This window comes from Magallana gigas, chromosome 5 (assembly GCF_963853765.1).
Source record: "Magallana gigas chromosome 5, xbMagGiga1.1, whole genome shotgun sequence".
NCBI lineage: Eukaryota > Metazoa > Mollusca > Bivalvia > Ostreida > Ostreidae > Magallana > Magallana gigas.
In genome coordinates, this window is record NC_088857.1 from 28,682,122 (window position 1) to 28,970,479 (window position 288,358).

General features: G+C 33.4%; 11 protein-coding genes, 3 long non-coding RNA genes and 1 other non-coding gene across 27 annotated transcripts; 9 read left to right on the forward strand and 6 right to left on the reverse strand.

Annotated features, from left to right (window-relative positions):
- Positions 1 to 32,938: 32,938 nt before the first annotated feature.
- LOC105341795 (uncharacterized) lies at positions 32,939 to 50,724 on the reverse strand. The gene is made up of 3 exons (XR_010713866.1): positions 50,560 to 50,724; positions 34,616 to 34,824; positions 32,939 to 33,086 (listed from the first exon to the last, which is right to left on the reverse strand). It is a non-coding gene; the product is annotated as an uncharacterized lncRNA (long non-coding RNA).
- Positions 50,725 to 65,352: 14,628 nt separating this feature from the next.
- Positions 65,353 to 67,008, forward strand: LOC136275604 (uncharacterized). The gene has a single exon (XM_066085197.1). The coding sequence runs from the start codon at positions 65,353 to 65,355 to the stop codon at positions 67,006 to 67,008; it is 1,656 nt and encodes a 551-aa protein (XP_065941269.1).
- Positions 67,009 to 67,777: 769 nt separating this feature from the next.
- On the forward strand, positions 67,778 to 68,875 carry LOC136275605 (uncharacterized). Its single transcript, XM_066085198.1, has one exon. The coding sequence runs from the start codon at positions 67,778 to 67,780 to the stop codon at positions 68,873 to 68,875; it is 1,098 nt and encodes a 365-aa protein (XP_065941270.1).
- Positions 68,876 to 84,473: 15,598 nt separating this feature from the next.
- Positions 84,474 to 181,429, reverse strand: LOC105335245 (fibrillin-1). 9 transcript variants are annotated; one of them, XM_066084005.1, is made up of 69 exons: positions 181,207 to 181,419; positions 173,060 to 173,141; positions 171,179 to 171,223; positions 170,764 to 170,838; positions 170,333 to 170,578; positions 169,794 to 169,873; positions 168,824 to 168,882; positions 168,370 to 168,551; positions 168,028 to 168,124; positions 167,415 to 167,932; positions 165,415 to 165,497; positions 165,189 to 165,247; positions 164,778 to 164,959; positions 164,332 to 164,428; positions 164,199 to 164,233; positions 163,182 to 164,159; positions 162,966 to 163,039; positions 162,658 to 162,716; positions 162,160 to 162,341; positions 161,977 to 162,073; positions 161,520 to 161,791; positions 133,329 to 133,402; positions 133,145 to 133,203; positions 132,654 to 132,835; positions 131,774 to 131,873; positions 130,797 to 131,272; positions 129,800 to 129,930; positions 129,540 to 129,703; positions 127,642 to 127,783; positions 127,006 to 127,201; positions 126,164 to 126,399; positions 125,808 to 126,036; positions 125,392 to 125,634; positions 125,170 to 125,301; positions 122,234 to 122,437; positions 121,624 to 121,878; positions 121,319 to 121,514; positions 120,948 to 121,114; positions 120,548 to 120,709; positions 120,272 to 120,400; positions 120,051 to 120,173; positions 119,737 to 119,853; positions 119,279 to 119,398; positions 118,884 to 119,138; positions 118,215 to 118,346; positions 117,950 to 118,075; positions 117,704 to 117,832; positions 116,399 to 116,530; positions 115,993 to 116,244; positions 114,114 to 114,353; positions 113,859 to 113,987; positions 113,593 to 113,715; positions 113,002 to 113,256; positions 107,826 to 108,083; positions 107,399 to 107,521; positions 106,839 to 107,093; positions 106,233 to 106,466; positions 104,431 to 104,688; positions 103,424 to 103,447; positions 103,226 to 103,320; positions 103,058 to 103,119; positions 102,714 to 102,889; positions 101,706 to 101,805; positions 101,505 to 101,521; positions 100,197 to 100,344; positions 99,815 to 99,978; positions 99,457 to 99,527; positions 99,261 to 99,308; positions 98,254 to 98,951 (listed from the first exon to the last, which is right to left on the reverse strand). In XM_066084005.1, exons 2-69 carry the CDS (start codon positions 173,136 to 173,138, stop codon positions 98,949 to 98,951), a joined length of 11,145 nt encoding a protein of 3,714 aa, XP_065940077.1. In that variant the 5' UTR covers positions 173,139 to 173,141; positions 181,207 to 181,419; the 3' UTR covers positions 98,254 to 98,948. The 9 variants fall into 9 exon arrangements, 8 of the variants coding, with proteins under 8 accessions (XP_065940077.1, XP_065940076.1, XP_065940074.1 ...); XM_066084004.1 differs by having other exon boundaries at positions 163,182 to 164,233; positions 170,333 to 170,557; positions 170,764 to 170,832; positions 181,207 to 181,420; XM_066084002.1 differs by having other exon boundaries at positions 163,182 to 164,233; positions 170,764 to 170,832; positions 181,207 to 181,420.
- LOC136275302 (uncharacterized) lies at positions 89,206 to 97,176 on the reverse strand. 2 transcript variants are annotated; one of them, XR_010713868.1, is made up of 3 exons: positions 97,105 to 97,176; positions 93,245 to 93,312; positions 89,206 to 89,452 (listed from the first exon to the last, which is right to left on the reverse strand). It is a non-coding gene; the product is annotated as an uncharacterized lncRNA (long non-coding RNA). The 2 variants fall into 2 exon arrangements; XR_010713869.1 differs by having other exon boundaries at positions 93,245 to 93,326; positions 97,105 to 97,164.
- Positions 181,430 to 181,956: 527 nt separating the features above from the next.
- On the reverse strand, positions 181,957 to 216,193 carry LOC105332962 (mucin-3A). Its single transcript, XR_010714178.1, has 46 exons — positions 215,888 to 216,193; positions 208,425 to 212,798; positions 208,192 to 208,312; positions 206,565 to 208,108; positions 205,109 to 206,452; positions 204,834 to 204,964; positions 204,101 to 204,276; positions 203,578 to 203,725; positions 203,022 to 203,217; positions 202,591 to 202,847; positions 201,982 to 202,207; positions 201,345 to 201,587; positions 201,064 to 201,195; positions 200,710 to 200,913; positions 200,223 to 200,477; positions 199,882 to 200,086; positions 199,600 to 199,766; positions 199,345 to 199,506; positions 197,808 to 197,936; positions 196,838 to 196,966; positions 196,468 to 196,590; positions 195,577 to 195,693; positions 194,821 to 195,072; positions 193,950 to 194,081; positions 193,515 to 193,640; positions 193,276 to 193,413; positions 193,025 to 193,156; positions 192,630 to 192,884; positions 192,249 to 192,488; positions 191,677 to 191,802; positions 191,426 to 191,548; positions 190,970 to 191,224; positions 190,413 to 190,673; positions 188,289 to 188,411; positions 187,448 to 187,969; positions 186,806 to 187,042; positions 186,305 to 186,325; positions 186,092 to 186,186; positions 185,872 to 185,933; positions 185,333 to 185,514; positions 184,960 to 185,065; positions 184,745 to 184,761; positions 184,461 to 184,605; positions 183,932 to 184,116; positions 183,490 to 183,608; positions 181,957 to 183,118 (listed from the first exon to the last, which is right to left on the reverse strand). It is a non-coding gene; the product is annotated as a mucin-3A (transcript).
- Positions 216,194 to 224,981: 8,788 nt separating this feature from the next.
- On the forward strand, positions 224,982 to 232,259 carry LOC105332961 (solute carrier family 25 member 32). 2 transcript variants are annotated; one of them, XM_011435722.4, is made up of 7 exons: positions 224,982 to 225,283; positions 225,801 to 225,966; positions 226,690 to 226,778; positions 227,210 to 227,376; positions 228,413 to 228,526; positions 228,877 to 229,022; positions 232,035 to 232,259. In XM_011435722.4, the coding sequence occupies exons 1-7, from the start codon at positions 225,127 to 225,129 to the stop codon at positions 232,156 to 232,158; spliced, it is 963 nt and encodes a 320-aa protein (XP_011434024.3). In that variant the 5' UTR covers positions 224,982 to 225,126; the 3' UTR covers positions 232,159 to 232,259. The 2 variants fall into 2 exon arrangements, with proteins under 2 accessions (XP_011434024.3, XP_011434025.3); XM_011435723.4 differs by lacking the exon at positions 232,035 to 232,259 and adding an exon at positions 229,476 to 229,687.
- Positions 232,260 to 233,167: 908 nt separating this feature from the next.
- LOC105332960 (uncharacterized) lies at positions 233,168 to 242,631 on the reverse strand. Of its 2 annotated transcripts, none has more exons than XM_066084270.1 (5): positions 242,489 to 242,631; positions 238,042 to 238,069; positions 235,628 to 235,771; positions 234,960 to 235,214; positions 233,168 to 233,561 (listed from the first exon to the last, which is right to left on the reverse strand). In XM_066084270.1, exons 1-5 carry the CDS (start codon positions 242,507 to 242,509, stop codon positions 233,530 to 233,532), a joined length of 480 nt encoding a protein of 159 aa, XP_065940342.1. In that variant the 5' UTR covers positions 242,510 to 242,631; the 3' UTR covers positions 233,168 to 233,529. The 2 variants fall into 2 exon arrangements, with proteins under 2 accessions (XP_065940342.1, XP_065940343.1); XM_066084271.1 differs by lacking the exon at positions 242,489 to 242,631 and adding an exon at positions 238,758 to 238,977.
- An 11,986-nt stretch (positions 242,632 to 254,617) lies between these two features.
- Positions 254,618 to 258,758, forward strand: LOC136275578 (uncharacterized). Its single transcript, XM_066085161.1, has 2 exons — positions 254,618 to 254,736; positions 257,255 to 258,758. The coding sequence occupies exon 2, from the start codon at positions 257,262 to 257,264 to the stop codon at positions 258,543 to 258,545; it is 1,284 nt and encodes a 427-aa protein (XP_065941233.1). The 5' UTR covers positions 254,618 to 254,736; positions 257,255 to 257,261; the 3' UTR covers positions 258,546 to 258,758.
- A 2,792-nt stretch (positions 258,759 to 261,550) lies between these two features.
- On the forward strand, positions 261,551 to 263,552 carry LOC136275294 (uncharacterized). Its single transcript, XR_010713851.1, has 3 exons — positions 261,551 to 261,635; positions 262,601 to 262,703; positions 263,329 to 263,552. It is a non-coding gene; the product is annotated as an uncharacterized lncRNA (long non-coding RNA).
- A 2,002-nt stretch (positions 263,553 to 265,554) lies between these two features.
- Positions 265,555 to 268,132, forward strand: LOC136275839 (uncharacterized). Its single transcript, XM_066085896.1, has 3 exons — positions 265,555 to 266,144; positions 266,663 to 266,897; positions 267,630 to 268,132. The coding sequence occupies exons 1-3, from the start codon at positions 265,799 to 265,801 to the stop codon at positions 267,748 to 267,750; spliced, it is 702 nt and encodes a 233-aa protein (XP_065941968.1). The 5' UTR covers positions 265,555 to 265,798; the 3' UTR covers positions 267,751 to 268,132.
- A 5,646-nt stretch (positions 268,133 to 273,778) lies between these two features.
- On the forward strand, positions 273,779 to 274,661 carry LOC136275540 (alpha-crystallin A chain-like). The gene has a single exon (XM_066085034.1). It carries the CDS (start codon positions 273,875 to 273,877, stop codon positions 274,478 to 274,480), a length of 606 nt encoding a protein of 201 aa, XP_065941106.1. The 5' UTR covers positions 273,779 to 273,874; the 3' UTR covers positions 274,481 to 274,661.
- Positions 274,662 to 276,479: 1,818 nt separating this feature from the next.
- Positions 276,480 to 283,533, reverse strand: LOC136275454 (vesicle transport protein GOT1B-like). The gene is made up of 7 exons (XM_066084739.1): positions 283,392 to 283,533; positions 283,165 to 283,256; positions 282,402 to 282,580; positions 281,272 to 281,353; positions 277,699 to 277,731; positions 276,746 to 276,763; positions 276,480 to 276,559 (listed from the first exon to the last, which is right to left on the reverse strand). The coding sequence occupies exons 1-6, from the start codon at positions 283,414 to 283,416 to the stop codon at positions 276,752 to 276,754; spliced, it is 423 nt and encodes a 140-aa protein (XP_065940811.1). The 5' UTR covers positions 283,417 to 283,533; the 3' UTR covers positions 276,480 to 276,559; positions 276,746 to 276,751.
- Positions 283,534 to 283,535: 2 nt separating this feature from the next.
- LOC136275455 (uncharacterized) lies at positions 283,536 to 286,573 on the forward strand. Of its 2 annotated transcripts, XM_066084741.1 has the most exons (3): positions 283,536 to 283,577; positions 285,952 to 286,159; positions 286,396 to 286,573. In XM_066084741.1, the coding sequence occupies exons 2-3, from the start codon at positions 285,985 to 285,987 to the stop codon at positions 286,533 to 286,535; spliced, it is 315 nt and encodes a 104-aa protein (XP_065940813.1). In that variant the 5' UTR covers positions 283,536 to 283,577; positions 285,952 to 285,984; the 3' UTR covers positions 286,536 to 286,573. The 2 variants fall into 2 exon arrangements, with proteins under 2 accessions (XP_065940813.1, XP_065940812.1); XM_066084740.1 differs by lacking the exon at positions 283,536 to 283,577 and having other exon boundaries at positions 285,893 to 286,159.
- An 853-nt stretch (positions 286,574 to 287,426) lies between these two features.
- On the forward strand, positions 287,427 to 288,130 carry LOC136275543 (uncharacterized). Its single transcript, XM_066085037.1, has 2 exons — positions 287,427 to 287,701; positions 287,943 to 288,130. Exons 1-2 carry the CDS (start codon positions 287,479 to 287,481, stop codon positions 288,080 to 288,082), a joined length of 363 nt encoding a protein of 120 aa, XP_065941109.1. The 5' UTR covers positions 287,427 to 287,478; the 3' UTR covers positions 288,083 to 288,130.
- The last annotated feature ends 228 nt before the right edge of the window (positions 288,131 to 288,358 follow it).

Sequence of the window (288,358 nt, forward strand, 5' to 3'; positions counted from 1 at the left end):
TTACATATAGAAACTGCTACTCGACCAAAGTAAGAACACGAACAACCCATATGAATACAATTTACATTCAAAAGGTTTGAGCTATCATTTTTTACCATTTGTGCAATTTGTTCCATCAAACCCGGCTGTGCAATTACACTGATAATCATTAATCAGATCTATACAAGTGCCGCTGTTTTGACATGGCTGCGTTTCACATTCGTCGATATCTGAAAGGAGGAACGTGAAAGATATCTACTCACTCCAGCTAATCAATACAAATGTCTCATTTTCAATACGGTTCCTCGTTTGGTGATCGACTCACAAACCAAAGGCAGCATTCAAAATGAACCAAAATGAAAAACAAATACATACAAAACTTACAAACTTTGGTGCATGTTCATCTTAAACAAATACTGAGTATAAAATATGCAGTACTTACTATTTTCACAATTTGTTCCATTAAATCCAGAAACACAGTCGCACCGGTAGGCATTAACAAGGTCGGTACAAGTCCCGTTGTTTAGACAAATACCTGGCAAGCACTCATTGATCACTGCAATTCCGAATAAGAGTTCACTGATCACTATGGATAACACAGTTCAACACGATTTATATATTCAAAGCTGCATTTGCTATATTTTCAATACCTCATGTGTTAGAAGGAAAAATAACAATCCACTACGACTATTTTATTTGATTGACTGAGAAGACATTTACAAGCAGCTACTACATGTAGCTCGTACACATTGATGAGTGTAGTGTTCCGATCAAAATAAGCATATGAAATACGTACTGTTTTCACAATTTGTTCCGTTGAATCCAGGAGCACAAACGCAATAGTATTCGTTGACCAGGTCTGTACAAGTTCCGTTGTTTTGACAGGGACCTTGGGAGCACTCGTCAATATCTGCAATTTCATCAACAGATTCATTATTTCAAGGTAAAAGAAAAAGTTTAATCTTCACATGCTTCATATTACACTACCTTCCTCAATATTTGTCGATACCATAATATATTCATGAAATACTTGAGGAAACAGCGATATGTTCCCCCATTTTCACAAACAAAAGGATGTGCGCAATCATGTTGCTTACTGTTTTCACAATTTGTTCCATTGAATCCTGCAACACAGTCACATTGGTAGTCGTTGACAAGGTCTGTACAAGTTCCATTGTTTTGACAAGGCTCTGCTTGGCAGTCATTGATATCTATAATCAATTTCAAGTAAAACCACAATCAGTACCGATAAAAAAGAATACCTATATTGCATTCGATAAATCATCGGATACAAAAGTAATTTTTAAGCAATCTCAATATCTTATTAAATAAATGGAAAAAGTGATCCAACTCACAAATCTTTACACGTCTTACGTATTAATTGAATAATATGAAACTGACTATTCAACGATTAGAAATAAATGAAATACTTTGTGTTCACTACTGCTTGCATGTGCTAATACATTTGTTGCCATCCATCAAAATATGATGCTCATGTAACAAACAAACAAAAATACTTTTTTTCCCAGATGGGCGATTAGCAGTTTCAAAATGCAAAATGAAAGAAAAATTAATTACATATAGAAACTGCTACTCGACCAAAGTAAGAACACGAACAACCCATATGAATACAATTTACATTCAAAAGGTTTGAGCTATCATTTTTTACCATTTGTGCAGTTTGTTCCATCAAACCCGGCTGTGCAATTACACTGATAATCATTAATCAGATCTATACAAGTGCCGCTGTTTTGACATGGCTGCGTTTCACATTCGTCGATATCTGAAAGGAGGAACGTGAAAGATATCTACTCACTCCAGCTAATCAATACAAATGTCTCATTTTCAATACGGTTCCTCGTTTGGTGATCGACTCACAAACCAAAGGCAGCATTCAAAATGAACCAAAATGAAAAACAAATACATACAAAACTTACAAACTTTGGTGCATGTTCATCTTAAACAAATACTGAGTATAAAATATGCAGTACTTACTATTTTCACAATTTGTTCCATTAAATCCAGAAACACAGTCGCACCGGTAGGCATTAACAAGGTCGGTACAAGTCCCGTTGTTTAGACAAATACCTGGCAAGCACTCATTGATCACTGCAATTCCGAATAAGAGTTCACTGATCACTATGGATAACACAGTTCAACACGATTTATATATTCAAAGCTGCATTTGCTATATTTTCAATACCTCATGTGTTAGAAGGAAAAATAACAATCCACTACGACTATTTTATTTGATTGACTGAGAAGACATTTACAAGCAGCTACTACATGTAGCTCGTACACATTGATGAGTGTAGTGTTCCGATCAAAATAAGCATATGAAATACGTACTGTTTTCACAATTTGTTCCGTTGAATCCAGGAGCACAAACGCAATAGTATTCGTTGACCAGGTCTGTACAAGTTCCGTTGTTTTGACAGGGACCTTGGGAGCACTCGTCAATATCTGCAATTTCATCAACAGATTCATTATTTCAAGGTAAAAGAAAAAGTTTAATCTTCACATGCTTCATATTACACTACCTTCCTCAATATTTGTCGATACCATAATATATTCATGAAATACTTGAGGAAACAGCGATATGTTCCCCCATTTTCACAAACAAAAGGATGTGCGCAATCATGTTGCTTACTGTTTTCACAATTTGTTCCATTGAATCCTGCAACACAGTCACATTGGTAGTCGTTGACAAGGTCTGTACAAGTTCCATTGTTTTGACAAGGCTCTGCTTGGCAGTCATTGATATCTATAATCAATTTCAAGTAAAACCACAATCAGTACCGATAAAAAAGAATGCCTATATTGCATTCGATAAATCATCGGATACAAAAGTAATTTTTAAGCAATCTCAATATCTTATTAAATAAATGGAAAAAGTGATCCAACTCACAAATCTTTACACGTCTTACGTATTAATTGAATAATATGAAACTGACTATTCAACGATTAGAAATAAATGAAATACTTTGTGTTCACTACTGCTTGCATGTGCTAATACATTTGTTGCCATCCATCAAAATATGATGCTCATGTAACAAACAAACAAAAATACTTTTTTTCCCAGATGGGCGATTAGCAGTTTCAAAATGCAAAATGAAAGAAAAATTAATTACATATAGAAACTGCTACTCGACCAAAGTAAGAACACGAACAACCCATATGAATACAATTTACATTCAAAAGGTTTGAGCTATCATTTTTTACCATTTGTGCAGTTTGTTCCATCAAACCCGGCTGTGCAATTACACTGATAATCATTAATCAGATCTATACAAGTGCCGCTGTTTTGACATGGCTGCGTTTCACATTCGTCGATATCTGAAAGGAGGAACGTGAAAGATATCTACTCACTCCAGCTAATCAATACAAATGTCTCATTTTCAATACGGTTCCTCGTTTGGTGATCGACTCACAAACCAAAGGCAGCATTCAAAATGAACCAAAATGAAAAACAAATACATACAAAACTTACAAACTTTGGTGCATGTTCATCTTAAACAAATACTGAGTATAAAATATGCAGTACTTACTATTTTCACAATTTGTTCCATTAAATCCAGAAACACAGTCGCACCGGTAGGCATTAACAAGGTCGGTACAAGTCCCGTTGTTTAGACAAATACCTGGCAAGCACTCATTGATCACTGCAATTCCGAATAAGAGTTCACTGATCACTATGGATAACACAGTTCAACACGATTGATATATTCAAAGCTGCATTTGCTATATTTTCAATACCTCATGTGTTAGAAGGAAAAATAACAATCCACTACGACTATTTTATTTGATTGACTGAGAAGACATTTACAAGCAGCTACTACATGTAGCTCGTACACATTGATGAGTGTAGTGTTCCGATCAAAACAAAATAAGCATATGAAATACGTACTGTTTTCACAATTTGTTCCGTTGAATCCAGGAGCACAAACGCAATAGTATTCGTTGACCAGGTCTGTACAAGTTCCGTTGTTTTGACAGGGACCTTGGGAGCACTCGTCAATATCTGCAATTTCATCAACAGATTCATTATTTCAAGGTAAAAGAAAAAGTTTAATCTTCACATGCTTCATATTACACTACCTTCCTCAATATTTGTCGATACCATAATATATTCATGAAATACTTGAGGAAACAGCGATATGTTCCCCCATTTTCACAAACAAAAGGATGTGCGCAATCATGTTGCTTACTGTTTTCACAATTTGTTCCATTGAATCCTGCAACACAGTCACATTGGTAGTCGTAGACAAGGTCTGTACAAGTTCCATTGTTTTGACAAGGCTCTGCTTGGCAGTCATTGATATCTATAATCAATTTCAAGTAAAACCACAATCAGTACCGATAAAAAAGAATGCCTATATTGCATTCGATAAATCATCGGATACAAAAGTAATTTTTAAGCAATCTCAATATCTTATTAAATAAATGGAAAAAGTGATCCAACTCACAAATCTTTACACATCTTACGTATTAATTGAATAATGTGAAACTGACTATTCAACGATTAGAAATAAATGAAAAACTTTGTGTTCACTACTGCTTGCATGTGCTAATACATTTGTTGCCATCCATCAAAATATGATGCTCATGTAACAAACAAACAAAAATACTTTTTTTCCCAGATGGGCGATTAGCAGTTTCAAAATGCAAAATGAAGAAAAATTAATTACATATAGAAACTGCTACTCGACCAAAGTAAGAACACGAACAACCCATATGAATACAATTTACATTCAAAAGGTTTGAGCTATCATTTTTTACCATTTGTGCAGTTTGTTCCATCAAACCCGGCTGTGCAATTACACTGATAATCATTAATCAGATCTATACAAGTGCCGCTGTTTTGACATGGCTGCGTTTCACATTCGTCGATATCTGAAAGGAGGAACGTGAAAGATATCTACTCACTCCAGCTAATCAATACAAATGTCTCATTTTCAATACGGTTCCTCGTTTGGTGATCGACTCACAAACCAAAGGCAGCATTCAAAATGAACCAAAATGAAAAACAAATACATACAAAACTTACAAACTTTGGTGCATGTTCATCTTAAACAAATACTGAGTATAAAATATGCAGTACTTACTATTTTCACAATTTGTTCCATTAAATCCAGAAACACAGTCGCACCGGTAGGCATTAACAAGGTCGGTACAAGTCCCGTTGTTTAGACAAATACCTGGCAAGCACTCATTGATCACTGCAATTCCGAATAAGAGTTCACTGATCACTATGGATAACACAGTTCAACACGATTGATATATTCAAAGCTGCATTTGCTATATTTTCAATACCTCATGTGTTAGAAGGAAAAATAACAATCCACTACGACTATTTTATTTGATTGACTGAGAAGACATTTACAAGCAGCTACTACATGTAGCTCGTACACATTGATGAGTGTAGTGTTCCGATCAAAACAAAATAAGCATATGAAATACGTACTGTTTTCACAATTTGTTCCGTTGAATCCAGGAGCACAAACGCAATAGTATTCGTTGACCAGGTCTGTACAAGTTCCGTTGTTTTGACAGGGACCTTGGGAGCACTCGTCAATATCTGCAATTTCATCAACAGATTCATTATTTCAAGGTAAAAGAAAAAGTTTAATCTTCACATGCTTCATATTACACTACCTTCCTCAATATTTGTCGATACCATAATATATTCATGAAATACTTGAGGAAACAGCGATATGTTCCCCCATTTTCACAAACAAAAGGATGTGCGCAATCATGTTGCTTACTGTTTTCACAATTTGTTCCATTGAATCCTGCAAAACAGTCACATTGGTAGTCGTAGACAAGGTCTGTACAAGTTCCATTGTTTTGACAAGGCTCTGCTTGGCAGTCATTGATATCTATAATCAATTTCAAGTAAAACCACAATCAGTACCGATAAAAAAGAATGCCTATATTGCATTCGATAAATCATCGGATACAAAAGTAATTTTTAAGCAATCTCAATATCTTATTAAATAAATGGAAAAAGTGATCCAACTCACAAATCTTTACACATCTTACGTATTAATTGAATAATGTGAAACTGACTATTCAACGATTAGAAATAAATGAAAAACTTTGTGTTCACTACTGCTTGCATGTGCTAATACATTTGTTGCCATCCATCAAAATATGATGCTCATGTAACAAACAAACAAAAATACTTTTTTTCCCAGATGGGCGATTAGCAGTTTCAAAATGCAAAATGAAGAAAAATTAATTACATATAGAAACTGCTACTCGACCAAAGTAAGAACACGAACAACCCATATGAATACAATTTACATTCAAAAGGTTTGAGCTATCATTTTTTACCATTTGTGCAGTTTGTTCCATCAAACCCGGCTGTGCAATTACACTGATAATCATTAATCAGATCTATACAAGTGCCGCTGTTTTGACATGGCTGCGTTTCACATTCGTCGATATCTGAAAGGAGGAACGTGAAAGATATCTACTCACTCCAGCTAATCAATACAAATGTCTCATTTTCAATACGGTTCCTCGTTTGGTGATCGACTCACAAACCAAAGGCAGCATTCAAAATGAACCAAAATGAAAAACAAATACATACAAAACTTACAAACTTTGGTGCATGTTCATCTTAAACAAATACTGAGTATAAAATATGCAGTACTTACTATTTTCACAATTTGTTCCATTAAATCCAGAAACACAGTCGCACCGGTAGGCATTAACAAGGTCGGTACAAGTCCCGTTGTTTAGACAAATACCTGGCAAGCACTCATTGATCACTGCAATTCCGAATAAGAGTTCACTGATCACTATGGATAACACAGTTCAACACGATTGATATATTCAAAGCTGCATTTGCTATATTTTCAATACCTCATGTGTTAGAAGGAAAAATAACAATCCACTACGACTATTTTATTTGATTGACTGAGAAGACATTTACAAGCAGCTACTACATGTAGCTCGTACACATTGATGAGTGTAGTGTTCCGATCAAAACAAAATAAGCATATGAAATACGTACTGTTTTCACAATTTGTTCCGTTGAATCCAGGAGCACAAACGCAATAGTATTCGTTGACCAGGTCTGTACAAGTTCCGTTGTTTTGACAGGGACCTTGGGAGCACTCGTCAATATCTGCAATTTCATCAACAGATTCATTATTTCAAGGTAAAAGAAAAAGTTTAATCTTCACATGCTTCATATTACACTACCTTCCTCAATATTTGTCGATACCATAATATATTCATGAAATACTTGAGGAAACAGCGATATGTTCCCCCATTTTCACAAACAAAAGGATGTGCGCAATCATGTTGCTTACTGTTTTCACAATTTGTTCCATTGAATCCTGCAACACAGTCACATTGGTAGTCGTTGACAAGGTCTGTACAAGTTCCATTGTTTTGACAAGACTCTGCTTGGCAGTCATTGATATCTATAATCAATTTCAAGTAAAACCACAATCAGTACCGATAAAAAAGAATGCCTATATTGCATTCGATAAATCATCGGATACAAAAGTAATTTTTAAGCAATCTCAATATCTTATTAAATAAATGGAAAAAGTGATCCGACTCACAAATCTTTACACATCTTACGTATTAATTGAATAATATGAAACTGACTATTCAACGATTAGAAATAAATGAAATACTTTGTGTTCACTACTGCTTGCATGTGCTAATACATTTGTTGCCATCCATCAAAATATGATGCTCATGTAACAAACAAACAAAAAGACTTTTTTTCCCAGATGGGCGATTAGCAGTTTCAAAATGCAAAATGAAAGAAAAATTAATTACATATAGAAACTGCTACTCGACCAAAGTAAGAACACGAACAACCCATATGAATACAATTTACATTCAAAAGGTTTGAGCTATCATTTTTTACCATTTGTGCAGTTTGTTCCATCAAACCCGGCTGTGCAATTACATTGATAATCATTAATCAGATCTATACATGTTCCGTTGTTTTGACACGGCTGCGTTTCACATTCGTCGATATCTGAAAGGAGGAATGTGAATGGTATTTACTTTCTCGAGCTAATCAATACAAATAACTCATTTTTGATCCCACGTTTGGATCTCGACGAATCAAAATGAAGAACAACTACATACAAAACATAAAACGTTGAAGTCTGTTCATTTTCAACAAATACCGAACCTGGAATATGCAGTATAAGGACACAAATAAATTAATAGGAATAGATTACATTCAACAGGTTTGAGCTATCATTCTTTACCATTTGTGCAGTTTGTTCCATCAAAACCGGCTGTGCAAATACACTGATAATCATTAATCAGATCTATACAAGTGCCGCTGTTTTGACATGGCTGCGTTTCACATTCGTCGATATCTGAAAGGAGGAACGTGAAAGATATCTACTCACTCCAGCTAATCAATACAAATGTCTCATTTTCAATACGGTACCTCGTTTGGTGATCGACTCACAAACCAACGGCAGCATTCAAAATGAACCAAAATGAAAAACAAATACATACAAAACTTACAAACTTTGGTGCATGTTCATCTTAAACAAATACTGAGTATAAAATATGCAGTACTTACTATTTTCACAATTTGTTCCATTAAATCCAGAAACACAGTCGCACCGGTAGGCATTAACAAGGTCGGTACAAGTCCCGTTGTTTAGACAAATACCTGGCAAGCACTCATTGATCACTGCAATTCCGAATAAGAGTTCACTGATCACTATGGATAACACAATTCAACACGATTTATATATTCAAAGCTGCATTTGCTATATTTTCAATACCTCATGTGTTAGAAGGAAAAATAACAATCCACTACGACTATTTTATTTGATTGACTGAGAAGACATTTACAAGCAGCTACTACATGTAGCTCGTACACATTGATGAGTGTAGTGTTCCGATCAAAACAAAATAAGCATATGAAATACGTACTGTTTTCACAATTTGTTCCGTTGAATCCAGGAGCACAAACGCAATAGTATTCGTTGACCAGGTCTGTACAAGTTCCGTTGTTTTGACAGGGACCTTGGGAGCACTCGTCAATATCTGCAATTTCATCAACAGATTCATTATTTCAAGGTAAAAGAAAAAGTTTAATCTTCACATGCTTCATATTACACTACCTTCCTCAATATTTGTCGATACCATAATATATTCATGAAATACTTGAGGAAACAGCGATATGTTCCCCCATTTTCACAAACAAAAGGATGTGCGCAATCATGTTGCTTACTGTTTTCACAATTTGTTCCATTGAATCCTGCAACACAGTCACATTGGTAGTCGTTGACAAGGTCTGTACAAGTTCCATTGTTTTGACAAGGCTCTGCTTGGCAGTCATTGATATCTATAATCAATTTCAAGTAAAACCACAATCAGTACCGATAAAAAAGAATGCCTATATTGCATTCGATAAATCATCGGATACAAAAGTAATTTTTAAGCAATCTCAATATCTTATTAAATAAATGGAAAAAGTGATCCAACTCACAAATCTTTACACATCTTACGTATTAATTGAATAATATGAAACTGACTATTCAACGATTAGAAATAAAGGAAATACTTTGTGTTCACTACTGCTTGCATGTGCTAATACATTTGTTGCCATCCATCAAAATATGATGCTCATGTAACAAACAAACAAAAATACTTTTTTTCCCAGATGGGCGATTAACAGTTTCAAAATGCAAAATGAAAGAAAAATTAATTACATATAGAAACTGCTACTCGACCAAAGTAAGAACACGAACAACCCATATGAATACAATTTACATTCAAAAGGTTTGAGCTATCATTTTTTACCATTTGTGCAGTTTGTTCCATCAAACCCGGCTGTGCAATTACACTGATAATCATTAATCAGATCTATACAAGTGCCGCTGTTTTGACATGGCTGCGTTTCACATTCGTCGATATCTGAAAGGAGGAACGTGAAAGATATCTACTCACTCCAGCTAATCAATACAAATGTCTCATTTTCAATACGGTTCCTCGTTTGGTGATCGACTCACAAACCAAAGGCAGCATTCAAAATGAACCAAAATGAAAAACAAATACATACAAAACTTACAAACTTTGGTGCATGTTCATCTTAAACAAATACTGAGTATAAAATATGCAGTACTTACTATTTTCACAATTTGTTCCATTAAATCCAGAAACACAGTCGCACCGGTAGGCATTAACAAGGTCGGTACAAGTCCCGTTGTTTAGACAAATACCTGGCAAGCACTCATTGATCACTGCAATTCCGAATAAGAGTTCACTGATCACTATGGATAACACAGTTCAACACGATTGATATATTCAAAGCTGCATTTGCTATATTTTCAATACCTCATGTGTTAGAAGGAAAAATAACAATCCACTACGACTATTTTATTTGATTGACTGAGAAGACATTTACAAGCAGCTACTACATGTAGCTCGTACACATTGATGAGTGTAGTGTTCCGATCAAAACAAAATAAGCATATGAAATACGTACTGTTTTCACAATTTGTTCCGTTGAATCCAGGAGCACAAACGCAATAGTATTCGTTGACCAGGTCTGTACAAGTTCCGTTGTTTTGACAGGGACCTTGGGAGCACTCGTCAATATCTGCAATTTCATCAACAGATTCATTATTTCAAGGTAAAAGAAAAAGTTTAATCTTCACATGCTTCATATTACACTACCTTCCTCAATATTTGTCGATACCATAATATATTCATGAAATACTTGAGGAAACAGCGATATGTTCCCCCATTTTCACAAACAAAAGGATGTGCGCAATCATGTTGCTTACTGTTTTCACAATTTGTTCCATTGAATCCTGCAACACAGTCACATTGGTAGTCGTAGACAAGGTCTGTACAAGTTCCATTGTTTTGACAAGGCTCTGCTTGGCAGTCATTGATATCTATAATCAATTTCAAGTAAAACCACAATCAGTACCGATAAAAAAGAATGCCTATATTGCATTCGATAAATCATCGGATACAAAAGTAATTTTTAAGCAATCTCAATATCTTATTAAATAAATGGAAAAAGTGATCCAACTCACAAATCTTTACACATCTTACGTATTAATTGAATAATGTGAAACTGACTATTCAACGATTAGAAATAAATGAAAAACTTTGTGTTCACTACTGCTTGCATGTGCTAATACATTTGTTGCCATCCATCAAAATATGATGCTCATGTAACAAACAAACAAAAATACTTTTTTTCCCAGATGGGCGATTAGCAGTTTCAAAATGCAAAATGAAAGAAAAATTAATTACATATAGAAACTGCTACTCGACCAAAGTAAGAACACGAACAACCCATATGAATACAATTTACATTCAAAAGGTTTGAGCTATCATTTTTTACCATTTGTGCAGTTTGTTCCATCAAACCCGGCTGTGCAATTACACTGATAATCATTAATCAGATCTATACAAGTGCCGCTGTTTTGACATGGCTGCGTTTCACATTCGTCGATATCTGAAAGGAGGAACGTGAAAGATATCTACTCACTCCAGCTAATCAATACAAATGTCTCATTTTCAATACGGTTCCTCGTTTGGTGATCGACTCACAAACCAAAGCAGCATTCAAAATGAACCAAAATGAAAAACAAATACATACAAAACTTACAAACTTTGGTGCATGTTCATCTTAAACAAATACTGAGTATAAAATATGCAGTACTTACTATTTTCACAATTTGTTCCATTAAATCCAGAAACACAGTCGCACCGGTAGGCATTAACAAGGTCGGTACAAGTCCCGTTGTTTAGACAAATACCTGGCAAGCACTCATTGATCACTGCAATTCCGAATAAGAGTTCACTGATCACTATGGATAACACAGTTCAACACGATTGATATATTCAAAGCTGCATTTGCTATATTTTCAATACCTCATGTGTTAGAAGGAAAAATAACAATCCACTACGACTATTTTATTTGATTGACTGAGAAGACATTTACAAGCAGCTACTACATGTAGCTCGTACACATTGATGAGTGTAGTGTTCCGATCAAAATAAGCATATGAAATACGTACTGTTTTCACAATTTGTTCCGTTGAATCCAGGAGCACAAACGCAATAGTATTCGTTGACCAGGTCTGTACAAGTTCCGTTGTTTTGACAGGGACCTTGGGAGCACTCGTCAATATCTGCAATTTCATCAACAGATTCATTATTTCAAGGTAAAAGAAAAAGTTTAATCTTCACATGCTTCATATTACACTACCTTCCTCAATATTTGTCGATACCATAATATATTCATGAAATACTTGAGGAAACAGCGATATTTCCCCCCATTTTCACAAACAAAAGGATGTGCGCAATCATGTTGCTTACTGTTTTCACAATTTGTTCCATTGAATCCTGCAACACAGTCACATTGGTAGTCGTTGACAAGGTCTGTACAAGTTCCATTGTTTTGACAAGGCTCTGCTTGGCAGTCATTGATATCTATAATCAATTTCAAGTAAAACCACAATCAGTACCGATAAAAAAGAATGCCTATATTGCATTCGATAAATCATCGGATACAAAAGTAATTTTTAAGCAATCTCAATATCTTATTAAATAAATGGAAAAAGTGATCCAACTCACAAATCTTTACACATCTTACGTATTAATTGAATAATATGAAACTGACTATTCAACGATTAGAAATAAATGAAATACTTTGTGTTCACTACTGCTTGCATGTGCTAATACATTTGTTGCCATCCATCAAAATATGATGCTCATGTAACAAACAAACAAAAATACTTTTTTTCCCAGATGGGCGATTAGCAGTTTCAAAATGCAAAATGAAAGAAAAATTAATTACATATAGAAACTGCTACTCGACCAAAGTAAGAACACGAACAACCCATATGAATACAATTTACATTCAAAAGGTTTGAGCTATCATTTTTTACCATTTGTGCAGTTTGTTCCATCAAACCCGGCTGTGCAATTACACTGATAACCATTAATCAGATCTATACAAGTGCCGCTGTTTTGACATGGCTGCGTTTCACATTCGTCGATATCTGAAAGGAGGAACGTGAAAGATATCTACTCACTCCAGCTAATCAATACAAATGTCTCATTTTCAATACGGTTCCTCGTTTGGTGATCGACTCACAAACCAAAGGCAGCATTCAAAATGAACCAAAATGAAAAACAAATACATACAAAACTTACAAACTTTGGTGCATGTTCATCTTAAACAAATACTGAGTATAAAATATGCAGTACTTACTATTTTCACAATTTGTTCCATTAAATCCAGAAACACAGTCGCACCGGTAGGCATTAACAAGGTCGGTACAAGTCCCGTTGTTTAGACAAATACCTGGCAAGCACTCATTGATCACTGCAATTCCGAATAAGAGTTCACTGATCACTATGGATAACACAGTTCAACACGATTGATATATTCAAAGCTGCATTTGCTATATTTTCAATACCTCATGTGTTAGAAGGAAAAATAACAATCCACTACGACTATTTTATTTGATTGACTGAGAAGACATTTACAAGCAGCTACTACATGTAGCTCGTACACATTGATGAGTGTAGTGTTCCGATCAAAATAAGCATATGAAATACGTACTGTTTTCACAATTTGTTCCGTTGAATCCAGGAGCACAAACGCAATAGTATTCGTTGACCAGGTCTGTACAAGTTCCGTTGTTTTGACAGGGACCTTGGGAGCACTCGTCAATATCTGCAATTTCATCAACAGATTCATTATTTCAAGGTAAAAGAAAAATTTTAATCTTCACATGCTTCATATTACACTACCTTCCTCAATATTTGTCGATACCATAATATATTCATGAAATACTTGAGGAAACAGCGATATTTCCCCCCATTTTCACAAACAAAAGGATGTGCGCAATCATGTTGCTTACTGTTTTCACAATTTGTTCCATTGAATCCTGCAACACAGTCACATTGGTAGTCGTTGACAAGGTCTGTACAAGTTCCATTGTTTTGACAAGGCTCTGCTTGGCAGTCATTGATATCTATAATCAATTTCAAGTAAAACCACAATCAGTACCGATAAAAAAGAATGCCTATATTGCATTCGATAAATCATCGGATACAAAAGTAATGTTTAAGCAATCTCAATATCTTATTAAATAAATGGAAAAAGTGATCCAACTCACAAATCTTTACACATCTTACGTATTAATTGAATAATGTGAAACTGACTATTCAACGATTAGAAATAAATGAAATACTTTGTGTTCACTACTGCTTGCATGTGCTAATACATTTGTTGCCATCCATCAAAATATGATGCTCATGTAACAAACAAACAAAAATACTTTTTTTCCCAGATGGGCGATTAGCAGTTTCAAAATGCAAAATGAAAGAAAAATTAATTACATATAGAAACTGCTACTCGACCAAAGTAAGAACACGAACAACCCATATGAATACAATTTACATTCAAAAGGTTTGAGCTATCATTTTTTACCATTTGTGCAGTTTGTTCCATCAAACCCGGCTGTGCAATTACATTGATAATCATTAATCAGATCTATACATGTTCCGTTGTTTTGACACGGCTGCGTTTCACATTCGTAGATATCTGAAAGGAGGAATGTGAATGGTATTTACTTTCTCGAGCTAATCAATACAAATAACTCATTTTTGATCCCACGTTTGGATCTCGACGAATCAAAATGAAGAACAACTACATACAAAACATAAAACGTTGAAGTCTGTTCATTTTCAACAAATACCGAACCTGGAATATGCAGTATAAGGACACAAATAAATTAATAGGAATAGATTACATTCAACAGGTTTGAGCTATCATTCTTTACCATTTGTGCAGTTTGTTCCATCAAACCCGGCTGTGCAAATACACTGATAATCATTAATCAGATCTATACAAGTGCCGCTGTTTTGACATGGCTGCGTTTCACATTCGTCGATATCTGAAAGGAGGAACGTGAAAGATATCTACTCACTCCAGCTAATCAATACAAATGTCTCATTTTCAATACGGTTCCTCGTTTGGTGATCGACTCACAAACCAACGGCAGCATTCAAAATGAACCAAAATGAAAAACAAATACATACAAAACTTACAAACTTTGGTGCATGTTCATCTTAAACAAATACTGAGTATAAAATATGCAGTACTTACTATTTTCACAATTTGTTCCATTAAATCCAGAAACACAGTCGCACCGGTAGGCATTAACAAGGTCGGTACAAGTCCCGTTGTTTAGACAAATACCTGGCAAGCACTCATTGATCACTGCAAATCCGAATAAGAGTTCACTGATCACTATGGATAACACAGTTCAACACGATTGATATATTCAAAGCTGCATTTGCTATATTTTCAATACCTCATGTGTTAGAAGGAAAAATAACAATCCACAACGACCATTTTATTTGATTGAATGAGAAAACATCTACAAGAAGCTACTACGTGTAGCTCGTACACATTGATGAGTGTAGTGTTTCAATCAAAACAAAATAAGCATATGAAATACGTACTGTTTTCACAATTTGTTCCGTTGTATCCAGGAGCACAAACGCAATAGTATTCGTTGACCAGGTCTTTACAAGTTCCGTTGTTTTGACAGGGACCTTGGGAGCACTCGTCAATATCTGCAATTTCATCAACAGATTCATTATTTCAAGGTAAAAGAAAAATTTTAACCTTCACATGCTTCATATTACACTACCTTCCTCAATATTTGTCGATATCATAATATATTCATGAAATACTTGAGGAAACAGCGATATTTTCGCCCATTTTCACAAACAAAAGGATGTGCGCAATCATGTTGCTTACTGTTCTCAAGTACAGATAAAAAAGAATGCCTATATTGCATTCGATAAATCATCGGATATATAAATATTTTTAAACAATATTACATTTGTAATATATTATTAAGTAAAATGGAATAAGTGATCCAACTCACAAATCTTTACACATCTTACATATTTATTGAATAATATGAAACTGACTATTCCAATCTCATCCTTGCAATTTTTACTATTGAATCTAAAACAAATACCGCATCAGCAGTACTTACCATTTTCACAGTTCGTTCCATTAAATCCAGGAACACAATCGCAGTGGTAGTCGTTGATCAGGTCTGAACAGGTTCCATTGTTTTGACAGGGATCTGGGGAGCAGTCATCAATACCTGTAATTTCAAATAAACTAACCTCTCAAGTTGGGTGATAAGCATTTTCAAATTATGCATTGCAAACTTCCGACCTCCGTGATTTGTTTCCGGAAACACCTGTCAATTTGTACAGTCACTTTTGACCGAGGAAAGAGTTTTATGCATATCAGTACATGCAGACTTCGGACCGTGACTCAAGTGAAGTTAGAATGGCGATAAACATATATTGGACCAAGAACTGACTACTTTTAAAACTTTCCCCCGTAATTTATACTTACGCAAGCGCATTTTAAGATTTATCCTAACGTATAAAAAAATAACAATAATAACTACACTCTTGTTGCAAAAGCAACAAAAATGTCTTCCGTTTTGATATACATGTATTATTTAACTGTAAGACAATGCTTCTCTCACATAAAAAGGGGATATGATAATTATTGTGAATGATATATCCAGACGTTACTTACAGTCAAGTAAAACAACGAGAATGAAAAAGAAATCAATTTTTGAAGTACTCTCTGTGACGACCGGAAGTAACACCAAACTAAACAAAAATGTTAACTATTTTTACAATCATAAGTCAATCTTTCCTCAAAGTTTGGTTGTTCACGTCTCTGCCAAATTTGAGATTTCTTTGAAACAATATTTTTGTCTCAGGACCGGAAACGGACAAACGGAAGTGATTAATAAAAACAAAAGCTGGTATTTCTCATACATTAAATTTTGCTTAGCGTACATCACTGTTGATCAGGCTAGATGAAACACCCAAGAAAGTCAGTTAAACTTGTTAAAAACATGATTTGTTTGAACCCTTCCGGTAAGAACCGGAAGTGACAGTTGACAAAATTAAGCCCGTTAAACACATTGAATCATATTTCTACCAATCATGAAAGCTTCGTGTCTCAATCACTTACAGTGACAAAAATCTCGCGAAAATCAAAGAACTATGTGCGGTATGGTCAAATATCTGCCCCCAATTTAAACCAATTTTTAAATAGTATCGTATAGAAACCAAATCTTCATAAATCATTGTTTAGTAGACGCCTTTCACTTTAATCTTGATTTTCGTCACCATTGCTCATTCGCTGTTTATCTATGACGTCACTTAAATGACCTAATTCCTGCAAATTTGCCAAAAAATGAAAATATTATCATTTTTGCTTTATATTTTGCATTAGGAAGTATAGAGCGCAGGTCTGCTCAAGTACGATTTTAACATATGATTTCTTCAGATAATTATACACATTATATTAAAAAATGGTACTGAAGCAAGCCTGCGCTCGATGTTTCCCAGTCGAAAAACGATCAGAAAACACCCAAATTTTGCTACAAAACATCCATTTATCAAAGTAAGGCAATCTTTATGACGTCATTTCTACATTATGTCGTCACTGAGTTTTAACTTTGCCCACCCTTATTTTCAAGATGATTTTAACTATCTTCCACCTTATTTTTAAAGCTCTTTATAAAACTTTAATTTTGGGGGCAAAAAATGCATAAAACCGCACATAGTAAAAAGGAAAGCAAATTAGCGATATTTGAGATATCTCACCGGAAGTAAAATTTATTTGCTAATTTAACATTATATATTAGGTGACATACATGTATGTAAGATTGTATAATGATATTTTCATTTTATGGACATGTAAAATGAATGAAATATGAAAAAAAACTAATTTTTGAAGTGCTTCCGGTGACGACAGGAAGTTACGCCGAACCAAACAAAATAGTGTAAAACATGTACATACATAGGTCAATCAAGTTTGATTGTTCAAGTCGTCACCGTTTTTGAGATCTATAGAAATCAAGGTTTTTTGTCTCGGGACGGGAAACGGACGAACGGAAGTGTTCGATGAAAATGAAAGTTAGTATTTTCTTAAACATTACACAACAGGACTTTATTGGCTATCAATTTATCTTACATTGTCAAACAAAACATTTAAACTCTTTAACAACTTGAATTGTTTGAACTCTTCCGGTGTGGACCAAAAGTGACGGTTGACAAAATGAGAGCGGTTAAACACATTTTCTATCAAATGTCTATCATCCAAGTTTCGTGTCTCGGTCACTTACAGTTTATGAGATCTCGCTGTAAAAATATTTGTTTTAAAAAGACTACCTGGAATATTTGAGATATCTCACCGGAAGTAATTTTTTTTTGTTTATTCATGATCGGATAGATGACATATAAAAGCGTTTAATATACTTATATTTCAATTCTGTGTTAAACAAATAAAATGCGTAAAAACACAATTTTTGAAGTGCTTCCGGTGACAACCGGAAATTACGACGAACAAAACAAAATAGTTTAAACAAATTTACAGCTATAGGTCTATCATCCCTAGAAGTTTGGAGGCTCAAGTCTTTATCGTTTTTGAGATCTCATTGTCCATAGCTTTTTGCAGCGGGACAGGAAACGGACGACCGGAAATAAATTTTGAAAAAAAAACAACCTGGAGATATTATCATTTTCAATGAGTTCTGAAAATGTCAAGAAAATTTATCCAGCCATCTCTGAGAAATCTTGTGGACAAAAAAGGGGGGAAAAATAAGAAACATTACAATTACTATAAGGTCTTCCTTTGGAAACGGAAGACCTTTATAATACGTTAAACTTTGTGTTTTACAGCATGATTAAATAAGTTATATATTTCTATGGGTTTTTTTTAAAATAGTGTCAACTTCATTTGACAAGTTGATTTGATATGTTATTCGGAATTAAGATGTTGTTGAATACAAATTAAAAGAAAGATATGTATAAGTTCAATGTCCCTGTTTTCGACTGCAAATAACCCCCCCCCCCCCCCCATATTCTTTGAATAGAATGATAAGTAAATAGTCTTTCACACAAGGTAAGGATTTTTTTTACCTGTTGTCACCGTTACACATCTCCATTCTGATGTCAGTCTACAAAACATTACAATAAATATCAACATATTGCAAACTTTATTTGATTTCTATTGCGTTTGAAAAGGACCTTTGTGTAAAACATAGTTGGAAAAAAAAGATGGAAAAGGATGGAAAAAAATTTCATCGTATTGATATTTATGAACTCAACACAGTCATATACTTGAATGATAATCATTTTTCAATAGCAAATTAGGGTGTTAGTTTGAATATTAAAAAAATCAGGCCACCAGTAAATGAAATGTTTGGTTATTAAAGTAGTGTTTGATTCACTATACATTCATACAAAATTAAAAATACCTATTTTCTAGCGATTTTCTATATTTGCCAAAGTCTCAAGTTTTCCTTTCCATTTTATTTCCTTTTACTTCTGATTTTTGTTTGTAAATGTATAAATAAATGCCGATGTATAATAAAATTGACATTTAACGCATTGTTTAATATCAGAATGCTAGAAATAGTGACAGAAAATCCCATCCAATTTGATTTAATTACATTTAATTTTATTTCATGAATGCTGCAACCAGAAAGATGAAGTTCGAAGCAACTGCAATAAAGCAAATCGTTAAAAAATCGCCGCCATCGTATTGCAGCGAAAAGCGTTAGAATATATATCATATCCTTAAACGTATCACATTTGTCTCTATTTCAGTAGAAAATATAAGCACAAAATGTTAATAAAAAGAATGATATATAAAAATACTAGATGACATTTATGGCCTTTTTCACTTATTTTCCGACTGGAATATTTCACTATAATATTCCTACATGTATACATCGTGTATCGTTTCACTCGCGAACACTTACACTAACATGTACATCTTTTCATCGAACTTGCTAGCACTTAGTCCGGATATCAACATTTTATTGATTTATTTACACAATCTGTTTCCTTATTTCCAGCAAAAGAAAATTTTGATTGAAATGACACAATAGAATGTGTAAAGTCAACTTTGAAATGGTTTTTGTGAGCGAGTGGCATATAAAGGTTACATGGAAAAGTCAAAGGTTATTTATGTTTATTTATTCAACAAATTTCTGATACGAAATGAGCAGGTTTTCATTGTTCACATAAATCTGTCAGATGATAAAAAATACCATGATTTTGTACAAATGTAAATTCTATCATTTTATGAAATTAACGGTAAACAAATACTATTTTACATACATGTAAAGCTCGAGATACGGGTATATCGTCTTGCTCGCAATGTGCAGTAATTTATTGCCTTGCACTACTTCTACATATTATTACATATTATCCCCTGGCGAGACCTAAACAAACGATATCATCATCAGCTCTCTCATAGCTGCTAAGCTACAGCACTATTATTTATTCATTCACATTGCCAGATCGCCTCATGTGCCAGGTACCCATTTTTACCCTGGATGGAGAGCGTGCACAAGTAGAGTAAAGTAACATGCCAAAGTTGTAATCAACTGTGTGAACACTCTGTGTTCTCCAATAAATACCAAATTTTACCAGAAAATCTAAGGAATGTACAGCACTTTGTTGTAACAAATATGATAAGAAATGCAAGAGTTAACAAAGCTCAGTTTACTTATATCACTTAAATTAAAAAAAAATCCCCGCATATGTAAATCAAAAGGTTAGTGTATTCCAAGCGTTAACCATTTCCAAGCTTTACGTTGATAAAATATATTTTATCTTTTCAAGTGTTTACCCGTTTGCTGCCTCTGCTGAAAAGCACAGTTCATGAGTACCAATGCTATTGTTGGTTTCAGACCCCAATGACACAGTGACCTCAAACTCATTTGACGTTCCTGTTGGTTTTGTAATGCTCGACATTGTGATTATCATCGGTGATGTAATATTGAATTTGGTTACTCTAAAACAAAATCACACCAAACATTTAAAAAAGATTTCAATCTCAAAGTATTTTTGTGATTTATGACATCCGACATTTAATTTTTTTTATAATTCATGTAATGGTTGATATATTCGAATTTTTATACATATTGAAAACGATTCCTAAACTAAAAACTAAATATTTCATTGATAATTTAATTAAAAATCAAATTGGTTACAAATTATCAATGATTGAATGTGTAAACAAGAGGCTCACAAGCCACTTCGCTCTTATGTGTAAACGTTCTCTTGGATCAGAATCATATTAATTAAGCTGACACATTAAACAAAGAAATGCTTTCTTTGATGATTCATGCGGGATATAAAGGTGGCGACGTTGCAGAAAAACACATACATGTACATGTATTAAACAGCGTTTCTCCATAACCCGCATGAATCATCAAAGAAAGCGTTTTATTCTTTGTGTTTTTATATTTCTTTAACAAAAAATAAACTGACTGTAAAAGTAAATAAAATTCACTAAATTACAGTAAATGTACGTCAGTACGTTAGCTAAAAGAAACAGCTTAGTCGTCTCTTATAGCAATTTGAGTCTGACATCATAATGATTATTTGGTGCAGTCGATGTGTTTTCTTATGTCGGTGTAGGTTTTGACATATCGATAAACAGGGTGTGTAGATTTCAGTTCTGTCAATTTCAGTCGTTGTAGGTTTCGACCAATCGATAAACTCAATTTTTTGTCAATTCTGATTAGTTAACTCTTTCTAAATACAAATATACTAAGATATCCAAGATCGTGTGTATTTTAAGCATTCTATGACAATTTAAGTAAAACATGTTAACACGACTTTGACGTAGCTCGTCAAACATATCACGAAGTCACGAACGTCAAATTTTTTTTGCATTAATTTTTTTCTTCCTTTCATCGTCTTTAATTGTTTGAAGTAAAGTAAAATTAATTAATAGTTTTCTACAATTCTAGATTTCTTACAATTTTAACAAAATAGATCAAAACATTTTGAATATCCAGATACACATGTAGTTAAAGCTATACACGCTATAATCTGCGTCAATTTTGAATAAAAGGGAAAATGTATGTGTTTGATTACTAATAAAAGTTACCTTTATGCTGTTAATTATAATGCTCAATTCGATCACGTAACAAATATATCAAATATTAAACAATAAAAAATATTTATTTTCCTGCCAGGAAAGTAATGCCTCCTCGTGAATATCAATCTATCACGTGATATCGACAGCTAAATTTAGTCTATCATACCACAACTAGTGAAGGGTCAACATATTCATAATTGTGATAGTTTCACAAAGGAAAGGATATTTTCTGTAAAGCATAAATTTGTCCGATATACGAGTACAAACAAAAGAAAAAAAATACAAGCCTGTGAGTAGATATGAATACTTCCTTTAAAAAAATGACGTAGACCTGTGTTTTTCCCCTATGTGCTATTTATAGATCCTATAAGTATGCAGAAGTAAGGGTATCGTGAATGACAAACGTATTTTACTCATTATACATGTATGCATTTCAAATTAACAACTGTTAAGCATATTAAAAATCAGGTTGGATATTTAATTAGGCAAACATTAACGACCACCTAGTTCTCCGCGGACATGCGCAATGAGGTCGGTTTCGCTCTTCCTTCATCAATATTCATGAAAAGGTATATTTTCCTGGCAGGAAAATTAACAATTAAAAATCTATATCTTTGTAACGAGATGGAATTCACCATTGTAATTTACAGATTAAGGATAACTTTTATAAGTAGACAAATGCATGCGTGTTCACTGTCATTCAAAATTGACGTAAATTATAGCGTGTATAGCTTTAATGTTTTGCACACTTCTGACGACTCCACTTGCAATACCCCCCCCCCCCCCCTTCCCCGAACATAAGATACAGGCACGTAGCATCGTTTTTGAAAGTGGGGGGGCCACACTCATCCAAAAAATCTTGACAAGCAAAAAAAAAAAAAAAAAAAAAAAAAAAGGAAAATAACACTTTCCCAAAATCTTCAAAATCCTAATCCGGGGGGGGGGGGGGGGAGGGGGGGGGATCTGGCGTAGTATAACTTCAATTTCAATCCTTATTTCCTTATTTTTATATCAATTTTTTACATCCTCCACAAAAAGTGGGGGGGCCAACTCCGTGATAATTCAATTTTTTATATGTAAATTTTAAAAAAATTAGTTGCTGCAAGAAAAAGTGGGGGGCCAGGCCCCCCCTGGCCCCCCCCTAATGCTACGTCCCTGAGATAGATCGATAAAGGATATCTAAGGAAAACAAATATCAAACTTCTCCCCAACCTTTAAATAAATCTAAGTTATTAATTTTGCCGAGAAGCAAATTAAATAAACAAACATGTAACAAACACAAAGATTGTCAAATTCGATGCCCATGTTTTCACAATTTCGTGGCATTGTCAAATTGCATACACGAATTTATTTTCAAAAGAAATTTTTTTTTTCTTTTTAATTAACCTTTTGAAAGGAAATTTTATCGTGTATTTACTGAAATCACTTTTTAAGTATCTTCATAGTTCTGAAGCAAGTTTAAAATCAATTTTAGCTGTTTTTGAAACTCGGGTGTTTTCGTGTTAAATTATTGTCATGATTTCTCTTCTCTTTTGTACGTTATCAGTACTTAAATAAATTCTTATAAAATTACCGATGGAAAAAAAATTGGCTTTGACTGTCTCACTGAAAAGTAATTACAACTACAAGAATGTGGACAGTTGATTTTAGAAAAAAGATTTTAACAAAAATGGCATCTTTTATTTATAGATTAATATTTACATCCACTAAGTAAGATTCCCTCTATTACTAACGAAAATTGATTGTAATTCACAGCTGTATAAAAGCAGACAGGACTAAAATCTACTTGGTCTAGTTCTAACCATGAAGTTTACCGATCGGTCCCTATGAAAAATCACGGATTGCATGATGATGCCAAACTCAAATTCCCATATAAGACGCTTTGGCTACAGCTTTTATCCAACGTACTGGTGTAAATTAACAATAATCTAGTGACTTTTACTTCCTTTTTACGATCCATTCAATTCATTTATTTATTAAATGAAAGATGTAAATATATACAATAAAATGCTTTCTTCGGTGATACATGCAGGCTATAAAGATAGTCACATTACAGAACGCGGGTTTCGTTAATTTTTTCGGTATTGATCGCTACGTTTTGTTTATGTTTATATATTCTCGTACACCCCTAGTTAAGTGTATCAAATACGAAAGACCAACAAAATACAAAAGCCACCCCACGTGCTGAATCTTCTATTCAATGGCAATCGTAAGTTCATGCGTACCGTTGTATTTTTGTGATGCGACTTTTATAACCATATTCGTATTGTTAAAATAATTATTTGTATATAAGCATTATTCACTTTTTAAAAAAAATGCAAGATTGCAAATTAATTTCAATAAGACTTCTGCATTAATTATGTCCATTCTTTTGCACTAATTGGTAGTACAGTGCCGATAGACGTACCTTTAACTCAGTGAGAAGTAACATTTTTACATGTTGACTTCATTTAATTTTCATATTATCGATGTTACACGATGAATGAAAATCTCTCTCTCTCTCTCTCTCTCTCTCTCTCTCTCTCTCTCTCTCTCTCTCTCTCTCTCTCTCTCTCTCAATACACATATCGGCCATGTGATTATCAATTTTAAACAAAATGACAAATTAAATGATAGACGTTAATAGAGTGCATAAAGTTGCATACGGTATTCCGAATTTTTAAGAAACATCGCAATTCTCGGATTTTTTTTTTTTTGCTGTACATTGTAACAAACACACATCAACATTGACTTCAGTATCATCGAAATTTGTATCTTGTATAAAACAGAAGAGATTAGAAACCATGATCTTTGAAGGTGAATTGTACGGCCATACATGTTATTAATTGTAAATGTCGCACATATAGTGTTTATATTTATCGATAATCATGAATTGATTTATAAAACTTGATATCAAACGTATAGTAGTATAATGATTGCGTTTACAAACCTGTTTAATTTCATGTACGTAACTGATTTGAGATGAATATAATCATATAAAATGCTATAAATTTCAGGCATATTATGACTGATTTTTTTTAAATAAGTTAGCTCAAAAAGTACACATAACATATGGATTTGGGTTGTTAAATTGCAAAAGAAAACAAAATATGTTGTGCTCAAATAATAAACAAATTTTTCATTCGTACAGGTATAAATACTTTCATGTTGTTTCATTTAAGGCACTTTTCATGAACATGGCACTAAGAAACAGATTTTTCCATGAAATCAAATGCGATATATCAGAGTTTCCTTCATTCTATCGCCATCAACTTAACATGCTACGATTGTGTAACCATCTTGTTACTATGAGTGACGACAGACTTACAAAATTAGTTTTCATGTGGGACTTAGAAAAATCAAATAACCAAAACTGGTCACATCATGTTAAACTTTTATTACAATCTATCGATATGTCAGCATGTTTTTTAAATCGGGAGGTGTGTAACTTGAACTTAGCCGAGATCAAACTTAAACAGAAATTCGTGAATGACTGGCAAAATGAACTACAAAGTGTTTCAAAACTATGAACTTACAGGTCTTTCAAAAGTGATTTTAATTTAGAAAAATACGTTACAATGGACATACCCAAACCTCATAGATCTATATTAGCACAATTTAGGTGTGGTGTTCTTCTTATCAGAATAGAAACAGGGCGATTTAGGGGGGAGGAAGTAAACGATAGGCTATGTATTATATGTTCTGTAGAAGCAATAGAAGACGAATTTCATTTTTTATTACATTGTACATCTTATTCAAAACTTAGAACCGAATTCTTTACTAGTATTGGCTTTAATAATCGATCACTTAACATGTCAGACTCAGACTGCACTGGTTTTCTCTTATCTAACTTTCCTAGACAGACGGCAAAATTTGTATATTCAGCTTTTATGTGCAGACAATCTATCCTGTATAAAAATAACAATGCGTAAACGTATTATTTGTATATTCATGTTTATAAAGTGACATATAGGCCCGATGGGCCGGGTGTTTATTCATTAAGGTATTATATCATATACATGTATCTTTATTTGTTTATAAAACACATGTCACTATAGTAAATCATTTACTTACTTACTTACTTACTTACAGAGTAGATTTTTACGCTGTAAAAAAATTTTTCTCAATCTCTCTTAATCCGTTAGTTAAAGCTTTTTAATTCGTTAAATAATTTCAAAATTTGATCGCAATTTCTTAAATTGTAATAGAATATGCGAAAATTTATTTTTTGTATGTTGGCAGTAGCACTATAATTGAGACATAGCCGCTTCTCTCGTGTTCCTTCCGACTAATTTAAAAGAGTGGAATCGTCTCTCGTGAGGTTAACTTCCAAACTTATGTTTGAAATATTTGACTTGTATTGTTTCACAGTAATTACTGCACAGATAACAGTAATATTTGAGCAATACTGCTCTGCATCGATTCGGCGTATCTCAGCCTTCAACACCTCTAATCAACAACGAGTGTGCAGCTTAGTTTTGCTTTTTTTACTTTATTAAATGATACATGTATTGCTCATGCAAACTTAAGTGGTATAATTTTACTCAGATTACTTTATAAATCATCATCGGAAATCCACGATCAATCTTGCATTCAATTATACGCGTTTAGTTTCTAACAATGATTTATTAAAAAAGATTACCAATTAGAGCATATTTTTATCACACACTAGAATGTAAAATGTGGTGTTAAAGTTTTATAATAGATGCAAAAGCAGCAATTTTGTGACGTCTCAGCATCAACTTGTATGCAATTATAATATATTACGCGTTCGGAATGTGTAGATATTGACGTTATATGTGTATATTTCATTTATCAAATGTTTATTTTTTAAATCAATATGTAATATTTGACCGAAAAATATTAATCGCGGTATCAAAACAAAGCCAGACTCTAGTTATTCAGAAAATACAACACAGACGCAAAAAAAAGAAAAAAAATAGAAACAGAAAATTAAAAAAAAAAACCTGCGTTTACAATGCCGCAACTTTGACGTCGTTTTCTGAGCATTGTGACGTCAAAAGATAAGGGCCCTTTTCTCATCACGGCAGTCAATTATAAGTTTTCGTAAGAAATAGTGGGAAATATACTCGGTAGATGTGAAAATACACTATTGACTTTTCCCTTGTAATTAAATTTTAACTGCTGTGATTTTTTACGAATTTGTCTTAAAATAGGGCGATTTGAATTTTTACGCGTAATTTTTTTACGAATTGGACATGTCCGTAAAAATTAAAATCATCTGTGGTAAAAGGGGGGAAATTTCACCGTGACCTCGTTACAGTTAACTCACATACAAATCAGAAAATCGTTTTTCTGTTAACGAGTCCTTAATTTTCATGATTGTGTTTATTCATTTACCTTTATTTCATATGTGATATACAGTTTACTGATTCCTATTAATCTGGGTATCATCATTGATGTACACCATGAGCTCGCGGATCGTCTCAGTTCGGTTTACCGGGATAAAAAGGAAGACAACTCCATTTCAACATCTCTCTCTCTCTCTTTTTCTTTCTCTCCCAACCAATAGAGACAACTCCATCTCAAAAATCAAAGTTTTTATTCGGTGTTCTTGGCGAAGAATTAATTGTGGAAACCGATTTATTTAAGGTCAGATGACACGTTCCTCGAGAATCTTTTTTCTATCTCCTCGTAATAAAGAGTTCCAATAAAAAAAATATTAATTTTATAATTACTTTAAATATGTTCAAAATTTACTTGGATTTGGTTACGTGTCTAGAAGGTCGAGTGATTAGAACCGAACCGTGGCCGCACATATCCAGAAGTGTATAGGTTCTAGAGGTCTTGAGTTCAAAACCTCGCCCCGGCGGAGATATATAATTCTTATACTTCTCGGGAAGTTGCGATTGCTATACTGTGTGGATAAATGATGTATGCACAAAACGGGAAAGTTTAATAGGAATGTCCCCCTCCAGATTGTTTTTCTTTTATCTGAAATTCTTATTTGCGACAGTAATAGAAACTATATTGAAAATTGACCTAAAGTATCGAATTTAGAGAGAGATACACTAAATACCCATTTACTTGTTTAAAATAAAAACACGTATGATAAAAAAAAAAGTTTTGGTTTTTTTTTTTCAAGTCAGCTGCAACAAACCGGATTAAGGCCACGTACATGTACGAACATGTACATGTGTATATTATCCATTTCAGTTTAGATTTTTTTATTTAAATGATTAAGTTAGGGAAAATTTGGACAAAGTACATATGTATATACAAAAATGAAAAAAACTTTGGTTCAACATATTAAGCATTATATTATAATAATGTGTAAAATGTTAATTCTCGCGCTTTCGCGATTAATCATCTAGTGTTTAATAAATAAAATGACCAAATCCGTTTCTTCAGTGGGCGAATTTAGTTTACATACTCATTCGCTTGCAAAGTACGACCTAAGGTGAGAGAATGGGATAGAACTTTCCAGAACGGGGACATCAAGAACGCTAATTGACTGATTAAGGAAAAGTTTAGGACGAGTTCATTATGCATCGCGGGCAGATACCTTGGATCGGACTTAGATTAATACAAAAAGTTGATCAATTCATGCGATTTAAGTATTAAAGGAAAGAGCATTCCAGAACGGGGTGCCCAGATACGGGTTGACTTATTGACATCATGGCGGAAAGTGTAGGACGAGTTAACCATCGAGCAGTTACTTGAATCTGACAGCTTTGGTTAAAATATACAAATAAATATACATAACCAAGCGTGTTTTAATTTCATACATTGTCATCCCGCGACAGATTGGTACATGTACTATACCTAAAACTTTAATAATTATTTGTACACATTAATGAACAGATTATTGAGTTTACGTCTAAATGGATAAATGATGAATGCATAAAACGGGGAAGTTTTTTATTTGAAATTCTTAATTAGGAGAGTAAAACAAATCATATTAACATAAACCAAAACTAGATGGAAATACACAAAATATCGATTGTCAGATTTGGCAATTTTTTTCAGTCAGCTGCAACAAACACAATTAAGACCACGTGCATCTATACTATGTACTATATTAATATAATAGACTCGAATTTTTGGGCTTCAATACCGAGAAATCGGAAGAGTACTGTCTTTCGTTTTATATATTTTAAACATGACTGGTACTTGAATATTACCAATTTGTTTAATTTTTTTCTCAATCAAGCTTCGCCAATTAATTATCACAGAAAATTCCTTTAAAAACTCCGAAAATTTTCTGGATTTTTTTGGATTTTACAATCTTGCACATGCGCGTTACATTCACGCTAAATCACGGGAGGCTCTTTAGAACATGTTTCCACAATATCACATTTGCATGGATAAACTCAGAAACGATATTACAAGTACATGTATGTGTAAATTTTCATTGAAAAGTTGTCTTATATTCTGTTCATCAAAGGAATATGGGAGATAACTCTAACTCAGTGCATTTAATATGAAATATCCTGAGAGTTCCGAATGTCAACGTGGTGTGTAAATTCGAAGTGAGAAAAAAAAAGTTGGTAAAAAAGTGTTGATTTCTTCATTAAAATGAATTAAATTTTTATATGAACATTTGACTGTTATTTTCAATGTAGCCTGATTAATTTTCTCAAAAATCGTTTCGGAGCAATTCTGCATTTATTTTGCCACAATACCGATCAGACCCAACCTACATGTAACACCAGAGTAAACCCCAACTAAACCCCGGGTTTACTTTCTGGGTTTACTTTGGGTTTACTCTTTGAAAATGTGTATCCACTCGGGGTTTACTTTGGGTTTACTCGGGGTTATTTTGGGTTTACTCGAGAAATGCTTTTGGAGTCAACATACGCACTGAAGTGTGAGGCAGCCCTGTATTTTATCTTATCATCCTACTGCCTGTGATTCCTGCCCCTTGTTTATTCCGAATACACATGTAGCGTCTGCTTTAAGGGTATACTCTCTGTGTCCACTCTGGGTTTACTTTGGGTTTACTCTGGGTTTACTCTGGGTCCACTCTAGTAAACCCAGAAAGTAAACCCAGGATTTAGCTGGGGTTTACTTTCTGTTAGGTTGGGTCTGATCGGAACTGTACATTACGGGTATATGGGAGGCATCTTAACTGTCACGGTGGTGAAGGTCTGTTCCGAGACACAGTTAGATTATTCTAACTAAGCAGAGTGTAGTGAAATTAATAGCATTATTGTAGTATTAAAGCTTGGTTTTGTAAATGTCAATAATACGTAGTGTTGATGTATCTATTTCGTAAATGTCCGATATCATATGCAATGTCAACCCGTGCATGCACGGGTCAAAGTCTAGTGTATATTTATCCATTTCAGTTAAGATTGTTCAACCTTGCCCGCTCCTCTAAATATCCAACAATGCTGCTTTGCAGCCGGTTTTAATTATTTCAATTTAATAAGAATAAGTTAAGGAAAAATAGGATAAAGTACATGTATATGCATTAGATCATATTACTGTGTAAAGTGTTGATTCCCGCGCTTGCGCGGGGTATCATCTAGTATGAATTTAAAAAAAAAAGGATTTCATAAATTGAATTGCAATGAATAGCATACAACAGATCTATGTGTATTTCCTCTCCTATTTCGTGTGCTCTGTCTATTGTTCTTTTACATTTTATATATACAAGCGGTTTTTTTTTTTGTAATTTTAAAGGTATATATATATATATATATATATATATATATATATATATATATATATAATTTTGACGTATCATGAAAGCGGTTGCTCTTTCAAATCTAATTTTAGACTAAACGAAATGGTAAGTGGATAATATTACTTCATTGAATTATTTAACCATTCCATAAGTCATTACTTATCGCACTTTTGTTTTAGATTTAATTTGCAACTGCAACGACATACATGTACCAGTACCTAAATATGTTTTACATTATGTTTTACTTTAATTTCTACAAATTCATTAAGCATGCAATGTAATATGTAAAATTATTACTTCACGCCTTTTTAATACGCAAGGTTCATATTACATGTACAAATTCTTCTCCATTGCTTGAACAAAATTTGGTTCGATCGCACATTTCATTTCATTCCTATTTTTTCATTGACCCATCAGTTTTAAAATATGTTTTTGACGAAATAAACGAGTTTGGATGTTGTGAAATTTAATTTTTGTATAACCCCTGTGACGTAAAAAAGGATTTAGTTTGCAATAATTTTAAAGAGACCGTACTTGCCGGTCAATATTTAATTTGGATCGTCCTAAATACTTTATTGTATATTCAGTTACTCTAAGCAAATGTACTGAGCATACAATAATTTCGTAGTAATTTAGAATCATTTTCAAACTTTGAAATAAATGAATAGAAATATTTTATTTACTTACTCAGTGTCTGGACAATGTACTCGAGCTCTTGCAGTAAACTCTAACAACCCATTTACAAACTTTAAGACAGATCCATTGGAAGGAGTTGATGAAATAACGATTGGGTTGGCAACAGTAATGGCAATGACGAATTGTAAAGGAACACTGCTCAATGGAACAGTAGATGAAGAGTCTATAAAATCTTCAATCTGTAGGGCCACGGCGTAATTTCCAGTATTCACACTACTTAATGCGCTACTGTTGAGAGTAAATGAGCACGATGACTGAAAAGATTAAAAAAAAAAACTTGCCATGTTAAAAAAAATGCCTATATGATACAACACATTCATTAACTATATGGTAACTGTTAAAAAAAGCGTGTGGAATAGAGAGTTTCTTGATAATACTGTTATGAAACAATATAATAATTATTCACCTCACTTAATGTCAGAAATGGAACATGGTTGCCGCAAACAGATGCACATTCATCTGATCCCGTTGCAAAGCGACAGCGATAATCATCTCCGTCGGCGTCCGTTACTTCAAAATGTAAATTAGTAGGAATATCAAAGATTAATATTATCAAGCAAATATATTATGCAAAAAAAAAATCTAAGTATAACTTTTCAAAAGATTGGCCTAATTCATCAAATTGATTTCTGCGGACGCAACATTTTACTTCTGAAATATTGAATCTCGAATGGAAATGATAATGTATATATTATGGTACTAACATTTGTTAAAGAGGATGATAGTGTTGGAAATTTCTACCGGAATGACATTCTTTCCAACAGATATCAAATTCCAAAAATATATGACTAAAGTTCAAAATACAGGTTACCTATCGATTGATATCCTTCTTTTGTTTAATTTGACAATTTCAACACTTATAGTCGAACGAATTTTATTTCTTTTCACATAATTGCAGTAGTTTATTGATAGTTTGATACATTTATTTCTTTTTCAGCATTGTCTATTAATTTTATAGTATAAGTTAACGCTAATAAAGCACACTGACACATCAAATACGTTCCTTTACGAGGGGAATGCAGGCACAAAGCATTCGGGAGGGGGGGGGGGTCTATCTCTACCCTCCTCCATGCACTTTTACTCGCTGCAAACCTTTCTCTTAAACTTAATTACAGAAAATTGAATTCTATGGAGTTGCCTTCCCCCCTTTTGTTGAAAAAATTCGAAGTAGAATTAGGAAATGAACAGTGAAATTGAAAGCAATACCCCCCCCCCTTTCCCCAACGGATTAGGATTTTTTTCTTGTCAAGATTTTTTTTAATGGTTTGCCTCCCCCCTTTCCAAAAATGATGCTATATGCACGTGCCTGTAACGAAGGGTATAATTAAGATGAATCGATGTAAAACATTTAAAGTGTTATTTAAAAAAATAAACTCTAAAACTAATTTGTTTTTCAGAAATATTGGTATAAGAAGGTAGCTACCATTACAAGAAATAGCTTATTTCCAAAAAGCGGTTTACCCTTCGGTTTCTTCTTTCGATACTTTCATATCTTATATTGTGTTTTACATGTATGTATATTTTTAGATAATCAAAAGAAACATTGTAAAGGAAAAAATAAAAAGAAGAGTCGAATATTGCTGAATGGTCAAAATGTATCCTTTACCTGGAATATTAATTTCAGATGTCAAACAAGATTGGGACAACACTAAAGTTGAACTCATAGACGATACAGGTGAGTGGTTTATTGTTCCTGTATCATTTCTTAAATCTGCAATCATTTTAAGGCTACATGAACCAGCAGATGTAGGTCCAGTCAAAGACATCCAAGCGCTCCCAGCAAATCTAAAAACACGCTGAGTTATATAAATCAATATATTGGATAATATATGATGAAATGGAATACTAGTTATTGTAGTAAAAGTAAAGGTATCCCGAGGTCTCCCTTAAAATCGCCAAAAAAAAACCCGATTTATTTTTATCAACTAACACCTTTCACACAAGTGGTTTGTTTTTAAAAAAAAGTTTACGAATTCACTTGATTCAAAAGCTTCTAGTGACATTAAGGATCAATATCTTTCTTTTTTTTTTAGAAAGTCATGCATTGTCAAGAGTAAAATTAAAGTTGTTAAGAAGCACCTGCTGCATAAACCACTTGCGTGTTAAAAATTCTATTTAATATGTAATGAAGAAAATTGGCTAAGCCAGGTAAAAAGATGCGTTAGAGATTATCGTGTTTCGTGGGAAATGATTTTTCCCACGAAGAAAATTTGTTAAGGTCCAAAAAATGTTAGTGATGAGGGGAGTATGCAGTTATCAGATTATGACAAATCAAGTTCACAGATATTGCACCATGGTTGCATAAATTATAATATTAAGAGCTCTTTAAACACCCCCATCCCTAAAGGATTATCTAGATTAAACACTTTTGGGGGAATAAGACTGGTTACAGTAGTCAAGACATTTTACTGATTTTATGGTGAAGCATTTTTGGTAGACCTCTCCGCCAAAATCAAAGAATATGAATTAGTGGGAGCAGAATAATATATACCTTATGTAAATAAAATTGTTTGATATCGAAACTAGCTGATAAATTGCTTACATTGTAAAGACACAATTATAAAATGCAGACCTTTGCTGCTGAAGGTAAACTTTATCATTGAAACTTGATGTTAATATCTGATTGTCATAAACTTACATGTATTATGCAGTCTTAATCTTATGTTACAATATAAATAAACCTTATCTTAAAACCATTGCAAATTTAATCTATCATATGTCATATTTTATTGTGTCAATGAAATGTGAGTGTGCAAATGTCGTTGAGCACCTTGGCAAGTGTCATAACCTTGCTTTACATTATTCCACGTAAATTAGAGGTTAACATGTGCAAGTACGGGTATGAGCAGGTAATCAAACTGGAACGATCTATTCATGAAACGGATCTTTCTTTTTTTGATAAACAACTTGTTTAAAAGTAAAAAAAAAACTATTTTTGTGAGATAACAAGCTCATGAACAAAATGTTAACTGGCATACAAACGGCCACTATGGTTACATAAAAGCGTCTCCATTTCAAGACCCTGGCCAGGTACGAGAAATTACTCCTGGAGTGGAACCAAATATTGAAATACAATACGTGACTGAAAATTCCTACTCAGCGGAATTCAGATTGGAAATGCAAGTTATTAAGGCATAATTATCCATATTCTTAATAGTAGCTGAGTTTGCATTAAAACTCTGTATTGAAATTAAACATCGTCTCTCTCTCTCTCTCTCTCTCTCTCTCTCTCTCTCTCTCTCTCTCTCTCTCTCTCTCTATATATATATCTCATAAAATTTAGAATTATTGCATTTCACTAAATGAATACAAACATTAATTCCAAGGTCGTTGATGTTTTGTTTGTGATATTAAATGTGGTGGCGCCTTCAAAATCCGCCCAATTCTCAGAGGAGCTGTTCCTTGTGCAGTTCGAAGCCAATATAAAATTGCCATAACACCCACTTTTACATTGCAATGTATCGTTTCTCTCGGCAGTGGAGCAATAGGAGTTCACATAGGATACCCGATGGTTGATGAGTATCTGTGGAAGATAATCAATTAATCCCATTAAAAATTATACATTTTTGAAAGAGGTGTAGTATATATATTATACACGAATATTGTAAATGGACCCTGTTTGTGCGTGTGGTTGTTTTTTTTAATTTAAAGTTTAACATTTACGATATAGAACCCATTCCGTTGGGTATTAAAATAAATGTGTATCTACATGTAAGAGAAAATTCGGATTGACATTAGTAGTCGGACTTTCTAGATACATTTTCCAGTAAAGCCATAAATAGCTGTACTGTCATTTATAGAAATTAATGCGCTGTCAATTAAATTAAAACGTGAAATACATGTGCCTAGGTACTATACAAAACCCTTACACAATATGATATCAATTCAACAGTATGCCGAATAGAATGCTTTACACATGATTCTGCATGAGTTTGAAATAAATCTCTATTCTAATTAATTACTTTTAAAATGTAATTAAATTAACTTTTAAAATGTACCTTCAAACTTTGATGTTACAGAGATTGCAAATTGCAAAGTAAAAATGACACTTAAATGGTCTATACATAGCACAGACTTTGACTTCATTTGAAAACAACCCTGGTATTCATAAACATTTAAATTACGTAATTATTACGGGCATATTCTTACATAACTTTAAACTGTCCTTGGGTTTCCCCTTTAAGTGCCCAAGGCATTCTTACACATATTTAGCTTCATACACATATTTAGCAGTTTCTAGAAGTAAAAAAAAACCAACAGCTGTTATTCATAACCATTCTCGAAAAGTCGATCTCTTGACTGATTGTTAATAAAGTTTATCATTTATTGAGATATGTTTGTTGATAAGTTTTAAAAAAAACAAAGTCATCGTCTAATGCATTTAAATAGTTAGGAGAGGGGTCCTTTATATTATTGTTTTGTTACAGATCTGATTAACTATAAAGTTTATTTGAGACAAGATGCATCTGTCAGGTAAACAACATTCGACGATGCAGTCACTTTATGACCGTGTCCTGTTATATTCAGTCTGTTATCGGCGACTGACAAGAACAATTGAGCTTCAAAGAATGTGGGCGCTTAAGATGTAGATTCGACAGGAATCTGGGCGCACAAGGAGAGTGAAAATTTCATCAATTAATTTTGAATATTTTTCGAATTATAACTGTTATTTGGTTTCTGTTGGATGTGGAATGAGTGGAAAAATATTTGAAATGCAAAAGGTTTTATTATAATATGGGTCTAAATATAGCAACAGGATGCAATTCGTGCAAAATCCTACTTATTTACAACTGTTTTTAAATGATTTTGTTGTCTCTGGGTCTTCTCTCCACAAATTTGAAACGTGTAAAGTTAACATATTTCAACATTTAAAATGTCGCTTTTTAAAAAAAGATGGAGAGATGACCCAGAGATGACTAATTATGTACGTTTTCAAATTATTTTTTGAGGGATAAAAAACAAAGTCCATTGATATGACAGTGTTGTTTCAAACAGCACTTTATAGAGCATATATTGACAAGTCTCGCATGGCTCAGTGGTTTCGTCCTGGATTAGTGAATACATACTTTCAGTGTTTTGGGTTCAAATCCAACTGGTGGTCTTTTTTTTTTTTTTTTTTTTAAATAGACTTTTTTGTTTTAAATGTTTGTTATTATAACATGATGTTGAATTATAATATACCGGTATATTTTAATTTGTTATTATTGATTTCTAGATCTGCTGTATGAACACTATAAAAAAAATTCTTTTGTTATTACTAGTTTTTTAGGATATACACAATATAACTTCATTAAAATATGTTTGCATTAAAATTTCCAACTAGTTATCGGTTTACCTCTCATTGCTATTTTTTGAAAGCTTTGTGAGGTTTTTTTTATAACCGGAATAGCCATGTACTTCGACTCTCAACATAATATATTTTTGTTGAAACCTGTACATAGCCTTTCGAGGTTATAGTCATTTAAATCCCAATTGATTCGTGTCGAGGATTCCTGCAAACTTACCATCTTGTGCGCTCACTTTCTTTACAAACCAAGTCCACATTAATAAAACGTGGTGTTTGTTTACAAGTGCAATTAGAAACAAAATGTTTCATTTACAAGCATATGGTTGTTAAGTTTTGCTTGCAGTACTATTTAGAAAAATCAATTCCAAAGTTGTACTAAAATGTATTTCCAAAATAAGGTTGTCATCGCATAATCTGATTACTGCAACGAATCGACATAAAAATATACCAAGAGACATAGGATTTCCTAAAACTTGTATTACAGACATTGAAAACGAATATCATTTTTATACTCGTTTGCCCATTGTATTTTAGCATTACGATCAATGGTACCTAATGAAAAATTATTATTAATGTAAACCATCCATGTACAATTAATTAGTTACTAAGTGTTGACTGTGTAATTTTGGAAAGTTCATTTATTAGTCAGCCCGCGGGCTGACTAATAAAGTTGGGCTGAAACTGCAAATGCGCTTGCGTAAATTGGAATTATGGGAAGGAATTAGACAGTCCGTGTTTGAGAAATTCGAATTGAAACTGATCAGTTTCTAGGTCAAACTGCGCAACACGCGTCACGCTTCTGTAATGGAAGACGTATGCAGCCCTAGTTTGGGGTCCGCATACGTTTATTTTTGGGAGGATATGACGAGGGGCCTATATATCAGAGAGCAGTCTTTGCACAGTTGCAATTTAAAAATACGACATGCACAGTTGCTGTAGATAACTTTAAAGCTACACGCTTGTCTCCTCACATACAGTTATTAAATAAGTATGCAGACTAATTGTGCACCCGCCCGTTATAATTGCTCTGGAAACTATATATAATTTATGTAATTCAACAGATAGTCAGTGTATTCATTTTTTACCAGAAAATTAATATTCTATTGGCTGACTTTTTTAGCTTTTTAAAATGCTAACCTTGTAAAGCCATTACTCTCAGAATGGTTTAAAAACAGTTATTTGTACATGTATTTTTCAGTAACCTGTACGTCATTCTCCAAATATAAATTCTGTAAACAAATTAGTTTGTGTGTACGTATGTGAGAAGATTTGTAAGAACTGGCCACCCATTTTTGCCTGTATTATTCATCATTATAACTGCTATAAGACGTATGTCTTTTGCAATTAAGAAATTGAGATGTTAATTGTTTGCAAGCTTTTAAAAACAAGAGCTGGTCACTCGTTTCTTTATAGTTAAAACAAAGGAACCGGGTTCCAACCATTCCCTCCAATGTGAAAATGGTTATTTTCTTATTGAGAAATTAAATTGAATTTATAAGAAGCCCCCTCCCTCATATACACACAACACACACACACTTCTTTGGGAGCCAAAAAAACCCTAACACCCCCCCCCCCCACCCACCCACCCCCTGCGTGCCCCCAAGCATTAGAATTTTGAAGACTGCTGAAAAACTGTTTTCCTTTCTTTTATTTTCTTCTCATGATTTCTGAGAAGTACATGTATGTTCCCTCCCTTTAAAAAAAATGCTGCGAGCCTTTACTTTTTTTTCAGCATACAATGTATATAATGGTGTGGATTTTGAAGTTTGAAGTTGTCAGACTATATCAGAATATCATGATAGCGCAATCGTTGTAAATCCGAAATTACACGCAAGTCGCTGTCTTATTAGAAAGCTGAGATATGTGTACCTCTAACATACATGTACATGTAAGTCTGTTTGTGCCACTGTGTTTTTTTTATTGTCAGACACTCAATATTGCTAAATAGAACAGATACTAAAATCAAAGTACTGAAGAACTGACGGGAGTTGATTTTGTCGATGTTTATTTATTTTAAAATCAATGATATGTTATTTTGCATGACAAGTAAATGTAGTTTCTAATTTGAATTACGAATATATTTTTATAATATGAATTTTTGGACTTTTTCGACAAGAATGTCGAGAAACCCCCATATGAATCATGTTAAATAATATTTAAAGATAAAATTAATTCAATCAAACTATGTATCAGTAATAGAAATACTTCTCGAAAATTGTGTAGATCCAAGCAATATTGAACTCTAGTCTCGTTCAACCAAACGTTCGGCTGACACCGTAAATCTCCGACAAGGATATGCGGAGACAGCCGAGCGTCGAGTTGAACGAGACTATAGTGAACTCTGTCGTAGGAATACATACGACTACAACAAATATTTAAATTGTTCGTACCATTTAAAATCTGACTTTTTTCAAGGTATTTATAAATAAGTTTCCTTGAAAACAATGCTTTAGCATACATTACATCGAATTTATCAATTATTTTCAAGAACTAAGTCTTGTCAGCAGCAATGATTTGTGCTAAGGTCCAAACACTGTTTCACTTTCGGTTTGTCTGAGTAACTGCATAGGAGAGTCATCTTCTATGACAGTGTGGCCTATTTAGCAAGGCGAGCATATTGCAAAAAAGGGAGTGTAATCGAGCGCATCATCAAGCATGTACCTTTAGGGGGAGGACACAATCCTAAAATAAGGCTTAGCGAAGGGGCTCCACGAGGCAAGCTGATAAATAACCTGAAGATAACACAGACATCGTTTTGTTCAAACAGATGTAATATTTATATGTAACAGGGTAAAACGGCAGGCGAATTCATAGTTCTGCCTATTATTTCATACATGTATGCTTTCGCTGCTCTATCCTCCCCTCTCGCCAAACATGAAAACTAGTATATAATACAGTTTCCTTCGTAGAAATTTGACCCCGGGTCAATATTCTGTGGGGGTCTCTTTTAGTCGTACACTAGTACTAGACACATGTACATGTAACTACATGTATACCAATGCAAAGGTTGCATTTTTGCATCCGCTTAAGGTACAATATCGAAAAATTAATGGATGGTCTATAAGGCATTTTCTTATAGAGTATATAACAACTTCTAAGGCTTTTTGTTTCTTTTCCTTTTTCTTTAACTTGGGGTTTGGGGGAGGGGCGGGTAGGTATAAAAACCCGATAGCTAAGATATTTGCTAGCAATTAATATATAAGTCCAAGAAGAAAAGGTTAATTCCTATTTGAAACACATTACTCCTACACAGAATGAATAGAAATTCCTACCGTAAACATATTTATTTCCTATAGGAATTAAAATTCTTATATAATTTGAGTAAAATTCATTCGGAAAATGTATTTTCTATTTGAAAACTTATTTTCAACATTAAATTCCCTTAGAAAATATCATTATCTCATTTGAATTAAAATTCTTTTATGTATAGAAAGTTTACAAAATCCTACAGCAAAATTTTCTCCTTGGGAATAATTTTCAATGAGTTTTTAATTTCTACAGGTGAAGACCTGCATTAACAAAACGTGAACAAACAACATTTCAATGCAAAATGCATCAATTATTACGTCCCGCTATTTTTCACCTTAGAAACATGTACCAGATAGATACAAAAAGCCCACATTCACATGCACCTGAGTACCATTGATAGCCTTTAAATTGACATTATGATAATGATCAGAGAATCTCATGTTTGCATTTTAAGCTTAAGGTATCCGATCCATATTAGGACCAAATTTTTCCAACCTTGAATATCCATCAAGTATTTAATACTTTGATTTAAAGTATTTAAAGCATTTAAGAGTAGAAAAAGATTCACCGAGAGAAATTTTCAAAAATGTTATTATCCAGGCAGTAATTATATAGTTAATGAAGATTGCATTGAGGTATGTGGAGACAAGCACATTTTTTTAAAATAAAAGAGTAATTACTAGGAATATAAAAAATGCTTTGGTTGAAAGATGTATTTTATCATTAGAAATACAAAAACTATTGAAAATAAATTTAATACCGTGTAGATTTTTTAAGAATTAAAGGGGGACAACTCTTCAAAAAAGGACAAGGTCATTAATTACACATTCCACTCTTACATATTCTTACAAAAAAAAACACATCAAAAGACATGTAAAATTTCGACGATTAAACCGGTTTTTTTAGTATCTATTCTATTTAGCATTAGTGAGTGTCTGACAATAAAAAAACACAGTGGCACCAACAGACTTGCATGCATGTTAGAGGTACACATATCTCAGCTTCCTAATAAAACAGCGACTTGCGTGTAATTTTGGATTTACTACGATATCGCTATCATGATATATATAGACTGATAACTTCAAACTAAATAAATTTTCACTACATGGCCCCGCCCTAATTAATACCCTGACCTAGGGGTCATAGTTTTAAAATTTTGGTGGAGGGTCTCATGACCATCAGAATCATGCATTCAGTTTCTTTCCCACTACAGTTGAAGTGGAGAAGAAGATTATATAAGATGTAATACACTTTTACTACATGTAATTGGTCATATTGGCCTCGCCCTGGGTCTTGAATCAGGGGTCATTTGTTTCACAAATTTGGTAGAGGGATTTACGGACATCATAACTACGCATTTTGTTTTTCTCGAATGTATATCGGAGTGGAAAAGAAGAATTTCTAATATTCTATACATTTTCATAAAATGGCCATAATGGCACCGCCCCAAAACGCTTGAACCCCTGATCCAGGGGACACGAGTTTCATAATTGTGGCAGAGGGCTTCATAGACCATATATATTTTTTTTTAACTCACCTGAACCTTAGATACAATTGAGCTTTTCTGACCACCTGTTGTGAGCATCTATCCATCCGTCTGTTTTTCTGTTTGTCTTCAAACTTTTAAATTTTTTACTTCCTCTCTATAACCACTATGCTAAATTCAATAAATCTAGGTACATAGCATCCTTAAGGGAAGGGAATTTTCTATTAGTAGAAAGTTAATATGTTGCATGTTGACATAATTATCTCGAATGTCAACATATTTATCTTGCATGTCGACGTATTTAATAGAAAAATAACTTGCACACAAAATGCAGAGATATGCTACCTTAGATTCGATATTGTTCATGAATTATACTTTCATTGACCATTTTCCCCTACTACACAAGCATTCTGAGAGTATTGCATAAGCAATATACGCCCCCTACCGGTTTGTGGAAATTCTGAAAACAATGCACTGTTATGCAGAATATCGAACCCGAACATTAAAAAATTGGAATATAAAAAATTAATTTTCTCGAAAATATATTATTAATAACCAGACAAAACTTGATCTGTAGTTTGACATTTTGAAGCTGTTCTGCAAATTTCATATTATTCCTCAAATGCATAAAGAAAAAAAGTGTGGAAAACTGAAGTGGGACAGACAGACGGACGGACAGAAAGAGGGACGGACAGACGGACTGACGGACGCAGAGGAAAGCTATAGTCCCCTCCGGTGAAAACCGGTAGGGGACTAAAAACTACTGGGTATGCAAGTACATCACCCAAAATTAATGATGAAACCAAAATTATATAAAGTTCACTCCACTGTTAGGCATTATAACCATGCTGAAGTTAGCAGCCACAAACAGCAGCCATTAAGCCACTAGAGCTAACGGCCAGTAAGGAAAGTCATCAATGTACTGAGAGTACTCAAACAGAAAATATATTTTACTCTATCTTCGGTATACTTTAATTATTATCAAGGTGAAAAATGCATCAATAATTTGTAGGAACATTGACAACTTCGGAGGCAGTAAATATCGCTTGGATACGAGATATAAATGTGTCTTGTGATCAAAATCAAGGGAGATATCAACCCCTCGGAACCACCTGGTGAGACCCATACAGCTCAAATTTGAGAACTGGAAATAATAGCCATATATGTATCATGCGCTGCCCTGGAATTCGTTTGATGTACACTTTTAAGAAAAGGGAGATATCGGCCCACCATTTGCCACAATATCGTTGTGAAAAGATTTTAAAAAATGACAAAGTTCTAGTGAACTAAATTGACACATTTAGATTAATAGAAGCCCTCAGACGCTTGTTATAAATATTTAGAAAGGTCTGCTACTTAACATGTGTGTATTTAGGGTTCGTGTGATCAAAATCAAGAGGTATATAAACCCCTAAAATGAGCCTGAACCCCTTATCAACTCTTTTAGAAGTAATCTCTTTTTATTAGTCCCCTACCGGTTTTCACCGGAGGTGACTATAGCTTTCCTCTGTGTCCGCCAGTCCGTCTGTCCGTCCGTCTGTCTGTCCCACTTCAGTTTCCACACTTTTTTTCTTTATGCGTTTGAGGAATAATATGAATTTTGCTGAACAGCTTCAAAATGTCAAACTACAGATTAAGTTTATACTTTGTAGTTCTGGTTGACATATTTTCGAGAAAATTATTTTTTTATATTCCATTTTTTATGTTCGGGTTCGATATTCTGCATAACAGTGATTCCACAAAGCGGTAGGGGACGTGTGTTGCTTATACAATACTCCCAGAATGCTTGTTATATTTGATCAGTGTTTATTATCCATTTAAGATTTACTATTATATAATAGTCAGGTTCTCTTCACACAATTGCTTAAACAAATAAAGTCTATTCATGATCACAAATACAACATTACAACAAATGTTTAGAATATCGATGTTTTAATTACGTACTAACGTAAAATGATTCGTTTTTCTTTTTTTCAAAATTCGGAATGGCTTTGCAACAGTAGCAACACCTGCACAGATTTATAAACACACGCGTGCAGACCTGGCAATTTGTTACCGATGCAACCGTAAAATCGCGATAAAATAAAGTTTAGCAAGCTTTGCATACATTTTGTAAATCAAATATCGTTTTTAAATAATAAAGCTATATTAAATGGTGTTAAGAATTCACGGTAAAGTATCAAGTACAGTTCAACAGATTTATAACTTCAAAATCAGCTGAACAGAGTGGAAATTCAACTAACACGGTCGAAATATTTAGAAACAGTGTTTTAATATAAACCAGTGAGAGGGTATAATTGAGTGAGTTACATGTATTGTAATAAAACCCTCGCCCGCCCCCCTTCCCGTCAATACAACATTTATTCACAGAGACACACTGTCAGGCATTGTTTACAAATCAATATTTAAGGTTTACTACAAATCTGTCCTGGTATAAAAATGTATGAATTTAAAAACCGCTTGTGTATGCATATTCATTTGCATATTTTAAACATTGTAAACTAAATGTCCGGAGCCCAAAGTATTTGGTTACCATGCAGTACGTAAATTATTCAAACCGCGTACTTGGGCACCCCGTTCTGCAAAGTTCGTTGCTCGTTCCATCCAATCTGATTCGCTACATCGAATTTGTCAGAGCGGATCAAAGATCTTATTTCAATCAGATTGGAGTTCCATCTAAACTAAACTCGCTTCAAATTTTCCATTTTATTTATCAACTTTTTAGTATTAACCTAAGATGTCCGATCCAAGATATCTGCCAGCGATGCATGATCAACTCATTTTACACTTCTCGCCATGACATTAATTCTTGGTTGTCCAATTCTGAAAAGTTCTATCCCACCAGAGGTCGCGCTTCGCAAGCAAACTAAAATCGTCCATTCAAGAAACAAATTGCCTTTTTCTTTTCTTTTTTATTATTAAACGTCGGTCAAATCATAAATTATAGTGTACTCTAAGTAAGTTCCAAGTAAATATATTTACTATTTACGTAATCATTCAATATTGTTTCACTGCAAGCCTTTATTTTGATGCGAACTCCCACTGACGTGCATCCGCCAAAGCGTGTTCACCGCCTTACTTTCATATTTGCTATTTCGGACTGGTTTATCGAAAATGAAAGTGTTTTTTTTTTCAATTTTAGAATAATTACCTATCGGTTAAAATTTACTTATAACTTGTGGACATCATATCACATGGGTTGAAATACCAAAAGTAGCAGTTACTCTGGTGCAGACGTCGACATTTTTTTTATTTGCAAAATGTCTTAATCCAAAGTATACATGTAGAAAGGGAAAAATGTTTTTAAAATGATATATAAAATGTTATTATACTTTCATGTTAAATACTGAAATCTGATTGGTTAAGACACAGTTGACAATCCGTTCTATTACCCTCAGCGTTAGCAACACACATAGCAACGGGTAACACAACAAATTGTCACTTGCGCGTAAATTATGCGCGTACGGTTCGGTGTAGAATTCACGTCATTTCTATATGAAAGCAGTAAACAATTCTCTAATATTATGACATTTAGTATGATAAAATAAATAGTGCCTTTTTGGGAGGATAACAGTTGAAATTGACACCCCTCGAAAACCATTGTTAACCTCCGCTTCGCGTCGGTTGACAATGGTTTCCTCGGGTTGTCAATTTCAACTGTTACCCTCCCAAACAGGCGCTATTATATAATACCACGAACTGTTGTTAAGGTAAACGTTGTGGCTCATGAGATTCTTGTTTTAATTTTTTATCGGTGTAAAGAAGGTTTTATAATATATATATATATATTTTTTTATTTCGCCCTTTTATTTTGTTTCTTTATTTGCCCCGCTAATGATACCAAGAGGTCGATATGGTCATAAATTTCACAGTTCATCCTAGAGATGCTTCAAACCAAGATACATTTGTAGGTACAAGTAACAACAAGCTTTTGGTTTTCAAAAAAAAAAGTTATAAATTAAGGATTTGTAAACGAATGATAAAGCACGACGACGGACGAATACTGATACATATACATCTAGCATTGGTCATCTCAGTGATTAAGCTGATCTTTCAGGTATTTCGAGATTTTTCGCATGCGTCATCTTACAGGGAAAATTAGAAGTACTGGACTAAACAATCAGCTTTTTTTCGTCAGATTTTTTTTAACTTGTCACATTCTAAGTTTCTAAATGACCTAAAGTGTAAATATTTACCGAAATTCTGTTTGTTAAATCAATTACTTGTGTGTTAATGTTAGTTTCTGTGGGTTTTTGTAGATATAAAGAAGCAACTTTTGCAATCAAAATCCTAACAATTCATACCATTTTAATGATGTAAAACACCTGATTTCTGAAAGCTGGGAATATAACTAAGCATTTTTTTTAGTTAGGTGTACTTTTGCATGTCGAGCTTGTGCGGTCGACGTTCTCAGTGGCATGTACATGTACATGGATAGTCAATTTACAGGATTAGATAAAATTAAATTCCAGAAACCTTTGTGTGCTTAGACATGACACGCCAGCTGACCTAGCTTTGTTTAATGTGTAAAAATGGTCACCCATACCCCGTTAATACTTTTTTACAACTTGATGGAGATTTAAATTAGATATGTCGTGACATTAGTTTTATTGACAGAAAATTTTAGTGTATAAAGTATCCCAACCTTTTCATGTTCACCGAAACTATTGATTGCTCTTCCCTTTAATTTTCAAGGGTGACCTAGAAACAGTTTTTAACCGGGTTTTCCAACGGAAAAATCCGGTTATTAAAATGGTGAAAATGGCGGGCGGGCGGGTGGCTGCCAAAATGGTACCCTCATTGTACGGATAACTCCCCCTACAGTTTTCAAGATAGGAAGTTGTTCTTTTGCAGATCAATTGTACATATATCAGAGGTGTGCATATTGCTAGGATTTTGATTTCTGATTATTTATGAAAAAATACCAGCTTTTGAACTTAGTCATTTTTTGGCAAAATATTGGATATAGGGTACCCTCATTGTACGGATAACTCCTCCTACAGTTTTCAAGATAAGAAGTTGTTCTTTTACAAATCAATTGTACTTATATTAGAGGTGTGCATATTGCTAGAATTTAGATTTCCGATAATTTATGAAAAAAATACCAGCTTTTGAACTTAGTCATTTTTTGGCAAAATATTGCATATAGGGTACTCCATTTCACTGGATACGGGTTAACATGGATTATGCATACAGTTCACATAAATGAAAACCCGGTTTGCTGTCACATTGACAGCTTTTCATTTCTTGTTTGTTGTTCCGATTGAGAAATACCTCTAACGATTGCATTTAACCGAAATCTGTTTTTAAAATTTCATTTCTGTATTAACTTTTTAACCGAGTCAATTGAGCCGTTTCAGAGTGACTTCAATTCTTTATTCTTTCAGCAAATCGATATAATAGCATAGAAAATTGCATATGCACAGTTCATTCAATGAAATTCTCAGCAAATAAAAACATGAAGTAAATGAGTACGATATCATTGTATGCATACTATAGTAGGTCAAAACGATTGGACACACATTAAAATATTCTACCAAATTAACTGCAAAACATCTGAATATTTTGTCACATGGGTCAGCATCCCTTTTTTTTCATAGTGTAAAATTTAATGCAATCTGCCAAGTGTCAAAGTCGGCGATTCTCGAAAAAGTCAAATATCGGGACAGAACTATATTTACACCGAAAACACACTACAGAGAAAACTAATATAAACAAATTAAATCGATTGTTTTGTTTATGTATTTAAAAACATCTAAACCTCTATCATACGGACCTTGAGGCTGAATTTGGTTCAAACCAAACAATATACTGTATAGAATACTTAGTAGAAAAAAGATGGTAGTTCTCTAAATCAAATAAAAACTTGTTGCAGTCTTTGTGAAACTGAGGTATGAGTAACCAAATAGTCGGCTTATTTTTCTAAAGAAAAGTCTTGTCATTGATATTACACCTCTAATTTGTAACCCCTGTTCAAGGTAAGTCCCAGTTTTGTCTCGAAATAACTCCCATCTTTTTTACATAACAAATCTTTAGCTCATATAGATTTAACCAGAAAGTCAATAAAAATGTCTGGATTTCTTTCGAGATTTAATTTATTTGCCTTCCAATGACCCGACTTTTGGTTATTGTTTGTTATGCTGCCTTTTAGACTATGAAAACCCCGCTAAGCCTCATATCAGGCATTATTGCTGAATTTTTAAAAATCAGCCGGTATTACAGGTGAGGGAAATAATGACCGAATAAAAGAATTCGGGGAAATGATTTCTACTACACAGTTTACTCATTCAGAGGAACCGACGGTGCCGACACATGATAACTTAATAAAGGTTTTGTGTAGTGTTGAGGATTTGTCGTTTACCGACATAATGGGTTGGTCTGACCCCAAGATGCACACACCAGACAAAAAAATTTAGCCAGAGCACCCACTATCTGGAACTGGCAAGATTATTTGAGGCAAATAAGTGAAATTCCATATCGCTTTCAAAAAATGAATTCGTATTAGTGTCATGTAATATTTTGAATTTACTGGGAGGGTGTAAATACAAAATTAAAATTACAGTGTACAACATGGCGTAAATTTTGTAGATTTCTGTAAATAATAATCTACAACATTGCATTATGCAGGCACGTTTGTTATAGCGCACTTTGAAAAATTACGCTCTGATTTGGTCACAAATTTAACGCACTTTGAAATTTTTTTTCAAAGTGCGCAATTTTTTTCAAAATGCGTTGCCTCAAATGTAGCATCAAGGGGGACAGCACACATTTTTTTTTAAAAAAACATTTTAAATTATCATGGATTCACACCTTTTTGGGGGGCGCATTTATGAAATTGTCGTGAAAAGCAGGAAAATAACAGAGAATTCTAAGTTACATTAGGTATACCCCCCCCCCCCCCCCCACACACATTATTAGGATTTTTATGATTTAATCCCCCCCTCCCCCCGTTTTTATTTATTCGGGGTTTTTTCACTTTGCTGTCAATAATTTTTTGGATGAGTCTCCCCACCCCCACCCAACTTTCAAAAATGCAGCTACGTACCTGACTATGGCATGCTTTGTTATCAATTCCATATTCATTTCATTCAAAAATATATATTCTTCCTACATTGTTAATTTTACATGATAAGTAGTGACAACAATTTTTCAAAAAAATTAAAGAAATAAGATTTAGGTTTAACAGGATATGATACGTCAAATGAAAGTCATGAAATTATGTAGAAAAACGTGGAAAAACGTTTAAAGTATTAATTTGTTCTATTTTGTCAACAACTTCTGGACTGAACACTTTATTTCTTTTCAATTGAATTAATTCATTATTGGACAGTTCGAAAGGATCTGTTTGTTGATATATAATTCTAGACCTACCTTACTTTTAAATGATACAATACAATGTACTTTTAAATAAAAAGACATTTGATCATCCTAAAGATAGTATACAAATCAAAGACAATTTGTTCTAGATCTACCAATTTATATGATAAAAAATCAATTAAAATCCACTGAAAGTATGTTCATGGGTATATGCTTCTTGTCAAGTAAATATTATTTGTTAGAATATTTAACTGAATATACAATGTACTCCATACATGTTAAAAGGATCCGGACGGTTGATTGCTACTGCATGTAAAATCAACAAGAGCAGTATAGGTTATGAATTCTAAAAGATGATGAAGTGTAACAACCTGAAACACCCCTTATTTAACTAACGTGAATAACCTGTTGAATAGTCCTTTTTTACACTGCAAAACCGTCCAAAAGATGTTTCTAATTTAATGATGTGTCAATGAAAGATGTGTCATTTCTTCCACAAGTTTTTCTTTAGGACAAATATGTATGACGTTAACGAGATACAGGTATTTGATAGGAATTGAAAGTAACGTTTGAATTGAAAAACTAAATCATTTTTGTCCTCGAATTCCATACTACATGTAGTAAAACCTTGTTTAACAAAGCTACCTCTCGGATATGCAATAGTCGACACTTAGCTGACTGTAAATTTGTTTTTGAAAAGAGATTGCTTAGAGAGTGTTTGTTTGATGCACCGTTTATCATATGAATAAGTAAGTTGTTTTCAATTGCAACTTTTGCGACAGCAATAATGCAAGGAAACGTTTCAAAGAATAAACATGACGACCATTGCTTTAGAATTGGTTAATTTGTTTAAGTTTGTTTTAAGTTAACTTTTCCATGACATTAAGGGTGTTCTTAAAGATTTGAATATGTCCTTGCAATGACCTCAAAACATGTGTCATGCGAACATGGCGGCCAAAATCAGGTTGCATTTTTAGATGCATTTGATAAATAGGTTTTCGAAAAATTTAAGAAGTGAATCTTAATACTATAGCATGCATATATATATTTTTTAAATACTAGTAAATTCAGCAATACTTAAATTGCGTACTTGTAAATACTGTGTCTTTCTATGTCAAATTAAAACGCCGTAAAATGCTGCACACAACTTTAAATAATAATCACCTCCATAACCTGTTACAATGTAAAAGACTCTTAAAATTTGAATCACGATCCTCGAGTGTTCGGGGGAACTTTTGAAGAAGTATCACCAAGAATGTTTAATTGTGCAGGAATAATGATCAGGTTTCCGTTAGTTAAATAACGAGCATTGTACAAATTTGCTATCGGTGCGCGCGCTTAAATGCTTTAAAAGATAAAATGGATTTTGTTCTTTGATGGAATGAAATAGGATAGTTTCGGTTTTAAGTATTGCATATCTTGCTTCCAAAGTTAAGATGGCTGAAAGTGCATACGTGAATGCAAGTTGATTTCAGTAAGAAATTTTGCTACAGACATTGTCCCCCGATTACGAACATTCAGTTGCGTTTATTTTAGAGAAAAGTTACACATCATTGCAAAAGTTTTTTTTTTAAAAGTTTTATTTTGAAATCTATGCTATTTATGTTAGTTTTTATTTGGGAAAACATTTTGCAAAAAATTTAGGAAATCACGAGGAAAAAGTGTAAAAAGTTTCTTTTTCATTTGCTGCACACTTTTTAAACTGAAAGTTATCAATTTTTACAACAACAACAAAAAACAAAGAGAATTCTTTTTTAGATATTACTAATCTAAAGTTAAAAGGTTGACATGATATGTGTTCACTTATTTTCACTTCAAAGTTAAAAGTATTACGAAATTCCGGTCCGCAAGCAATAGTGTTTAACTTTTCGAAAATATATTTAAAAAAAAAACATATAGATTAAAAAAAACAAACATACCTCTGTTTCATCTACAGCCGTCCACGAAAGCAATCCTCCCCGAAAACCACTCGGTAAAACGTAAGGAATAAATGCAAAAAAGAATAGTATAAGCCAAATATACATATTGGTTTATGTCATGTTCAGAGATGGCACGCCATTTGTTCCTTTACTGGACGAGTCTGCGTTTAAACTGAAGTTCTTTAAAGAGTTTTACTTCCTGGTTAAATATTTCCGGAGAATCCTATAGTAAGAAAAGGATTAGATATTTATCCAAACAGCATACATAGCCTAGTAGTGCGCATGTACCCGTTTACAAATTGTATGCAAATATTGCATAACAATGCAAAAATATGCAAAAGTCTTGACCATCAGATAATGTTTTGTAGCTATCGATTGTTTCAGTATTAATTTTGTTAGTTTGAAATATGATGTAAACAAAAAATAGCAGGTGTGTGTGGGTTTTTTTTTTTTTGAATTTTTAAATCCCAAATCGCCAAATAATACGGCATTCGATATGTTCGAAGTTTCGAAGCTTTGATCTCAACTAAAAAAACCTTTTAAACCACAATTACATTCTTCAACATGAGCATTTTCTGAATAATATAGACTACCTTGCTTGAGCATAGTCATTTAATATCATAGCATCATGGTTTATCGAAAGATAATTCATTTCTTTTATTACTAGACTTTGACCCGTGCGTTAACGGGTTGACATTGCATATGATATCGGACATCAACGAAATAGATACATCGACACACCGTATTGTTGACATTAATAATGCTATTAATTTCTCTACACTCTGCTTATAGTCTGTCCCATGATATTTTTGCCGCATATTTCCTTAAATTATTCGAAATTTATAAATACCTCTTGGTTCAGACGATGTTCATTCAATAGTATGAAAAAATCCCAAGATTTTCCCTTTGAAACGCCTCCTCTAGCTTGTCGGGTATCAATACACAGCTAAAAATAAAAAGTCTACGGGGTTTTTCCATTGCCAAGGAGTTGAAGACGCCCGGATGATAACGTTGAAAAATTGCGCGAGGTGTCCCGAGTACTTCAGAATGGAGAAAAGATGTCAACATTCCCCTTTATAAATCTCCATAGGAAATCTGTTTTAATTCCTGTGAATTTTTACAAGGGAAAAATGATAATGTGTGAATCAAGTTTTCTTGGGAATTTTCCCTTTCATCGATTTTAATTGCACTTCTGTCACAGGTATGTGTATTTTTATTAAAAATCGTTCAAATATGCAGCATAAATATCTTTAGACAGACTGTAGTTAGAATAATCTAACTGTGTCTCGGGACAATTCCATAGTAAATACCTTTTATCTAAAAATTTAATTTATATTAATAAAGAATTTATACTTTTTCACCAACGTTTTTTACTCGCTTCGAATTTACACACCGTGTTGACATTCGAAACTCTCGGGATTTTCTCATATTAAGAGTAAGAGTTATCTCCCGCATTTCCTTTGATTAACAGAATATATGACAAAATTTTAATATTCGTAATATCGTTTCTGAGTTTATCCATGCAAATGTGATATTGTGGAAACATTAACTAAAGAGCCGTGATTGTGGTGATTTAGCTTGAATGTAATGCGCATGTGAAAGATTGTAAAATCCAAAAAAATCCAGATGATTTTCAGATTATTTAAAGGAATTTTCGTTGATTAATAATTAGCGAAGCTTGATTGGGAAAAAATAAAACCAAATTGGTAATTATAATCTTTCAGGTACCAATGATGTTTATAGTGTTATATAAAACAAAAGACAGTACTATTTCGATTTCTCGGTATTTAAGCCCAAAAAATTCGAATCTGTTATTTTAATATAGTAGCATACATGTAGATAACAACCTTAATAAAAAAAATCTAATAGCGACTGGAGTAACTACATGCAGAAGAGTAATGAGAAATAAAACCAATATTTTAATTTTAAAAAAATATGTCAAAATCGAGTCTTAATTTTGGATGAACCATTTTGACAGAAAATTGTCTATATTCAATATTATCCAGTCACGTACTTGTGCTACTCAGTCAAATAAATAATGGATACTAGGGGTACATATAAAGGTACACATAAGTAACCTTCGGTCGGGTTATCCAGAACTATCCATTAACGATATCGGTACCTATAATATTATTTGTAGCCTCCTGTGTATTTAAGTGTTAATAATAACTTTTAAAATAACTTTGATGATAAATTAATGTGATAGAGTCCTGAAAAAGATGGCATGTAAAAGAGGGAAGGAACGAAATGCGGTTATAACGAACAGTGTTCCAAAATCACAAGTCCAAAGGAAAAATACAAAACAGAAGCACAGAAAACACGGACCTCTACATAAACTAGAGGTAGGAAGAGCTCGAGGTGCCATGGAGGAGTGAAAATCCTCTGCAGACCGGTCACTTTTGCCGGGTGCTTATTATCGTAATCGGGAAAACGAAAAAAATTAAACAGAAAAAAAAACAATTTTAGGGATTTAAAAAAAAAAAAGACATGCATAAGAAAATGCCCTCTTTGGGTATTCATGCGGAATATGAAGGTAGCGTTATTGCAGGAAAATACATAAGCCACATTTCGTGGCATACACTGATCATGACTCACGTGATGTTTGCGCACACCAAAGCAACAGAGGCCTTCAAAAACGTTCAGATTGTATTATTGTGAATTTGTCACCATTGGACTGTAGACGGGGTGAAATGTTACTTTGACAGCTATTTTGTAACATGTACAATATTTGCGTGATGTGAAATCACACTTTTTTTTTATTTTGCATGTAATTTAATGCAGTTAATATTACGTAATCGTCGGTGGGTTACCCGGGAAAGGTCATAAAATAGTACAAAAGATTAGGTTTTTTTTTTTCAATTTATACCTTTTATACCATTTTATCCGTTTTCCTTTCCGTTCCGTTTCCGTTGCACGAACGTGTAGTTGTACATGTAGTTACAACGAATGTTAAATCGGCTATTCCTTTTTGTAATCAATAGTTGACATATTTTTTTTCACTTTATTCGAATGAATAATGAAATGATTCAGAAGAAGATGAAAACAATAAAAATGCATGTACTGTTTCACGTGGGCTATGAAGGTAGCTAGCATTGTAAAGCATGAAACACCAAAGATTTTGTAAGGCATTTTTAGTAACTGTACGCCATATTGAGAGCCATACGAATTATTTCTCTTATTTGGGCAAATCGAAATATATTTAATTGTTGTTCTTGAAGTGGCACGTTAAGTCAAAATAGATGTTTTAGTTTTTGATTATGACAACGGAAATAAAAAGAGCTACTCGAAATTTCATCATACGGAAGGTTTCACGCATCATAAGTCATCACCTATCAATTTACAAGTGAATCAAACTCATCCGGAAATTGCACATGTAAACAAACCGAGTTGTTTTGGACATTGGTTTAGTTTCACGTGATTGCGATTTCTGTCTATAAATAGTCACTGTGTGACTGACACACTGAAAAAAGAATTTGAATTTGAAGCTATTAGAAGTCTGTGGGAAGAAATATGTATTAATAGAGTATGCTTCTTAATAGATATATGTTCTTGAAGACATCGCGTTTCAATGACAGGCTTCAGGCTTATGATGCATTCAAGCCTGTGTGCATCAGTATCATAAGACGCATCATCCATGCAAGTTTGGTGAAGTTAGGACCAGTAATAACTAAGATATCATTATCAGAGGGCACCAGCAATTAAAACCTTAACCTCCTCCAGCATCCGCAACCTATGGCTCAGATTCAGCATCCATGCCTGTCAGGTGCATCTGTATCATAAGACACACCATCCATTCAAGTTTGGTGAAGTTAGGACCAGTAATAACTAAGAACACTGTGCCGGATAATTATGCCAGTGCCAAGGTGGCATTTTTGCACCCGCTTAAGATGCAGTTTCGGAAAGATCCATGTGTACCAAATGATAGACAATTGTCTAGAGAGTATATAACCACTTTTGTTTTTAGTGTGTTTCACCTGACAGGTGAGATATTTACCTTTAAAAATTAATATCCCATCGGAAAATGATAATTCCCATAGGAGAATTGACTCTCCTACAGGAAATATTGACAATCCTATAGGATTTTTTTAAAGTCCTGTAGGAATTATATTTCCTATAGGAGAATAGTAATTCCTGTAGGAATTTGATTCAGACATGTAGTTTTCCTATAGGATATTGAGTTTTCCTATCGGATTTTATCAAATCCTATCGGAATTGAAATTCCTATAGGAAGTTCTTGTATTCCGATAGGAAATTTCAAATTACCTATAGGAATATTGATTTTCCTATGGGAAAAATTATTTTCCTATAGGAATTTATTTTTGAAAGGTAAATATCTTACCTGACAGGTGAGATACACTGATAACAAAGGTGGTTGTTAACTCTTTAAGCAATGGTCTATCATATGGCATATTTGAATTTTTCGATATATGCAGCTTAAGCGGGTGCAAAAATGCCACCTTGGCACTGGCATAATTATCCGGCACAGTGTTTAAGATATATTTTTAGCATCCTTGATAATGGAGATTAAGCTCTGCATCTGAAGTTACCTCTGCGATTCATTAATATTACAGTTTAATCAACTATGCAAGTTTGAAATGGTACTTTTATCTATTAAACATGTGACCTGTTCCAAAAACCTTAACCTTATCAAGCATCCGAAACCTATGGCTCAGACTCAGCATTCAAGCCTGTCAGGTGCATAAGTGTCACAATCCATGGATATCTGGTGAAGTTAGGACAAGTAATAACTAGGATATCATCAGAGGCACATGTTTCAAAAATTTAACCAGCTCTTAAAACCTTAACCTCCTCCAGCATCCAAAATATATGGCTCAAATTCAGCATTCAAGCCTGTCAGGTGCATTAGTGTCATAAGACGCACCATCCACGCAAGTTTGATGAAGTTAGGACCAGGAGTAGCTAAGATATAAACATTAGAGGGCACCTGCTCAAAAGACTTTAACCAGCTCTAAAAACCTTAACCTCCTCCAGCATCCGAAACCTATGGCTCAGATTCAGCATTCAAGCCAGTGAGGTGCATTAGTATCATAAGACGCACCATCCATACAAGTTTGGTAAAGTTAGGACCAGTAGTAACTTAGATATAATCATCAGTGGGCACCTGCAACAAAAACTCTAATCAGCTTTAAAAACCTTAGCCTCCTCCAGCATCCAAAACCTATAGCTCGACATTCAAACCTGTCTGGTGCATCAGTATCATAAGACACACCACCCATGCAAGTTTGGTGAAGTTAGGACCAGCAGTACTGTAACTTAGATACTGCTATCAAAGGGCACCTGCAACAAAAATTTTAACCTGCTCCAAAAACCTTAACCTCCTCCAGCATCTGAAATTTAGGACCCAGATTCAGCATTCAAATTTTTCAAGTCCATAAGTAGGTCCAGATGCACCATCCATGCAAGTTTGGTGAAGATAGGACAAGTATTAGCTTAGATACAGGACCTGCAACAAAAACTTTAACCAGGTCCGGACGCCAACATCGACGCCGACGCCGGGGGTATAGCATAAGCTCCCATTGACTTCGTCTCGGTGAGCTAAAAAGGGGGAAAACAACATAAAACACTTAGGGTATTTAAAGCTGCATTTAGACCATTCACGACTAGAATATTTTGTACAAAATGCAATCGAGCATAATCATACCTATACGACAATGCTATATGTATTCAAGTAAAGATGAAGCATTTACAAATAAGTAAGAAATCATAGTAAATAATCATGTTATGTAAAACTAAGAAGTTGGCGTAAAGAGAAATTCAAGGGTATATTTACATGTACATATTATTCTATTCAAGAGCAGCATTAAATTTTCACCTAAATAAAGAATATTTTACTAAAAGTAACCAAATGTATACTATGTAACATTCAAGATCGACATTTTTTTTTCCAGTTGCTACAGTCTCATTAACACATGGTTTTGTGCTTATTACTGACTACAATTTATTACAGCTTCTGTTAATATTGAAATAATTTTCCAATATTTCAATATTCAAATAGCTGGTCTGTGATTAAAAAAAAAGCGCGGATATATGTAACACTGAACTTGAGTTACAGTATTTTTTTGCATTGTGCCTGCGGAGTCCGAACATTATTTAGAAACGGATGTATGATAAATAAACATATCATGCCGTTCCACTGATTTGTTTAGATTCTAGCCGTTTTAATTTTCTTATCAATCATTATTTCCATAAGAATTTATTAAGCAAATCGAGTGAAAACGTCTAATTCCCCGGAATTTTTAGGTATCAGTTAGCCAGGTCTCAACTCTTTATCGTAAAAATTTAACGATGTGTTTAAGTCAGAACTGTAAATTTTAAACAGTTAAAAACTTCAATATTTTTCATCAGTCTATTGCAAAATATAAAAGATAAGGTTTTTTTTTTTCATTTTGTGAATGTGTGATCTGTGTGTGTCGTGTATGTGTCTGTTGTGTGTGTGTAAGTGTGTGTGTGTGTGTTCGGTGCTTGTGTGTGAAAAGGAATGCTTGATGAATTGCTAATATATAATTATGCTATAGAAGTTTTAAAAAAGCACATAAAAACAAGATTATTTCATGGGGTGGGGGGGGGGCTGGTTTGCCGTTGGTTAGAAACTTTGAGAGCTCGAGATTCCATCTATAAAAATCAATAAATCTAAGAGTTTTATGCATGGTTTTCGCGAATTTGAAATTTAAAGTTCTCTTTGTAAAATATATTGGGAAACGTGACGGTTTTAGCCTTGATCTTTCCATACCGACACACAATACTGTATCTTATGTAATACATGTAAAGACCTAATATCTGTGGGCCAAAGTATGTGCAATTCATCTTTGTAAACATAGTATAAGGCGCAAGTATCAATGATCCAATCATTAAACAAGCAGTTTGGTTTTATTATAAGATTTGCTTTAACTTCCTCAGTTATGACCATGAGGGAATTATTTTACGATTAAATGGCGCATGGTGTCTGCCTTCGATTGATATAGGAGTCTGTGAGTCTTTTTGTAAAAATAACCAAATGAATTTAATAGAACATTTAAAACATGATTAAGTAAACATTACAAGTTTTTTAAGCGAGAGAAAAAGAGAAATGATTCTTTTTATGCACAATCGCCATGCTATTTAAAAGACGAAAAGTCAGAAAATGACAAAAAAAAAACCCGATACTTATCCCGACATGTCAAAAAGTGTTTGTGTGTAACATTCTTGAAAATGGAGAATACTTTCATTTCTGGATAATTTATTCTAACAGTAGAGACAGAACGACTTGTTCATTTTACTTGTTAGATTTTTTTTTTTTGATAAAGATCAATATCGGTCGTTTATTATAATTTTTGGGAAATGAAAGTGTTTTAAAAGATATAATAAAATTATAGTAGAGTCACCACTAATATTTTGCCTTTTGAATTAAGTCCTATGCATTCGGTTATTAGGGGATTTACATAATGATATATATTAAAAACAATAAGCATAAAAACACTTTTATAAACATTTGTCCGTAGGTGGTCTAAAAATAATATTTCACCAGTTGGAAGTTAAAGAACTCAATGACGGATAGAAGCATGACAAAATTACTCTAACTACCCTTTACTTCTTTCCTGCATGCGTTTTACGGTGGTCGTGGTTTCTATCTAAAACTTCATTTTTGGAGCGAAAATGCCAGAATGAAAACAGTGCATCCAAGATAAATGAACTTATAACAAAAGGTTATTAAAGTCTTCCGTTTCCAACGGAAGACCTTATTGTTTTCGTACAGATTCTTCTTCTTCTTTTTTTTTCCCACAAATTTTGTGCAAGCGATTTCTCGGAAACTATCCAACCGATTTACACCATTTTTTCACAGATGATTGGAAGTGATCTGAATTTATTTTTTTTTTAAATATTTTTGCCGTCGTCACTTCCGGTACCGATTTATCGCTGGTTTTGTAACTTTTACGACCCATTTTGTGCATACTTCTCACAAAGTATCAGAGATATGAATAAGAAATTTTCAGGATAGGAAGACCATAGTCTGAAGTTGTGCCTATTGTTTTTGTTTTACGCCAGTGGCGCCATTCTTGAGAGCACATTATGGCTCGAAAATTGGGTACAAATTTTGTTCCCCTTTTTTGTACACGCGATTTCTCTGAGATGACTCAATAGATTTTTTTGAAATTTTCAGGAATGATAGAAAAAATTTAAACCTCGAGTATCCATTTTTCATTTTTTCAAAGTTCATTTCCTGTCCTCCGTTTCCTGTCCCGCGACAAAAAGCTTGTGACATTGAGATCTCAAAATGATAAGGACTTGAGCATTCAGACTTTATAGGATTATAGACCTATACTTGTAGATGTCTTTAAACTATTTTGTTTTGTTCGTCATAACTTCCGGTCGTCACCGGAAACATTTCAAAAATTAATTTTCTTTCGCATTTAATTCGTTTGATATAGAAATGAAATATAAGTAATAATCCTTATATATGTCATGTATCCGATCTTAAATAAAAACAAAACATTCTACTTCCGGTGAGATATCTCCAATATCTTAAAAAGTGTTTTTTAGATAAATGATTTACCCTCGAGATCTCAGAAAGTCAAGTGATCAATACAGGAAACTTATATAGATAATAGACATTCGATAGAAAATGCGTTTAATCGCTTTTATTTTGTCAATCGCCATTTCCGGACCTCACCGGAAGGGTTTAAACAAATCAAGCTGTTTGAAAGTTTAACTGTTTTTCTTTGATAATTTTAGTAAAATTGATAAACAATAAAGTACAGGTGTCTAATGTTCAAGAAATATTAACTTTATATTTTCACTGAGCATTTCCGTTTGTCCGTTTCCTGTCAAGAGACAGAAAACAATGACTCCACGAGATCTCAAAAACGGTGATGACTTGAACACCCACAACTATGTGGGATGACAGCCCTAAGTATGTATACGTGTTTACATTATTTTGTTTGAATCGTCGTCACTTCCAGTCGTCACCGGAAGCACTTAATTTTTTTCTTTAGTTTTTTTTTACATGGAATGAATACCGGTATATCATTATACGATCTTATATATGTTAAATAAGCAAACATATTCTACTTCCGGTGAGTTATATCAAATACCATAGGTACCTTTCATTTTCACAACCTTGATACCCGCGAGATTTTAGTCACTGTAAGTGATTGAGACAAGAACTTTTATGAATGATAGACAATTGATTGAAGATGTGTTAAACGGGTTTTATTTTGTCAACCGTCACTTCCGGTACTCACCAGAAGAGTTCAAACAATTCATGTTTTTAACAAGTTTAACCGATTGTCTTTGGTGTTTCATCTAGTTATTATTTTTCCCAAAATTTTGTGCACGCGATTTCTCGAAAACTATTCGACCGATCTAAACAATTTTATCACAGATGATGAGACACTATTTGAATTTTTATATGTTTATGAATTTTTTGTTGTCATCACTTCCGGTCCTGATTTACGGCCGATTTTGTCATTCTTGACGACCTATTTTGTGCAGCGCTGATCTCAGAAACTATCAGAGATATGACTTTGAAATTTCAGGATAGGTAGACCATAGTTCGAAGTTGTGCACTATTATTTCGTTTAACGCCAATTAATATTTTGTTTAGACATACATGTATATAACAAAAGTGGTAGAGTATGAAAAATTCTTTCTAGCAAAATCAAGAAAAAGGAGCTGGCCCTTTTATTTAGGGGCCAATAGACTCGTAAAGTCTATTACAAATAACTTTAAAACGATCAAGATATTCATTATAGACGCAAAGTTGTTGATCGTAACAACATCTATCTAGAAAACTTAATGTCACACCCATTTATTAAGAAATAAAGGATTTTTGTACATTATCTGAAAGAGGGGGGGGGGGGTGAATTTTGAAATTCTATCGATTATTCATGGTATCATTTAAAACAGAAATCGACCGGAAGACCTACTCGTTACTCGTAACGAGATCGTATCTAGTTAATAAAAGCCCTTGTGCGGACTTAGCTCCCCCTTTTCTCGCAACAAACATTTTTTTAAAATTAAGATATAAAGAAATTTGATTATAATGAAGTTATCCCCTTCCACCCTCTTCTTTAAGGAACATATACAATTTAATATGAAAATGACGAAATTAACATTGAAATTGAATTGAAGTTCTAGGTAGTGTAACCCCTTCCCTCATGAAGTATGATTTTCGAAAATGGCGAATCTGTTTTCAGAAGTTTAAGCCATGGGCAGTAAAATCGCAAGTGTAACTCTCTCTCTCTCTCTCTCTCTCTCTCTCTCTCTCTCTCTCTCTCTCTCTCTCTGCCATTTAACTATATTTCATCTGTATCTCAAGCGGCCGTGTAGTTAGCAACCAGCGCGCATGGTTCCGTTCGTCATCAAAAGCAAGATTTTTGTCTTGCCTAGATGGCCGAATGATCAGCGCGGTGGCCGATCACTGATAGGTGAGTAGGTTCCAGAGGTCATGAGTTCAAGCCCCGGTCGAGGCAGAGGTGGAGCTCCAATGTTAGTGAATTTCCTTGTGCTTTTTGTATATCTATGTCTTTCAGTATGGGCAGGTTTATGTCTATTTGAGAGTTTTTGCTATGTCTGTGCTTATTATAAGTACGTACATGTATCTATGCAAAACGTATCGCGCGGTTTACTGTCAGCCGAGAGTGCACAGATAGTTTTCGTGGAGGCGATAGTTAGTTGGTTTGTGTACTTATGTAAGTAGTAGAGCTTCTAAAAAGGAGCTAAGTTGAATAATGGTATATATAATATTGTACATAAAAGAATTGTTGAACTGTATTTGCAAGTAGTGTTGACTGTGTGTCAACAAAGGGCAGGATGCCTGCCACGTCGAGTGGCGGCCATGAGGGCCGATCACAAGGTAAATAGAAACTACCGTCGTGAAAACACAGTAACTGTTGATGTATTAGATAATGGGTAGATTAAACCTGATAATATCATCAAGTTTGTACATGAACATTGTGGAGTTGGATCTATGTTTGCGTGTGTCCCAAGATCAGGAAATTTATATGAAATCGCGTTAGACGGTAGGGCCCCCCTTCAGTATCTTTTAGAAGGAATAAAGATAGGAGACAAAACATATGAATGCAGAGAAATTGTTCAAAACTCAATAATGGTCAGTTTTCTACATTTCCCAGCATACATTGAAGATCATGAAATTGAAGATGCACTTCTGTCAATGAACATTGAAATATTATCTCCAATCAAACGGCGATATTACCGTGGAACAAACATCGCCGATGGAACGAGATACGTATATGTACGAGTAAAATTACTACCAAATATGCAGTCCTTACCGTACACAATCAAATTCAGAAAAGAATACTACAGGGTTATTCACAATGGGCAAATTAAAGTGTGTTCGTTATGTTATTCGCAAGATCATCTGTTTAGGGCTTGCCCTATTCGTCTGCTTTAGATGTAAACAACAAGGTCACTACGCTAGAACATGTACGGTGAAAAAGTGTTACGATTGTCTTGAATGGGGAGACGAGTGTTCGTAGGGTTCAGGAGATGTCAGACCTGTTGAAGAGGTGAATAAGGAGAACGGCGCACAGCTTGACGAGGCACAAGAGAGGGAATCAGAACCAGAAATGGAAGTAAACGAAACACCGGAAAATCCAACCGAAGATGATATTGGGAAAACGCACGATGAACAAAAGAAAGTTGAACCCGAATGTAACGTCACCGGAATTTACGGTGCCGGTCAGTTTTGGGTTCCTAATTTACTTGGTGATAATTACATCCGGTAAGCTTTTTCTGGGAGACATTATTTCCCGCGCGTCTGGGACGCACAGATCCATTTTGAAGACCCTCTACAGCGTCAGGGACGCTTTGTCATCCATATTTTTCGTGGTGCAAAGGCGCAACGATATATGTCTTTTTTCTTACACCTACATATTGTAATATTATTTTCTGATTATTAATTTAAAACTTCATTCGAGATTTTTGGCAAGTGTGTACTAAAGTGCAGTGTTTGATAAATTTTTCTAATTATATTAGGTATAGTAAGAATGTCTATATGTTGTTAAATTTCAGTTGTTACCGTAAATTTCCTGCTATATTGGCTGAATAAAGAATGTAAAAAGCTGGGCGTTTTACTTCAACGTAGAAAATGTGCCTGTGGCAGAACAGTAACAAATCGTTTTGTTTACCACCTCAACCATTCTGAGTGTCGATTGCAGCCTATCCTGGGGATAAGACGACTTTCTGGTGGACAGCAGATTCCTGTGATTCTGGGATTTCCAACCAACTCCCCCCCCCCCCCCATTTTTGGTCCAAATCTTCGCTGGAGAATTTTTTCCGTGGTATTTGTGGTACATGGTGTTCCTGGACATTGTGTGTATATGTGCAAACACTAGTGACATATCGGTAACTTTATATCAAATAATATGTTGACATTATTTGAAATGAACAATAGTACAGTTATTATAGATCGATCATGATCATATGCTATATCAAATATTTTTTTTTGGTCAATTGGTGTTGAATATTTTCTCAATACAAGATAACTCTGTTCTTTGCATCAGTACTTTGAAAGGAAGCATTAACAATTTTCACGTATTTTGTGGTGTGCATGTGAATTTGAAATTTAATTGTGCATTTTTTCTCATCTAACATGTCTAATGCCATTTTTAGCATATGTATATATTTTTAAAATTTCCTGGCATAATTTCATGTGAAAATCACTACAGTATTATCAATATGGCATCTGGTGGAAAACCCATACCCATAGTTGACGTGGAGGTAAGTGAAGAGGAGACAGTTCTTTCAGAGGAAGGTGAGGGAAAACGACTGAAAACGCAGACAAAGAAAGGCATGGAACAGTTTTTGACATTTCTTAAGAAATATAGTTCTCAAGAACAAAAGGCATGGTCAATGATTGAAGAAATCTTAGTTGATATAGATGAAAATATAGACCAGAAGAATATTAAAGAATTACGCAAGATTAAAGCAGAGCTTCAGCAATTTAAACGTACTTACTTTGATTGTGCAAATGACTTTCTTTCATTTCTTAAAAGAACAAACACAAGAGAAAGTAATGAAGAATTTTCTATTCAAGAACCAAGATTTTGTAAACGTTCTGACATCAAAGATCAGCTCATGAACCGTATTGAGGATGCCCTTCTGGACGCAGCAGACACCATATCACGAGCAAGTGGTTCCGAAGGATCCCGATCACAGAGTAGAAATTCTGTCAGTGAAATGTCAAAGTCTCGTGTCCTGTTAAGGCAGAAGCAGAAAAAGCTAAATTAGCTTTCATCAGACAGCAAGTTGACCTTCAAACCGAGAAGTCAAAAATTGAAGGACAAATACAAATTCTGAATCAAACGTGTTCAGCAGCAATCGCGGATGCAGAAGCCGAAGTGTTCGAACGAGAAGAAAGTGAAACCAAAAGTGAAAGAAATTCCATCTTAGATGAACTACCCAAAGACAAAGGTCAGCGTGTTGCAGATTATGTAGAAAGTGTTTCTCAAGATCAAGAATCAAGTGTTAGATCACATGTGAATCCAAAAATCGTTCAATCAATTCCCTCAAGTTATAACTTTGATGTTCCTTTAACTCAGCCAAAGGAGGATTCAGTGGAAACTGTGACTAAATTCTTGTTAAGGAAGGAAGTGTTGTTATCCCGGTTTAGTAACTTTAATGATGAACCAGAGGCTTACAACGCATGGAAACTAAACTTTACCTCAATCATAAAGGACCTGCAGATTTCATAATTCGAGGAACTTCAGTTACTTGTGAGATGGCTAGGACCGGAGTCCTCTAAACATGCAGCGGACATCCAACAATCAAACGCCAGAAATCCTGGAAGGGGACTACGTCAGATTTGGGCAAGATTAGATGAGAGATATGGGGCTATCGAATTCATCGATGATTCATTAAAATCGAAGTTGGCAGCTTTTCCGCAACTTACGATAAAGGACCCTAAAGAACTTTACAAACTGTCTGATCTACTGACACAAGTGGATGGTGTGAAGAAGAACCCTACATATTCAGCAGCATTATCCTATTATGACACCTCTCTTTGAATTGCACCAATAGTAAGCAAACTCCCTTATCAATGGAGAGAAAAATGGATAAACAAGGCCTCAGAATATAAGGAGCGTCATAGTGTTCCATACCCACCATTTACATACTTTGTGAAATTTATACAAGACTTATGTCGTGTGAGAAATGACCCTGGATTTCAGTTCAGTGAACCAACAAAGAAAGAGACTAAAACCAAAAACACTGGACAGATTCGTTCAAGAAAAACTGATGTTAAGCCTAGCAAGTCAACAGGACAAAGAAAATCATGCTTTTTAGAACATAGAGTTGAATCCAATCATAATATCAAAGACTGTCGTAAGTTTCGTACCCTTCCTATCGGTTCAAGGAAAAAGTTTCTCAAGGAAAATGGAATTTGCTTTAGATGTTGTGATTCCAAAGAACACTTAGCAAGAGACTATAATGTGAAATTAAAGTGTGACATGTGTCAAAGTGATAGACATTGTGGTGCCTTTAATGTTAACAGTTCCCAGGGCGGGGAGGATAAGGAAAATTCGCATGGCGGGGAGAACAGTATATCATCTTTTACAACTAACTGTACTCAAATCTGTTCACCCGCATTCAGTGGCAAATCTTGTGCAAAGATTATTTTAGTGAACATTTTTCCAGTTGGCCGATTTAAAGAAAAGAGCATATGTGATTCTTGACGACCAAAGCAGCAGGACACTTGCGAAGTCATCATTCTTTGACAAGTTTGGAATCAAGGGACAAGAAATTTCATATACATTGTCATCATGCAGTGGTTCGACCATGGTCTCCGGGAGACAAGCCTTTGATTTCGTTGTATCTTCAATACAGAGTGGCGAACAAATATACTTACCATCAATTATTGAATGTGATGACATCCCTGTTTCATACGAGGAGATTCCAATCCCAGCTGTAGTTAAACCATACAAACATTTATCAGACTTGGAGTCTGAGATCCCACCAATAGACGATAAAGCAGAAGTGATTCTTATTGGACGGGATGTTCCCAGTGCTCATCATGTGCTGGAACAAAAGATTGATAAACCAAACCTACCTTTCGCACAGCGACTTCCCTTAGGCTGGGCCGTTATAGGAGAATGTTGCCTAGGTAGAGTACACAGACCTCAACATGTGGTTGTGAACAAGACTCAGATTTCACCTTCTGGACGAGGAACTCATTTTACCCCATGTTCATCAAATCTGAGAATCTCAACATATCAAGATGATACAGACATTCAGTGTTCATGTGAGAATGGAATTCAGCTTTCTCAGATCTTTGAACGCACCAAAGACGATAACATTCCAGGAATGTCAATCGAGGACAGAGAATTCTTAGAAATCATGAAGGAAAAGTGTCATAAAGATGAGAAAGGACATTGGTCAGCTCCGTTACCATTCAAATTAAACAGAAATAGACTACCTAACAACAGAGAACAAGCGTTGAAAAGGACTTATTCACTACTGAAAACTTTTAAGCGTGATCCTGTGAAAATGAACTTAGCCATAAAGTTTATGGAAAATGTGTTTGATAATGGATTTGCAGAGGAAGCTCCAGAGGTCCAACAGGGAGAAGAATGTTGGTATTTTCCCATATTTCCAGTATTCCATCCAAAAAAGCCCAACAAGATCCGTATGGTTTTTGACTCTTCAGCCATTTATCAAGGACATTCATTGAACTCTTCCTTACTTCAAGGACCGGATCTTACTAACAATCTACTCGGCGTACTTTTGCGTTTTCATAAGGAGCGTTTCGCCATCACTGGAGATATAGAACAGATGTTTCATATGTTTCACATTGATGAAGAACACAGAAATTTCGTTCGTTTCATATGTTTTAGAGACAATGATCCTACCAAGTCTCTTCAAGACTACAGAATGTGTGTACATCTATTCGGGAATTCACCGTCACCCGCTGTCGCCACATATTGTCTCCACAAATGTGTAGAAGAACCTTGTGATAGTGATGTGAAATATTATGTTACAAGAAACTTCTATGTTGATGATGGACTGTCGTCTTACGATACAGACAATGAAGCTTTAGATATTTTGTTAAGAACACAGGAAATTCTAAGAGATAGAGGCAAAATTAGATTTCACAAATTTGCCTCCAACAGCCAAATTGTTATGGATGCTTTACCACCAGAGGATAGAGCAAAGGATTTAAGCGATGTACATTTAGATCTACATACAACTCCTGCACAGAGTAGTTTGGGCTTAATCTGGATTTTATCACTAGATGCTTTTATCTTCTCAACAGATCTCAAAGATGTACCAGAAACAAAGCGTGGTGTGCTATCTTGTTTACATAGCCTGTACGATCCTATAGGATTCCTGTCACCTGTCATTTTGGCTGGAAAATTTATTTTTCGTGACATTACACAGTTACAACTCGAATGGGATGATCCTCTTCTTAGAGACATAATCCTGCGTTGGCGGTAATGGCGAAGCTCTCTTCATCACCTATGCGATGTGAAGATACCTAGGCAGTATGTTGCAGTATCTATGAAGAATGCTGAAAAGATCGAGCTCCACACCTTTGCGGATGCATCTAAAAAAAGCAATATCTGCTGTTACCTACATCAAAGTTACAAACACGGGAGAAACCTACATAGGATTTGTAACCGGAAAATCTAAACTAGCTCCTCACCATGGACATACAGTTTCAAGGTTAGAACTATGCGCAGCTCTTCTTGCAACAGAAATTGCTTCATTTGTCGAGTGTCAACTTGATACACAGATTCATGATATGCAGTTCTACTCTGACAGTCGTGTCATATTAGGATACTTATATAACAAGACCAGACGATTTCACACGTACGTGTCAAACCGAGTCCAACGGATACTTACAAATTCAAAATCAGAACAGTGGACCTTTGTGAAATCAGACCAGAATCCAGCTGATATAGGAACACGTTCTGTTTTTGCAAACGAACTTGCAACATCTGTGTGGTTAACTGGACCAAAGATTATTTTGGATCATAATCAACAAGATTATTCAAAATATCCGTTATTGGACCCTGATAATGACTGTGATATTAAAAGGACTGTCACTGTAGTTAAGACAAGTGTACTTCATGGATTGAACTCAAATGTGTTCACAAGATTTTCTACCTGGGATTCTCTAATGCGTGGACTATCATTCATGCGTAGTGTTATTCGCCAGAAAATCAATCTTGAAAAGCTCAGTCAAACAAAGCTTTACCAAAGTATGGAGAAGATTGTTATCAAAAGTGTACAGCTTGAAGCTTATGGACAGGATATAGAAAGACTTAAGGAGCACAAACCAGTCACCAAAGGTAGTCCGCTACAAAAACTGGACCCTTATCTGGATAACGAAGGTCTGCTACGTGTAGGAGGCAGAATTCTCACCGGAGATGTACTGGCTGGATCCAACGGACCTATTATTGTTCCGAAAAAGTCGCATGTAGCAAGATTGCTTATAAAGCACCATCATCAGAAATGTAAACATCAGGGACGTCATCTCACTGAAGGTGCTGTGAGATCCGCAGGTTACTGGGTAATGGGTGCCAAGAGACTTATTTCATCATTATTAAACTCGTGTGTAATTTGTAAAAAGTTACGACGTAAACTTGAAACACAGAAAATGGGTAATATACCTGATTTTCGATGCAAGCCATCACCACCGTTCACATATGTGGGAGTAGACACCTTTGGGCCCTGGGAGGTGGCAGCTAGAAAAACTAGAGGAGGAGTTGCTAATGCTAAAAGATGGGCAATCTTATTTACATGTTTGACGAGCAGAGCAGTACAAATAGAGCTGGTGGACGAGATGACATCCAGTGCCTTTATCAATTCCCTCAGGCGTTTTGTAGCAATGCGCGGTAAAGTCACTGAGTTTTATTCAGATAGAGGAACTAATTTTGTTGGGAGTACAGATGCACTTAACATCAATGCAATCATTATAGAATCTCCAACCCTGAAGAAGTATATGGTGGAAAATGGCTCTACTTGGATATTTAACCCACCACATGCATCCCATATGGGAGAGATGTGGGAAAAAATCATTGGAACAGCGCGCAGAATTCTTAATGCTATCATCATGGAGTCAAAGAAACCACTTACACATGATGTTTTGAATACATTTATGTATGAAGTTTGTGCTATTATCAACAGTCGACCATTAGCGAACGTGTCGGTAGATCCAACACAGCCATCAGTTCTTTCCCCTTCAGTATTGCTGACACAAAAGACTGAAGTTGATTATGGACCATTTCAAGCAGTTGATGTGAAGGACATGTACAGATCATCATGGAAACACACACAACTATTAGCCAACCAGTTCTGAAAAAAAGATGGCAGCAAGAATACCTTTACAGTCTTCAAACAAGGCGGAAGTGGACTTATTCTAAGGAAGACATCAAAGTTGATGACGTAGTACTCTAAAAGGATTCTGACACCGTTAGATACGAATGGCCAATGGCAGTTGTTCAACGTACCTTCCCAAGTAAAGATGGACATGTTCGGAAAGTAGAGCTACGCACCGTTAAAAACGGAACTTGTATTACTTATGTGAGACCTATCACTGAGATAGTTCACTTATTTACACCTTAAGAAGAGTGACATTATAGAACGTCAGGCGGGGAGTGTAACGTCACCGGAATTTACGGTGCCGGTCAGTTTTGGGTTCCTAATTTACTTGGTGATAATTACATCCGGTAAGCTGTTTCTGGGAGACATTATTTCCCGCGCGTCTGGGACGCACAGATCCATTTTGAAGACCATTTACAGCGTCAGGGACGCTTTGTCATCCATATTTGTGGTGCAAAGGCGCAACGATGTATGTCTTTTTTCTTACACCTACATATTGTAATATTTTTTTCTGATTATTAATTTAAAACTTCATTCGAGATTTTTGGCAAGTGTGTATGAAAGTGCAGTGTTTGATAAATTTTTCTAATTATATTAGTTATAGTAGGAATGTCCATATGTTGTTAAATTTCAGTTGTTACATGTACCGTAAATTTCTTGCTATATTGGCTGAATAAAGAATGTAAAAAGCTGGGCGTTTTACTTCAACGTAGAAAATGTGCCTGTGGCAGAACACCGAAGTTGATTCAGAGGTGAAAGAAAATAGTGGAAAAATCAGTGTTCCCGTTTATAGTGCCGATAGACATCGGGATCAAAATAACGCGGAAGAAAACGAGGTCGTACGAGAAAATTCAGTAAGTTCCGAGTCCTCAGAACAGGACGACGAAATCGTTATCGAAGGAAAAATAAAGAGAAAGAAGAAAGTGAAGAAAGAAAAGGCCAAATGTCTTATGTTATAGGAGATTTTAATAACACGCTTAGTGAAATAGATCGTTGTGGGAAAACAGTCCATATGTATGACAAAGGTTATAATGCACTGTTTGAATTTATGACTAAACATAATGTTGATGATATATGGAGAAATAGAAATAAAAAAGAAAAAGTTCTATCCAGAAAAATGGTGATTGAAAATATACTAGTTCAAAGTACAATAGACTATTTTTTGAATTCTATGGATTTGAACAAGTATGTTAGAAATATTTATTATGTTGAAACTACTTTGAGTGCTCATTCAATAGTTGTGCTTTATTGCAATAATGATGATGTTGAAAGAGGTCCTGAAATATGTATTCTAGATAATTTACTACATAGTGATGATATATACAAAGGAAAAATTGAAGAACTGATAGAAAGAGAAAAAGATTGCATATTATACAATACATTACTACTAGTTTGGTAGGATAATTTGAAATACAAAATTAAGAAGTATTCTCAGAGTTATAGTAAAAGAAGGGCCACAGAACGCAACAAAGAATATTTTACTCTACAAAACAAAATAAAAATGTTATCTGAGAATATTGCAAATGGAGAAAAAATGGATATTGAAAATTATGTGGCGTTGAAATGTGAACTGTCAGAGTTTGAATTAGGAAAATGTAGAGGTGCAATGTTAAGGTCAAAGGCTCAATGGGCCAATGAGTCAGATAAATGTACAAAATATTTTTTGAATTTGGAAAAAGTTAGACAAAAATCCAATTCAATTAAAGAATTAGTTGATGATGGTGTAAATAAAAACGATACAGAAGCGTTACTAGATATTCAATGTAAGTTTTTCTCAAAATTATACTCATCTGTCAGTATTAAAGAAGAAAGTAAGGAGCATTTTTTATCATTTGTTGATAAAAGATTAGACGAGAATGACTTGAGTTATGTGAAAACTGTATTAACAATGAAGAAATTATAATAGCAGTTAAAGAAATGTCCAATAACAAAAGTCCAGGCCCAGATGGACTAACAGTTGAATTTTACAAAATGTTTTTGCCATATTTAAATGATATTTGTTTATATTGTATAAAGAAATAGAAACAAAAGAATTCTTATCACAGAGCAGGAAAATGGGTGTTATTACTTTCTTGTACAAGAAAAAGGGAGACAAAAGATGTTTGAAAAATTATAGACCTATTAGCTTACTTAATGTTGATTATAAAATTATTGCTAGAGTCATGGCAAATCGATTGAAATTTGTTTTACCAAATATTATATCAGATGCTCAAACATGTTGTATACTAGAAAAAGATATTGAAGATACTATTTTTAGTGATAGAAACATTATTGATTAAGTAGAAATGGATAATTTGGAAGGCTACATTGTAAAAAAGACCAAGAAAAAGCCTTTGATAGAGTAAGTCATGATTATTTATTTGATGTTTTAGATACATTTGGTTTTGGACCTTATTTTGAAAGGTGGATAAAGATATTTTATTATGACATTTTTAGTAGTGTCAAATGTAATGGTTTTTTTAACAAATTATTTTCCAGTTAAAAATTCGGTCAGACAGGGTTGTCCAATATCTGCCTTATTATATGTTTTATCAGCAGAACCTTTGTGTCATGCAATGAGAAGTAACACACATATAAAAGGAATACCTATACAAATGTCTGACAAGGTGGCTTTAATGTTTCAACACGCTGATGATACAGCTATGACAATATCTGATACAGGTTCTATAACAGAAGTTTTACAAGTTTTTGAGTTATATGGAAATGCATCAGGTGCAAAACGCTTTTGATATTTCTGTAACAAATATTATGAAAATACTTGGTATATTTTTAGTAAAAACAAGAAGAATGTGAAGTTTTAAATTGGAAAGACAAAGTGAAATTTTTTTTAAAAAAAAATACTTAATTTGTGGAGACAAAGAGATTTAACAATTCAAGGAAGGGCAGTTGTTATAAATACTATGTTGATGTCAAAGTTACTGTAGTGGTATTTGTTATCTGTTTAATCAATGCCTAAATGGGCAAGAGATTCAATACAAAAAGAATATATTATTTTTTGTGGAATTATGGTGCACATTTGGTGTCTTACAAAAGTATTGTTGGTGATAAACATAATGGTTTAATGTTGATTGCTATTTATCTCAAAATGTTATCATTTAGACTTAAATTTCTAGCTAAATATTTTTGTACATCGAAAGATTTTTTGTAAAAACACATTTTAAAAGATCACCTGTCAAAGATATGTTCTTTAGGCGCAAATTCAGAAACATTTTTACTGAGATTGTTTAGTCAAGACTTAATTAACTACATTACCTCAGTTTTACAAAGAAATGTTTAGCGCAATAGAAGATTATGTGATATTCAACGGAAAAGAAAGTGAGGTGTATAATTTTTTGTCTTTTTTTGTAATTCAAAAGTAACAAACAAAGGTAAAATGTTAAAGTGGAATGTTTTTATTAAAGCAGGAGTTACATATGTAAAACATATCGCATATGAAGTTCTACCCGGTTTTCAATCATATATGTAAGGTTCCTTTGCTTTCCTGTGAATTCTGTTCGTAAATTGATGTGATAAACCAGAGCTTGGAATTTCTGTAAGTTCGACAGACTAACTAGCGTTCTCAGATTTTGACCTACTAGAAGTGGCAAAACTATAATGATTACACGGAGTTCTAAGAATGTATTCCAACAATGATTTACATTTGTTTCATCTGCCCTTGTTTTAATTTGTTGAGCATTCCTAGTAGATGAAGGTGGTTTGGGAACATACACAGTTTCACTTTGGTCGGGTTCAATAAATTGAACATGTCGTTTCGATGTACTAGTATGAAAGGGTTTGTTTATACAGCACCTGTTACCGGTGAATCGTGTTCACTGCTCCGAGCCTTTGAATGGGTATGCATAGGAAGTGCGTCAATGAGAGGCGAGTTCAGTGAATCGAGTTCACTCTGCGTATTTTCACAGTAAATTATGTTTCAATCGTAATATAACCAGAGCTGACATTTGTCTTTTGAATTATTTCTCTTTCTAAAATTTCAATTTCTAGAAAAAGATCTTCAATTTCTTGACTAAATTTAAGAACTTCTGATAGAAGAAAATGAATTAAATTTCTGCATGCCAATTTGTAAATTCATTGAAAACTGATCCGGTCGCGGCAACCAAAAATGTAGTTAATAAAAGAAGACGAAAACGTCTTTCCACATCAGCTTAGGTTAATTCTTTTCAGTTTGCCTCTGAATTACAAAATAATAAAGATAAAGAAGATTTACAAATTTCTTAAGCAAAGATCAAATATTGAACATAAAAAAACATCGTTTGATTCCGTTTATAAATTCAGAAGGAGAAGTGAAAATTTACCTTAATGAATGACGAAAAGGGGAAGAGGGGAGAGCTTCGTCCGTAGACCATCAATAGAGTCTCGCGAATGCCCGAAGACAGTCGTATTTATACACTTACAAACAGTAGAATTTAAATAGCAATAGACAGGGCATCAATAGTTTTAAACAAAATATAAATGGAGTATAAATTTCAAGTATCAAACATATAAAAATACATAATTATAGATATACCACAATATATATTCAAACAAATACAGAATACTAGAACCAGGTACGTGAGCCAAAACAGATAATGTAAAAAGGAAAACAGAAACCGCATCACCATCTCTATTTAAGATACGCAATGTCTGAAACAAATGTTTCTATAGTATGATTGATCATGTGCTATTTCGTTTAAATACAGTCTGTAGTCAACTCACTCAAAATTGTCATCAGAAGACGATAACGACATTTCTCTTGTATGACGCTTTCTTCGAACAAAGAAAACAATGATGATCGCAATAAGAACTGCTAAAATGAACAGCGGTATTCCGACCTCAAGTCCAACAATTAACTTGAAATCGTCATCTTAAAAAAAAAAATAAGAAACGAATCTTTATCGGTTACAAAATAAGAATTCGGTTAGTGGATGTATACTAAAATCTTCTAATGGTTTTTAGATATTCTATATTGACAAAATACCTAAGTCAGCCAGTTGTATTCCCGAAAATTACTTGATTAATGTATACTAAATAAAATAACGACTGCAATCATTTTTCTTCATAGAAAATCATTTTAGAGAAAAAAGTTAGCAATAAATTACAAAGAGATAAAGATTGTCAAAAATACTAGACATCATTGAGATAGTGACCCTTTTAAAAGACCTTGTTTAAGTAATGCACAATGGGAAGAAAAGCATTGCTTAGACCTTAAACTAGGTCTTAGATATTTTCAAGTTGGCATGGAATTTATATTAAAGCATTTTACCCCTTATCTAAATGCATAATAAAGTATGGTATAATATTGATTTAAAGAGTTCTTCTAAGACCTCACATTTAAACTTGAAAGACCTTGAAACTTGGTTCAGGGACACTTCAGCCCCTTTACCCAAAAGCTCTGTGTACGTAAAGTATGATTATTTGCTCTGAAAAAAAATTTTGCACTATGATAATGCTCCTTTTTATTCATTGTAGCATGACATACATATGACTGTGCTTTTCTCTACCTTTTGTAGTACTTTTACTACATCCTGTATTGTTTGTATTAGTTTGAGTACTATCCGTATTACCAACTTATGACTGAGGACTTAGTGACTTTCATTTTAATATACGGCTGTTGATCTAGAACTTTTTAGATGTAACATCAGTATTTTTACCACCTACGTGTTAAATAAGCTGGTCTGAAAACTAACGGTATAATGTTCTTTTGATTATGATTTCTGTGACGTTAATGTCTAACCGGGTGCTGTTGTCTGTATTTTTTTAGAAGAGATGTTAGTGAGTGTTTTTGGTTGAAATTTAACTAATAGAAGTTTCTGATGTACTCTTCGTTGTAGTGCTTTTGATAGTCGTTTGAAGAATAGCTTTTTAAATTTTGTTTAAAGGAAATATAATCTGATTTGCATTGAATAAAATGATTAGGAGGAGCTTGCGGTTAAGTTTGAAATCTGTGTATGTTATATAAGTTTCAAGCTTTATTTTTTATTTAAACAAACAAAACGTAGAAAGAATTCTAATATCAAAAGTATGACAATTGTTCAATAATAACTTTAGCTTACTTATGCATCCCTTCAAAAGTTAGAAAGCGGAAACTGAGAATTTTTCATTTTTTCCCAAAATCCATTAGGCGTAACTCTGTAACAATCATTGGACCGGAACCAAATTCGAACTCAGCCTGTATATATTTATAAGACACATCCATGCATTAAATCTGAGTTAAATGTGTGAAACGGTTGTTGAGATAATGATTGGAAAGTAAATGATGAGGAATGACAGGACAGAATGTCGGAATGACTGAACGGGGTACCACTTTGTGCCCAAAACATTTTATGTCGGGGGCATAAAAATAATTAATTTCAACAATATTATAAAGGAAATGTTAATATCAACATTAAATAATTTATTTTTGATGTCATTTCCGTTTTATGTCCTGTTAACTGACAGTTTTTGACATGACAACAGCAAGAATAAATCATTTAAATCTATAGTTAACAATAAAAATAGAAAGAAATCTTGACCATGCCCCTTCAAAAACATATCCCAAACAACTTATTGTTTTTGGGTAAAATAACGCACTCACTACAACTCATACAGACTAGTATCTAAATATCCTGACTTAAATGTGCTGAATTATATGGAATACACTAAATGGGCCTAACTGTCATTTGCATATGTTTTCTCATAAGGAGTGGACAGGCATCATCTTCATTCACCTCTCTTCGAAAAACCCTCATTGATTCTGGAAATGTATAAATGTTTTGATTCTGCAAAATATATAAATGTCGAAACTACGGTCTACCAGTATTTCATAAAATATTCTTATTTTATATCATTCTTTGTTAGAAACGTTAGCTTTAAAGTTTAATCGACAAATCACAAACTTTTCTTCTTCAAAATGACAGTTAGTACAAAGAAATAGCCTTGATTTTGTAATTTAGAATATCGAGCTCGATTTTATGTAAATGAACACATGGTCAGAACACGCTTACAACACATACTTTGAACCCTTTTTAGGGCCTTAGTATTAGACAAGGGGTCATCATTTTTACAATTTAGAATCTGCCATACATATAGAAATTTTCATATATAAATTGGCAATACTGGTGCAGCGGTTCTTGAGAAGAAGATTTTAAAAGATACCTCCTTTTTCACAATTTCACGATCATTTCCCGTTTGGAAAGGGTTTAGCCTTTGAATTTTACAATTTATAATCGCCTTTTGATAAAAATGCTTTGTGCCAACCTCAGTCAAAATTAGCCAAGTGGTTTTGGAGAAGAAGTTGAAAATTTGAAATGTTTACAGACGGACGAGCAGACGGACGGACGACGGACAACGGGTGATCAGAAAAGCTGACTTGAACCTTCGGTTCAGATGAGCTAAAAAGTCAACCATACATGTTTATTCAATTTAATAAATTGCATTATTACATGTATTAAAAGCAGTAATGTTGTACAGTAAAGTTTAATATTTTATTAAAGAAATTACACAAATGTTAAATATGTTAAATGGAACGAAAAACAAAGTATTTTTTATTTATTATAATACGGGAAGGAAGAATATGACATGCTATGCCTTTTATCTACCTGTTGTGGTGCTTCACTACCATTTGTTGTTTTTCGCCTTTGAGAAATCGTCGTGGTACTTCTTACCGAACGAGTACTTTGTGACTTTCCATCAATGCTTTCGGTTGTTGACTATGGAATATTTAACTAAATATTTTTAGACATGTGAAAAGTAACCGGGCTGTTAATGGGAATAAACGTTTAAATAGTCCGATATATCCTGCAATTCCGTTAAAAAAAATTCTAAACTTTTAAAAAGAAATCTATCAATAATGATATATATCAATAAAAGTTGCGTCATTATTTCTACAATCTTTTTAGGGACGAATATAAATGATCGAGGTTTAAGATAGGAAGACACAAATTTTGATGTAACATTAAAATTGAAAATCTAAATTACTTTTGTCCTCGAATTCCATACTACATGAAGTAATACCTTGTAAACAAAAGTAACACTTATTATAATAAATAGTCTACATTTAACAGGCTCTAGATTTGTTTTTAAAAAGAGATTGCTAGAGGGTGTCATGCTGGATGCACCGTTTATCATATAATTAAATTGTTTTCTACATTTAAGACTGCAACCATGCAAGGTTATTTAATCAAAGAATAAACATGAGACTAATGCGTTTAAATTTTTTTTCTCTGGGTTTGCGTCATAACTATTAAGGCTGTTATTATAGATTTGAATATGTCATTGAAATGACCTCAAAACCTGCGTCACATGCAGATGAAGACCAAATCACGTTGTCATTCTAGTTTTATTTGATAAATAATTTTTCGAATTTCAGAAGTGATTTTTTTATACTGTATTATGCATATATTTATGAAATTAATTCATCAATACGAAAACTGCGCACTTAAAACGCCATAAAGTGTTGTACACATATTTAAATGAAAAAAACTGTATCGTTTTAAAAGACATTTCAATTTTTTATCAGAATCTTTGCAGGGGAACTTCTAAAAAAGCATCACCAAGAATATTTAATTGTGCACAAATAATGCTTATATTTCCATTATTAAATAACAAGCATTGTAAAAATTTGCTATTGGCGCGCGTGCTAAAAAGCTTGAAATGATAAAACGATTTAAAATTTATTCTTTTAGTGGAATGAAATATGATAGGTTCGGTTTTTAAGTACTGCATGTCTTGATATAAGAGTTTTTAAGATTGCAAAAAGTGCAAATACGGTTATAAATAAGGATTTTTTTTCTACGAAAATTGTTCCCTTCGATTTCAAAACAGCGATTTTTTTTTTATATAAGGTAAGATTCCACATTATTGCGAAAATTTGTATATAAGAGTTGTATTTTGAAATTTCTGCTATTTCTAGTGCATTGGTTTATCTTCAAATGCATATTCCTAATTGATATTTTAAAGTCTTTGAAAATCCCATTGATATCTTGTAGAAAATCACGAAAAAAAAACCGATAGGAAGTTCTTTTTTTTCATTTGCTACATACTTTTTTAACTTAAAGTTACCAATTTTTTTTACTAATTTCTAATCTTAAGTTACAATTGACATAATTTGTCTTTATATAATATATCACTCTAAAGTTATAAAAAAGTAACAAAATTCGGCATGCAATTTTTTTTTATTTAGTAAAGGAAATTTAAATAAATTAACATGACCTCTTTTTTATTTACAGCCTTCCACGAAAGCAAGCCTCCTCCAAAACTACTTGATAACACATGTCGAATAATTGCAAAAAAGGATAGTATAAGCCAAATGTACATATTGGTTTACAATACGTTCAGAGATAATGGGCTATTAGTTCCTTCACTGGTCGAGTCTGCATTTAAACTTAAAGTTCTGTGGGGAGTTTTACTTCCTGGGTAACTATTTCCGGAGAATACGAAAATATGAAAAAAGATTTAATCTAAACAGCGATTATAGCCCAGTTTGCATGCAACATTTACAACTTTGTGCAAATATTACATAACTATGCACAAATTTTACACTTGAGCGTATTTTAGTCCCTGTGAACAAATTAAAAATACAAAACACATGCCCCTACATCTTTTTTTATTTTAAATGCAAAATTTATGTCGTGTCAAAGAGATCATGTTTTGTAGCTAACGGTTCTTTCAGTAGAAAAATTAGTTCAAAATATAATGTAAACACTGAAACATGTCTGAATTTAACTAAAAATTGTAAATGTATGTTGTTTTTTTTTTATTTTTCAAAATCCCAAATCATCAAATAATACTACATATATTCGAAGTTTCGAAGCTTTGATCTCAACTGTATAACCTTTTAAATCCCAATAACATTCTTTAAGTTTTAATTTATAAACATTTATTTATCATAATATTATCCATAGACTGCCTTGATTGTTCTAGCTCTTTTGATATCATGGCATCGATATCTTGGTCTATTGAAAGACCACGGACAACTCATTCCTACAATAACAATTTACATGAAAATTTATCAAGAGTTTGAGTATTTACATGTAAAGGGATAATACATGTAATAATTACAACCAATATTTTAAATTGATTTAATATCATCCAAAAATAATATCGATTATAGCATCTACTTATTGCTTAAATGGTTTGATGACGTTTGTGTTTTTATCTTTGATACATCATGGTTAAGGTGTGCTTCAACAACTGTGGTGTATCCAGATAAACCACATTCAGATAATAGCATGTTCAAATGGCTCTAACCTTACAACTTAAATAAAGTCACGAAGCAAAAAAAATTTTATTGGCAAAAATGCGTATAAAAATGCGTATTTAAATCCTTTTTAGTATATCCAACTGAATGCAAAGTTAGGATCAAAATTGTAGTTTTGAAAATTAAGCACAAATTCAAAATTGTATGCGTAGAAATTTAAAACACAATCACCGTTAAAAATGACTTCGTGGTGTCGCTTTTCTAGTAGTTACCGAAAATAGCGATACATCTAGATTGATATCACAAGCACTAGTGCAGTCTAACATTTTCTCTGTCTTTTTAATAGGATCCAAAACTTTTAATTCACTTTCTTGAAAAACGGAATTGGACGCTTGTTCTACCTAACAGCCGATTTGGACCGACGCCATGTTCTACTCATGATATCTTTATCATCGGCATCCGCTTGATAAAGCTGGTTCGATTTGTAAAATTCTCAATAAGTACAGTGTGTCCGGTTATTTCTTTCATCAGACCCTTGATTTTGTTTATTCCAAAAACCTGTCCCCTGTACTGAATATCATCTGCCAAAGGTCGTCAGTAAAATGACCGAGGGCTTTGAGCTACTGAGTATGCAATGTAAAAGTCCGCCAAACATCTCTCCGCTGAAAATGCAAAATGAAATTTTGATGGTGACGATAAATACTTTAATTTCAAATAAAATGACATGAATTAATATAGCTACTCAATTAATTTAATACAGCTGCTAAATTTACATAATCTTAATAATGTAAAACAATAACTTAAATAAAAAATATATACTGATACAGTACTGTGTTTAATATATAGTTCAATTCACCAATGAAGCAGTAGTATTTAATGTCCTTGTTTTGCAGCTGAATATGTCTGATGCCTCTTCTTTTAGATTTAGATGATCCTCCATAAAAATGAATGTACATGGAGAGCATAAAATCACGACCGTCCTCCATAATTACCTCTGAGAAAACTGACTCGCGCCTTCAACTTGTGAACTCGTGGTTTCATTATTGAGTTCCGATTGGTCAAATTTAGGCCGCCCCTATTCATGTTAGATCACAGTTTTATCTTTAAAACTGATGCAATAACTTGTACCCAATGATACGAAATATTTAGAGTAAACGCATGCATCGTCCGATACCAGTTTTGGGGGTTCCACCCTCTTGTACGATATCGGAAAATTCACTATATGTAGTTCAAAGGTTCTCTAAATATTACTTTACATTTTTCACAGTATGTGTACATTTCATTTTTTCCGTTTCGTACTCAACCTAAGCAAATTGAATGCAGTCCTATAGTTTATAGACATTCATTAAAAATTTACAGTCTCCGGGTTCTGCAATTCCTCTGCTATGTGATTGGTAGAAAATAGTCTTAGATAATAGTTTACAACGATTTCGTTTGAAGGTGATAATTTACAATTAATTCGCTTGCTGAAAAACAATTAGGCGCAAGAATGATACTTTTCTGATGATCTGTTTTACGTAAGACTTAACAATTTTCGTAGATTTTAAATCTTAAATATAGAGAATACAAAAAAAATTAAAACTTGAAATGAATAAACTCCAAGCTTTAATATTTCAGTAAAACTATTTGTAAGTATTATTCTAAGGTATCTGTTGTAATCATTTCTTCTTTTTTTTGATAATGTTTTTGCAAATCCTAAAAATGTGAAAAATTGTTTCGTTTTTGCTTAATATACGTGTATCAGTAGACAAGTTGCATTTTAGATACGGAAAAACTAATATCAGTAAAACAAGATGCTGAATGCAGTGGTATCAACTTTGATTTTATTAAAAATAATACGACCCTTCCTTAGACCTCTTTTTTCTTACTATAGTCGATCTCAACTAAATGCATGCGTTATGCATTTCTCAATTTCAGCCACTCACGCTTGAATGACTTGCATGCACAAGTGAGTACATCGAATAGCCTTTTTTCCAGTTTTCAGTTGGTACATGTACGAGGGTTGTTCGGAAATTATTGAGACATTTACTCTTATTTCCTTGGGGAAAAAGATAAACCCTTGAAATTTCACCAAAATGTACACCAGGATAGCGTGTATCAATGTAAAAAATTTATTGTCCATAGAATGATTAGATCATTCCTGGTAAGCAGACCAAGTTGCCATCGCCCAGTGACCCGGCGCAACCGCAAACTTACCGCAACGTCATTTTAACGCATGTTATTGATCCTATGTTTTAAACACCTAACAAACAAAGGGAAATTAGAATTAATTCTTCATTTCTCATCTTTTGTTTACATTTCAAGATGTCAACATTCGCATATTCCCTCCATTCTTGAATTTTGTGGGGAAAAATCGGGTCATTTCTAACCAAAGGTAAAATTACTGTGAAATGTCTCCTACAGTGATTCTGTGTACATATTTTAGAACTGTTGACATCAGTTAGTGTGTAAAAATTACTTGATATTTAGTCATTTTGTCTGAATTCTAGCTAAACAATTAGTGAAAAAAGACGATAAACTGATCTTCTTTATCCCTTGCCATCGTATAGTTTTTGTTAAAGCAATTGGTTGGCATTAAAAGTCTTTTTCCGAAAATTTCATCAATTTGATGTATATTCGCTGCGCCGCCTTGACGTCCAATTTCTATATGCCGTCGTTTTCAAATTCCTATTGCTTGGTAAATATATCTGTACCATATCCGTATTTCAACTCAAACACTAGTGAAACTTGATCAAAAGTTAGTCACAATAAATAGCAACATGAACATTTATAATCTGATTTCTTTTAGTATAAGCTGTAAGTTTGCGGACACTTAGATAGACTATGTATTAGTTCTCTTATTCTCCGAGTTTATGCTTGCGCTGGGTACCCCGACCACCGATTTGTTTATCTACCGTTGTAAACAAAATATTAAATATTTTTTAAAGATTACTTTCTTTAGTTATTTTTTAAGGTTTCTCCAATGTTCATGCCAATTTTCACCATAATTCGTCACTTAGAAGTGGAAATATCCGTGTTGTCTCAATAATTTCCGAACAACCCTCGTATATGTATAAAGCATTGAATGCTTATTTTTGGATGTCGTCGGTCCTATGACACACCAAGCGGTGAAGACAAACCATGATATCACGCTTATAAACGCGCGCCATTCAATTTGTCTGCACCGCTTGGTGTGTCATAGGACCGACGACATCCAAAAATAAGCATTCATTGCTTAAAACAACAGGGGAAACAATATAAACATATACATGTACCAACTGGAAGAAAGACTAACGCGGTGTTGCGGAATTAGTTATTATGGATAATAACAAAACCATGTACAAGAAATGTATTAAATTTTATTATTTTCAAAAGATGAACGATGGCAAAATTGTCAATTTTACAAACAGTTGCACTTTTACAACCATTAGAATTCAAAAGAATTTAAATATACTGTACAACTGTCACGTTAAAAAAAGTTAGTATAAACAGCGAATTGATTAATTACTGATTCAGAAGCAAATAATTAGAAGAGGTCTGAAAGCAATGATTATGTAATATGTATCCGTATCTGCCTTGTGAGATCTGTAACAGCACAGACAGTTGATGCAATATTTGTCATGTGACCTTTTTCGCAAAAAAAGTGCAAATCTTTATTTAATCAATAGTGTCATAAACATGTGTGCTGCATGGTTCCCTCGTACGACTGACGTCATCAAAGTCACCCCTTCCTCTCTCGTCACGGTATCCAGACCAGTGAGAATATTCAGACCCATACCGATCCAAGCTATCAACCTTTGTTAGTCTTCCCATAACAATATACATATCTCCTTCGCTGTAGGTGTTTCTGTTGAAATTATATGAGTTGGAATGAAGAAAATTAATTCTATTAACACAAAAAGGGTATGTAATCTGAATAAATATAATACAGGGTGTCAGAGAATAGTACATTTACTTTACATTAACACGTAAACGCATAAAATAAAGAAGATAGATATGATTCAAGTTCAAAATATCAATTTGCTAAAAATGTAAAAGTGTTATGTGGTCTCTGTTTAGGCGCATGAATCTTCATGATTATATGCAATAATCAGCTGCCGTGTTTAATTAATTAATTTCCTTAATTAATTCGTTGTAAAATTTAGGTGGGGATTAAATTTTGTGAGAATTCTAGCGGAAATCGAGTTCAGGAGTTACATGTGCATTAAATGTTTAATCGTTTGTTTGTTTATATAAAAATAGTTTATGGGTTGCCAGTTGCAATCGGGTTCTTCGTAAGGATTGTTTTAAATATTCATGATTTTAATCTAATATATAAATCATGAAATGCAGGAAAATACAAAAAGGCATTTCTTTCCAACATACAGGTAATAAGGCTTAAGGAAGGAGTCTTTTCTGGTTTTCGACTTGTCAAACTTAAAATTGATTAATTGTTCATTAAATCAAGATGAAAGGAAATTAAAATAGAATATTTGTCTTTCTTTTTTATTATCGTACAACTTGGCATAGAAAATGTAATCAAAGTTAACAATCTAACAGGGACTATATTTTTGGCATATTATTGGCGTAGGAAAATATCACATGTTGCGCAATTCAAAATTGCTGCAGATTAATAAGTTTGATTTAGCATTTTAAAAACAATAACATTAATGTTGGATTTTTTCACTAATGTAAACTAATGATATGATACTTGGGTTTCAGAATATGTTTTTAAAATATGATTTGCCTATCAAACTACATTTTTATAGGCTTTTTAAAGCGCCCTTTCTATACTGATAACACTGATTTTTGTGAAAAAATCAGTTTTTCTCTCTTATTAAATGGTCAATATATTAGCTTTTCTGTCAATTTATATCTTTTTATAAAGTCTTCATTTTACATAAAAATCAGAAATATTTTATTATTTGAAGCATAAAAAAATAGTAAAAATTTCTTCAAAATTTAAGAAAATTAGAGGAAATCCAGGCTAAACAATATCAATTTTAGTATAAATATTTATTCCAAATTAGTAGTATAAGCTGATAGACATTCTGATATTATATCATTTCATTGAAGAATAGAATATTCAAATCTTAAACAAATGTCTACAGAACTACAAAGAGCTACACTTATTTTTATCATCCTTTACGTTGAGGAAAAAGGTAGTGACCTTGACCTGACCTTTATGCAAAAAAGGAAAGGTCAAATTTGATAAAACTGATAGAATTATTTGGTAATATGCTCCGTTTGACTGTGTCAAAATTTCATGAATTTCTTATTATCAGAAGTATGTTTGATAACGAGAAGACTCCTTCCTTAAAGAAGTCAAATAATTGTACATATAAACTAGTTTAGAAACTATGAACATACGCCTGTTTGATAAACTATTCGATACAAACATTGTGCTAAAACCGATTGATTTCGTGTCTAACTATTTACGTTAATCAAGAATAAACTTACCCAACGTAATCATTGTTAGGCAATACAACTGGATTAGGCTTTCCTCGAACAAAGTAGACGATGATAGGTCCGATCAGAACTGCTAGAAAAAAAAGTGATATTCCGACTCCAAGTCCAACAATTAACTGGAAATTGTCACCTTCCAAAAAAAAAATGAACAATGAACAGTCATAAGAGCGACCGCAAAAAGTGTGTTTCTTTTAACCAGAAACAAAAAATCCTCAAACACATGCTTTAATACGATGATATTAATCAAGATGTATACATGTAACATATAAAACCGTTCTTGTTATGACATTACAAATACAACCCTTTCTAAGACATATGAACAAAGTGGTAACAGCACAAACTCTCATATGCATGTATAATTAAACATATGCATGTTTATGTACATCAGAATGTCAATTGTACGTGTTTCTAATATCAGAGTGAAATTTTTGAAAATAATTATAATACAAAAAGTGTCCAAAAACATAGTTTAATTATTTTAATTTTGGTTTGAAATGCCACATGCGTTTAGCCAATCAAATGTTTTCGTTTTTAAACAATCAGTGATTATAAGAATATCCAATAAAAATGTTGCATGATTAGACCAATCAGTGAGAACTTATTTGGTGTACAAACAGCCACCCTTGTTAAAGTAACATTTAAATTCCATCAAATGTTAGACATTTTCGAAGACTCCCAAGAACCCGAATGCCAAAATTTATTCCATATCTTAAAGATACATAAAATAAAGTATTTATATCGAGTTACATGTCCTGAAAGCAGTCAATATCAGAAGAAGGATCTTTCTGTAGAATAATGCTTATGAATTTTTTTAACGCCACATGTAATAGGTTATTGATTGTCTTTTTCATAACTGATTTTAAATTGTGGCAATCTCTGAGTTGAAATCAGTATATTATGTTTAAATATTAGGCTTTGGGTAATGCTAAATATAATTGTTATGTATTGCATTACATATTTTCAAAGTAATGCTAGTTATTTGTAATGCCACAATATTAGCATTACAATTAATGATAATGTAATGCATTACTTCCAAAAATCTAGCGTAATGCCGGCATAACATGGCATTACTTTGCATTACTATGCTTCTCTATGCATGTTCATTTGTAAAATCGTGATGATTTGAATAACTGAAATTGTATTTGATTAAAAATCGTTTTAAAGAAGAAATATAATTTTTGAGATAAAAATATTTTAGTTGTATGACTAAGCATGTTAAAATAATTTAAGAATCCATTCTTAAATTGTCAAGATAACTTGTTATATCAACATAATTTCATAACATTTTAAGAGTGTTGTTATTAAGAATTTCAAATCATTTGCAAAAATGTGCCCAACTTTGTTGTCCATTGAATGAATTCTTTACTGTGAAGAATGTGTCAACAACACACAATGCCCTAGGATAAGCTAAGTATCAAACAATTTAATGTTTTAAGAGGTGCTAAACACCCCAATTACCACCCCTCTCTTAGCTGTGTTCCATTAGAATAGAGAACAGACATACACCCTTAAAAGCAAAAATGAATGCACTAAAAAAGAATGCACTGTCCAACCATGATCTCTTGAAGCTTACAACTTACTTCTAGCATTATAACCCATTTGAAAATTCTCTCTCTCTCTCTCTCTCTCTCTCTCTCTCTCTCTCTCTCTCTCTCTCTCTCTGTTGTATACATGTATAAAGTACAATAGTCTGGACTGATAGAAAATACAAGACTAATGTATTTTTTTTCTGTTATTGCCTGAACACTTGAATATCCTTGAATTTTACACCCGACAGGATGCAGTTAAAAAATGACACCATTGAATCTTTCACAAAGTAATGGTAATGGTAATGCATTACTTTACTTATGTAATGGTAAAGAAATGCATCACTTCAAGAAAATTAAGTAATGGTAATTTAATGCCCTTATTCATGAAGTAATGGTAATGTAATACATTACTTTACAATGTAATTCAACCCAAGCCTGTTACATATGCTGTCTAAACAAAAACAAATTTAATACTTACTTGAATCGACAATTTGTCTATAAAAAAAGACACATAATATACCTATAACAATATATAAAAAGAAGTTTTTAATTAACTAAATAGCCCGGGCTATGAATGAACAGAACCTTTGAGTAGGGATGTGTTGATTTAAAAGGAACATACTTGCAATAAGGCGTGGTATTGTCCTCAACACATTTCTTATCCCTCCCACACGGATTGTTGGTTACGTAAACGTCGCATTTGGAGGATGACGTTGTGATAACTATCAGTACAAAAATCAAACCATATAATTTTTGAATGTATTTTCGTTAGAAATACCTTAAACTTTAACTTTTAAACTGAATGCACAAATGTTGTTTTGAGGTTGAAAGAAAACATATGTTGCTGTAAATATTTTTCTTTGTTTCCAAATGTATCACGTTATTGACGTTACTGTGATTTGTATTTTGTACGTGCCTTGCAGCTTTCCAGATGCGTCGCTTACTGCTACTGATGATGTAGTTAGTATTTCGTTTTTATACTTGATCTTGCTCACTCCGCCGGACAAACTGAACACAGCTTCTACAAGACTTTGGTTTGCTTCTTCTGTTTTGTTCGTTTAAACTTCGTGTTCAACAATTGTACTTCCTCTCCTGATTTGAAATATAATTATGATTTGAATGGCATTTAGAACCCGTCTCATGATACAATTTTTTTTTAAATGCTGAATTAGCATTTATTTGTTCTGTATAATAACCCCATCATCTAAAAAACATTGATTGACTATCGAATCAAATACCTTATGACAAGAATTATCACTCTAATGAATCCAAAAATTCTGTTGCCGTAGAACGTGGTCAGCTATTAAATGACAAAATGTATTATATTTATCAACAAAAATGAAAAATGCTTGAAATAAGCTCAGTAAATAAATCATCATCAGCTGAGCATTATCTTACCGTTACTTTCATCGTTTGCCTAACATTTTCATAGTCAGAAAGTGGGATGTCATTAGCAAAAGTCAAAACTAATCCAATTTTAAGTTCAGTTGGATCTGTAAAATGAATACAAAGTAAATGGTATGTCCAATGCATACTCTATTACATGTTATGGAACGTATTCTGAGAATATCTAATACTCACCTGGTACATACGCAGGTACTTTCTCTAAAATAAATGAACAACAAAATATAATCAAAATAAATAAAAGAGCCATATGTTGTAGCCTCTAACTCGTTTCTTTTCCATAAATGTATTTTATTTTAATTTAGTTTATTTTATTTTTTACGGCGGCGAAGAAGTGCTAGATGAAATGATAAATAAATCTTATTTGTTCGGACAAATTAGTTATTTGTTCGGAAAAATTAGTATTTTGTTAGGACGAATCAGGATTTTTTCAGACAAATGATCTATACTGTATGTTGGATGAATAACTGATTTGTTCGGACGAATAAATGATTTCAATTTCCTCAGACGTTCTTCAGTTGTCTGAACAAATAGCTAAATAAATATAATTCGTCCGAATAAGTCGTAGTTCGTCCAAACAAATAGTTTATTCATCCGAACAAATAAGATTCATTAATTTTTTTCATCTAGCCCTTCACACCGCCTTAATTTTTTACTTGTTTATTTTGAGTTTTGTTTTTCAAATATATAGAAATCATACTGTTTTGTACCCCCTAAGGACAATCTCAAACCTGTATTGCTTGCTTTTATTTTTAGTCAGTCAAGAATATTTCAGGAGATAATCTTGAACCAAATATAAGAATCACACATTTTGAACATACGTGAAGAGAAAAATATGTTTTTTGCATTAAGCGCTTTTTTTTAGTGAAAGAACGAGGTGATACTGCCACTTCTACTAATTATAATCATGTGTAAACGTTGTGACTGTCGGACCGAGCGCAGATTTAACACAGTGCAGTTTGATTCTTTGTAGAACAAAATTTATTTGGAACACAAACAATAGGATTTGCCTGTTTAGGCCTACAAAATGCATAAGCCAAATTTAAACTAAGCGCTGCGTGCTTAGTCTACATTATGACGTTATGTTTCATACGTAAAAGTTTTGTCTTCCTAAATAACAGAGGAAAATTATTTAATTTCAAGAATTTTTCCGTTCTTCTTTATATACTTTTAATTTGTATACATTTAATTTTCCTTTATTAAAGTCTCTAAAAGATCGGTTCCTTGATGTTAATAATTTTATTTGCCATCTAATGATTTGATAAGACATGCGTGAAACTATTCCACAATATGAGCGTCTTGTTTTCCACGCAACGCAGCTTTCCTTAGAGAGAGCTTGCAGTTTAACGAGGCCAATTATCGAAAATGTGAAATGTATTAAAATAAATAGTATAGTGTTTCTTTTCAATGCAGATGAAAGTATTTTTGGTACCATTGGGAAGAATTATGGAATCGTTGTATGTTCCCTCTTCGGAAAATGTCGGATGAAAATATGAAGGCGGTCAACGATATTGAAGTTAATTTCAAACATATTCTAACTTATAACTTTAACTTTTATTTAACATTCATTCATTCAAATATACATAAATCATTTATTTATTAAATTTGTACATTTCTAGAGTCAAACTTAGCACACAATTTTGAAGGAATGCATGTCGCGGAACAAGTAATGATTTACATAAACGCATATTTGAAGATTCATTGCATGACTACAATTTCACAATTGACTATCAATGAATGGTAAATAGAAAACATCCCTATAAAATTCATTAATATACTGTACCTATACAACCGGTACTATTTCCATACAGACAGACACAGATAAATCCACCTTCGTTGTTCACACATTCTTGAGTAGTAGTGTTACAGGCGCTACTGTTGGTACTACACTCATCTACGTCAACGGTACAATTTTCTCCGGTCCAATTAGGGAGGCAAGTACAAGTACCAAATGTATCATCACAGTCTGCAGTGTTTGTAGTAATACATGGACACAGTTGATTGCAGCCAGTGCCATAATGTGTGTCATTACAGGCAACTGAATAAATTGAAAATGATATTGTTGTTTTTAATACATAAAAGAGTGCGTTCAAGGTCGTAGCACATTGTAAGGCTTTTTAGCGCTCTTTTCTTGAACAAAACTTAAAAATTGTTACTTGAATTTTATTGTGTATCAAATACATGAATAATGTCTTACTACTTTGCGTCAAACATGACGATTGCATAATTTGGTGATTTTTTTCAATCTATCAGTCAGAATGTAATGTATCTTAAAATTGACTTGTATGTTATTTCGAAAAATGTTTCCCAATAATATATTTATGTTCATTATTGATGTATGCTTACTTGAGTTGAACAAATAATACTATATATCATTAAAATTTTTCTCACTTAAATTCTTCTTTGAAAACTTTTGACCTCATAAAATATTATAGTTGTACATTTCTTCCATTTTGTTCTTCGGTGCAGACCGAAATATTTGCCCAGGATACCTTCATTTATAACATGCAGTTATTACCATTTGCATTGTGACAATCATTAATTTGAGTTAATTTGGGGAGAGGGGATTGTACGGGTGGCCATGATGTGGTTCAGGGACTAGGGATAGAACCCCAAAGAAAAAAAAAATTCTTGATTTTGTCATTTGATTTAGAAATGTCGATGTTATAACCTGGGTATGCTGTATATGTTTTGTAACGACTGTATTGCCTTTATCATTGAAAAGCTCCGTTTAAGTCATACTTGTTACATATAAGCCATGTGTATCATATATTTTTACCTACTCATGTATGCATGTTAATGAAAAATATGTGACAAGATTTCGGTAGATATACATGAGTGTATATAGACGCAATACGTCTCTTCACACATTTTACCGTTCAAACTTACGATATTTCTAGGAGGATGGTAGTATGAATTCTTAACATTTACTTATAACGTTTAAATTTACGTCATATGGAAACGAATTTACTTGATCGGTACATATAATGTAATTGGTTGTGATGTTTGGTTAGAGACAATAACACTCGTTATCGTTAATTAATAGGCTCTTCCTTTTGTATTCAATTGCTTCCACAATCAAACACAGAAATTCCTTATCAAATTGTTTATCAGAGGGTGATTTTTTTTTTTCAAGCCAAGCAGATTATGTTCATTGTTGCATTTATATTGCATAAAAAAGAATAGGACTGGTTTTTTTGGTTTGTTTTTTTTTTTGCAAAAGACTGCTGTAATTTATAATTGTCCATCAAAAATATGAAAATTAAGAATATGTCTTGTTTCAGTTCAATTAACGTATGGATTTATTGTTTGATTATGCAACGCTCTCCATTAATTTGTAGGAAATAAAGATTATCTTATCTTTTCTTTTCTCATTTCTCATACATGGTTTAATTTACTTAGAAAAACATCAAATAAAAGGCATTTCACTTATTTGGTATATATCAATAATTTAAAAAGTTGCAACAAACAATAATTCAGACAGATTGGTCTATGATTGCTTGATTAAGTCCGTGGATTCTTCTTAAAGCTTTGGATCTATTGGTGCTGAACCATGGTTGTTTTACATGCAAACATCCAATGAAATGTAATTGTCAATCAATCCACTTGTAGGTATTTGAAATGGTATGCCTTCCATTTTATAGAGCTAGGTGTTTATCAGAAACAATATTGCAAGTATTTACATCTTTGCATCACATGAAAAGCATATCATCCTAGCTGCAATCAACTTCTTCAAGAATAATCAATCTGATCAAATTACTACATAAGCACTCAGATCTTGCTTAATAAATCCAACAACAATTTTTTTCCAGGAATCAGCAAAACACACAGGACGACAAAACTTCATGGAAATTGTTACATTAATTATGGGATATTGGGATCACTTCAGTGAACTCAACAAACTTAGATTTCTTACTGGTAAATTACCCAAACAAACAAACAGCAACAGTTTTATGAAATGGATTTAAAAATGGGTTTCTCTTTAATATACCGGCATTGGAAGAGGGTTGAATCTAACATTATATCTGCAGAGGAACACGTTGTTATGTTACATAAATAAATAAGGAAATAATATTAGGTAGAGTATTGGGTCCCTTTTCTTGTGAACCTACATGTATTTCATGGCGCAATTCTATTGGTATCCCTCCGAAAAAGCAGGATGGTGGTCATTGATTTTTGATTTATCATACCCTTTTGGCAATATTATCAATGATCACATTGATCAGCAATATTGTTGAATGTCTTATTCTACATTTCACCAAGCCCTATCACTGATGCGGGAGATGGGTAAGGGTGCATTTATGGCATAAATGGATATTTCGAGTGCTTTTAGACTCTTACAAGTTTTTTTCTGAAGATATTTGCAAGGTTCAAGTTTTTAAATTCATATAACGTTGAGAAATGTTTGCAAATAGATTGTTCAATATTTTGTTCATTATTCGAGATGTTTTTCTCTTTTCTTCACTAGGAGATGCAACAAAGGTCTTATGAAAGGGGGATAATTCATTATTTAGATGATTATTTATTCATAGGTAGAACAACACACAGATGATTGTTAATGGCACATATGATTAAGGTGACTAAATTTTAGGAATCTCATAAGTTCCAAAAAAAAAATCATTAACCCATGAAGATCTATTTCTTTCATAGATTTAGGCATAGACACAGTTTCAAGAACAATTTTCCTTACAGGAGATAAAACTACTGAACAAAAAAAAAAAAGGCATTAAGTTGTAAAAAGAACACTGTTTAAAAGTTACAGTCATTATCAAATCTACAATAACTAAAATTTGTGGTTAAATCATTGCCCCCGGGAAGAGCATTTTGATGTCGTGTATAATGCAGGAGGTAAAAATATTTCCATTTCTTAAGAATTTCAAAAGAAATAAGACGAATTTAATTTAGAAATTTGGGTAGATTTTTTCTTGCAAATTAACGGATTAACTTCGATTCTTGTCCATCTCTAACATGGCAAAATGATGAACCACTTGAAGTTTATACATGTACATATAGCTCAGGTTTCAAAGTGTGTGGGATAATATTTGGTCATGAATGATGTTATTTTGATTGACCTTCACAATGGCTTTTTAAGACCATAATGGATTCAACATTTCTGGAACTTATACCTGTTGGTTTACAATTTTTTTTTTTGGCAGAACCTTTTGAAGCTAAAAAATATTTGTTACATAATTATTGACGACGTATCATATCGTTGATTTCAAGTCGTCAAAAACGGTTTGTAGTTTTGCTTCGAAACTTGGTATTGAATACCCTTAGTTATAATACTCTGGTTTGAGCTATACATGTTCCAGAAAAAAATAAAAATACAGCATGCACACTTTCTTGCTTTCAGAGGTCAAGATTCTGACCGTTGGCTCCTACAGCAGACAAGCTTTCATGTAAAATTCCTACTCCTTTTTGGGAGATTATTTATCAACTATAGATCAACTGTGTGGAGTCTGTGTATCTGAAACTATTGTAAAATTTATAAACAATGCACTCAGGTTGTTTTTTTAGTTTTAGGGTTCAGGCTTCTCAAGAGCATTTGTGGCAATCACCCATTATTATAGCTTACATGTATATGAAAAAAAATCCTGGTTTTATTTTTCATCAGCAAACTCTAGTATAGCTGGTTTAAGTTTTGTTGTAAATTTACGTGGTGAACACAAAGCTACATATTAAATCCGTATTGATCAAGAGTTGTGGCAAGACGAAGACTAATGAAACAATATAATCGGACCAGACGACGCCCGGTTGTATCCTGAAAAGCCTTAATTTGGCCTTAAAAATCCTCAGCCGCTACTCAATTTTGAATGAAAATTTTACTTACTACTAAGACAGCCATTGGTAAACAGCAGCAGGGCAGACAGTAATGGGACAGTGCTGGATTCTCCTCCTCTAATATTCATTTTCTTAGAATGGATGAAAAATAAAATTGAATTAATTTGTTTTTCATTTTCATTTTTTTCTTATTTCGGCAGTCTGAGATAAAACAAATATATGAACAAGTACTGTATTATTATTCTTTTGTTATTATGCATTCTAGAGGTATTGTAAATTTCGTTCTTTAGAAAAAGAATGTTCAGTAAAAGTTTTATTTAAAGAGTGTGAGTTTACAAAGTCGTTTCTATGGCATCCCTGTTTCTCATTTTATTTTCTTAGAGCGTGGGCAACACGTATGATATTGTATGCCAGTGTATGTATGATGACTGATTTTCTAAAGAATAAGGAACATAAAGTGTTTAACCCTCAGTTTTTGTACTTGTTTTGTAAATGGGTTTTTTCCTGTTTTTTTATATTCTTGTTTTTTTTTTTACCTTTTTGGGGTTTTTTGCGATCCAATGAGACAGTTTTGGTTATCGCACATATATTCTGTGCATGTTGATATACGTTGTTAAGGTTCCAAAAAATGAATGATGATGGAAATAGTCAGGATTCTCCACAGATTACATAATTAAAAAGTATGGTTAAAACAGAAAGAATGATCTTAGATTGTAAGATTGGTACCAAATATTATAATACATGTACATAATGCTATTTATTGACATTAATAACAACTAAAACATGATCAAAACCAGTCTCTAACTCTTTAACCCTGGTACCCAGCTTAATATACCCAGCATGATTTAAGGTGGCTCTATACACCCACAGTTTATTCCAATTTTCAATAGAACACCACAGAACATATACTTATCAAATATTAAAATGACGATAGGGATACTATAGGTATTTTAAAAGAATTTTTTAATGTTTTTTCGTGTTTTTGTAAAATATTTTTTAAAAGACAGCTATCAACAAATTGAGAGGAATTATTTTGTCATATGATGGATATTTCCTTCAAACACATAAAAAAAAATATAACACTTCTTAACATTCAAAAATGTTATTATTGCAATTTTTTTTAGTATTTCCCCAAAACATATTTTTTCATATTTTCTTACTCTGTTGACAAATCATCTGAAAAAGTTGCTTGATGTTATAAGAAAATGTATTTTAATAAATGTGAAATAAAAAATTGAATGAAAACAATTGCAAATAAACACAAAAAATATTTTAAATTTTATTTGGTATGAAAGTTCCTCATGTAAGGGTTATCGTTCCTAAGTCCAAAGGCCCAAACACCTTGGGGACTTTTCATTTCTGAGTTGAAGAAAATTTCCTAAATATAATGTTGGAATGATAAATACATGCATATTTCATTATAGACTTTGCCCTGTATAAGTGAATATATTCGCTTTAGTGCAAAACTAAGTCAAATAAATAAAGGGGAACATTGACTAGGCTAATAGGATTTATGTATCCCAACCTGAGAGAAATTCAAAGCAACCCTCTCATTCCCGTTAGGTGTCGATATTAATGTGCATTAAAGTATATTATAATTGAAATATTTTCACCTGTTTAGAATTTTCTTTCACGGTATTCAACCAAAAAATACGTTTTAGAAATTTTTGGAAGGTTAAGAAATTTATTGTTCTCAACGGGAATCGAACTCATGACCTACTGGTTTGTAGTGAACCCACTAACCCACTGCGCTACGGTGTAACATATCGATGATGCTAAAGAAACTCTTTAAAAATGTATACTTGATTTTATTGTTTATTTCGACAAATAATACCACACAAAGTGAAGATGCCACATACCACATTACTTGTAAGTAATGAATTTTCCAATTATCAAATTAAATCTATCCATTTAACAAATTTTTCAAAATAGCGGTTCCCATACAATTCACCTCAGTTTAAATCAGCCAGTACCGGAAATGCATGTTTCCAGATTTACTTTTTCGCGTACTGCGTCATCAAAAAGTGGTGTATAGAGCCACCTTAATACCCTAATCTATACTAGCCCGAGGACACAGATTTTAGAATTAAATATCAACTCTGTTTTTACAAGCTTTGATGTTCATGAGGATGCTTTTTACCAAGTTTGGAAAATATGAAAAGTTTACAGAGAGACGGACTTCAGGAGGGACAGACGGATGGACAACGAACTTTTGGTCAAGTGAGTTAAAATCAAAGCTGATTTATCATGGAAAAGTTAGATAAAGGGTTGGTTTCGACTCCTATTGCTTGGGTTTATTCTGTCTGTAATTTATGCATCGATTGTAAATTAAAAAAAAAACTTTAGAAAGATTAGTAAAGTTTTGAATATACGTTTTTATTTTTGATCTGCCGAAACATGTTTAAAACCTTGTTTCTATTTATTATAATGAATGTTGTTGTACAATTATAACGCCTCGAAATTCTAGGGCGAGTGTCAATAAGGGTCAAAATAACACGTTACTGTTTCATGTTAAAGGGACTTGGACACGAATTGTTAAAAAAAAATTCAATTTTTTTTACATTTTCAATGTTTATACTGATAAATCTAGAAGTTAATAATGCTATGTCAAAATTTGAAAGTCAAATATCAAGTTATAAGCAAGTTACAGAGTTCATAATTCTTTGTTTTGTAAACAACCTCAAATATTGTCATTTTTTTTTTTACATATGTGTTGTATTGGTGTAAGTTTCATTCAAATGTATCTTTCTTTTGTTGATAATAGTATTTATGAAGATACTGAATTAGTTTAAGTTGTTTTTACCTGTCATCTTGTCAAAGAAATGGTAATTCTCTACATTACAATTTTTTTGTAAACAACTATAAGACTCGAGCTTTGTTTACATAACAACCAATTCTTACCTCTGTAGCTCACCTGTAACTTGACACTAACATTCAATATTTTGGTCAATCATTAAAAATGCACCAGAAAACTATTTTATACATAAAAATTAAATAAAATATTTGATCTAAAATCGTGTCCCTTTGAGTTTGTTTCGTAAGTACGCTGATATGACCGGAAAACACTAATTAAATATGCAATTATTTAATGCTTGAGCAGTCAATAGACCCAAATATTTTCCCGAGGTGCAGGGAAGAGCTCAGTATGATCTATTGCCCGAGGCCAACGGCCAAGGGCAATAGATCATACTGAGCTGTTCCCTGCACCAAGGGAAAAAAATTCGGGCTATTGAATGTTCAAGCATTAAATAATTGTTTTATTACCTAATTCCGTTTTTTTGGTATGTTTTTGGTATGTTGTGTTCATAATTATTAATAACAGAAGATTTTCATGCTATTATGCATTCAGATCGTTGTTAATCAATAACCAGAGAATCAAAAGATAAATTTTTAGAACAACAGTAAAATAAACATAATAAATATCTTTATCTTGTAGCAATTAAACTTTTTCTAAAATATGTTTCCGGTCCAATTGATCGCAGTCTATTGACTGGCGGTCCAATAGAACACAGTCTATTGACAGGCGGTCCAATAGATTGCAGTCTATTGACCGGTGCAGTTCAATAGATCACTTTCAAACACATACAAAATAGACGAAAATATTTAATATGTAATAAAACATCAAAACCCCTTTAATTAGGTAATTATTATTATACACATATTAAATAAAACTACCGTTTTTTTAGCGTATATTAAATTTGTCATAAAATCGGACCAAGCAGCTTTACTTTTTGCCAGTTTACTGATTCAAAATATTTGTACCCGGAAGTAGCACTCAATATTTTAAACGATGTAGTGTCATAAAAACCTCTGTCAAAGTTGTTATTTATAAAGATTGAAATATTTTGTGATAAAAATCGGATTTGGAACGTTATCATTAAAAAAAATACTAGAGTGTATTTAACATACCCATAAATTCTGCCACAAAGTTGTGTAAGAAAGTTCGTCCAGAATACCTATATATTGTGTATCTATATGCGTAGTAAATATATAGCGTTGACCCATTGTAATATGCTCTAATTCTCAATTACAATGCATAGCGAGCTTTTCAAATTACTTGCATTTGCATAAAAACACTGAGCTTTGTTTTCAAAGGTGTTCTTTTTATCAGCTTTAACACATGAGGATACTTATCAAGTTTTGAAGATCAAATGTTGTCTAATTTTAATGGAGCTAAACGTTTACTGGGAGCATACCGGTAATTGATATCATAAGTTTGACTTTGCACCTGCATTTTAAGGAAATTAGGTGATACATGTAGCACAGTACAGCGGGAATTCAATATTTGATCTACATTGTTTCTTTTGTGAAAAACTTCAGCTAAGATTTTTTTTTAAAAGTCATATTGTTAATTTCATAAAGTTGAATTTTAACATTCAAACCAATTTTATATTAGACTAAGTATAGGTAGAGCTTTCCAAGACCTTAGTCTGTCACAATAAAACATTAATTTTGTTTCACGTTGCAACCAGGGACACTTGACCCCCTCCACTGCAAAATTCAACTTCTTTAAATTTACATTATAAAACTCAAATAACCGTCGGACCCCCCCCCCCCCCCCTTTGGATTTTTCTGGATCTGCGCATGTAAAGAAATGATAAAGATGGTGATAAACTATTATCGCGCCTTATTCTTGTCCTGAATTAAAACTAGTTTAGTTGCTTTCCATTCAAACAAGCGTCTCTTTCAGATACTTTATAAAGTATTATTATATCAAATATTTCTATACTTAGTCGATCACTTTTCATTTTCATGTGACAATTTAGAGATTAAAATATTAAAATAATGACAATTTTCGATTAAGACAAACTTATTATGATCCAATCGTTAAATTCATTTATTGAAGTGAAGAGTGGTGATATTTCTGATTTTTGAAGACGTTTTTACATCATTAAATCAATATGGGCATGAAAAACATCATGTTGCTTAAAGCTGAACACGATCTTCTCATGAGGGGTGTCTAGTCTCTGAAAACGATAATTTATATGTCATTTCATTTGCTGTTGGATTATTTTTTCTCATCAAAACTTTCTAATTTTGAAATGAATAACAAAATGATTTAGCAAAAATAACAAATTTATTATAATAGAACAATACACAATTTCGATTGGTATATTTGAAAAATATATATTTATGTATCATATATAAAATTTAAAAGTATATTAATCATAATTTCTAAAACAAACCCTCTAACTATTCCCCTGATATAGTTGCAAAATACACTTGAAAGAACCTAGAATATACATTAAAAGTTTAACATTAGGCTTACATATATCTTGTATACATTAATAAAGACAAGTCCCAAGGAAAAATGGGTACAAAACTGCACATTTGATAATGTATTTACGATAGACCTGATATACAGCATTCAATTTTATTGAGAAAAACCCCAACAAATCTTCATTTGTAATGTTTTTAAGTTTGATTTTGTTGCTTTTATGATAAAAGCTTTACAAACATACATGAACTATATAAAAATATGTTTTCAATAAAATATTCATATTCACTTCACAATCAACATGCCATACACACATCCATTCGCAATCAAATCCTATTTATAAGTTGTGTATATTTTTTTTTCTCACACCGTTTCGTTTTATGATATGTATACTGATGGCCATTAGGACCCGTGGCAATGTCATATACAGGCTGTACACTTAGCTGCTGCTAGTTATTGAACAGATCACTTGTCTATGGCACAAAGTAGGTTCCTGAACACATGATATGTTAATCGGTCTCCATTCTCTCCATTATCACTACAAAGAAATAGAACAATCATGACACGTAATACTTTAAGCATAAATTTACAATATTAAAACGTTTTAATTTTCTTCAATGAGAGATATATGTAGATCACTATTTTAAAAAGGTTCAGGTTCAACTTTTCCACGACATATTCTATCTTTTTTTTCAGGAGAGAGAGAGAGAGAGAGGACATGTTGCATTGTTAATGTTATAGACAGAAAATATGACTACATACATTTACTAATTCCAAACAATAAACAGTTCGTATTGATTTCAATGCATTGTTAGATCCCGTTACTAAAAATTAAAAAAAAGATTACCTCTGTGTTTCTAGGTTTAGGGCTAACCTCTGGACGTTTTATTTGAAACTACAATATAGATAGAAAACAGAGATCATTATTATACATTCATTAAAATGAAAGGCAACTGGTCATAAAGTATGGTCATTTAGAGCTCAATGTTCATGCGAGAAAAATTGCCCTTTTATCAACTAAAATAGGTAAAAATATTTCATACCTTTTCATTTGGTTGTAAAGCTTGATACATGAAGTCCCACGAAAAATTTGACTGTACGCCATTGTCATACACTATAATGCATTATAAATACTAATAAGTAAGCTTATTCATATCATAAAGAAACAAAATGTGTAAATAACATTAAAAGAAAGTAAATATGAAGACCACAAATAGTGAAAATCAAACGTTGCTTTATTTTGTAGTAAATGTCAATTATTCATTTATAATCATAAATGCTTCTTCGTACTAGATACATGTATCTTATAATGTGAAAATCAGCAAGGGTTTACTATTCTGAAGGTTATTAAAAACTATCTGTATATTAATAATAAGATAATTATAATAATCAGCTACTTACTGTATGGTTCCCTGGTACTGTAATCATCAAAACCATCCCTTCCTCTCTTGCCGCCGTGACCTGACCAGTTATGGGGAGAATATGGAGACCCATAACGACCCCAGCTGTCGATCTTAGTCGGCATCCCCGAGGAAAAGTACATTCCATCTCTGCCATAAGTGTTTCTATTGAACATGAAAAGTATCAATCAGGTACACGAAAAATATATATGATATCAAATCAAATTCAGCATACTAGTATTAGGTACGTGAGCCAAATAAGATAATGTAAAATAAAAACCATAAACCGCACCATCATCAGTATTGAAGGTATACAATGTCGAAAACAAATGTTTCTTTTGTATGGTTGCCATTTCGTTTAGGTGCATATAAAGTTAACTCACTCAAAATTGTCATCAGAAGACGATAACGACATTTCTCTTGGATGACGCCTTCTTCGAACAAAGAAAGCAATGATGATACCAATAAGAACTGCAAGAACGAAGAGCGGTATTCCGACCCCAAGTCCAACAATTAACTTGAAATCGTCACCTTCAAAGAAAAAATGAAAACGAATCTATGTCGGTTACAACTAAAGGAATTCTGATAAAAAATGTATACTATAATTTTTCTTATGGTGTTTTAAATATGCTTATATTGACAAACTATATCAGTTCACACCATGTCAGTCAGCCTGTTGTATTACCGAAAAGAAACTTGCTGATGTAACTTAACTGGCGACTGAAATCATTTTTCTTTTTAAAAAAAAATTAAGAATAAATTAAAAAGACATAAAAAACGACAACAAAACTAAACATCACCGAGATGGTGACCCTTTTAAAAGATCTTGCATAGATAATGCACAATAGGATGAAAAGCATTTCAGAAGATTTTGCTTTGTCCTTAATCTATGACTTAAATATTTTCCAGTTGGCATAGATTTATATAAAAGTATTTTACCCCTGACTTAAAGGCATTATCTTTGTTTAATCTGAGCAAGATTAAGTCAATGCCTAATAAAGTATGGTCTGAAATGGATTTTTATGAGTTCTGCTATGACCTTACAGTTGACATTGAACGATCTTGAAACTTGGTTCATAGTCGTTGCAGATCCTTTATCCAAACGCTCAGTGGACGTAAAGTATGAGCTAGTTAGGACTAAGGGAAAAGTATATAAGCTCAGGTCTGATAGGGCCTTGACCTTTGACGCTTTACCTTAAAGCACTGTTTATGCGCCAGTATAAACCAGTATGAGCCAGACAGGGCTAAGGGGAGAGTATGTACTCTTTATGGGGTTGGGGTGGAGAAATTCGTAGTATATGTATAATTTGACTCTGACCCTTAACCTACAACAACATCAAAGATTGTTTCACATCCTCTTATTAAAGACACTCTGTGGGTCAAGTATAAGGTAGATTGGACCAAAGGGAGAAAAAGATATACTCCAGACAAGTGATAGGCTGACGGAAAGCCGGAAAGAACAAAAGAGAATTCCCAGCAAAATCTTTTCATACATTCTTTCATAGAACTCTTATGTAAATGAGAGGTTGATCACCAGTATTAAAAAAAATCTTTTTCATATGATTTTGTAACACTATTTTTAGAAAATTGCAATTACAATTCACAGTACTTCAATTTGAAATTTAGAACGTTATGTTAAAAATGATTTTGTTTCTTTTTAATGAATATTTTATGAATAAAAGTATACTTACTCGAATCCACAATTCCTCTATAAACAAAAAATAACAATAATAATAAGTATAAAAGTGCAAAAGTAGACATCTATCATTATAAATTTCTAACTTTTTAAAAATAAGATTCATTAAACAACACATAACAAATTCATCAAACAGGTTTCATTGAACATGTTAATTAAAGAGTAAATAAGGATCTATTAGCAAACAAGAACATACGTGCAATAAGCCCTGGCATTGTCTTCAACACACTTCTCATTTTCGCCACACGGATTGTTGATAACATACAGGTCACATTTCGAAGATGTGCTTGTGATAACTGAAGATAAATAATGTAAATCATTTTTATTTATGATTAAGTCTCTCATTCAAAAACAGTATTCATATTGATAATGCCTTCACTAGTTATTTGCATTCACTGCCAACAGAAATCAAAGTACTGAAGAACTGACGGGAGTTGATTTTATCGATGCATATGGTTATTCATTTTAAAATCAATATGATATGTTATTTTGCATGACAAGTACAGGTAGTTTCTAATCTGTATTTGAAATACGCACATTCTTAAAATATGAATTTTCGGACCTTTTCGTCACAAGAATGTTGATAAAACCCCAAATGAATCATGTTAAGTTATGTTTAAAGATAGAATAAATTCAATTAAACTATGTATCAGTGGTAGAAATATTTCTGGAAAATTTCTGGATCCAAGCAATATTGAACTCTCGTCTCGTTCAACCAAACGCTCGGCTCTCGCCGTTAATCTCCGACGAGCAAGAAAGACTCTCTGCTTGTCGGAGATTTACTTAGACAGCCGAGCGTCGAGTTGAACGTACGAGACTATATTGAACTCTCGCGTAAGAAAACATACAACTACAAAAAAGTATCCAAATTGTTCGTAGCATTTGAAATCTGACTATTTTCAAGGTAACTATAATATGTTTCCTTGAAAAACAATGCTTTAGCATACAATATTTCAAATTTATCAATTATTCTCAAGAACTAATTCTTGTCAGTGGCGATGATTTGTGCTTTGGTCCAAACACTGTTTCACTTTCGGTTTGTCAGCTTGAGTAACTGCATAGGAGAGTTGATTAAAATCAACTCCCAAAAAGTGGTGAGATGAACTATCATTTATATATAGACAGCTAATCTTGGTTATCTAATTATTTTTCAAATGAAATGTATCACGTATTGATATTATTGTGATTTGTATAATTTACATGCCTTGAGGCTTTCCAGATGCGTCATTTACTGCTACTGATGATACAGTAAGAGGTGTATTTTCATACGTAATATTGCTTTCTCCTTTGGACAAACTTAACACAGATTTCACAAGATCTTGGTTTGCTTCTTCTGATTTGTCTGCTACAACTTCGTGTTCAACAATTGTACTTCCTCTCCTGTTATAAAATATGATAAAATGTTGCATTTACATCTGATGTCGTTATATATAGAATATAAAAGAAATGCTTTATTAGCATTTATTTACATAAAAAATGAAATAAATTTATCATATAAACAAATTCATTGTCCATTAAATTTTTTAAAAGACTGACAAAATCTAATACCTGATGACAAGGATTATCACTTTAATAAATCCAGCAATTCTGTCTTTGTAAAACGCGTTAAGCTGTTAAATTATAAAGAAGTATTATAATCCACATTTAATACACATGAAAAGTGAAAAAACTTGAAAGAAGCTCAGTAACAAAATCATCACCGAGATATTATCTTACCGATCTATTCATCGATTGCTTAACATTCTCATAGTCAGAAAGTGGTATGTCATTTGGGAAAGTCAAAACTACTCCAAGTTTAACTTCAGTCGATTCTGTAAAAAAAAAAATGTCGTTTAGGAGACAAAATAAATTCTATGTTCAATCCAGATTTAATTGCATGTTATGAAATGTATTCTTAGAATATCTTATGCTCACCTGGTACATATGCAGGTACTTTTTCTAAAAAAAAAAAAAGTAAATAACAAAATGTAATTAAATAAATCATGCAGCCATATTGTATGAAATAATGTAATAAAAAAATAATATTGAAATCTGCAATATCAAAGCATCTAACTCGGTGTCTGTTATGCAATGGTTTTGAGAGGGGGGGGGGTAAACTTCACGTAATTGTGAATGAAATTTGGTGTAGTTTATATTAATAAGCTTGTCATTGGCATTACTTTCCTATGTTAAAAATGTTGTTGTGTACAATATAAAAAAATCTAAAATAATTATGACCAAATATTGGTTATTATCCGTAATGTCAACCTCACACCTGCATTGCTTGCGTTAATTTTGAGAAAGAAGATAATTCAGGCGCAAAATACGAAATAGGAAATTCTCATTTTAAACGTGATCAATATTTTTTGCTTTATGCGCTTTTCGTTAACGATGTTTATCGAAAAAATGGGTATTACTGCTAATTTACACTGGTTTTTACTTAATCAGGCCATTCTAAGCTCCATTTGTACATGTAATTCCCATAAAATCAAAGAAGACCTGTCAAGCCTGCTACAGAAAAGATGCATTTAAACATGCTAGTGGATCTGTCTGGTGTTGGTTAATATAGGTTTAGTTTGTTCATCATGATTTAAAAATTTATTTTAGGGAAGTCTAATTTTAAAAAAAAAATCTTTTTAGACCAAATCAGATGAACTTAAATATTTTTGCAGCATCGCGAAGATCGTTTGAAATTGAAACTCCCTCCTCAAAATGTCAGATAAAATATATAGAGTGAACCACGTTATCACAGCTAATTACAAAACTAATTTAACTTACAAATTTTTATAGCATGTATTCCTTAAAATATACAAAACGCGTTTAATAAAAAAAGTCAATATTGCAATGATAATGCACTTTATTCTTAAGAATTGCAATCTACTGGATATAATTTAAATGCATTTTATAGGATTCATTACATGAATGCAATTTCACAATGATACCTATACAGCCGGTACTGCTATTTCCATATCGACAGACACAGCTAAATCCACCATCGTTGTTTACACATTCTTCAGTAGTAGTGTTACAGGCGCTACTATTGGTTTCACACTCATTTACGTCAATCGTGCAAACCGTTCCGGACCAGTTAGGAAGGCAAGTACAGGTACCATCGTTATCATCACAATCTAAGGTGTTTGTAGTATTACATGGACACGTTTGATCGCAGCCAATTCCAAAATGTGTGCTGTTACAGCCAACTGGATTAATGGAATGAAAATACAAGGTAGAAGTTGTTTTTCACATATCAAAGCGTGCGTGCAAGACAGTAGTACAATTGTAGGGCTATGTAGCTCTTTGGTATTGAACAGAGAGCTACAACTTCATCCATTTAAATATTACATAAATTCTACTGTTTATCAAATATTAAAGTAATGCCGTACCAGCCACTTCGCATCAAACATAACAATTACATACTTTTGTGAAATTTGCTCATTCTATAAGAATGCAATGTATTTTTGCTTATTATTCAGCACAACTGTCTTTGATAAATTTGTAAGAACTGAGTTTTGAAGATATACTGTTTAAAAAAAATTGCCCATTAGAAAATATATTCATTGTAAATAATACATGTATACATGTATGTATTTGAAATAAAATCTAACTCTGAATATTCATTGCATACATGTTTATTCATTATTATAAGAAGCAGTGTTATTAAAAAAAAATTTACACAATTAAAACCAATGTTAGTTATGTGGAATGCACTGTACCAACTTCCCGTTATATTTATTGTAGCAATTACGATAGTCCTGATGTGTTTTCCTCTACCTTTTGTAGTGTTTTCACTACATCCTTTGTTGTTGGAATAGTTATGGTACTATCCGTTTTTCTTACTACTGACCGACTACTTTGTACCGTTTCATTTTAATATAGTTTTGTTAATCAAAAACTTTTTTATGTATCAACAATCTTTTCACTACCTCTGTGTTAAATAAGCTGGTCTGAAAAAAAAACGATATTACGTTCTGTTGACCATGATTTCTGTGACGTTCATGTCTAGCTTTGTGCCGTTTTCTGTTCTTTCAGAAAAAATGTCAATGAGTGTTTGAGTTGAATTTTTACTTATAACGGTTGAAAAAGTACTCGTTCTATCTATTTTGATAGTCGTTTGAAGAGTTGCTGTTTAACTTTTACTTATAGGAAAAATAATCTGACCTGTATCATTTATATAAGGAATAAGGAATCATTCTTTGAGTATTAGGAGGTAATAATTTTGGTCGGGGCGTGATCAAATCCAATAAAGCCCGAAGGGCTTTATGATAGATTTGATCACGTCCCGACCGAAATTATCACCTCATAATATTCAAAAAAAAGATTCCTTATTACTTAATATATTTATATAATTTTAGGACATCGTACGATTAAATAATTAAATATAAATAAGCAATCCCTGCTGGCGCCTCAATTTGGCGTCATTTGTAGTTATGGGTTTTATAGTACATAATCGTTTCGTAGTATTATCACAGGCAAAGACACTGAACAATGTAAATATATATAAATATTAGTGGGAGCTTGCAGTTAACTTTGAAAGCCGTGTAGTTTAAATACATATATGTATATGTTTTGATATTTGAAAACTATACAAAAGCAATGATGTTTTAAACTGAAAATTTGATATTCTATTAAAGCTATTTAAAAGATGTTATTTATTTTAAGTGTAACAAAAAAACCCAGTGTTTTGTTATTCATTATATAATATGGCATAATGGAATATGACTGTCTTGCTGTGCTTTTCCTCTACCTCTTGTAGTGCTTGCACTACCCACTGTAGTTGTTACAGCACTTGTCGTGGTTCTGCCCACTGACTGAGTACTCTGTGTACTTTGGGTTGTTGACTCAGTACTACCTCCAGTAGTTGTTGGATTACTTTGCGAACTTGATGTAGTACTATCCACTGATTGAGTACTTTGAGAACCATCTGTACTCGTGTCTGTGCTTTCGGTTGTCGTTTCAGGATTTGCTGTTGTTGTCATGGCTGTTTTGGGGTTTCATTGAATAGTTATATAAGCTGACATGCACCAATCAAAGATTAATCAACCATTTTCAAGTCTATGTTATTTGTCATTGATTAATATTAATAAGCGTCATGCATGTAGAGTAGTAACCGTACATTAACTTAATATTATTTTGCACGTTTAACATGCAATGCTGTTGGAAGATCAAGATGGACATGCTTGCTTTTAAAATGACATTCACACTGTTAATGTTAAAGAACATCACGGTGCCTGAAAATGTCTCAATTTATCATAATTTTGTTAGTTTAAGAGAACGATGTTTCAAAATATTTTCAGATATTTAATAAACTAGCACACCCTACAGTTTGATAATCTCAATAAAATAATCATACCATTGCAAACTCCATTTGCTGATCCATATCGGCAGGAACAATTCCACCCGCCATCTCTGTTAACACAGATCTCAATTGAAGAGTTGCAGTCATCTGTCCCTAACACACATTCATCGACATCTACGTCACAGTTTGTTCCATTCCATGTTGCTTTGCAATTACACTGTCCAGTGACGTCATTACAGTTTGCTGTATTATCTTCAATGCACATGCACCGAGAGGAACAGTCAACACCATAATGTGTACTATTACAAGCTGAAAATCATCAATTACATGTACCAATGTAAATAAATATTTCTCTAATTTAAAACAGATAAATTTACAATGTTGTTTACAATAAAGTTTTACTTATATAAGCATATAAGAAGACAGAGAATCAAAATAAAACTTAATTCTGATATACATGTAACTGACAGACCAGATCACTGATTGGATAGAAAATCACAACATGTATATGTAGAATTGTCAATTTGTAATTGTTTTGGAAAAAATAAAACAATTTCAGTTACTAGTATCAGATAAACATTAAAAATAAATACAAAATATTGGGAAGTATCTACCTGAACAGGAATAACCATTTCCACTAAATCCAGTTTTACAAGAACACGTGAAATTTCCATCAGTGTTAGTACATTCAGCATTGGTGTCACAAGTGTCAGTTCCAAGTGTACATTCGTTAATATCTAAAGTTGAAAGAGTACAAGAACATTAACATGACCATATGCAGTAGTCTTTGAAGAAAAAATTTCTTAAGTTTATAGATGTATCACACCAAGTCCAACTTGTTTAGATAGTTTTACAAGGACAAAAACATGTGCCCAATATTTTCCATAAAAAAGGAAACATTTGCTTAAACATCAATTATACATAAAATCGGTTACAGAATACAGGGCCATGTACATAATATAAAAAGTACAAAGTGGTAATGCACTGATATTCAATGCAAATATGCTCAATTCCTACATATACTTATATATGAATCCTTACCGACACAAGACCCAGAAGCATCCTTTTTAAAGCCAACGTCGCAGTTACATACATAGGATCCGTTTGTCTCCGAGCATAGAGCGTTTGGACCACAGATAGTCGCGTTAGCACACTCCAAAACGTCTTCTGTACAATTAGTTCCTTTCCATCCCACTTTGCAGTAACAAGTTCCATTTTTCGTGTCACATGACTTGGTGTTTGTGAAATCACAAGAACACTGACTTGCACAATCTAGACCATACGTATTCAAAGCACACTCTGAAATATATATGCATTAGCTGGTAAGATATTCTACTTTTCATTGAAAGTAACGTTTTTTTTAAAACACTTGCAAACATAGTTTTTGTACGCTGAAAATAGAATTTATTATAAAATTTTTTATAAAATCTGTGTCAATTGCAAACGCAAATGTAAACGCATTCTAATAAAATGCTTTTATGCTTTTAAAATGTTTCGGCAAATCAAAATTATTTCTTATAGAGACCGAAATGAACAACTCAAAATCAATTTTTCAGGTTGTTTACACTTAAAGCTTTTAATTTCATAAATGCCTAATAAATATACATCTTTTACTTCAAATATTTCGGTCTGTTTGAAAATATATGGCTTTTGCTGGTGAGGTTTTAAAAACATTAAATATAATATTTAAACTGATGTTTTCTTTAAATATTTATCATAAAAAATCATTTAGGTAGCTAAACACAGTTTCGTATAAAATCCAGGGGGGTTTTCTCTGGGGAAAAGCATGATGGGTAGGGATTTTCCTGCTATTTTTATGCGGTATACATGAAAATTAATTTTCTAAATTCTCAATTGCATACTATAGTGGATTATCTGTCGAATACATGAAAAAAGTATGTAGAAAAATGTTAAAAATTAATTTTGTGAGACTCTAAAATAAAGGGAGGTAACTCCAAAAACATCCGGATTTTACACATGCAGAATTTCATTAATTTTTTAGCGGGTGACATAGCTCTTTAAAAAGCTGGCGAATGTACCCTGAAAATACTATCAAACGATGCCTAAGGACTTGTTCTAGAAAATGTACAGATATAAAAATTGCTGATTTGGTTGCATTCTGCTTTTAGGGGAGCCTAAAATGCATGGGTGTACTGCATTTAGAGCCATCCTTTTGTCTATTTTCCGCATGTTTTGAGTGCCAAATAAATTCTAGCATTAAGTTACATGTACATTATTCTTAAATATTTAAAAATTTCACAATTTTATCTTTCTATTGTTATATAGATATATATGTAACATGTTTTTACAATTTATCTTTATAGGGGTCAGTTTTGCTTTCCCCTCATCTGAAAACGTCCTTATAACGTTAAATATAACACTGCGTTTTGCACCCTTAAGGGAACACATTTTATAACGTTGATCTGTCTTTATCTTACAAAATTGCTGCGTTAGCATTTTTTGTTCAGTCAGTAGAGTTTTATTTTGACCCTCAAACATTAAATAAATTAATAGCATGCTATGTGCATGTTTCATTTCTCACTTTATGACGTTCGGTATATGATTGTGTATTGTGACGTGTTGTTCTACATTGTGATGCATTAGCACTGTGACAATTTTAAGTGTGACGTCATGTCAACAAAGCTGCTTCGATCATGAGTTCATAACTTTTAGTTCCAATAATAGAATATAGAGAATATGATACACTAATTTTATGTGTATTTAATTATGTGTATTAAAATGAGTATCCGGATATGGACTTTTGAGCCGCTCTATTAATTCAACAAAATGTCATATAAAATGATTACACATATGTGCATAATTCAAATAGACAATTGTGTAAAGTTTGACGGGGGGGGGGGGAGATGGGGTAGTTATTATTTTTTTTAATTTGTGTGTCATCAGTATCAAATGCGCAGTACCATTGGTTATGTTTAATTCATTAACAACAAGAGGCCCAGGGGCCACATCGCTCACCTGAGCAACAATTGCCTTAATTCTGATCAAATTAGCATTACAGTATCAAAATATCTTGACAACTGAGTACAGTAGATCTTGCTAAAAAAAATTGAAAATCTGCCAATTTTTATCCACCTTATTTTTTAGTAAAGCCCCTTTTGTTGTTGTACCTGTAAGAAGATTTTTCTCTATTCCTATAAACCCCCCCTCCCCATTTTGTGGCCCCACTATTCTCTAGGGAATAATGGTTTCATCAAACTTAAATCTACCTTTAATCTCATAACCTGTGCTTTCACACTAAGTACTGAGTTTTGGACCGAAAACTTTCCCAGAATATTTTTAAGGATTGTAAAACTTGATCCCACAATTGTGGCCTCACCCTACCCCCTGGGACCATGATTTGAACAAACTTGAATCAACACTTCCTGAGGATGCTTCCATTTTAATTTGAGTTTTTCTGGCCTAATAGGTTTTGAGAAGAAAATTTTTAAAGATTTTCTCTATATATATTTCTATGTAAAACTTGATCCCCCAATTGTGGCCCAACCCTACCCCCGGGGACCATGATTTGAACAAACTTGAATCTACACTACCTGATGATGCCTCCACTCAAAGTTGAGCTTTCCTGGCCTAATAGGTTTTGAGAAGAAAATTTTTAAAGATTATCTCTATATATTCCTATGTAAAACTTGATCCCCCAATTAAGGCCCCACCCTACCCCCGGGGACCATGATTTGAACAAACTTGATTCAACACTTCCTGAGGATGCTTCCATTTTAATTTGAGCTTTTCTTGCCTAATAGTTTTTAAAAGAAATTTTTAAAAAGATTTTCTCTATATATTCCTATGTAAAACTTGATCCCCCAATTGTGGTCCCGCCCTACCCCCGGGGACCATGATTTTAACAAACTTGAATCTACACTACATGAGGATGCTCCCATTTTAATTTGAGCTTTTCTTGCCTAATAGTTTTTAACAGAAATTTTTAATAAGATTTTCTCTATATATTCCTATGTAAAACTTGATCCCCCAATTGTGGCCCCACCCTACCCCCGGGGACCATGATTTGAACAAACTTGAATCTACACTACATGAGGATGCTCCCATTTTAATTTGAATCTTTCTGGCCCGATAGTTTTTGAGAAGAAAATTTTTAAAGATTTTCTCTAAATATTCCTATGCAAAACTTGATCCCCCAATTGTGGCCCAACCCTACCCCCGGGGACCATGATTTGAACAAACTTGAATCTACACTACCTGATGATGCCTCCACACAAGTTTCAGCTTTACCGGCCTAATAGTTTTTGAGAGATTTTCTCTATATATTCCTATGTAAAACTTGATCCCCCAATTGTGGCCCCGCCCTACCCCCGGGGACCATGATTTGAACAAACTTGTATCTACACTACATGAGGATGCTTCCACTCAAATTTGAGCTTTTCTGGCGTAATAGTTTTTGAAAAGAAAATTTTTAAAGATTTTCTCTATATATTCTTATGTAAAACTTGATCCCACAATTAAGGCCCCACCCTACCCCCGGGGACCATGATTTGAACGAACTTGATTCAACACTTCCTGAGGATGCTTCCATTTTAATTTGAGCTTTTCTTGCCTAATTGTTTTTAAAACAAATTTTTAAAAAGATTTTCTCTATATATTCCTATGTAAAACTTGATCCCTCAATTGTGGCCCCACCCTACCCCCGGGGACCATGATTTGAACAAACTTGAATCTACACTACATGAGGATGCTCCCATTTTAATTTGAATCTTTCTGGCCCGATAGTTTTTGAGAAGAAAATTTTTAAAGATTTTCTCTAAATATTCCTATGCAAAACTTGATCCCCCAATTGTGGCCCAACCCTACCCCCGGGGACCATGATTTGAACAAACTTGAATCTACACTACCTGATGATGCCTCCACACAAGTTTAAGCTTTACCGGCCTAATAGTTTTTGAGAAGAAGATTTTTGAAAAATACGAACAAATTTTCAATAATTCTTAATTATCTCCCCTTTAAAAAGGGCGTGGCCCTTCATTTGAACAAACTTGAATCCCCTTTACCTAGTGGTGCTTTGTGCCAAATTTGGTTGAAATCTGCCCAGTGGTTCTTGAGAAGAAGATGAAAATGTGAAAAGTTTACAACGACGACGACGACGACGACAACGACAACGACAACGCCAATGACGACAGACAACGGACAAATTGTGATCAGAAAAGCTCACTTGAGCCTTTGGCTCAGGTGAGCTAAAAAGTAGAATTAGTAAGTGGAAAGTCAGTTTTGAATTTTGAACTGCATAGTCGTGTTCGAAAGGTCTATCTTTGTATTTGACACATCCTACCTTAATGACAATTTCTCGGCCATTTTTTCACTAAATTCAACTTTGTGTACACCAAAATGTTTGTAATATTCTCCTCTTTGCATCAAAGCATTAAAAAGTGGCATACACAAATATTTTTTTCCTTTAAGGTAGCTAAACACAGTTTCGTATAAAATCCAGGGGGGGTTTTCTCTGGGGAAAAGCATGATGGGTAGGGATTTTCCTGCTATTTTTATGCGGTATACATGAAAATTAATTTTCTAAATTCTCAATTGCATACTATAGTGGATTATCTGTCGAATACATGAAAAAAGTATGTAGAAAAATGTTAAAAATTAATTTTGTGAGACTCTAAAATAAAGGGAGGTAACTCCAAAAACATCCGGATTTTACACATGCAGAATTTCATTAATTTTTTAGCGGGTGACATAGCTCTTTAAAAAGCTGGCGAATGTACCCTGAAAATACTATCAAACGATGCCTAAGGACTTGTTCTAGAAAATGTACAGATATAAAAATTGCTGATTTGGTTGCATTCTGCTTTTAGGGGAGCCTAAAATGCATGGGTGTACTGCATTTAGAGCCATCCATTTGTCTATTTTCCGCATGTTTTGAGTGCCAAATAAATTTTAGCATTAAGTTACATGTGCATTATTCTTAAATATTTAAAAATTTCACAATTTTATCTTTCTATTGTTATATAGATATATATGTAACATGTTTTTACAATTTATCTTTATAGGGGTCAGTTTTGCTTTCCCCTCATCTGAAAACGTCCTTATAACGTTACATATAACACTGCGTTTTGCACCCTTATAGTATTGAAATTAAACATAAAAACAGTCACATTTATTAAGATCATCGTCTTAAGTATTATACTGTTGATGATTTATTAGACTTTAAACAATTTAAATGAAGTGACCAATTAGAAACACATACCGACGCATTTTCCAGCAGCCAGTGAATATCCCTCATCACAGTTACAAGAATAGGATCCATTTGTGTTTTGACATAAGGAGTTAGCTTGACAAATAGTAGCATTTTCACATTCATTAATATCTTCTGTACAGGTTGATCCTTCCCACCCCTTTTTGCATGTGCAGTTGCCTAATACTTTGTCACACACGTCAGTGTTTTCAGCCTGGCAAGTACAGTTTGAGGCACAGTTGTCTCCATATTTTCCATTTTCACAGTCTACAAATTAAAAAAACGAATCGAGTTATAAATGTAATAGATGGTGTTTATGGGTAAAGATTAATATTTGTAAAGCATGCATTTGCTGTGATATGTCATGTTTTCCTGATTATTGTTTAACAGGGTTCTTAGTTATTGCAAATCACATTGTAATAAACCTTCTAAATGGTTCTGTTAAAATGAATGCTGACTTTTCCTTGAGTTCTTGAATTTTATACTTATCTACATGATTGTATTACACATAAGTATTAGTTGAACGACTTATTCATCACACTTCATGAAATTGCAATACAAGGATTTCACATTAAATATTATTGTCAACTTTACGATAATTACCAATGCAGGTCCTCTGATCAATGTCCAATTTTTTTCCCGAAGGACAGGAGCAAGTATATCCCTGACCAGGTGCATTTTCAGTGCAGTTGTCAGAACACGGGTTAGTCGCACATTCATCATTGTCTAAAATAAAGATTTGTTTTTGTACCATTTCATTATTCCGAATTCATCTAAGATATGTTGGACTTGTAACGACTAATGATTCAATATATTCTTATCTAAGCCAGCGATTAATTTTTACCATTCTGCAATTTAACACTATTTACCTAAACAGCTGATTTGGTCGGTTTCATTCAAGGAATACCCAGAGTTACAAAAACAGTACTCTTCCTTATCTAGATTGATTCCGCATTGCTGTGAGCAGTTAAATGTCGTATTTGTGCACTCCGTTTTGGCTGAAATGAAAATTTAACCATATGATATTTTTATCAATAGAAGTTGTATAATATAAAACCATAAAAAGGACAATAACAAACTGTAAACATGCCATTTGTATGCATATTAACATGAGTTATATGTACCGTAGCATGTTGTTCTAGTAGTAATATTTAAAATGAATCCGTCGTTGCAGGAGCATTTGTAACTTCCTATTGTGTTTGTGCATTGCTGATCACAGGGACGGACTGGTGCCAGGCACTCGTTATAATCCGTACATTCTGAGTTATTGGACAGAAGGAATCCGTCGTTACAACTACACGAGTAACTCCCCTCGGTGTTCGTACAAATTTGACTGCATGGTGAATTGTCGCATTCATTGATATCTGCAGAAATAAATACATACACGATTGTTCACATATCAAAATAAAAGAAACAATAAAGCAAATTTTTAACATCTTTAATCCATGTTCTACATTCGTTGACAATTTTCCAATATAACAAGCGCATTTTGGCAATCCTTTAATCATTTATTTTTGTCTTATTTATATTTTGAAGCTATTTATGAAGAGTAGTAAAAATAGGTACAATATCTATTTTTTAAAGCTATGGTCTGCGATATCTAATACGTGTATTATATTACGTCAAAATCGTTTGAGGGGCGGCGTTTTGTGTAGAAGAAATTATCATAACGATAGAAAATCTCGTTATTTTTATTATATGCACTAGTAAACTGACATTATTGTAGCTGAAAAGTTTTCTGAAACTTCAACTTATAGATTATCATGGGGGTTGTCCCAAATAAATGTACTTTAACATGTACAATAGGATGGTATTGATAATCGCATTTCTGTGAAAATTTAATATTTAAATTTAATATGTTGTAGGTGAACATAGTTTTTATGTTATTTTCAAGAGATTCTACGGGCAAGTATATAATCTCGTCATAAATGGTTTATATAAAACATATTCTACGGTGTCGATTTCGACGTTCCGTCGATGAGGATAAAGGGCAAAGCTGCAAAATGCTGAGACAATCTTGACTAGTAATATTTTGTACAAGACCATCTAAAAGGCGGTACTTGTAAAAAGAGGAAGTTGAATTTATTGACAGTTAATTTGGTGTGACTGGTCTAGGTATCTACAGTATATCCTTTATTTATTGTTATACATGTATATCAAATTTAGTAATAATGACAACGTTACTTTTACACTACATTACCAAAAACAGCTGGCAAATATTTTGTGTCACGAAACGTTAAGAATAAGAAGCAGGTGTATTACTTTTGAAATATTTTAATCATGTGTCCATTTAAGGGCAAATAAGTTGCACGTTGAAGCATAGTTGACACAAAAACAAGGCATCTGAGTAAATTAAATTTACCCATCTTAAAATTACTACTGATTTTGTATAAAACTTTTTAAAAGTACTGAACTTATTTTTAAAGATGTTTAGTTATTGTTGATATAGATGTGGGTTTTTTTCACGTCAGTTAATTAATTAGGCTTTAGTTTATTTTGCTTGAGGCTGACTTCCCTACATACTATACGAGTTTCAATACAAAAAAAGTTTCAATACATCCTCTTTGTAGATGTTGAAATTTTTTATAAAAAATGCCAATATAAACGAGGATTTATCGTGTAAAACTAAATTTTGGCAGGAAATATTGCGTTGTATGTAAGTCTAGCATGCAGGAATATATTTCAATGTTTTGAACTTCACAGCGTAACTAAACGTTTAACATTACATTTTATCACAAATACAAAAAAGAAATACTTTCCAAAAATTTAATAATTTTTTATACGCATGATAACAAATATCCAACCCGAGAAAACATAATAGAGGTTTAAATAATCTCTCTGTCGCAGGGACAAACTATTTATTAATGTTTTACATCCATTTCAAATTTATTTATTTAAATAGTAATATTGCTGCCCCATAGAATCACTATGAAATGACCTTTAATGTATATATTTTTGTCATACATGTAAATTCAGTACAATCATATGTAGTTCAATGCATACCTATACAAATTCCACCAGTATGATTGAACCCTGTTTCGCAAATGCAGTTGTAAGATCCGATGCTGTTTTGACATATTTGATGGTCACCAGTACATGGGTTGCTGGCAGCACACTCGTCCTTATCGAGGTCACATTTATCACCTGTCCAACCAGCTAAACAGACACAACCTTTTTCTTTGTCACACGTGGAAGCACCTTGCCCACAGTTGCAGGCGTTTTCACAAGTCTTTCCATACGAAAACCCATCACATTCTAAAGAAAGGTAGTGGAAATACTTTGCTAAAAGTTCATTTCTTGTATTATATTCTGAAAGCGATATTTTCTTTATTTTTGTATGATTTGTTTTATTGTTATTATAAGTATAAAAAAAATCAAAACGGTGGAAGAGTTTTACAGTTGGTATTACCTTTACACGTTCGTCCATCATTGTCTAAGGTATGAAAGTCAGGGCATGTACAATTATATGACCCATCAACATTCACACATTGATTTGGAAAAGAACACTTATTCAAGCTGGCGTCATTGCATTCATCAATATCTGAAATTTAAACAATCCAATTTCAATGTAAACAAACGTGTTTATACATGTATTTTAAATAAAGATAATATTTATCTTAATACTAGTATTTAAATCAGTCTGCATCTATCTTTATCTTTCATTGAAAAATTACTTTTACAAAATAGTAACTCGTGATGAATTAAATAACTTATGATGTTGTATCTTTTTTCTTCATGAACCAACAAACAATGATGACAGAAAGCAATTATATTTATATCATTTTTCGTACACACTAGAGTGTGACCCGTGCGTGCACGGGTTGGCATGTAACATAATTATGATATCGGACATTTACGAAATATATACATCGACACACCATATTGTTGACATTTACATAACCAAGCTTGAAGCCTACATGTATTAATTTCAATACACTCTGCCTAGTTAGAAAAATATAATTGAAAAATCTCGGGACAGGCCTTAACCACAGTTAAAACGCCTCCGTTATGTACACCCGTAATGTAGCAAAAACTCCGATACGATTTTGGAGAAAATAACATTGAAAATAACAGTCAAATTATCCACAAAAAATCATTTTGAGGCTGGAAATACCTTTCATCTAAAAAATTTATTCATACTTATGATCGAAGAATTTATCACTTTTCACCAATGTTTTTCCTCGCTTTGAATTTAAACACTATGTTTGCATTCGGAACTCTTGGGATTTTTCATATTATATGCACTGAGTTAGAGTTATCTCCCGTATTTCCTTTGATAAATATATGACAAATATATAAAACAAAAGACAGTACTCATCCGATTTCTCGGTTTTAAAGCCAAAAAAATCGAGTCTATTATTTTAATATGATAGTATAGATAATACTATCATTAAACCTTTTTCTGTTTTATTTAATTGTATTGTCGCATAAAATGAAGAATGTTTGTAAAAACACTAATAAATACTGTAAAATAATTATTTAACATCAATTTAATAACCTTGCAAACTAATCAGTTTATTTTTTCTTGATTCTAAAATTGTGTTCTTACTCTGGTACATATTTTGATAACCCCATATTAAACGTCTAATCAGAAAATCTGACAGTTTCCAAATATATTGTAGACATTGAGATGGCAAGCCAAATGACTACTACCAACCAAACACAATCATGCAGCTCATACCAAACTGTAGGATCTAGACTCTGTACCACATACCAAGACAAGACTGTTGGTCCTGTGCATTCAGTAAAAAGCCAGCGGGACAAAAACAAGATCCTTGTGAGTTATTTGCTTTACAACCATAGGTACAGTTCAGTTGAGGAAACAAGGAACAAATGTCTTGTACTGAAACAAAAAAAACATTTATGGTTTAAATAATGATGAAGGAATCAATACACATGTTTATCTTTGGTTTTCTGTGTCGATATCAACAACAGTAAGAGGAACCAATGCATTAGATACCTTTGATACACGTTTTTCTGTCGTCGCCCAATGTATAACCAAATTCACATTCACAATTGAAACCTCCGTCTACGTTCACACAGTTTTGGCTGCATCCGTCAGTTCCGGCTGTGCATTCGTTTAAGTCTGAAAGGACATCAATTTCTCATAGTTCTGATATTTTCATTAACAACTATCAAACTTAATTCAAAAATGAGTTTATTTTTACTTAAAATTGATATAGATATAGCAATATATTTTGAAAAATATAATTAGCTTTATTTACCTTCACATTCGTAGAGATTTTTGGCTGTATATCCAGATTTGCATTCGCAAACAAATCCTCCATCTTTATTTATACACGTCGAAGTTGATGAAGAACAATTGTTTGACGTGACTATTTTACACTCATCGATATCTTGAATATAAATAAAACAACATTTAGGATTTCTTCATCATAAGATTATCATTATTTAAATTGTCATATTAAGGTTAAATCATCATAATTTTTAAATATTGTATATCAATGTATGTTGTACCTAAAACTAAATTACTACTGGTAGTGAAAACATTATGTAGATAAAAATTAGATCACTTAACCAAAGTATTTCTTATCTATTAAAATGGCTAACAACACTTGTTAATCATTTCTTAAAATTTACTTTATTATGAAAGATATCATGATGAATGAGAATATTAAAGTCAAAAATGTAAAAAAAAAAAAAAAAAGGAAAAAAAAAAAGATTCAATTTGGATAAAAACTATAATTTAAAAAAATAATTCCATGGATATGATAGCTCTATGGTTCACAAAAACACTTACAAAACCGATAATGTAAGCATTGCGCTATGATGAAAGTCACCTAGTTAGACTGATTCTAACAGTTTAACTCTTCAAAATTTATGTCTTGGTGTAGTGAGGTACATGTACTTTAAATATATAGCAAATTTCATACCTATGCAGTTATCGTTAGAATCTTTCGCAAAACCAGCCCTACAGTTACATGCATGCGATCCTTGCAGATTCTGGCAGATTTTATCACTCCCACATATGGTCGGATTTACGGTACATTCAACGATGTCGTCATCACAATTACTTCCTTTCCAACCAGTCTTGCACACACATCCTGTGACTGGATCACATCTATCCATACCTTGACCACAATTGCATGTGCTTTGGCAATTTACGCCATAATTTGGAGGTTCGCAAGCTGTTAAAAAATTATTTGAATGTAATTTTAATCTCCATGAAAAAGTAATTTATTTGAAGAAAATTCAAAATACTTATTCATCTTTTCATACTGTAAAAAATTATTTCTAAAAGCAAGCGCCACAAAACTACATAACACACCTGAACATGTCGTTTTATCGTCGTTTAGTTGATATCCGGAAAAACAAGAACATGTGTAGGATCCAATTGAATTATTACATTTCTGCGAACACACACCTCCTACCCCGCATTCATCAATATCTAAGAATAAAATACATTGTATGTTAGTATATTAAAAAGTAGTGTTTTATTCAAGGGTTTCGATACTCTTTTACCAGGTACACTTTTCTATTAAAGCAATACGTGCAGTATCGCAGACGAGGTAAAATGTTATAAGAACACATGTGAAATTGAAATAAAATAAAATGAAGTCACGCTCCGTCAAAAATATCATATTAAGCGCAATTTGTTTTTTTTTAATTTCTTGAAACATTATTTGTTGCCAATATTAATGGCACATTTAATTTTGAAAGTTACTAGAATTTAATCAATTTTTTAAACCAACAGCTTATTAACATAAGATAAAAATAACATCTTACCTGTGCAATTTTCGCTATTCACCAATCTATATCCAGTCTTGCATATGCATGCAGGCGCTGCACCAGTTTCGTTATTACATGCATATTCACAATTTAACCCTGGACAACTGTTTTCTCCTAAAACAACAGCGGTTACGTTTTTATTTATCATTAAATTAAATTCATTACTTCATGCGGTAAGATTTTCTTAAAAGGCTACATTGAAATAGATAACCAAAGATAAAAATTACTGAGTGTATTGTTTTTTTGTTACAAAATTTGGTTGTTTTTAGTTTGATAACGCAAGCAAACTTTTCAATGCAATGAATGTTTACCTGTGCATGTTTTGTTGTCACTGTTCAATGTATATCCGCTGATACAAGAGCATTCAAAAGACCCTGCACTGTTAGAACAGAGCTGTTCACACCCAGAGGTACTCTCCGTACATTCATCGATATCTATTAGAGAACAAAATCAATAATGACATCGTATTTCTTAAACCTTGATTAAAATGAATGAGAGTGCATTCACTTTTTTACTAAAATTTGTATCTAACCTTGACAATTGTCTCCTACTTTCCTAAATCCATCTTTACAGTTGCATTCAAAACTTCCCTCTGTATTAACACAGTTTTGTGAGGCTTCGTCGCAGTCATTGGTAGTTGTACTGTTACATTCATTTATATCTACAAAATATTGTAAATAATGCATTTTAGTAGTGTCTATTCATTTTTGACATATCATTACAGTTTTAAGGATTTTAAATCATAATCACTTATATTCCTACATGTGTATTGAGTAAAAAACGTGAAAATATTTAGATTTTTTATTACCTTCACATTTCTCATCCTTTATGATATACCCCGCCGGACAATCAGAACAATTGTATCCTCGCCCTAATACTGCCTCTTCTTCAGGCTTGATATCCTCACAAGTTCTACCCTGGGCACACGGAGAATCAGCACAACCATCGGTGTCGTTCTCACAGTCCTGCCCTGTATATATAGTCACATTTTAAATTTTTGTTTTGGTTTATTCCCATAAATTTGAATTATGCTTAAAGGAATCTAGTGATAGTTTTTTAAAACTTCATATAACTGCATTTACTTTTTATTCACTGAAAATCTTGGATAACAGTAACAAAATGTAAGAATAAAAACAATATACATCATCCTTGACCAAAATGACCATTTTGTCTTAAATAGTTGTATGCTATGTGCTAAGGAAACAAACCTGAGTATCCAATGGTACAGTTACAGGCCGCGTATTTAAACATATCACTGTTAGACGTCCGTGTGGTGTTGTAATCGCATGTCCCGTGGTCATTACAACCAGAACAGAGGACAATAGCCACGTCTATGGGAGCCGCCTCTTCTCCTTTATCATCCACAACAGTAATGCTGAAATCATTTCCAGGATAATGAAAATAAATATGTTGTGCCTTGTGTTCTGGCAAATGATAATCAAACTGTCTAAAGTGTTCAATTTCATTCCATTTAAAATATTTATACCAAACACAAAGAGGCGTAGTTTTTGGGCCTAAGATATCTAAAGAAAACAATCTGTATCTTTATAATTTTCAAAACTTTTTAACAATTTCGTACCTGATATTTGTAACACCAGTATCTTGTGGAATCCATGTTGCTATGCCAGTGGCATTATCAAAGGTAAATCCAACCGGTTGTTGAATTATCTTGTATGAGTACGTTCCATCGTCGCTTGCATTAAACTTAAGTTCTACTGACTCATTGAACTTAGCTTTAATTTGGGAATCGCCACTGATCTGTGGAATCTCATTTTCTAAGAAAGAAGGTTTTACAAAGAATATAAAAGCTTACCACCATTGAAAAAAAAATGAACTTTTAAGAAAAAATTGGATTTATTAAGGTCTATTTGTACATATAATTACCTAAGGATGCTGTATCACTTGCAGAGGTTGCTGCGTCATCTCCTGAAGATTTGGCCAAGGATTCGTCACCTGTAGCAAGATAGTCGAATATACAGGCCTGTGAGGCACTGGCACCACCACATACTTCTCTGGATCTGTTGACTTTGTCCTGTGGTTGTTCGTCGATGTAGAATGGCACGAATTCTGGGTGCGTGTAATTATCATGAGACAGCCCAGTATCATAATGAAAGTGTGATGTATCGCTGTCGATCGACCCTGTAAAAATCAAATCACATTCATCATATTAATATTTTTTTCAATCATAGACGTTTTTTACATGATCGTTTTTAATATCCCATTTTAATACATACAAATTAATAATTATTACTTTATTTATTTTCCTTTGAAAAGTCCTTTCAGGGGCAGCCACTGATCGACCCAGTGAAACTTAATTACAACTTGTTTTGTATTCTGTATTTTCATAACGAAAGATGATCGACGCAGTGTAAGATTTTACGTGTACGTCGTTAAAAAAAAAATCAAAAATTCAAAAATTTCATTCTGTAAATAAAATTGAAACAAATTTCAGATGTTTTGTGAAGAAAACAACATCATTAAGGCAAATACTCACATTGCTGTCCAAAATTATTGTAGATTTTCCGCTCACTATCTACTTCACTACCATACAGAATGGTGCCATTTGGAAGAATGAAATCATTAGTGGAATTTCCGTCGAAATTTCCCATCAACCCTACAACTTGTCCACTGTATTTTTCATCTACCATTGATTCCGAAGTTAAGAATCTGACGCCTAAGCTGAATTTGATTGTGATTGCTGAAATAAACATGGTACAATAAGATAAAGTGTTACTTTTGTATCTTGTAAAGGTTTTTTTTCATATCACTCAAGTACTTTATAACTATACGTATCATATTGTCCTACAGCTATTAACAAAAGAGAGCGATGCTTATTTGACAAACATCAGTTTTTCTTAGATATACCGATGTTTCTAAAATGAATGGATTATAGTTATTCTAGGATAAAAATGTTGATGTGTTAAAAGTATTTATATTCTGAAAAAGATGATTCAACTTAAAAGCTGTTGTGCCTAAATTAGTGTCTGTTATTTCATTGGGGTGTATAACGAAATCTGATTGTAATGACATCACCAAGCTTCTCGACACTTTTTATAAAAATAATTCCGCTGTTTTATTTCAGATTATTTTCAGATGCATACTAACATTTGTGACATATGAATTAACAATAGGCCCATTGGCCACATCGCTTTCCTGAAAAACAGTTCATTGTATTAGCGGATGCTCACTCCTTCTAAGCACCTGCTCCCACCTCTATCTTTTTTAGATCTTTGTTGCTCTACTTTGAATTTGTATTTCGCATTATGAATTTTTGAGATGGCTGACAGTTTGTTATTATCATTTTTCATGATTTAATTTCAGTTTCTGATATGTTTCCAACATACTACAGATTTAAACATTGAAACCCTCTTGGGTCTCCAGTATTAATCTAGGATCACAATTTAAACAATGTTACGATCTACCCTTTCTAAGAATGCTTGCATACAAACTATAGCATTGCAGTTCTTGAAAATAAGATTTTTAAACATATTCGCTATATATTTCTATGTAAACCCCTTTGGTACCCAAATTATTAGTCTGAGGTTTATAATTTCAACAGTTTAGAATCTACCTTTTTTGAGGATGGTGCCATAGTAATCTCATACATTGTAGCATTGTGGTTCTTGAGAGAAATATTTTTACACATTATCCCTAACTTTTTCTTAGTGTGTTAAATCTAGTATTATTGAGGGGGGTCACGAGTTTAACAATTTAGAATCTACATTTTTTAAGGATGATTGCGTAATAATCACACAAAATGTAGCTTGCAGTTCTTGAGATGAAGATTTTTATTTTTAAATTTAGATTTTCCAATATAATTCTATAAAAATATGTGAATCCCTCATGGGGCCTAAGTTTTGGTCCGGGGTTCACTATTTTTTACGGTATGGAATTTACATTATATGAGGATGCTTGCATAGTAATATCACACATTGTAGCATTGTAGTTCTTATCAAAAAGTTGTTGTTTTTTTAGACCCCAGTCTGGTTCCGGGGGATATAATTCTAATAATCTATAATCTACGCTATATATGGAGATGCTTGCATAGTAATCTCAAAAATTGTAGTATTGTAGTTGTTAAGAATAATCTTTGAACCCCTCTTTGGGCCACAGTTAAAGTCCAGGGATCACGATTTTAAAGAACTATATATGATAAGGGCCTAAAATGGCCCCCTAAAATGAACATCATCATTTTACTATCATTCTTTGTTTTCTTAGTACAGATATATATGTGATGTGTTAACATAATATTCATTTTGCTTCAAGTGCCCACAATTTAGAAATATGACATTGTAAAGACCTTTTCCCGCCATTTTTGCATTTTTAGCGTAAAACAGCTTGTTTTCAAGCAGTTTTTCCTTCCGAAAACATAGAGCGCATTCTTGAACAAATAAAATATTTTAATCAGAGATGTATCTAGCCAAGACTAATAAGTGACACAAAAACATAGAGCGCATTCTTGAACAAATAAAATATTTTAATCAGAGATGTATCTAGCCAAGACTAATAAGTGACACAAAAAATTTCCTTGTTCAAGCATGCGCTCTATATTTCCCATTCGTAAAAAGATAAGAAAAATGTCAATTTTTGACTGATTTTGATTGAATTATAGAAATGGCGTCACTTCTGACGTCATATACTGCCAATGAGTGCAAATAAATCAAATAAATAGACGAAAAATATATTTTATATCAACTCTTCTAAAAAATTAGTTAACATTTTATTGTACCAAAAACACTTAAAAAATGGCGAATTATGGGGGCCAAATTTAACTCTTATCATATATAGTTCTTTAGAATATTTACTATATATACAAGCTTTGGTGTAAATATTAGCATTCCTGGTGCAGTTGTTTCTGAAAATAAGATTTTTAAAGACATGAACCCTTTTTTCACTATATTGCAATTACATGTATCTCCAATTTCAAAAAAGTTGTGCCTTTTTAAAGAATTTAAAATTCCTTTTCCATAGGGATGCAAGTTTAGTTAGATTTGTCCGGGTGGTTTCAGAAAAGAAGTTGTAAATTTGAAAAGTTTACAGACAGGATAACAGACAGACGGACAAACGGAGGGACGACGGGCAACGGGTGATCAGAGAAGCTTACCGAAAACGAAGGTTCTGGTGAGCTAGAGAAAAGAGGGACCGCTTGGTAACAACTCTCTTGTTTCAAGTAAGATTTCATCAAGGCAGAGCATGAATTACTCAATATTGTGACGTTCGACATCTTCAGATACCAATGCAGATGGACAGGTATTTTAAACATTTATATCATACAAACACTTTTATAACACTTAAACACTAGCATTTACATTCAACTCGAGGAACTCTTCCAAGAAAGTTGATCTTTTGACTGAAAATTTAGTCGAATCAATTTTTTGAAAATTAGTTGTCAAATAACGATGATAACATTTTCATTATTTAGATGCTTACCGCTTTGAACAAAGGATGCCTCAACTGTTCCATTATCTTCAGACACTGTGAAGTTGACGGTTCTTAAGACAAAATCAGGATCGCTCTCAATATTTGTTGTTATATCTCTCCCATTTGCACGCACATACATCTCTGTAAATAACAAAAGGATTTTGATTCCTTTAAATCAAATAAATCTTTTACAAGCTTTTAAATATTAAGCTAATTTACATTTGTACTCACTGTCCCTGTTTCTTGACATTTCCACTTGAACGATTGAACCTGTATGATCCTTAGCTACAAAAGCACTAAATATTGTCGCATTGATTGTTGTGCCATTGGCAGTAGTTGCTAAATCTGTTCGGGCTTGGAGTTCAAACTGTGTTCCATTGTGGTCTATTTTCATCATTGTGTATTCACCGAAACCATTAAAAGTGTATTGTCCACCGTCTAAAGTGCTGATATGTGGATCTCCCCAGAACCAGGCTAAAATTACAGTAAAATTTTAAGTCTGAATCATGTACTTATAGCGTGATGTTTGTACTCGCAGTTACATTTACTTACATAATCGCCTTGTCATTTATGAAAAAAAAGTTTATTTATTTCAGTTTTTGGGATTTTTTTGGTTGATTAACCACAGCTATAAAAAAATGAACTACCTGTTCTTACTGGAATTAACCTTAAACAGAAAAAAGGTCTTGGTCTATAGCTGTAGTACCAATCGCAATGTCCAGATGCACAGCAAGCCTCTTTTGGTCTTTCGTTATCAATATAATAGTCGTAAGGTTGAAAGACAGGATTGGCGGACAGAGTTGAGCCGGCATCAGGAATCCGACTTATTAACGAGCCAATGGTTCGGAAATAACGATTATATGAATAACAGCACTCCTACATTACAGAAAGAAAACGCTTGTTAAAATCTAAACTCTTCTTGCAAAGTAGCACAGACAGGTAATCACAGCAAACTATATGTACATTTATAAGCGAATGTAGTTGGAAAGCAATTAAGACATACCAAAGTTGCTCCAAAAGTGATTGATACGTAACATATAATGTCTTCTTGAGTCCGATGAACGAAAAATCGAAAACCAAAGAACCTCATGCCTCTGCCACTACAAGGACATGTCAACCACCAAACATTTGGTCTCACAGTCAATGCCTGTCTAGAATACCAACTGTAGCACTCTTTCTCTAGTGGATTAATTCTTATGTTATCGTCTGTCAATTTCTCCACCCATAATCCTGTATAAGCTGGATAGATTTAAAAAAGAAAAGCAAATTTTTGAATATTTCAACCAACATTCAAACTTGATTGGTTGTATTGTTCAATCAATAAATATTACAGCGCGCTAATTTTTAGAGTTCCTGAAAACGTGTATGGAACCAAAAACCGTAGCCTTTTGATCTTTTACATATACATATTCTGGTTTTGGTTTATATAACAGATCAAGGTAGTATTCATAAGCCAAAATATTTGTGCTATATACGAATTCTTTTTGATTTTGCTTTGTAGAATCTTTATGACACAGGGATATCTAAAATATCTTAGTAGGCACATGTATTTTTTCTAGCGTTACAATGTTATTTTTCTAGCGTTTGTATCGTTTCTATGTTAATTTTTGTTTATTGCAATTATTTAAGTATACTAGTAAATACAACTATCATTACGCAATTTTCAATTATTAATCCGAAATTCTTACTTCTGATTTTAAAAAGCATGTTTTCTTACAACTGAGCATAGTTACGTAAGTACCTAAAGTTTATCAAACACGTCTCTTGGGTATTTTATACTTTGATTTTAACGTATTCAGGCAAAACATCCACACTTTCAATTTACATGTATATTTGTTTTCGTACCAGTATTTCCGGGAATAGATGACATTCTAAATGCAGCATTTTGCCATGAGTATGTATTTCTTCTAGATAATCCTTTGTATCTGTAACCAATTGAAACATGGCTTCCAGGTAGAATACTGACCCCAACGTCGAGATAATTCGTTACACTAAATAAATGCTGGCCATCCGATACAACGAGAACTTGGAAAGAGATTCTCTGTAAAATAGACAGCATTGTTTTCAAATATTTCTAATGGCTAAAATTCAGTTCAGATACTTCTTTGAATAGCTTAGATATATATGTGAACATCATTTCATTTCCTCCAAATCTCTACAATGGTTAATCTTATTCATAACCATTCAGCATACCCCCCTCCCTTACTACGCTTAGTATAAAAAAGAAACTTTTAAAAATATTGCCATATAAGAAAGTGTTGGCTTTAAAAATGAAACAAAGTTCACAGTATAAAAAATAAATATGAAAAAAGTGTTAAGCCTTGCAACACTGTTTTTCATTACGTCGCAATTGAAGATTTGGTTAAATTCTTGTTCTCAATATTTAGTAGATACGGTTTAACTTCAACAATATCATTACAGAACAATACAGAATGATAGAACAAAGTGTGTACTTTAAAAACAATACTGCAATATTTTCACCTTTGAACTGTCTGCATAAAACGCCATATTTTTCCATGTTGCTTTGAAAACGATTGACGATTGGAATGTTATAAAATCCCGGAATGTTTCTTGGATAATTCTGTCTACTTCATGTAAAGTCTTGCTATCAGCTGTATTTTCACTGTAAATGAAAAGAGGTACTAGTATAATATCCCAAAGAAAGATGGGTGATTTTTTACTTAAATTTCGCTGTAATCATGTAGCGTTAAAATACCTGCTTATATTGTGAATAGATATGGCCCTCTAAACTGATTTGCAAGTCAAAAATAAAGAGGCTATAAAGTACCTTTTCCGTTATATTGGCAATATTCCAATGATGGGGGATGGGTTTCTGTCGCAATAGGTAGTTTTTATTGGGGGGGGGATTCCTATGGGAAAGGTTTTTTATCATACAGCAAACATTTTACAACAATTTCAATAATACTTCTTATTTTTTATGTACAGTGCAACTTTATCTTTACTACTATATTAAAATCATAGACTTGAATTTTTGGCTTTAATACCGAGAAATTGGAGGAGTACTGTCTATTGTTTTATAGATTTTACAATCTTGATAAACTACAAATACGTGTAAAAGTTCATTAAAAAGCTTTTATGTATACTGTCATCAAAGAAAATAGATATAATAGAGATTACTCTAACTCAGTGCATTTAGTTTGAAAAACCGAGAGAGTTCCGAATGTCAAAAAAATTGAAGCGAGTAAAAAACGAGTAAAAAACGTAGGTGAATCAAAGAACTCACGGGAGTTGATTTTGTCGATGTTTATTTATTTTAAAATCAATGATATGTTATTTTGCATGATAAGTACATGTAGTTTTTAATTTGAATTACGCACAATTTTATAATATGAATTTTTAGACTTTTTCGACAAGAATGTCGAGAAACCCCCATATGAATCATTTTAAATAATATTTAAAGATAAAATTAATTCAATCAAACTATGTATCAGTATAAGAAATATTTCTCGAAAATTGTATGGATCCAAGCAATATTGAACTCTAGTCTCGTTCAACCAAACGCTCGGCCGACACCGTAAATCTCCGAAAAGATTTACGGAGACCGCCGAGCGTCAAGTTGAACGACACTATATTGAACTCTGGCGTAGGAATACATACGAGTACAAAAATTATTTAAATTGTTAATACCATTTAAAATCTGACTATTTTCAAGGTATTTAAATACCTTGAAAATAGTCAATAAATAAATTTCCTTGAAAAACAATGCTTTAGCATACATTCCATCGAATTCATCAATGATTTTCAAGAACTAAGTCTTGTCAGCAGCAATGATTTGTGCTGAGGTCCAAACACTGTTTCACTTTCGGTTTGTCTGAGTAACTGCATAGGAGAGTTGATTAAAATCAACTCTCAAAAAATGCTGAATTCTTCATTAATATGGATAAAATTTATAGATAAAAGGTATTTACAGCTTAAAAATGGTTTGTTATGAATAATTTTACTGTTATTTTTAATGCAACTTTCTCCATAATCGTTTCGGAGCGATTATGCAATTTTTTGCTACATTACTGGTATATGGGAGACATTTTAACTGGCAAAGGCACTTGAGATACTGTTAGATTATTCTAACTTAGCAGAGTGTAGTGAAAGTTATAGAATTATTGTGAACTTTTAGCTTTGTTATTTAAATGTCAACAATACGGTGTGCCGACGTATCTATTTCGTAAATTTCCGATATCATGCAATGCAAGTATAGTTGATATTAAATTAATTTGTATTACAATTAAGTGAAAAACATCAATTTGTTGTTATACAACCGAATATCATTATGACAAATTTCGAACTAAACATAGTTTCGTTGCATCGAAATAGGCATTTTCATACAACTTATATCTAAAGGAAATTAACATGCTCCAAACCTCTTGTAAACATTGTAGTAAACTGCTGAATCACTTCCATGAGTCATTAGGTCGGTCCAGTATGGACAGATAATTCTACGATCTCTTAGTCTTAATGAAGTCATCTCTTCAATTGAAAAGCTATTATATATCTCTCCAAGTCCTATGATGCCATTTGTTCCAATCTGAGAAAAAAGAGTAACCGTGTATTATCTTGTCATACCCACTCCTAATTCTCTTTTAAATCAGTTCTGTTATGATCCTCAACCAAATGTACTCACGTAAACTTCGTGAAATCCACCCAATTGACCATCTCCAAATTGCAACAATGTGGGAGATTCTAATGCTGGAGACGAACGATCATCGCCAGTCAAAATAGAATCCCCAGCTACATCACCAAATGCTAGCGCACCTGAATTAAATAAAAAAAATTAATTAGCATAAGAATAAACGTTTAATTACTAATAAAAAGAACTGCGAACGCTAACGCCCGTTTCCCGCCTACATTTTACATCCAAATATTTTGAAATTTCTGTCAGATATTCAAAAACTAAGTTTTCTACTAAAAGGTATAAACAAAAACAATTTTATATAAAAAAATTGTAATCAATTTTTTTTATTTTTAAACAAAAGTTTTGCTAACGCGGGGTTTTAAAAAAATTCTTTGGAATATATTATCAAGCGGTCATTATGTGCATAAAAACTTAATAATAACATATTTACGATATGTATAAAAGTAAAAATTCATTTCAATTTATATCTGTTAATTATTTTTCGAAACGAAGCAAAATTCTTTTTTTGGAATGTATTTCGTTCTGTAGACATATGCCCCCCCCCCCCCCGTGAAACAACAAACCCTTTGGTAAAAATATGCTAAATAATAATAATTAAAACCCCGTCAAAAGGAATATTTGTTTCACGGGGAGGGGGGGGGATGTTTTAAAAAATGTTTCCGTTTTCGGTTATTTTCTATTATGAAATGAGCTATTTTAACCCAAAATACAAAGTTATCTCTCTTTCTTTGACCAAATCATTTCTATTTAATGAAATTATACATAAACGTTTACATTATTATAAAAAACTTACGTTGATTAGACAACTTTCAATAAATGACTTTTAGTTAGGCGGCTAGACAATGCTATCGTTCGCAGTCCTTTCAAATATCTTACATAAACCAAAACTCTTATTCATGACCATATGTATACAAATTAAAACATAATAACATTGAACCTTCTAGTTCCTCTTTTTTTTTAAAGCATTTAATTGATATCTGCATACTATTTATTGGTGGCACCACTGTTGTTGGCTCAGCTGTTGTCGTGGTGGTAGCTTCTGTTGTGGTTGTGGTAATTTCCACTGTGGTGGTAGTGGTTTCTGTTGTTGTTGTTGTTGTCGGTACCTCTGTTGTGGTAGTGGTTTCTATTGTTGTTGTTGTTGTCGGTACTTCTGTGGTGGTTGTGGTTTCTGTTGTTGTTGTTGTTGTCGGTACCTCTGTTGTGGTAGTGGTTTCTGTTGTTGTTGTCGGTACTTCTGTGGTGGTAGTGGTTTCTATTGTTGTTGTTGTCGGAAGTTCTGTGGTTGTTGTCGTTTCTGTCGTTGTTGTGGTTGGTTCTGTTGTAGTGGTAGTTGTCGACTCTGATGTCACAGTAGTTTGTTCGGTTGTGGTGGTGGATTCCATTGTCGTACTGGGCGTTTCTGTCGTTGTTGTTGTTTCCGTTGTAGTTGTAGTGCTAGGTTGCTCTGAGGTTTTATTTCTAGGTAACATATTCAACAATTCAAACTAAGAATTTTTGAAGCTTAATATTCCATCAAATAAATGCCAATGGAGAATTTTAGCTAGAACCAATAAATTGTTATCGTCATTTTTCTGGTCACTTTTGAATAATTTGGAACCAACATTGTACCTCTTTGGATACGGGTATACACTTTATGAGAATATGTTCTTCTCACAATATAATCAAAGATTGATTGATATATTCTAATCGCTAAATAATAAGAAAGTTTTCTCCCAAAATCTAGAAAAAATATCATAACCCCTACTGCTACAGTCATACTTACAGTGCACATTCATAACTTATTGTCTTTGAATACACCGAAAGAGCAATGAGTAAAAATTTGTTTATATCATTCACGTTTACACGTTTTAAACATAAAACTGAGGTTAAAATATGTTAATTATCGATATCATTATCTTATTAGCTGCTCATTGTAATTAAACAAAACATTTATACATTCATATTTCAAAATTAACTTACACACAACTAATACTGTTTCCATTTACTGTACAGATCATATATGAAGGACATGGTTGGAGCGCAGTAAAGATGGTACAGTTGTCCATATCTCTTGTTATGCCTGGAAGATTTAAATGCTATAAGCAAATCAAATCCTATTTGAAATATAGTACAGCAAGACAGCAATCAAGAGTTAATTTCCCAAAGGTTTACATATGTGCTCATCAACCATGATTGTATCATTTCAAAGTGTAATAACATGTCCTTGATTGGACATTCTTTTTGTGTCCCAGAGAAGGTCAGCAATTAATTGATTCCCAAGATGTCTAGGGAAAATATATATACATCTTCTCAAATGTGAAACATAGATTAACCAAATCATTAATGGCAAAACTATATATCTTATGGTAAAAACTGTTTTTATCATAAAACCATGTCTGGTTAAATTTTCGATGAAAATAGTTTATTGCTTGAATTCTGTCTTGACATGTTGACGTATCGATGTTATTTTATATGAATTTATACATATGGGTCCGAAATCCATCTATTCTTAATTATATATAATGTTATGTGCTTTTAACAAGATGTGTTAGATGTTTAACTTGCAAAGGAAAACGAAAATCTAAATACAAAGCTAGACTTCTTAATTTTTCAGTATTTACAAACTACATGTATGTCATCGAGTCATCGAGTGCACGATTGCTCGAACACTTCAAGATAGTGTATTCATGGGTTTCCGTTCAAGTTATAAACTTCATTATTTGAAACAGTAAGGTACAGGCAACGATAATAAATTTTTGTTTTTTTTTAGTTTCTGTTCTTTAAACGTAGTAAATAATCTAGAAAATTTAAAACCAGATGCTATCACATTAATAAAATATCAAAAGCACGAATCACTTACTTTGTGTGGCTCCATAATTGTCTGTCACACTCACTTCGTCTACTGGAAATGTTTGGTTCATGTAGGAGATTTGCAATTCCAAGGATAGGAAGCGGAAAACTATGTTTGTTATGTCTGCCTGTGCCTGGTCGGCGGACGACAAATCCACAAATACATCATATTCGACAATGATACTGCCAGACCTACATTTTAAAGGATTACGAAGAGAATAAACCCTTATTTTTTATTCCTTAAAACGTTTTCCTTTATGGTTGCTTTATTTTTTCTTTTGTGTGCCTGATAGTGTTGGATTTCAATCAACTCTAAGCAAAAATGACTAAGAAAAAATAGCGCAGTTTATTTTAGCTTTAAACCTAATTAGTAACGCATGTATCTCAAGTAAAGAGATGTTTTATTATGCGCTTTTATATCTTTAAACATTAATGCCTAAAAGATATTAGAATCTGGAAGGTATTTCATGCATTTCAATAACACTATAATTATAAACCTACCTTACATCTTTCACTTCTACTCTTTTAAATCCACTTACACCGTTATATATTTGTGTGAGCTAAAAAAAGCAACATTTAACAAAATAAGTTTATAGAAAAATATTTTAATTTGATCTCAAAATAATTGTGAAACACTCAAAATAGTGTCTTGTTAAAGGAACAACTAAAAATAAACATTTCTTACCGAACTATTCATATCTTCTTTAACAGATGTTGAGTTAGTTCCATTGAACTTTATACTGCTTGAAAAACTGGTCTCTGAAATAAAGAATTAATATTGATTTACACTCCTTCATTAACAATGAGACTAGGTGAAAGATACACACAATAAATGATTAAACTTTTGACTGTTTTTTTAACAATGAACTTAATTTCAACATTACATTTCCCCCAAATCTGTATGCCTTGCAACAATAACAATACATGTAAGTCATAGATATGTTAATTGCTTCCAGATATATATCAAATTAAAGAAAATAATTCCTTCATAAATGAAATTATTACCAGGTGCCGTTGTAGGCGTTGGAGATGGAGACGTCGTTGAATCTGTTGTATTTGTTGTTGTGGATAGTGTTGGTGACGTCGTTGAATCTGTTGCATTTGTAGTAGGTGTTGGAGTTGAAGACGTCGTTGCAGGATTTGCTGTTGTTGTCATGGCTGTTTTGGGGTTTCATTGAATAGTTATATAAGCTGACATGCATCAATCAAAGATTAATCAACCATTTTCACGTCTATGGTATTTGTCATTAATTAATATTAATAAGCGTCATGCATGTAGAGTAGTAACCGTACATTAACTTAATAATATTTTGCACGTTTAACATGCAATGCTGTTGGAAGATCAAGATGGACATGCTTGCTATTAAAATGACATTCACACTGTTAATGTTAAAGAACATCATGGTGCCTGAAATGTCTCAATTTATCATTAGTTTTGTTTGTTTTAAGAGAACGATGTTTCAAAATATTTTAAGATATTTAATAAACTAGCACAGCCTACACTTTGATAATCTCAATAAAATAATCATACCATTGCAAACTCCATTTGTTGATCCATATCGGCAGGAACAATTCCACCCGCCATCTCTGTTAACACAGATCTCAATTGAAGAGTTGCAGTCATCTGTCCTTAACACACATTCATCGACATCTACGTCACAGTTTGTTCCATTCCATGTTGCCTTGCAATTGCACTGTCCAGTGACGTCATTACAGTCTGCTGTATTATCCTCAATACATGTGCACGGAGAGGAACAGTTAACACCATAATGTGTACTATTACAAGCTGAAAATCATCAATTACATGCACCAATGTAAATAAATATTTCTCTAATTTAAAACCGATAAATTTACAATGTTGTTTACAATAAAGTTTTACTTATATAAGCATATAAGAAGACAGAGAATCAAAATAAAACTTAATTCTTAATATGTGATCCGGATATACATGTAACTGACAGTCCAGATCACTGATTGGATAGAAAATTAAAACATGTACATGTAGAATTGTCAATTTTTAAATGTTTTGGGAAAAAAATAAAACAGTTTCAGTTACTAGCATCAGATAAACATTAAAAATAAATAAAAAATATTGGGAAGTATCTACCTGAACAGGAATAACCATCTCCACTAAATCCAGTTTTACAAGAACACGTGAAATTTCCATCAGTGTTAGTACATTCAGCATTGGTGTCACAAGTGTCAGTTCCAAGTGTACATTCGTTAATATCTAAAGTTGAAAGTTGAAAGAGTACAATAACATTAACATGACCATATGCAGTAGTCTTTGAAGAAAAAATTTCTTAAGTTTATAGGTGTATCACACCAAGTCCAACTTGTTTAGATAGTTTTACAAGGACAAAAACATGTGCCTAATATTTTTCATAAAAAAGGAAACATAAGTATAAACATCAATTTTACATAAAATCGGTTACAGAATACAGGGCCATGTACATAATATAAAAGTACAAAATTTTCATTCAATTGCCAAAGTGGTAACTCACTGATTTTCAATGCGAATATGCTCAATTCCTATTTATATATGATTCCTTACCGACACAAGACCCAGAAGCATCCTTTTTAAAGCCAACGTCGCAGTTACATACATAGGATCCGTTTGTCTCCGAGCATAGAGCGTTTGGACCACAGATAGTCGCGTTAGCACACTCCAAAACGTCTTCTGTACAATTAGTTCCTTTCCATCCCTCTTTGCAGTAACAAGTTCCATTTTTCGTGTCACATGACTGGGTGTTTGTGAAATCACAAGAACACTGATATGCACAATCTAGACCATACGTATTCAAAGCACACTCTGAAATATATTTGCATTAGCTGGTAAGATATTCTACTTTTCATTGAAAGTCATTTAAACACTTGCAAACATAGTTTTTGAACGCTGAAAATAGAATTTATTATTTAAAAAAAATATAAAATATGTGTCAATTGTAAACGCATTCTAAACAAATGTTTTTTATGCTTTTAAAATGTTTCGCCAAATCAAAATGAATTCTTATAGAGGCACAAATGAACAAATCAAAATCAAATTTTCAAGTTGCTTACACTTTAAAGCTTTTAATTTCATAAATGCCCCAAAAATTTACATCTTTTACTTCAAATATTCCGGTCTGTTTGAAAATATATTATGGCTTTTGCTGGTGGGGTTTTAAAAACATCAAATTTAATATTTATCATTAAAAATCATTTATAGTCTTGAAATTAAACATAAAAAACAATCAGATTCATCAAGCTCATCATTTTAAGCATTATACTGTCAATGATCAATAAGATTTTAAACAATTTAAATGAAGTGACCAATAAGAAAAACATACCAACGCATTTTCCAGCAGCCAGTGAATATCCATCATCACAGTTACAAGAATAGGATCCATTTGTGTTTTGACATACTGAATTAGCTTGACAAATAGTACTATTTTCACATTCATTGATATCTTCTGTACAGGTCGATCCTTTCCACCCTTTTTTGCATGTGCAGTTGCCTGATACTTTGTCACATACGTCGGTGTTTTCAGCCTTGCAAGTACAGTTTGAGGCACAGTTGTCTCCATATTTTCCGTTTTCACAGCCTACAAATTAAATAACAAATCGATTTAAATATGTAAGAGATGGTATTAATGGGTAATAATTAATACTCTTATAGCATGCATTTGCTGTGACATGTCATGTTTTCTTGATTGTTGTTTAACAGGGTTCTTAGTTATTACAAATCTCATTGTAATAAACCTTCTAAATGATTCTGTTAAAATGAATGCTGACTTATCCTTGAGTTCTTGAATTTTATACTTTTCTACATGATTGTATTACATATAAGTACTAGTTGAACGACTTATTCATTAATCTTCATGAAATTGGCGATACAAGGATTTCACAGCAAATATTATTGTCAACATTACGATAATTACCAATGCAGGTCCTCTGATCAATGTCCAACTTTTTTCCTTGGGGACAGGAGCAAGTATATCCCTGACCAGGAGCATTTTCAGTGCAGTTGTCAGTACATGGGTCAGTCGCACATTCATCAACGTCTAAAATAAAGATTTGTTTTTGTACCATCTCATTATTCCGAATCCATCTAAGATATTTGTTGGACTTGTAAAGACTACTGTTTCATTATATTCTTTTCTAAGCAAGCGACAGTTTTTAACAATTCTGCAATTTAACACTATTTACCTAAACAGCTGATTTGGTCGGTTACATTCAAGGAATACCCAGTGTTACAAAAACAGTACTCTTCCCCATCTGGTTTGATTCCGCATTGTTGTGAGCAGTTAAATGTTGTATTTGTGCACTCCGTTTTAGCTGAAATGAAAATTTCACCATATAATATTTTTATCAATAGAAGTGGTATAAAATAAAACCATGCAAAAAGGACAATAACAAACTGTCAAACATGTGTATGCATATCATCATGAGTTAAATGTACCGTTGCACGTTGTTCTAGAAGTAATATTTAAAATGAATCCGTCGTTGCAGGAGCATTTGTAACTTCCTATAGTGTTGGTACATTGCTGATCACAGGGGCCGACTGGTGCCAGACACTCGTTATAATCCGTACATTCTGAAGTTCCGGACAGAAGGAATCCGTCGTTACAACTACAGGAGTAACTCCCCTCAGTGTTCGTACACATTTGACTGCATGGTGAATCATCATCGCATTCATTTGTATCTGCAAAACAAATCAATACATGTTTGTTTACATATGCATATAACAGAAACAATGAAGCAAATTAAAATATCTGTAATCCATGCTTTAAATTCGGGGACAATTTTCCAAAATAACAAGCGCGTTTTGGCAATGATTTAATCATTTATTGTTGTCTTATTTATACGTTGAAGCCATTTATGAAGAGAAGTAAAATCAGGTACAATATCTTTTTTATAATAGCTCAGGTCTGCGATGTCTAATACATGTTTAATATGACTTAAAAATCGTTTGAGGGGCAGCGTTTTGTGTAGAAGAAATGGATAAGCATAACGATAGAAAATCTCATTATTTTCATTATATGCACTAGTAAACTGACATTATTGTAGCTGTAAAGTTTCTTGAAACTTCAACCTACAGATATTCATGGGGTTGTCCCAAATAAAGGTACTTTAACATGTACAATAGGATAATATTGATTATCGCATTTTTGGCACTTAAATTTGATATGTCGTGGTGAACATAGTTTTTATAATATTTTCCAGATATTCTACTGGCAAGTATATAATCTCGTCATAAATGGTTTATATTTAACCATATTTTACGGTGCCGATTTCGACGTTCCGTCGATTAGGATAAAGGGCAAAGCTGTAAAAAACAAAAAGAGACAATCTTGATCAGTAATATTTTGTACAAGACCATCTGGAAGGCGGTACTTGTAAAAAGAGGAAGTTGAATTTATTGACAGTTATTTTGGTGTGATCGGTCTAAGTATCTACATTATATCGTTCAGTTATTATTATATATCAAATTTAATAACTATTACAACCTTACATTAACACTAGATTACTAAAACAGCTGGTAAACATTTTGTACCACTAAACGTGAAGAATAATAAGCAGCTGTAATACTCGAGAAATAGTAAAGCATGTATCCATTTATATTTTAATTAGGGGCAAATCAGTTGCATGTTGAAGCATAGTCGACACGAAATTAACCCATCTTAGAATTACTTTGATTTTTATAAAACATACTTTTTAAAAGTACAAAAGTTATTTTTAAAGATATTTAGTTATTGTTTATGTAGATAAAGCGGTTTTTTTTCACGTTAGTTAATTACTTAGGTTATATAATACGACATGACTTAATTTTGCTTGAGATTGACTTCTCTAGCTACAAGCTATATGAGTTTCAATTAAAAAAAATTCAATACATGCTTGTCGTAGATGTTCGAAAATTTTATAAACAATTATGATATTAATACCAGGATTATCATGTAAAACAAATTTTTGGCAGAAAATATTGCTTTGTATGTAAGTTTAGCATGCAAGAATATTTTCATTATTTTGAACTTCACAACATAATTAAACGTTTAACATTACATTTATCCCAAAAACAAATAGAAATATTTACTAGCAATAAAATAACGTTTAATAAGCATAATAGCGAATGTTCAACCCATGAAAACATGATAAAAGTTTGACTAATCTCTTTCTCGCAGAAATAAACTATTTTTTCAATGTTTTAGGTCCATTTCGAATTTAATTATTTAAATAGTAACATTGTTGCCCAAAATAATCACTATGAAATGATTTTTTCTGTACATAATTTTTGTCATACGCGTAAATGCAGTACAATAAGATTAGGTTAATACTAAAGCATTGAATCTTGATTTTTTGAAGCATACGAGGGTTGTCCCAAAATAATGTAGACAGGACACATAATTTATAATCTGTTCACTGCAATTTCATTAGACTTCTGTGTTTTCTTCAATAACCCTTTGGCAAACAATGCTGAAAAAAAGTTCAAATCTGTACTTTATTTATTTCTCGAGAAAATGAATAATTAGTAACAACAAGTTTTGTCAGGCGGCGCAATGTGCGACGTTGAAAATTTCCAGCTTTACGTTGTTGCTAAACCCTCCACATCGTTCACGATATCATTTACGTTTTATTTCCGAAAATGTCTTAGAAAAAATATTATCTTTGAACATGTACTCTGCGTGCACATTCAATATCTATTTCTAGTTTTGTTTTGTTTTTAAATATTTTTTAAGTACAAACGGTCTGTCGGCTCCAAACTTACCCTGTTTTACTTGTTGTCTAACGTCCGTCTTACCGAAATGTGTCGTTCAACATTTTGACGTCCATTGATATCGTTCGGGGTTTCTTTTTTCCACTTATTGTCATCATACTTGTTCAAATATTTTCAATGTTGATTAACTACTTATGCACAAAACGCATTTCTCATCGATTTTGTTAATTTTGTTTACTTCCAAAGCCGCTTAGGATTTATTTTATGGTCTTTACAATATTGTATCAGTTACTGCTGCGCCGCCTTAAACGCTGAAAACGTCATTTTATTGCCAGTTAACTTTTCAACTTGTCACAAAACGCGCTATAAGATATTTAAAAGTTTTGTTATAGCCAAAACATTTTCTGAGTAAATGAAAGAATAATTATCAAATTTCAGTGTATGTTTTATTTGAATTTTTTCATTCGAAAAGTACTTTTCCGCCCAATTTTCAATTCATTATGTTGAATTAACTTTTTGTTATTGACATTGCGCCGCATGTCGAATTTCTGATCTAACATGCTTTCATTTTACTAATTTAATCTCAAATAATATTCAATTTTAAAACATTATTTGAATGCAAATTTCTTGAACCCTTTGTGGCACAAATTTTATCTTCCTTTGTTTTTGATTAACTGAATAACGCCACTTGTCTACGCTATTTTGGGACAACTATCGTACACTCTCATAACTGCAGTGGTGTGTGCATACAAATTGAGTAACGCGCGTTAGCGCGTTATGAAATTTTTTATGCACACACCGCTGCAGTTATGAGAGTGTATACTTCAAATAATCATGATTTAATGCTTATATTTACATTTTTTAACCTCTTGCCTTGTCTGCAAATGTGATTCATACCTTAAAATTCCTATCTTATCCAAAGGGTAAGTTAATATTAATAAAAAAGAGCCACAGTAACAGCCACAAGCGTTAACTTTTAATTTTGCTTGTGACGTTGCAGTTTACAGCGTTCAACGTTTGTGACGTCATAATAAAACTCGTCAATTTGACTTTTGACCACTTGTTGCATTTAGTGGCATTTGAAGATCACAGAATTTAATGGAAAAACACAGTAGAATGTAAATATATACCTATACAAGACCCAGATCCATTATCTTGGAACCCTGTTTCGCAAATACACCTGTAAGAGCCGATGCTGTTTTGGCATATTTGATGGTCACCAGTACATGGGTTGCTCGCAGCACACTCGTCCTTATCGAGGTCACATTTATCACCTATCCAACCAGCAGAACAGACACAACCTTTCTCTTTGTCACACGTTGAGGCACCTCGGCCACAGTTGCAGGCGTTTTCACAAGTCTTCCCATACGAAAACCCGTCACACTCTACAGAAAGGTAAAGGAAATCATATGCTTAAAGTTCGTTTCTTGTATTATATTTTGAGATGGATATTTTCTTTATTTCTGTCTAATTTGATTACAATTCCAAAGCGGCGAAAGAGTATTACAGTTGGTATTACCTTTACACGCTCGTCCATCATTTCCCAAGGTGTGAAAGTCAGGGCATGTACAGTTATATGATCCATCAACATTCACACATAGATTTGGAAAAGAACACTTATTCAAGCTGGCGTCATTGCATTCATCAATGTCTGAAATTTAAACAATCCAATTTCAATGTTAACAAATGTGTTTATACATGTATTTTAAATAAAGATAATATTTATCTTAAGGATGACGTTTACTCAGAATGAAAAAAAATTCCACTGATGATAATGAAAAACCATCTATTGTGTGTTATAGACCTTTGCTTGTATTGTTATTTTTCACTTTCAGAAAAGTAGGTCAATGACCTACTTTTGAGTTGATGGCCATTGAATATTTATTGAAAAATCAAGAAAAATCCCATAAAATTTTACCCTACGATTGAGATTTTCTTAATTATAAAAATATTACAAATAATTAAACACTTTAAAAAATAAGATACAGTTTATGAATGGTAGTGGCACTAAATAAGTACACAACATTAAGATTTCAGCATCAATTTTTAAAAATAATTCAGTTCGAATTTCCTCTATCAGTTTTCAAATCCCTACCCATTTTTGATTCAATTTTACAAAAAAATGAATGATGATAATACAAAAACATTTATGATATTGAACTACATATATTGACCTTATTCTGTTGGCATAAAATTTATATGAGGTCAATGATCAAAATTTTGAGATATGATGTCTCTGATTGTTTTTAAGCATTTTTCAATATTTTTATTATTCGTGCCATAAGATTATTTTAATGAATAAGTGAGGTAAAACCAACGGAAAATATGCAAAATTACGTAGACTTAAATATAAAATCCTAACTCTTAATATTAGACTTCTGCCAAAAAAAATTTAGTAGAAAACAAAATCTGCAAAATTTAGTCCGAATTTCCTCTGTTTGGCTAAAAGTCAATTTTTGTTTGAGCATAATTCCATAATAAAGTAAAACTATTGAATGTTTTGCCAATAATAATTCATTTCATAAACACTTTTTGTGTTTAGAACAAATTTTACTCATTACATTGAACTTTTTAACAATCGGAATTTGAGAACTCAAACCCTGAGTAAATAACACCCTTAATACTAGTTTTTAAATCAGTCTGCATCTATTTTTATCTTTCATTGAAAATTACTTTAACAAAATATTAACCCATGATGAATTAAATAACTTATGAGGCTGTATCTTTTCTCTTTATGAATCAACAAACAATGTTGACAGAAAGCAATTATATCATTTTTCGTACACACAATACTATCATTAAACTATTTTCTGGGTTTTTTTATTGTTTTGTCGCATTAAATGAAGAATACATGCTTGTAAAAACACTATTAAATACTGTAAAATAATCATTTTAAGTCAATTTAAAAACCTTGCAAACTAATCAGTATATTTTTTCTTGATTTAAAAATTGTGTTCTTTACCAATGTCTAATCAGAAAATCTGACAGTTTCCAAACATATTGTTTAGATCTGTAGACATTGAGATGGCAAGCCAAAGGACTTTAATGACTACTACCAGCCAAACTCATGCAGCTCATACCAAATTGTAGGATCTAGACTCTGTACCACATACCAATACAAGACTGTTGGTCCTGTGCATTCAGTAAAAACCCAGAGGGACAGAAACAAGATCCTTGTGAGTTATTTGCTTTACATCCATAGGTACAATTCAGCTGAGGAAACAAGGAACAAATGTCTTGTACTGCAAAAAAAAGAAACATTTAAGGTTTAAATAATGATGAGAGAAACAACACACATGTTTATCTTTGGTTTTCTGTGTCGATATCAACAACAGTAAGAGGAACCGATGCGTTAGATACCTTTGATGCACGTTTTTCTGTCGTCGCCCAATGTATAACCAAATTCACATTCACAATTAAAACCCCCGTCTACGTTTACACAGTTTTGGCTACAACCGTCAGCTCCAGCTGTGCATTCGTTGAAGTCTGGAAGTATATTATTTTTCGTATTTCATAATTTTCATCAACAACGATTAAACGTAATAAAAGATAACAGAGTTAATTTCAACTTTCTTTGGTTATTTTAAATTGCATCAGCAAATTCATTTGTATACAATTATAAAATATAATGATTGCAACTGTTTCATGTACACCAACTTCAAACCAAAATCACAGAGAGAGAGAGAGAGAGAGAGAGAGAGAGAGAGAGAGAGAGAGAGAGAGATTTGAAGCTTTATATAATCTTTATACATGTATACTTTAACTTTAAATTGCTACATAGACATAACTATATTTCTACAATACAGTTATATTTTTTACCTTCACATTCGTAGAGATTTTTGGCTGTATATCCAGATTTACAATTGCAAATAAATCCACCAGCCTTATTTTGACACATGGAGGTTGACGTAGAACAATTGTTAGATGTGACTACCTCACACTCATTAACATCTTAAATGTAAACGATATACATGTTAAATATAAGTTTATTCATAAAATGTTATTCATTGAATTATCATAATCTTTTTTCATATGTTTTTTTTAAAATTCCATACATATTTAAAAATCTTAAACATAAAGTTGAACATTGCATTACTTAACCGAATTTACTATCTATTAATAGTATAGCGAAATGCACACCTATGCAGTTTTCGTTAGAATCCTTCTTATAACCCGCCCTACAGTTACAAGCCGCCGATCCTTCCAAATTCTGGCAGATTTTGTCACTTCCACAAATGGTTGGATTAGTTTGACACTCATCGATATCCGTATCACAATTACTTCCGGTCCAACCAGGCTTACACACGCATCCCGTGACTGGATCACACCTATCCATACCTTGACCACAATTGCATATGCTTTGGCAATTTACGCCATAATTTGGAGGTTCACAAGCTGTTCAAAATTATATGAATATAATCTTATTGTGCATTAAGAAGTCATTTATTTGAAGAAAAGTCAAAATACTTATTTACTTTATCATACTGTAAAAAATCATGTCTGAGAGTAAGCGCCGCAAAACAACATAACGCACCTGAACATGTTGTTTTATCGTCGTTTAGTTGATATCCGGAAAAACAAGAACATGTGTAGGATCCAATTGAATTATTACATTTCTGCGAACACACCCCTCCTACCTCGCATTCATCAATATCTAAGAATAAAATACATTGTATGTTAAAAAGTAGTGTTTAATTCAAGGGTTCAGATACTCTTTTCGCCGGGTACATTCATTTTGCTTTATTAAAGCAATAAGTGCAGTATCGCAGACGAGGTAAAATGTTATAAGCACACATGTTAAATTGAAATAAAATAAAATGAAGTCACGGTCCGTCAAAAATATCATATAAAGCGCAATATTTTCTTTTAAAATTTCTTGAAACATTATTTGTTGCCAATGTTGATGGCAAGTTTAATTCTGAAAGTAACTAGAATTTAATCATTTTGTTAAACCAACAGTTTATTAACAGAAGATAAAAACAGCATCTTACCTGTGCAATTTTCGCTATTCACCAGTTTATACCCAGTCCTACATATGCAAGCAGGCGCTGCACCAGTTGCGTTATTACATGCATATTCACAATTTAACCCTGGACAACTGTTTTCTCCTAAAAACACAGCAATTACGTTTTTATTTATCATTAATTTAAATCCATGACTTCATGCGGTAAGATTTTCTTAAAAGGCTACATTGAAATAGATAACCAAAGATAAAAATTATTAAGTGTATAGTTTTTTGTAAAAAAAAAATTGGTTGTTTTTTAGTTTTGATAACGAAAGCAAAATGTTTAATGCAATGAATGTTTACCTGTGCATGTTTTGTTGTCACTGTTTAGTGTATATCCGCTGATACAAGAGCATTCAAAAGACCCTGCACTGTTTGCACAGATCTGTTCACACCCAGAGGTACTCTCCGTACATTCATCGATATCTATTACAGAACAAAATCAATAATGGCATCGTATTTCTTAAACCTTGATTAAAATGAATGAGAGTGCATTCACTTTTTTACTAAAATTTGTATCTAACCTTGACAATTGTCTCCTACTTTCCTAAATCCATCTTTACAGTTGCATTCAAAACTTCCCTCTGTATTAACACAGTTTTGTGAGGCTTCGTCGCAGTTATTGGTAGGGTTACTGTTACATTCATTTATATCTACAAAATATTGTAAATAATGCATTTTAATAGTGTCTATTCATTTTTGACATATCAATACAGTTTTGAAGGATTTTAAAGCATAACGCTTATATATCCTACATGACTATTGAGTAAAAAACGTGAAAATATTTAGATTTTTTATTACCTTCACATTTCTCATCCATTATGAGATACCCCGCCGGACAATCGGAACAATTGTATCCTCGTCCTAATACTGCCTCTTCTTCAGCCTTGATATCCACACAAGTTCTACCCTGGGCACACGGAGAATCAGCACAACCATCGGTGTCCCTCTCACAGTCCTGCCCTGTATATATACAGTCACAATTTTTTGGTTTGTTCCCATAAATTTGAATTATACTTAAAGGGATCTAGTGATAGATTTTGAAAACTTAATAAAACTGCATTATACTTTTTATTCACTCAAAATCTCTGATAACAGTAACAAAATGTAAGAATAAAAACAATATACATCACCCTTAACCAGAATGACCATTTCTATTTTAAATAATGTATACATGTATTATGTGCCAGGGTAACAGACCTGTGTATCCAATGGTACAGTTACAGGCCGCGTATTTAAACATATCACTGGTAGACGTCCGTGTGGTGTTGTAATTACATGTCCCGTGGTCATTACATCCAGAGCAGAGAACAATAGCCACGTCTAGGGGAGCCGCCTCTTCTCCTTTGTCATCCACAACAGTAATGCTGAAAATCAGCATGTTATTCGAATAAGTACCTTATATATATGATCCATCTCAGCAGTTTAAAAAACTTATTAGTTGAAAACAAAATAAATTAATTTTTTTTTAAGCATATCTTCATCGTTTAATATCGATTATCAGTTAAATATCAATCGTGTCATCTAAAATATGTAAGATGTAAAATATTTTGTCTTCATTGACTGTGATTTGTTTAATTGTAAAGATGGCGGCCTAAACATTTGATAACATTTATCAAATGAAGGCAAACTTTTATTTTCATAAAGATAGAAATGGAAATAAATCTTAAAATAGGTGATTTTGCAATTCAAATTGCATTTCAATATTAATAGAAAGCCCAAAGAGGTGTAGTTTTTGTGCCGAATATATATAAAGAAAACAATCCATATCTTTATAATTTTAAAACTTGTTTAACAATTCCGTACCTTATATTTGTGACATCAGTATCTTGTGGAATCCATATTGCTGTGCCAGTGACATTATTAAAGGTAAATCCAGGCGGTTGTTGAATTATCTTGTATGAGTATGTTCCATCGTCGCTAGCATTAAACTTAAGTTCTACTGTCTCATTTAACTTGGCTTTAATTTGGGAATCGCCACTGATCTGTGGAATCTCATTTTCTGAGAAAGAGAGGTTTTACAAAGACTTTTAAAGCTTACCAACATTGAAAAAAAAGAACTTTTAAGAAAAAAATGGATTTATTAAGAGCTATTTGTACATATAATTACCCAAGGATGCTGTATCACTTGCAGAGGTTGCTGCGTCATCTCCTGAAGATTTGGCCAAGGATTCGTCACCTGTAGCAAGATAGTCGAATATACAGGCCTGTGAGGCACTGGCACCACCACATACTTCTCTGGATCTGTTGACTTTGTCCTGTGGTTGTTCGTCGATGTAGAATGGCACAAATTCTGGGTGCGTGTAATTATCATGAGACAGCCCAGTATCATAATGAAAGTGTGATGTGTCGCTGTCGATCGACCCTGTAAAAATCAAAGACCATTCATCATATTAATATTTTTTTCAATCATAGACGTTTTTTACATGATCGTTTTTAATATCCCATTTTAACACACACAAATTAATAATTATTATTTTATTTATTTTCCTTTGAAAAGCCCTTTCAGAAGCAGCCACTGATCGACCCAGTGAAACTAAATAACTACTTTTTTGTATTCTATATTTTCATGACGAAAAATGTTCGACGCAGTGTTAGATTTTACGTGTACGTCGTTAAAAATAATTAAAAAATTAAAAAAAATAATTTTCATTCTGTAAATATAATTGAAACAAATATCAGATGTTTTGTGAAGAAGACAACATCATTAAGGCAAATACTCACATAGCTGTCCAAAATTATTGTAGATTTTTCGCTCAGTATCTACTTCACTACCATAAAGAATGGTGCCATTTGGAAGAATGAAATCATTAGTGGAATTTCCGTCGAAATTTCCCATCAATCCTACAACTTGTCCACTGTATTTTTCATCTACCATTGATTCCGAAGCTAAGAATCTGACGCCTAAGCTGAATTTTATTGTGATTGCTGAAATAAACATGGTACAATAAGATAAATTGTGACTTTTGTATCTTGTGAAGTATTTTTTTTTTCATATCACTTAAGTACTTCATAACTATAAGTATCATATTGTCATACAGATATTGACAAAAGAGAGCGATGCTTATTTTACAAATATCAGTTTTCTCTTAGATATACCAAGGTTTCTAAAATGAATAAAAATGTAGATGTTTTAATAGTACTTATATTCTGAATAAGATGATGCAACACAAAACCTGAGGTGCCCAAAAATACTGTCTGTTATTTAATTGGGGTTTATAACGAAATCTGATTTTAATGATATCACCAAGCCCCTCGACACTTTTTATAAAGTTCATTGAATAAGGGGATGCTCACTCCTTCTAAGCACCTGATCCTATCTCTATCTTTTCTGAGGTCTGTGTTGCTCTGCTTTGAATTTGTATTTCGCATTTTGAATTTTTGAGATGGTTGTCAGTTTGTTATTATAATTTTTCATAATTTTATTCTAGTTTCTGATATATTTCCAATATACTTCACATTTAAACATTGAAACCCTTCTTGGTACATTTACTCCGGAGTATTAATCTAGGAACACAATTTAAACAATGTTAGTATATACCCTTTCTAAGAATGCTTGCACATTAATTGTAGCATTGCCGGTTTTTTTAGGATAAGAATTTTAAACATATTCGCTACATATTTTTATGTTAAATTTTGAACCCCTACTGGTACCCCAATTATTAGTCTGAGGTTTATAATTTCAACAGTTTAGAATCTACCTTTTTTGAGGATGATTGCATAGTAATCTCATATATTGTAGCATTGTGGTTCTTGAGAAGAATATTTTTATATAATAAACATTATCGCTAACTTTTTCCTAGTTTGTTAAATTTAGTATTAGTGAAGGGGGTCACGATTTTAACACTTTAGAATCTACATTATTTGAGGATGATTGCGAAGTAATCTCACAAATCTACGAAAGTAATCTGCTGTTCTTGAGATGAAGATTTTTGATTTTTCAATTTCAATTTTCCCTTTATATTTCTATACAAATCTTTGAATTCCTCATGGTGCCCGAGTTTTGGTCCGGGGTCTTTATTTTATCAATATGGAATCTACATTATATTAGTATGCTTGCATAGTAATATTATATAAATAATGCCTGTTCGGGAGGGTAACAGTTTGGGAGGATAGCAGTTGAAATTGACATCCCTCAAAAACCATTGTCAACTGACGCGCAAAACAGGCACTATTTATTTTGTTATACTGAATGTCTTAATTTTAGAGAATTTTTTACTGCTTTTATATAGAAATGACGTGAATTCTACGGCGAACCGTACGCGTATAATTTACGCGCATGTAACAATTCGTTGTGTTACCCGCTGCTAAGTGTGTTGCTAACGCTGAGGGTAATAGAACTGATTATCAACAGCGTCTTAACCAATCAGATTTCAGTATTTAACATGAAAGTATAATAACACAAATTGTAGCATTGTAGTTTTTATCTAAAAGGATTTTTAACATTTTCCTATATATTTCTATGTTAACTTTAAACCCCTTTTGAGGCGCCAGTGTGGGTCTGGGGGTTATGATTCTAATAATCTATAATCTACGCTATATGAAAATGCTTGCATAGTAATCTTAAATTGTATTATTGTAGTTTTTGCGAGGAGGATTCAAAAAAAAATTCCTTATGTATTTCTATGTTTAACTTTGAACCCCTCTTTGGACCACAGTTTCAGTCCGGAGATCACGATTTTGAAATTTAGATTCTTTACTATATATACAAGCTTTGGTGTAAATATGAGCATTTCATATGCAGTTGTTTCTGAAAATAAGATTTTAAAGACAAAAACCCTTTTTTCACTGTATTGCAGTAATATGTATCTCCCCTTTCAAGAGTGTTGTGCCTTTTCAAAAAAATTAAAATCCCCTTTCCATAAGTATGCAAGTTAAGTTAAATTTTTGTCCAGGTGGTTTCAGAAAAGAAGTAGTAAATGTGAAAAGTTTACAGACAGAATAGACAGACAGACGAACGGACGGACAGACGGATGGACGACGGGCAACGGGTGATCAGAGAAGCTCACCGGAACCGAAGGTTCTGGTGAGCTAAAAGAAAGAGGAACCGCTTAGTAACAGCTCTCTTGTTTTAATTAAGTTTTCATTAAGGCAGGGCATCAACATCTCAAAATTGCGACGTTCGAAATCTTCAGATATCGATGCAGATGAATAGGTATTTTGAACATTTATATTATACAAACACTTTTATAACACGTAAACACTAGCATTCATAGTAAAATTGATGTACTCTTCCAAGATAGTTGATCTTTTCACTAAAAGTATAGTCAAATCCATTTTATGAGAATTAATCTAATGATGATGATAACATTTTCATTATTTAGATGCCTACCGCTTTGAACAAAGGATGCCTCAACTGTTCCATTATCTTCAGACACTGTAAAGTTGACGGTTCTTAAGACAAAATCAGGATCGCTCTCAATATTTGTTGTTATATCTCTCCCATTTGCACGCACATACATCTCTGTAAATAAAAAAAGGATTTTGTTTTTTTTTCTTTAAATCAAATAAATCTTTTACAAGATTTTTTAAATGAATCTTATTTGCATTTGTACTCACTGTCCCTGTTTCTTGACATTTCCACTTGCACAATTGAACCTGTATGATCCTTAGCTACAAAAGCACTAAATATTGTCGCATTGATTGTTGTGCCATTGGCAGTAGTTGCTAAATCTGTTCGAGCTTGGAGTTCAAACTGTGTGCCATTGTGGTCTATTTTCATCATTGTGTATTCACCGTAACCATTAAAAGTGTATTGTCCACCATCTAAAGTGTTGATATGTGGATCTCCCCAGAACCAGGCTAAAATTACAGTAACATTTTAAGTCTGACTCATGTACGTATAGCGTGATGTTTGTACTCGCAGTTACATATACTCAAATAATCGCTTTGTAATTTTTGGAAGAAAAAGTTGATTTTTTCAGTTTTTGGGATTTTTTGGTTGATTAACCACAGCTATAAAAAAAAAATGAACTACCTGTTCTTACTGGAATTAACCTTAAACAGAAAAAAGGTCTTGGTCGATAGCTGTAGTACCAATCGCAATGTCCAGATGCACAGCAAGCCTCTTTTGGTCTTTGGTTATCAATATAATAGTCGTAAGATTGAAAGAAAGGATTGGCGGACAGAGTTGAGCCGGCATCAGGAATCCGACTTATTAACGAGCCTATGATTCCGAAATAACGATTATATGAATAACAGCACTCCTACATAACAGAAAGAAAAGGCTTGTTAAAATCTAAACTCGTCTTGCAAAGTAGCATAAACAAGTAATCACAACAAAATACATGTATAAGCGAATGTGGTAGGAAAACAATTATGGCATACCAAAGTTGCTCCAAAGGTGAGTGATACGTAACATATAACGTCTCTTTCAATCCGAGAGAAGGCAAATCGAAAACTAAAAAACCTCATGCCTCTGCCACTACAAGGACATCTCAACCACCAAACATTTGGTCTCACAGTCAATGCCTGTCTAGAATACCAGCTGTAGCACTCTTTCTCTAATGGATTAATTCTTATGTTATCGTCTGTCAATTTCTCCACCCATAATCCTGTATAAGCTGGATAAATTTAAAAAAGAAAAGCAAATTTTTGAATATTTCAACCAACATTCAAACTTGATTGGTTGCATTGTTCAATCAATAAAAATTACAGCGCGCTAGTTTTTAGAGTTCCTGAAAACCGTAGCCGTTTGATCTTATACATATTCTGGTTTTGGTTTATATAACAGATCAAGGTAGTATTCATAAGCCAACATATTAGTGCTAAATACGAATTCTTTTTGATTTTGCTTTGTAGAATCTTTATGACACAGGGATATCTAAAATATCTTAGTAGGCACATGTATTTTTTCTAGCGTTACAATGTTATTTTTATAGCGTTTCTATCGTTTCTATGTTAATTTTTGTTTATTGCAATTATTTAAGTATACTAGTAAATACAACTATCATTACGCAATTTTCAATTATTAATCCGAAATTCTTACTTCTGATTTTAAAAAGCATGTTTTCTTACAACTGAGCATAGTTACGTAAGTACCTTAAGTTTACCCAACACGTCTCTTGGGTATTTTATACTTTGTTTTAAAGTATTCAGGCAAAACATCCACACTTTCAATTTACATGTATAATTGTTTTCGTACCAGTATTCCCGGGAATTGATGACATTCTAAATGCAGCATTTTGCCATGAATATGTATTTCTTCTAGAAAATCCTTTGTATCTGTAACCAATTGAAACATGGCTTCCAGGTAGAATACTGACACCAACGTCGAGATAATTCGTTACACTAAATAAATGCTGGCCATCCGATACAACGAGAACTTGGAAAGTGATTCTCTGTAAAATAGACAGCATTGTTTTCAAATATTTCTAATGGCTAAAATTCAGTTCAGATACTTCTTTGAATAGCTTAGATATATATGTGAACATCATTTCATTTCCTCCAAATCTCTACAAGGAGATTTTTCATTACGTCGCAATTGAAGATTTGGTTAAATTCTAGTTCTCGATATTTAGTAGATACGATTTAAGTTCAACAATATCATTACAGAACAATACAGAATGATAGAACAAATTGTGTACTTTAAAAACAATACTGCAATAATTATACCTTTGAAGTGTCTGCGAAAAACGCCATATTTTTCCATGTTGCTTTGAAAACGATCGACGATTGGAATGTTTTAAAATCCTTGAATGTTTCTTGGATAATTCTGTCTACTTCATGTAAAGTCTTGTTATCAGCTGTATTTTCACTGTAAATGAAAAGAGTTAGTATAATATCTCAAAGAAAAATGGATGATTGTTTACTTAAATTTCGCTGTAATCATGTATCGTTAAAATACTTGCTTATATTGTGAATAGATGGCCCTCTAAACTGATTTGCAAGTCAAAAATAAAGAGGCTATAAAGTACCTTTTCCGTTATATTGGCAATATTCCAATGATGGGGATGGGTTTCTGTTGCAATGGGTATTTTTTATTGGGGAAGGGGGTGATTCCTATGGGAAAGGGTTTTTATCATACAGCAAACATTTTACAACAATTTCAATAATACTTCTTATTTTGTTATGTACATTGCAACTTTATCTTTACTACTATATTAAAATTATAGACTCGAATTTTGGGCTTTAATACCGAGAAATGGGAGGAGTATTGTCTATTGTTTTATAGATTTAAAACATCATTGATACTTGAAGATTGTCATTATATTTTTTTTTGATCGCTAAATAATAATCAACGAAAATTCCTTTAAAAATCCGGAAATCATATGGATTTTTTGGATTTTACAATCTTGATAAACTACAAATACGTGTAAAAGTTAATTAAAAAGCTGTTATGTATACTGTCATCAAAGAAAATAGATATAATGGAAATAACTCTAACTCAGTGCATTTAGTTTGAAAAACCCAGAGAGTTCCGAATGTCAAAAAAATTGAAGCGAGTAAAAAACGAGTAAAAAACGAGTAAAAAACGTAGGTGAATCAAAGTACTGAAGAACTGACGGGAGTTTTTTTGTCGATGTTTATTTATTTTAAAATCAATTATATGTTATTTTGCATGACAAGTACATGTAGTTTTTAATTTAAATGACGCACATTTTTATAATATGAATTTTTGGACTTTTTGGACAAGAATGTCGAGAAACCCCCATATGAATTATTTAAAATAATATTTAAAGATAAAATTAATTCAATCAAACTATGTATCAGTAAAAGAAATATTTCTCGAAAATCTAATGGATCCTAGCAATATTGAACTCTAGTCTCGTTCAACTCGACGCTCGGCTGACACCGTAAATCTCCAAAAAGGATTTACGGAGATAGCCGAGCGTCGAACTGAACGAGACTATATTGAACTCTGGCGTAGGAATACATACGACTACAAACAATATTTAAATTGTTTGTACCATTTAAAATCTGACTATTTTCAAGGTATTTATAAATAAGTTTCCTTGAAATACAATGCTTTAGCATACATTACATCGAATTCATCAATCATTTTCAAGAACTAAGTCTTGTCAGCAGCAATGATTTGTGCTGAGGTCCAAACACTGTTTCACTTTCGGTTTGTCTGAGTAACTGCATAGGAGAGTTGATTAAAATCAACTCCCAAAAAATGTTGAATTCTTCATTAATATGGATAAAACTTATAGATGAAAGGTATTTACAGCCTTAAAATGGTTTGTTATGAATAACTTTACTGTTATTTTTAATGCAATTTTCTCCATAATCGTTTCGGAGCGATTCTGCAATTTTTTGCTACATGACGGGTATATGGGAGACATTTTAACTGGCGGAGGCACTCGAGATACTTAGCAGAGTGCAGTGAATTTATAAAATTATAGTGAACTTTTAGCTTTGTTATGTAAATGTCAACAATACGTTGTGCCGACGTATCTATTTCCTAAATTTTCGATATCATATGCAATGCATGTATAGTTGATATTAAATTAATTTGTATTACAATTAGGTTAAAAACATCTATTTGTTGTTATACAATCGAATATCATTCTGACAAATTTTGAACTAAACATAGTTTCGTTGCATCGAAATAGGCATTTTCATACAATTTATATCTAAAGAAAATTAACATGCTCCAAACCTCTTGTAAACATTGTAAAAAACTGCTGAATCACTTCCATAAGTCAATAAATCGGTCCAGAATGGACAGATAATTCTACGTTCCCTTAGTCTTAATGAAGTCATTTCTTCAATTGAAAAGCTATTATATATCTCTCCAAGTCCTATGATGCCATTTGTTCCAATCTGGAAAAAAAGAGTAACCTTGTTTTATCTTGTCATACCCACTCCTAATTCTCTTTTAAATCAGTTCTGTTATGATCCTCAACCAAATGTACTCACGTAAACTTCGTGAAATCCACCTAATTGACCATTTCCAAATTGCAACAATGTGGGAGATTCTAATGCTGGAGACGAACGATCATCGCCAGTCAAAATAGAATCCCCAGCTACATCACCAAATGCTAGCGCACCTTAATTAAATAAAAAAAATTTAATAAGCATAAAAGTAAATGTTTAATCACTAATAAAAAGAACTGCGAACGCTAACTCCCGTTTCCCGCCTACATTTTACATCAAAATATTTTGACATTTCTGTCAGATATTCAAAAGCTAAGTTTTTTATTAAAAAGTATAAACAAATCCTAATCAATTTATATAAAAAAAATTGTAATCAATTTTTTTTTATTTTTAAACAAAAGTTTTGCTAACGCGGGGTTTTAAAAAAATTCTTTGGAAAATATTATTAAGCGGCCAATATGTGCATAAAAACTTAATAATAACATATTTACAATATCTATTAAAGTAAAACTTCATTTCAATTTATATCTGTTAATTATTTTTCGAAAATTTACGAAGCAAAATTCTTTTTTTCGAATGTATTTCGTTCTGTAGACATACCCCCCCCCCATGAAACAACAAACCCTTTAGTAAAAATATGCTAAATAACAATAATTAAAACCCCCTCAAAAAGGAATATTTGTTTCACGGGGGGGGGGGGGTGTTTTAAAAAATGTTTCCGTTTTCGGTTATTTTCTATTATGAAATGAGCTATTTTAACCCAAAATACAAAGTTATCTCTCTTTGTTTGACCAAATTTATTTCTATTTAATGAAAATATACATAAACGTTTACATTATTATAAAAAAACTTACGTTGATTAGACAACTTTCAATAAATGACTTTTAGTTAGGCGGCTGGACAATGCTTATCGTTCGCAGTCCTTTCAAATATCTTACATAAACCAAAACTCTTATTCATGACCATATGTATACGTACTAAAACATAAAAACATTGAACCTTCTAGTTCCTCTTTTTATTTTAAGCATTTAATTGATATCTGCATACTATTTATTGGTGGCACCACTGTTGTTGGCTCAGCTGTTGTCGTGGTGGAAGCTTCTGTTGTGGTTGTGGTAATGTCCACTGTGGTGGTAGTAGCTTCTGTTGTTGTTGTTGTTGTCGGTACCTCTGTGGTGGTAGTGGTTTCTATTGTTGTTGTTGTTGTCGGTACCTCTGTTGTGGTAGTGGTTTCTATTGTTGTTGTTGTTGTCGGTACCTCTGTCGTGGTAGTGGTTTCTATTGTTGTTGTTGTTGTCGGTACCTCTGTGGTGGTAGTGGTTTCTATTGTTGTTGTTGTCGGAAGTACTGTGGTTGTTGTCGTTTCTGTCGTTGTTGTGGTTGGTTCTGTTGTAGTGGTAGTTGTCGACTCTGATGTCACAGTAGTTTGTTCGGTTGTGGTGGTGGATTCCATTGTCGTACTGGGCGTTTCTGTCGTTGTTGTTGTTTCCGTTGTAGTTGTAGTGCTAGGTTGCTCTGAGGTTTTATTTCTAGGTAACATATTCAACAATTCAAACTATGAATTTTTGAAGCTTAACATTCCATCAAATAAATGCCAATGGAGAATTTTAGCTAGAACCAATAAATTGTTATCGTCACTTTTCTGGTCACTTTTGAATAATTTGGAACCAACATTGTACCTCTTTGGATACGGGTATACACTTTATGAGAATATGTTCTTTTCACAATATAATCAAAGATTGATTGATATATTCTAATCGCTAAATAATAAGAAAGTTTTTCTCCCAAAATCTACAACGAATAACATTGCCCCTACTGCTACAGTCATACTTACAGTGCACATTCATTTCTTATTGTCTTTGATTACACCGAAAGAGCATTGAGTAAAAATTTGTTTACATCATTCACGTTTACACGTTTTATACATAATACTGAGGTTAAAATATGTTAATTATCGATATCAATATCTTATTAGCTGCTCATTGTAAATAAACAAAACATTTATACATTCATATTTCAAAATTAACTTACACACAACTAATGCTGTTTCCATTTACTGTACAGATCATATATGAAGGACATGGTTGGAGCGCAGTAAAGATGGTACAGTTGTCCATATCTCTTGTTATGCCTGGAAGATTTAAATGCTATTAGCAAATCAAATCCTATTTGAAATAAAGTACAGCAAGACATCAATCAAGAGTTAATTTCCCAAAGGTATACATATGTGCTCATCAACCATGATTGTATCATTTCAAAGTGTAATAACATTTCCTTGATTGGACATTCTTTTGGTGTCCCAGAGTAGGTCAGCAATTGATTGATTCCCAAGATGTCTAGGGAATATATATATACATCTTCCCAAATGTGAAACATAGATTAACCAAATCATTAATGGCAAAATTATATATCTTATGATAAAAACAGTGTCTGGTTAAATTTTCGATGAAAATAGTTTATTGCTTGAATTCTGTCTTGACATGTTGACGTATCGATGTTATTAGGGCTTTTCGACTTTCGGTTTCGTTCTGTTTTAATAGGGCTTTTCGACTTTCGGTCGAAAAGACCTATCGTTTTCGTTCTGTTTTATTATTATTATTCTTCTCGACCAAGTTTCGTCAGCGATTTTTTGAAAACGGAACCGAAAAATAGAAATTTTTGAAGCTTAACATTCCATCAAATAAATGCCAATGGAGAATTTTAGCTAGAACCAATAAATTACGACTGAATTCCGTTATAGAAATAAATAAAGAAATATCATATGATTTTCCAATATCGCACTTTTAATGTCAAAGTATAAAGAAAAAACAACGCTAGAGAAACATTACATATTACATGTACATAAACTTCAGTTGGTAAAGCCCCTTTCACAATTGGCGCACGACCACTTTACACCACTTTGCGATCGAAATTTTTGAGCTTCGCGTGAGCTCTCGCATACGTTGCACGAGCCCTCGCCTACGTTGCACGAGCTCTCGCATTCGTTGCATACGTTTTATTGGTCGCATCAAGTCTCCTCTGAATAGTGGACATGCACACTATTCAGACGCGACCGAACGCGATCAATATCATCGCAGTGCAACGTACGAACATTAGTACGAACGTTTTACAACGTTTCGAGTACTCGCAAGAGTGATGCACGATTTTTAAAGGTCGTAAGATGAATCGCAGTTGTTAATGCGCGTATTGTGCGACCATGAGACTGTTGCTCAACATGTCTCATGTTATCTTGCAACGTTTTACTATCATTACACGACTTATCAGTGTAATATGCCTTGCTTTGCCACTTGGATATATACCATGTATAAGCATCACTGTTTCAGACCACAATTCAACAATATACATTTATTGCATGATGGTAAGAGAAATATGAAGATTTATTTCTCTAATAAAACTTATATTTCCCCAGGGCATCGCCCGAGGGAAATTTGTTTTTCTGGGGGAATAAATCTTCATATTCCCTGCAATAAACGAACAACATATGATTATACAAAACTACGTTGATTTCTAAAAATTGTTTGATTGTTTGATTTCCTCTGTTACTGTCTCACTTTTCTTTCATAATTTCGAATCATAGATAGTTAAGTTGGTTTTTTGATATATAAAAAATCATAATGATTAAATATTTTTGATTTAATTATACTTGTCTACATCATATGCTCATATAAGCTTTTTCATTCCTATGAAATCACCCTACCACGTGACTTTCTAGATCAATCAAAGATAATAGAATACTGTGGTTTCATCAATATTCGTTGAATACCAATTTTCGTGGATTTCGTTGTTAAGTTGATCCACGAAATTAAATGTTCATTGAAATGCAATTCTAGTGCAATTCTATTAACATTTTGCATTTAAAGTAGTCCGAGTATCGCACTACGTCATAATCCGGATTTTACAATATTGGTTCGACTGTTACAAAGCGTTTTAGATACCCGGTATTGATTTTGCTCTACATCGCTGTTGTAAATAATGGCAATAATAAGCAATTAGAACGGTAATATATGTATTCTATGAGAGATAGAAATGATTAATGTTGAGAAACTCGATTCTGTTTAAGTAAAATGAAAAACGAAGTTTTTGATTAGCCAGGATCTCAGGTATGCTTATATCGATCTTCTTTGTTTTGATCCCCCCCCCCCCCCGAATTTTTCTTTTTCTTTTACTAAAACCGGTTTAAATTTAGAGACAGAAGCTATTTCGAATTTAATCAATCGTCAATTAATTAATGTTTAGATATCTAACATTGTTGACAGATCTAGGCAGAAAACTGTAGCAAAATGTGATTTTTAAGGATTTTTTCGTCAGGGTCTACTTGGTTTAGAGCATATAGCGTGAAAAGTAATCCGTCAACATCTAATTTATTTTACCAAATCTTTTTTCTAAGATGTCAATCTATAGAATAAACACCATGACTTTAAGTTTGAGTCCATAAAATAGTAAAAAAATTCACCAAACGCGATACTAGCATTGCATTTTTTGTATTCTATTTTGATACATCAGGTCCATAAAGCGTACTTACTTACAAAAATTTGTGCAAAATTATTGATTAGATATGGCTTTAATAAAGATTTATACTCTATTTTGTATGTTCAGTTCTAATTTTCCCAAAATTGGTAATTATTTTTAGGAAAAACGGACGTCTGGCAAATTTCATAATTGTCAATAATTTTCGCAAGGGGGTACACCCGTCTGAGAGGTGATAACAAACAAACTAGCATGTAAACATACATATTTTCTTTTGTATATGTATTGCTAGAATGTATATTTATCATTTAAAGCTAAGCTTTTAATGATTGAGCCCATTTAGTGCCGAGTATAGGACTACCTTAAAGGGTCATTGGTCATTTACATATCCTTGAAACTGTGATTTTCATTTTATCCACGAAAATTGATATCCTTGAATATTAATGAAACCACAGTAATCATATGAGGTGTAATTAAAATGCTGCTGCACCTCTGTTTCTTCTTGAGCGGCATGTTCTTTCGCTTTCAACTATGTCTACTGAAGAGCGTCGGAAATGGGCGGTATATACATCCCCTCTGACTCGCACGAGCATTCGTACAATGGAACGCATGATCGCACGTCCAATCGCATTGGCGCACGTTCAATCGTCCGATCATCTGGTCTCTCGCGCGATCCTATCGCATTATCTTTCAACAGTCGCTTTCATTGTAAAACAGTCGCATATAGACGCAAGATATATCGCAAGTTTTAATGCGTTTACGTCGCACAACGCTCGCTTAGATCGTGCGAATTTTGTACGAATACTTTTTTCAAATGCGATTATTTCGGCAACAGTTTACGATTCATTTCTAATTTTTTCGGTCGCACGAATATTCAGTCGCTTCTGCTCGTGCGCCAACTGTGAAAGGGGCTTAATTGAAACATACTTTGTGTAGTTCCGTTTGTGTCGGTAACTGTCACTTCAAGGGCAGAATAGGTCTGGTTCTGGTAGTTGATTTTCAGTTCGTTGTTTATCAAACGGTTGGTAATTTTGACCAAGTCAAATTGTGCTTGCTCGGCTTGTGCCATGTCAACAGCCACAGTATACTCAACGGTGATGCTTCCAAAACTGCGAAAGATTTTAATTCAAGAGGATTAACTTGAATATTGATGAAATATTGATTTGATAATCATGCTTAATTGATATTGAGGAGAAAATTAATTAATGAATACATGTACCTATATATATAGCTAGATAATCCTAGAGAAAACCTAAATCATAAGGAGTGAATTTACTTTCTCACCACGATTAACTCGATTAACATAATTTAGGACAGTTTACGCTATATAAAGCATTTCTGGGTTTACACGTGTATAAAGAGTAAACTGTTTCGAGTAACGCTTACACAACACAGAAATGAATTTCATTTCTTATTGAATTTAATCAGAAAAGCTAAAAAAAACTCCCCATATATTTTTATAGTTTTTTTTTAAACTGTGAGATGGTTTAATCAATATTTTTAATATAGAATGCTTACCTGACTGACGTGATGTTCACTCTCTTAAATCCTGCTGTACTATTATATATCTGCGTTAGCTGAAAATATTGTTTACAATGTGATATTTTAATATTAGAGCAAATTAATTTGTCTTTCTATTGATTAACATCATTGTCAAGGTAATGTTGTTTTCAGTCAAATGCTTGTAATTAATATCATTGTTACAGTAGCTTAGTTTTTGGGAGTTGATTTTAATCAACTCTCCTATGCAGTTACTCAGGCAGACCGAAAGTGAAATAGTGTTTGGACCTAAGCACAAATCAACACCGCTGACAACATTTAGTTCTAATCAATAAGTTCGATGTAATGAGTTCTTAAGCATTGTTCTTCAAGGAAACGCATTTATAGATACGTTGTAAATAGTCAGGTTTTAAATGGTACAAACAATTTAGATATTTTTTGAAGTCTTACATTTTATGTATTCCTACGCCAGAGTTCAATATAGTCTCGTTCAACCAGACGCTCGGCTGTCTCCGTAAATCTCCGACAAGCATAAAGTCTCTCTTGCTTGTCGGAGATTAACGGATACAGTTGAGAGTCTGGTTGAACGAGAGTAGAGTTCAATTTTGTTTGGACCCATGCAATTTCTCATAAGTATTTCGATTACTTATACGTAGTTTGATGGAATAATTATTTGAATATTACACAACATGATTGATATTGGATTTTCACGAAATTCCTGTAGGATTCATATTATTAAAATGTGCGTAATTCAAATGCTTATAGGAATTTACTTGCCATGCAAAAAAACATATCGTTGATTTTTAAAATAAATAACAATTGATAAAATCAACTCCCGTCAGTACTTCAGTACTTTGATTCATATATGTATGCTGCTTAGTTTTCTTACCGAAGAGATCATTTCTGTACGGACGGCCGTTTCATCGGTTCCATTTCCATCAAATTTAATGCTTCCAATAAACTCAAATTCTGGTGATTCTAGAATTCATATAAAATTACATACACTGAATTATGAATTAATATTGCACTTTAAAAATATTGATTGCAGAATATTTCCTTTGGAACCGTAGTAGATATATTCCTATATTTTGTGGTACATATCATTTATTTATTTTTGATAAGTGATCGTTCGGTGGAAGATTGTGTGTTTGAACATTTATCTGTGATATATGTATTATGTAGAGTTGTTATGCAATAACAATCACAAGTACACATATATAACGAACTAATTTTTAACCGGAAGAAGAGTTCTTGGATTCAAAAACTTTCATGTATTGGATTACAAACAACAACATATTCGAGTATCTTCAAAGATAGTACTTCTTAACATTTCAAACAAAAGTCTTGTACTTATGAGTTTGAAATGAAAAAATACTTTATGAGCTTACCAGTTGATGTGGTAATAGTGGTAGTTATAGTCGATGATACTGTTGTAGTGGTTATTGTTTCTGTTGAATTGGTTGTTGGTTCTGTTGAAGTGGTTGTTTGCTCTGTTGTAGTGGTTGGTGGTTCTGTTGTTGAAGTGGTTGGTGGCTCTGTTGTAGTGGTTGGTGGTTCTGTTGTTGAAGTGGTTGGTGCTTCTGTTGAAGTGGTGGGTGCTTCTGTTGTAGTGGTTGTATATGTTACTGAGCTTGTCATATCTGTTGTGGTTGTTACATTCCTGAAATTTAGGTTAGAATTAATAATATAAAATATTAATTGCTAAGTTTTGAACAACATTGATTTAATTACATATATTATGCACATCGTATTTTCGTTATGCATTTTTAATTAACGAACTTGGATCGTTATACATCATTGCTTACACGTTTCAATTTTTTTTATGAAGTTTGTTTTTTGACTTACATGCATTGTGGATCTCCCCCTACTGCCACACAAACTCCAAATGAACATTCGTTGATACTGATGAATATGGCACAGATGTCAACAGAAGTGTTGAACGCTAAACAAAAATTCAATGTTTTAGTTTAATCTGATAATTTCATTCCACAATACTGGTCTTAAAAAATATTACACATTGCTCCTTACTTGTGTTTTTTCCATTCCTGCTAGTAATTGTCAACTCCTCCACAGAGTAATCTTGGCCATTGTAAGGGACTTTAACTTCATCTGTCAGTAACTGTAGATAGATCTTTGCCAGGTCACGCTGTGCTTCTTCTTCCGATGATAACGCAACAACGACGTTGAAATTAGTAACAATACTTCCGTTTCTGACATAAATGAAATGATAAAAAAATCTTTGATATCTTTCAAAGTACTGTTTTTCTTTAGTTTTCATGCATAATGAATGTCATTCTATTTCAATTGATATTTTTTCAATGCTGCATTAAATGATATATAATTTGCTTTAAAAAGTTTAATAATTGATTTGTGCAATTCAGTTACATACTACGAGTACTTTAAAGTTTCCTTACTGTGATTTTTTAAAAAATGAATTCCTTGCTACACATTCTTAATATCTGAGTTTATTGTAACCATAGATTATCGAAGTGAATAACGCTTTTTAAACAAAACAATTTTACTTACAAAACATTAGTTACATCAACATGTAACAATCCTGTTATGTTACTAAATACAGTTGTAAGCTACAATAAAATAAATGAATATTCATTAATTCAAACAAAGATATGAGTGGTAAAAATTTCAATATTAAACGAACATGTTTTAAATGTTGCTAGCTAATTCTAAACATCAACAAATACTAGAACTTTCTTTTATTGTTTGGCATGATTAAAGCAAACACAACCAGTAAATCTTATTTCAAAGTACCAAAAATACAGTTTAATATTTGTTTTTCTTTCCTGATATAAAATAGTTTAAATATAAAACTTTACCGCTGTATCCATATCAGCATAGAGTGTTGGCAAAGAGGCATAAACTGCATTGATTTTCACAATTCCAGTAAAACCTTAAAAAAAAATTAACGCTAGGATTTGAACATCTCAAATATGGATACATTCAATTTAAATTAGGCAATTTATGATATAATAAATCAAGTGAACCGTAAATAATGTTTTATTTTATACAAATAATGTTTTTAATTGTCTAACTTGTGTTTGGCGGCTGTGTTGTTGAACTTGTTGTTGGTTGTGTTGTTGAAGTGGATGGTGGCTCTGTTGTTGAAGTGGTTGGTGGTTGTGTTGTTGAAGTGGTTGATGGTTCTGTTGCTGAGGTTGTAGTTGGTTGTGTTGTTGAAGTGGATGGTGGATCTGTTGTTGAAATGGATGGTGGTTCAGTTGTTGAAGTGGATGGTAGTTGTGTTGTTGAAGTTGTTGGTGGTTGTGTTGTTAAAGTTGATGGTAGTTGAGTTGTTGAAGTTGTTGGTGGTTGTGTTGTTGAAGTGGATGGTATTTCTGTTGTTGAAGTGGTCGGTATTTCTGTTGTTGAAGTGGATGGTATTTCTGTTGTTGAAGTTGTCGGTATTTTTGTTGTTGAAGTGCTCGGTATTTCTGTTGTTGAAGTGCTCGGTATTTCTGTTGTTGAAGTGGTTGGGGGTTCTGTTGTTGAAGTTGTTGGTAGTTGAGTTGTTGAAGTTGTTGGTGGTTGTGTTGTTGAAGTGGATGGTATTTCTGTTGTTGAAGTGGTCGGTATTTCTGTTGTTGAAGTGGATGGTATTTCTGTTGTTGAAGTTGTCGGTATTTCTGTTGTTGAAGTGGTCGGTATTTCTGTTGTTGAAGTGCTCGGTATTTCTGTTGTTGAAGTGGTTGGGGGTTCTGTTGTTGAAGTTGTTGGTGGTTGTGTTGTTAAAGTTGATGGTAGTTGTGTTGTTGAAGTTGTTGGTGGTTGTGTTGTTGAAGTGGTTGGTGGTTGTGTTGTTGAAGTTGTTGGTGGTTCTGTTGTTGAAGTGGTTGGAGGTTCTGTTGTTGTAGTGGTTGGTGGTTCTGTTGTAGTTGTTGAAGTTTCTGTTGTAGCTTGTGATGTAGTAGTCGTTGTTGGTATTGGATCATGTGTAATTTCTGTCGTGGTAGTTGAAGCTTCCGTCGTGGTAGTTGTAGGATTAATCACAACAGTTGTAGCGTCCGGGACACTTGTTGTTGTCGGGACACTTGTTGTTGTTGGGACACTTGTTGTTGTTGTCGGATCTGCTGTTGTGGTTACATTTCTTGAGTAATACGAAGAAAATAAAACAAAAATTAAATTTATATCATAAATTATGTTTAAAATTCAATTCCTCATATGATTCACTTGTTTAAATCTTACTGGCATACAAGGTTGGCTCCGTTTTCAACACACAATCCGATCTGACATTGGCATAAACTTGTAAATATGACGCAACGGTCTGTTACATTGTTAAAAGCTGTAACGTTAAAAATTACAAGATAAATATTTGCAAAGTCAAACCACACATTCTTCGGCAAAAATAATTAAGTGATAAAAGTCATATTTCTATCTTATGCCTTTGTATGCACTTATTGTACATGTAGATCCTAATTAAACGCGAGGAATTAATATCCGCGTAAAATCGCGAGAAGCAATTCTCGCGAATTTCGAAATCTCGCTTTTATTTTTTGAACAGGTGTAAATTAGATAAAATTATGATAAAATTTCGGCGTTCGCGATTTTATATTCTCGCGATTTGATGCAAAACAATTAAAGAGCGAAATTAAGTACTCGTGTAAAATAAGGAAATTATATTTTATGCTTACTAGTATTTTGTCCCATGCAATCTGTCACAGTCATCTCGTCCACAACGTAATCTTGACCACTGTATGTTACAGTCACTCCACGGGAAAGCAGATCATAAATTTTATTCGCTATATCGCTCTGTGCATTATTTTTAGACGAATCGAAAACCACAATTCTAAAATCAATGATTATGCTTCCTGACCTGAAAAAGAGCAATTAATGATTAAATGATATGCAAGTTTTGAAAAATCATTCTTTTTTGTTATTAAAAAAATGCTAGTGGAAATTAGTAAGATATGTTCATCTAGATATACTAGAAAATGAAAACTTGTGCAGAGAATTCAAAAGCTAAGACACATTTCATTCATTAACATTTGCAATATACACATATACCGGGAAATTCTTTTTACTTCACTGCTTTCCGTACATACCTTACGTAAGCTATTTCGATTCTTTTAAATCCACTAGTATTCCCAAACGTATTACTTATCTAGAAAAAAAATGATTAAAATACATAATTGTCATGTGTATTTCAAGTGATTCGTTATATGAAGCACCATTAACTTTTTCCAATGTCATTTTTCACAATTCCCTAAATAATAATAAAATGAATCTGATTTGATTCTGCGCCGTCATATTATGTATAGGAAGACTTACCATCGTCGTCAAATCTGTGCTAAGCGTTGTATCATTTGCAATAGTAGCGTTGATAGTTATGCTGATGGGAAAACTGAATTCTACTAGGAAAAAAGAAATACAGTACGGTTTTTTTTCAAAAGAGACGGGAAGCAAATACCATAAGTAATTTCGAAACTCGCGTGTAGAACTTTCACTCTGCACTGGACACCTTGCCTTTTTGTTATGTATTTAGCATGGTAACTTTTTCGTAATTAATTCTAAATAGGAGAATTACGAAATCATGTAATACGCCGTTGTAGAGTGGGCTTCAATATAGTTTTCAATAAAAACAGAAAAAAGTCCCATATTAATGTTAGCTGTTATATGTTCAGTGTGCCTATTTGATTGAATCATTGTGTTTATAACTATAAATAATATCCCGCGCAAGCGTGCGAATTAACAATGAACACATTAATATGATGGAATGCTTAATATGATATACCATTTTTGGTTAATTTTTGTATATACTGTGGCCGAATTTTTTTTCTTAATTGCTATTCTTAATCTATTCTTTAAAATTGAAACACATTGAAAAATGCATGGCAGCCATGGCTGGATATTTAGAGGAGCGGACAGGGTGAAAAATCGGAACTGAAATGAGTGATACATAAATGTGTGTGACTCTCTTTCTTTTTGTTGCGAGCAGACTGGATAAAAAATTACAAACTTTTTTATTTTATTTCAAAGCAATGAGCGGGTATTTATCGTATCTCTAAATTTTATTCTTTAGGTCAAATTTTACTATAAATCTTATCACTGTCCCAAAAAAGAATTCAGATAAAAAACTGTTATAATTAATACACCAATTGGGAGGGGCATCACCCCCTCCCCCCCCCCCCCCATTTTATGCAAATATCATACGTAGAACACAATATGCTCATTGTTTACAAATTAATGTCTAAGATTCACTACAAATCTGCCGTGGTATAAAAATCGGTAATGAAATTAAAAAGCGCTAGCGTATGCATATTTATTTGCACATTTTGAACCAAAGTTGTCAGATCCAAGGTATCTTCCAAATGGTTAACTTGCTCTACATTTTCCGCCTTAAAGTCTATCATACTCTGTGCTGAGGTTTTGCTTCCACCACTTTTTGCTTGATATTTCGATTATTATAAATACCTTAAGTTGGTGCTAAACTACTTTCATCCAATAATATGAACAAGAGGCCAACAGGCCCTAATGGTGACCTGAGTACTATTATAATAGCCCATACACAGACCAGTCGAGGAATCTCATATAGAAATACATTTAATTAAGTTTTATTCTGGTGTAACAAATGTTCAAAATCAATATTGTAATGATGATCACTCTTCCTAAAATCTTTCTAAATTGACTACGAAATCTTTAATTTTGGCAAAAAACTTAAAGATCATAATAGAGTGCATGGCCTGATTTGAAAAGGTGCAACACTCTAATAGGAAATAATTTTTCCATATTTGTTAACTTTCAAAATAGGTTAATATGTATGTTTTCATAGATAACTCAAACATATACATGTTTTATTTAAAACAACCTCACATGCATCCCCCATCCCCATGGGCCAAAATAAGCTCTCCCCGTGTAAGTTACTTAGGTGACCTAAAAATGTCCAGATTATCTGTTTAAAAACACACCCTCTACCACTTCTGTTTAGTTTATTGACTTAATTTATAAGTATGGATGTACATGTAAGTATCTAATGTAAGTTAACGTTCTTGTTTAAAAGTTTGCATTTACAAAAATTGAATGCTGCAACGATGAACTTTTTGTGATGGTTGCTATTGCATTACTATGACTATATCTTAGTACATGTCCACAAAAATACTTAGTATCAAGTTTGCAAATGTAAAAAAAAAACTTCTTACTGCGACATACTAGTTTCTAAATAAACTTAAAAAGATTATTGAATATTGTATCTTTTTATCTCAACTAACATTATTTTTCTGTGAATAAAGGTAATCGAATGATTTCTACGGATGAATAAATCCAAGTCTTACCAGATCCTGTAACAGTTGTAGATTCTGTTGTGGAATAAGTGGTTACAGATGTCGATTCTGGTGTGGTGCTTGTTACTTCTGACGTTGTACTCGTTACTTCTGGTGTGGTACTTGTTACTTCTGGTGTGGTACTCGTTACTTCTGGTGTGGTACTCGTGACCTCTGGTGTGTTACTCGTTACCTCTGGTGTGGTACTCGTTACCTCTGGTGTGGTACTCGTTACCTCTGGTGAGGAACTCATTACCTCTGGTGTGGTACTCGTTACTTCTGGTGTGGTACTCGTTACCTCTGGTGTGGTACTCGTTACCTCTGGTGTGGTACTCGTTACATCTGGTGTGGTACTCGTTACTTCTGGTGTGGTACTCGTTACTTCTGGTGTGGTACTCGTTACCTCTGGTGTGGTACTCGTTACATCTGAGGTGGTACTTGTTACCTCTGGTGTGGTACTCGTTACCTCTGTGGTGGATGTTGTATCTTCTGACGTGGTAGTTGTTGGATCGGCTGTTGTTGTTACATTCCTTCAGTATGCGGTAAATAAAACAGATATATGATTGAAAGGTTTGGAAAAAAATTTCAATTTATTTTGAGAAGAACAATTTTTTATGATTCTTACATGCAAAAAAGATTGGTTCCATTCTCAACACATGTTCCGGATGGACAGGGATGTAAACTTGTGAATATTACACAACAGTCGGTAACATTGGCGAAAGCTAAAACGCAAAGAAAAAAAGGTTTTATCAACAACTATTAGTTACCTTTTTTTGTCACAACCAGTTATTTATAAAAATGATTAGATAGATTATGATCATTGAATTATTAAAACACACACATATATAAATATATATATATATATATATATATATATATATATATATATATATATATATATATATATATATATATATATACATGTGTATATGTATATATATATATATATATATATATATATGCTTACTAGAACTCTGCCCCGTGCTATCTGTCACGGACACCTCTTCTGCAACGTAAGCTGTATCATTGTATGTAACATTAACTGCACGTGAAAGAAGTTGACAGATCTTGTTGGCTATGTCACTCTGTGCTTCTTCTCTCAACAAATTGTCTACCACAATGTTTAAATCGGTGATTATGCTTCCGGACCTGCATTTAGCAATAAAAACACTAAGTACTTAACTAACATATGGCAAATATTTTCTTCCTTACGATGATTTGTTTAGGTAGTGAATATACTAAGATACATGTAAATACATGATAATATACTTGTTTCTGTTTGAAATTTTTTTCTAGAATATTAATCGAATTTGTTTACGTAAAATCCTTAAATGTATAAGTCAATTATATTAATTTTATCAACATTTTCGTTATTTTTCGGAATGGTCTGCCAGGCTAGCCTCAGCTCTTCTCATACTTACCGAACATTGCTCACATCAATGCGTTGAAATCCCCTGATACTATTGAATATGTTTGTGAACTTAAAAAGAAAAAAAATGTTTAATCAGTAAAGTGAAATTTATAGGTGTCTGGATAAATTTTTACCACATAGTCTTCCATCTCATAGTACATTTCAGAGTACAATTGTAAAGCCGGATACATGTAACATGTTTTAAAATTCATTAATCAAAAAAATTGATATTTACTTAACGTTTCATTATTTTATCACTCTAATTAAGTTATAAGTTTCGAACCGACTTGTGGCACAATACATTTTTACCCCTTATTCTTTTTTAACAAGATTATTTTTGCAGCATTATCATAATAGGATATAATTGATAATAGTTACTATAATTATTATAAATATGATAAAAATTACAAACGTTAAAATTCCTCTAACTTTTGGACTTCGACTTAGAAACCTTTTATCTAAAACAACTGATCAGAATATCTCAACCTTCTTAAAAGAAAAAAAGATGGGTTTTCGTGGCGCCTATCAAAGTAGAAATATTTTTTGCTGTGACCTTAACATTGCAAAATATTCAAAACGCAAATTTAATTTCGGTATTGTTTGCTATAAAAAAAAAATTTGAATCGCAAAAAGAATTACAAACGCAATAGACGGCAACAAATTTTCTATCGTCCTATATCTTGTGACACTCGAAAAAAAACCGGATGTTCAGTGTTTTCTTATAACAGTCTGCGATCAACAAAAGTCACGTGATAAATGTCCAGTCTCGATGCAATTTTTAGGGGTTTAGTTTTTAACTAATAAAAGGAGGCCACTGACCAAGATTTTTAAAGTAAAATTAGCACAGTGATCAAATGTAAATAACATAAAATACTTCACATTTTTTTTTATTACACCAATTGCAGTGTTTTGCATTCTTTTAAGTAAAAGGATTCTAGTTGAATAGTTTTTGTCTAGTGACGTCTTCATAAGTGACTTACCGATGTTTTCATGTCTTCGTTTTGCGTTGATTCATTTGCAATAGTCGCACTGATATTAATACTGAGGGCAAATTGGAATTCTATATGAAAGGAAAAGTAAAAGACAAAAAAGGGTTATTATATGACAGCAAGTATAATATTTAATTATAATTCTCATGAATAATTAACAAGCAAGTTATAATGTCATTCATTTTAATTAACACTTTTGTACAAAAGTACGTTCGATATTCAGTGTCTACTTTTGCATCAACTCAATTAGTCTTTTCTTATAGTTTATATTTCCATTTTTATTGAACGCTGCAGTAATGAACTTTTTGTGATGGTTACTATTGCATTACTATGACCATATTTTAGTACATGTCCACAAAAATACTAAGTATCAAGTTTGCAAATGTAAAAAAAAACTTCTTACTGTGACATACTAGTTTCTAAATAAACTTAAAAGATTATTGAATTGTGTATCTCTTGATCTAAACAAATATTTTCTGTGAAAATAGGTAATGGAATAATTTCTACGGATGAATAAATCTAAGTCTTACCAGACACTGTAACAGTTGAAGATTCTGTTGTGGAATCAGTGGTTACAGATGTCGATTCTGGTGTGGTGCTTGTTACTTCTGACGTTGTACTCGTTACTTCTGACGTTGTACTCGTTACCTCTGGTGTGGTACTTGCTACCTCTGGTGTGGTACTTGTTACTTCTGATGTAGTACTTGTAGATTCTTGTGTGGTACTTGTAGATTCTTGTGCGGTACTCGTTACCTCTGGTGTGGTACTTGTTACTTCTGATGAGAGAATGTATAATATTTCATTATAATTCTCGTGAATAATAAACAAGAGAAGGTTTAATGTCATACCTATGTAGAAAGTAACTTAAGTTCAATATTTAGTGTCTATTTTATCATTAACTCAATTTATTTAGTCTTTTCTTATTGTTCATATTTCCATTTTTATTGCTACAAAACAATACCTGTTATCGATGAAGTTGATGCTTCTGTTGAAGATTCTGTTGTGGTAGTTGAAGAATCGGATGTCGATGCTAATGCTTTTAGTGTAAAATTTATAAGTTATATCTTTTAAAATTCTTAAATCAATATTTAAGTAACATTTTTATATGTTATTGATGTCAAGATTATTTTGTAAATAAAGGCTTGGCAATATTGGTGAAATAATAAGTTTTCTGAGAAATTGGGGGTTTTTTCAACAAAAAGAGAAACGGGTTCAATAGTAAAAAAAAACATATTCAACTATAACTAAGTTTATGATTATTTTTGTTAAATACAAATTCGTAATGCAGTTACAGTGTAACAGATTTCCCTATAAAAAAAACTCTCTCTCTCTCTCTCTCTCTCTCTCTCTCTCTCTCTCTCTCTCTCAACACTAACCTGCAGTTGTTGCTTCTCCAGCTGTGGATGATTCAGTCGTTGATTCTACATTAAACGGTAAAATGGTAGATAGATAATTTTAGATAAGCAAAGAATATAGTTTCACAGATTTACAGTGAGTCCAAATGGTTAACATATTTTTTTTCTTTTAAGAAATTCTTTACTACATAAGGTTTCATTTAAAACCCATTAAAGCTTAATACTGACATATTTTAATAACCGTCTTACATTATACATTGACAGCCACATTTGTACTCGTGAAATGCTTTGTAGATTATAATTTTTTTTCATGTACTGCAACCTGGTAGATCTAAATATTACTGCACTATAAGTTAATACAAATATAAAATCAAATTTTGAAATTAACAAATGCAAAATTTTACAGGAATGACTGGTTTAGATTGTTTTGAATCTGAGTGTTTCTTATCTCGTCTTTGTATGCTCTAATTTCAAAAATATTGACTGGTGTATATGTAATATATTTTGTAATGATCTTTTTTCATCTTTTTATTCCTCCAAAGATAAAAAGTCGCCGAATAAAATGTCCGCCATTCAATACGTTGACAATCTTACTTTTTCTTTGTCAATTCTTTAATTTACATGATTGTATAATTACTATAACCATAATAGATATTTAAATGCCTTCATGATTTTCACACCTATATAATCATTACTATACTCAGATTTTTAGACTGTGTGCGTTCGTTTGTACGTGCACGTGTTTAATCTATATATCTAATTGCACATGGTACCTTAAATTCCTTGTACATTATTTCAAAATGAAAAACATCCATTGTGTCCAGCAAATTTAATCTATATTAACAAATCTATACAAGGAAATGTTATTTATTGTATGCGTGTTCCATGTATATGAAAGAAACTACCTTTGCCCTAACTAAAATAAATGCATATGATGGAAGACAGTACTAGTATCAATAAATTAAACTAATAGTAGTAAATATACTTTTTTAAATAGATTATTATACATGTAAAAGCATAATTATAGTCATTATTCATTGTGTGTTGCAGTATTCATGCAAATATGCAGGAGGCAAATATATAACACACAACTGCAATGGTCGTGTGTCAAACTGTTCCAAAATTGAACGATGTGTGGTGACATACGTGAACTATTCAATTCACATTTAAATGTGCATTATCAATCACAAAAATTATCGTCTAATTTTGCCCTTTTTGTTATTTTTTTTACTGTTGTTAAATATATGTACAATATGTTAAGTCTCTAGTTATATATGCTTTCGTGGCGGAAGCCGAACGGCAGAGTTTATTGTTTAATTTGGGTTTTTTGTTTTTTTTTTGGGGGGGGGGGTTCCTTTTTTGTCAATCAAAGATCACGTTAAAAGACTTTAGTAGTTAGTATTGTTAACACGCGGTGAATATGATATACAGATATATAATGTGGTCTCTGTTCTACAATTATACACAAATTCTATAGCACTCAAAATATCAATGCATGGTCTACAGGCGTCATTCAGGTGTGCAAGATAGATTAAAAGCAATACCAAATCAATCTAATGTAAAAGCGATGAAGGTATGTATTGTATTGATTATTCGGAGGTTTGTGCTTCAAGTACAAAAAAAAATACATTTCAAGGAAAATTACAAACATATAATCGCAATGCAATATGTTATTTCTGAACATGGCTGTCTTTTACAAAATAGTATAATAGGCTCTTGACCAACGAAATAGTCGCTGTTAAAATAAATTACATATAAAACATGCTGTACGAATTCTTTGTGTTCCATTCGATGTTTTATTGAGTCTAAGAATAACTAGTTCTGACGAATGCAATATAAGCTATTAAACATGAGAAATGTTAAGTGTTGATATAAACTAAAGGTAGTATATTCTACACTTACCCCCGAGACAGCCATTATTGAAAAGGACTAGAGCAATCAGTGTCAGGACAGTGCAGGGTAGTGCTCCTCCAATCTTCATTGTCTGAGAATGGTGAGAGATAGAGAAAAAAAAATAATCAATTAATCATTCATTTATTCCTTGTGAAATTCCAGCTCATAAGAGAAAATGAACTTATTGATATTGCCTCGCGTCTTAGCACTATCACATATCAAGTGCTTTGATCATGAATAATATCATTCCTTTTAGGTAATGTTGTTTATTTTGCAATCTATTTTTATGAGCATCTCCATACAATTTCCCATATTTTTGTGTTTTCTAAATCGTTTTTAAACGCAGACGTGCGTTGACTTATAAAAAGGTTGAAAGACTTTTTTTGTTTGGTCATTGAATGTTGACGTTCTTTCAAGTATATCCAAGGTGCTCACAACAACATGACATTCGTATCATTATGCTATCTCTGATCGTCTATAATATGATTGTGCTAGTTATCTATTCAGCTCGCCTTTTGAGGTGTTTTGACATTCTTTGAAATGATTCAAGATTTTGACAATTATTGTCATATTCATTTCCTTTTAAGAGAAAATTTCACCTGGCAATAACCCTGTTTTATCACGTCTTTAAATTCAAATATATTATACATGTATGCTATAATTACGTTTTTAGATCCTTGCAAAAAGTACATCATTTAAATTTGAATTGAATGTTTATTCATGTATGCAAAGCCTTTTTATTGATGTGATCTAAAATAATTACATCTTTTTTCGAAGGGAGCAATTAATAGATCAATCTATTTATTTTACTTCCGCTTTCCTATTTTGTGCTTTTTTGACTTAAAACAAGCATTTAATACCGTCTGAAGAAATGGTCTAAGGTATAAACTACTAGATAATGGAATGAGAGAAAATGTTATGCATCTACACTAAAAATGAAGAAAATAAATCTAAGATATTTATTAAAAAATAGAAAGGTATGTCATCCGATTTTTTCTGTTGAAATATAGGTGTGCGCCAAGGAGAAAGTTTATCTCGTTTTTTTATCATTTTCTATTTTTATTAACGACATAGAAGATTTTCTATTTGATTAGATATTGTTGGGTTACATGTACAAAGTACAATGTATTAGCTCTTCCATTGAAGATGAGTTGATATTATACTTGAACCTTTGCCTGTAATTCTATGCGGACGATACGGATATACATGTAGTGACTGAGACCGCTTATGATCTTCAGAAAGCACTAGATAAATCTCATGTGTATTGTTTACAATGGAAACTAAATGTCAATCTAGAAAAAATAAAGATATTATATTTTTTCAAAAGGCTCTAAACCTAAAAATATTTTTTATCAAAATAATAACGTTGTTGAAATTGTGATTGAATTCAAACATTTGCATAGGTACTGTATTTTCCAGAAGTGAATCTTTTTGTAAAGCCAAAAAGCACTTAGTCGAGCAAGCACAGATATCTATCTTAAGTATTATTAGAAAAATAAGACTCTTTAATCTACCTATAGAACAACAGTTTGATCTGTTTGATAAAGTAGTAGTATCGGTTTTGCTCTGTGGTTGTCATCTTCGCTAGCCAAGGGTTTCTGATCCGTATCTCTTCTCACGAAGCGGTGCGGAACAGAGACCCTTGGCTAGCGAAGATGTATGGTTGTGAAATTACGAGAATATAAATATTATTGAAAAAATCCATTTGAAATTTTTAGAATATGTTCTATATTTGAAAGGTAGTACGCCATCTTATATGATCTATGGTGAATCAGGTCGTTATCCTTTATATATGTCACTGTATGTTATCAAATGAGTTCTTTTTGGACAAAAATGATCCAGGGTCAAGACAATAAGATTGTGTTTACTGTTTTCAAATATTTACTAAAACAATATATGTAAATATATAAGATTAAAGGACAAGTTTATTCAGAAATGGTAAAATGATATAGATAATTTATCCATGGTTCAAATACCGGTATATAAAATTCATAAACAAAATTTGAAAAATACTTGAGCATTCTTGCTAAAACAAATTGGAAACCACTTATCAAATTCAGAACATCAAACTGTTTATCGATTGAAACCGGTAGATGGTATACAATTCCTGTAAATGATAGAAGTTGCACACTCTGTTATAGTGGTAAATTAGCAGACGAATTTCATTCTCGATTGCAAATCCCTCTCAACTTTACGTAGCGGAGGTTGACAATGGTTTTCGAGGGGTGTCAATTTCAACTGTTATCCTCCCAAACCGGTACTTCTTATTTTATTATACTGAATTTCTTAATTTTAGAGAAATTTTTACTGCTTTTGTATAGAAATTACGTGAATTCTACGGCGAATACGCGCATATTTTACGCGCATGTAACAATTCGTTGTGTTACCCGTTGCCAAGTGTGTTGCTAAGCTGAGGGTTATAGAACGGATTATCAACTGCGACTAAACCAATCAGATTTCAGTATTTAACATCAAAGTGTAATAAAACTACATGTACCAAGTCATATTTTCCTATTCTGTGACATTATTTATGTATGATGGGTGATTTTTTTTTAATCATATTCCTAACAAGGGGTTGATATCAGCTTCATCGGCCATACACGTAAAGACACATTAAAGATTTAACTAAACATAAAATGTTGCATAACTTCAGTGAATCGCGACATATTATATATTCCTTTTTATCCCAACTTCAAATGTATTCATACATGTGAATAAACGCAAGAGTGACTTTTAAACTGGATACTGGGTGGAGACATTTATACCAATTCATACACTTTTTTCGACTGGTTGGCTGGTTTTTTAGTACGTTTTGATTCAGTTTTTCATGGTCAATTGAATTGATGATTTAGACACAATCAGAAAATTATAACAATTTCTTACGCATTTTAAACATTCATCTCTCATATGAATCAGCATTTCTGCATAATTGACAGGGTGGGGCGACAAAAGATAGTGTGTCAATAGAATATGTTTACATTTCGAAAAATAAAAAAATATGAAAAAAATATATCATTCCAGAAGTAGGCGTTTCGGTGTTAAAAAGGGGGATTTCGAAATACGTGAGGTTACGTGATTTTTACATCCGTTTAAAAATAACCGGGCAATAGTATTGGCTACAGGACGGCGAATCACCGATCTCACTATAAATAGATAAAATGAAGAAAAAAACCCCAAAAACAACCAGCGTCAAAGATATACAGTGTATAACATTCTGCTTTAAACATTATCACTTATTTAAACATTATATTATTATTTTTATTTTTTTTTATTTTTTTTTTCTGTTGTTTTTTGTAAAAGAATAAATGTTATAAGGAGTATCACATTATTTTACATTTCGGGCATAAAAATTTTGTGCGATTGAAATCTAGTATACATGCAGCTGAACCACTCATGAAAGCGTATTTTGTATTTCTGGGGTCTGTTGTTTATTTTGGGTTTTTTCTGTTTTTCTGTTAGTTATCTTTATTTGCTGCATAGCGACGAAATAATGTAGTATATACTTATGTACATGTACACAGACGGTTACTTTCAAGTGGGGCTCTTCGCGTAAGAATGTTAACTTGTCCAATTAGTCATTACAAATTGCAAAACATTAAAAAAAAGACATCTTAACTATGTATCTCTGTATCACGCCTTAATTGTTAAAGCATTTATAGTTTATAGACCCTATGTAATACGCTGCATTTTAACCCTTTAAAATCGTTAAGTTGATTTCATACAAGGACGTTGAGTGACACATTACATATAAGCCTGAAATTCTATAAAACGTTAACAAAAGACGCACCATCAACCTAAAACTTCTTACCCGCACCTCATTACACAGAGGATTGAATGGATCAAACAAAGCAAAAATTGGAAAAGCTATTATTGTTTTTTTTAATAATTTAGTTTTAAATAACATTATATCAGTATGATGATTCTCAATTTACAAAAATAACATTTGAAGATTATTGAATATGCAATTTCTCGCAGCTTTTTTTTTTTATTGAGATGTCTTTTTAACTTAACTTGATTTAGAACATACTTAGTAATCCAGTTTTTCATCAGCAATCGTTGAATATTCTATTAAGTGATGTTTTTAATCTTTAAGAATTTCTGTAAGTTCACAGCCACGTCACATTTTTGAATGACAGCTAAGAGCAAAAGAGAGATAATATTTGTTTGGCACATAACTTTTGATCAGCCAATGAAAAACGTGGGTTATGTTCTAAGTAAGTGAGATCATGTTAAGGTCAAGATCTAGTAGGCTAAATGATTCCAGAGTGTCTTTTTGATGCTAGAACCATTATGACGTCATAATTGATTTGATGAATCTTTTCCCGTATTTTACGGCTTTAATAGAAAATGAAACAATATTTTGACATTCTATATTTAATCACGAGAAAAGTAATCCCGGTACCTATATTCAATTTGACATCATTTTAAATAGGAGGTCAAGAGCTTGTTTAATGCCGTTTTTGGAGAGCCTGTAGGCAACCTATATATATTTCATTAGTCAAAAAAAGACAAAACTCCGAGATTTGTTACTTTTATCCTTCATATTTCATTGAAAATGGTTGTTAAAAACATGATTTTTCCTCTTGTTTACCAAAAATTTAAGCCCCGGTTTACCATATGAAACATAGATATGAAGCATCATTTAAAGAAATTATAAACCTGTAGGCACCTTTCATTTACTAGATCTTGACCTTCAGTAAAATTTACGCGATTAATAAGAAGGGACTCAGTCGCTCCGCTTCCTCCGCTCCCTTAATCACGTAAATTTTTCTTAATACGATCTAACTATTACATATATCCAATTTTAAAAAAAATATATTGTTCGTCAGTCTTGTGTCATAAAAAAAAATACAAGAGATCGGCTGTCAGAACTTTCAGTACTTTCATTGGACTATGTTGTAAGTTCCTCGTTAGCACATGATGAAGTTCACAAGAAAAGATCGGATGATATTAGTTTCAAATGCTTATTTTTTATTTCAAACAACCCATGCCAAATACATGTATGTCATATAGTTGAGTTTTTTTTATTTTCCGGGCGGGGGTGCTTTTGTTTTTGGGTGTTTTTTTTTTAATTCTTGGGGGGGGGATGTTTTGTTTTTGTTCAGGGCGTCCACAGTAAGATTTGACATAGTCTAGTGTTTGATAGTTACACACCTTGTAGACATCTAGGTAAAGAAAAGGAGTAAAATTCGATAGTATCGAGAGAGCCATAGACTTAAACCAAGACCAATTTATCATGCAAAACTATTCTGTGCAGCCTGAAAAATGCGATAATCAAGTCAAAACATCGACCATTCGCGTTCTTCAATAAGCATTTACTCTCAGAAATGGTACATGAATAAACAACCTTTCGATAGAGCACAATCTTTAAAAACTCTTTTCGTCTCCAAATAGTTATATAAAATATCATCACAAAATTGATGTTGTTTAATAGCAACTGCAATTATACCATCAAATTGCAACTTTAAACTGATCAACCTTTACAAAAATATAAACTTTATATATAAAATCACATTATAATGGGGTATGGTTGATTGCTTATTCTATGCATATCTAAACATCCTCAGTATGACATTAAAGCCTGACGAGACATTGATGTACAAGCATTACTAAATGATACGTAATATTTTTTAACTGATTAGAACAGCGTAATAGGTTTGTTTATAATTTATTTCAAAATAACCAGTTACAAAAATTTTAGCTATTTGTTTTTTACTTGATTAAGTCTACATTCATTTACTAATTTCATATTCTTGTGTCAAGATGCCGGTAAAACATTTCAAAATGTGGACATGTTTCGTGCGTAGACACATATAACCGTCTGGGATATCGTGCTCATTACTACCACGTAACCTGATACACGTTTTAAAGGATCAGATATTTAGTTGTTGACGTTATATTTGCTAAATGAGTTCCCATTGGTTGAAATACAGTACAGTTACCAGACAAGAAATTCAGGCTTTATGCCTTGAGTTGTTTTGTTTTGTTTTGTTCTGGGGGTTTTTCTTCATTCAAGTTCGCAAGGTGTTGGCGCATGCAAGATTATCAAATGTGATTATAATATGACAACATATATTACAAATGGACCTCTACTTTATTGAGCTTTATTTAGCTTAAACTCTTTAATTTGAATGATGTCCTAAATTAAAAAATTAGACAACTGTAAAAGATTTACATATTAATATTTTAATTCAAACAAAATCACCGATTGCAGACTATTTTACTGTAAATTTTTAAAATTGTTACAGAGAAAAATTAAGATTTATCTACCCTAAAGCATTTTAAGACTTTTTACAGTAGCGTCAAAAACTATAAATAAAAAAAATCAAAATATTGCCAGATCTTTTAGCTGCATAGTGAAAGTCTTCACCTAACGAAGTATATTTTCTACTCTCTTCGTAAAAGAATTCAACACTTTAGAGGAAGCGAAATAAATATGTATTCAGACAAATGTTCTTGCATGCTTTCTCGAAGACTGTTTGAGACTCTTGTAGCCATCAGACCTACATGTATGTATACAGTTCATGAATTTTGATTTTTTTTATATTTTCACTTTTTTTAGGAGGGGTGGGGAGGGGGAGGGGGGAGGCTTACGTTAATACAATGTCTCAAAAGTTGTTGGGCGATTTTCTACGTGAGTACTGTACAATTATAACCAAAAAGTCGGCTATTCTAAAGAATTTATCATTTAATCCAAATGACTCCAATGAATTAATCAACCTGTTACAAGAGCACGTATCTATTAAACTGTGTTGTAAGTTTTTTTTATTTATCCACACATAAGTGTATAAAAGTCTATACGAGTCGTAGTTGTCATTGATTAGCGCTACAAAATGCAACATGTGGGGGCTTTTTTTCTTTATCATTTATTTATATGCATTGACTATTGTCATTATAAAGATAATAGAAGGCGTACCTAGGTAGATGCAATCTGATTCAGACCAAATTTATAGAACGCGTACTGTAAAGGGGGCCCTTCATAGTTTTTAACAAAAATTTAACCGATCGGTTCTAAACTGATAGAAATCGCTGTGCGCTTTGCAATGCGAATTCATGCTGATAAGAAGAATTAAGGATCATAGGCTTCATAGCCCACCAATATTACGATCTTTAAGTTTTCAAACGGTTGTAAAATGTCGATCTGCATACCAGTAATAATAAACAGCGATTATAAACGGTGTCCCAACTAGTTGCCCAATGTTGGGTAGTCGAAAAGTTGTTAAATGTTGTTATTGCACTCGCGCAATGCAATAAACACCTATCTTGAACAAATATCGATATTCTTTTCAAAAGTTTTACAGTCTCTGTGTGCGTCTTTGTACATATGCAGTATTCAGCTAGGGGATTGGGACAAATTCGTGTCTGCACGTGAAACCAAAGTAACAAAGGTTCAACGAATGTTTCTTCTTAATATTTGACTTTAAAATCGTGAAAAAACGAGTTGTCGAACTTGAGTCACGATTTTTTAATTCCTTCGAAATGAATTGAAAATTAATCAAATTCGATTAAATACTTTTTGGTCACACTTTCTCAAGATTTTCGATGCCAGGAATGTTTGATTTTAGAAGGAACTTTTTCTTTAACTCGGTATAACCCAATAAAAGTAAGATAAGTTTACTGTCTCGTTTGTTTAAAAATGTGTATATTTATTTAAATTCTACTTTTCATGCATTACATGTATACAGTTAAACATGGGGGGTGGGGGGGGGGTAGATTTATTCATTTACTGCAAACTTTCACCATTAGTTTTTCTCATGAAACCTTGATTCGAACTCCCTTTTTCCAGGTGTTATTTTTTTTTAAATATAAAGTTCTACAATTCATTTTCATGAAAAATAACTGCCTTTACTTTTTGGTATATATATTACTTGATAAAGTAGATATAAACTTAAATAGTAGTATTGCTTTCATATTATAATTACTTTTTCAGATGTAAATGACTTGAAATTAAAACTAAATATTTTATCAAAACATCATTGCATATGAATTACTCATTAGTTTCCCCGTCATATTTCAATAAATGTAATCAATGAAGCTCACTATTGATTTTTATCGACGTTTATTATCTTGTTCCCTGCCATGTGTGCACCATGCTTCTACGTGTTCACTGTAAATGGTTTCTCTTTAGATATGCAAAATGAATAGATCAAGCTTACCCTGAAAATATGGAAAAGTCGATTGACTTTTCCTTAAGGTTTTTAATCCTCTAGCACCTGAAAGGAATATATTCCCAAAACAACTGAATATATATATATATATATATATCCTTCCGAAACACAGAAATTGCAAACAGTCCACCGCAGTTCCGAGCGGTAAATTCACACCGGGGTAAATGAAATAGGCGAACTAGTTCCACCAGGGCGTTGTATATAGCCGTCTTCTCAAATTACTATAGTGTGCATTAAAAAAAACCCACTGAACTATGTCTTCTCGGGTCTATTGTTATATTAACATTTCACAGAGAATACCTTTAAAATTCACTATATGTTGGTGCATATATTGAACATTTTTGAGATATATCTTTAAGAGATACGGTGTTTATTCTGAAGTGCTGTTAAGAGGACCTGGAATTTGCACACCAATTTGCAATTATTGCAAGGAATACGGGAATTTTTCTTCCATTGAAATTGCTACCGTTAATTTTAAAATTCCGGGTGGAGGTCAAAGAAGGCAAGCTTTGTGTGCGTGAAAAATAGGTCAAAAGTGAATGGTCTGATCAGAAAACTGGCTCAGGTTGCATGCCGAAGTATCATCCCTCAGAGAGAGAGAGAGAGAGAGAGAGAGAGAGAGAGAGAGAGAGAGAGAGAGAGAGAGAAAGAGGCAATGTATCATTTATATATGCATATAAGTACTAACATACGAATACTTAATATGATATTAGGGAGTGACAAAAGTTACAACATGTATATGTATAAAAATATTTTTTAATTTGTATAAAACATATATAAATATATAATCAGATTTGATAAAAAAGAACAACAATAGGCATTTATATATGTGTAAATATATAAATAGTTTTTGATTACATCACAATCTATATAAATATATAACATACTGGTATGAGGACTCACTCATTTATATAACAACCTATATCTACGAAGGCAATATGAATACGGTAGCTAAAATATCGAAGATCATGTGTTGACGTTATGGTACCGGTAAATCGTTCTTTACCCATCAAACGTTAATATGCATATTATGCACATACTACAAAGGTACAGTTCTACTGTACATCCGTTACGATTACTGAACCACGCATTTTCCATAATGATATGTTATACGCTTTATTTAAATGAATTCATGTATTTTAGAACTGTGGAAAGTAAAAGGAGCAAATTGCACTCGAATCATGATTGGTATTATTATGCTTTTCATTCTAAAGTAATCTATTAGTTTCATCCTAAAGTAATACATAAGTCATTCTCTACACAGTACAATAGGAACACATCCAGGTAGAGTTTCTATGAAATGTTCGCAAAAAAATCAGGATGAATCCTAAACCGCATGAATACTATGAAAATGGAACGAACTTAATTCAAAAGGCATGAACATGGTCCGAGCTGCACATGATCCAGACAGCACATGGAACTTGTTCAGAAAATGATCCATACAGCATGCTAGTAAATCCAGATTGTACATTAAAGTAATCCAGACAGCTCAGGAAAATAATCCATACGGCACATGAAACTGATCCAGACAGCACATGAAACTGATCCAGACGGCACTTGAAGCTGATCCAGACGACACATGAAATTATTAATCCAGAAAAGAACGTATCTTGATCCAGATTGTAAATTAGTATATATACACGTAGTCCCGAAAAACACATAACCTGCTCCATAAAACACATAACCCTAATCCAGTCAGCGCATGAACGTGATCCAGACATCAAACGAATAGAACCCGACTATACATGAATCATTGCAGATTGCATATGAATGTGATTCTAGACAACAAATATACGTAAATTTGACCCTGGCGGTAAATAAAATTTACTTGGAATAAGGATATTGGCACATGTTTGGAAGAATATGGATTTCAGCTAGAGGTCTACTGGTCCGATTTTTTCTACAATAAAATATATAAAAATGTTTATTGAAACATGTAAAAATATCCACATTTTCAAAAATGTCCAATACATTTCTGTCTCAATTACTACCACAGACATTGAAATGTTTAGCAAGTAACTAGATCATTTCCAAACAACACAAGTCCAATTTAGCAGCTGAAGGCCATTCTCTGCCATGAGGTTATGCATATTGAATAGGAATAAAAGTTACTCATATATTTTTGATATTCTTTGCATGATAACTTAAACTTAAAAAGTGTGTGCATTTCATAGATAATATACATGTATCTTATACTATATGTATACAAGTATCTCATTCTACAATTAAATAGGTGGTTAAGTTCTCTGATAAGGGTCACAAGATACTTACAAAAAGTGGGTGTGGCCTAGACTCAGCCTGGGGCCGTTTTATCTGATACTGTGTGTTGGGATCTAGAGCTTGATACATAAAATCCCACGAAAAATTGGATTTGGCTCCATTGTCATAAGCTACAATATATCAATAGAAAGATCAATCAATATGTGCATGTATCTACTATACTAGTATAAGTGTGCTTATAATCAATATTGGTGCCGAGAAAAAAAAATCGATTATACTTCAAATCTATGGCCACTTGAATTAATAGGCATATGCTTTAAAATCAATATTTGAGCTTGATATAATTAAATATTTAGAGTTCAAGTTTGACTTCAAGTCTGTTAAGAATAAACATAATTTCGTGGTGAAAAAAAAATCAAATTAACATTTTACGATCAATGGACAACAGACGCACATGCCTGCTGAAGTGCATGTTACGTAATGGCAGACTTACTGTACACTTCCCGGCCCCCGCGGTACGTGTTATCGAACCCGTCTCCGGTCCTCCCCCTCCTCTCATTCATGTCGGACAGACTAGAGTCGTCGCCCCAGTTCCTGACAGAATAGGGACCACGCCGTCCCCAACTGTCTATCTTAGTTGGGATTCCGGTCTTAAAGAAACCCTCTGCATTCATTGTTCTTAAAAGAAAATAAGAGGATACTTTTATTTTTTTCGGCAGTATTTGTGGTTATCTGTTTATATGTATTTTGGCCAAAAAACCAAGACAATTTTTACGATGTTCGTGTTGTTGTGTTTTTTAACCGAATCAGAAGCTGTACACTGCTTATTATATAATTTTGATATATAAGCTGCATTGGCTAATAGGCCAATGACAAGCTTCATTTTCATTTTCCAATAATTTCTATTTATATACATAGATTCTTACCAACGTAATCATATGATTAAGGATAATCAAATATACCTAGTATATTTTGTCCGATTTTTTATCATTGTTGAAATTTTAATTGAAATACACACTCACCTATCTAAATCATCCTCCTCTGAGCTAAAGGAGCCCTTCTTGTACTTCTTTCTGCGGTAGTACACACAGATGATGACCATAATGAGGACGGCCATTACAAACAGGGGTATCCCCACTCCAAAGCCCACAATGTACTTGTAGGTATCTGCAACGATACAACAGTAAACTAGTTATTAATAACTTGTCTATGGTTTTATTGTAGTAACCTCTAGGACCCTAAATTTCATACTCGGTTCACAGGTCGAGACTAATTTGCCGAATTGTGCAGAAAAATATATTCTTACCATCACTTTGGATTTGTCTGCAATACAAGAAAAACAAGCATAATTAAAACCCATCAATTGGCGTATTGAATAAAACAATAACTATTATTTTAGTGAATGAATGATTAATTACACTCAAACCATATCAATGATACACGAGGTAAAAAACAATATTTACAAATGTACAAAAAGGCAGGGAAGAAAGTATGAAGAAAACAATATCAAGCAATCCATACCTGCACTGTACCACACCATTTTCCTCCCCACATTCCTGTCCGCTTGGACAAGAATTAAAGGTGTTAAACACCTGGCATGCTGTTGCACCCGAAGAGACAGGTACAGCTGAAATAAATAATGCATCATTAAACCAAGCTACTATTGAAAGGAGTTAATGGTCATAGTTTTAAACCTGAGAGCAAAGTATACATTGAGGAGGTCATTGCACCCTACACTTCCGGACTCTAGACGTGTTTTCATTCAAAGCTTCAATTTTTAATAAGTTATATTTTTATTTTCTTTTAAATTTTTTCTACTACAACATAATTTTAAGTAAGAACGAGTATTACTTAATGAAACAGTGTTTAATGGTTTGGTTCTATTAGTACATACTCTGAGAGTTCCCGTTTGAATCGGTGACCGTCATGGACTGTACGGGGACATCGGTACTGTTGTAGGTAACCTTCAGGGCCCCTGTGGCCAAGTTAGTCAGGGTCTTGGTGAAGTCACTCTTAGCTTGGGTCGCCGAGGCGCTTGACGTCACAACAGTATGATCTCCAATCACACTCCCAAATCTATATCATAATATAGTGTATCAGGAACAATTATTGCTTTGTTTTGAACATGTTTTATATATTGACAAACAATCAATATAGGATTGCAAAACTGCAAGGTTTTGATAACTTACAATTGCCAACTTAATATTTAAGAAATGGCTATATTTTTTATAAATTAATTGGTAGATGAGTAAATTGTATTGGTGGACTCGTACCCCTAGAATAACGTGGTATATAAACATAGAAGTGTAATTGCCAAATGTCTTATGATTATGAAAATATTTCTTAATTTTTTATTACATTCATAAATTTTATAATATCAAGGTGTTCAAGCAGATTTTACATATGTTTAACATTTTAGTTAACGTTGATTACCTTATTTCTATGATGACCACTCGGAGGAAACCCGTTATTCTTCCTTGATATAGATTAGTCAGCTGTTGAGGAATTATCAAAACAGTGTCATTTTTTTTTTACTGATTTAATGATTTAGATGCTGATATTAAATTAAGTACACTTAATATTCAATGTAACAAATTTAAGGGAAACAAAATGTATTTCAAGATCTTTTAAATTTAAAATAAATAGGACTTACAGCAGTTTTCATTTCTGCCTTTATGACATCTTTTTCCGAAGGATTGCCGTTAATGTTAAAAGTAAAAACCGCCGAAAAAACGCTTTCCCCAGACGCTACAAAAACAAAGACATAAGTCCGTACGTAATCAATGATGCATATAGTGATAGTAAAAATAAATATGTCAATGAATAGAACTATTTGACTTTTGAAAAGTAATTCACTTCACTTTACCTGGTTGATATGTTGTTGGAGCTGAAATGAGTTGAAAAAAAAGAACATTACAAGCATTATTCAGAAATTCTATTATCAAATTCAATTTAAGAACAGATTGAAATTTTGGAAGAAAAGGCGCATAGACCTAGTTGATAAACTTATCGCTTCTCAGATTATAAATAGTTTGCACTATATATCATTGGAGGTTTTTAAATTATATTTTCAGAAAATCAAATGTAGAAAGGTTTTCACTTTTAAGAATATTTAAAATCTTCATTTAATCACAAAAAATCGTTTTGAAGAAAAAATTTCAACACTTAAGAATTTAAAAGTTTTTGGAAAATGTTAAATTTATTCAAATGTTTATTCATGAACAATATCAATCAATTTCTTAAGAAAAAATGAAACAGGTATCCTTATCATGCCTATGGCTTTAGAAGGCTTATAAAAATGCTTATCAACAATAAACATGTCAACCGGTTTTCATATTTTACATGTATATAAATATAAAACTATTACCTTGTGTGGTAGAAGTAACAGCTTCAGTTGTTGTTGTTGTTACAGGGGCTGTAGATGTTGCAGCTCCAGCTGTTGTGGTCGTTTCAGGGGCAGTTGAAGTAACAGCTGCAGATGTTGTAGTTGTTACAGGGGCTGTAGATGTTAAAGATTCAGCTGTTGTGGTTGTTGCAGCTTCTGACGTCACGTCTGTTGCAGTGGGCGTGGAAGCTTCAGTTGTTTGAGTTGTTGAAGTTTGTACTGTAAAATTAATATGAATATAAATATTTTCTATTAATTGCGTGTAAGATAATGTACTGTGCACAATTCACTTTTCAAATGACTTTATTCGAAAGAGAAATTGTTTATATGTATGAATGATATGAATAATGCATATTGCTATATATTCAAGCGAAAATCAATTGTCTTTAGTAAGAAGTTTTTAAAAAATGGTTAAATGCAAGAGTTTCTATATAGAAGATGTAAGTGATAGACTGTCTACACATGAGATACATATTAAAAATTAAAAATCAGCCTAATCTCGAGAACATATAAGGTTGTGCAATTAGGTTAAACATCAACCAATCCTCCTTCTGAAAGAATGTAATTCGGAGTGGTGCATGGTGTTACCAGTGCCGGGTAGTGCATGCGTACTGGGAAAGGTACCTTCAGTTGTAGCCTCGTTTGTAGTTACAGGGGCATTTGTTGGCTGTGTGGTGGTACCCTGGGACATAGTTGTTGTTGGCGGGTCGGACACAGACTGAGTGGATGTAAGAACTTGAGCAGTTGTAGCCAAACCGGTGGTTACAGATTGTGTTGTAACCGAGTCAGTAGTAACAGACTGAGGAGTTGTAGCCGATCCTGTGGTTACAGATTGCGAAGATGTTGAGGAGTCTGTAGTTACAGGTTGGGCGGAAGTTGCCGAGTCAGTAGTTACGGTTTGAGAAGATGTTCCAGATACGGTAGTTGCAGGTTGAGCAGACGTTGATGAGTCTGTAGTTACGGGTTGAACAGACGTTGATGAGTCTGTAGTTACAGGTTGAACAGACGTTGATGAGTCTGTAGTTACGGGTTGAGCAGATGTTGAAGAGTCTGTAGTTACGGGTTGAGAAGACGTTCCAGGTGCAGTTGGTGCAGTGGAACCAGCCATTGTTGTTGTTGTCCCTTCTTCCGTTGTTGTAGATACTTCTGAACAACATTTCAAGCCATTTTCATCAAAATGTTAGTAAGCAGTCACCAAAAAAATATAAGCAGCACGCATTGCTATTAAAGTTCTTAGAAGCATTTTCGCTGAAGCATATATTAAAAATAGGCTAAACACAGCACACTTATGAGCATTGTGAACCAAGCGTATTGCTGCTGCATGCTGGGTATTGCAACAGAATCAAAATAATAAACGATCCCTGTTTAACAGGAATGATCAAAGAAGCTCTAAAATTCGATAGTTTGGCTAATATATGCTGTAACGATGTTTAATTTTTAGATTTTTTAGAATATAACTATATACCTGTGCAAGTCCGACCATCGCCAAAGATGCCATTATTGCATGTACAAGTGAAACTGCCATCAGTGTTACTACAGGCGGCATTCGTACTGCAATCGTCGGTTCCACGCACGCACTCGTTGATATCTTTTAATGATAAAGTTACACATGTATTATATATGTAAGGTCATCGTACATGTAGATGTAACAATAGCAATAAATTTTGGTAGCATGTGTTTTATGTTTGTGAAACTGGTTTTGATAAGTTGGGATTCATATCTATAATTTGCAGAATGTTTTCGTCCAGGTACATGTATTAATATCGTATCATGATATTTATACAAGTAATGATTTTTCATAAAATCACCAAACTTACACGTCAGTATTCTATCAATATAGCCGCTTCAATATTCTTAGAGTTTGACTTTGCACCGCCATTATTGTCGTTACTTTATACACAAGACATAACATCTAATGTTACGAGCCGCAATAAAAACAGCCTTGCTATTTCAAGCATGTTAAAAAAAGCCTTCAAAATCTTGATGGTCATGTTCCATTAAAACGTCTTATAAGGTAAACAATTATGCAGCACTTTTGCAAAAGTCTACACCCATAATGTATTTTGGTGCATTGAATTCATAATTCCTCTCCTTTTGTATCAAGTACCTTGTATCATATGCTTCTATCATACTTAACTTTTATTGAATATTTACACATTCTCAAAACGCCCTATCTTTCAGAATTTTACAATTGTAAAAAGCACTTTAGATCTAGATCTTCTCCTTACATATCGACTACCATGTATTTGTAAATTTCTATTATATTTGTATTGTACATTTCCCGTCCTCTCGAAACGCTTCGTTCATTGAGAACTGTACAATCATGGAAATTATCCTCTTTACATAGCATATATATACCGCTAAAATCTTCACGCCAACAGCAATAGGCTATAAACCCCTAAAGCCAAAGGAGCGTCCCATTTAGAGGAAAAACCACCCTTTTTATGGTCATTATTCCGCAGGAATGTAATGCATACAAATACAAGTCTTCCCACACTAACTTTATTTCTACGTTACAATATTGGCTGCAAACTGAAACTTAATTTTCTTAACAATGTACCAAGCTCATGCGTCACGGCTTATACCATGGGCTGAACATTCAGAGGGGTAACCTAACGCTTTCTGAAGAATAAAAAAAAAGTTCAAATATTTCCCGAAGAATGAAATTTAAAGCTTTGTTTAACCTTTATGATAAAGAGACGAATATTTTGTGACCTAGTGGTCGTTCTTTTTAAATGATACGTTTTCTGAAAAAGACTGCATGGGTGCTTTTAGTCTATTTTTAAGGAGGGAGCAAGACCTGATGTATCAACTGAGATAATTTGTTACGGTATTTCAGGAAACCTTATCAACATTAAAGACATTCACCGAAATGATTTTTGTAAACTTTTTAGTTTTTTTCAAAGATCACTAGTCTTGTATAATTGGCATGTCTAATGAGATCTTAAAGATCTTAAATCTTGTTATAATTGGTGGAAAGTTGAGAAAATCACCAAGCTACATGTAGTTACGTGTGCATGACATGTTCAAATATGGTAAATAGATACAGACTCTTCCAACATATAACATATAGATTGATAGTAGTTGAAATCCTTCGCTTTATCATCCAATATTTTGTTTAAGAGTAAAAGATAAAAAAAAAATTATATACTATTATGTTATTCTTGATGGGCCTTTATTTATTAAAATAAATATTCAAAATTGAGTAATTGAAATTGGGCTTTCATTCTTTCGTTGAGGTTTCATATGGAAATAAAAGTAATCTTTGTAAACATATGCAAGGTTACACTATTTTTCTTTATTGCACAACAGTTCTGAAACACGAGCCTTTCCATATCGTCTGATTATTTTTCTTTAAAAGGACAGCAATATCTGTAACATGTCTTTGTACAATGTTGTATGCTTCCATTTCTTACTCCAACATGTAATGAAAACCATTTTTTTCCACAGGTCTTTAAAGAATACTAAATTTACATGTCAGGTGATTCATTCCGTCAAGTGAATGATTTAAATCTTTTTGGTCAAGCAAAACGGCCCATAAATCTATATATTGTGCTGAATTAAGTTACTTTTTGAAATATAAGCATACCTATGCATTCGCCAGTGGAGCTTTTTTCGTATCCAGTGTTACATGAACAGAGATAGGACCCGCTCTGTTCTGTACAGGTTGCGTTGGCTCCACAGATGTTCGGGTCAATAGTACATTCCAATATGTCCTCTGAGCAGCTGACGCCTTGCCATCCAACGTTACAGATACATGTGCCATCACTTTTGTCACATGCCCGAGTGTTGCTGAAGTTACATTTGCACTGACTGGCACAGTTCAGGCCATAAGTTGTACCAGAGCACTCTGAAAGGTTTTAGTACAGACAAAATTATTTTTCAACGATCCATTTCTAGAAACCAATTTATGTATCTGTACTTGAAAAGAATTAGTCACAAATGTTCTTGTTCATCTACATTTTTTAAAATAATGGCCTCTTACGGCCGTTAGACATTACAATATTTTACTGATGTATATATACATGTATTTATGGAATAAAATTTTTGCATGCATTTATCTTTTAATTTTATATGTTTTGGACATACAAAAAATCTGCACTGTTTCTTCTGAGGGATAAACACAAAAAGAACAGCAAAACTTACCAACACACTGTCCTCCAGCAAGAGAATATCCAGCAATGCAATCACACGAGTAGGACCCTGGAGAATCGGTACAGTTAGAGTTGAGGGGACATATGGAGGAGTTCAGACACTCGTTGATGTTATCTGTACAAGTGGCTCCTTTCCAGCCAGTCTTACAAATACAACTACCATCCACGTTGTTACAAGACTGAGTGTTCTGTGCATTGCAGCTACAATTCGATTCGCAGTTGAGGCCGTATTTACCCGAGTCACAGTCTAGAAAAGAAATAAAAATATAATGCATTGGAAAGGTTTATATATATTTTTTCCATATAGCATTAATCGAATTTTTTTTTTTGGATTTCGTAGAAAAAAAAGCTTTAAACATCAATCGTTACAGGTTTATTTATAAATAGGAATTTCTAAAGTTTCTGAGAAAATCGTGCATCTCTTGATCTTTGATAATTATATGCTCACCAATGCAAGTCCTCTGATCCACATCCAATTTCTTTCCTGCCACACAGCTACATGTATATCCGAGACCTGGTCCATTCTGGGTGCAGTTCTCGCTGCATGGATTCGGGGAACATTCGTCGATGTCTGAAATTGTCAAATATAACAGGGTTTTGGTCGTATTCCAAAACGTTCATATAACAATAGAATTATATAAATATTCAATTTACAATACTGATTTATGAAACTGGGCTATGCATGGGCTCTTTCTTTACCATCACAAGTATATCCATCTGCATTCAACTTGTAGCCAGTGTTACAGAAGCAGTATTCCGATCCATCAGCTCTGACTCCGCATTGTTGGGAACAGTTGAAGGTAGTATTGGTGCATACCGTCTTAGCTAAAGAGACGAAATGTAAATAATTTTAGATTAAATCACCATTTATATAAATGTTGCGACAGGTAAGCATTTTGTATACAATATTTATAAAGTAAGTATTACAAAAACCACATTTTACTGCTTTATTTTACATTGCAGCTACTGCTGCTGATCACAACAGATCAATTAATCAGTTGATTAATTGATGACAATGATGATGATGGTTAATTGATGACAATGATGATGATAGTTTATTGATGACAATGGTGATGATGGTTTATTGATGATGATAATGATGATGACGGTTTATTGATGATGATAATGATGATGACGGTCTATTGATGATGATGACGATGATGTTTATTGATGACGATAAGGAGGAGGAGGCTTGTAAATCATAGACGACTGCAATGTGATTTTAAGATTGTGATCATGTAGTATTGTATTGGATGAGCATGTTTACTTACTATAACAGGTTGTCCTTGTTGTGGTATTTAGGAGGAATCCTTGATTACAGGAGCATTTGTAGCTTCCTATAGCGTTGGTACAAATCTGGTCGCAGGGACTAATAGGGGCAGAACATTCGTCATAATCTTCACACTGGGAGGTTCCAACCAACCGAAATCCTGCGTGACAGCTACAGGAGTAGCTTCCAGGAGTGTTGGAACATACCTGGCTACAGGGGTTTGTAACACATTCATCAATGTCTGAAAAAGCAAACGGTTAAATATCAAACCTATTAAAACAAGTCAAAAGCAAGATGTTACAACAGGTCCAGAAAATATGTTGATATTTATTTAATCAAATATGTTTTAATTTTCATTTTGAAAAATCTCTATAAAACATACCTGTGCAATTGCCAGGTGAGGTTTCGTTGTATCCTGTTTCACAGATACACCTGTAGGATCCGGGGGTGTTCTGACACACCTGGTTGGCCCCACTGCACGGGGTACCGCTGACACACTCGTCAATGTCTGCGTCACACTTGGCCCCCGCCCATCCGGTCTTACACTGACATCCTAAAACCTTGTCACAACCGGAGGCCCCGGCCCCGCAGTTACAGGACGTTTTACAGCCCTCTCCATAGTAAAAACCATCGCACTCTGAAAAGATATAAAAATATTGAACACTACAAGTCAGAATTAAGATTAAGACTCGCTAAGATGCATATCATGAGTACACTTATAGAGATTTATTTATACTTATATACACAGATAAAACCTGTTGGATTCATCATTCTTACCTGTGCAGGTTCTTCCGTCGTTTTCCAGAGAATATCCAATTGGACAGGTACAATTATAGGAGCCTGGAGTGTTCACACAGTTGTTAGGGAAGGAACATTTGTTCGTTGTGGAATTCAAACATTCATTTACATCTGCAAAGTGAGCATTCAAAATAACGTGTGTTTTTTTTTTCAAATTAAGCTTACTTAATACATTGAAATCAGTGTTTAAAGAAAAAAAGTCAGTTATTACTTGATAAGGGCGTGCTTACCGATACAAGACTGTTTATCTTGAGCATTAAGACTATAGCCTGCTTCACAGAAACAGTACCCAATTGTTGCGTTGTTGGGATCCTGTTTGCAACCGTAACTACAGTTCAATGCAGGGAACAGGGAGCAAATGTCAGCAACTATAAATAAAACCCGTTTATAAAATAATTTGATTCAAAATCTTTGAGAAAAATTTTAGTTAACACGCACATTCATACAAGAAGAAGAAGAGACAAAGTACCTTTTTGACACGATTTTCTGTCGTCGCCGAGGGAGAACCCAAATTCACAACCACAGTTAAAACCTCCGTCGACGTTTGTACACGTTTGAGAGCAGCCGTCCGAACCAGCAGCGCACTCATCAAAATCTGCCACATGAAATTAGGTATTTATTTTTAACATTATTCATGTAAAAAGATGGCCACACGATTCAATTTTAATAATAACTGAAAGGTTATTCTTCAAAAGTTGATATCTATGTTAAAAAAGACTAATCAGTCTCCACAATATCGTCACAGCATGTTCATCAAAGGTGGGCTTTCAAATAGCATACATATACTTTTTATCTTACTGAAAGGTGTCTTAAAATATCACTGAATATTTTCATCTTTTTCAGCTTTTCAAAGATTAAACAGACAAACTGCGGGTGAATTGTATAAAGAACTGGTTGATATTACCTTGGCAGACATACGAGGTTTGCTGGACGTAGCCAGCCTTACACGGGCAGGTATATCCGCCATCATTATTCAGACATGTGGACGACGACTCCGAGCAGTTGTGTGTGGCGGCGTTGGAACACTCGTTCACATCTACAAGTAGTATCGGTATATACAAGTACATGTATTTTCTAGTAAAATAAAGTATTACTTAGTAAATGAAAGTATTATCCAATTAAAAAAGTATTATACGGTTTTTCAGTTAAGTACAATCATTATCCTGTAAATTCTTCCACATTGAAGTATCAAATAAGAGCAATCATTCAATTAATCCAGTAGTTTCCTGTACATACAATTCGTATCAATTAAGAACGGTCATCGAATAAGAACACGTGGTATCCATAAAATGAAGGCAAAAGTAATTTCCAATCAAGTATCAGATATTTGCAGTCTTGAAAAAAAAATTAGCAAATGCAAGTGCTATTTATGGATTACAAGTAATATTCGGTAAATAAATCACTTCCTTTCCTAGTAAGTTTTCAACGTTAACACATGCATATTAATTTTGTGTCTTTTTAAAACATGTAATAAATACATTTATGATGAAATGGTAAACGTTTTGAAATTTCGGTCTGGTTTAAAATTTTGAAACAGGAAAGTAAATATCATTAAATGAATTTACTATAAGGCGATATAAATTACAAAATAATATATTATGATGAACTATAAGCCTTTTTTTTATTGAAAACATTTTTAATTAACTACACAAGATTGTTTAACTTTTGCATGGAAATAAAGACAAGTGAAAATCTGATTGATGGTTTTGCGAATACAATAAAGTTTCATCTTATTACACCGTAAAAATCATTTTATTAAAGAGCAATATTCTTACCAATACAGTTTGTTCCATTCTTTGTAAACCCCGGGCGACAATCACATCTATAGGACCCCTGCAAATTGTGACAGATCTTGTCTGACCCACAGATGGCCGGGTTGTCCGTACATTCGTCTACATCCTGGTCACACCTGGACCCCGCCCACCCGGACAGACAGACACACCCACTGACCGAGTCACACCTGTCCACACCTGACCCACACTGGCACAAACTTTCACAGTTGTCTCCATAATTTGGTGGTACGCACGCTGAGAAAAAAATAAATATGAAAATTTAAATTTAAAATAAAAAAAAATATTTTTTTTTATTATGTTGACCTATGATATGATCGGAGCAGATCAAAATCTAGGTTCTATTTTATCAATGTCATTATACATGTAATTTGCAATTACAGTATGAAAGATATATGTATGCTGAAAGACTCAAAAGCTTCTGCCAATGTCCTGGCCTTTTTAACGATTTTGTAAGTAAAATATCAAAATCGATAAAAAAAAGTTAGGAAAACGTCAGATATTTCCGACTAGGGAACGACTTAAAATTTATACATGTATGTTAAAAATTTTAGCTGGACTTTATGTCTTACATAATTTTCCTATACTGAACATATGTTGTACATATAAAAAATGTGATCCTCATTTTACTAACAAATAAACTGTCTTTCAATGAAATAAGCTTTGTCTATTAAAAAAGAACGGAAGAAAAAATTCAGAAGATACGAACGGGTAAAAATTTATGTTAAAGGTTATATATACCTGTACAAGTGGTCTGGTCGGAGCTCAGAGTGTATCCAGTGAAGCAGGAACAGTTGTAGGATCCAATGGAGTTCACACATCCCTGTGAGCAGACCCCTCTCTGGCACTCGTCGATATCTGGAGGAAACGTACATGTATCACATAAAAATACCAAAACATAAACATACCAAAACAAAACATAAACATACCAAAACAGAAACGTACCAAAACATAAACATACCAAAACAAAACAAAACATACCAAAACATAAACATACCAAAAGAAAACATAAACATACCAAAACATAAACATACCAAAACATAAACATACCAAAACAAAACATAAACATACCAAAACATAAACATACCAAAAATGATATGTTGCTTGTATTGCTTTTCATAATCAATGCGGATGTGATTTGACATGCTTTTTACACAAATGTAACTAACACCCCAAGCACTTCTACTTATTCAATTGATTGATCACCACACAACACATCGAAAGCATACAATGTGTAAAGTTAGCTGCATTCTATAAAATCAACAACAACCATTCACGCAACGAATATCAATTACCCGCTCCAAACTCCTTCTTTTTATCTTCAAGTTAAACTCTTTTTCTCTAGATTCAAAAATAGAATGCCCGTTCTAGATAGATATTGAAAATAATTTTGAAGTTTTACTTCATCCACGTTAAGGGATATTTACTCTTGATAGAAAAATGGATGTAAGCTTTTCATTGTATAGGAATCTTTTTTTCTGATTTAGCATGATCAAATCTCCTGTCATTCTTGGTCAATTAAATGTGCAATGTCGATAACCCATATGTAATTTCAGAAAAAGTTGCACGTAATTGATTAGAAAATATGTGATGTCTAAGTGGTTTTTTTTCCTGTTGTACTAGTATATATACCTGTACAGTTTTCTCCATTGGACTCTAGTTCGAAACCACTGGGACACACACAGAAAAAGGTTCCCGTGGAATTATCACATGTGTACTCGCAGCTCAAGCCGGCAGCCGCGCATAGATCAGTCACTTAAAAAAAAGAATAACTCAAATTAATAAAGTGTCTACTAAAGTCAAATATGTAGACATGTTTGATATCGATAACTGATTGCTCAGTCGTATAAAAAGTGCTTTTATTAAATCAGAATAATATTGATGTATTGTTGACAATAATTCTTATTTTTTGAATACGTTTTTAAATGTTTGTGGATTTTTTTTCCCCAGTTCATTCAGATATTTTCAGATGACTGGTTTTGAATGGTAATTTTTTAAATACCTGGCGCTTCACACGTTTTATTGTCGCTTTTGAGGGTGTGTCCCACCACACATGAACAGCTGTAAGATCCGGGGGAGTTTGTACAGACCTGCTGACAGCCAGAAGTAGCCTCGGCACATTCGTCAATATCTGTTGATAAGAAAATTTGAAAATCATAAAAACATTGATAAAGCATCGATAAAAATGTGTATGTTCATAAGAAGAATAAGAAAAAATTTCTAAAAGTGAAATTAATAATAAGACTGTGCCATTCATCCTTCATATCTCTCTTCAATCGCTTTTTGACACAATGACATAATTCTTTTATGTTTTATCGAGGTTAATTTTGACAGGTATTACTTTCTTATCAGTTATAGGCCATTGCGATACCCCCCTGGGAAATGCCGAAGTCTCTTAGTTTCATGGATCCATGCTTGCTATTGAATTACACTCATGATCAGTTGTAATTATCTCCACCAGTCTACACATAAACTTTTTAAAAATTTAATACCTCTGTATTTGAAAAAAGTAAAACTCAATAACCTCTAATGCACAGATAGGAATGTTTTTCTTATTTTTGAAATATTATATAACTTTTAATTCGTGTATCTTGCGTGATAAACTTTACGTAAAATTTTGAAAAAAAAAAGATAATGAAACTCAAACACCCTCTAACAACCGAATAGAATTTGGGTTAATTTTCTTTAAATACTAAAAAAAAATTGTTTAATAAATTTCAAATCATGTATTATTTGGTCATAAAGTTACTAGTAATGTCCCACATTAGATCTAAGATTTTTTTTTAAAGAAACATTTTCTTAAAACCACTGTCTCTAGCTCACAAGAATCACTTTCAACACTGTAAAAAGTATCATCATGTTAATTTCTTCTCATTTCAGGGGGTACATTGAACTGATTCATCATGCAGTAAAAAGAGTACATAGGATTATCTTAAATGAGTTTAAGGGGTCCATTGAATTTTAAAGTTCACCTTCACACGCCTGGCCAACTTTCCGGTAGCCATTTTTACAATTACACAAAAAGCTCCCTTCTGTGTTCTCGCATTCCTGAGTAAGAGAGTCGCAGGTATTGGTGGAGGTGCTGTTGCATTCATTGACATCTGGAGAAATAAAAAAAAAAAACCAATGCATGTACATGTATCTACATTTCCCAGTGTATTTGTCTGTGATAACACTACGGATCGATTTTGAAATATATAGTCCAATACAATTCATCAAAAACTATATTCATATTAAATCGTACAATTGCTGAAAAATACATACTATTATATAAATTTATAACAAATCATTCCTTGAATATCATGAGGTGGTCATACACAGTTGATCGTGATCAAATCTATCAAATAGCCCTTCGGGCTTTATTGGATTGGATCACGGTCGACCGTGTTCGATCATCTCATAATACTAAGAAATGATTCCTCTTTTTTTTTTAATTCAAATTATCAATGAACAGAGATAAAGTTTAGTGTTCAGTCAATAATAAAAATAAACAGGTTTATTTTTTTTCTCTCAGCAAGTGTTATCCAATGATGTAGAAGAAAAGAAACCCGAGCAGTTTTATTTATTTGCCAACAAGTGACACAAGAGTACAATGTAAAATTTGTCACAAAATAAATACATATTTTGTTCAAATAGATGATGTAACTTATTCAGTGGAAAGTGGTATTCATATTCCTTCTATCTCTCTCTTTTTTTTTTTTTAAATAAACGCAGTTTTTACGTCTGCCTTCAATAACTTTACGAGCAGATTTGCGTCATATAGGTAGATCTTACGACCATAAAATTAAACAAAAAATCCAGTAAAACGATATCTTTCCTTTTTTACCTAACCGAGTCATAAATGCGAACGCTTGTCATACAAAACCACCATATTTCAAAATTTAAAATCAACTTCAGTCTATTCTTAGTTTGTGTCATGGCGACAAGACCGTGTGTCACTCTTGTGATGTTTTCTCATGAAATATGATAAGATGGATGGCGGTTGTATGTTTGTTTTTACCTCTTCCATCACGTTTCGTTCTTATTTATATATACTACAAATAAACCTGACTCCTTGTTATTATGGCATTGCGAGTATTATAAACGGGAACATGTACCAAGAACCAAGTATAGCCGACAGAAAGGTGATGCCTATATAGAGATAAAATACAGGAAGGAAACTCTATAACCTGAATGTCAGAGTCACTCTAATCAAGTGTTTGAACCTTTAAATTAAGATTCCTGTGTGTTTACTGTCTGGTTTTTAATTGAATAACCACTTTAAAGGGTATTTCAAAAGAACATGAAATGTCCTCTCTCTCTCTCTCTCTCTCTCTCTCTCTCTCTCTCTCTCTCTCTCTCTGCCTTTTTTATTACTTTATGTTTTCTATTCATTTTGAGTTGAACGAAGGTTCTAAAAGGTTTCTTTTCCTTTTGCCAACGTGTCCTCCTCATGTACATTGACGTATATGTTCAGAACTGCCGCCAATGTGAACACGGCTGTTTGCTTAACATGGTTAACAAACGTACCTTCGCACTTGTTATCGATGTCTGCGAACCCTGCCGGACAGTCTGAGCAATTGTATCCCCGACCCAGGGCGACCTCTTCTTGTGGGGTCAGGTCGGTACAGTTTCTACCCAGAGGGCACGGGTTTTGAGTACAAGCGTCTGCGTCATTTTCACAATCATCACCTGAAAAATATTAAATGTCATTCTCCGACTTTCCATTTCATTGGGTATGTTCTTTATTACCATGATAACATTTTTTTTTATTGTTGAAATTACCATCGTATCCAGTGTAGCACACACAACTGGCCAACTTAAACATGCTACTTGTGCTGCTTCTTGTAATATTGTAATTGCAGTCTCCATGACTGTTACAACCACTGCATAAAATGATATCGACATCCACCGGCGAAGCGGACACGTTTTGGTTATCAACAGCCGTCACGCTGAAAAAAAAATTATTAGGTAATGCGATGCCAGAAAATTAGTCGTGAAAAAACCTTCATGTTAGGAAAGTAATGATTCAGAAATATTAGTTTATTGAATACAGCATATAATAACCTTATGTTGACGACATTGGCGTCTGTTGGGGTCCAAGTGGCGACACCCGAGCTGCCGTCAAAGGAGAACCCAGTCCCAGGCTGGTCTAGAACTTGGTAAACGAAGGTGCCATCATCAGATGCATTGAATTTCAGCTGTATTGGCTGGTTCACCGTAGCCACTATTGGGCCATCACCCTGTAGTTCTATATTTGGTGTCTCGTTATCTGCAAATTATCAAAACGAACATTGAAATATATATATTAGTCTATCTATGGATGCTAATATTTATGGTAGTTCCCTACAGTTATGTTTTTGTGTTGGAGATGATGGACATTTCTCGATAATTAAAAGATATCTCACCTGCTGCAGCATTTTCAGACTCAGAAGTTGCTTGCTCACTTCCAGAAGACTCTGCAAGAGCTTTGTCTCCAGTCGCGAGGAAGTCGAATATACACGCCTGTGAGGCTGATGCTCCTCCACAAGCATCTATGGAGGCGTTACGTTTTTCTTCAGAAAACTCGTCAATGAAGAATGGTACAAAGTCAGGATGCGAAAAGTCCCGATGAGAATAGCCAATATCATAGTGAAACAGCGAGGTGCTTTCGTTCACTGACCCTGCAAAAAAAATTATCGTTCGATATCCTTATCCTTCTTACATAATAAAATAATATTTTTTTCAATGACATTGTGTATTCTATTTTTATCTGAAATGCTTAACTATAATGACTCTATATCAATGTATGTGAACAATTTGTATAATGTTTTCTATCCAAGCGCATATACCTGTAATACATTACTATACACAATAACTATTATAATACCGGTATCTTTCAAATTTATTGCTTACATTTCTGCCCGAAATTAGTGTAGATGTTCCTTTCCGAGTTTACAGCACTACCGGTGAGGGTAGAACCGTCCGGGAGGATGAAGTCGTTGTTTTTGTCTCCGTCAAAGTTTCCCATCAAACCAGTCACGTTTCCTTTGTATTCGTCGCTAACCACCGACTCACAACTCAAAAACCGGACCCCCATGCTGATTCGTATAGTAATGGCTAATTTAAGAGAACAATAGGTTATGGAGAGCCAATTTCAAAACCAATGAAAAAAGCAGCCACGCGTTTGCTTCAAAAAAAGTCATGAAAATCCCAAATTAATAATTGATGAAAAGCAGCCAATAGTGTATGGGGTTTTTTTTTACTCACAGCTTTGCAAAAACGTTGCTGAAACTGTGTCGTTTTCTTTTGTCATGGATAAATTCTCCGTGATGAAAGAGAAGTCTTGATCATTGTCAAAGTTGATTGTTAGGTCCCGGCCATTGCCGCGAATATACATTTCTAAATGAAGACACAGGTAGAAATCAATCAAATCATGCATTCTGCGACCTCAATTCATAAAAGCGTCTAGAATTTGCAGTTTCATAACACTTTGCTCATGATATTTATGTACACTTTTTTAATTAAGATGTTTAACTAAAATAACTCACTGTCTTTATTCCTGGACAATTCAACCTGCATTGTCGCACCAGTTTGGTCTTTGGCAACGAATGCGCTGAAAATGGTAGCATTGATGGTGGTACCATTAGCATTTGATGTCAGGTCAGTTCTGGCTTGGAGCTCAAAGTTAACACTTCCTGCATCCAACTTCATCATTGTGTACTCTCCGTAGCCATTAAACGTGTACTGTCCTCCATCTAGTGTTCCTATATGAGGATCTCCGAAAAATCGAGCTGTGAAAAAAAACATTTTATGTCCATAAAAATGATAATCTTTCAAAAATAGGCGAATGTTGTATTATACGGTATGAAATATATTGTGCTGAAGCATCATTCATGATGAACGATCGAAATTGCTTCAGAAATATAATATTAAAATTAATCTAATATTAGTATACATTTGACTGTGGTTTAATTAATATTTGTCGGGATCATTGTTTGTGAATTTCGCAGTTTTTGACAATGGTTCGTTAAAAAAATATGCTTTTATTCTTCAACATTTGATTCTTTTCATCGACTCAAAAGCAATAACGTCGAAAACTGGTATTCAACGGATATTTTAATGAACACCAGTACACGCGATGTATAATCTAGCAAAGCTAAAGAAGCTGGCGTTAAGCATGCATACCGGGCCTGAACCTGGCTCTACGGTAACATCTTGTCCTTGGTCGGACCTCATAGTACCAGTCACAGTGGCCGGTGTTACAGCAGGCCTCCTTAGGATTGAAGTCGTTCTGGAAATACTGCCTCGTCCTAAAGAAAGGACTGGACTCTAGGAGCGTTCCTGCCATTGGAATGGCGTTAGTTCTGGAACCACGGACTCTGCCTCTCGAGTTCATTGGGTAACAGCATTCCTAAAAGAGGAAGGAATAAATATTTTTCCCAGCTATGAATTGGTAAAGAGTTAAACAAACAGTATCATATGACTTGTGAAGATGATGTTCTGAATAAAGACACCATAAGCAGAACACACTGCATTCCTAAACATCAGATCGTAATGCACAAGTATTAACCTCAAACATGTGATAAATCATGAAAAAATATAAGAACTAGATACTGCGCAAGCAGGATCGACTTTCATGCATAGAATGTTCATATTGTAAGTCTATGCTCTAGGTCCAACTAATAATTATTCATATTTTAAATCATAATTAGTTGAATTACCGAAATAAATTTATTTATTTAGTGGTCCTTAGTTATTTCATGAAAAAAAAAACTAATTAGATTTTAAACGTACCGCACTTTCCGGGCCAGTCATGGACGCAAAACAGATGACGTTGTTTTTTTTATCTATTCGGTTCACTCTGAATCCCGGGGCGAACCGGAGCTGTCGACTGCTGCAGGGACATTGATACCTTCTCCAGGACCGGAGACGATTCAGCTGTACGTCGACCCCCCGTAACTTGTTGTCCACATACCAGTTGAAACACTCTTTCTCCTCCACACTTAAAGATACCGTGGTCGTCATCTTGTACACCCAAAATCCGTTATACTCTGAGTAAATAAATAAATTAATTAATAGATAGATAGATAAATAAATAAATCTATCATGATATCTCTTTTTATTTCTCAATGACTATTTGGGAGTGAAAACGGAAATCTAGTAAGAAATAAGCTTTCCCATAAAAGAACACTTAAAAATACTCAGTAAATTATGACGTCACTAACCGGTGTTGCCTGGAATAGAACTCATTCGGAATGCTGCCCTCTGATTGGTGTAAGAGTTGCTGGTGTAGAAATTACGGAATCGGTATCCCATTGATATTTTGAGGTTGTTGATTGGGGGAATGTTTACGTTCATGTAGTTAAATATGGCGAAAGTGTTCTCGCCGTCCGTAACCAAAAGGGACTGAAAGGATACTTTCTAAAAAGGAAAAAAAAATAAGAATTCAAATCACAATTTTCTTAAAATTTTGATTTCATCTGAAATATGAAATATGAAAAAAAAAAGAATTCAAATCACAATTTTTTTAAAATTTTGATTTCATCTGAAATATGAAATATGAAAAAAAAGAATTCAAATCACAATTTTCTTAAAATTTTGATTTTATCTGAAATATTAACTGTATGCTTCTGAACTTTTGTCGTGAAAGGAAATGATAAAAAAGTATGTATGTATAAATGTGATTTTGGTAGGGGTGTTATGTATTTAGTGTTTCACACCACTCTATTCCTCAATGATCAGCTCGACCTCCTAGTGTATTGTTTCGCGTACACTACTTACATTTTCACTGGCCGAGTAGCCGAAGAAGCTCATGTTATACCATGTGGCCTTCACGAGCCATGTTGCATCAAATTTAGGGTAATCTGTGTAGTACTTCTTCACTATGTCATTGACTTTGTTTAGAATGGCCTGGTCGTTTTTATTGGCCCTAAAAAAGACGATCGTTAATTCGCTCATTGTTATCTAAACTACTTCTTTTGCATTTAATTAACTGCAATTATTCATTCATTACAATGGCATTGTATAATAGTAATAATTTATTTAACATGTATTGTTGCATAAACATTAAAATTGTAAACTTTCCGGTCACTAGTATTTTAAATGAGCCCTTTTTTAGAAGAAAAAGGCACAACTGAACAATGTACAAACACCTCTCTCTCTCTCTCTCTCTCTCTCTCTCTCTCTCTCTCTCTCTCTCTCTTGAAATTTGCAGTATCTCAAGGGTTTTTGTTTATGAAACCTAGCCGTTCTGACACATACATTGACTGTTGAACAAACTAATGAACTAAATCACGGTTCTTACTTGGTATAGGACCGGTAGTACACTTTGCCACCTTGTTCAGTCATGTCCGTATTTCCCACCAAATCGGCCCAGAACGGACAGAGGATCCTTCGTCTTCCGGTTAACGAGGACGAGAGGTCTCTTATTGTCAAACTATTGTACCGCTCACCTATTCCAATTATACCGTTTGTACCGATCTGAAATGGATAACCATAAACAGTTGTTAGAATCACTTTTTGGGGGGCCAATATATTTGTCATTATATGGTATAAATGGAGACATAAGAATTAAGATATCTATTGCTATATGTTTTACATTGCATCACTCATCTTCTTTATTAAATCATTCCTCTTATGAATACTCTGTAAAACAATTTAAATTATGTTTGAGGATTTTGAGCTTATAAGTATTGTATTTATTAATTCAAGCTTTCTGTTTTGAAAATTTTGAATAAAAGTTGATTTCCATGGAAGCAATTGACAATCTTTTGAAAGTTAATCATTATTGTGGATAAACCATTTGTGGATTTTTTTTTTTAAAAAAACCACCTTTTAATTAACCACAAATTTAAATACATTCCCGCGAATTTAGTATCACCGTTATGTACACAGAAATTACTAATATCTTATTTACCCACCAGATTATTTACCCTCGAAAATACGCCACCACATCAAGTATTTGTTTACTAGTATCTTCCCACAAAAAATTGCCCCACCCACCAACCCCCTCTTCAGTTGAAAAAAATCCAGAATACCGTCACATCCGAAAATATTCCAGAGCTTCCATCTCCGACAAAAACTCCTGTGGGGGCGGACAGACGCTCACCGGTCCTGTCATCACCAGTAAGGACCAAATCGGACTCGCTCGATCCAAATGGAATGGGCTCTGTAAGGGAGTAATGGTTGAGAAAATGCTTTGTCGAGATTTTAAATACATAAATTATCCTAATCATAGATTGTTGATATAAAACATTATGAAAAATAAATAAAGAATAAGTTGAAAGTTGAAAAAGTTAACAAACACTCATACCATTTATGGCCGCGCTAACTGCAGCTTCTGTAGTTGTAGAAGGAACTTGTGTCGTAGTTGCGGCTTCTGTTGTAGTAGCAACCTTTGTTGTAGTTACAGCTTCTGTGGTAGTTGCTGCCTGCGTTGTAGTTACAGCTTCTGTGGTAGTAGCTGCCTGTGTTGTAGTCACAGCTTCTGTGGTAGTAGCTGCCTGTGTTGTAGTTACAGCTTCTGTGGTAGTAGCTGCCTGTGTTGTAGTCACAGCTTCTGTGGTAGTAGCTGCCTGTGTTGAAGTTGAAGAATCCATTGTAGTAGCTGCCTGAGTTGTAGTCACAGCTTCTGTGGTAGTAGCTGCCTGTGTTGTAGTCACAGCTTCTGTGGTAGAAGCTGCCTGTGTTGTAGTCACAGCTTCTGTGGTAGTAGCTGCCTGTGTTGTAGTCACAGCTTCTGTGGTAGTAGCTGCCTGTGTTGTAGTCACAGCTTCTGTGGTAGAAGCTGCCTGTGTTGTAGTCACAGCTTCTGTGGTAGTAGCTGCCTGTGTTGTAGTTACAGCCTCTTTGGTAGTAGCTGCCTGACTTGTAGTCACAGCTTCTGTGGTAGTTGCCGCCTGTGCTGTAGTTACAGCCTCTGTGGTAGAAGCTGCCTGTGTTGTAGTCACAGCTTCTGTGGTAGTTGGTGCCTGTGTTGTAGTTACATCTTCTATTGTAGTAGCTGCCTGTGTTGTAGTCACAGCTTCTGTTGTAGTAGCTGCCTGTGTTGTAGTTACAGCTTCTGTTGTAGTAGCTGCCTGTGTTGTAGTCACAGCTTCTGTGGTGGAAGCAGCCTGTGTTGTAGTTACAGATGATGTGGCAGTCTCAGTTGAAGTGATAGCCTCTGTAGTGGTTGTTGCAGCGTTTGTGGTTGTTACAGCTTCTGTCGTTGTTATTGGTTCAGTTGTTGTGGCAGTTTCAGTAGAAGTTGTGGTTGTTGCAGCTTCTGTAGTTGTGACTGCTTCTGTTGTTGTTATTGGTACAGTTGATGTGGCAGCCTCAGTAGTAGTGATAGCTTCAGTTGTGGATGTAGCAGCTTCTGTGGTTGTGACTGCTTCTGTTGTTGTAATTGGTACAGTTGTTGTGGCGACCTCAGTAGTAGTGGTAGCTTCTGTTGTGGTTGTTGCAGCTTCTGTCGTTGTTAATGCTTCCGTTGTTGTTATTGGTACAGTTGTTGTGGCAGCCTCAGTAGTAGTGATAGCTTCTGTTGCGGATGTAGCAGCTTCTGTAGTTGTGACTGCTTCTGTTGTTGTTATTGGTACAGTTGTTCTGGCAGCCTCGGTGGAGGTGATAGCTTCTGTTGTGGACGTTGCAGCTTCTGTGGTTGTGACTGTTTCTGTTGTTGTTATTGGTACAGTTGCTGTGGCAGCCTCGGTGGAAGTGATAGCTTCTGTTGTGGACGTTGCAGCTTCTGTGGTTGTGACTGTCTCTGTTGTTGTTATTGGTACAGTTGTTGTGGCAGCCTCGGTGGAAGTGATAGCTTCTGTTGTGGACGTTGCAGCTTCTGTGGTTGTGACTGTTTCTGTTGTTGTTATTGGTACAGTTGTTGTGGCAGCCTCGGTGGAAGTGATAGCTTCTGTTGTGGACGTTGCAGCTTCTGTGGTTGTGACTGTTTCTGTTGTTGTTATTGGTACAGTTGTTGTGGCAGCCTCGGTGGAAGTGATAGCTTCTGTTGTGGACGTTGCAGCTTCTGTGGTTGTGACTGTTTCTGTTGTTGTTATTGGTACAGTTGCTGTGGCAGCCTCGGTGGAAGTGATAGCTTCTGTTGTGGACGTTGCAGCTTCTGTGGTTGTGACTGTTTCTGTTGTTGTAATTGGTTCAGTTGTTGTGGCAGCCTCAGTGGAAGTGATAGCTTCTGTTGTGGACGTTGCAGCTTCTGTGGTTGTGACTGTTTCTGTTGTTGTTATTGGTACAGTTGTTGTGGCAGCCTCGGTGGAAGTGATAGCTTCTGCTGTGGACGTTGTAGCTTCTGTGGTTGTGACTGTTTCTGTTGTTGTTATTGGTACAGTTGTTGTGGCAGCCTCGGTGGAAGTGATAGCTTCTGCTGTGGACGTTGTAGCTTCTGTGGTTGTGACTGCTTCTGTTGTTGTTATTGGTACAGTTGTTGTGGCAGCCTCGGTGGAAGTGATAGCTTCTGTTGTGGACGTTGCAGCTTCTATGGTTGTGACTGTTTCTGTTGTTGTAATTGGTTCAGTTGTTGTGGCAGCCTCAGTAGTAGTGATAGCTTCTGTTGTGGATGTTGCAGCCTCTGTTGTTGTGACTGCTTCTGTTGTTGTAATTGGTACAGTTGTTGTGGCAGCCTCGGTGGAAGTGATAGCTTCTGTTGTGGATGTAGCAGCTTCTGTGGTTGTGACTGCTTCTGTTGTTGTTATTGAATCAGTTGTTGTGGCAGCCTCGGTAGTAGTGATAGCTTCAGTTGTGGATGTAGCAGCTTCTGTGGTTGTGACTGCTTCTGTTGTTGTTATTGGTACAGTTGTTGTGGCAGCCTCAGTAGTAGTGATAGCTTCTGTTGTGGGCGTTGCAGCTTCTGTGGTTGTGACTGCTTCTGTTGTTGTAATTGGTACAGTTGTTGTGGCAGCCTCAGTAGTAGTGATAGCTTCAGTTGTGGACGTTGCAGCTACCGTGGTTGTGACTGCTTCTGTTGTTTTTATTGTTACAGTTGTTGTGGCAGCCTCAGTAGTAGTGATAGCTTCTGTTGTGGAAGTTGCAGCTTCTGTGGTTGTGACTGCTTCTATTGTTGTTATTGGTACAGTTGTTGTGGCAGTCTCAGTAGTAATGATAGCTTCTGTTGTGTATGTTGCAGCTTCCGTGGTTGTGACTGCTTCTGTTGTTGTTATTGGTACAGTTGTTGTGGCAGCCTCAGTAGTAGTGATAGCTTCTGCTGTGGATGTAGCAGCTTCTGTGGTTGTGACTGCTTCTGTTGTTGTTATTGGTACAGTTGTTGTGGCAGCCTCAGTAGTAGTGATAGCTTCTGTTGTGGAGGTAGCAGCTTCTGTGGTTGTGAATGCTTCTGTTGTTGTTATTGGTACAGTTGTTGTGGCAGCCTCAGTAGTAGTGATAGCTTCTGTTGTTGATGTAGCAGCTTCTGTGGTTGTGACTGCTTCTGTTGTTGTTATTGGTACAGTTGTTGTGGCAGTCTCTGTAGAAGTGATAGCTTCTGTTGTGGTTGTTGCAGCTTCTGTAGTTGTGACTGCTTCTGTTGTTGTTATTGGTACAGTTGTTGTGGCAGCCTCAGTAGTAATGATAGCTTCTGTTGTGTATGTTGCAGCTTCCGTGGTTGTGACTGCTTCTATTGTTGTTATTGGTACAGTTGTTGTGGCAGCCTCAGTAGTAGTGATAGCTTCTGCTGTGGATGTAGCAGCTTCTGTGGTTGTGACTGCTTCTGTTGTTGTTATTGGTACAGTTGTTGTGGCAGCCTCAGTAGTAGTGATAGCTTCTGTTGTGGAGGTAGCAGCTTCTGTGGTTGTGAATGCTTCTGTTGTTGTTATTGGTACAGTTGTTGTGGCAGCCTCAGTAGTAGTGATAGCTTCTGTTGTTGATGTAGCAGCTTCTGTGGTTGTGACTGCTTCTGTTGTTGTTATTGGTACAGTTGTTGTGGCAGTCTCTGTAGAAGTGATAGCTTCTGTTGTGGTTGTTGCAGCTTCTGTAGTTGTGACTGCTTCTGTTGTTGTTATTGGTACAGTTGTTGTGGCAGTCTCTGTAGAAGTGATAGCTTCTGTTGTGGTTGTTGCAGCTTCTGTAGTTGTGACTGCTTCTGTTGTTGTTATTGGTACAGTTGTTGTGGCAGCCTCGGTGGAAGTGATAGCTTCTGTTGTGGACGTTGCAGCTTCAGTGGTTGTGACTGCTTCTGTTGTTGTTATTGGTACAGTTGTTGTGGCAGTCTCTGTAGAAGTGATAGCTTCTGTTGTGGTTGTTGCAGCTTCTGTAGTTGTGACTGCTTCTGTTGTTGTTATTGGTACAGTTGTTGTGGCAGCCTCGGTGGAAGTGATAGCTTCTGTTGTGGACGTTGCAGCTTCAGTGGTTGTGACTGCTTCTGTTGTTGTTATTGGTACAGTTGTTGTGGCAGTCTCTGTAGAAGTGATAGCTTCTGTTGTGGTTGTTGCAGCTTCTGTAGTTGTGACTGCTTCTGTTGTTGTTATTGGTACAGTTGTTGTGGCAGCCTCGGTGGAAGTGATAGCTTCTGTTGTGGACGTTGCAGCTTCAGTGGTTGTGACTGCTTCTGTTGTTGTTATTGGTACAGTTGTTGTGGCAGCCTCAGTAGAAGTGATAGCTTCTGTTGTGTATGTTGCAGCTTCCGTGGTTGTGACTGCTTCTGTTGTTGTTATTGGTACAGTTGTTGTGGCAGCCTCAGTAGAACTGATAGCCTCTGTTGTGGATGTAGCAGCTTCTGTGGTTGTGACTGCTTCTGTTGTTGTTATTGGTACAGTTGTTGTGGCAGCCTCAGTAGTAGTGATAGCTTCTGTTGTGGACGTTGCAGCTTCTGTAGTTGTGACTGCTTCTGTTGTTGTAACTGGTACAGTTGTTGTGGCAGCCTCGGTAGTAGTGATAGCTTCAGTTGTGGATGTTGCAGCTTCAGTGGTTGTGACTGCTTCTGTTGTTGTTATTGGTACAGTTGTTGTGGCAGCCTCAGTAGTAGTGATAGCTTCTGTTGTGGACGTTGCAGCTTCTGTGGTTGTGACTGCTTCTGTTGTTGTTATTGGTACAGTTGATGTGGCAGCCTCAGTAGTAGTGATAGCTTCTGTTGTGAATGTAGCAGCTTCTGTGGTTATGACTGCTTCTGTTGTTGTAATTGGTACAGTTGTTGTGGCAGCCTCAGTAGTAGTGATAGCTTCTGTTGTGGTTGTTCCAGCTTCTGTAGTTGTGACTGCTTCTGTTGTTGTTATTGGTACAGTTGTTGTGGCAGCCTCAGTAGTAGTGAAAGCTTCTGTTGTGAACGTTGCAGCTTCTGTGGTTATGACTGCTTCTGTTGTTGTTATTGGTACAGTTGTTGTGGCAGCCTCAGTAGTAGTGATAGCTTCTGTTGTGGACGTTGCAGCTTCTGTGGTTGTGACTGCTTCTGTTGTTGTAATTGGTACAGTTGTTGTGGCAGCCTCAGTAGTAGTGAAAGCTTCTGTTGTGGAAGTTGCAGCGTCTGTGGTTGTGACTGCTCCTGTCGTTGTTATTGGTACAGTTGTTGTGGCAGCCTCAGTAGTAGTGATAGCTTCTGTTGTGGACGTTGCAGCTTCTGTGGTTGTGACTGCTTCTGTGTTTGTTATTGGTACAGTTGTTGTGGCAGCCTCAGTAGTAGTGATAGCTTCAGTTGTGGACGTTGGAGCCTCTGTGGTTGTGACTGCTTCTGATGTTGTTATTGGTACAGTTGTTGTGGCAGCCTCGGTAGTAGTGATAGCTTCAGTTGTGGATGTAGCAGCTTCTGTGGTTATGACTGCTTCTGTTGTTGTTATTGGTACAGTTGTTGTGGCAGCCTCAGTAGTAGTGATAGCTTCTGTTGTGGATGTTGGAGCCTCTGTGGTTGTGACTGCTTCTGTTGTTGTTATTGGTACAGTTGTTGTGGCAGCCTCAGTAGTAGTGATAGCTTCTGTTGTGGACGTTGCAGCTTCTGTGGTTATGACTGCTTCTGTTGTTGTTGTTGGTACGGTTGTTGTGGCAGCCTCAGTAGTAGTGATAGCTTCAGTTGTGTATGTAGCAGCTTCTGTGGTTGTGACTGCTTCTGTTGTTGTTATTGGTACGGTTGTTGTGGCAGCCTCCGTAGTAGTGATAGCCTCTGTTGTGGATGTTGCAGCCTCTGTGGTTGTGACTGCTTCTGTTGTTGTAATTGGTACAGTTGTTGTGGCAGCCTCAGTAGTAGTGATAGCTTCTGTTGTGGACGTTGCAGCTTCTGTGGTTGTGATTGCTTCTGTTGTTGTAATTGGAAGAGTTGTTGTGGCAGCCTCAGTAGTAGTGATAGCTTCAGTTGTGGATGTAGCAGCTTCTGTGGTTGTGACTGCCTCTGTTGTTGTAATTGGTACAGTTGTTGTGGCGGCTTCAGTAGTAGTGATAGCTTCTGTTGTGGTTGTGACTGCTTCTGTTGTTGTAATTGGTACGGTTGTTGTGGCAGCCTCAGTAGAAGTTATAGCCTCTGTTGTGGATGTTGCAGCTTCTGTGGTTGTGACTGCTTCTGTTGTTGTTATTGGTACAGTTGTTGTGGCAGCCTCAGTAGTAGTGATAGCTTCTGTCGTCGATATGGCAGCTTCTGTGGTTGTGACTGCTTCTGTTGTTGTTATTGGTACAGTTGTTGTTGCAGCCTCAGTAGAAGTGATAGCTTCTGTTGTGTATGTTGCAGCTTCTGTGGTTGTGACTGCTTCTGTTGTTGTTATTGGTACAGTTGTTGTGGCAGCCTCAGTAGTAGTGATAGCCTCTGTTGTGGACGTTGCAGCCTCCGTGGTTGTGACTGCTTCTGTTGTTGTTATTGGTACAGTTGTTGTGGCAGCCTCAGTAGTAGTGATAGCATCAGTTGTGGATGGTGCAGCCTCTGTGGTTGTGACTGCTTCTGTTGTTGTTATTGGTACAGTTGTGGCAGCCTCAGTAGTAGTGATAGCTTCTGTTGCGGATGTAGCAGCTTCTGTAGTTGTGACTGCTTCTGTTGTTGTTATTGGTACAGTTGTTGTGGCAGCCTCAGTAGTAGTGATAGCTTCTGTTGTGGACGTTGCAGCTTCTGTGGTTGTGACAGCTTCTGTTGTTGTTATTGGTACAGTTGTTGTGGCAGCCTCAGTAGTAATGATAGCCTCTGTTGTGGATGTTGGAGCCTCTGTGGTTGTGACTGCTTCTGTTGTTGTTATTGGTACAGTTGTTGTGGCAGCCTCAGTAGTAGTGATAGCTTCTGTTGTTGATGTAGCAGCTTCTGTGGTTGTGACTGCTTCTGTTGTTGTTATTGGTACAGTTGTTGTGGCAGCCTCAGTAGTAGTGATAGCTTCTGTTGTTGATGTAGCAGCTTCTGTAGTTGTGACTGCTTCTGTTGTTGTTATTGGTACAGTTGTTGTGGCAGCCTCAGTAGTAATGATAGCCTCTGTTGTGGATGTTGGAGCCTCTGTGGTTGTGACTGCTTCTGTTGTTGTTATTGGTACAGTTGTTGTGGCAGCCTCAGTAGTAGTGATAGCTTCTGTTGTGGATGTAGCAGCTTCTGTGGTTGTGACTGCTTCTGTTGTTGTTATTGGTTCAGTTGTTGTGGCAGCCTCAGTAGTAGTGATAGCTTCTGTTGTGGACGTTGCAGCTTCTGTGGTTGTGACTTCTTCTGTTGTTGTTATTGGTACGGTTGTTGTGGCAGCCTCAGTAGAAGTGATAGCTTCTGTTGTGGATGTAGCAGCTTCTGTGGTTGTGACTGCTTCTGTTGTTGTTATTGGTTCAGTTGTTGTGGCAGCCTCAGTAGTAGTGATAGCTTCTGTTGTGGATGTAGCAGCTTCTGTGGTTGTGACTGCTTCTGTTGTTGCAGTTGCAATTGGAACAGTTGTGTTGGCAGCTTCTGTAGTAGTGATTGACTCTGCTGTAGTTGTTTCAGCTTCTGAGGTTGTGACTGCTTCTGTTGTTGTTATTGGTTCAGTAGTAGTGATAGATTCTGTTGTGGTCGTGCTTGCAGAAATTCTAATGATCAATACGTTTAGCGTTATTGTCAGAAGGGACAGCGCCAATAATTTGGTTTTCTTCATGATCTGAAATTAAAGCTTTGTGATGGAATTTCAGAATTTTTGAATATATTTAAGGTTAACTTAATCTTTAAACTAAAGCAAAAGCGTCAGTAAATTATTTTGAATTCTTTTCTCAAAACAATACTGCATGTACTACTATGTAGGTTTGAATGAACTATTTCTTTGGAATAATAAGAGCGGGTGTGATGAGGGGAAGGGGGCTTTTTTCACTGATCAATATAATAGTGGGGTGGTCATAAAACCCTTGAGTGATAGAAAAATAGAATTCTAATCTCATAAAGAAAGAAAAACTTGTGTTCTAAGGGCGCGACTTGGTTTTTATATAAACCAAGTTACCAAAAATAATTTTGAGATTCCGATATGATACTTCCAGTATATTATATCTATAATATGTATGGCTTACTGGGTATATATTTAGTTAGAACTAATCATAGAATTTGAACACGGTTGCTTCAATGTTGTCTTCTACTTGTTCTATATATAAAGTTTCACACGGACGTATACGCACTCATCGTTTTAATCCCCAGTGGTATTCCTTCCCTCATTTGTTTGGTCTTTGACTTCGATAGATGTATCATATGCACGAACAGAAATACAATAAGCTTTCTTTATTGAGAAGAACACTTTCAAATTGGTTTGAATAAAAGTTGATGGCATTTTTGTCCATTATAGTTAAGTACCGGTATATCATGGCCTGTTTTTTTTTTTTAGCTTTGCGGTTGGATTTACTCATTTATCAAAACATTTAATAGTATCCATGCTCAATAAAACATATATCTTCATGTCTTAATATTAAGACATTATTGTACTTAATATCACGAGTACATCATTTCTTAGGGAAGTGTTAAGTTTTAAGAGAGCGTCAATGGGTGGAAATGCTGATACAATCAGGTTTACGGTTGGTTGATAATTTGCTCGTGCGACAACCGACAAAAGACGGGAAGTGCATCAACTTTTACGTCAATCACTAACTGTCCTTTTGTGGTTTTTGTTTTTTTCAATTTCCCCCATCTCCCGTTATTACTTGTAGATGGAGCTTTCAGATTTTTATGAACCGTTAAAATATTTTGATTGCACTGCTTTATGAGTAAAAACTCAAAAGCTTGTATAATAATTATGAGATACATTAAAATTGTATACAGGTTTGTTCCTGGACAGTAATATTCAATGATTTGCCATTCCTTATTGACGGGAGTTATCCGTCAGTGAGTTAAACTATTCACAGTGCCTTAAGTCTGATACCTTTTGGAGTTTAACCTCATAACCTAATTCTCAAAAAAATCCTCTACAGGGTCGTGTCGTTATTATCCCTGCATGCCATCTTAGAGATATAAAAGGCTCACTGTTCCTAGGTTATGAAGGAAAATTTCTATTTGATCAAGCTTAAAGATATTTGTTCGAATCGTGCTTTTTAAATGAAAAAAAGAATTCGATTGTTATCAATTGCTGTACAAATAGACGATTTTCCAAAGAAATCAAGTGAAACGCGAGGCATCGCGAGACCCCAGTCGACCCAAGTTCAAATAATTGTCACTCGCGGTCTCTTTTATAACTATACTAATGGTCATCTTTCATTTAAAAGACCGTTTTCGTTTAGTTATATAATCTGATCTTAAGATGAGACAACTATCCCTTATTGTCCAGCGGGATTACAAATCGTCACCACCCAGTTAAAATCTTGACATGACCAAACCCTCCAACTTGTTTGGCCTCTTTTTATGTAAGTAAGTGTCATAACTAGCGGTATTATGCCGGCGTGGCATTGAAATGGTCCAACCGTCGTTTAATGAATGGGGTGCCACAAATATTTGAATTACCAGTAGTCTTTCAGTGCGGGAGGGGAAGAGAGTACATAATTCACGCTTCATAAATGCATTGATTTTTTAAATGGCTTGGGGTAAAATATACATATATAATTTCAATGTACAACTCATCAGATTCTGCAGAGCTAATTAACGCGTAAATCTTTCCTACAGCGATAAAAATGTTAATTTCGGAAAATATATACGGGTGCAAATTCCTGCTTCCAGTTGGTCTATGATATTTCTTAAGAATCGCCATGTGATTTAGATAAGTCTGATGAAACTAGTGTTTGATTCTCAAAATTTGCTGTGAATTAAATGAGAGTTTATTGCGTTGTTGACAAAAAAGGGTATTTTATGGCAGCTAGACATTTAGTAATTACATCATGAAATCGAATACAAATTTATGAAAGACAACGATTTTTGAAAAAACGTTTTTTAACAAAATTGGATTTCCCAATCTGGCAAATTCTGAGAAGTATAGAAGTAGTTTCCTGATCAAACTTGTGAAACTTTACCTTTAACTTTAGAAACTGTAAATTAATAAATCCGTTCTTAGATTTTTCCGCATTTATAGATAATGCAAAACAATAAATGTCATTGTTACAGAGTTAAGAGGAAAAAATGATTTAAAAGCCCCCACCTAAATGAATATAAATCTTTTTGGTTGCGCAAGATTATTTAATAGGATTATTTTTTAACCATATAATTGATATCGGGATGTTACACCAATAAACATTGTTTGAAATCTTGTCTAGAGCATTGGTGTCGCAACAGCTGCTTTCTGCAATATCAAGTTGCAGGGAAGAGGCCCGTTAATTAAATCTCCTTTTTATAACTATCCTTATTTTAGTTCTAAAAGCCTTTGTAAACACTGCATAATTACATGTATCCAGATGTTATTGAACGAGAGTGACCAGACATAACAATTGATAAATGCCGGCAAAATCCATATATTGAACTAGTAACCCTTTATCAGAGGTCTGTGGGTTTCTTGTGTGCATTAGTATTAGCATTCAGAAAGTTTCGGACAAATAGAAAATTTGCAGAATTGAGGGGTGGGGGTTAAAAAAAATTGTCTTGAGGAAAATTTGCTTTCATAAAGTCACTTTGTTCATTATTCCGCTAACGAATTCCAATAGCTTTATTTCGGTTTCGCAGCAAGACAGTCCAAAGAATCAGTATATACGCACATGTATCTTCAACAAATTCTCATTCAATTGATTTCTAATTAATTATCATCAAAACTCAGTAAGTAACTTGGGTAGATGAGAATAAAATGAGACTTACCTTTAATGTTTATGAAAAAATTCCATTAAAACAAAATTCAAAGGTGCAAACTTTTTAAATAGTCTAATATGCAAATAGAGGCAATTTAGTTAATCCCAAATTGAACATTAATATCGAAACCATCACAACCAACTAAATCCGGTCACTTTATAATTTTTTCTCCTTTTTGGGGTAAGGTAATATTAAAAACACTTGCAATCAACGACTGGCCCTGTTCATATTAAACGATACAAGTTCGATCAAAGAAGTCCAGCGATTCTTTTAAAAATGTTGTAAGAGGACAGTGGGGCTCCTGAAGGGTTAAATCTCTGTACATATGAACACATATATACCCAAGCACTGTAGGAAATGAATAATTCATATATCGAGAAGATTTTCAATTATTTTCAGACTGAGCGACACTGCTGAAGAGACGTGTCACCTTTGATTATGGATTATTTGTATTGATTATCTTTCCCTGTTTGTTATAAATTCAATGAGAAGCGATAATGAAGTCTCAGGAAGTTTTAAGACTGTGCACGGTACCTGCAAGTAGCTATAGGTTTAGAGCATTGAAAAATTATATATTAATTTTTTACGTAGGAAAATGAATATACTAGTTTAAATTTCAAAATCAATACGCAATTTGTAACTCTTATTGACAGGAGATAGAATAAAACGATAAATTAATGAGTATTGATTATTCGATTAACTAACTCCATTGCGCACGGATCATTGTTGGGTTAGATCGAATAAGCGATTTTCCTTGAGATTGAATGAAAGTAACCTTTGATGCGATTGGTTTTACATTTTCTTTCAATAAACTTTTTTATAATACCGCAACAAAAATTGCGACACATATATTATGAAGTAATTAATTTATGAACAGAAGTGTCACAAATTTTTTCTTTGACGGTGAAATGTTCGCAAAAATAGATTTAGAAGACAGTTATGTACTCACATTATGAGGGACATCCCAGACTTATTTATCATGAGCAGCTACATGTAGAACTGTGACAGAACGGTGTTTTACCACTAAGCAATGCAAATTAAACAAACAACCACATAGTTGAAGATATTAGATATCCTTTATCTGACTGTGTAGCAGTTGTATTTTAATATGACAAATCCTTCTCCAGAATAAAAAAAAACACCTTAATGCAATCAAAGAATGGGGAAATGCAGAAATGCATCTCCTTCAAAACCAAAAGATAAAAATCTTTCACGTTTACTATACTGTAGTATCTCTTGTTACGGTTGTGATGTGAAAAAATTACGCACTTGAAAAAATTTGTCAAAGTGCGTTGTAACAGTGCTTTGATAAATAGGAAAGATATCGCAATGATGTGGACTATCTGTGGTATCTCAATCAGAAAAAAAATGCATATTTTGTCAATCGATTTTGTGAATCTACCATAGAAACAAGTCTGAATTTTGTCGTGAAACTTTACTGTGTAAACTTAATCAATTTGATTGCTAGGTTTTCGGTAGAGAAAAACGCAATATTATTCCGCTTTAACAAGTTGCTTATTATTATATAAGTTAGTGCAAAGACCGTATTGCTTGTGTTAACTCTTAAGGCATGGATTCTGATATACCTGTCTGGAAAGGGGGTTATAATTATAATGTGTGTTCGATTTTTTAGCTGAAATATCGCGCAAAAAATAATAACATTGAGTGGTATCATGATACATGTTTACAATAAAAGCTGTTCTTTTAAATCAAAGAAATATCTGGAAAAGAAATAAAAATATTTATAAAAACGAAAAAAAAAAGTCATCAACGAACAAATTGAAGTAAGTAAAAATATTTACTTACTTAAAGACTTACTTGAAAGTATCCATGCAGATTACGGTATCAGAGTAAATTGGTTTAACTTATTGCGCATATATGGTACACAAAAGTAGTTTGAATAGACAGACTTATCTAAATCCAAATTAGTATAACAGTGTTAATGCACCATTACTTTGGATCAAGTTTTTACCAGTTTGCGACCTGTCTCCCCATTACATAAAAAACGACTCATTTCATTCTGATAGGGAAAATATGAAAATCAATAAATACATAATGAAAAATAACTCATGTGCAAAGATGGAAAAGCTTGATTATATACACTTACTAATATTCAGCATCCTTTTTCGGTATGTTTTTTCTGAGTTTTCGGTATAATTTTTTTCCAAAAGACTCTGCCGCTTGTGTATCGAAGTAGTTTGATGCAAGAAGAAATATTAAAGGTCGAAATATTAATATCATAAATGTTGGGGTAAGAGAGTACATGAACGTGTCAATATAAGATGAATATGTAATACTATATAATTCGTGGGGCCTATTGATTACAGTATAAATTATTCAGATTTTTGATTGCTTAAACGGGATGCCCAACTTTTCCCTTTCTGTGCCTCCCGATTACAGGAGGATTGAAAGGGGAGAGAATTTCATTCACTAGTAGATACGGATGAGTAAGTTCTACGGTCTGGCTAAACACTAGCGTATTTGTTCAATACAGTTTAAATATTGAACTGCGGGTCGAACTTATACCTGCTATGTATTACCCGGCATGTTCTAACAGAAGAATGTGATAGCCCATCCCGTAACAGAAGCTTGTTGTTGGCCAGATAATTGACGGGAGATTCCAATCTCTCGGTCGTGTATTCATTGCTGTTTTGGGGTTTTTTGTAGCACCCGTCAATACACTCAACGTATGAATACGCTCGAAATTAAAGAAACTGAAGGGTCAACAAATTACATGTAACCATCATTTCTCCCTCGAAATTTGAGACATGGGTTTATTTAGCCATAAACTATTATTTAGTAAATAAAAAAATCCCGAAATTTAAGCTTTAAAAATTTCAATATGTCCATACAACTATGTACCAATTATGACTTTATCTGTTTCCATCGAAGTCACCATTGTGAATTGAGCTGTGGTGACATGCCTTCATTTTTTTTTTACTCATTCATAAATGGTTTGGTTTGGTTTGAACTTATTTTATTGTAATATAATTACAATGGGATTGGGCACAAGTTCTAAAACTTATGTAGCCCTCTCCCTATACAATAATTTACAATTATTTCACATGCAAATAAAATCTCATATAGGTGTATATGAATATAAAGATTCAAAATGATTTACAATAAAGTTGAAGATAGCACATTTTCATGCAAATGTAAACACGTAATCAAAATCTTTGGATTTTTAATAAAAATTTGAACTAAGGAAAACAAGTGATCATTCACAGTATTATTAAGTTTGTCATCTCCCCAAAGCAAAATATGTGTATTAGCAATATTTAAATCGCTAATGCTAAAAACATTCTTAAATACTTTAGCATATTTAGTACATGAGAAAAAATGGCGATATGCGTCTTCAACCTTTCCACATGTATATAAATTAAAAAGGCTTTTAACAATTTTATGTACATTATAATAAATCTTTGTCGATAATGCTTTACTTCGCAGATGCTGCTACCGTCACGGTTGTTGTTGTTGCTGCTGCTTCTGCTAATGCTGCTATACTGCTACTGCTGCTGCCACCGCTACTGCTGCTTCTGCTGCTGTTGATGCTGCTGACGATGCTGATGATGATTTTTATTTCATTTAAATAAATAAAAAACGAATTGAAAACTGGTATATACAGATGTTGTGTGTTTTGCGTAGTGAAATGCTTACAAAAGAGATCTCTTTCCTTATTCATGCCCTCTAGCTCTTTCCTTTGAATATTCTGTACTGTTCTTATTTAATTCATATGATATTGCAGTATTCTATTTCTAAATGCTTTTGTATGCGACAGAATTGCATGATTTGGAGATCCCTTATAATGGAGGTTTGTGTTTCCCCCTTTGCACTTTGCAGTGTCCTTGAACCCATTTGTTTGCTGTGCATTTCAGATCAAATGATATCACACAATACAATCGTGCGTATTTAAACGGGCATGCAGCTGAAACATAAATCAAATATCCGCGACTTAACATAGCAAATTCCTTTCCTCCAAGTTGCACGCATGTAGTTACATGTATACATTTGTGAGCAGTTTGCTGTCGATTCAATCTTTTCTTACACACATCTCAAATTGCTACAGATTTGTTGTCAAAAGGCGTGTGAGTGGGTGTTTGTCGTCCTTACATTGTTGAACTGTAATGAAAGAAAAAAACTCCACTGCTCTTTCAAAACCTATTCGTTGTTTGTAATTAGGTATATATGAGTCTTGAGTCACGGTCTGTGCTTTAGATAAAATTATTATCTACCGAGTATTTTATCTCCTGTTTCTTTTAACAGGAACCCAATTGTGTTCACACAGCTACTGACAGAACTCAAGCACGATCTAACCAATTTTCAGTCAAACAATTTTTTAGCATAAAAATTGAGGGGAAATTGATTGTTTCTATTGTGCAATGTGCAACTGATCACCAAAACCTACTCACTTTAACATGATAAATAATATGAGAGAGAGAGAGAGAGAGAGAGAGAGAGAGAGAGAGAGAGAGAGAGAGAGATATGAACTGGGTATGGATAGTAGATATCGCATTGCACGGTCTATTTACACGAGAGGCTGATGAGAGTTATGCATACTTTTGAATGCAAGGCTCACTGCTTACATTTCATACCCGCTGGAACCAACAAAAACATCTTACTGTTTAGTTTATAAACATTGATAATAAGCAATAGTTTACAGTTAAAGTATACCATTGAGGAGTCAGCAAGATTCCGGTTCCCCGAGAGCAACCCTATTTTCCGAGGCGAAGCCGAGGAAAATAGACTTGCTCGATGTGAAGTGGAAAATTGTTGGTTTCCACAATTGTATACTTGTTTTACTATACCGATGCAAACAATAATTAAGATAAAAGCCATACTACTTATTATAAGTAATTTTTATTTGAAAATGAATAATTATGATTTATTCAAAATAACTCCGACTTTTTATCCTCAGATTGACAGATATTGCAAAGTGTTCTGAATACGTGTGTATTGGATCATCTACAAATGTAATTGGAGAAGATGTATAATAATGTTAAACTTTTTAAATTTTGTGAGCTTCTTAACCAATTATACCCCTATAACTTGGGATGTATCAGCTAACATTCGTCATATCCCTTTGCACGCAGGCGCATTTCATTGGTTTTTTATTATAATTTTATAGTTCCCATTTCTTTGCCCATTCTTAAGTCAAAATATAGAATGAATGGTTCAGCAATCATATATGCATACCGTAATTCACAAAAATTGTCTCACAAATTATATGCGCCAATGTTCAAAGACGTTTCTTTTTAAATGATTCAGAAATAATGTGAACTCATAATTTGAAATCATACATCGTGACGGAAATGTCATGGACGATAAAATCATGGGTGTGATGAAATAAAAAAAAAATTAAGCTGGGCATGATATGCAACATTCCTTCAACCAATCGTCATTTGGTATTTTTGCACGTCAAAACATAGATGTATATAAAGAAGAAACTAAGACGGAGAAAAAAAAACACAACATGATTTACAAATAGTTTACATCAAGAAAATTCCAATTATAAATATTGCACTAAATGTATAATTACTAAAAGAAACCCCCCCCCCCAAACAAAATAAAATCGAATTTGATATGGAATTGTATTAAACTAATAATGATTGATTTGTTTATCAAATGCTAATATGATTGACATATTTCTTGCAAAAAAAGAAAAGCTTAAGTTTAAAATTTTAAAAAGTTTTAAAGTTTAAAATTACACTGAAATAATCCAATGTGTGAATGTAATAAATTAAGCCAATGGATGTCATATCGAATTTCTTGTATGACAATTACTTTTTATCTTATCATATGCTTATATAAAGACAGACATAGAGTCAATTTGGTAAAGAAAGAGCTTGATGTTATTACTACAATACCAAAATATATTATTTGAATTTGACATATTATGTGCCAATGTTACCGGTTTTACATGAGTTGCCTGTATTATATAGTTTAATCTCTTCAAAAGGAAAACATTCTTCACGTATTAATATTTAATCTGGGCGTGACCCACCTGCTGATTCAAAAAAATGACCAATGTAGACCATACAATAATAGCGAAAGCCTTAATCGGCCGTTTAACACTTGTGTGTTTGGTTTGCTTTCCATTATAATCCCCAGGCCTATCATATTAAGCAGTGGGAACTGGACCGACTAGATCAACACTAAAGCCAAAAACCTCTTAATACATTAAATCTATATGAAATATTTCAACCGTGCATTTGTTCGTCGCTAGACTAAACATAATTCATGCCGGGTTTTTAAAGTGTGTGGTTCTAGTCGGTGTTTTAAAGATCGAATGGTGAGAATTAGGATTTTCTCCGTTCTTTATATACCCCTTTAAAAATAGACTACCCATTGGGGGTCTATCACGTGACTTGTTGAAATCTCACGAACTGTTAAAAAGTCCAGGAGGATTTAAAAACCTTCTTTCAAAAATGGTAATTCTTATTATTTCATAATAAGGCTACCCACTTGAAAAAATGCGTCTCAATTCCTCAGCACAATGAGCAAAGAAAAACTAAATCGGCTTATATTTGTTGTGTACATTCACATCCTTATAAGCTTTCCACCTTAAAATTCCTTGACACAAATGAACGCAGGCGGGCCTTAGTGTTCGAGCGAGTCACGCTGTACGCTATTTGTAAGGGATTTAGGGCGCGGCAGAGAGGTTTTTTGGCCCAGTCATGCTACTTTATATGTCACTGGATGCATTAAGATCCATTTCAAGCGATAACATTGTAGGCAGTCACAATCAAAACTCCGCAGTCTGAAAAAAAAAATGGAATTTGAAACTTCTGAAATTTTTTTTTGCCCCAGTATAGGTCGAACGATGAAAGCGATGGCAGTGTATCCTTATTGTGCTACATAAATCATATGGTGATATTCACACAATTCGTGTCTGAATAATGTTATCATCTACCGTAAATTCAAAGAATATTATTCAGGTGTGGTTGTTTGGTATTGAATTTGATACACATCAATTTAAAAAAAAAAACACGTTATTTATTGAAATAACAAAATTACGTTTGGGTGTATATAACTGATAGCCCTTGATGTTTTGTATTTGAATTAGGTTATTTGGTGGGTGCTGCTGCTGCCTGAATCGATCGTTAATATTTACTTATGACTCTTAATATTGGGAATTGTTAAAATGGCTGTTGTAATTGCTTAAGGAACATAAAACTGAAGTAGTTATACATACATGTATTGTTTTATGTCCGTTTAAAATTGCACTACTCTCCCATAACAAGAGAGACAATCCGAGTAACAGGTTTTTGGGGACGGGAATTGCAAGGGTTGGTATCGGTGTTTCAGTCCATGAATATTATAGTACTATAGTTTGATTTTAAATGTGCCGTGCATCATTTAAATTATTTAAAAAAAAACTCAGTAAAACATCGGTTTTAAAAAATTTAAAAAAAAATCATCATTAAAAAATATCGATAAGCCTTTGAAATGAAATATCATGGCATACTAAATACATGTCGTGAATCAAGGATCGGCCAGTGATTATTGTTCAGGTATGCATGATCCCATAAAGGTGGGTGGGTCCGGGGGGGGACACACCTTTAAAAGAAATCTATACATATATTTAAAAGAAAAATGTTTCTTGCTATAAAAAAAAAGGGAGCCCCCCCCCCCCCCCCCCGGCCTCTCTGATGCTACGTGCATGCCTATTTTGAATGATCTGCTCATGATATTCGTGCATGTATTTCATTTGTACTACCAAACAATTGTACATGCACATACAGTGCATGTTTAAAAGATTGATTCAATGCACTATTTATATGTACAGTATATATGATAGTTTAAAAACATATCTGCATGATGCAGGTTTGTAGACGAGGAACTGTGGCACATTTCATTAGAAATTCTATTTTAAACTCTCTAAAGTCTATAAATTCCTTATTTGATGCCATTGTTTTTGTCAGTACTGGTGCCAGGATGAACTGTCCAATGTTGTAGTTGAGAATTCAATAACCGTATGTACATGTACATTGTAATAAAGAAAATATACGCATCATTAAAGAAACACACGAGATCTTTTAAAAGGCATTTAAGCTTATTATATATATAAATCTAAGAATTTCCTCGGAGTGTTATAAACTTCGAAAGTGTTTCATTATGTGTACCTAATAGTACATATTATGCATATAATATTACATAATTATGTTTATAAATTGGAAGAAAAGATTAAACAATGTATCCTCTAATTTTCTAGAGAATTATAACGGCATGTAGATTAGAAATTACCGGTAGTTTACCCGAAAATTAGCTATAATATCAATTAAATGCTTAATATAGTTAACATTTTTCAACTTTGAGAAATATTTCAAATTGTCCATCGTGTACCATGCAATATTTTAGATCATCGAGAGAAAAAATTGCATAACATCCCCACCCCAAAAAATAACATTAAAACCCCAGAACTTCTAAATCTTACTACTTTGTCATATTGTTTTATTGTAGCTTTTTAAATAAAAAAAAAATAACAGTTCATAAATGACAGTTTAACCAGTATGTTATTTATGTCTCTGGTTAAACGTGCTTCGCACACAGGGGCTTGGTTGTTGGATAGTGAAGTTCTTAAATATTTGTTCCCGAAGAAAAAATTGATTAAGATTGGTAATCTTAGATGGATTTCTGTGTATTGCAATAAATAAATACACTGAAAACCCCCGATTCAGTCATGTTAAAAAACTGTTCAATGTACATTAAAAAAGTACTATTTTAATGTACATTGAATACACTTTTTTTAAATGACTGAAACGGGGGGTTTCAGTGACTTTATTTATTGCAATACACAGAAATATTATACACATAAGATTACCAATTTTAATCAATTTTTTCTTCGGGAACAAATAATTAGGAAATTCACTATCCAACAACCAAGCCCCTGTGGCTTCGCATTGATTATAATCTATGCCATAATTTAAAAACTTCAGATCTATAAAGTTATTGTGTCAATCCTTTTAATATCATAATTGATTGATAAATATGCTGTTCAAGAACGGCTACTGTCACTGTAATTTTTAATCATTATACAAAGAAAGATAACTCGTATGGCGTGTGACGTAACATCAAAATGGCTTCGTGTGGTAATGGAGTAAACACATGAGAGACTCGTGTGGAAATGGAGAAGTATTCTTCGTTCTTTAACCTTCAAAATAGTATATGTTTTACAGATTTTAGAAACATTTTACGTGTTGTTCAGTATATTCATGTGAAGAGATAGCAATACCCCAGACAGGCGCGCCATGAGTAAATCACAGGTGAAGGAAGCCAATGTGACCCCTCCAGTCAAGGGAATATTGCGTCATTTGAAATGGGAGCACCTGGTCGCTGGCGTCAGTGGAGGGGCTGCATCCACTCTACTTCTACATCCGCTGGACTTAGTAAAAATTCGATTCCAAGGTAAAACTCAGAACTCCAAATAAATATCCAAGCCAAGCATGGTTCTATGATCACATTTCAGACCAGGACCATGATCGTTTAATGATCGTTTAATGATTATTTGTCACAGCTGCTTGTGTTTTCATCGTTGCATATTTATAATACTGTATATTTTTATACTTATGAATTTGAGTACTCTCTTTTGAGAAGTTGACAGACATAGCCTTCATCCATTGAACAGCTGTTGAAGACTATAATGCCTGCCCACTTCGCAAAAGAGAAAAGAATTTGAGTAGATCAACAAGTATAAAGTAATAGTATCTCGTACTGTTAGTTTTAGAAAAAAATTCAATAGTGTGTTGTGGTATCGTGTATATTTTGGAAGTTACTGTACATTCAGCAAAATATTTTAAATAATCAGCGTTACATGTACTGCATTATAAGTTTCAGACCCTAACGTTAAATATAACAAATCCTGTTGATGATCTTTTTAAGAAGTGGTTTGATTTTTTAATCCATGCTTTATTATACATTCCAGTAAATGAAGGGGCCCATACTGTGGGACATGTGGACAGGCCAGAGTATCGAGGCATCATCCATGCCTTCCGGAGTATCCAGAAGAGCAGTGGTTTCTCTGGACTGTACCAGGGAGTCAAACCAAACGTCCTGGGATCAGCCTCCTCCTGGGGCCTCTACTTTATGTTGTAAGATCCTGTTTTAGTTTTATCACACAATATGTTTATTTAACGAGGATGGGTGGTCAGCATATTACCGATCAGATCTACATGCAATCTAATTAAAATCAGCCGTTCTGATAAGCAACCGCTCTTGAGAGCGATAGTGTATCAGAACGGTTGATTTTAATCAAATTGATCTACGTGTACCTGAAAAAAAATTTTCAAATGATTTTTTTTGATACTGTATATCCGGTTTTTTTTTATGTAACAAAATTTGTGAAAATAGGGAAAATCTGTAACACTTTAAATTTGCGTCAGTCATTTTTTGCAATTTAAAAAGTTTCTTATAGAAAATGATACAGGATATAATTTCTGAGTATTGAATTATTTGCGATTTAAAAGAGGTTGTGAAAAAAGCGAAAAATTAGGTCATTGCGAAAATTACCGGATATACGGTATGTAATAATGTAAGTATATATAATTAGTTTAGAAAAATTCCATATATTTTAGCATCAAAATTTGAATATTGTCTTATTTCTTATTTATTATGCCCACCTTCGAAGGAGGCATATTGCTTTGCTGCTGTCTCTTTGTCTCTCTGTTGGTCAGTCGATATGTCTGTCAGTTGTACGCAAGTCATCAAAATATCCATTTTGGACATTCTTGGAGTGTGTTATTGCAACTTGTTTGACATCACATGAAGTGTTAGAATTTATGCACATGAAAAAAGGTCATTGTTCATTCTTACAGCTACAACACAATTAAGACTTCCATGCAAGATGGGGACACTAAGGTGGATTTGGGAGCTGGTAAACATACACTAGCAGCCTCTTGTGCAGGTAGTTTAAAAAAGTGTAACAATGACAAGACTTGAGATATTTTTTTTTTTTCCCTGATCAAGTTAAGAAGCTTTCATGTCAGTTTTAAATTTTTAAACTGACCAAAGCGAAAGAATTAAATCATTCACATCCAGCATCAGGCTATCAGTAATTTTCAGTCTTGTAAACACATTTGTAATACCGTATATACATGTACTTACTAATGACATTCATGCTTAAATATGTGATTGAATAATTTAATGTCAACTTAAAAGTTTTGGTCTACCAGAAAGATATGAATATGGGATATATATGTGTGTGATAAAGATAATGTTCTATGATATTTAAGGAGATCTGATGTAGGACATCAAACTCTCTCTAATCTCTTCCCTCTCTTTTTTTACTTTCACAGTGACCCTAATTAGAACATAAACACATTTTTTTTTTCCTAGGTCTATTTACTTTAGTGCTGACAAATCCTATATGGGTTGTGAAAACTCGATTATGTCTTCAATATGAAGCCAATGCTACCTCCGTCAAATCAGAGAAATACTACTCAGGAATGGCTGATGCCTTGTTCAAAATTTACAAACAAGAAGGTTTCAGAGGATATTACAAGGTAAGCCCAGACCATCAATGAGAGTATTATCAAAACGACTTTGGTGTGGTTTTTCCTGTAGCGTCGCGATCAAGTTTTTTAGCTACATCATGGAAAAACAGTACCCGTTCCTCAACCACAAACTTTCTTATTGGTTGATTTAGCTTACAGCTGATTGGCTGTTGGTGCGGACTAATTATTATATGCATGAACAGAACAACACACTATACTTTATAAAGCTACAATGCATGTATACGATACTTAAGAAAAACTTGCAATTTAGGGCGCACAAAATATACGCTAGTTCTGAACAGATTAACATATTGTACCACTTTTTGTGTAAATACTAGTAATCCATTAAAAGAAATCTTCATTCAGTTTACAACTGTTCAATCATGTACATGTAAACGTAGCTTTACTTGTCCTAAACGAAGTTCTCCTAATAAACAATCTTTTTACTTGGCTAACCGACCTCAGAAAGCGGATCAAGAGTCATCATTTTTATGTAAACATGCCACTGTATGGGGCTTATGTTTTACTAGTTTAAAAGAGTTTCAGAGAAAAGTGAAGAAATGACATCTGCGATAAATTTATGAGGATATTTTGGTATAAATTATTTACACAAAATGTTGTGGGGTAAAAGTAGAATAAACGAATCGGAAACTTGCCTAGCGAAGATGGCTCAGTTCTACATACATGTACACACCCCTTTGCACTTTCCACTTCCCTCTCATGTTCTTTCATAACATTGACTGAGTTGATCGTGACGCTATCAGGAAAAAACACCGCAAAGCGAAGCTAAACCGATAATATTCATTAATTATTTGATTAAAGTCTTATTTTTAGTTGGTCGGGGGTTTGCAGGGCACATTTATTTGATTTCTTGTAAAGTACTAGAAAATTTTGTTATTCAGTAGTTGAGCAGTAGTCAGACTGGTTCAAATAACGTCACCAGATAGCTCAGCTGGTAGAGCACCTGACTAGAGATTCAGGGGGGTCCAGCCAACGTATGACTTCAGCACATTTATTAAAAATTTTCATAACTTTTGTTTTTCAGGGATTCTTGCCAGGAATGTTTGGAATTTCCCATGGTGCTATACAGTTTGTGTGTTATGAAGAATTGAAAACCAGATACAATAATTTTAAGGAGCGACCAATAGATTATAGACTGGTAGGAATACTTCGGGATTTTTTCATTTCATATTTATAAAAAAAACCCATAATATTTGATGAAACATTGAGATATATCTGCAGGCATTCATATATGGCAGAAAAGCAATCAGATTAAAGCAGCCCATTGATTTCCTAAATAAAGATGTTTTTTGTAAGATATTTCTTAAGAGAAATCTTAAGAGATATCAAGGATACTACCTATTTTGTTTCCATCTCTTTCTTTTCTTTTACCTCAAAATCTGAGACCTGGCTGATTGTGTTGTTCAAATACAAAAGAAAACGATGTCATAGATTTTATCTTCACAGCTTTACAGGACTTAATTCAGTCTTTCTTCGTCTTTTCTGTAGAATTCGGCGGAGTACATCACCTTCGCCGCAATGTCCAAAATTCTGGCTGCCACTGTGACTTATCCATACCAAGTCGTGCGTTCTCGACTACAAGACCAGCACAGGAGTTACAATGGCATCGTAGACGTTTTACAGAAAATTTATAGGTAAGATATTCCCACCAATGAAAGGTTTTTTATAATCTGTTGTAATATATATCTATATTTATAATATCTGAATATTTTATAAAAAATGTTAAACTATTTTTTGGAAGTTGAATATTTAATATGTAATGCAATTGAAAATTTTAAGTTTGTTTCATATGTTAAAAAGAATTTTTTAATCTATATCATTGTATTTTTTCTCAATTTTTTTTAAAAGAAAAAAACTATTAATGATTTTATTTTCCAAAATAGTGATGATGTAATGCAGATAGTTTTCAAATGGTACTGTTAAAACCTGTTTTGAAAATTAACAAAAAGTTCGAGCTTTTGACATGAGAATTTTTCAGTGTGTGAGAATTTCTTGTTTTGCCAATGACATAACATGCTAACAGTGTATTGATTTTACTCTGTGTGTTTGTGCGTCACCTCTGTGAATGACATTTGATCCTTCTCTAGGTTTGAAGGAATGCGAGGATATTTTAAAGGAATGATGGTGTATTTGTTTCATGTGACACCTAATATCTGCATTGTCTTCCTTGTGTGGGAGCAAGTGGTCAGTTATAGCAAGGACTCGTGACACTGGCAACCTACCCCTAACAATGACAGCGAGAGGCGTGCTGAATGGATCCAAGAATCTCGTTGGACTTTACGAAACTCAGTATTGATCATTATAAAGAGTGGAGGAGAAGTGAAAAATACATGTTTTACAGGGGTCTGTTGTAGAAAATGCTAATCGTTTCTGTCTACCAAGAGACAGAAAGTCGAAATGAATTTAAGGTTCAGCTTGGGACAAACTGGGATCAAGTTAAATGTACATACAATGTATAGCATTTTATAAGTGGTTTATTTTCTTAGCATATTTTATTCCTAGCAATGGACCACAATACAGGTTGAAGAACTAGATTTACAACACGGCTTATTTTTTAATGTTGTGTATTTATTTTGAACTCTTTTTTTTTTAAATCGATCAGGGGATTTTCTTTATCACTATGACTATTTATTTTTGGAGTTCCTAAACTTTTTTCCATTTGATAACTTCATTTCTTGAATTCATGTACTGACATAGCTGCAGGACTGTAGCTCCCGGTCTGAAAAAATTCGGATGGACGGCCTGGGAGCTACAGTGCCTCCCATAGTAAAAAACTGCAATTTACGGCGCACAAAAAAATGCGCTAGTTTTGGACTGATTAATCTCATTTACGAACACATTTTGTACAAATCTTTGATCCCAAAAAATTCCTCGGACATTTTACTACAGATATCGTCACTTCACTTACTTCTGATAGTCTTTAAAACACCATCACCAGCCCTGTAAATTAAAGAGGTGAAAGTTTGTTTACATTTAAAAATGGCGACTCTCGATCTCGACGTAAATTAACATCCTTCTTTTTCCGAGGTCGGTTATCATGTTTAAGAGAAAATCTGAGGCAAGTGAAGTGACGATATCAGTAGTAAATTTGCTGAAGAATTTAATGGTACTAATTATTTTTACAGAATTTGTGTGAAAATAAGGTTAATAAGTCCAAAACTAGCGCAATTTTTTGTGCGCCGTAAATTGCAGTTTTTTACTATGGGAGGCACTGTAGCTCCCAGGTCGTCCATCCGAATTTTTTCAGACCGGGAGCTACAGTCCTGCAGCTAGTACTGACATAGGGAACCATTTCATTTTTCTTCAACACAGCTTCTTAATAATTCTTTTTTTCTGTTACAAATTTTAGTTTAAATAGTAGGCATAATTTTTCATCAATACATGCACATTTTTGTCAACATTGATCTGTTCTGAGGTTTCATTTTCTGGTAAAATATTATGAAAAGTAGTGCATATTGCATTTATGTGAATTTGACTCTGTCAGTACATGTATTATGTACATGTATTCCCACAGTTTGCAATCTCCCATAGCGACAATGTGTTATTCAATAAACAATTACTTCAGGTCTCTCATGTACCAATGTCTTTCATATTATGAAGAAGAGGGCAATTTGTGGATATTTTTTTAGGGGAGTAGTCAAATGATAGATATAGAGGGAAAGGGGGGGGGGTATTGTTCTGTTCACTGTTATTTCATTTTTTCTAAGGGGAAAAGGGGTGGGGTAGTACTGTTAGTGCCAAAAAGGGGAGATGATTATGTGTTTATTTGTATTCATATTAAGCAGTCCAATTCGTTTAATGTTAATGCTGAAACTTTGGAAAGCTTTTATTATGTGTATTGACATAGTTTTATTCGTACGAATGAAACATATTAAACAGAAGTGTTATATGAATACATGTATGAGATTGAAATATATATTGATTGAAAAATTGAAAGGAAAACAATAAAAAAAATTGATTGGTATGAGGAATTAATGATTGTAAATGATAATAGGAGTTTTCTCTCTTTGCAAAGTTTTGCCTGTTCATTATTGATTAGGGGGGGGGGGGGGGGGGGTTAAGGAGAAACATTAAAAAAAAATTTCATTTAATTTTACAAAACAGGCAAAAATTTATAAAAATATGAAACAAAATATGCCTGTTAGTTTTGCTTGATGATGTGGGAGACTATAAAAATTCTATAATCATTGCAACACATTTAACAAGTAAAACCTTCATTATGACCTAATCATCTCTCTCTCTCTCTCTCTCTCTCTCTCTCTGAGATGATATGAGTTTATATTAAAGGGATTATCTTGAATTGTCTGCCAAATGTTGAATCAGGGTTTTGTTGTTTATTTTTTTAAATCTATTTATTATGTATACATGTTTGTATTGTATTTTTATTAAAGATTGAATTTGATTTTGATTATTTTGATGGGTGTTTTTCAAAGCAGATTGGCATTTCTTAACTTAATCACATGTGTTGTGTGAATGTATGGATGTGAGATACATGTATTTGGACTATATTTTCAAGTTCATATTTTGTGTGCAAGGGAGGAATTTATGCGCAAGAGGAAGCTAGTTTTTTGTTTGTAAATACTGATACATGTATTAATAAATAAAAATGTCAACAAGTTTTAACCGCCATGGTTGATTATTTTCAGGTACGAAGGATTGTGGGCTTTTTACAAAGGACTTACCCCAAACCTGTTACGAGTCACGCCTGCCTGTTGTATAACATTTGTTGTGTATGAAAATATCATTTCTATGTGTCACAAGAACAAGTAATTCTCAATACAGCCTTTGTTATTTATGTGAAGTAAGACTGTGTGGGAGAATGGTCAAGTGTACATGATGAACTTGTATTTCTGTGAATAGATTCTCGTGTGTGAAGAAAAGTTCTTAATGTATGTGGAGAAAATATGGAATTTCTGTTTTTATCTTCTTCCCTTTTTAATTTTTTTTCTGTTTTGGTACACAAGAAGTATTATTTTTATAAATCCATTTTTATTCTAGGAAAACTTGTGATATACGTGTACAATGTTCTATAACTTTGTTGTCATACAACAAAATGTGAATACTCTTGTGAAAATAAAGGATAAAGGTATGAAAAAAAAATTCACAAGTTTCCTTTGGTTTGTTACATGTAGTATCTACAAGCAAGTTGTGTAATTCATTTAGTTGATGTGACATGTGTGTGAAAATCATCACATTGGCACTATGGTCAAGCAAAAACATTGAATTTCAATGAATAAGGAAATTTAAAATGATTCTTTGAGTATTATGAGGTGATCAAATATGGTTGGGGGTTATTGGTTGGGGTTTATCAATTAATAAAGCCCAAAAGGCCTCTTGATTTGATCACCTCATAATATTCAAAGAATGATTTCTTATTGCGTGTGTGTGTGTAAAATTTTCAGCATAAATATTAGAAAAGTCATTGATGAAATGTATTGTATTATACATTACAATCAATTTGTATTGTTATCAACTTATCACAGACAAAGAAAATTGATAAGGTAAAATTAATATTAATTTGTCACGTTTTATACCATTTTAATGAGTTCTATTAGAATTATCATATCTACAAGTTACAAACAGAATATAATACAATATACAAACATTGCAACACATTACAACACAACTTCAAGGAAGCTGATGTTGGATTCCTATCCATTTCAACAATGTGTATAATGCAATGGTTCAGTGTTTGCAGTATAATTTATTAAGAACATGAAAATATTTCTGTGTTTGTAATGACTGAAAATCAAAACAAAATTAATCTGGCATCTTCGAATTCCATATTGCGTTTTTAACATCTTATCAAGTTCAGCTGTATTTGACAAGTTGCTCACTCAAGTCACGTGATATATTCATTGTGGAACACGTGGTCACGTGTCTTAAGTAGGAAGATAAACATGCAGTGGAAACTCGAACGATTCCCATGATGTTGAAAAATATTACATGGATACTATTGACATAGAAAACACAGAGTTTGCTTTGGGTTATTATTGTCAATACGTTAGCATTTTTGGTCGATACTTCGCTCTGGCAGGCTGAGGTATCGAGTGGTATTAAGAGAAATCGAAATGACATGAAAAGGCACAAACACATCCTTTCATCTGGGAGATTCTGCTAGATTGAATATGTACGTAGTGTCTACATCGATTCTGACCATATCTTCACGAATTCTGCAAAAAAAGAAATGGGAAATGTATTATAATAGATGACAGTTTGTCTACTATAAAGAATTAATGAATACATCTTAAAACACATAAGTCGGCAACATGAGTCGATATGACACGATCCCATATGTGTGAAAGCATAGGCGTCGGAAGCAAATTGAAAGTGGGGGGGCTAGACTAATCCTCAGAAATATTGAGAAAAAAGTAATTCCCAAAATCATGGAAATCCTAATCCGTGGGGGGAGGGGGGGGGTATACCTATACTTCCAAAAAAAAAAATTTACTTACCAAACTAATCCGTGGGGGGGGGGGGGGGGGGGCTAGTATGCTTCTGAATCTAACCTCTCAATCTCTCAATCTTTCAACATGTTCAAGGTAAATTTAGGAACAATAGTCTTTCCGGCGAGAAAAAGTGGGGGGGGGGGGGGGCTGAACCCTCTATCATGCTATGTTTGTAATGGTTAGGTATAACTTTGCAAACAAAGTGGGGGGGGGGGGGGGGGGCTAAGCCCCCCCTAGCCCCCCCGGTTCCGACGCCTATGGAAAGTCATAAAAGTAGTTCCATGAGTTGAAAAGGAAGTCATGATTTATTCTCTATCAAATCTAAAGATTGATTTGTTATGTCTTCGAGTGGGGGCGAAGTATTTGCTTTGGTAACGCCCGTTCTTTAACGCGTGGACTCCTTCATACTCCGTAAAACTCTTTAAATACCACTTGACCAAGGGTTACGTCATTACTCCCTCTCCAAGTGTTTTGCTAACATCTGTTCCTTTCCCCGAAGCCAACTTTGACTACGTGAACGTTACATTTACCAGTTACTGAATTACTTTAAAATTTTGACAAAAGTTTACAATAAGAATTTTTTTAATGAATCAAAATAAATGATGCATTGTTGCGGACATTTTTGAAACAGCTTGTACTGGCCTTTATTATTATCACGAGTTCCCCCTAATGTCATTCTTAGTACGGAAGACTTTTAGCGTAACCATGATAACCCGGGTTTTTAGTATTTAAAAGCAAGTTGCAATAAAGTTCTTGAGTAGGTTAACTTTTGTCCCCTTATTTATCAAATCTGCCGGCTGACTCGTCTTCAGAATTATGTGCAAATTTAGATTATAAGGCCAATAATTTAAATATAAATAGTTAATTCTATTCCTATATCATAGTTAATCTAGTCAGTTATATCAGCACATATATATATATATATATATATATTCAATCTACTTAAATACTCATCCTTTGTAGTTAGTTTAACCATGCAGTCCATTTACCCCTTCATAGCTTGCAGCAGATATGTTAGCTCCGGGCCTGAACGGAAATCGGATGGACGACCATCCGATTTTTTCAGACCGGGAGCTACAGACCAGCAGCAACGGTTAATTTTAAAACAAGCTTGTCACACACCTTCATAATTTATCTTGCCGTCGCCATCTACATCCGCCTCTCGCATCATGTCCTGTAGCTCTTTCTCTGTCAGTTTCTCACCAAGGTTTTGCATTGCATATTTTAACTCCTTGGCGTCTATAGAACCGTTACCGTCTCTATCAAAGATTTTAAACGCTGCACGAATGCTGGACTCCTGGTCTGACCCCGGCGGGTTCTTCTCTAGTTCCTTCTTCATAAACGAGGAAAACTCCTTGTATTCTATCCTTTTATTACCTAAAAGGAATTTCGAATATTAAAAAAAAAAAAATTATTAAAATTTTCCATTTGTGTCCCATAGGTAAAAGGTCGGGAAATAAATCCTGAACTACACAATATAATTTTGGTGACGTGAAAGGTCAAGGTCAGAGGTCAACATTAGTTGAAGCTCATTGATATAGGTGGACTTTTTTGGGACATTTTTTCACAAACCTATCATTAAAGTTTTTATTCCAAACATAACTTCAACCAAAGCTAGGTTGTTTTTATTTTTCATTTTAAAGTTAACATTACAGTAAGTTATCTACATGTATAACCATGCATACACTGTATATTATTATTAATCACCTTAGTCTAGCCAGATGCATTGCATTGTTTTAAGGTTATAAAAATATGCCCTTTATTTGAACGAAAGTGTAGACAGTTCATACCATTTTTGTCCAGCACTTTCATGGCCTCATCGACGTCCTTTTTGGTTACGTTCAGTCCCAGGAACCTCATGGCTTTACCCAGTTCATCAGAAGATATATATTTATCATTGTTTTTGTCGAATGTCTTAAAAAGACTTTGTATCTCTAAAGAGAAAAAAAAGCAAAATAATCCCGATGTTAAATCTAAATTGCGTTCACAATAATCATAAATTTTGGACGAAAAGATTTTGTACGTATTTGAGAGTTCAAAAAGGAATTCCTGTTTGTTGAAACATATGCAATTAACATTAAACAAATGGCATATTACTGTATTATTTGTTTGTATGAACTAGTGTAATTTGATGACTTGTGTTTTGTCTAATATATACTGGTAGATTTGATCACTTCGATTAAGACCTTTTGCAATCATTGTTTAATACATATCATCTGTTTAAGGACTATTTTCAAGGACTATTCTCCTTTAAAAAGCATGGCTAAACTATGAACATGTTTATTTTCGTAATTTACGCTGTCCATTTCTTTGATGAGAGAGAGAGAGTGAGAGAGAGAGAGACTAATAGATATCCGTTTTGCAATATGGTACATTAAAGTACATGTAAATGTATTAAAATCTAGCCTGGTAAATATTCTTGAATTGGATGCAAACTTTGATTTGAGCAAGACTGCTTTTAATATGATGTTGTACGTTGAATGTACATAGATTGTTATATGGCATACTAGAATGCATTAAGTGAATATGATTTTTTAAAATCAATTTCGACCTTTTTTTTTTTTTTTACCATTTGTTGTTGTTCTTGTTGTTGAATATATACCATGAAAACTTGGATTTGAAGATTTTAATGAACATAATTTTCCTTAATAAACTGCTTTCTATATAAATTGCTTTTTTGACAAAAAAAAAAAAAGAAATTACAAAAAACCACTTTTATGATGGAACAGAGCATCTAGTAGATATGAAAACATTTGTATGTAACGTGTTGTATACATGCATGTACAGTTTTTCAAAGAATATAGTTACTGTGGTATATTTGAAACCTCAAAATGAGCGGTGTACTATGTATTCATCAGTCTCGTGACGTTATATTATGCTCATACACTCAAACCTAAATCGCTGAAAAAGTTTTTACTGTAGGGTGTTTTCATTTTATAAATAATAGATAGCCATAACAAAGGAGGCTGTCCGAATCGATAAATTATGATATTGAGTACGTATTGAACCACAAGTATATAGCTTAATTCTCTAAAATAAGTTCATAACGCTTTTTAAAAGATTAGTTCGACATTTTTGAGAACCGATCGAAGTCCTTGGCTATATAATCCGTCTCTTAATTGACTCAACACCTATTAACTGGATTAATAAAACTTAAATCTACACCCTCTGGTTAATTACAAGCTTACCTGTCTAAATATAAGGAAACATAGTGGCCATATTTTTTTTTTTTGTAAAGCTCTGACTTTTACATTTCTGGGTAGTAAAAATGTCATCGACCTTTACGTCGACACAGAAAAATGGAAAGAAAATTTACTTAGTAATATTTTCTTTAAAAGGTTTCAGTATGAGTTATAAACTTCAGTTTGATTTCGTACCAATATTAAAGGTCTAGATATCTTCAGTTTCAAAGGTTATGAACCAAGTCTTCTACATGTATATGTTACAAAAAGTATTGTTGTAGGGATTTTTCATATAGGTAATAAAATGCATGCTCTAAATATTTTTAAAAATCCGATGAAAAATGTCTCTGTGTCAATATCCTTAAATTAATAGATTTTAAAATTTCACAACCTACAGAGTTTTATTTAAGAACAAAAAAAATAAAAAACAAATACAAAAAACCAAGCGATGTTCTTCAATAACAAAACTTATGATATTCTTGATGCAATTTCAAAGATTTTTTTTTCCTTCAAAAGTCCTTCTAAGTTCTTAAAAGGTTTGACGTGTAATAACTCTTCAGCCTTAATCCTGCTTTTAATCGCGGAATATGACACGTTTTTACCTGCGTTTTTAAACTGTTGACACAATTGCATTGTTTTCAAAACAAACTCTTTCACGCAAGACTCTACGGTGACTGGATTAAGCTTTTTCAAAGAAAAGATTAGCGGTCTACTTGTGTCATACTTTGTAACAAAATAACCAGTAAAAACCCAATTAAATAAAAACACCGCATGGAAGTTCGAATGGACAACACCTGCTTCTTGTAAACTAATAAACAGATTTAAAGTTACTTGACCATTGGTAATAATCCAACACCTTTCTCCGGGGTTGTTTTTAATGTGCAGTAATCTAATACCAATTTCAAAGGTGACCACTTTTGATTTACAATTTTTTCTATAATATTCTTTAATATCAGTTTTATTTACGCATGAGAGAGAGAGAGAGAGAGAGAGAGAGAGAGAGAGAGAGAGAGTTAAATTACCTGCTTCTAAGTTTCTGTCTGCTTTTTTCTGTAAGAAAAAAAAAATAAAATAGAACTCCATGAGTTACGTGTTAGACGTATTACAACAGAATACCTTAAGTTTATTTTAGTAAAATTATTAATATTGTCAGATTTACTTGCAACCTATTATCAAATCAATGTCAGATTTTTTTCTCTAGTACCTTTGAAACGCCATGTTTGACAATTCATATTTTTCAAATGTTTACACATGACACGTGGTTTTCTCATTTTTCATAGATTCACTGAACATATATCTATGTCAATTTAAAAAACAAGCCTGGTCGGCGCAGACTCTTTTCTGAACTGCGTGTGGGTATTTATTTGTGAACGATTTATTGAATGTTGGCAAAATCTCCGGGGTCGTCTATTAAGATGTAGTGTCAATATTTAACCAGCAATTTATAACAAATCAAAGCTATATGCTATTCGTGCAAGGTTCAAGCAATATTCACCTTGGATTCAAAGAATTAAGCGAAACTTTAAATAGAAATTTAATTAAGATGTCGGAAAAGTGAAAGGTGATTTAGCTAATGCAAACAAGATTCATCGTGAAAAGAAAACCTGAAACTTTTGTTCATTTTTTATCATCATCGGGTTTTGCATTTCTTATCAATTGAAAAAATCATAATTTTGTTACACATACTATAATTCGCATCACTTATGATTAAACTGACATAAGAACCTTAAAAATGTACCTTTGACGTCATTTTCAATCAAATCTAGCCAATATCCACAGACACAAGAATATCACGATTTTCACTTCAGATATACTCTAAATAAAACGTTAACCGAGATGTTTTCACAGACTGCAACACAATTTTACATTTTGTCCAAACGAATCACCAAAAAAAAAAAAAAACAACTCCATGCAGCAAATGTATGACTTGGTTTCCAACGCAAGCTCTTCTGTACTATAGCGTGGACAACTGGCGTCCGCAGCGACGGGCTTTAAAGGGACATGTCGACCCAGAACTCAATAGCCCCGTTCCCCCTTTTTATTCACTGATCGATTCTCGTCAATCTGAACAAAAGATTTAATGGATCCTAAATGGAAAACCTCCATATTCAAAGAATTGAATATATAATTCGGCGACATTTTTGTTGCAAAGGCCCGCGGAAGGTAGTTTTTCAATCAAGTATATGTTGTATAATTGTCATTAGCTAGACATGATAAATTAACAACATGCTGTTATCAAATTATTGGATTCAATAAATACTTTGAATACTTTGGCACTTTTTGATACAAAAAATGGGGGGGGGGGATGAAAGGGAAGAATTGGGATAAATATCTATTATTTTTTATATGCACAAGTTTCCCAATGAAATTAAATATTGATAATGAATGCTGGTGTTTATTTGTTTGTTTTTGTTTTTTAATTGAAAAGCGATTTTCAAATCTCTTGAGCTTCATTCCCCTAATTTAGATTATTAACCTCGACTTATATATGTAATGAGGAGTTTCACTTATGAAGGCCGCGTACTTAGAAATTCCAAACCGATAAACCCCGAAAATCCTTGGTCAAATAAATTTAACCGCGGCACGTTTGTTCATCTTTAGTGTAAAACCAAGTACAATGTACATATAAGTATCCATTTAAAACTGACTCCGCTCGAATTTCCTAAATCTACGCAATAAGCCGATTTTTTAAACACATTTATCAAATAGAGACATGAAAGGAACCGACTTTAAGTATTTTAAAAATGAATTAGACCGCTCGGAACGAGCGTGTTTTAAATTTAGTTCAGTTAAATTGCGACCGATTAGTACTAAAGTATACAATACATGCAATTGCAAAACATGAATTTTTGCAAACATCCAAATGTATAGCTATTGGAATATTGTATTCTTTGCACATTTGTATCTCTAAATCTTGCACTCTTAAAAAATAAGCATTATTCCTCTGCCCTAAATACATATGCATTCATCTGTGTTTATTTCAACACTGATGTTATTGAACACATTTTGAAATGCTTCAAGTTTGCTAGTGTTAACATGGTGAAAATCTTTATCACGGAGTTTATTGCCACATGTGGGTAAAACTGAACGTCTTTATAGTTTTATAGTATACAAGTTTATAAAACGATAAAACCATCGCAGGTACGAATCATTGATTATTTACATGTACATAGCGGTCCTTGCAAATCGCTTGACTTTGTTGTACAACAATCTTGTGTAGAGAATAGTAAAGAAACCACCCCAATTGGTTTCCCTGTTTTCCTTTAGTTAATGGTTTTTCTTTCTCACTGAATTTTAAAGAAAATATTATAATATGTGAATTTAACACACTGTATTGCATTACATGTATGACATTGCAAGACAATCGTTGCCCTGTAGAATAGTAAAACAAGGCCTACTTTAAGGACATATACATGTTGCATACCAGACCCTGTCAATTTTACTTTTTCGATGGTATTACATTTAGACCATGTATATGTTCACTTGTCAAAATAGTTTTCTCAAAGTACCTTTTTTCAGGTCATCAGTTTTCTTTCAAATATAACTATGATATAAAGGGAAAACCGTCGCGAAGGTAAAGATAGCGACATCGAGAATTATTCGTATTAAGATACATGTAGTTCTTCCAAATAAATCAAAATGTTTTTATCACCGCCCCCCCCCCCCCCTTCCTCCCCTACCGAAGTTCTGACCTTCTGTTGCATTGGCTTTCTTTGGACAGTTTCCGTTAAAAATTGACAATGATTTTTAACTTATCCCCAGTAATTTCTTGTTCGCCCATCTAATTTATTTTTGATATCTCCTATATTACAGGAAGTATTTATTTTGCCTGTAAAAATATTCTGCTAATAGTTACATGTTTATTCACCACGGGGGGTCTTTTTATCTTACAGTATACTTACATATATACTCTTAAATGCAAACGTACGCTTAGTTGTAATTCAGGTAAAAAAAAATGTTATATCAAAGATGACCATTTGTGATATACATGTACTAGTATTTAAAAACGTGTTGTTCTTAAGATTTAGGTATTAAATCATAACTGGTATCAAAATAAGACTCTCTATCAATATTTTAAATAGTTCGATCTGATATAAAAATGAAAGTTTTCTTGTCTGTAGAAGATATTCCAAGTTTTATTCCGTCCATGAATAATTCTGTGACCTTTATTCATATACCGTACAAACAAGGTGTTTGAGGCCACGCTATTCCAAAGATGTTTTCATATTTCAATCCAAGAATATATATACGACAACAATGGAGAGATTTAGACAGGTTTAGACTTTCCTGCTGTTTAAGTGCGTATGGTAAAAATAAGTCAATGCCGTAAACAACTCTGAAAAGATCTAAATTCATAGATAAATTGACAAGAAACGTAACATGTATTGTACCTTGTACCGTTCATTTTAGGGTTCTGCGCATGTTCCATTGTATTAACACACAGATCAAGCAGTTGCTTCATTTAGCATGTCAATTTGAATCAAAGACACACGACAGTTACTCAAAGGAGGGCATGGTCCGGCGTATATAGATATATGAAGGACAATGGACCACATGGGATGTTTTTAAATCACTCTGCTTTTTTTTCCAAAATGTATATACATATGTCGTTATAATGAATTGTTAGTATATTTATTATCATTTGATATCATTTTAAAGGTCACCAAATCTAGGTCTGTTCGATGCGTAATTTTGGTTTAGATTTGTTTGATACTTCGTATAAACACTGAAATTATGTTTACCTTATATTTATACTTGTAAAGGAATCTCACGCAAAGTTAAGAAAGTGTGCGGGATCAATGAAAGGGTTACGCTTATACGGGTTTACAGTAAAACTAGACTATTATAAAGTAAAAATCCTATATCTTAAACGATCAGATAAAAATAAATAAATATGGAAAAAAAAATACAGCAATGTGGATCGAGTTATTTAAATAGATTGCACGAATGATTCCAACTTAGCAATGAAAAAGCACCAACTGCATATGATGGATACTGCAGAAACCACGATATTACTCGACACGAATAGATACTCTTGTAGATCTAAATATAGTACAGTATACTTAAATTTGATTCATTCCGCTGAATCTGTCTATATAATGGGGTAACTAAAACAGCGAAGAATTGCAAGAATAAGATTTATTGAGAATCGGCTGTTACTAGTATTCATATTTTAAAATATGTACATTTCATGTAAACACACTTTAAAAACAATAATTTTTTAATTACAAACTTAGAGTAACTGAATCACGATTCCCTTTTTCATTTATTATTCTATTTGAACACTTTTGAATGACACCATAAAGCTAGGATATTATGATTACGGTTACACAATGATAATTTCTCTCTAAGAAAAAAATTCATATCTGAACAGTGAATTTTAAGGTTTACATTAATGTCAACGTTAAGCATGAAATATTAATAAATTCATTTTCATAACTGATGATGATGAAACGAACATAAACTCACCTTCCCTTTGTTTTGAGACATTTTCGTAATTAAGAACAGCTAAAAACAATAAGAATGATTAATTCCAGTCCAATAACTTCCTCTTATATCATGACTGGGGAGAGAGGTCCGAGTATACGATGGAATACACTACTAAATGGGGGGATTACGATCACCGGGACTAACTGTACACGTCGTACAATGGTAGAAATAGCGACGGTATCAACATCAGTGTATTTTGTAAAATCATGTATTTGTATACTCTGTATATGCGACGCTAATGGTACGACTCTTTGATACTTTTATGTAATATTATATAATCTGTAAACGACAAATTAAATTTCTATACAGTGATGTAAATTGTAAATATTATTCATTCTGAATCAATGGTTTTTATTTAATTGACTTTTTTAAAGGAAACATAAGTATTTCACTCTATACTGACCTAGATACTCCTAGATATTCAATATAGAACCATGCATTTTAACATGAGCTTGGACTTTCAGTAGGATGTAAATATCTATTTCTTGCGTCAAAACAAGATAAAATGACATTGGTTTCAAGCGAAATATACATGTACACCGATTGCGTATAGTCTTCTCTCAAAACCCAGACAAATCTTGTTGATTTCAAAGAGCCGTGACTGAGTGGCCTACAATGATATAGACAGGCCTACGTCACATTGCTGTTTGACACAACTACCCCAAAGTCCAAGCTCTTGTTAAAATGGTTCTAAGTAAATCGAGAGAAGGTGATCTAAGATCACTCCTTTTTTCGTAAAATTCATATCAATTTTCAATACCGTACAGTTCAAAGAGTATTCAAAGAAATACAAGTTCCTAATTACAATGTTCATGTATCTTTATCGTTGTATAATTATAATCTAATTTTTGTAGACTCTTATTGATTGTTCTCTTTATATACTTTTCGATTAAATGTTTCGACTTCCAACGCTTTAAAGAAACATGTTTCTCCTAATATAACGAATCCCGTCTCAATTTTGCTTGTTGCGTTAGTCCCCGTGATTTATAAAAATTCTTTAACCAAATATTATCATCGAGATCAATTCGTTCCATTCATTGATTTTGGACCTTGGAACCGTAATGAAATACCCAACCAATGTTTAATTAGGAACAGCGAATCGATACCCAATTTGTAATCTCTGTGTTTATTTTTAAAGATATGAAGCATCCTTAACTTCTTTGATGACAAGGTGGTATAAGAAGAGTGAACCTATTCTTCTTTCCGTGGTCAAAAGAAGAGGGAATGTTTTTCTCTAACATCATCATGAATATACGTTTTCTTCGCACGGGATATTAATGAATCGATCGGAGCTCAATGCTTTCTCTTTTAAACTTTGAAAAAAAATAACTCTGACAACACAATGGACCTGATCCTCTCATTCAATCTCGTGTCCGCCAATATATAGACGACTTTCCTCCGATGATTTTAATGAGCTAAATGCGTTGGAATAAAAGCCCTTGGAAAACTATCAGATTTAAGCTTTCGAATGCAAGCGTCCCCATAGGCTTTATTCTTTTCTTGTAGATAGTCATTGAAAATAATAAAAGGAATCAACTCAAAGATATATATATATAATAGTAGATTAAGATTTGAGGTTATAGAAGTTTGTTACAATAGCAGTGGCACAGTTTTAATCGATATTTACACGGATACTCTCATACATTTTTTATATTGATTCAAAGAACAGACACTCCTTTTCCAATGTCAACTTTATATCAACTTGCTCTTCATCATTTTTCGAAATAAAAAAAAAACCACGTTAACTTCTTGTATACGTGTAAGATACTCAGTAGTTCATGTTATGTTTTTAGTTTCTTGCTCTGACGTAAACATTGCTTTTCCCAAATCTAAATTGAACTGATTTATATTTTGGTATTAATCAGCACAGTTCGATCGAGCATTAATCAGCACAGTTCGATCGAGCCCAACAAATGATAAGTGTGGTAGGTATCAGAATTATGCTCCTCGTCCGAACACATATTCTCTGATTTGGTCGTATACCACTATTTTTACCACTGTAAGATAGTATTTTCGATCTACCAATAAAATGGTATTGTCCTACAGACCCAGTTTAATTAACGATAAAAAAATTCATCCAATGTGTTTGCAATGAAGCAAAACAATTCTAAAACTCTACTCCGGAAAGAATAAGTAATATTAAAATAACTAAAACCGAACCGATTTTTCACAGCTCAGACTTACGCCAAAAACCGTTGTCAATAATAATTATAAGACCTGAACTCGGAACAAAATTTTGCTCATTTGATATTCGCTATTTACTAATAGGTTCCCATTGTTGTGGGAATTATCTTTGAAAAAGTGAGTCTACAGAATCTGAAGTTTTGTCTCTGGATAATACAGTATTTCCTACATGATCTTTGGTCATGATATTTTCAATATTTGTATCGGCCATGTGGTGAATTCGCTCCGATTGGCTACATTGCAACTATATGGGACGTAAATACCTGGGATGAAGGCTTGTCAAGAGACACAGTTAGACTATTTTTAATCAACTTCTAATTAACCAATGCAAGTAGTTCCATTTTAAACATGCATGTTTTTCCCTAAAATTTCTCAGTGGGTGCTAAATAGGCACACTGGGTTGATATTAAGGTATGGGTGGAAAGAAGGTTTGAAAAAATACTTCCTTGAAAAAAAGTCAAAACAAGATATCTTTGAGAAAATGTTCACTAGTGATACCCCCGCTTGTTGTGACTGTACAAAATAAGCAAAGTCGTAATCAGAAAGATGACATCGAATTAATAAAAAAAAAATGGATCCCATTATATGGCAAACCTAAACAAAGAGTGTGCTAAAATTTCAAGCAGCTGCGATACATAGTAGCTGAGAAATCTTTGACAACATTTTTTAGGCAAAAAATAAAAAAAGTAGTCATTTTTGTTAAAATTTCAAGCATATGCGATGACTAGTTTGTGAGAAAAATGCTACAGAAATGTTACGGACAGACAGACAGACGTACAGACAGACGACACATAAAGGTAAAACAATTTAAAGGGGCATGGTCACGATTTTGGTCAAATTCTATTTTTATGTTTTTATTATTAACAATGCTTTAGAAATGCATTTCTAATGATCAAATAAAATTTGAGAGTCATTCGTAGAGTTATAAGCAAGATACTGGGCTCACAATTCTTTGTCATGTAAACAAGGCTCGTGCCCTGTTTTTGTTTACATAGGTTCAATATACCAGTAAAAAATATTTTTCTAGCTTATTTGTCTATCGTTTTATTTATTCTAAGCATAGATAAACAGTTTCTAACGTTTAACACATTCATTTTAGGTTTAAAACTGAAATTTTTACTTCAACGTTCAAAATGTAAACAAACGTTTTGTTTACATAGCAAAGAATTTCAAGCTCTGTAGCTCGCTTATAACTCAACAAATGGCACTCAAATTTGGGTTGCCCATTTAAATTGCCTTTCTGTAGCATTGAAAATATTAAAATCGAAAAAATAATCAGGCTTTAACCAAAATTGCGACCATGCCCCTTTAACCCCCTCTCCTTCGGAGCGATCTTTGTTGTTTATAAGGTAGTAAAGAGACCAATGTTAACAAATATTTTGGAGTGAAAGTGGATTTGTTTGGTAGGAATATTGTACATGTAAGGGTCCTATATATCTCGATTGATTTTCTCGTGCATGTAGTTTGGATTTGTTGTTGGAAAAACAATTGTCCTATAACTGTGCAAAATTTGAATTGATTTGAGCCAGTGGAATGTTTTTGTATGATTTTGTTTGTTTGTATAAAGGAATGGTATGGTAAAGTAAATGTGTCCATTTAGTGTGCCAGGATTTGACATTATTGTAATACCAGGAGGGGTCATACTAAAACAAGACCAGCAAAGATAACAAGTCCAACATGAGTCCCGCAAGAAATGAAGGCAAATGAGTCATGAATAGAATATTGTATGTGTAAAAAAAAAAAACCCATTAAAACAATCGTTCTTTGACTAAATAATTGTTGGAGAATGATAATTTTACAGGCTGTTAACGTTATGCAGATCCATATTAACAAAGAAAGGCAACTCTGAGAAACATGTACTATACAATAAAACTGCAACAATTGAACTGATTAACAGAGATAAATAAAAAAGATGATTAAAATATGTAAAAAAAATCATAAAATGAATAAATATACAATAAGCCAACACATTCTAGTTCACAATAGAGTAGACTATGTGATCTTGTTACGATTTTACGAAGGTAGTCATTCGTATAATATTTTCACTGGTTTGGGACGGCTCCATATAAAAAATGTGACGTATCATAAAACATTCCCGATATAACTTTATAAGACAAGGTCCCATGCCACCTTATAAAAAAATATTGTATCTGATTATTTAATAATCAGTTTGCATGCGTATTTTCAAACTGCCTTTTGGAAATTCTTATACAAAAAATAATTTGAAAAAACATTAATTCACTCAGGTATTCTAATAATGACACAACTCGCCAGTGACACATCGTGACGTACAGAGTAGGATTATCTCTTTCCTTATACAGATAATACCGTTTATATCTTAATAAATTGAAAGTATGTTTGTTCAAGTTATGTTTTCGTTCTTTAGGCGAATGATCGGCAGGGCTGGGTCTGAAGTTTCTAGGTATATAGAATGATTTTATATAGAATGTATTATATATAGAATGAAATTTCTTGAAGAATAAAATGCAAAAAATAATAACAGTTTCATATTAAAATTCAATTTAGACTTTTCATCTCGATTTTTGTTATATATGGTATAGTACGGTATAGTATTGGTTGTCAACTCTTAAGTTTGCAAAGAATAGGTTGGGGATCTCTCTCTCTCTCTCTCTCTCTCTCTCTCTCTCTCTCTCTCTCTCTCTCTCTCTCTCTCTTTCTCTCTCTCTATCTCTTTTGATCTTTTGATCACTTTACTTGCTCAATAAATTTTATCTTGAAAATCTGAGTGTTTGGCATCGTCTCAAGCCACGGGTTTTGTGCCACATCGTCTCAAGCCACGGGGTTTGTGTCCATTCTACATGTATTTCCACAAACGGGTTTGTGGAAATAGAATGGACACAAAACCCGTGGCATGAGACGGTTTGTGGAAATAGAATGGACACAAAACCCGTGGCTTGAGACGATGAGTGTTTGGTACAAAACGAAGTTAATATACATGTAACTTTATAAACAATGAAGGAACTTTTGATTAATATAGACTGTATCATAATTCTGTTATTCTAAGGTGTGTTTTGTTAAGGTTGATTCATTTGCATGCTAGTCAGTTCATTTGAAATCGATCTTGTTTTTCTTTTTCCTTTTTTAAACTTTTTTTGTCAGAGAAAATAGATTTTTTAAGGAACTGAAATAATTTTGGAAAATTTCAAACTTATAATTGCGCTCTACCTTATAGATATTCATAAATCTACAAAAACTATACATGCAATTGCAATGTAGGCCCATACATTTTTCGTCCCTGAATAAACCGAAAATAAATTTTCGTGATTGATTTCTTTATTTTTAGCCGTGCTGACGTGTCCTGTTAGACTCACTATCATTGATTCGACAGCCATAACAGTTCTAATGCATACTTGTAAGTATACCGTGAAATGCATTCTCATAATTTTTTTTCAATGTGTATTTGATTTAAAAGATTTATTGCAATGCAGAACATTTTTAACTTGTAAACTTTAATTTTTTTTCTTCAAAAATCTTTATTGATTTTTAACCACCACCATCATCATCATCATCTTCATCATCATCATCCGATTGGGATCCGATCTTCCGTATGACAACACTGGTTTTCTGATTCTGCATGTATCAATTCTCTCTAAAACTGATGGCGTTGCCAGGCGCGGATCATCAGATCAAACTCGACGCTTCGCTTTGATCTGGCCCCGGGGCCATAAAACTTAGACGAGCTCACTTTTGATCTCAGTCTCACTTTTCCACTATATGTTTCTTTTGTGAAAGTGAGACTTAGATCAAAAGTAAGCTCGTCTAAGTTTTATGGCCCCGGGGCCAGATGATTCGCGCGTAGGGAACTCGACGTGATCCGACCCTTTGGATTAAGTAACTGTTGTAATAATATGCATTTGCATGTCTGGCGTTTGCCGTATTGACGTCAACGTCTTTTCTCCAAATCCAACATCGTTAGTGTTTATTGAATGAAAAGCAATTATTTTTCCTTGGTTATAGTGAACTTCGCACAAGCTATTTAAAGCTGATAATTCAAGAAATATTGAACAAATTGTTTTTATTTACATTTGTCTTATCGGATTGAATAAATTAATTAATTGAAATTTTTCTTGAGTTTGCTTAACCTGCTTACTCTAGCATTGAAAGATTTATTTTTGACGTCGGTGTGACAATATCTGGCGTCAGGTAAGCAGCCAAATGAAATAAAGCGCGTTAGCGCATCATGATAAATTGTCTGCTCAACTGACGGCAGTCATTGTCTCGACGACGTCAACAATAATTCATTAATATAATGTCTTTTAATACTTAAAGAAAAAGATGGCAACTGCTCATAAGCTGGAGAACCATTGGAGACAACCGTTCCATGTTTATGGACCAGGAGAAGAAAAGCTCAGAAAAAATGCCATACGACGCACTGGAGATTATAGAATTGATCCAAAAGAATGGGAAAAGAAGGCACAAGAAACTGACAAATTTTTGGATGATTTTGTGACCACTTTTCAAGAGAAAGCTGCTGAAAAGTATGGTGGCGAGATTTCTTTTGTTGATGAATACGTTCGCCAATCGAGTGCGAGGCAGGGATTGAAAATTTGTTCCCCCGATGAGTACGACGTCATCGTTCCTGTTAGTATCAATAGAATAGATATCCAACAATCAAAACTTCGAAATGCGGATGGGAAAATTGTAGCAGGGCTAAATAAACTAAGGGTGATGAATAAAGATGCGATATCTTCCCATCCTTGCCTCGACAGACAATGCGTTTTTCAAAGGCAAAATGGCAATATATATCTGAATGCAAAGAATTTTCAAGAAAAATGCTTGACTTCGCCACTTGACCAAACTATAGTTGAGATGAACAAAAAATACCCAGACTGTCAAATTGTTCGAAGCATTTACCCGCCAACCATGAATGTGAAGATCACATCTCCATCAGGGACGGCAACTAATGTTGATATAGTTCCTGGGATCGAACTGGTGAAAGAAAACATTACAATTCCATCACATATTACAGGGAATAAACCTTGGCATGTAACGCTGCCTATATATGGTTTGCCAAAGCATGTCAACAAACAGAACACGTTTTTCAAAGAAGACGACAAACCCCTGATTTGGCGATATGACACAAGCTCACACGAACGGTGCATGGCTGACTTGTGCATAAATATTAAAGAAAGACAGTATATTATGACTGCTAACCGCTTCTTGAAGGCAGTTATAAGAGAATTAGAGAAAGAGAAAAAGAATAACCCTCTTTCTATAGCTATCAACTCGTATCATTTGAAAACAATTGCGTATAATGTTGTCTACGATCAAACCATGCGCAAATGCGATCAAAACATGATAGTAACGGGGTTTAAAGACGCCCTAGGTTACCAGATTTCAGAACTAAGAAAATGCCTACAGGAGCGCTACTTACCGGATTTCTTTCTTGGCAACAAAGCATTGAAAGAAATATGTCCAGGTTCAATACTAAACCAAATGCACAGACAGCAAAATTTGTTTTGGAAGATTCACCCACAACTGTTGCTTGATGCACAGCGGCACGGGCTTCCCCAGCTACTTGATTACTCGAGTGGGCTTTATACTTGTTATAGAGGACTTAGTTGATACCGACACAGCCGTGTTGACTTAAAGGGATAATAGATTTGCAACTTACTTTGTAAATTCATGAACTTGAATGAAACTTAATGAGTTCATTGTCCCTTCAAGAAGGACCTTCATATTCATTGCAGTTATTTATCATATCATTTTAAGATTTTGTTGTGATTTTTAAGTGGGGTTTCCATAAGGAAAAATAAGGCTATTGAAATGGCGAAAATGGCGGGCGGTCGGGCGAGTGGCTGCCAAAAGGGTATCTCTATTGTACGGATAACTCCCTCTACTGTTTTCAAGATAGGAATTTGTTGTTTTGCCTATCAAATGTACAGTTTCGACATAGTAAGTTGTTGTTTTGCAGATAAATGAACATATATTACAGATATGCATATTTCTTGGATTTAATTTTTTTTTAATATAATTTTTTTGGAAAAATACCAGCTTTTGAGCTCCGCCATATTTGGTTAAATATTGTATAAAGGGTACCTTTATTGTAACTCCTCCTACAATTTTCAAGATAGAAAATGTTGTTTAGCAGATCAATGGTACATGCACATATATAGTGGAGATGTGCATATTTTTGGATTTTGATTTTTGATAATTTTTAAAAAAAAATACCAGCTTTTGAACTTTGTCATTTTTGGCAAAATATTGCATATAGGGAACCCCTGTTGTACGGATAACTTCTCCTATAGTTTTCTAGATAAGAAGTTGTTGATTTGCAGATTTAATGTACATATATTAGAGATATGCATTTTTCTTAGATTTTGATTTTTGACGATTTATGGAAATTTTTTTGGCAAACTATTGCATATAGTTTATTAGAGTGTCCCATTTTTTGTGGATAGGTGGTGTTTAACAATTCAAGGTTGACAAATGGATTATGGATATTGTATACAAAAAAAAAAACACGATTTGGTGTCATATTGACAGCTTTTTTCTTGTCTTGCTTGGTTTTGTTTAATTTTGGTTTTGTTTTATTTTTTATGACTATGTATTGAGAAGATGATATATTTACAATTAAATTAAATTTGAATTTAAAATATGAATTGGTTATATGCAATTGATAGAAACATTCTTCCTTATAGTAAGAACTATAACGTCAGATGCAGAGGACTCACTTAGCCTGCCAACCTGACGTCCATCACGATTTTAGAAATATCATGGAGTGAAATTTGAGTTACTGTTATCTATTCATAAACGTACCTTTCTATTTGTACAAGACAATAATTCACTCAAGTTATAATTGCTTAATTATATTTTTATCAACTCTTACACCTCACCTTTGATTTAATTGACTCACTCATATTTAAGTTTTACATATGTCGCTCATGCTTAAGTGCTAATTTCTATTGTTTTCAATTCATAATTATATTGTGTTATACACCAATGTCGGGGGAGAGGAATTAGGTTTCGGATTGTTCGGGTGTAGTTTTTGGATTCCCAGAAATCACCCATACCGATATAAAGTTCAATTAAAGTGCTTTTTACCATGTAAAGCGTTTTAGTCTTATTGTCGCCGGATATAATTATAGAAACACCTTATTTTCCCTGGTGATAGAAACAAAACGAAAAATGTAAACTATCCGCGTCCTAATAACAACTTGCATACATACGATACATGCGCGGATCCAGAAAATTGTTCATTGGGGGGGGGGGGGGGGGGTCTGATATGAGGGATATCTATGTATGTTTGTCAAAGGGGGGAGGGGGTCCTTTGTCTAATTTTCGGTAATTTTGTTACGTAAATTTATTTAATACGAATAGATCCGCGCATGGAGATAAAATATATACGGTAACACTAAAACTGCCAATTAAAATGAACTCTTGCACATTGAACTTTTGCAAATCTGCAAATTTGATTATTTTAATGGAATTTTTGTTGTTTATATATACATGTATTACCGTGCAATAATAAATCTCTCTCTCTCTTCTTTTTTGTATGACACAATCTACCTTCGTTGTGTATTTACATATTCTAATTTTAAAGCTATACACGCTATAATTTGCGTCAATTTTGAATAAAGGGGAAAATGTATGTGTTTGATTACTAATAAAAGTTACCTTTATGCTGTTGATTATAATGCTCAATTCGATCACGTAACAAATATATCAAATATTAAACAATAAAAAATATTTATTTTCCTGCCAGGAAAGTAATGCCTCCTCATGAATATCAATCTATCACGTGATATCGACAGCTATATTTAGTCTATCATACCAAAATTGGTGAAGGGTCAACATCTACATAATTGTGATAGTTTCACAAAGGAAAGGATATTTTCAGTAAAGCATAAATTTGTCCGATATACGAGTACAAACAAAAGAAAATAACACAAGCCTGTAAGTAGATATGAATACTTCCTTTAAAAAAATGACGTAGACCTGTGTTTTTCCCCTATGTGCTATTTATAGATCCTATAAGTGTTAATGCAGAAGTAAGGGTATCGGGAATGACAAACGTATTTTACTCATTATACATGTATGTATTTCAAATTAACAACTGTTAAGCATATTAAAAATCAAGTTGGATATTTAATTAGGCAAACAATAACTACAACCTAGTTCTCCGCGGACATGCGCCATGAGGTCGGTTTGCTCTTCCTTCATCAATATTCATGAAAAGGTATATTTTCCTGGCAGGAGAGTAAACAATTAAAAATCTATGTCTTTGTAACGAGATGGAATTCATCATTGTAATTTACAGATTAAGAATAACTTTTATAAGTAGACAAACACATGTGTTTTCACTGTAATTCAAAATTGACGTAAATTATAGCGTGTATAGCTTTAATCATTGGTAAACACTGATTTCCCGTACAGTTGGACCGGTTTTAAGTACTTTCAGTACTTTAACTTTCATAACGATTCGTTACCTAGCTAATGCTTAATAAATTTATTTAAACAATATTTTTTCTACCATGATCGATACCTTCATATCCCGTATGAATCATCAACGATAGCATATTTTTGAATGTTTATATATAAAATTAATCTTACTTTTGAAAATTTAATATATAACTTATCAAATTATTGTTTTGTTATTGTACATCAGTACGTTAGATAAAAGAAACAGCCAAGTTGTCATCCATGCATGATTTTTCTTAGATTTCTTTGGTTACTAGGTAAATGGATGGAGCTGGGTCGTGTAGATTTCAGCCCTGTTAGTTTTTATAGCGCTGGGAATTACATAAAATTACATCAAATGCATATTTAAATTTTCATAATTCTTCCTTCTTATCAGTATTTTTTAAACCAATCGATCGTCACACTAGATCTTTAATTCAGTAGACATTGACATCTGAAAGAATATGCACCTTCCATAAACATTTTTATCTTTTATCTTTTGATACTTTGAACTTTCTCCGTTAACCTTTCCGACGTTAATTTTGATGTCGTCCATGACACTTGTTGACGACATAATTTCTCCCCAAATTAGATATCTTAGCCATCATATGCATAATTAGGCATACTTACGCTTATAAAATGAACTGTTAACTCTTACGCAATTTTCTCTTGTTTTAAATAATCAAGGATTTTTAAAACTGTCATTTTAAAAAAGTGAAAAGTACATATAATATGAATAAATATACATTACTTACATGAAATCCTGACAAGCCAGAAAAGGGGTTATAAGGGTATTTGCAATAATTTTTCTTAAAAAGCCTAATTCGAGAGGTGTGGGAGAAGGGGCGCAGAGGAATTGGGGGGGGGGGGGGGAGAACTGATTGCAATTTTACTTTTATTTTCCTTTTTACTACGATTTTTTATTTCTCCCGAATAAAGATAATTGAATATTTTTAATGTAAATTTAATTAAAATGTTTGCTGCGAGAATAAGTGCCTGCCTTAAATAAATGTTTTGTTTGGGGCATTTGCTGATGTCGTATCAGGCCAGGGATTGATCATTGTAAAATATGTGTATAATCTTAATACTCTAACTGTTCTGTCAACTAAAAGCCTAATTTACACGACTTACGACTTGACAAGCTAAGGTAGATAATTACAATGTAATTTTTTATTCAAAATGTATTAGATCTTAGAAAATCTTTTTCTCTACATCCGCAGCGGAAATCTCTTTTATAGCCCTGTGTATTGTGACAACTATTACTTCGTGCATAATAGTTATTATTTATATTCATGACCGTAATGGTCAGGTCAATTGAGAATAGCTCGGAAGAGGGGGGGGGGGGGTGACTCGCCTCTACATTTTTACGTCTTTTAAAAGGCATTATTACACCTTTTGGAAAGGCGTTATGACGCTTTTTTCCGCGTTGTAATGCCTTTATATGTATCATAGCGCCTATTTTCGCGTTATTATGCCTTTTATTTTAATTTTCATTTGCGTAAATGATACTAATAGGCTTTCGTAGTTTCGTCTCTAAGTAAACCGAAAGTAAAATTTCAATTATTTTATTTTTAGTCGCGCTGACGTGTCCTCTTAGAAGTGTTACGGATATACAATTACGTGTAAGTATACAGTGCTGTTCAAGGGGCATGGTCACAATTTGGGTCAAATTATATTTTTCTGTTTTTATAATTTACAATGCTTGAGGAATGCATTTCTAGTGATCAAATGAAATTTGAGGGTCAGTCGTAGAGTTATAAGCGAAATACAGGGCTAACAACTCTTAGTCATGTGTAAACAAGGCACGTGCCCTGTTTTTGTTTACATAGCTAGGTTCAATATACCAGTAAAAAATCAAGCTGATTTGTCTATCTCCTTCTTCATTTTAAGCATAAACAAACAGGTCCTTACGTTTAACACATTTATTTTAGGTCTAAGACTTAAATTTTCACTTCCACATTCAAAATGTAAACACATTTAAAAGGCTGTTTACATATCAAGAAATTTTAAGCTCTGTAACTAGCTTATAACTTAACGAATGACACTCAAATTTTGGTTGACTATTCAAATTCCTTACTGAAGCATTATAAACATTAATAAAATCGAAAAAATAATTTTTGTCCAAAAACCTGACTATGCCCCTATAAACGCAGTCTCACAATTTGTCAACGCGTGATTACATATCTTATAGTAGTTGTTGTCTTTGAATTCAATGAGAGAAACGTTCTCAAAATATTTATTTGACTTTTTTAAGTTCATTGTTATCATCATCTGCAGCTATTGAGCTAGTGGTATTCTGATTATCATTCCGCCAGTGTTTGTCAGATTTGACGTATTTTTCCCGAGATCAAATTGGTTTCTAAAAAAAAAATCAAAGTACTGAAGTACTGAAGGGAGTTGATTTTATCGATTATCATTTATTTTAAAATCAACTTATCTTGCGTTGCAATTAGTTTCTAGTCTGTATTTAATTAAATTACGCACTTTTTTATGATATGAATTTTAATTATCCCGAAAAGGATTTTTCAGACAAGAATTTAGAGAAACCCCATATGAATCATGTTGTTTAATATTTATAGATTTTAAACTACGGTTTAGTAATCGAAACAATTCTAAAAATTGTATGGATCCAAGCACTATTGATATTGAACTCCAGTCTCGTTCAACCAGACGCTCAGCTGTCTCCATTAATCTCCGACAAGCAAGAGAGCCTCTCTGTTTGTCGAAGATTTACGGAGAGAGCAAGCGTTTGGTTGAACGAGACTATATTAAACTCTGGCGTAGGAATACATGAGACTACAAAAATATCTAAATTGTTCGTATTATATAAAATCTGACTATTTTCAAAGTGTTTATAGATAAGTTTTCTTTAAAAAAAACAATGCTTCAGCATACATTTCATCGAATTTTTCTATTATATATAAGAACTAAGACTTGTCAGCGGTGATGATTTGTGCTTAGGTCCAAACACTGTTTCACTTTCGCTTTGCCAGAGTAACTGCATAGGAGAGTTGATTAAAATCAACTCCCAAATATGTTTTACCGAAAATCTTTTTCAGATACATTATTCTAAAAAAAAGAGCATATCAAATGGGGAAAACACATTTTGAATTATTCATCATGTTGTATATCGGTAAATTTTAATAGCATGCTCTGCGAAAATGATTTTACAAGTACAAGAAAATAAGATCTTAATTATTTTCCATTTGTTTAGCTAATTTGAGCTCAAAGCTCAAGCGAGCTTTTCTGATCACAGTTTGTCCGGCGTCTGTCTGTATGTCTGTAAACTTTTTACATTTTCAACTTTTTCTTCAGAACCACTGGACTAATTTCAAATAACGTTGGCAAAACGCATCATGGGGTAAAGGGGACTTACGGTTACTTTGTTAAAATAAAAGCAACGACTCTTTTAAAGGGAACAGAATTAACAATTATTGAAAATCCTCAGGTAGTGAAGATTTAAGTTTGTCAAACTTTAGTCTTTCCAGGTAGGACGGAGCCACACCTTATAAGGGTATTTTTCACAGGAAAAAATTATAAATTATTCTCAAATGTTATAAAATATGGCATACATGTACCTAATATTCAAGCATCGATATCTTCAAGTTGCCATATTGTTGACTCTTGAAAATTGTTTAGACTGTGGCTTCTGCAAAATTCTAAGGCCCAACAAAGTTTGATGTAGGTTTTTATAGATCTTGAACTAAAGTGTTCAATATGTGTTATGAATTATTATACTGAAATCATCATGTTACAAAATGGTTTTTAATTTATATCTGGAGATTGTCCACTACATTGTCCAGATATGTTCATATGACTCCTTAAAGCTGATTTAGTTATCATGGCTATTGTTGCTTAGGTGAGCAATGTGGCTCATGGACCTCTTGTTTAGAATTTTAGATAACCTATATTATGTAAGTATTTGTAAATCAGAATGCTTGAAGATAATTCATTGTTAAAATGTTTAATGTTTTAGTAAAATAATATAGTGTGTAAGTGTACATGTCATTTGTAAATTGTGTATTTACAACCCCCAAGTAAATCAATTTGAAAATTATTGCAATATAATGTTATTATGGGTATTATAGGAGATATAACCGATGTTGTACAGAATTTAATATCATGACTTTCATATTGAAGACAAACCATGGAAACTGATCATAAGCTGGGAAACCATTGGCGACAACCATTCCATGTTTATGGACCAGGAGAAGAAAAGCTTAGAAAAAATGCCATACGACGCACTGGAGATTATAGAATTGATCCAAAAGAATGGGAAAAGAAGGCACAAGAAACTGACAAATTTTTGGATGATTTTATGACCACTTTTCAAGAGAAAGCTGCTAAAAAGTATGGTGGCGAGATTTCTTTTGACGATGACTACATTCGCCAATCGAGTGCGAGACAAGGGTTGAAAATTTATTCCCCCGATGAATACGATGTTATTGTTCCAGTTCGCTTTCCTGAAATAGAACTGCAACAATCAAAAGTGCGAAATGCGGATGGGAAAATTGCCGCTGGTTTAAATAGACAAAGGGTGATGAATAAAGATGCGACATCCACCCATCCTTCTCTCGATAGACAAGGCGTTTTTCAAAGGCAAAATGGCAATATATATCTGAATGCAAAGAATTTTCAAGAAAAATGTTTGACTTCGCCACTTGACCAAGCTATAGTCGAGATGAACAAGAGATATCCAGACTGTCGAATCGTTCGAAGCATTTACCCGCCAACCATGAATGTGCAGATCACATCTCCATCAGGGATGGCAACTAACTTTGATATAGTTCCTGGGATCGAACTGATGAAAGAAAACATTACAATTCCATCAAATATTACAGGGAATAAACCTTGGCGTGTAACGCTGCCTATATACGGTTTGCCAAAACATGTCAACAAACAGAACACGTTTTTCAAAGAAGACGACAAACCCCTGATCTGGCGATATGACACAAGCTCTCACGAACGGTGCATGTCTGATTTATGCATGAATATGAAAGAAAGACAGTATATTATGACTGCTAACCGCATCTTGAAGGCAGCCGTTAGAGATTTAGAGAAACAGAATAACCCACTTTCTAGGGTTTGCAACTCATACCATTTGAAAACAATTGCGTATAATGTTGTCTACGATCAAACCATGCGCAAATGCGAACAAAACATCAAAGTAACGGGGGTTAAAGACGCCCTAGGTTACCAGATTTCAGAAGTAAGAAAATGTTTAAACGAGCGCTGTTTGCCTGACGTTTTTCTTGGTAACAAGGCTTTGGAAGAGATATTTCCAGGTTCAAAACTTAACCAAATGCACAGACAACAAAATTTGTTTTGGAAGACTCACCCACAACTGTTGCTTGATTCACAGCGGCACGGGCTTCCCCAGCTACTTGATTACTCGAGTGGGCTTTATACTTGTTATGGAGGACTTGGTTAAAATCGACAAATTAAAGTTGTGTTGTCCTAAAGATAATTTATTTGCACCTCACTGTGTTCATAGATTTGCTTGAACGAAAATTGGATTCATTATATATATATATAATTATCTTGATATTCATTGAACTTATTTCATTTGATGATTTTGTTGGAAATAATTTGTTTGTTGTTTGTTTGTTTGTTTGTTGTTTTATGAATATGTACAGAGAAGATGATATACATGTAGTTACATTGGTTAAAAATAAAAATATGAATTGATCATGCAATTGATCTTCCTTATAAAAAGAACTATGACGTCGGATATAGACACTAGTTTGTCAAAAAGAGGACTCATTCAGTCAGACAACATGACGGTTTAAAAAAAAAAACAAAGACAAAATATGAACTGTATATTTGATGCATGCCCGGGTCCCGAAAAATTTTCCGGGGAAATGTCTGAGGGATATCTGAATGTTTGTGAAGTGGGAGAAGGTTCGATATGTTCGGTAATTTTGCTAGGTAAATTTTTAGAACTTCAAATTTTCAAAGCGGATCTTTGGGGGGGGGGGGGGGGGTCAAGACCTGCTCTCACCTAGATCCACTCATGTCGATATGATAAATATGGTAATATTAAGATTGCAATGTGAACTCTTGCACATTTCACTCCTTCAAAATTTGCACATTTAATTATTTTTATTGTGAGTTGCGGTTGTCGATGCAAGAGTCGGAACAATCTCTCTCTCTCTCTCTCTCTCTCTCTCTCTCTCTCTCTCTCTCTCTCTCTCTCTCTCTCTCTCTCTCTCTCTCTCTCCACAATGTACCTTTGTTTTGTCTACATATTGTATTTCATCATTCATAATATCCCTAAAAAATATGTACATTGACACATCAAAAGAATCCTGCTTTCAGTGCTTTTCAGTACTTTGATTTTTAATTGTTAAAGAACGTTACGTTACTTAGTCAATCAGAATGCCTTTTGGATTTATAAAGATACTGAATTTGAATTTAAATCTTCTTAATCAATTAGTATATAAAACTAAATATTGCTTTTCAACTTTAGACTTCATATTATAGAAAACTAATTTTATTTTGGATCGCGTTGCAAAACTCGATGATATGAACTACTGTATTTTTAAGAAATAAATTATGTTCCTTCGGCTGTGTGGTGAAATTTATACCACTTTGAGAAATTTGGTTAAACAAACACAGTGTGTCAATTAGGTTCCTTGTTTGCATTTAATCAATGACATTATACCAACTGCAAATTTCGTTACCTACAATACCGGGAAGAAAAATGTGCAAATAATCTAAAATTTAGTATTTCCATTTCTATACTATTCAAAAGAACATTTGGATTTCAAATATTGTCTTTCCTCTGGAGATGTAATGTACAGAGAGTAAGTATTATTATTTATTCATAAATTTAACCTTGGACAATACAGCCCATCAGTTTACAATAATTCACATATTACAATATAATATAAACATTAGACTCTTTGGAGTCTAAAATGGGGGGGGGGGGGGGGTGAAACCCCTGATCAAGTGTTCCACAGTTCCCACAGTTCCACACATTACATGCAGTAAATTAAATGTATTAATTATATACGAATTGAACATACAGTTTTAAGTCAACAAGTGTTACACATAACTAAGGCATAATATAAATTTCAAACATATGTTAACATACAAGAGAATATGTTTCCTAAATACATATTGGATGAGTTTCATGCAATCTGACAATTAATTATTGCGGATTAATAAAGCACATTTAATATATTTAGCAAGACCAACCAAGGTAGATACGTGATCCGAGCCCAACAACTGAAGTAATTTAAATGTACTTGGAGACTTGAAATAGTACTCGCTTAGATAGTTTTTTCGTAAATTATAATATTTTGGACATTGAAGAATAAAATGAAAGTAAGTACATGTTAGCAGATTTATACAGTCGGGGGGACTTAAAAGGGAACACTAATGAAGCGGAGTGTAAGCAATTAATAGAAATATAATTTAACAATGATAATAAACTAAGTGATAATAGTAACTGTTATTCATTCACTCCATACTCACTATAATTTCACTATAATAAGTACTAGCTTGTGTTGTTTTAGGTGGCATTCATTGTTTTTCGGGTGCACATATCACGGCGTCAGATAAAAATCAATGGAGGTTTCTTTTTATTAAAAACTGCAGATTTTATTAATTTATATTATAAAAAAATAACTTTTAAGAATATTGAGTGTAGACCAGATTGTTACACAAAGGTCAAGAACACAATGACGCTAAAAATACGACTTTTGGAATTTTTTATATTTATACATAATAATATTTTTTAAATTCTCTGCTTTGAAAAAAATCCTAGTATAGTAAACATGTATGTACTTATTTACAAGTTCATCCTTTAACTTTCCACTTAATATTTCTTTTCAATTTATTCCACTTATTGGCGATCAGTAATAATTTATATTATTGATTAAATGCAGCGATAATCTTAAGTATTCTCAAATCAAGGAAAAGATTCATAAGATTTATCCTCCAAAGACCTGCACAGGTACTGCATCTTTCTTTTTTTTCTACACATAATATGCATCTCATCTAATTAACAAACTAAAATTTGCAAAATTTATTGAAGAATAAAAAACATGAACAGTTATATCAAGAAGAAAATAAAAAAAACCCTCTAATTTTATTCATATTTGTATCTTCAAATATAAATTTTGAAAATTCCTCCTTCATATTTTTATAATTATAATTAAATAATCTAATGTCACTTTATAGATCATTAACTCAGGGAGGAAAATAAAGAAAGAATGAATGAATGATACTTTGAACTTTCCCCTATTATCTTTCCGACTTTAATTTTGATGTCGCCCATGACACTTTTTGACGACATAATTACTCTCCAAATTAACATCTCAGTTAGCAATTATATGTATAATTAGCTATAATTAAACTAATCAAATGAAATTGTTAACTCTTACGCAATTTTCTATCCATTTAAATAATCAAAGATTTAACAGTTTAAAAACCGTCATTTTTTGAGTGGATTAGAGCAAGGAGTACACGTTTTTTCTATCATGGACTCTTTATCGTGGAAGTAGAATTAAATAAAGTGAGTACTTTGATCATATATTTTATACGCCTACATGTACATGAATTTTTGCGGTTTGCTCAATATTATGAAATATGAAATGTTCCATAAAGCATGCAACTAAAATATGTAATAAGTTAACAAGTTTTAATTAATGTTTCATTAATTATTAATATCTATCATCTCGACAGAAAAAATCTATATACATGTATGATTAGTAATATATAAATATTTTAGCTCATACCAGCCTGAGGGGGGTGTTGGTGTTGGATTTTTACATAGGAACGAGTAGTGAAATTTAAATGATAATTATATATTCTCAAGATATGAAAGAACAAAATTGGCTTAGTGTTTTTACTGGCCTACTTGGTTTATGAAGATTGATATAAAAGTGGTAAATAATAAATACAGTCAACATGTACCCAGTTAAATAAGGTGGGACATAAACGTATTTTTAAACACGACTCTGTGTGCATTTCCTAAATCTTCAATACACAATAGAAACATTACCGAATATCGATGACTGTTATCAGACGCAATGAATTGTAGTGTGTGAGTTCATTTTATGAATATATACCAGGCACGTAGCATCAACCCCCCCCCCCCCAATTTTTTCTCGCAGCAAGAAATTTACATATAAAAATTGAATTATTGAGGAGTTGACCCCCCCCCCCCACTTTTTAGGAAGTATGTAAATAATTCATATGAAAATAAGGAGATCATCAGGAGTGAAATTAAAGTAATAGTTATACATGTATACTACGCCAACCCCCCCCCCCCCCCCCCCCCCCACGGATTAGGATATTGAAGATTTTGGGAAACTTTAAATCTCCTTTTTTTTTCTTTTTTCTTTTTTTTTGCTTGAGTCTGCCCCCCCCCCCCACTTCTGCCCCCCACTCTTTCAAAAACGATGCTACGTGCCTGTATACACTGTACATATTCATGTAAGTCACTATGTTTATAATCATGTAATAATATCCTTTTAGATGACGGTGGAAACAACAACGAATGCCTTGTCGACAAATTCGTCCAAATCCTCTGACCCTGTTGAAGTTTCAGCCACAACTTTCCTCGAGCAACCAAAATTTGGTACATTTACTATTTCATCCTTCCGTATATATTTTTTTTTTTTGGATGGCATTAAATTTGATCCGGTGTAATTTGCTTCAACTTTGGGATTTGATAATAATATCTCATTAAACTTTCATAATAAACAAATTTTGCTCAGATACACCAACAGGAAAAATCGCTAAATTTATTTCAAGCTTGAAAAAACGTCAGATAGATTCTAACACCAATTTTGCCGTCTCTTATTTCTTGATATGAGAACTGCCTATTAGTAATATATTCTTGATTTAATTATATATTCAATAGTTATTGCTTTTTGGTTATCTAAATAAATACTAGCAATTATTTGAAGGCAGCGATCATTTTCAGATTTGTTTCAGCAATGAACGTTATCATCATTTACATTTAGCCCATTAAACCACAATTCAAAATTGAAAATAAAACAAATATTATCTCTCTCTCTCTCTCTCAATCTCTCTCTCTCTCTCTCTCTCTCTCTCTCTCTCTCTCTCTCTCTCTCTCTCTCATTTCTTAAAATTTTCAGGATATAGTTAATATGTAATGTATGGTATCGTGTATCTGTGTGCCTCTATGTTAAAAAAGCCACAATAAAAGGAAATATGAAATGTACTTTTGTTAATTTCAGAGACCGAATTCGGCAACCTGGAAGAACTGATTGCGTTAGCTGTTGGGATATACATATCGATCTTCGCTGTGGTCATTATTGTCATCTTGTATCGACGTCACAGAGAACTGCATGATGATTCTGACTTCTAGCTGACTCTAAACATTAGAGCAACGAACATTTGTACATGTCTGTGATGTTTTAGATGTAACTTATTTGCGTACCTGTGCGCAGCATGAGTGATTTGGGATAGAAAAAAAAAATTAAAAAAAATTGATAAATGATTCGCATTGTTGTTTTTTTAAACAGAGGAAAGATGATGAGTGAAAATTATGACTAACTACACATCAACCAATAGATTAAGGCAATAATTTGATTTAGATTAACTCTACGACCGGGGAAGGGGGGGGGGGGGCAAAAATCAACACGCGAACTTAATATAAATGTTGATGCCAATAACGATATAGCTACATGCATTTCAGCGAAAAAATGATTTACATGTACGTGTGAAAATAAATTATAAAGATTATAAATAAGATATTATAAAGAGTAAAAAAGTTTGGGTTTATTTTACACGAGAATAGCAGTAAGCAATACACCATTTAAACGTACACTACAGTGCATTAAAATATTTTTTAACCGTTAAATTTTGGGAATGATCGATATATTTGAAATGGGACATATAGTTCTACTTCAGTGTCCTTGGAAAGAATTCAGTCTGTAGTATTAAATTTGATTTTGGACGGTAAAATATTACACATGTACACTTACATGTACATGTATACGTAAATGTGCTAGGGGGCAGTGTGATTTCGTTGGATGGAACTTCTCAGTAACGAGTTTCAAAATACACAACTGTCTTATCAGGCATGTACATGCATATACAGTGGATTGCCTCCCTTACACTCGGCTTTACTATGGTCTGTTCAGTCACTTGCAACGAGTAAAAAAAAATATTGCTCGTCAGTATCCACGACAAACACAATCACAGGCAGTTTAGCAAACAAAAATAAAAGACTTACCATTGATTTCTAATGTCAGCAAATTGCATATCTTCTAAGTTCTTCCTTTTTCATATTAGATTTTTTTTAGCTATATTTATAGAATTCCAAATATTTATATTGTTAAAATTAAAAAAAAAATTCATATTCATACACAGCTTTTATTCCCAAGGAAACTAATATAGTATTAAAATGGCTACGACTTTCTCGCCCTCTGCAGTTTAATTTGTGTTGAGCATAATTAATACTAATAGTCTACATGCACTATCCCTAGTCTCCTCTCAAAAGATGTCAACGAAAAGAGACGTTCCTCATGCACTACGCTAATAGAGTGAAATAACTGAAGACATACTACTTTAAGAGATGTTTGAGGCTGTTAAGAAATTATAATAACTAAGAAAACATTTCACTATCCATAGAGAGGGCTACACGCACATTTAAATGTGCTCGAAATGCAAGACATTACGAAAGTTCACAAACGACGAACAACGGTCAGGCACGTACCATCAGAGGGCCGGGGGGGGGGGGGGGGGGGGGGTAAACAGTGAAATAGAAACTAATGGAATACTATGCACCCCTACCCCGGGTTAGGAATTTCATTATTTTGAAAATATATCTCTTTTCTTGTCAAGATTTTTTAAATGAGGCTGCCCCCTTCACTTTCAAAAACGATGCGAAGTGCCTGCAACACACGACGGTAGGCGAAATTCAGCCTTCACTACCTGAACAACTCGAATGAAGTATATGTAAAAGTTACTGGAAACTGTTATCGATATCAAGTTAATAAGATCCGATATTCAACGATTTTTAATAATTTTTGACTTAATTGTTTTTATCAATACAATAAACGTGTAATTAACGGAATATATATACATCATGCATTAAAACCAGTGCATTCAATTCCATTGCTTATATCTTGAAAAAGACGGAAAAAAACTATGTAACCCAGCAAGATGCCGATATCACCTGCATTCGTTGTAATTTTTGCTGAAGACGTTTGATTGCCATTAAGATAACGTTAATTGTAATTGATCGATTAAGATGGCAATTAAATATTCATGACTGTATTTCTCAAATAGAAGAAACATTCTATTTTCAACGTTCAAGTCCTTCAATGAAGTTCTTCCGAGAACAGAACATGTCTCGTGCACCGGAAATTCGAGCAATCGGAATCCCTCGGGCGGAAATGAACTTCGTTTTCTTGCAGCGATCATAGAATTCCGTAGCAACTCTGACAATTACCATTTTTCGTGTAGAAAATCTCTTTATATTAATCAAATGATCATTAAATTGAAATCTCTCGTTAATTGGTTCGTTTGTTTAAGAAAAAGAGCAGATGTTTCTGTGGAACATGATGGGCCGGGTTTCAGCAGCCGACAGATTTGTTTTCTCACAAATTAGCGACCGAAGAGGGTCACGACACAACAGTACTGAAATGCTATAAAGGGGATAATTGAATCTGTTTCTGGCCCCAAAACTTTGTAATCGACATGGAAGACCAAAGCAAGACAGAGTACGGACTTCTAAATCTTAAAGCTGGCAATATTTTTTCAAACATCTACTCTTCACACCTTCCGAATCTCAGAAGCGATTTTTCCGCCTTCCAGAATTGGAGAGATTGTTTTAAAAGAAACAGTGAGGAGTTTCACAGGGCATTGGAGGATTTAAAAACAGGGGAATTGTGGGACGCGAAGATCCCTCATGGCAAATCTCAGATCAATGATATTTTACCAGGAAATTTACCGAAGTGTGACAAAAGATCAATACAAGGACTTCACTCTCCTTCTTCAGTCGGACAATGTCTACCTGCGTTTGCACCTGTATTTGCTGGATTAAGTAAGTTAAAAAAAGTGTTGCTTTAATTCAGCAACCGCTCAAATTTATATATTGTAAAATGTATGGTTTTATATGTCCAACTAATCAACATGCTCGTAAATCGAAATGATCAACGCTGTGACAATTCTAAGCTAAGTGTCTCTGCAATTATTGGGATGAAAGGGTTATGACAATAATGTGACCATGGTTAAGTACATATACATGTTATAATAATGTTAAAAAAATTAATTACATCAAAATATTAATTGTAGATTTTGATTTTGTTTAGAGAGAATTAAGTAAAAATTACGTACAATGTAGGCGGTAAAAATAGTTTGCTTAATGCGACACATTATCTCAATTAAGTCCGTAGTACAAAAAATACTGAATTATAACGATAGGTCGATGCTTGATTAATATTCAAGAAATTCTTTTTAAAAATTGCTATAATGAAATTCATTCAGTCCTTTCCAGGATTAACATATCAAAACCAAAAATCAAATACTAGCTAGACGCTAATCATGTGTGGTTGATTGTAGTGAACAGGCGGCGGAGGCGAGAAAATAGGCCTCGGCGACAGAGAACTACTTTCTCCAGCGACCAGACAGTGAAGCTAGAGATTGAGTACAGCCGCACTGAGTATATCACCCGCTCCAGGCGCTACGAACTGGCGGAGCTGCTCTGTCTGACGGAAAACCAAATCAAAATCTGGTTCCAGAACAGGCGAGCTAAAGAAAAGCGGATAGAAAAGGCTCACATGGATCACCATCTAAGGTACTGGTGATAAGCTTTAATTTACAACAATTAGAGAAAAAAGGCGCAATAAAATAGTTCATGGTTCTGTACGCAATGTATTCCACTGGAGTTAGACTTTAGTACAAACCCTCAAATATAGAGATACTTATATCAAACAAATCATGATATAATATCTGTAAAATATCAATATGCAGTTTTTCCATGCATGCACAAGCGTTGCTCAAATTTAATTCCTCGTACTGTAGATTCTTTGCAAGGATGTTGCCATGAACAAAATCCCTTCAAGAGACTACTGTAAATCAAATTAGTTTCCATAAACCAAAGTGTGTATATATTGTTCACACAGTATTAAAAAGTCATACAAATCAAATTTGAGGCAATATTTAATTTGTATAGTTTAAGGAAACTAAAAGAATAAAAAGTTTCTACTCGTAACCGTCAATAATTTTCCAAGTTAGTTTTTATTTTTTTTAATGTATAATTCAGAGGAATTTGCCAAAATCCTTTATGCACAGCTATTGAGATTCCTGGTTTTTTTTATTGATTTCATGCATTAGATTGATTTTATGAACATTTTAACTTACGTTATAATTAATAAATAGTAAAAATGTAATCCCCCCCCCCCACAAAACCCATTTGCTCAACAATCAGTTAATAGGAAAGATTACAATCAATCCTTATTCTGTTGAATGAAAATAATAATTTTTATAATAAATGTTTTATATAATTTGTTCTGCATGTTGATTACAGAACTTTAAGCCTCACTGGACACACTGGGAGTTACCACCTACCCAAATGTCCGAACGGAGATCTCGGGGAAGCTAGTTCTTGGCCGGAGAGTCCACCTATCCCGAAGCCAAAACACACGTAGCACGTCTCAGATCTGCGTGTATTCCAAAACTATTTATTGTTTGCCTACATGTATATACATGTATATTCAAATGCTTTGTTTTACCTTATTGTTATATTGTAACACATTGAATTCCACACAAGAGTGGACGATCGATTCGTGTCTGTTCTGTAAAATGTATAATTCATAATTGAAGGTCATGATTTATGTGCACGAGTAAATGACCCCCACCAACAAACCCTTCTACTTACAACAATCTCTGAACCGAACCGCTATATTTTATACTATTGAACTGTCATCCAACTGTTTGTTCATTTTCTCTTTTCATTTTCATACATGTAGATGTGAATACATGTACTGTTATTTTTTATATATTTTTGCAATTTTAAACAATAAATTTGGAATGGGGTATATACAATTTAACTATATATCTACATGTCTGTATTTTTGTGGAGCTATAGAGGGTTCATCCATACTAATTTTACGATTATTCAGGAGTGTTGAATTATGTACATATGGTATTTTTTTAAATACTGGACAGGTGTAAATACCACAGTGTTCTAGATATTTAGCGTTACTAATAGCGAGCGAAGCGAGCTCTAAGAACCAGTGTGCGTGGGAAAAAGAACGAGCTAAACCTACAGTTCATCAAACAAAATTTTTTGTCTACGTCCCATAATGCTCTCTAATGTTTTCACCCGTGGTGCTATGCCAAAAATGGCCAACTTTTAACTCGTAATTTAGGTTGACTTAAAGTTTGAAGACACGTTTTGAGTACCGCAAATGCTTTGGCGAGACTCAAAAGATTTGTTACATGCTTCCATACCTTCGTAATTTTTAAATGTAAACGGTGTGACCGTTTGACCGAGCGCAGGTTTAACACAGTGCATTTTGATTTTTGTTTAATAAAATTAATTAAAAAACGCACACAGTAGGATCCTCCTGCATGGTTGCCTATATAGCCTACTCAAATCATTCATCAAAGTTAAACTAAACGTCGCGTGCTCAGTCTACATTATGACGTCATATTTCAGTCGTAAAACGTCTTCGGAAATAGCCGAAGAGACTTACGTGATTCCGAATTTTTTTAAATTTCTTCTTTCATTGTTCATCAATTTAATCAATATGATTGCCGCTGTAATGAAATTAAATATTTTATCAAGTATCTAAAAGATCAGTTCCTTGATGTTAATGTTTTTATTTTCCATCGGATAATTTGTTAGACATACATAGAACTAGTCGTGTTTCTTGATTGAAGCACTATTGAAACTTATCTGTTGTATCTTTTAAATATATTTTAATTCAAATTACCTTCTATTGAAACACTGGAACATTTTAACCGAGTTTAGAGGCAATATAAATCGATAAGTACCAGGTAATCAATGATCGAACTAACTTTTTAAAAACAAAATGGCTGCCAATATGGCGGCGCCCAGGGCTGGAAGACATTTTTTTGGCCTTATTACCCCTGATTCAACTTTCATTTTTCACTGATTTTCTTATATATACTGCGCTCGGTATTAAGCCGACAAACGTAAACAAAGGGCGCTTTCCATTTACGTTGCCTCGCCGGCGACGTTATCGGGAAACGGCGACGTTAATGGAACGGTTGGCAACGTCACAATGATCCAACGATGACGATTACAGCTTAAAACTGATACCTATCTTAAAATTTGATCCAAAAATGTTGGCTATTTGCAGTTTTAATGTATTTCAATGTAGTACGACAAATTGTAGTTTTAGAAATACTAGTTTTGTAGAATATGATAACATCGACGCCATATTGTTTCCTAATCAGCAACGGTATATTGCGTTGCCACAATCGCTCGCCGGCGACGCGCGTTCCAGCAATCGGCGACGAAGGCAACACCGGCAAATCCGGCGATGCCGTTTAAATGGAAAGCACCCAAAGACGAACAAAGTACGGATGACGTCAAAATGCACTCGCGATAAATTGGATCAAACATCTGTAATGAGTGTACTGGCTATTTCAGTATAGACTGCAATACCTGCCTCATTGACATATGATTTGTTTTTAATTTTTTTTAATATAGAGATTATATATATATCGCATAGCACCCTAACTCCGTCACTACCCTAACTCCGTCACTTTCGGGAAACTCCTCGCCGTTTGAAATCAAGTGCGATTATGACGTCATTTTTTGCATGTCAAAAATCCTCAATCAAATGTCAACAGTTTACAACGTTTAAATTTAAGAATGTGTTCAAACATAACAAAATTACACCCTGTTCATTTTATGCAACAATAATTGCGTGAAATCAGCTAACACCTTTTTACGGGTGCACTAAAATAACGATATTTCTGACATGCGGGCCTATTTTATTATTTACTGTGGTCAGTCATTTTAAGAGAGGTCAAAATGAAACATTCACATGTAATTTATTTTTTATTAAGGTTATTAATACATTTTTTTCAGTCCGCAATAGCCTTTATGCACTACATTGATGATAACGTCAAATCGCTCATGCCGTAATTTTTGCCTTATACAGGGTTACAGATTTAATACGGTGTGTCGGTAATTATAGAATATGCTACACTTATTAAAAATGTAATGAATAAATAATATAACCATTAATATATTCATTATTGATATGATATATTTGAAACATGTAAGGACAGAAATCAAACGACATCCATACATTCTGAAAAGGTCATTGTGATTGTTGTTACAAGGACCATTTTTTTTATTCTGGCGATCACTTTGATGAAATGATATACAATTTAAATTGTATACACCGATTTTACTTATTATATCTTGCCCTAGATACAAGTTGAGTTTAAACTAAATTGTTAATGTGTCTTCATTCCCTGGCGTATCATAGATCATGTGGGTGACGGAGTTCGGTTCATAAGTTATGATAGCACGTGTGATAAACGTCGTATTCAGAGGGCTTATTTGAATAATAATAAAAATATTTTTGTAAATAATTTTATAAATTATAACGTTACTGTCATATCGATCCATTTTTAAGCTAATTGTGCATGCATGTACAATAGGCAGGTAAGTATATGAGTAGGGAAAAAATAACCAATAGGACATTTTGAACTGAATAAAAAGGAATATAATGAAAAAATAAACAGTTAAAAAAATTATGTAGATATTGCATATAGTCAGACCATTGGAAATTGCACACCTACAAACAGGTACCGGTCTCTCTGTCTCTCTGGGTAGGGGGTTGCGCTGTATGTATCATAACCATTAAAATTAGTACCTTTTGCATACTTATCGTAGAGCAATACTCTCTCAAAAATTCTTTGACGCTCGTTGATACCTAAATAGAACTATAAGTTGACAATGATGCAAGGTATGTACTCGCCAGAACGGTAGCACCGTAAAACATATTATTAATGACTCTTAATATGTGATGTTATATATTTTTTTTATCACTTAAACCTGCTGGATAGAAAGATGTGGTTGTTGTTAAATGATATAACATGATTCCTATGATAAAGTATTGTATGATATGAAACACTACTGTTTAATATGATAAATATAATATCATATGTTATATTGTAAAAAAGTTATATGATATGATATGATATTGTATCAAATTTTTTGATATTTTATGATATGATATTGTATCATGATATTGTTCTGTAAAGTATTGTATATTATGATAAAATATTATATTATACAATTATTTAATACTTGAGCAGTCGATAGACCCCAATATTTTTCCCGAGGTGCAGGGAACAGTTCAGTATGATCTACTGCCCGAGGCCAATGCCCCAGGGCAATAGATCATACTGAGCTGTTCCCTGCACCAAGGGGAAAAAATCGGGTCTATTGACTGTTCGGGCATTAAATAATTGTTTTATTACCTAATTCCGTGTGTGGTATTTTGTGTTTACAATTATAAATTACAGAAGGTTTTCATACCATGAAGAAAAATTTTAAGAACAATAGTAAAATAAACATAATAAAGTTATCTTTTAATCTTTCACTTTTTCTAAAATACGTTGCCGGTCCAATATATAGATCGCAGTCTATTAACCGGCGGTCCAATAGATCACAGTCTATTGACCGGCGGTCTAATAGATCGCAGTCTATTGACCGGCAATTCAATAGATCACTTTCAAATCTGAATGCACATACAAAATAGAGGAAAATATTTAATTTGTAATAAAACAACAAAATCCCTTTGATTAGGTAATAATGTATTATATATAATGATGTTGTATTATGTGATCAAATACAATAAAGTTGAACACAATACAATGTCATTTCATATCTACAATATCATCTTTCTAACATGTACTTGATTATGATAAATAGCATGATGCATAAGAAGATCATAATAAAATAAGCGAAAAAATATGCAAATTTGGAGTGAAAAAAAATGATGTTTTAACATTCATTCGGTAAATATGAATAAAAGCCTCCACTCGTGATCCGCGGTTGACATGCCCGATTCCTTAACCACTTTGCTATGGTGATATTCAAACAAATCGATCGATACAATCAATTTAAAACAAATAAATCGTAGTGTCGTAAAAAGTAAGCATTGATGTAGTGAGGTACCTTAAGTGATCGGCCGTAAATCCGTTCAAATTTAAAAGAAACAACACTACTTCACGTCTCCGTATAGTAATCACTGTAACTGTTGGGTATTTTGTTGCAACTTCAACGTCCTGAAGCTATGCAAACATTTGCATGTGGTGCATTGCATTGAGAGGGGAGAGGGGAAGAAATGGGAGAAGGGAAGCAAAACCTACTCAAAGTATACTGACACCCCCCCCCCCCCTTAAAAAAACCTCATCAATCAAATAAACACTCTCCCTACCTTACCTCAAAATTTTAATTCGCAGCGGAAATTGAAGGGGTTTGGAGGGGGTTAGAGGGAGAAGAAACAAATACATGCACATTACTAAATACCACGCAAAACTACGAACAACCGCACCCAACGTAAACGGCAAGAATCTTTTCGCTTCTCTTTACTTCAAACAGCAAAAGTTTTCTGTATGGTCATTGGAAAATCATCGTGTCTGCCCAATGTAGACCGGCCAGCTCTAACTTGAGTCAGTATCGTAGGTAACAATTCCGTGGGTTTTAAGAATTCGTAAATTCATGGACTATGATCCGTACCATAGGTTTTCAGATATCGTATTTCAGTGAACAGATCGACTGTACAACAAAACATTGCAGATACGATGCAGATACCCCCCCCCTCGGCCCCCCCTCCCTTTTTTCACAGCAAACATTTTTCTTACATTTACATAGAATTATCATCGAGATGGTCCCCTTCCAATGTTTTCTTAGTATGTAAAAACTTGAAGTTGTAGGTATACCCCCCCTCCCCCACACACAGATTAACGTTCATAAACGATGCTACATGTACGTGCCTTTAAATGTTTCTTAAATTAACAATTTTCACGTACGTGGATTTTGAAATATGTATTTGGTAAAGGTTTTGATTTTTAAAGAAATTTTTGTTGATTTTGTGCGAGATCATGATACATGTATATAATTTTAAACATGTAGAATTTTTTGGTAAAATCTTTATGCTTAAATGATTAATATTCATTGTAGTTAAGGATTATTTGAATCCAACATCTTTCAAGCTTAAATGAATAGAAACATTTAATGGCTAAGAATATATATATGTATCTAATATAGCAACTTATGAAAAAAATGAGTCCTGAAGCATTGGCTCAACATGTAGCTTCAAGTGTTTTAAAGAGAACAAAAAAGTTCAGTTAAATTGTAGGAGTAAAAGGTACACACGGGCCATTCCCCCCCCCCCCCCCAAAAAAAAAAAAATTAAAAAAAAATAATTTTTACTGCAACCAGGTTTGTTGGTACAAAAATAAAAAAAGATAATTAATTACATTAAGGATATCGATTCACTGCTCAAAAATGCTCATTCTACGAGCCTCCAAATTGCGTAATGAATTCTTGAACTGATGTATCACTACGCTCTAATCCTTCGATTCTGGAATTTGCGCAGCATTGCTGAGCGTTTAACGTTTGGTGTATTTATAGACGGAAGGTAATTATCGCCCTGTGCCAAATTTAACCCGCGTGTGTATAAAACCTGTTGCTACCACGAGTAGAGATTTAGATACAGACGCAAAGAGGAAGCTGAATTTTGTGGCGAAGAGGAAAAATAACAAAAAGAAATCATGTCTCGTGTAGTGCCCGTGGATTACTTTGATTGGGGATTCTTTGACAGACAAAAATCACTGTTTCCTAAATTTCAAAGCACCTTTAATGAAAGTTTCGAAGACTTTGATCGCGAGTTAGAAAAAATAAGAAAAGAGATGTTTCAGCTCACTCCCATGGACTTCGGTGCCGATTTTGGAAGTGACCCTTTCGGCAAAGACCCATTTGGTAAAGATCCCTTTGACAAGGACTTTTTTGGAAAGGATCCTTTTGCAGGATTCGGCTCGAGCATGTTAAAAGTTGAAAAACCTTTTATTGAAGACTTTTCTGGAAATAAGAAATTGAATTTGAAATTCGATTGCACCCAGTTTAAACCGGAAGAGATCACAGTGAAGACCGTGGACCGGAACTTGACTGTTCACGCCAAACACGTGGAGGAATCTCCCGGAAAAAAGGTACACCGCGAGTTTACCAAGTCCTACCTTCTTCCCGATAAAATTGACCCCATGAAGGTCACTTCCTCTTTATCAGGAGACGGTGTCCTATGCATTGAAGCCCCGGCCCCTCAAAGCGTAGAGACCCGCAAAGAAAGAATCATTCCCATCGAGAAACTGGCAATTAAATAACTTTTGTAAAATCGAGTGAGTACACTGTATGCGTGTGTTTGTCTTTTTATTTTTAATACATGCGAGAGTGAAGGATTCCTTGGTTATGTCTTGTCTGGGATTCCTAATGACACATGTTTTGGACTCGCAAAAATGTATTGTTTATAATTGTTAAGAATGCAAATAAATGATGTTTAAACATTTTCTGAGTTTTGTCTTTACATGAAAAGAAAAGAAAGAAATTATTGTAGAACGGTACGAGCTTAGAATACTTTGCGTTGCTGTGCCCGTGACGTCACTGAGGCTGTGGGATACAAGATAGATAATACACATGCTTCTGGTCTTAATAATGGATCTAATCTGACAGCATGCAAAATACGAAAACAACATTTATCGCCTGATCCATCTACACACACATTCATATGTAAATACTATTCCGGCGGAAGCTAGCTTGCTTGGGCATCGTGGAATTCCTTTGGCTTCACTCCAAAAAAAATAAAAATAAATCGCCGTCATATCGATAAATCTGTCACATTCTGATCGGAAGATGATGGGTTCAATAAATTATCGTGGCCATTGACCACTGAAAGTGGTGTCAAGAAGCTGAATATAATTTCTATCCTTTTAATATCTGGGACTTTTATCTGCATTGCACGTGTAACAGTCCAGGATGAATTGAATTTAATTCATCATTTATTTTAACGATCTCAATTTGGTCTGTATTGGTTGCCTCTGCATTGTAAGATGGTTTAAAATTAACACCTATGGAGTTTTGTATGTGCTTAAATACCAATAGAAACAGAATTTACATACATGTACTTTAAATATTTTAATATAAAAATTTATAATAACTAGATCGTTCTCGTTGCGAGCAACGAGTGGGTCTTCCGTCCGATTTTTGAATAAATGAGATAAAATCCTTCACTTTTAAGACTAAATTGTTAATCAACGCAAAAACAAATTAGGAAAAAAATTTTCGGCACCCGAGGCTCGAACCCGGGTCGCCTGGGCATACGTCCACGACTCTAACGACCGAGCTACTCAGACTCTCGCTTCAGGACTTTGATGCTTAATATCTCGGGAACACATCAATCGATTTCAAAACAAATTACATATTCTGATTCAGTAAAAGAGTCTCTATCAACCCATTAGAAAAATATATTAAAAGCAAAAAGTTGAAAAAATCGATTTTTTATATTTCCTTCCGGTGACGACCGGAAGTAACGGCAGACGTTTTTATGACCATGTTGCAACAGGTAAAAGTGATGTCTATCTTCACTGAAAATTTCAGCCCTATATCTTTATTCGTTTTTTAGATCTCTAGCCGACAAAATTGACTTTTAAAACGGACGGTAACTTCCGACCGGAAGTGATTATCAAGAAATTGAAACGGCGGTACAAACTTCAGATGCTGACACATCATCCCTTACAATTTGAAGAAAATCGAATGAGCCATCTTCGAGAAATCGCCTGCACAAAATTTGTAAGACAAAAAAGGAATAAAAAGAATAATAAGAAAAGTGAAAGAGAAACAATAGAATAATAGTAGGGTCTTCCGTTGAAGACGGAAGACCCTTATTCAATGTAACGTTTAAAAGTTATCATTGACAAACAGATTTTCGTTTTGAGGACGTCAAACAGAGGTCTTGCTTTTGATTCGTATTGAGGACGTCAACTCACAAGTTATCGTCTCCGCGACATTGATCGATATTTCGATCTTATGCTGGTGCAAAACTATACTTTTTGGAATGCATTTAAATTAAGAACCCTTGATGAAAATATTTCGTAAACATACTCATATTTAACTAACCTTTTGAATGACGCAATTAACATATCGCATGAGGTTTTGACAAGGTCGACCTTATCTCAGGCGCATGACGGTTAAATTCTAAATTAAAAAGAAGCTAATAGCAAATAATAAAAATAATAATAAAAATATATACATAAAAATGATCTTGTATTTCTTCACCAATCTAAAATTTTAACTTCCAGCTATAAATCACAAAAAAATAAAATAATAAAAACTTTCATATTTTATTTTTGGATACATCTTTGAATTTATACAAACATTTACATTACTCTGTTGTCTGTAAATGAATTCTGCAAAATAAACATGGTGAAATTGAAGTAAAGTACTGTGATCAGGATTTGTATTACAGAATTTCAAAACAATGTGAAGCTTCCAAAGCATGCAATTGTTTCTCCCTTATCTTATAATACATATTCATCTTGTAAAACTGACCATCACCAATTGCAAACTACTAAGTGGAGAAAAAATATATATACCTTTGTTCATGCCATGTCCTGCAAACAGAGAGTATGACACTTGCAGGTTTTTATTTTCAGTTAATGTCACCATACAAATTTATTTATCCAAACTTTACTTAACTGAGTACTGGTAAAATTCTCTCTCTCTCTCTCTCTCTCTCTCTCTCTCTCATGTATATTTGTCTGCCACAAGGAGCATGCATAAATGGTGCACTGACCCATTACTTTCACTCCTAACAGAGCAACCTTTCAGCTTTAATCAAAAGTCTTTGTTTATGATCTAATGTCTCTGTCACACCGCACCTGAATCTCATCACATTCAGACGAAAAACAGAAAACACAGCAGTTATGCTCACTTCATGTACATTATCTGTCTAGCATCAAAGTTGATGTACATACTTAGCATGATAAGTGTCACAGACATGCAGTAAGCACCAGTTTTTGGATTGTTTTCCCCAAGTCAGTAGCTGTATGCAACGTAGTTTGAAGATGTACTTTGATGACATAGCAAATGTGTTTAGATAGACAACTCTTTGCAATACAGCAAAAGCAATCTTTTGACAGATGCTCTAATATCATGCCAAATAAAACATGTTTATCTTGTACCTTTCTACACAGAAGCAGTAAACATTTAATGTATCAGTGACATTTAAAAAAAAACTATTCTTGTCTTCATGAAATCAGTACAGGTTGAAAATAAAACTATAAAAAAAAATTGCACATGTTTCATTGATTCTTACAAAACTAAAAAATATAATTTAATTTTGTTGGCACCACATTCTGGACAGTCAAGATTATGAAAATTTAGGAGGAAAAACATGATAGTATATATCAAAATATAAAATAAATGCTAAATGACAAATAAATAAACGAATCTCAGACACACTTTCTTCTAAACACATTCACAGGATTTCTCTTTCTTTTCACTCATCAGTGAAGTTTAAAAACGTGAAATTTCAATGTGACTATACCATGGAGTTGGATCCAGCTATCCTGTCTGCAACCTAAAATAGACACAAAATCATTATTAGGTAAATGACAAGAAGCCTATTTTGTACAAGCATCTGTAATATTTCTTATTTCTGGGATACAATGTAACCTGGCTTCCCAGACATTAAATAATCTGACACAAACTTTTGAAATTAGTCTTGACTGATGTTCAATGTATGTATTGTTTCTATACATGCATTTACTTAGTGTAATAAGCTATAAAACTCGAAACATGGATTAAATAGTTTTCTGTAACTTAAAACACTGCTTCAATGGTTATTAGGCTGTCCGAACTGAATTCTATGTTTAACGTCACCCGCTCACATAGAAGGTTTAAGAGAAATTGTCATTTTAAAAAACAAACACCAATTTTCAATTTTATACTTTCCGTTTTGATTTTACTTTTTGCAACTAAGTATTTTGAAGGTGGCCTTAAACATAAAATTAACTTTGACTGGCCTCATTTAACTTATATGAGACATTGACATTCTACCACAAGCATGTACTAGGTTAAAAGAGCAGAAAACTAAAGTATAATCTAGAGTACTAACGTAAATTAAGTAATCTGACAATTTAAAAGATAACTCAGTAATTGAACTCAAAATTCTTAATTTTAAAAGTAAATCATTATGTTCCTTCCTGTAAAAGCATATTTAAGTAGAGTTCTGTTTCAGCATATTCAAACAGTTAGTTTTAATGATATCAAAATGACCAACTGATAATTAATCTGTATTTCACAAAATAATTTGTGAATTGCAACCAAACTTACTAGAATGGTTATTTATTTTTCTGACAGCATCCCAATCTGTCAACTTCAAAACAGTCAAATATAATTAATATTGAGATTGAAAAAAGTTTGGTACAGTTGGTTTTGGATAAAATTTTAAGGTAATGAGTCCTGACAAGATTTTAGGATTCTTTGGCAAATTCTTTGTAAGATGCAGCACAGCAGTTTATAAATGGATATTCTTTATTTATTTGAAATCATGATGTATTCAAAGCTAGGTGTAAATGTGTACAAAGTTTAGAAAACTACACGTATAAATCTGCGCAGATCAGTGGACTTTAATTCTCAAAGATAAAAGACATAACTAATCTATAGTAATGAGATAATGTATAGGAGATAAAATGTTCCTGTAGCATTTGTGAAACAACTATTAAGGTGGAATCTTAGATCAAATAGATGTCAAGATATAACTTTTATGTTCCCACATGCATAAAAAAATCAAGAACACATAACTGATTGAAAATGTAGCCAAGATGAAAAGAAATCTTGTTAATCCTATATTATCAGCATAAAAAATGCTGATACAAATGTTTTTTTCTGCTCAGCTTTTTCCGTTAATGTGATTGTTCACACATAACCTCAGCTACCATAATTACAATGCTTATGAAGTGTACAGAACCTCTAGTGGAGAGCATCTGTTTTGCTGAAAGTCAATTTCTTTTTTTCACAAGAACTCATTTTGCCCCCCCCCCCCCCCCCCCCCCCCCCAATTCCTGTATGCACATTATGGCATGCTCTTCATATTATGTTCTTTCCAGTGCTAGTCTTCAAAATGCTTTGGTTGCCAAGATCTAAACAATCTCTGCATTATGTGCCTAACAAACATGAGGGAAGACTAAATATATGTAAAAGCAAAACAAAAATTATGATTTTTTATCATCAAAAGGGATTGGATTTCAATTTCATGACCAAAACATATGGAGACATGTTGGCAGAACTAAGGAAAATATGACCATTAAATTACAGAAAATTTCGATGAACAAAGACGTTATTGTGCAAAGATAGAAAGCCTGTTCTCAACATACACCAGATTTTAAGTAAATTATGCATGAAAAAGAAACAGGGTAAATTAAAAGGATATTTTGTATTCCATGATACATTGTATTACTATATAATGAATTAAAAAAAATTTGTTAAACTTATTAATCATAAAGATGCTAGTATTCTCAATAGCATGCCAATTCAATATCTTTTTATTCTAAGAAGTTTTTCAATACAGTGTACTCATTTTACATGTACATTTAAAATTTTATGATTCACCTAGTATGTTTTACGGTGCGACCATTGGGGCGAGTGCAACATGTTATCAGATAATGAACAAGAAATCATATTGACGCAATTAAGCGTCAAATGGGCCGCAAAAATATAATTGTTTTATGAATCATTGGTTGTTTACATAAAAAGACACCACAAAGAAGAAAATGTGAGTTGGTTGTACCAATTTTTATGGTAAATTTTAATATACTTTCCGCAACTTGTTTTGAAGTTTAACATTTTACTATTATTATTAAGAATCGAGTTCGTTACTGTAAGCATTTCTAACGGTAATTGTATGATCATTGCCATAGTATGAAGTAATGGTGAACACACTGATTTGTATATTACTTTAATACAAAGTTCAACTCATCATTTTTCTCTTGGAAATTATGTATTTCAAACCATTTTGGGTTTTTTTTGTTGCATTGTTTTGAATGAAAACTTAATGCATTAATTTATATGATTTCAAGGGACCACATGATAAAATAGAAATGGATTAGTTTTCCAGTCAACTCAAATTTTCATTTCTGTCATATTTTTGCGCAAATAATTGATATGGATGTCATTTCATGATATTTTATACCACATTTTACATGGAAATATAATAAATACACACACACAAATTCATTTTACTTGACACGGCACATAGAAATTCAAATATATCAGTTATATAAAATTTAATGACATTCAGGTCCTTATTATTTCAAGTCTTTATATGTCCCGCATACTGATCCCGATACATTGTTTTGAAAAGAATGAAGAACACTGAAATTTTCCGAATAGATTATAGTCTTGATAAAACACGCCAAACACGACAATCTAATATGTATGACCTATTTTTCATTTACGAGTAAAACAAAAAATATGTGATATTTTTAAAAGGCATAAAACATATTTCTACATGCAAATTTACTTTTAATTTATAAAAATAAGCATAATATTAATTCTATTAAAAAAGAACTATCTCGCAGAAACGCAGTAACAATATTTAAATGTATATCAAATAACGGACCGCCTTCCGGCGGCCCGTAATTATGATAAATAAATAAATTTAAAATAAAAGTAGCAACGTAACATAAATGAATTTGAATACAAAATAAAATAAACATACCTATTTTTTCCAGTAAATTTTCATTATTCATAATTTATCAGATTTTTCATTTATTCATAAATAGAATTTGTCTCAAATACAATGTTGTTGAATAATAAAGAATTTAACATAATATTCATTGCAGTTTATTCCCCCCCCCCCCCCCCCCCCCCCCGTTGACTCAATGTGCATCTACTCCGAATTTTCTATTCACACGCGCCATGCCGGTAGAGCTCGCTTTGCTCGCTATAAATCTGACAACTTCAATAATATGGCTAAAAATACCAAATTCTACTATGACAAGGTACACAAAACCAGAAATTATACCATCACCAGCATGCAACAGCAAGGAAGACAACTGTTGATTATTGATTTACCTATAACTTGGTTTCTTTATAAAAATGTTTTTGATGTACTTACCGATCTGATGTATGGGAGATCTAATATAGTCCCTATTATTGGCACTCTTCGTAAAAAGTTAACAGCTACTGGGAAAAAACCACTGTAAATTATCAAAATTTCAATTATTCCAATATCTATTTTGTCAATTCATGCAATGCAGGCATAATATATACTTACATGTATTATAGTTCTATAGGTAGCATGATATATAATTTTGTAATGGTACTATAAATTTTCATGATTGTATTTATAATATATATAAATATGATAATATTTAATGCAATATTTTTACTTCTTATTATATTCTTTTAATTTTTAACAAAGTCAGATCCTCTACAATGTGTTATAACTCTCTTAAAACATGCAGACATTATTTGTTCACATAGATTTGGCTTTTATGTTCAGAAATGTGTAATAATCTCATATTCACATATTTTATTCTTGAAGATGTCATAATTACTTTACTTAGAAGTTCAAGAGCATTTAATTCTTAGAGTTTTTTCCTGGAAAAGTCTCATCTAGCAAATACATGTATCATGGAAGTATAGGACTACTTTTAGGTATATTTTTTGATGAAAGAACAACATATTCAAAATAAAAACATCATATTAAATTTTCAAATTATACAATATTTGTCCATAAAATATACAATGGTAGACATTATTGAAAAAGCCTCAGCAGAGGTAGAAACTCCCTAAATATACAACTCGCAACTTATTGCATGTATACCAATAAAATGAACAATTTCACCTGGCTATTTGCCATTTAAAAATTATTTTATTCTTTTCATTGAGGATGTTGAGTGCCACAATATTATCATCACTGCTACTGTTGCCATTGGCACCACATTCCCTTTGTTGTTCTAACTCACATTTTGTAAGTTAAGTATAGTGAATTTTGAACCCTGCTCATTGGGCTTAAACTCTTGACTTGCAGATCAGCTGCTGATGCAACATTCATACTTTATTGCTACACTATAAGACATCAAGATTGTGAAGGATAAAATTATGATGAATTTTATTGTTCATTCTGAAAGAAAGTATGTCCTTACTGGGCATTGAGGTGTCGCATACTTCCTGAATAGGTATTAAATACTGTTAGTCTTTTGCTTTATTGTGCAGTACATATCTTTATGAATTCAGTCTTACCTAAACAAGAGAAAGAATCCATACATTTCCACACACATGCCTATGACTGGCCATCCCAACAACACAATAAGAATTCCACCCACAAAGAAACTGGTCGCCTTTAATTTATGCTTTTGGAAAAAGAATCTGAATGTTCTTTCCAGTCCTATAACAAACGCTAGCCCACATATGAAGAGTATCTGAAAAAATAAAGTAAAATTGTTCAAGATATATAAATATGCCTTGTGACACAAAAACTGATACTAAAACATGCTAAACTGGGATGGAGTAACACTGATACAGGTCATCATTATCATCCTAATCATCATTTAAAAAATTATATTAAAAAATTTTCCCCAAAAGTATTCTGTTATTTTGAACATATCTAGAAGTTGCCTATCCCGTTAGTATATATGTCCCTGTTTTGAATCATAAAATCAATATAGAAATTTATAATTAATATAAATGGTCCTGTATCCCTCCAAAATCTACATCAGAACTTAAGGATAGGACTCCAATTCTGTTTTTAAAAAAATGCTTAAGTTTAGACAGTGCAACTTTGATTTGGGAGGTATAGTAGAGTGATGTTGCGTTGTCAATATGTTAATAGTTACAATCAAGTTGACATCCTTCCATACATTTTTATAGTGCTAAGTACTTCTTGAATAAATGACATGTAATTTTTAATTACTTTATATATCTCACAAAATAACTGTATTGTAAGCAGAAATCATTAATTTTTTCAATACATGAACAGTAAACAACTGACAGTAAGTCATCTTACATTTCCTATTGCCAATAATCCTTTGTCGAAAAGAAATAAAACACCTAAAAACAGGAAAGCGATTCCAAATCCTGCCAGACCAACTCCAATTTCTAAATAAAGAAAAAACATAAATTTGTTAAAAATATGTTGTACTGTTCAAGTTGTTGCGATTTTGTATGAAGGAAATTCGAACTAAAGGATTACTAATATTTCAATGAATATTTCTGAAAAATCAATCATAATACTTTGAAAATCAGTTATTTGCATCATCTTGTGGCCTGTATCGATTGATCATGCAAACAATATGCTTTTTTTCGCAAGGGAAAGATTACAAGCCGACCCGAAACCCAGCGGCTGGTTTTCGCCACGACTCGAAAAGAGATTCTTTCCTTCAAACACAAAAGAGTTCGAATTGATCCGAATGGCTAGATGTAATGTATAGCTAATCTTCAACCACTTTGTTGTTGTTATTGTTTAATTGTTATCCAGGTGGTAGCTAAACGATTGAACCAAAAGATTTTAAATGTGTTCTACAGAGACCGAGTTTTCATCTGCTAAATGAGGGACCGTTTGATGATATTTTTATATCACGTGCATACTAACGGGCACCTGACGTTATACATGTATGTTTTTCTCATAATTAAAAAAATGTATACCATCTACCTTACAATACACATTATTAGGTAGATGATTTATAATTTTTTTAATTATAAGAAAAATATATAACGCCAAGCGCCTCTTCCGGATATCACCTATTTGATACTGATGTGATATCACATACATTTTATTTTATAGTACGTATGTACCAATTATCATACAGGTATTGGCTTAAAAGTATGCTTTAAGTTCAAACTAACACAGTTAAATTTCCTAGACCTTACAAAATTACAAATATATTAAACGCCCATGGATGATGACGCACTACAAGTATGTTTACATCTATTAATTTTCGATGCACCCTTTCAAAAATTTTCTCAATTATCCCCAACTTTTATCAAACGGAATTTTAAGATATTAATAAAATTGTCTAATTTTTTAAAGATTACGCTATAAATGTATAATTGAACTGTTCACGTTTCTTATTAAAAAATACACATTTAGAAAAACAACCTCATATATATATATTATTTGAATTCATGATATTAACCTAATTAAGGTGGAATATCCCTCTGATAAGAGAGATAACTTCTGTAGGAAATAATCTCACTTTGTTTCTGTTAACTCACAATTATTAAGGCATGTAGCAATAAGGGAAGCAGTGCTGGGCCCCAATTTATGTTGAAAGGCGACATTTATTTAATATTCAATTATAAAAAAGGAAATTTGAACAGAACGAACTAAACGCAAACTTTTGGCAAGTGAAAAAGTAAAGAAAACTTTTACAAAAAGATGTAAGTGAAATTTTGCGCGCTCTCTCTCTCTCTCTCTCTCTCTCTCTCTCTCTCTCTCTCTCTCTCTCTCTCTCTTTAAAGCTCGTTCAATGAATTATAATTGAGAAAAACGTGACCAAGACAATTGCAAACTCTAGACTTAATTATCATCGTTTGAAACATGTTTAAAATTGAATATGGGTTTTCTTATCTGAGTTTGCAGATATGGGACGACAAAATAAAGAAATAATGATATTACATTTTATTCAAGACTATATTCCTATATTGAGATCATACCAATTACTGGGAGATCATTCATTTGACCCCTCTTTTGTGTTATAACAAAATGCTCTCACGACAGGTTTACATATTTAGCATTTCTAAAAGATATGGATCCATTCACAAGAACTATTATCTTATCCAAATTTAAAAACAGAAAACCTTTCTGATTAATTAGAAACTGTGGCAATTTATCACGTACTGTATGTAAAACAAGCATGTAAAACCTTCAATAGTATATGGTAAAGAAAGATAACTCTTGCTAATTGAAGCAATTTTTGTTCCAAACCTATGCAACAAAGTGCTATTCTGAACTAAAAAGCACCGCTTCATTATGTTTTCAAATATGAATTGGCAATGTATATAACTATATATTATTTTCATATACATTTAATATTTTTAATTTTATGCTGCGATGGTAAAATTTTGCTTTTTTTATTCAATATGTCTAGTTTTCTTCATATCATGATTAGACAAATTATCAATTTTTGAAAAATCTAGCAGCGGTTCATCACTTCAACTTGGTTTCTTTGAATTTATCTATATTAACTTTCATGAAAATCAATATAATTTTTTTTAAAAAGATATAGTAAAATCAATAGCAGAGGGATGTTACACCTTAAATTGCAATAACTAAATCTTCTTATAAATCTTGCGTTTATGAGATTTTATTTTTTTGAAGGGGGGGGGGGTCATGGTGGTGGTGGCTATCAAACTACATATTACTATGATGAATGCATCATCGGAGTAATATTTAAATTAACAAAGTACAAAACACGGATCAAATGTTTTTTATCAAACATATTTTTCAAACGAATATTCAAGATCTCTAAGATATGGAATATAAATGCCGATATTAAGTTTAAAAAATACGAAAGACTGGTACAATTTTTGGGTTAGTCAAAAAGATGCACAAATGGTTTACAACAGGGAAACATTCTAAAAATATGTATAGTACAGGGCATGGGTTATTATACCAGTACAAGTTTTAACCCGCCCTATGCCCACCTTCAAGAAGCGGAAAGGTGTAACACCACGTTATTGCTACGTCATAGTTGCGTATTAACTTATTATGACGTCACAATTGTCTAATCATCAATAGCCTTAGCGATATAGATACTGTCATGTTTTGTATATCGATATGGGGTTGTTGCAGAGTTGTTTTGCGAAGAACAACAAGGTGGGAGTGATGAAGGAGGAGGCAGAGGTGTACGAAAAGGTGCGCCGTGCCATGGTCACTGAGGACGTGACGGAGAAGAAGGGTGGGCTGACCTTCGGTCTGACGTTTGTCTCAGAGGAGGAGCCAAAGCTGCCACCACGCCGATTGACAGAGCTCAAGAAAGAGGACTTCGAAAAATGGAGGGGTAGGTTACTGCAATCAAATTATTAAAGGTTTCCATATTATATACCAGTAAATTATTAATTTAATAATAATAGTTTATATACACTGAACAAGCTATAGGATACATATACACGTTTTTATAGGTTACTCGTTCATAAATTCAAGTTGTATGCGTCTAATAATTTATTATTAGTTATTAATACATTGCATATGTACACTCTATTTAAATTTATAAACATATTTTTTTCTTAACAACAGATGATCAGGAAAAAGTCCAGTCCCAGAAACAGAGGCTGGCTCAGCAGAGAAGGGAGGAGGCCCTCATCCAGAAGAAGATCGAAGTCGCCCACAGAGAGATGGAGAGGCTGGAGAAATATGTCAATCTCAGCGTCCAATAACTGTCTTATTACAATTTACTTATAATAAACGACATTGATCCCATTTTCGTTTTTATTTTCTTCTTATTTTTTTTTTGGTTGAACATAATTATGCTGTAATTCCATGAGTATGGAATGAATATATTAAGATCTAAAAAGTGGGGGAATGAAAGTTGTTACAAAATCCATCAAACGGATCACACAAGCGCGTAAGCAATTCACAAAATCGCAAGACAGACAGAAAAACGTTTTTAAATTGAATTTCATTTAGCTATTCATTAAATTGATATCAGAGCAGAAAATAAAGATATTATAATAGAATTGTCAATTTTTATTTAAGATTGCTCTTTTAATGTATATTTGAACTTTTTTCACATTTTTTGTAAAAAAAAAAGAACCCAAGATTATTTGAAATCATTATATGATGATAACGTTATTAAGTTGCAATAATTAAATCATCTTATAAATAGATCTACCCCATCTACGCCGATGATTTTTTTTGGGGGTGGGGGTGTGATACCTCAGCTGTCAAAGTACATATTAGTATGATAATTGCATCATCGGAGCAATATATAAATAGACAAAGTACAAAACACAAACCAAAACGTTTTTATCAAACATATTTTTCAAACGAATAATCTTCAAGACTTCTATGAAATGGAAAATAAATGCCTGTTTAACGTTTAAAAAATACGAAGGTAGGTACATGTAACATTTTAGGGTTAGTCAAAAAGATGCATTAGAAATGGTTTATAACAGGCCGGGAAGTATTCTAAAATATATATATAGTACATGGATGATTTAACCAGTCAACCCGCCTTATGCCCACCTTCAAAAAGCGGAAAAGTGTAAGACCACGTTATTGCAACGTCATAATTGCATGTAAACTTATTATGACGTCACAATATTGTCTAATCATCAATAGCCTTAGCGATATAAATACTGTCAAGTTGTGTATATCGATATGGGGTTGTTGCAGAGTTGTTTTGCGAAGAACAACAAGGTGGGAGTGATGAAGGAGGAGGCGGAGGTGTACGAGAAGGTCCGCCGTACCATGGTCACTGAGGACGTGACGGAGAAGAAGGGTGGGCTGGCCTTCGGTCTGACGTTTGTCTCCGAGGAGGAGCCAAAGCTGCCACCGCGCAGATTGACAGAGCTCAAGAAAGAGGACTTCGAAAAATGGAGGGGTAGCTTACTGCAATTAAATTATTAAAGACCTCCATAGTATATACCTGTCCAGTAAATTATTAATTTAATAATTAGTATATACACTGAACAAGCTACAGGATACATAAACACGTTTTTATGGGTTACTTATTCATAAATTCAAGTTGTATGCATCTAAGAATCTATTATTAATACATTGTATATGAGTTTTAAATATGTACACTGTATTTAAATTTATAAACATTTTTTTCTTCACAACAGACGACCAGGAAAAGGTCCAGTCCCAGAAACAGAAGCTGGCTCAGCAGAGAAGGGAGGAGGCCCTCATCCAGAAGAAGATCGAAGTCGCCCACAGAGAGATGGAGAGGCTGGAGAAATATGTCAATCTCAGCGTCCAATAACTGTCTTATTACAGTTTACTTGTAATAAACAACCTTGATCCCATCTTGGTTTTTATCTCCTTTTTTTGGTTGAACATATTTAATTATGCTGTAGTTCCATGAAAATGGAATGGATATAAGATCTAAAGAGTGGGAAAGTTGTTACAAAATCCATCGAACGGTTCACACAAGCGCATAAGCGATTTACAAAATCGCAAGAAAAACAGAAAAACGTTTTAAAATTCATTTAGCGATTCAGTGAAAAGATACCAGCGCATGGTTAAAGACATTTTTTTT

Excerpts from the sequence above, each read along its gene's own strand:
- LOC105335245 (XM_066084000.1), bottom strand. The coding sequence starts at position 173,138 with ATGAAGATTGGAGGAGCACTACCCTGCACTGTCCTGACACTGATTGCT. Across the intron at positions 107,522-107,825 it reads TGCTTCTGGGTCTTGTGTCG|ATATTAACGAATGTACACTT; the intron begins GTAAGGATTCAT and ends TTTCAACTTTAG. Across the intron at positions 107,094-107,398 it reads AAATGGTTATTCCTGTTCAG|CTTGTAATAGTACACATTAT; the intron begins GTAGATACTTCC and ends GATGATTTTCAG.
- LOC136275605 (XM_066085198.1), top strand. The coding sequence starts at position 67,778 with ATGGAGAAGATTGTTATCAAAAGTGTACAGCTTGAAGCTTATGGACAG.
- LOC136275455 (XM_066084740.1), top strand. The coding sequence starts at position 285,937 with ATGGGGTTGTTGCAGAGTTGTTTTGCGAAGAACAACAAGGTGGGAGTG. Across the intron at positions 286,160-286,395 it reads GGACTTCGAAAAATGGAGGG|ATGATCAGGAAAAAGTCCAG; the intron begins GTAGGTTACTGC and ends TCTTAACAACAG.
- LOC136275839 (XM_066085896.1), top strand. The coding sequence starts at position 265,799 with ATGGAAGACCAAAGCAAGACAGAGTACGGACTTCTAAATCTTAAAGCT. Across the intron at positions 266,145-266,662 it reads ACCTGTATTTGCTGGATTAA|TGAACAGGCGGCGGAGGCGA; the intron begins GTAAGTTAAAAA and ends GGTTGATTGTAG. Across the intron at positions 266,898-267,629 it reads CACATGGATCACCATCTAAG|AACTTTAAGCCTCACTGGAC; the intron begins GTACTGGTGATA and ends TGTTGATTACAG.
- LOC105332960 (XM_066084270.1), bottom strand. The coding sequence starts at position 242,509 with ATGTCTCAAAACAAAGGGAAG. Across the intron at positions 235,215-235,627 it reads GAAAGTGCTGGACAAAAATG|GTAATAAAAGGATAGAATAC; the intron begins GTATGAACTGTC and ends AATTCCTTTTAG. Across the intron at positions 233,562-234,959 it reads CGGCAAGATAAATTATGAAG|AATTCGTGAAGATATGGTCA; the intron begins GTGTGTGACAAG and ends CTTTTTTTGCAG.
- LOC136275454 (XM_066084739.1), bottom strand. The coding sequence starts at position 283,416 with ATGATGCAAATAACTGATTTTCAAA. Across the intron at positions 283,257-283,391 it reads GCAAATAACTGATTTTCAAA|AAATTGGAGTTGGTCTGGCA; the intron begins GTATTATGATTG and ends TTCTTTATTTAG. Across the intron at positions 282,581-283,164 it reads GATTATTGGCAATAGGAAAT|ATACTCTTCATATGTGGGCT; the intron begins GTAAGATGACTT and ends TTATTTTTTCAG.
- LOC136275543 (XM_066085037.1), top strand. The coding sequence starts at position 287,479 with ATGGGGTTGTTGCAGAGTTGTTTTGCGAAGAACAACAAGGTGGGAGTG. Across the intron at positions 287,702-287,942 it reads GGACTTCGAAAAATGGAGGG|ACGACCAGGAAAAGGTCCAG; the intron begins GTAGCTTACTGC and ends TCTTCACAACAG.
- LOC136275540 (XM_066085034.1), top strand. The coding sequence starts at position 273,875 with ATGTCTCGTGTAGTGCCCGTGGATTACTTTGATTGGGGATTCTTTGAC.
- LOC136275578 (XM_066085161.1), top strand. The coding sequence starts at position 257,262 with ATGGAAACTGATCATAAGCTGGGAAACCATTGGCGACAACCATTCCAT.
- LOC105332961 (XM_011435722.4), top strand. The coding sequence starts at position 225,127 with ATGAGTAAATCACAGGTGAAGGAAGCCAATGTGACCCCTCCAGTCAAG. Across the intron at positions 226,779-227,209 it reads ACTAGCAGCCTCTTGTGCAG|GTCTATTTACTTTAGTGCTG; the intron begins GTAGTTTAAAAA and ends TTTTTTTCCTAG. Across the intron at positions 229,023-232,034 it reads GTTTTACAGAAAATTTATAG|GTACGAAGGATTGTGGGCTT; the intron begins GTAAGATATTCC and ends GATTATTTTCAG.
- LOC136275604 (XM_066085197.1), top strand. The coding sequence starts at position 65,353 with ATGGTCTCCGGGAGACAAGCCTTTGATTTCGTTGTATCTTCAATACAG.